Source organism: Carica papaya, chromosome 4 (assembly GCF_054855325.1).
Source record: "Carica papaya isolate Zhongbai chromosome 4, ASM5485532v1, whole genome shotgun sequence".
NCBI lineage: Eukaryota > Viridiplantae > Streptophyta > Magnoliopsida > Brassicales > Caricaceae > Carica > Carica papaya.
Window position 1 is genome coordinate 8,936,144 of NC_142312.1, and position 288,358 is coordinate 9,224,501.

Below are 288,358 nucleotides of genomic sequence, written 5' to 3' on the forward strand. Positions count from 1 at the left end.
TCTTAATAAAACTCGAATGCTAGTGCATTCATTATTCATTTCATTAAAAATATTAGTATTTTCTCAACTAATCTATAATTTATCAAATGTCATATATTAAGATAAAAATTAAAATAACAATATAACAATATACATATCAAAAAGCGTATAAAATTTGACTCTTCACTATTTTTTAAAAGCCGGATCCTTACTATGTCTATCAATACTCTATCATTTTACCGTCCCTACTGGTGTCACTAGGGGTCCATAGGGATCATCGCTACACATGAATGCAAATACTTTTTTTGTAATCAAATGGTCGTTTCCATACCTCGTCCAGTAATGAGTGCCACAATTAGAAACTGCCTCAATACCCCGTCCGGTATGAGTGACACTTATAAACTCCCAACCTTGCCCAGTATGGAATTTTTCGGCCTCCATACGGCGGATGGTAACGTTCACGGTAGGGTTCACCCTATGTACCAGATCCTATACCATTTCTCATGACACCAGTAAATCATTTAATTCAACAATGTTGGTTTACGCATGCATAGTTTCCATTATTATCTAGCCACCAAAAATGTGTAAGACTCATATTTCGCAAATATAAGAAAACAAAATCCGTGCTTCAATACTTATTAATAGATAAAACTGTAAGCAAAGATTGACTATAATATCATAATAGAATAGGGACATCATATGTTACAATAACACGAATAATAAAACAAAACGATCAATTAAGGTGGAGCAGAATGTGATAATGAAGTAAAATGAACTAAAATCCAACGATTCAAGAAGCATGGTTAAAAAGTTAGTGTTAAATTAATCTAACGAAAGAAAGATAGAAACAGGTTAGGTCAACTGAATAGACTAAAAATAACAGAAAGTATAACAAAATGAAATGAAGTAAAAATAAACAAATAAGATAAAATAGGAATAAAAATAATGAATATACAACACGAATAAGTTAGTAAAAAATACAAACTGATCAATTACTGACTCCATTAGCAACCTGTATTTAATTAATCCAGGGGTCGCCAACTATTTATAATTTTGTTGCTAATTTTTAATTTAGCTTCAATTTAACCGTAATAGAGGAAATGGTGAGGGATTCTTACTCTAGGTCGGTGTCCAGAATATCGTCTTTTTCACTACGTTTCTCAACAGTTTCTCGATTCTTAGATTTCTTAGATTTTCCTGATAAGATTGAAACGTATGTCAAAATAACGTGAACATAAGCGAGGAACGGCGAAAAAGGATAAAAAATCTCACCCAGGGTCGAGTTAGGGTTCCGACGCTCCTTCTCCGGTAGCTCGTCCTCTCGATCATGCTGCTTTTGGCCAGTTCTAGGTGAAAATCTATTTAAATCATGGTTAGGAGGTGTTTTTGGACGAAAGAAAGGGAAAACATATACTAACTACGGTTTAAGTCCTCTGGTGTGGTGGCTCAGCCGAGCTCCACCGTTTTTCTCTCGTGGTTTGTGACTTTTTTTGGTCCCCCTACATAAAAAACGTGTTAGGCAACTAGAGGGCGAAGAAACGAAAAGAACGGGAAGAAAATACATGTTCATCGGTGCATTTTGGGTCTCAAGTGTGGCGGCACCGACGTCATCCGGTGGTTGGGCTTCTCCTCCGACCGCCCTTCTTCTTCTTCTCCGGCGAATGACGTCGGTTAGGGTCTTGGGGGTCCTCCGAAGAGATGTTTAAACACCTCATTCCCTTCAATCTGTGCCGTCCATTTGGGCCCCCATGGATCATCCTCAAGTGTCCGATCTCGTTCATTACGGAAATAAATTCGAGTCGTCTGATTGAAGACACGCGGACTATTCGATCGCGCTTATCCTAGAAATCAATCTGTACCATTTGTGCGTGCGAGAGTGGATTCAATTGCCATAGCACGTGGATCGCCCGCATGACTCTTGCGTAGAGCCCATGTCAGCGTGTCCTCCACGCAACGTATCCTGACTCGTTGTGTTGCTAACGTGACCATCCTACATGGTTCGTAGTCCCTTTTTGCGATTTGACCTATGTTTTCAAATTTATTTTTCAAATATTGTAATACTCGGGCCCGAAATTTGGTACGAGATCAATTTTAATATTTTAAAATATATAAAAATTTATTTTTAAAATTAATTTATTTTAATTTGACATGGAATTCTAGAAAAATAAATTAGGGAAAAGATTGAAAATAATTTTCCTAAAAATGAGTAGAAATTTGGGTTATGTGAATGTTTTTGAAAAAAAAATTAGAACAGGAGAGTCATATTGCAAATAAGAAAAATTTACCCACGTAGAATCGGTCAGTCAGTAGCCTTGACGAATCGGAGTGACTACACATTGACTTGGTGCCATGCGGGAGGCCACGCTGGCGATCTGCGTGCCCCGCGATCGGACAACCCAGGAGCGATCTCGCACGCGTGGATGGTTCGGATCTATTTCTCCTTTAGGCACGATCAAACGGTCGAGATAAAATGCGATGAACGATCCAGATTCGTTTTTTCTTTAGGCGTGATCGGATGTACGAGATCAATCGTGATGGATGGGCGTAATTAATGTGAGATAAGTATAAATATTTCGCATCACACTGAATTCGAACCTTAACTGCCAGCCGCCTGCTGGAAAAAAAGAACCAGATGCCGAAATAGGGAGCCGACCACCGACCATTGCCGTACTAGAGCCACCTCCGACTACAAAAAAAAGGTAAAAAATCCTCATACCCACTCGAAATTTGATTCCGAGTACTCTTGTGGCCATATTGGAGAAAAACAAATGGTAGATGAGCCGAAAACTGTGGGCAAAACCTGGCAGAGCCGCTGCAGATAAAACCTGCAACCTCCTCTGATGAGTCCCTTTCCATTTTCTGTTTTGTGCAATTTTTTTACCGTTGTGTTCACCGTTCTATTTTTTACAGGTTGACCGAAGAAGGAATCTCAGCCGTGAAGGTGAGCTAGTGAAGCCGCCGCACCCGGAAACCCCACAACCAGTAGGTTTTTGTTTTCTAATTTTTTCGGCTAACCGATGCCTCTTAACGTATTTTTTCACAGGGATACATATAAAGTTGACTGAAATTGGCCAAAACTGGCTGAAAACGACCAGGTCGAGGCAAACCACCACCGTGAACGATGGTGCCATCGCTGAAGCACGACAGTGCCACAGTGTTGGAATCTCAAAATTGGTCGGAAAGGATTTTTAACACCGATTTTGGATTTTTGGAGTATTTTTAGGTAAGTGGAGCGTGTTTAATCTCCGCAGAAGAATTTAAGAAATCCGAAAACCACCAGTAGGTGCAGTAAAAAGTTTAGTGTTTCGGATAACGATTTAGGTAAGAATCTATCACCCTATTTCTTGTTATAGAATTGAAACTTAATAATTAATAATATAATATTTTATGAAATTTAGAAAAATTTGAGAATAATTACAAGTCATTAATGGAGGTGGAACCGTTTAGTTATTTATTTGTCATGTTTAACTGATTATTTAATTTTATAGCTTTAAATACATGATAATATATTAGAATAATTAAATGATTCAATTATGTTTCTCTAATGCATATATCGTTTGTTTTGCGTGATTTACAGTTTATTTGTGAAATATAAAATTAATATGCAAATGAGAAATTGTTTGATTATGTGAATTAATAAATGGTTGTCTTACTAGATATCTTAGGAGATGGTGGACGTACTAAATAATAAGGAACCCTACCGTGAATGTTACCTCATATCGGATGAGGTATCGTGAAACGGCCCCGGAATTTTAAAATGAAATATGTGTATTAAAAAGGTCAAATGCGGAAGCGTAATAAAAATTTTGATTAACACTCCTTACACTAAAATAAAAAATGTGCTCAAAGTATAAAAGAACAAACTAACTAAAAGAGAAACTCGAAAATAAAAGCTATAAATATAACTACGGAGTCTTCAGGTGTCAACTTCGCCGTCTTCTTGCGGAACGAGCTCGGGAACAATGTCTTCCTGATCTGAAATGATTAAATAAGGAATGAGCTACACCAGCCCAGTAAAGACATCACACTATCTCACCGTCACGGAGGTAAATGTGGGTAGAAAACACAAAAAGACCAATGGAGCATAATTTACAACAAATTCTTTTATCAATAATGAAATCCTTTACTATCCACTTATCTCGGTGAAATTCATAAAATAATATACGAAAACAATAACATTATCATCATCATGAAATCATATGAGTTGTATAATACTTATCACGCCTTTTGCAATTCAATCATTACACAACATATTTTCCTCATTTACCAGCCTACTAGTATCCATGGGGATCCATAGGGGTCCCGCTACTCGTGAACCCTTAACACTTGTAATCAGATTCCAATGCCGTCCCCATACCCCGTCCGGTATGAGCGCTAAAACTATAAACCTCAATACCCCGTCTGGTATGAGGGTGAAACGGGCCGTCCCCATACCCCGTCCGGTATGGGCGCCAAAACATGTAAGGTCTCCATACCCCGTCCGGTATGAGAGACCATAATCCCGGTAGGGTTTCCTACGGACCCGGTCCGTCCACCATCTCCCAGGATATCTAGTCAGGCTGACCACATTATGCAATTATCAATTTACATAACATTTCATTCCCCTTTTCCCCAGTCAGCATCATCAATTCACACACAAACAAGCAAACCAGTAATTTATGTCAAACAAGACAACATACAACATCAGGTTCTCAGTCATTCAACCCATAATCAATAAAACAGTAAAATATGCACACGAAACTATGAAATGAAAACATCAGACCTCATATTGTATTTAAAACCGTAAAATAGGCCAAACAACAGCTAACCGACAAACACACCAGACTCGGGCTCCATTAGCGACCTTAAACAATTTCACACATCTGTTGATTCATGAAATACCGTTTTATCATTTATTGAACTTTAATACCGTGATAGGAAATAGGGTGAGGGGTCCTTACTTGTTTCGGGGTCCAAATACGGCTCTACAGTGCGCCTACGGGCTGTCCCTAATTTTCCCTGAATTTTTTCCGGGGAACTGAAACGCACTATTGGTACCTGCACGTCTCCCAAAAAATCTCAAATTAGACCCAGGGCCCCTTTCGGCCAATATCGCAATTCCGACACGGTGGCGATTCGCCTCAGGTTAGCCGTTTTCGGCCGTTTCTGGCCGAATTCGGCCACACTTGCATCGGTCCCTGCGATAAAATAACCCTAGGGCCATCGGGGGGCCAAAAAATACGAAAAACCGAAGCTTACCGGCGGCGGTGCACTCGGGTGCGACGGCTCTCCGGCGAGGTTCGTGTTTTGGTGATTTGGCTCCGATCAACCTGTAGAAAAAAGAATGGTGATCACGGTGATATAAAAATTGTATCAAACGGAGGCCGGAAAGGGCCTCATCGGAGGCAAAAATCGAGGAGGGGCGCGGCGGCGCCGCTGGGTTTCGGTCGTGTTTTCCAGCCGTTTGGCCAGGATTTTGGCTCCAATTTGGCCACAGGGGAACTCAGCATTGAAAAATGAGCCAGGGGTATGAAATTTACCTCGATCGGCGGTCGAAAAACTCCCCGATGCGGCGGCGGGTGGCGGCGACCGGCTCCTCCGGCGTCTGGTTCGTCTTCTCCGGCGAGGGCAGGCGGCTAGGGTTTTTGTGGTCAGGTGTGGGGGTTTTATTTATACCCTTTTGCCTTTTAATCACAACCGTCCATTTTGATTAAATCTGGGCCGTTCGTACTTGATTGAATCTGGACCGTCCTTGCGCTTCATCTGGGCCGTCCGTGCGCACGCTTGATTTGGGCCGTCCGTGCGCGCGGGAACGCATCTGGGCCTTCTGATCGCGCGCGCGCGGATCGCCCACGTGGCCCGTTCCCAGGTCAACGTGGTCTTGCCACGCGGCAGGTCCTGGTTGGCCAAGGCTGCTGACTGGGTCGCTGACGTGGTGCTGACGGGGCACAATTTTTTTAAATTGTGTTTTGACCCCCGGTTTCCGATTTTCTTTTCAAAAATACCCACAGAATCCTAATTTTCACCCCTTTTTCCCAAAATCAATTTCAATTAAATCCAAATAATATTTTTACCCAATTTTATCATTATTATTATTTTTATTTTTATTAAAAAAAATTAAATTAAATTAAATAAATCAATTAAAATAATAAAATTATAAAATAAACTAAATAAAATTAATAATAATAATAATAATAATTAAAAAAATTAGTGGGCGTTACATATCGAGAGAGATTATTTTTGACGTTCATACCAGACGGGGTATGTGGATGACCTGATTCACCCTCATACCGAACGAGGTATCAAGGGATGATATTTTTAGCGTTCATACCGGACAAGGTATGAAGACAGTCGGTTAGTTGAGAAGTTTAGATATTGGGTTCACGTGTAGTGAGACGTCCCTATGAACCCACAAAGATATTAGTAAGCAGATAAAAAGTAAAGTTGTTTTTACTCACTTGAATATGAGATCATAATGTTATTTGAGTTATTGTCTCTATAAGTCGATTTTGAAAATCTCATAACGGTAAGTATGCAATAAATAGTTTTTCTTATGGTAAATGAACTTACTTAAATTAATAGCTCAATTAGTCATTTTATGATTTTTACTAACTTTCAGTTTCTGTATCGGTGAATTGTGTTATATTTTTATTGGGTTAGTGTAGCTCACCCCCTCCCCTATTAACTATTTTAGATAAAAAAGATCAAGATATATATCCTAATCAGCATGAGAGTTGTGAGTAAGTATCCCCCCAAATTCTATTAAAAGATAGTGAAGGTTAACCTCCCTACAACATTTATTTATTATTTTCATATGTTATTACTTTTTTTTAATGAATTACTGCGAAAAGAACATTTCTGTAACCCTATGGGCATGCTAAATTATGTGTAAGGAATGTAAACTCAAACTCTATTATTTTGATTCTGCATTTAATTTATAACTTTATTTCTATTTAAATTTCGGGCCTTTACAAATATATCCTCTCTTTATTTACAGTTTCGTCATACTTTCTAAAATTGTTTTGTATTTCATGCAAAATACATATATTTGAAAACAAAAATAAAATAAAATTAAACCCTACACTTATTATTATTTTTTAAAAAAAATAAATTACATAATTCTGAGCGTAATTTTTTAGCTCGGGATGTTACACTCATAATTCAAATTTAAGTATGTACAGTAATTATATATGATTTTTCAGTTAAAATAATATATATAATAGATAAAATAAAATTAAAATGATAATATTTATATATTCAAATTTTTAAACATAAAAATAGAATTTAATTTTAATTGGCTATACATACATATACAATAATTATCTATTTAATTCTTTTACTAGTCAAGAATTGTAAAGTTAAGTATTATATAAAATTTTGATTATTTATTTACTTTTTACACTTTATTTATCATATGGCTATTATATATATATATATATATAAAATACAGATATGATAATTTTATATATTTTTATGAGAAATTCTTTTATTTTTATAAAATAATATTTATTTTATTTTATATAATTGTAAAAGAATTTAAATTTTATATTATGTGTGTAACATATATTGAAATTACCATAAACAAAGTATTTTTTTTTTAAAGAATATCCATCATAATAGAGGAAAGTATTATACTATTTCCCCATTTTTTACTATCTGTTAAATTTTAAATTACCATGGGACATAATCATGAGAATACTCAAACCCAAATATATGTTTTTTTTTTCTTTTCTTTTTCTTATTTATCCTTTTTCCCTTTTTTGTGTTTTTTATTCTATTAAACATTATTTCCAAACATCATTCATTTGTATTTTTTAAATTAATATTATTTTCTGTTGTTAATCTCACTTTACTTGACTATTTAATTTTATAAAACAAATAAAATTATGAATTTGATTAATTTATATAAAATATAACATATAAATAATTTAGCTAGTTATTGATGGTTGATACCACACTTTTGAAATTGAAACATAAGCATAAGACAAAACCGATTAAAAGATGGAAGCTACATTTGTATATGATTCCCACAATAAGAAATGTTATAAGAAAGTGGAGAAGTACACTCAATTAATTAATGAATGATGATTATATATTGCATAATTGCTCTATATAGCCAAACTAGTAACATTAAAATATGAATTGATAGTTATAATCTCTTATATTCAACCATCAAATTGGGTATTCAATAAACTTATGAAGAATAGAAAAATAAAGCCGAAAAATTACAAATGCATTAATAGTAGTAACTTATTTTTTTAATGATAATTGATTTGGTTAAACTAACGTGGTTGATGTTTTGATTTTAACATGAACAAGTTAAATATGAAATACTTTTAACATCCGAACCTAGAAATTTAGTTAGGGATAATTTAATATTAATAAAAAAAATATATTTAAAATAATTTAATTTTGACTTTTATGAAATTTTGTTGAAAATTAAATTTTAGATGCATTTGAAAATATTTTCAAAAATCAATACCAAAGTAAAAATAAGGGATGACTTATTTGAAAATAAATATAAAAAACTGGGGTAAAAACATAATTTTTAAAAATACATCCACGTCAGCAGCACGACGAGTCGGAAAGACCATGTGGCGAACACGCTGACACCGGTTCTACACGGGTGATCTGTGTGGGCGATCCAACGACCCAGATTGCATCCCACACGCACGAACGATCCAGATCCATTTCCTCTTCAGACACAATCGGACGACCGGATTTGATCGCGATGGATGATCCAAATTTGCGCACGCATCGACCTAAACATGCATCGAATCAGACGACCCTTCTCGCTCCATATCGACGCGAGTGAACCTTTCTTTAGTCAGCTCCCAAAACCCTAACCGATATCCACGACGAGAGAAGAAGGAGGGCAGTCGGAGGGAAGTTCAGCCGCTAGAGGGACACTGTTGTCACTGCACCGGAGCCACCGTCGACGTGAAAAGGTAAAATGTTTCTTTTTGCTCCGAATTGAATCCCAAACCTCCTTTTGCCCATATCAGAGTCGAAAGGCTGACGGATGAGCCAGAAAATACGAGCGAAGCTCCGCTGAGCCGCCGCGGTCGAAACCTGGAACCTCCTATGATGACCCCATTCTCGTTTTCCATTTTTCGTTTCTCTCGATTTTCTGATCATCGTGTTTCTCGTTTCTTTTTTGTGCATGTTAACCGAAAAAACACCCTAACTGCAGAGGAGGAACGACTGAGTCACCGTACTAGGAGACCCCTCCACCGGTAGGGTCTCGATTTTCTCATTTTCTGGCTGATAGAGGTTCCTTAACCTTATTTTTTGCAGGTTTCCATGCCAAACAAGTCAAAAAACGGCTTATACCAGCAAAAAACGGCTATGCTGAGAGGAACCACCGCCGTACCGGAACCTTAAATTGGCTGATAAAGTTCAAAAACACTTATTTTGACCTTTTTTGGAGTATTTTGGATATATCACACATATTTTTGATTCCGTAGGAAAAATTCAGAAAATTCGAGAACTGCCAGAAGGCGCAGTGAAAAGTATAGTGTTTCGAACACCGATATAGGGTAAGAATCCCTCACCATTTTCTCCTTTATGATACATTGAAGTTTAATAATTAATAACGTTGTATTTTTTGAAAATTAAAAAACTCTAAAATTAATTACAAGTCACCAGTTGAGCCGGTAACTAGTCAGTACAAAATTATATATTTTGTCGATACTATTTATCTATTGGCAGGATATATTTGTTGGTTTATCGTATGCACTTTTATTTATAGATTTATTGCCCTCTCGTTATTGATTGCCTAACTATTTCTCTTATTTTTCGATTAATTAAAATAAATGTCATAGCCATATTTTTTTGATTTACGTGTTGTCTATTTACATGACTTACTGTTAATTGGTAAAAATGAGATGTTGATACGTGATTGGTTGATGATGTGGATCTATATATGAAATAATTATTGGATACCCTGGGGAAGGGTGTACGGACCCGGTACATAAAAAAAATCCTACTGTGAATATTATCTCAATCAAACGGGGCTAAGAAATCTCATACCGGAATGGACTGAGAGGTATAATTCACCATCATACGGACGAGGTATTGAGATGGTGGTATGTTTGGCACCCATTACCGAATGAGGTATGAGAATGGTCAATTAATCGATAATTTAGATATTGGGTCCAAGCGTAAGGGAGATCCCTATGGACGCCTAAAAGTACTGGTAGCAAATAATAAGGTAAGTTTTTGTTATTACTCATTTAAATATGAAATTATAATGTTATTCAACTTATTATCTTCATAGGTTGGTTTTGAAAACTCATGAGGGTAAATATAAAACAACGGTTTTTAAGTTAAACAAATTTATTTAAAAATAAATAATGACTCCATTGGTTGTTTGACAATTTTTACCAATCTTTAATTTTTCGTATCGGTGTTAAGTATAATATTCTTACTAGATTAATATAGTTTATCCCCTTTATTTAACCATTTCAGATCAGGAAGACACAAATTCAAATTCTGAACAGTAAGAAAGTTGTGAATAAAAGTTGTCTTTCAAATCCCATCAGAGTTGCCCAGTAGAGGTTAACCTTATAGGACTTTTAGTTATGTTTTGTTTTATTTACACTTATTACGTTATTTAAACATCCTTAAAAGGGATGTTCCAGTAGCCCTATTGAGTATCCTAATTTACTTTGTAAGGAATGTAAACCCTAAACTCTAAAATTGCTTCCGCTCAAGTATATTGAATTTTATCAAAATGTTATTTTAGAAGTTGAAATTATAAAGAATTTAAAAGGCTTGAAAACATGTGCTAAAAGTACAAATAAAAATATGTTAAAGCTATTTATGATACATATGCACTTTTCAAGGTCTGGAATACTTGTTTTAAGTTGTTGGATGGCTATGAAAGTGAATATAAATGAACATCCATGTTTGAAGTACAGTTAGAAGCCTTCGTCGAAAGAGCTAGACACAATGCAAATATTACATATATATGTTTGCTATTATGGGTGAAAATGTATTCTTCGCACTATAAATTTGTTTTTACTGTCTATATTAAGAATTAGTCTATCAAATCTTTATACCTTTAATTCTTATAGTTATAAATTTTCGATAATCATCTTTTCGGGGCAATGGCTAGGTTATTTATGCCTGGTGGTCAAGGGATGTCCTTTTTTTCTACTTTGATTTAATGTATAGTTAAAATTATACATATTTTAGTTGTGTTTACTTATATTAATTTTTGTTACATGCATTTTATTTGAGTCTTTCATCATTGATATTTTGATATTATGTGTTGGTGACCCATATATTTTAATTTATTAATAAAATTTCAATATTATTTAACACAAAATATTTTATATCTAAATTCAAGTTTCATGTTTTTGTTACTTCTTAGTAAACAAGTGTATAGTCAAATGTATTAGTATAACAATTAAATATGTAAATTGAATTAGTTTAACTATGTAATGCATATATAAATTATAATTAAATTATACATATCAAATAAAAGAAAATCAAATTGAAAATCAACTCATAATAAGTCCTTCATATTTGTAGAGCTTTTTAGTAGCTATATAAACTTATTATTTTTTATTAAATTAAAAAAAAATAAATTAAACTGAAATCATTTCATCTTTAGTAGTCAAGCAAATTTATTATTTATTATTTCTTAAATAAATAGACGAGAGTAATTATTTTAATAAAATAATCTCTAATAACAAAAATAAGTCAAACTAAGTATTGTTGTTATTATTATTATTAGTTGCTAATTACAAATTATATGTGCATAAAGATAACTAGAAAAGTGATTGTAATTCAACAATTTACTCATTAAATTTTTATGGTAATATATAAACTAAATTTTAATTATGTATTCTAAAAGAAAATCTAATTATTATGAAACTAATTTGAAGTTTAATCATATTAAAAATTTAACTAGTCAAAATACATATAACTTTGACGCAATACAATTAGGAGAAAAATAATTAAAAAAAAAGTCCATTTTGAAAAATAATTTAGAAGAATCTTCTAATTGAATGGCTAGGTAAATTAAATGAAAAAAATAAATAAAAAATAATTTATAATTAGATAAGATCATCATTTGACATTTCATCACGGCGGCTATCTGGAATGACATAAATGCCCCTGTATCGTTATAAGCCACAGAAAATACGAGAAACTCAAACCTTCTTCTTCAAGAAACCAGAGAGGGAGATTCACCACGTCAATCTAGTCTCTCTCTCTCTCTCTCTCTCTCTCTCTCAATCTCAATCGATTCTTCTCATCGCCGGTAGTTTCCGTATCAGGTTCTTCCTTATCTTCCTCTTCCTTGTATATATACTTCCTATAAATTCTACTAATAATTAAGTCATATTTTTTTTGGCTCATGTCTACTTGGATCGATTGTGCAAAACAATATTCCTAATTTTGCGCTACGTCTCTGCGGAATTTTCTGGGTGTTTTCTGTACATAATATTTTTAGATTTTTTTTTGCTTTTTGGGCTTTGGATATTCATAGATTTTACATTTGTTATCTGGGTAATTTGGGGTTTACAGATTCCTAGGGATATTAGGTTATGCTTAGCTTCGCTTGGAGGGGATACTAACGATGGTTTTATTATTCGGAGGTATTGAATAAGTGCTTGGCTAATTTTGTGTTCAATTCGAGGAGAAGTCAAAGGGTTTAGTGGCTACAAGGAAAACTTGTCAATCTAGAGTTGAGGGTTTGAGATTTCCTCAGTGGTTAGACATGGTGGAATCAATTGCTGCAACATCTCTGTTAGGGCATGGACCGTTAGGCAGAAGTATTTCTGTCAAGGATATGTCCGGGAGACAGAAATCTTCAAAGCATTATCAGTTCCTGTTAACTCAGTTTGGCCATAGAAGGATTGTTTCCTCTCCTTTGCGAAGATTGAAAGTCAATAGGTTACCAAATTCACCAACTAAGGCTCTTGCTATGGAGCTGACAAAGGAGGTGCGTGCATTCAAAGAGGAGGATAAAAGTCCTCGGAGTTGGGATTACAGATACGACACCGGTGTTGATAGAAAACCTGGGTTGTGGCCACCAGCAAATAAAGCTGATAACCCTAAGTTGCACAATCCTTTACTTCGACAAGAAAGGATGGGCTGTGGTTGGTTAGGTGCTATTTTTGAGTGGGAAGGAGTTCTAATTGAGGATAATCCTGATCTTGAGAGGCAAGCCTGGTTGGTTTTGGCTCAAGAAGAAGGAAAATCTCCTCCGCCAGGTTTTATCCTTAGAAGAATTGAAGGGATGAAAAATGAGCAAGCAATTTCTGAAGTATTATGCTGGTCGAGGGACCCAGCAGAGTTGAAGAGAATGGCTTCCAGGAAGGAAGATATTTATCAGGCTTTGCAGGGTGGCATGTATCGGCTACGAATTGGATCTCGAGAGTTTGTGAATGTTTTGATGCATTACAAGATACCTATGGCATTGGTTTCCACCCGGCCACGGAAACCCCTTGAGACTGCAATCAGATCAATTGAAATCGAGGGAAACTTTAGTGTGATTGTGGCAGCAGAGGATGTTCATAGGGGGAAACCTGACCCAGAGATGTTTGTGTATGCAGCACAGCTTCTAGAGGTTATACCTGAGCGTTGCATCGTGTTCGGGAATTCCAACCAGACAGTGGAGGCAGCCCATGATGCACGAATGAAGTGTGTGGCTGTTGCTAGTAAGCATCCCATGTACGAGCTTGGGGCTGCTGATTTGGTGGTGAGGTCCTTAGATGAGCTTTCAGTTGTGGATCTGAAGAATCTTGCTGACATTGAATCGGCTGAATTTGGGTCAGAAGAGCCAGAAATGGAGCTCCAGGAGGAAGATGATGTCGAGCCCACTGCACTGGCAGTTGATGATACTTTCTGGTAATCTCCGTCAGCTGTACAGTTTTATTTGCGCTTATCACGATTCTTAAAATGGCAATAGTCCCCATATTAGCCTTGCTGTGTATAAGAAAAAAAGGGGAGAAAAAGATAGTGAAAAAGGTAGTCTAGCATTGGACTCCCATGCTGTCATCATGTATAAGTATTTAACCTGTATAATATTCACTTCTGGAACTTCTAAGACTCAAGTTTAGATTGATAGACTCATTTTAAACAAAATTAATGGTAAGTGGCTTGACATGCAACTGATTTGTCTGAAATTTCTTCTATTTAATGGTGCACCTAGCTTCTTTTCCTTTCTCATGCAAATATTATGAAATGGAATTAAAAAAAAGTTGAGATGTTGAAGATGATTATATGCATCACATGCTTTACATGGAAGTTCAACCATTCCACACACATCTTTTTGTTTTAGCCAGAGTAAATTGGTTATAAAATAGATACCAATGATACCCGGAATGAAAAGCCAATGAAGAGATGCAAGAAGGTAAAGAAGATCATTTATGACTTAATGAGTTTTCTCGGCACATCATTCACTGTGTTCATGAGAGAGTTAATATTCTTTATGAGTGAGATATCTGGTTATTACTTCTTAGAGAGGGAAACATCAAACCTGCATGTATATCGAGGCTTCAACTATTCAATCATAATGAAATCCTGGTTATTAGGAATTACATGTATATGCTGTAGTAGTTTTTAGGTGTGAGAAACACGGTAGAATTTCTCAATCCTTTCTGGTAGTAGTGGTTGCAATTAGAGTAATACCAATCTTTGTTTTGAAATTAATGGGCTGCAACTGCAAACCCAAATCTTGTTTCCTGGGTTTTCCTTGTCATACGGATCTTGATTATTGCCACTTATCTTGTTGAGTTCAACTTGCTGATTTTGCTTTAAACTGCTTCTATGTTTTCAGCTATTCATATAAGGGATATTCTTGTTTCATTCCTTTTCCCCTTGTGGGTATATGAATTGTGTAAAGCTGGGATTATACCCTCGACTAATGAGAGGTAAATATAGAGTCTTTGCGTCTATGTTTTCAGCTGTGCATATATAATGGGTATTCTTGTTTGATTTGTTTTCTCCAAGTGGGTACATGAATTGTGTAAGCTGGGATTGTAAGCTCGTTCAATGAGAGGTAAAAATAGAGTCAAAGGCGCCAGACGCATAGAGAGTAGAGACTACTTAGCAATGGACCCAACTTGAATAATTCCTCTGTTGCTCTGGGGCTCATGTTTCTACCTACCTCTCCTATTTTATGTGGAGGGGGATTGGGAAGTAGTTATGCATTTATAACGCATATCAGATTGTGTTGTGTTGGCAACTTCTTTTATATTTTGACTGAACTTTTGAATTTCTTGACGGTTGGATCATTACTTGGTGTTCCCTACATTTAGGTTTTTAAGTTAGGTTTCTTCAGTTTCAGCTCTTTTTAGTTTACACCATTGTTTTTTTTTTCAGATTGTTATTATAATATAATTATATTTCTTGATGTTTAGCAACTGTTCTTGACTTAACGAATCTTTGTGGAGTCAGGTTTTAGGAATGTTAACCTATCCCCGAATACCAGGAACAGAAGCGAGTACTTACGTTCATCAAAAGTAATCTGCTTTTGACTTACGATACATACATACATACATATATATATATATATAAAACAATTTAAGTCCTAAATAATATCTAATTATTTTGTGAAAGTCGTTTTCTTCCGGTATACCCAAAACAGTTTTGTGATTATAAGCATTATATATATATATATGTATATAAAAATTAAGTGAATATGTTAAGAGGTAGTATGATAGGTAATCATACTTCATTATGAGAAGAAAAATTTCACAAACGTTTGAGATAAATAGTTAAAAAATATATACAATATGAAAAGTTACGATGATATGTAATTATACTTCATTATGATAATAATATAGTAAAATCACAAAACTATAGTAAAATAATATAGTAGAAAAAATATGTTATAATAAGTATGAAATTTTCTAAATTAATTTAATAATTTATTACATTAATCCTTTTTAATTTTACTTAATTTGAACTCAACGGATTCTTTGTTCCTACTCTACTAATTAAAATTTAATTTTCCTTCCCACTATTTTTTCGATTTTAGTTTTTAGTTTTTTTTTTCCCAACAAAAAATTATAATAAAATTAATTCTGAAGTAAAATATTTGAATCTGCCGTAGCCGGCTAGCAGTACGTTAAGCTCACAGGAATACTTTAACTGAACAAATGTGAAAATCAAACGCAATTTTGAGTGGCAATAAATTATTGCCTTCATTTATTCGTAATTTTATGATTTTTAGGTTTTTTTTTTGCACAAAAATATTATCATATTGATGTTTTATATGTTATTTTATAACAAAAAAAATCAAAATTTATAAACAAGTTGATATTATAAAATACACGAGCGCACATATATATGTGTATGTATGTATAACACAATTAAGTATATATTATTAGTTATTTTTGTTCGTGTATATTTAGTTAATTAATAAAATATTAAATAATTTGTGAATATCTTGAAACATGAATTAGTATATAATAAACTAATACAAGTAGAGATTAAGGTGTGTATATATATATATATATATATATATAATACGAGTTTCAAATGTTATAAGATAAGAGATCCTAATTTCATCACATATTTTTTATTTATTTATATATATATATATATATATATACATATTGTATGCTTGAAACAGTTTTTTCTCCCGGGTTAGTGGGGGGGAGTCAAAGCCACGTTTTAAATGTTTGAATTAGCAGGTAATACCTAACAGGAAAAGGGTTATTTAAAATTTAATTTTATATTTAAAAAAATTAACTCTTATTAATGATATAATTAAGTAAATCTAATATAATTAAGAATTAAATTATACTGATCTTATAATAATCATTGTAATAAATATTGAAACGCTTTTCTTTTAATTTGAATTACTATAAACTAAAAGTTAATGATAGTAATAATTAAAATACTCGCATGGAAGTGTTTGAAAATATATATTATTTTACTTATATGACAGATGGCATTAATTAAATTAAATTTAATTTTTTTCTGTAAAATTGTAAATACATTTCCATATTTACGGTACTAGAGGAAGGAGATAGGACTGTTTCGAGTGCTGACGTAACAGTCAGTGGAAGCAAGTGGACCATGGAGGAACAATATGGTGCGGGGTGCCGCTCCACTATTTTAGTACCCGCACCTGACACCTTTTTCTTCTCATTTCAGTTGCTCTTTTATTGAAACACCCAATACTTCATCCTCCCCGATTCTCTCACTCAATTCCCTTCCGCTTGGATTATCATCTTTCCTCTACATTTTGCCTGTATCCAAATCGGATTCTACGCCATCGTAGCTTCAAACCGTGGAATTTCAGGTGGTTGTTGAATCCTTTGTTCTTCCGAGGAATTCTGTTTTCTTTTTAGTCAATTTTACGTGTAGGGATTCGTGTTATTGTGTTTATTTCTGCGGAATATTCTTTGCTAACCAATTCGAAGGTGTTGACTATAATTTTACACGATATTTCTGATATTGAAGTAGAGTACTGCGATGTGTGAGTTTTCTTCCTTCTGTAATTTCAGGTTGGTGCTATGTGCCATTTGTGTTTTGTTTATCTCCAAAGCTTGATAGAATATTTTTGTCAATTTTTTAAGTTTCTGGTAGAATATAATAAGTTTGATCGTTCTGTCATCTTTGTGACAAGTGCTTCATTTTTTCCGTTTCGAACGGTAAATTTCGCTTCTTAGTGAAGTAAGGTTCTTCGTCAGTTACAGTCAACTGTGTGCTTGCTTTTTTGCCTGATTTCTTGCGATGCTGATAAAATTCCAGCCTAGTGGCTTTTTGTATACAGTTATGACTCGTGTTCTGTTACTGTATGATGTCAAGTAGCGGATTGGATCAATAAAACAGAATTATTGTCTGTTCTTCCATGGAACCCGAGCTTTTTCAGTTTATTGTATGTGAATCTGACGCCAAAATCTTTGATTTTAAATGAAAAACCATGGAATGTATTACCAAGCCACCAAGATGAGGGTGCCACAGAATCACAAGATGGGGAATCACAAATCTGTCAAAATATCTGAGGTTCCCTAAGTCCTCAGCAGAAGAATGAGGATGGCCATGGAACCATGAATCCTTACTCTACCAGAAAGGAAAGAAAAAATCCTAATAATTCCTCCTCTTCTTTTCCTTCCTAAAAAAGTAAAAAACCTTTGTTTTTGTTACTGTCATGTTGAAAATTGTAACATGAATTGTTAGTAAGGAAAAAAAGGGGATAAAATTTAAAATTCAGGCATTTCTAGAGAAAGGAGAATAGTATCACTCTCATGGCTTTGTTATTCTCCACTGGCCTATTTTATCTGGTGTATATATACTTCCAACTAGACTTACAATGGGTGGAGACATTTATTTACATTGGAATATCTGACAAAACTTGAACATTCCTAGCGTCTTGGCCCTGGATGAGAAGGAATATGCTACATTATCACTTTCTTTCAGATACAAGATGGTGCAGGTTGTGGGCTTTTTGATTGTAACTGAGTGGCTCAAAACTGTCTTTTTATAGGACCTATCAGATGGCGTTCATTTCCCAGGCAGGTGCTTCACACTGTGCCTCTACCGAGTCTGTACGCTTTAAGACTGGAGCAAATGTGGGTTCTAGTGTGGTTAACATGGGAGTATCTAAGTTGAAGGAAAAACGTGTGAGGTTTGTGTGCAATCCTGCCAAGATGCCCTTTTTGCATCTAGAAAGTGCAGGGATAGGACCTAAACGAGGACATCATGTCATTGTTGCTGCAAGCCCTCCAACAGAGGATGCCGTGATTGCTGCAGAGCCCTTGACAAAGGAGGATCTTGTTGGGTACCTTGCTTCTGGATGCAAGCCAAAAGAAAAATGGAGGTACGGTTTCACCTATTTTGTTGAACAGGGTTTGGTTGCAACTATGCTTTCCTGTTACTTGTGAGACATGGTGTCTTCAATTTTTTTGAATGTATTATTCTGATCTCTAAGTAATCAACACTGCTTTCACTATATTATTGACTATCTGTATTCATGATGTTCTTTCTCTCTGAACAAATTTGTTGCTGGTGTTATCATTATGTTCTGTGTTCATGAAATAAAATTCTTCTGCTATTCTACACATTTGTAACCACGTGGAAGCTTTCAGATGATCCTTTCCCTCAATTCTGTATTCTTTGACCAAAGTGATTATTGATTATGGTAATCCCAACAGGTTTCTAAACCATTCTTTTTTTTTGGGTGGGCCATACTAAAACAAATTTTTGTAGTCTATACTTGCAATTATTTTTGACTTGGCAACTCATATTGAACTATTATCCTGGTGGCTATTTTAGTTCATCGTCGAAGATATTCTGCAAAATAAATTTTACTTCATGACTCTGTTGGTTATACTTGATAAACATTTTGTTCATTTCTTTGGTAAAAGGAGAGTTTATTTGAAAACAGAAGATGTAAAGTGGGAAGGAAAGATATCCTTGTAGAGAATATGAAGAAAGAGATAATAAAAAGAGAAAGAACAAAATAGATAAATATTAGCATTTTACAACAAAGTAGTCTGGTCCCTTGGTAATATATACAATGAAACGACTCGAGAACACATGACTCTAGGATTGCAATGAAGCCAAAAACACCTATCTTATCCCAGGAAAGTGTGGAGAACAGAAACATGCTTGGAAGATTCTGGCATTACCTTTCAATCAATAGAGGAGTCTGACTTCTTGTAGAAATCTAGTTCCTATACAGGTTGGTATCTTTAGGGAAATCTCTCTATAAAGCAGAATCATAATCAATTTTCATAACTAAAGATTTTTTCCTTTTATGAGATTGATTTGTATTTAGTTTTCATCTAAAATTCTCTCAAATCTTATTCTATATATCCACTTGTCGTAAATTAAGTATTATGAATAAACATTTAATAAACAAAAAACTTAATTATAAATTTTCAATCACAATACCTAAAGAGCTGCCAAACTTTGCCTTTTCACAGGACTTGTTCTCTTTATTCCTTCTATTCCCTCAAAGATGAATAGGTATAATTAAGTTGGAAGGTAGGTGGACAAGCTCACAATTTTTGAAATAAAGCAAAGAGACTACTCTACAACGGCATGCCACATCATAGAGGAGATATATATGATTAAATTATTTTTGTTGGTCTTTACTAGAAATTCATTAATATGACACTGCACTGTCTTATATGGCTGTAGATCCTCGGTTTTCTTTTTATTTCCTTATGATTGTGGTTTGCTGACTAATCATGTGGTCTTTCTGCAGAATAGGCACAGAACATGAAAAATTTGGTTTCGAGTTTCGTAGCTTATGCGCAATGACTTATGAACAAATATCTGAGTTGCTAAATGGTATTGCGGAGAGATTTGATTGGGATAAAGTAATGGAAGGAAACAAAATAATCGGACTCAAACAGGTAACTAAACCTTGCATTTGTTATTTTCTTTTGCTTTGCTTTGTTTTTTATTTGGTTGTCTTTAAGAGAGAAAAGGAGTTTCCACTTGTACTTTGAAATCCTTATATTGTTGTCTTCCTATCAGTTGAATGGTAGTGCTTAAAATTCACTGATGTAATGTAACAATGTACAATCTTGTTTTCTCAATATTTCTTTCTTAAGAGTTTGTTTGCTTAATCATGCAAATTTCATTAACTTTTACCGACACATGTACGACTTTTCTGGGACAGGGGAAGCAGAGCATATCATTAGAGCCTGGTGGGCAGTTTGAGCTCAGTGGTGCACCTCTTGAAACCTTGCATCAGACCTGTGCTGAGGTCAATTCACATCTTTATCAGGTGAGTTGAAGTAGGAACTTTATTTGTGCGTCTTTTCTTTAGTTTAGAGCCTGGTGCAGTTGTGTGGTACGGCTTGAAGCTGTTTCAATGTGACTGGTCATAAACAATTATCTATCTTGAGGAGCAAATGTAAAGGGATAATATATATCTTATATTTAAATTTTTTCATAGTTTGTTTATATCTTTAATATTATATTTTTGGTGTTATTAGGAGTTTACAACATAGTAGATTAGAACTCTACATCCTTCTCTCCTGTAACATTATACATAACATGTACGTATGAAGAAGAAAATCATATCTGTTCTGTTCAAAATGGACAACGGGCTGTTGCAGTCAATTTTATCATCTTTTCTAAATTCTTCATTGACTGGATAAAAACTATTCTAGGAAGTTGCACCATTTTGCACACTGTTAAATGATCTATACATAGTAGGATATATATTGAATTATAAGTTATCTGAGAGCTTTTGTTCTCAGCTGTAATGAAATACAAGTATTTTTATATAAACCAACGCAACTGTTACACATCACAAGTGTGTGTTATTTGTTAACCTTGTATATCATTATTTCACTTGTCAGGCGCTCTTTATGCAGATTCACTATCTGATAAGATATTGAAATTTCTCTCTTCCCTTTGCTTCTATCTATTCTATATACGCTGTTTAAGAAGTATACTCTTTTTCCTGTAGTATTTTTAGCTGGCAAGAGCGAGTTTTTGATGAAAGCACCAAACTATATACAAATTTGTTATGTAATTCACATTTTCCTTTATTTATATTTCACTTGAATCAATATGAATTTAGGTTTTCATCCGTATTTTGATTTTATTGCTGATGCAACTGCTATTTGTCTTTCTTCTTGAGCTTCATGAAGTGAACCCATGCAAGTGGTTTTTTGACCAGGTGAAAGCAGTTGCAACCGAAATGGGGATTGGATTCTTAGGAATTGGATTCCAACCCAAATGGGGACTCAAGGATATACCTGTTATGCCTAAGGTACAATTCATGATTTTGTTTAGTCATTCAAATTGGATGGACTGTCTTGATCATCGTAGAAGAAAGTCTAGTTTAGATAGGATGAGTGTGCAAACAAGTCTTGCAAATGGACTATGCAGCTATTAAATGGAGAAGATGGTGATTTGTCAAACAGTTTAACACCAAAATGTTATATTGGAACTGTATTGCAGTAACCCTTCCCAAAACCATGTTTTGTGTGTACTCAATTCATTTTAGAGAAAGATCTAGCCTCAAAGCTTCACTTTGGTTGATCTCAACTTCCAAAGTTCTAGCAATTTGTTTTGTCCCGGGCTTGTTTTTAAAGTAAGTGTGCTCCTGCCATTTCTTAATATGCCATCACAAGCTACATATGCTTATCCTCAGGATTTTGCACATTAGTGAAAGGGTTCCACATTCTCCTGCCACAGCTTCTAATAGTTTTTAGTATTTATATTAAGATTGTGATTTTATCCCTATTAGTTGTGGTTTTGTTGCTTGAATTCCCTTTTCTCTGCCTTATGGGCATACCAACCATGTTATATGTATTAGTTCTCTCTAAACTTGACTTGTTAACTTTAATTTCAAATTTCAATATTCTCTCCATTTTGGCCATTTTTTGGAAAATGCAAAACTACAAGATGATAGTTGAATATAAAATGACGAACTTTGAGTGTATGTGGAAGACAGGGGAATAATACATTATAAATACCATTAGTTTTGGTGGAATGTAGAATATATTGTTTTAATTTCACTTAGAATTCCATACATATACAATTTTTGTCATCCTAATACAATTTACACATTCTTGTGATTAAACAAAGTATAGACTTACAAATGAATTTCAAATTATTTCTGAATTTATTCCAAACATAGCCTTAGATTTTGGATATATTGATTATTTGGATGCTGACATAGTATATTTTGCTCAGGGGAGATATGAGATAATGAAAAACTACATGCCTAAAGTTGGAACTCTTGGACTTGATATGATGTTTAGGACATGTACTGTTCAGGTATTGTGAACCTTGCAATTTCCACCTCTCTTGGTTATCAGGTTATTCATGGAAGAACCTAAAGGCTAGATGCCTGTAAAGAAAATATTCTGTTTGAAGTGAAACTTACATCTTATTTCTGTAAAAACAACACTGGTAATAGGTAAATCTGGACTTCAGTTCAGAAGTTGACATGATCAGGAAATTTCGAGCTGGTCTTGCTCTGCAGCCTGTGAGAAATTTCTTATTATAGATTTTTTAACTGTAATATTCTTTTTCATTGCTATCTAACTTGGTGGTCAAATGGAACAGATAGCAACAGCTCTATTTGCAAATTCACCTTTTACTGAAGGAAAGCCAAATGGTTATCTCAGCATGAGGAGGTTTTTAAATTTCCTTGCTGATTTGTTGGATTTCATTTTTCTGAATCTGTTATCCATAGGTGTGGTATTTGATTCTTTGTATTTCAACAGCCAAATATGGACTGATACTGACAATAATCGCGCTGGGATGCTTCCTTTTGTTTTCGATGATTCCTTTGGGTGAGTGTCGTTGTTACCAAAATATCAGCATATAATCTCACTATATTCTATGGTGTGTATTTTTCTTCAAGCCCATTGTTTTGGACCTTTTATGTTTTATTGGACAAGCCATTTTCATTAAGAGCATTGGTGATCCATGTTTTGCACCTAAAATTGGAGACTTTGTAGGTACCTTTTGATTAGCTGTTCTCTTTACTGGCTTGTTTATGATCGAGGAGTCAGTTAGAATTGTTTTTTGGTGAGTTTCAGAATAATAAATGGTGGCTAGAATGTTCTTGAAAGTATTATCTTGATTTTGTATATATGTTACTAGGAAAATTGCAGCCAATTATGGAAAAGGTTGGACAGTTGAACCTAATTGTTTCTCATTGAGTGTAGACTATTGGATGAATCTAATACTTGCTTAAGTTTTAATTGACAGCTTTTTGGCAGCATGTAAGATACAAAAACAATGTTGGTGTACAGCTTCATTTAGCTGTGGAAAACCTTGTAGGAATTTCTCTTTTTCCAGTCATCTGCATATTTCGCTTTCTATTGTATCTTGGGCCATAATATTTCTCTTAGGACTATTTTTCTTGACTGTTATATCAATATGTCATATAAAAAACTGTCCAAGCCACAGAGTTAGTTCTGACGCAAAGTCTCATCATTTGTCTGGAAATGATGAATTTTCGGTAGATAAAACATTATTGTGGTTTTTGATACCTTCTTAGCTTCTGTATCTGTAATTTTCCTGGGTTAGAATTTTCTATATTTAGATTTTGGATTTTTTGAATTTGTAATTAATTAGAGTCTCATCTCTTAAAGGACTAAATAAATTATTTGATCTTAATATTTCCTCATTTTTGTCTCATCCTGCTGCAGATTTGAGCAGTATGTTGACTACGCTCTCGATGTTCCCATGTATTTTGTTTATCGCAACAAGAAGTATATCAACTGCGCTGGGATGTCATTCCGGGTTTATATCTAATCCTCTATGGACTTGTAATCTTAGGCTTCATAGCTAGTCTGATTCTTCTTATCCACTCTCTTGTTTAACCTTGAAATCTCCTTTCCTTCCCCACTCTCCTGGGGAGAAAATGGAAAAGAACCTTCACAATTCTATTTCAACCAATTCCTTATTTGAGAACCTCCTCAATTTTTTTTGTGTAGGACTTTATGGCCGGAAAACTTCCATGTATTCCGGGTGAATTGCCATCCCTTAATGATTGGGAAAACCATCTGACGACGTTATTTCCTGAGGTTGATTGCAGAAAACTGATGACTTTCTTTTCCTTTTGTGCTTCTTATGCATTTGCCTCTAAGCAGATGTTACTTTTTTTTATCCAGGTCAGGCTCAAGAGATACTTGGAGATGAGAGGTGCTGATGGAGGGCCTTGGAGGAGGCTATGCGCATTGCCAGCATTTTGGGTAACTTCTTGATCTGTTTTTATATATATTTGTACTGGCTTCTTGCAAAGTTGAGTTGAGAACACTAGAATGTGAAAGACCCCAGTTTGATATCCTACAGAGCTGGCTGCATTTTTATATGGTTGCCATGTGAATCCTGTAATAATGCAGCTTTTTAGTGTCAGCTGTTATGTATTTTGTTGATCTATTGTAGACGACTGTCATGGTCCCTCTTATTTATACTTAGAGTGCAGCCATTTAATTCTCTTGCATTCTCTATCCTGGCTTCATATTTCTAGCTTCTGGTTGTAGCATGTTTATAATAGTCTATCTTCACACGAAAAAGGAAGGAAAAAAATCCCACTCCTTGTAAAGTCATGTTAAATCAGTGAAATCTTATCTAAGTGGGAACATTCTCTGTCTAGGTTGTGCAAATTATGTTATTTGGTCAACATCAATTCATTTTATTTTATTTTTCATTGTCAGGTAGGTTTATTATATGACGAAGTATCACTCCAAAATGTTCTTGATATGACAGCTGATTGGACCTCAGAGGAAAGGCAAATGTTAAGAAATAAGGTAATGAATGCAATTGTTAAACCAGATAAAAAATGTGTTTCCTCTCTTGAAGTGGAATTACATTCCAATTTTGAAGTTGTTATAATTGTCACTGAAGTAAATTAGCTACAGAAATAAGGCAGATGCTAAGAAATAAGGTAATAGAAACATCTGAACCAGATAAAAGTGTGTTTCCTATTTTGAAGTGGAAGTATATACTTGGATTTTGATGTTATTATAGATTGTCATTGAAGTAATTGGTTTCTTCGTCAGCACTTTCTTAAAGGATACAAGAAAAGGCACTGTGTTATACAGTTCTTCTACCAAGGTTTAACTTATTTGTTTCTCCAAAATCTTTATCATACAAGCTTATGATTCAGCTGATTTGTGCTGGCTCAATTATTGATGAGCTTTGGGCTGTTATGTTATCCAGGATGACTAAAGTAGAAGGAGTATCTCTTTTATCTTCTTGACTACTCTGGATTATTTGAAAATAATTGAATCAGAGGTCTCCTGGGGGATTTTTGCTTTTCTTTCAATAGAGTTGGAGATTTTTAATTCCAGATCCTTTGTTTTCTGTTCAAGCGACATCCTGTTTCCGTTTTACAGGGCTTGAGAAACCTCATTGATATCTTAGCTGATTTGCAATTATCCATTCTTTTCTATGTTCCCTTGATGCCTTTATAAACTTTATATTTCCCGGGAAAACGTTATTCGACTTTTTTGTGATTGGCTGGAGTTTTCTATGGACTGGTTGTCAGTTTCAGCAGATCCTGTGATGTTGTACAATTTATGGGATTGATTATTTTTTTGATAAAATATTTGGTGGTATTGTTGGATGCTGGTAAGCAGAAGATGCTATTAGAAATCAAGTGAGAATTGGAGGAACTAAGCCTGTGAGATATTAATTGTTCTTTTCATGTACCAAAAGGAGTGATTTTTATGAGGTTTGCACATGATTTTGGTGACAGTTGAGCAATGTGATCAGAGAACTAGTTAGCTACTTTTGTTTAATTATCTGCCATTTTTCTGTCATTGCCCACTTCTTTCTTATGCTGCAACAGTTATATTTTTTGAGGCAGAGCAGCTGACTTTTCATTGACCAACCACAGCTATTATTCGACCTTAATTTTAATAAAGTTACTATCTGTAGTTGAAACTAGAATATTGCTTGCATTCTACTTGCTTGTGTTCTATATGCTTTTATGATACAGCTGGTTTGCATCTATCCCTGCAAGTAAAGATTGCAAGTCTAATATGAAAACTTCATTAAATAGGTTCCAAAAACTGGTTTGAAAACACCATTTAGAGATGGTTTGCTGAAGCACGTTGCTGAAGATGTTTTGAAGCTGGCAAAGGTAATATGGAAATCATTATCTTTGTTGTGCTTTGCAGTCAGGTTTAGATGTTTTCCTAACTATATATTTGTCCGGATGCATCTACTACTGGATTCCAGGATGGCTTAGAACGAAGAGGTTTCAAGGAATCAGGATTCTTAAATGAGGTTGCCGATGTGGTTAGAACAGGTAACTGATGCAGAGCTAGAGTAATTTCGTTTTAATCTTCTTTCATGCCAGTCTACATGTTCATGTTTGGATGATGTTCTAATGACAGGTGTGACGCCAGCCGAGAAACTGCTGGAGCTGTACTATGGCAAGTGGGAGCAAAGTGTAGATCCTGTCTTTGAGGAGCTATTGTACTAAGGTTAATTAGATTCTTGTGGCACTCTGGTTGCCCTTAAATGTAATCTTCTTTGAGGTTTGGCCTTAATCTTTAGTTTCTTTTCTGAGCTTCTTGTGAGGGGCTGTGACTGAGGAACATATTTTTACACAAGAATAAAAGGCTATTTGGTCATTGACAATAAGATTCCTGTGTAACTAGCATTAAAAAGAAAATCAAATAAAAATTACTCTAAATGAACGAAGATTATTGAGCTTATAGGTGAAGTAACTTGGCTTGCATATCCCGAGCAATGTTTCAATGGTTTGGGCTGATCTAATTTTACCTGCTTCTTTTTCTTGTTTCATAGTATTTTCTGTTTATGAGCCTAAAGAAAAATCTGGCTCTGCCTTTTTTTTATAGAGATCTTTAAGTCATGGGCTGTTGATTTCCCTAACAAATGACAAAAGTATGGCCCACGGCATTTGTTGCATCAGGTTGCCATCTGTATTTGGTTGTCTAGGGAAGAAATTAGGTAGCATGTGGCATCCACTAGCACTGAATGTCTGGCTCAGCTGGGCATGGTATAGTTTCCCTTTTTTCCTGTTCTATTATAATCAATAGACGGTCTTGAGCTTTTTCACCTCTTAACCTAAGGTATACAATGAGAGGGGATTTTAGGTGGTTGAAGTTGTATTAATCATCTCTACGTATTATTTCAGTTGCATTCTTATTCTTTTACTTTGTTTACCTGGGATATATGATTTTTTATATTTAATTCAATTGGTCAACCTCTGCTTTTACCTTAAATTTCCCAGGATGAATTTCTGATTCTCACTTTTAGTTACTTCTCACTTTTAATGTCCATTTTCAGTGTTGATATATAAAATTACAATATGAATTTTATGTTTGAGCTACACTTACTCCCATCTTGTGGTGCAGATACAAAATTCGTGCGGTGATTTTATAAGTTTAAGATTAATATGAATACTTCAGAACCGCAATAGGAATTGGACCAGTTGTTCATGTGAATATTTAATAACCGGCCGGATGGTTCCCTAGAATCCCCATGTCTAACTGGCTGGCTAAAGTATTAGATACGCCCATATTGCTGTACTCACACAGCGCTTGAAGCACTTTAAGAGGAAAGGAACAGGGGAGGGAATACGTCAAATCATATGTGACTTGACGTATTGATGCACTGTTGTTGCGGAGCGAACGTGTAAGCAAATTTGAGATGGGGAAATTCTACTATCTTGATTCATTTCACCGTGATATATTTACTAACATAGACAATAATGATTCGTGAAATCTCATCTTACACCCTCGTGTGTACTTCTTCTTCATATGCATTTCATACGTATATATGTATGCAAGTACGTGTTTGTGCCCTAATAATAACATCCGTATGGATGAAGAGTGTCAGCTACTGCTGTTAGCTTTTCCTTTTTGTTCTTAAAACTCTAATCTTGTAATTATTCAGAAGATTCTTTTTTTTATCTGAAACTGTTAATTTTAGAGATTGGTATGCAAAAATTAGGTCATGAAATTTTTACCAGTGAATAATATGCGTAGGGAAGAATCCCAACATAGGATTCCAGCATGTAGCAGCCAGCTCAAGTAGACCGTGTTGGGGTGGGGGGGGTGGGGGGAGTGAGAAGATGAATAATATTGTAGGAGAAAGAGACAGGGTGTTCTCCATCCAATAATTGAAGCCCTCCCTGCCTCCTCACTGTTTATTTTTGAAGATTAATCCACCTAATTCTGATTCATACAAATCCTACTTGCAATCTCCCACTGATTATACCTTGTAACCACCTTTTCTGCATCAAATTTGTCGAAATTGCCCTCCTCTGTAAATATAATTTTGTTATCTGAAACCTCCATTGTCGTATTCCTTGTATAAATGGGTAATTGTGAGAGAGATGAAATAGGAGGGCGAGTAGGTCATTTCCAGGGAGAGAAGAAGCAGCTATGTATTTTCCCATCCAGCTCACAACACTCGATTGGAGTTTGACATGTCCTCCTCTTAAACAATGACACTTGACATTATCTTCAATCTTGAAAATAAATTTGTGAAATCAAATTATCCTACAAAAGCCCATCATCATCATCAGAAATCTCCATAGATCATTTCCTCCTCCAAATCATCATCGAGAAAAATGAGAGAAATCCTCCACATTCAAGCTGGACAATGCGGTAACCAAATCGGTGGAAAATTCTGGGAAGTTGTATGCGATGAACACGGAATTGATGCCGGCGGAGTGTATGTTGGCGACTCTAGGGTTCAACTGGAGAGAGTTAACGTCTACTTCAATGAAGCCAGCGGTGGTCGGTACGTGCCTAGAGCTGTACTGGTGGACCTTGAACCTGGTACCATGGATAGCTTGCGAAGTGGACCTTATGGTCAAATCTTTAGACCTGATAATTTCATTTTCGGTCAAAATGGAGCTGGGAATAATTGGGCGAAGGGACACTACACTGAAGGAGCTGAACTCGTTGACTCTGTTCTTGACGTTGTTCGTAAGGAGGCTGAGAGTTGTGATTGCTTACAAGGTATTAATTTAATTTATTTAATTTCATTTTGAATGAATTGATTTTGAATGAAACTAATTGAATTAAATTAATTGTTGTGAAAAGGGTTTCAAGTATGCCATTCGCTGGGTGGAGGAACGGGATCAGGAATGGGAACACTGTTGATATCCAAGATCAGAGAAGAATATCCAGATCGAATGATGTTAACTTTCTCTGTTTTCCCTTCGCCTAAGGTGTCTGATACTGTTGTTGAACCCTATAATGCTACTCTCTCTGTTCATCAGCTTGTTGAAAATGCCGACGAGTGCATGGTCCTCGACAATGAAGCTCTCTACGACATCTGCTTTCGAACTCTCAAACTCACCAACCCCAGCTGTATTTTCTTCAATCTTCCTCTTCTCTTCCTCCTCCTCCTCTTTCTTCTTCTTCTTTTTCTTCATGTTAATTTCTTTTTGATTAGCTGCAACTGTATATTAAGATTTAATTAATATACATACAGTTGGTGACTTGAACCATTTGATCTCAACAACAATGAGCGGAGTGACATGCTGCCTCCGTTTCCCCGGTCAACTGAACTCCGATCTCCGGAAACTCGCCGTCAACTTAATCCCCTTCCCGCGGCTCCACTTCTTCATGGTAGGTTTTGCTCCATTAACCGCTCGCGGCTCCCAACAGTACCGGGCCTTGACAATCCCGGAGCTCACCCAGCAAATGTGGGATGCAAAAAACATGATGTGCGCCGCCGATCCACGCCATGGCCGATACCTGACCGCCTCAGCTATGTTCCGCGGCAAGATGAGTACCAAGGAGGTGGACGAGCAGATGATAAACGTGCAGAACAAGAACTCGTCCTACTTCGTGGAATGGATACCCAACAACGTGAAATCGAGCGTGTGCGATGTGCCGCCTACTGGGTTGCAGATGTCGACGACGTTCATGGGGAACTCGACGTCGATACAGGAGATGTTCAGGCGGGTGTCGGAGCAGTTCACGGTGATGTTTAGGAGGAAAGCGTTTTTGCATTGGTATACAGGGGAAGGGATGGATGAGATGGAGTTCACGGAGGCGGAGAGTAATATGAATGATTTGGTTTCGGAGTATCAGCAGTATCAGGATGCTGCGGCGGTGGGAGATGAAGAGGAAGAAGAAGAAGGGGATATGGTGAACTGAAAAGGAGTATGGTAATTTGTCAGTTGCAGCCATGGAAGAATGTACATTTTGTTGGCGATGATATTTAATATGGTTTGAGTAATTTCTGTTTGAAGCTTTTGGTTTTGTTAATTTGTGTGATTTTTCACCGGTTTCTATTATTGTATTTAATTCTATACGATGTAAAATTGTGACTGCAACATTCTGGGCGTGCGTGGTTTTTTAATTGTGATGGTAAAATAAGAACAGCTCCCACATTCAAGCCCCCCCCCCCCCCCCCCCCTTTTTACCATTAGCAAGAACTTGTTTCGGTTGCATATCATAAGAAATTCTAACAACTGCTTCAAATACAATATCAGCGTGTGGAACCTCAATATCCACGGGCTTATTAGCTAAATGGCAATTGGCACATACAATACGCACTGTTGCTTCTGATGTTAAAGTTAGAATAAAAAATCTCAAACGGTTTATAGTTCAGTGGTAGAGTATATAACAGCTGATCAACCGGTTTGAACCCGGTTGGGCCCTTAGATTGGTGATTTGTTTTTTTTTTCCACAGTGATTTCTATTTATTAATAAAATGGTAAACAAGAAAATAAAGGGTCCATAGCTCAGTGGTAGAGCATTTGACTGCAGATCAAGAGGTCACCGGTTCGAACCCGGTTGGGCCCTTACATTTTTTGTTTTTTTGTTTGCTTTTTGCGCCCCCCCACCCACTTGCGCGCGCTAACAATGAATCGGTACACATGGCCTCCGACATTTACAGGTCTAATCTCATCCATGTTTATTCTTTTGCTATTGTTTTACCTTACTTTTGTACTACAATAATTTAAAGAAATTTAAAGATACAAATATTTATTATTTGCTTGGTAATCATAATTAGTCATTCTGTGTTAATGAAAATTTAGTTTAATTGCAAAATAAGCAAGTGATTTTACAAGGAACAAGTATGAATTACTTGATGGTAGTGTTAGAAGAGGTTCTTTATGAATTCAAATTTTCTTCATTCAATATTATGTACATGTTCTAATTCAACATGAATGCAAAATATTTCCTATTTTAGGACAATGCTACTATTTTAGACAATTTATATATGTATGTTGCAAATAAACTCTTTACTTCTTTGAAATGCTTGAATTTTTTTTTCTAACCAATAGAGTAAGAATGATAAAAGAAGTAAAGAGACCTGTAAATGACATTGGAGTTTGTATTAGTAAATGAATTTCTCTTTAATAATGAATTTTTACCTTTAATCTATTGATTTGATACTCAATTTCAATCTTAACTCTGATGTTTCCTTTAAATCATCATTCTAATTACAAAGAGTTGAAATGAATTTCTTTTCGAGCAATATCTTTAAATTTAGTTTTCTGAAATCATGATGAAATTTCTCAAATACTTATAGTAACTCATAAAACAGGTATTGCAAAATAGGACAGTCCTCCAACTTCATTAACATAAGATAAATGCATTTTTTCCACATTAGAACAAATAGAAATTTACTACAAAATAGGTAAAAGCATACAAAAGGTGGGAAGTCATCAAAAAGTAGTACTGCACATAAATTACAACATCATATCTCATACGCATACTCTAAATGCAACTTTAAACAACAGTTGAGCCCTTTACAAGCATACCATCTGTTCCTTATTTATTCCCTAAGAGTTTAATTCAAAAATATCAGCGCCAGAAACAGAAGGCAGATTCTTTTTTCAATAAATAAATGGAATTGACCTAATATACCATCATATATGATAAAAACCAAGCCATCTAATTTTGTTTCCAAAAAACAAAAAAAAAAAAACAAAAAAGCTTCAAGAGAACTGACCAGGTAACACAAACACAAAAGATTGGGACCATATGTGCCTCCAACTCCACCTTGATTTGAGCTTGAAAAGCTTTGAGGTCAAGAGATTGAGAGGCTTGAGTTTACTATTTGTTATCTTCTTCAATAAAAAGTATTCTCAAGGAGCAAGAGAAAGTTTTATCTTGATTTTTGATTTCTTTGTTCTCAAACAGTTGCATTCTTCTTTTCAAGCATGGAACCCTCTTTCAGAGCCAGTTGTGCCTGATTCTCCTTTCCTAGAGCAAAAAGAGCAGCAGCCTGTAAATAGGATGCAATATGCCACTCGGCAGATATTACTTGGGCTTGCAATGCATCAGTATGTGCTTCTTCTGGCATGTCATTCATGAGGTAAGATAGACTACGGCGTGCAAAAACTGTTGGGGAAACCATTGTTCCTACATCAATGAACTGCAAGGATAACAAAGCATCAGTCAGTATTTGGTTCACCCATGTAAGTGCAGAAACATTTACACTTTTGAGTGAACCAGGAAGCATGACGATAATGTCAACTCTCCAGTTGTTTCCAGACCAGACAGATAGTGAAGAAGAATAAGAATAATCAAATGGAAAAGCAAACAAAACTCACAACATCTTCAACCACCATATTATTAAAATGCTCCAGGGGATTAAAAAGCAAAAAGAAATCGCAGACCTGAGTATAGCATTCAATGGCAGCTCTAAAGTCTTTATGCCGGAAAGCAACATCACCCTTTTTCTTCGAATTCAATGTTTCCTGCATCTGGTTGGTCCACATCTGGAATGAAAGCTGCAAAAAAGGAAAACAAACAATGAACATAGTCTACGGTATATTACATGTGGAGGCAGGCATGGAGACAGAAGATGAACAAAAGAAAACAACAAACAGATAATTATATACAAGATGAGAAAATGAGAATTTTTTCGATAGTCAAACATTGTAAAGGAAAAAACTGATACTAAAGATCCACACCAACTTTTCAGTTTCATCAGTTTTAACAGTTACACAAAATATTAACCGCAAATATGAGTCCTAATTTATGACAAACTAGGACACCAATTTCTGTTGAATCTTATGTAGGATAAATTAGAGATAATTTGCCTATTTGGGAAGTTTAGGAAACCTAAATATTATAAATAGGATTCTTAGATATTATGCCTAAAATTTGATAGAATCATAAAGTCAAGTAATCATTCTCAGAGGATATCAGAAAGGTATTGACTGAATAATGCTCTTAAGGATATCAGAAAGGTATTATAGAGTATTAAGTAATCATTTCCCAAATAGGATTAGCCAAGAACACTAACTAGGAAATACAGGTGCTATCAAAAGTAACAAACAACACATAAATAAATTGGAAAACATTAGATATTTCCTAAATAATTTTCTTTTGAAATAATTGATACTTCCTAAATAATTAATTGAAGGTTATAAGATCTTTGCTGACTTAAAAAGAAGACTTGCTGATTTTGGTGATGGTAATATGGTTATGGTATGCATAAAACCTAGAAAGTCTTGGAATCGAGTTTACAAGAAACTTCACATTCGTTTACTAGTTACTACAAACCACAAGGATGAGATAGAAAATATTGTTGACTATCAAGAGGTAACTACAAGGAGTGGCACTTCTCACAAGTTTCCCAAATGGAAGGACTTCCTCAAACTGATGGTACGAGGATTACAGAATTTGAACTTAAGACACTCAACCCTATCTTGCATGACACATTCTATGATCCAACTCAACAGGATTTGAGTTTTTACCACTCAGGGGAGAAGTAACAGTGCATGGCATGGTAGTAATTAAATATTTAGGAATTATCTTATGCTTCCCAATCTATTTACGTTTTGTTTCCTTACTTTTGATGGTATTATTATTTGTTATTTAGATTAACCCTTTATGGAAAAAGGATTACTTGATACCTTATAAATACCTTCACATTCTTATTTAAGTGACGTATTCAGTCAATACAAATTTCTTTGAGATCAGTAATTGATTGTGATTCAAACAACTCTTGAGCCTGATACCTAAGAACATTAGGTGTGACACCCAGTCTTTCTCTAAATTCTCAAGTAGGCAAATTAAATCTAAATTTATTTTACATCAGAATCAAGATTGGAACTGCAAATTGAAAATCCAATCACTGAAGTGAGAATTGTAAATTAAATTGAATCATAAGATTCTGCTTCCAATCAAATTTTATTCTTATACATATATTTTTCAAAAATAAAAAATATGTATTGCAAAATTTATACTCATATTACATACAATTAAAAAATATTTATTCTAAAAACAAATTGCACAAATATTGTAGCTTATGAGTGAATAAAGAAGTTATGTTAATATTTTTATCAGATTTGATTTTAAGTAGAATCAAATAAATTGTAAAAACTGAATCTAGATGTATGATTTACTATTGAATTCAAATATGATTCAGAACAAATTTTGATTCACAAATGCAATTCAAATTGTTTTGTCACTAAATCGAATTGTAAATTCTAATTGTGAATCGTAAAATTCTAACAAAAGTTAAATCAATGAGAAAGACAGATTCCAAATTAACTACAGTACAAAATTAACGCTACAAACTAAATTTCAATATGCTACTGTAATATCCACCTCCACACCACCAAAATGCACAGGACATTTAAGGTCAATATGATGGATATGCTTTATTCTAGAATGAAGTAAGAGATGCTTCTCACTGTACTAGAAGCAGCAAAAGTTATTAAAATATAACCCCATTTGAAACCAGATTAATGTAATCATAACCTCTACAAAGGTCCAGATTATATGTTATAAACTACTCAGTAATACAGTTGATCTGGTACAAACCTCGGTAGCTGCACCCTCATCATCTTTATACCCAAGGTTCTCTAAAATCTCATGTATCGCAGTCAAGTCCATTCTTAAGCAGGCTTCCCCAAGTGGGGACAGAGGCATAGCTGCAGCACCATGTGGCATACCCATTAATACATGAGAAGGAACCTGCACAGCAGAAAAGTCAAATTCCCGTCAATAAAAGCATATCAATCTACAGTATTTAACACAAGACTGAAATTTCATGACCAAGCTTGTCATGGTATCTTTATTCAATTTTTACAATAGAATAGCATATCAACGTGCCAAATTTTACAGAATCTATTAATTTAATCAAGACAGCACTCTGGGGCCCAGAAGAGTCAACATCATCAACCTACAATGTTTATATTCTTTTGAACGTAGGAACAAGATATACAAAGATGTAAACAGAGAATGAATCATGGCCTTTATCTTCTGATAAAAATAGCACCCTCCCATAATAGGAAAAGTTCCCCCGAGCAAACATTAAGGTAATTCTTCAAATCTACCTCATAAGCAGATACTAGTTAATGTTGCCAACTCAATCTCATTACAAAATTAGTGTCTTTCCTTCATATAAAAGGTCAGATGGTCATAAGAGTTCAAGATACTTCAACATAACACTTACTAAAGGATAAATTATACAACCATGAAGTTCAAGAAAGATAAAAATATGGTAAAGTTTCTTGAGAACTGAAATGCAGATAACCTCAGTATCTTTCTGAAGAGGAATTAATGCAGTAACTAACGACTTTGGGTTTGGCCGCTCTCGGGGCTCATATTGCAAACATCTTGAGGCTAACCGCACTAACTCAGTCCCATCATCATCGGAAAACTGGCCTTCCAAGCAAGAATCTGTCAGCATCTGGATATTCCTGTCCCGTATGAGGTCCAGTGCCTAACAGATACATGTGAAGATTAGCAGTGAAGTCTACACCAGAATCCTTGAATGCTTTTTTTTTAATACACACTCGTGAAAGCTTCTACAAAACAAAGCAGCACTAAATAACAATAAAATTCTGACACGTATGTGAAAGTTCTTGATTAGACAGGCAAATCAACTAGCCACGCCACACCATGAGTGCCAGTTCCAGTCTGCTTGAAGTCATGGCAACCAAACATAACATTTTTGCATCAAATGTACCTGATGGAACTTACATGGCTTGGAGGTATATGTTTTCCACTGAGAAGGTCAAGCAAAAGAGTTCCAAAGCTGTATATTACACTTTCTGGCGTTACTCTTCCTACATAGTTTAAAGAGACAGAGCAAGCAATCAGAATAATATGAGAATAGACAAATAGAGCATATTCATAAATAGAATATAGCGCCATAACTATGTAGGATGAAAAACACGCCATACAACATGATATAATATTGACAAACCAAAAGACTGGAAGTCAATAAAGCATCTTCACCTCTTGGTCAGTGTTGTTACGGAAGGATCATGAAAATGAATTTCTATGCCAAAAATAAAGTTGTACCAGAAATATATGAACATTTCCATCCTATGTGATTTTGTTCCATTATTAGTTGACAGATAATAGATAATGATCTCATATGAAAATTTACTTCCGAGCCTCATTAAGGAAAGGGATAATTGTTTACATGATACATTATTACCATGCACCTACCGCTATCAAAAAAGATACATGCAATAACAGTAAAAGTCAAGGTTGTTTTACAAGCAGCGAGTAAAGAGAGAAAAGAAATGTATTTCCCCAGCTTATACCATCAATCTTAGTCACTGTTCTAAGTATACAAGTAATCAGAATTGAAAATTACTAAATAATCGGGTAAGCAAGGCGACAAAAAGCTTCTTTTGCTAAACCGTTCTTGAAAATAGTTGAGAATCAAATTCAATGCTTTAAACGATTTTTTTTTTTTTAAAAAAATTAGTTACTTCTGCTCTCATTATACAAACATCAAACATTAACTAACCTTTCGATTCTTTGAATTACTCAATAAAACTAGCTAAAAGGATTCAAGTTTTAATAAAAGAATACATGCACAATATAACCATTCAAATTGAAAATTAAAAATTGGCCTGTCAAATCACACATACTACCAACAAAAAGTCCAAAAAGTCACTACAAATGAAAGCCTGTAGGTCCATTCCCGAATGCACAAACATATTTCAGGGAGTATATAACTACCTGTTCTAAGATACTCAGGAGGAGTAAATGCCAAATTTGTGCTATAACTTTTTCCATCTCTACTGTTCTTCATCAGACCAAAGCATGATAGTCTTGGGTTGCCCTCCTAAGTGATAATAATAATATAGTAATTGAGGATTTTATCCTAAATTGTAAGACAAATAAGATAACAAACAAAAAGAAACTAACATACTTACATCATCAAAAACAATTCTATAAGCATTCAAATCATGATAAAGGGCACGTCCCTTGCTCGTACAATATTCTAGAGCTTGAGCAAGATATAAAGCCACCCTAAGTCGCATTGCCCATCTCATTGGCTGTGTTTCCCCTGGAAACATATAAGCAAATTTCAAGTTACAATTTCCATCAAAACGTTTACCACGATGATTATTCCAGTGAATTCTACCAGAAGCCTTAGTAAACAGATATCGCTATACCCAATGAATTCTATCAGAAGCCTTAATAAACAGAAGAGAAGATACTTCCTATACTCAAATAAATTCTGGGACTAATCCATAAGTGGGTTTTTTAATTTACATTTAACCTTAGTAGCTAATACAACATAGACTGTGGAGGAAAAAACATGGCATTTATGACCCAAAAAGTAGCAAGACCAAGACAGATGCCACAATAAAAACTAATAAATTAAGTCTAAATATGAATGTTATCTTATCTTTTCTCAACTGGTCTAACAGACCGAGGCTGCATCCAATAATAGAAGAATATATCTTATCATCCAACTTTTCTACCACTGTCATTCAATTTATTTTAAGTGTAGAAATTACAATGCTTTGGTGCCCTCTACGATATCATCTTGATCTTATAGGCTTCAAATGGGTGATTAGCAGCACTATGGCTAGTGAACTCTGGGCTTGGTGCAGCATCAGGCTCGGTAAGAGTGAAAAAAAAAAAAAAAACTCTTCCCCTGTATATTCTTTGGGTTATCTGGAGAGAAGCAAATAGAATGCATATCGAATGGGATTTGTTCCCTCTTATGTAGGATTAGAGATCAGTAGCTCCAAACTCTTGTTTTTTTTAATAAAAAGAGCAACCTATTTATTTTAATAAGGATCTGGAGACATTATGGATATTTTGATGAGTTTTAACTTATAGCCCCTACTTAAAATTCTCTTATGGAATTTTCACTAGTGGTATAGGCTTGTTAAGAGAACCGAAAGATCCCCTTAAGTCAAAGCACTTAAGAAACTTAAAGAGCTTCTCTTCATATCACTTCTTTAGTTTGCTATCCTGTTTTTGTACAATAAAAGACAACTGCTCCTAAGAATAACAACTTCCTTGGTTGGAACTACCTACTTCACAAACTAGAAACTGTACTCAGAATTATCCTAATAACTAATTATACCATTAAATAAATTAGGTAACTAAATAAAATAATAACTCCGATCCAGCAGCCAGGCATCATCTCATCAGCCATGCATCATTCACTCCAGCAGCTGTGTGACCCAATTTCTAGCAGCCATGTGGCTCATAACAATACTCCCTCCACAAAAGAGGTGTGTGTTATAGCTTGATACCAAATGTGATGGTCCTCACTCAGGATATTATTACAGAATTTTGATTAATAGTATGACATCATTAAAGAGAGCTCAAAAATCTCCTTTTAAGTACAGTACCTAAGACACAGAGACAAATTCTCTGCATATCCTTTATTCAAATTGGCATTAAGTTTTTATTGGTAAAACAATATAGCTGCTCCCAAGAATAATAACTTCCCTGGTTACCAGTGATTAACCCACATGCTAAAAACAAGCTTCACACTTGTCCTGATAACTAATAATATCATTAAATAAAAACTAGATAGCTAAATAAAACAATAACAACGTTGTTCCAGCAGCCATGTATCTCTTGCAGCAGCCATGTGGCTCATAATCCTTGTAACTGGGTGGCACCAGCTGGTGTCCTCTTAATATATGACTTTTTCTTCATTAAAAAATCGATTGGAGAAATTACAACTCATGTGCTCAAGGGAAGCAAAAATTGAGTAGGTGAAAATAACAGAGACAGATATAGCAGAAGATATTAACTAATTATTTGAAACAATTATATTCCGTATGGTACAGACAGAGAAACGTCAACCACTCAACCAAATGATGTACAAATTCCAAATGCAAAAATGAATATTTTAGATGATAAATCTAAAGGAAGCACTTAACACAAACTCACAGTGAAACAGATGCTTTGCCAATGTTTCATTGGGCATAAATTCTGCAACAAGTAACCTCTCCTCACTCTCACAGCAACAACCCAGTAAATTTGCCAATCTATGGTTTCGGAGCTGACCAACTGCCCTTGCTTCATCCTATAGTTACACCAAATCAAAATTAACGAGCTACAAGATTCCATATTGCAAGGACAAGAAATCACGTGTCAATGTCCAGTAAATTCATTTGCCCAGAGTGAGATCCAGCTTTAATTATGATGATATCTATGACGGCGAATTAAAAGGTCCCTAAAGACCATACACATACAATATATCATACTTAAAAAAGCTAGTTAAATTTGACATGAATGAATCAAATTACCACAAGGATACAGTGGCCATCCAAGAAGCAAAATAGTTGCGTTATAGCAAAGAAATCAGATTTATACTTGAGAAAATCATGTTAGTGTCGAAAAAGATCAAAGCATATTTGCACATGCTAATAAATTAAACAATTTCCAATCCCGCAAGCACTGGATACACAGTGTTTATTAATCCGCAAGACCCCGTACCTTTTTAGCAGTAAACCAATGCCAAAATAGAACATGAACCAATTTGCAAATATAGACGAGGAATTTGGTAATTAAAACTTGAAATAAATACACAGTATGTTCACAACGAGCAAATACAAGTTTAGTGAGTAAAAATATACCAAAAACTGCCGTGCGTCAGGCCAAGCCGACCTATTAAATTTTTTAACAGCGATCCGCCTTTGATTGTCCAGCTTGCCCTTGTAAACCACATTTGGAGCCTTTTCTCCATGTTCTGAAACTATATTCTCCACAGCAAATCCTGATGTAGCCATCTTAAGGGTCTCAATGGAGAATTCTCGGAATGGTGGGAGGTCGTCAACTTCACCCTTATCCTCATCCTCTGAATATTAAACCAAGATAAAAAAAAAAGAAAAAGAAAACTCAAACATTACAACCACTCTCCATAAGTAAAAAAATGCAAAAAAGAAGACATCACTCTACTTACCAACATCTTGGACCTCAGGAACTGATCCGTTTTGTTCTGCACTCCAACAACAGGCAGATAACTTGGAACACTCACAGCCCATCCCACCAGAGTTCACCAGAGATGCTATCTAGTCCTCTTGCCTCCAGTAACCTCGTGTAACACCGGCATCACGAACAATCTCCATCAAGTGATTCTTCATCGCATCTCTTTAGCACCCAAATGAAATTCTCAGTCATTGTTACGGCAACAACTATTTCGAATTCAAAACTTGGGCGTGAGACGCTATTAAAAGCAAGTTCCAAGAAAGCCTGTAATAACTAATAACAGCAATTCATTAAAAACATTCGTTGTACTTCGAGCTACCTAAAGCTACACAAGAAGTTAACAAGCAGAATCTGGAATGCCACATCATTTGTTCTCCAATAAAACTAAAAAATAAGAATCAACCAACCTCTATCCAACTACATCTTCAGCTCAATTTGGTATTTCCTTACAAAAAAATAACACTGACAGAAACAAAAAGCAAGAATCCGAAAAGAAATTTATTTTCATTCCGTGGAGTTATTGACAACCAAACAAAATAAGAAAAAGGAAGGCAGCTTTTCAACGACTCCCTGCAGTCAACTCGCTAACTGGGCCAATGAAAATAGAGCTCAGGTCAAGTACAAATTCCAATTGATTAGTTAAGGAAGCTATCAGTTTTAGTAAAGTAACAAACAGAGCAGCAAAAACAGAGAAAGTACATACATGCAGGAGAAAATGCAAAAAAAAAAAAAAAAAAGGAAAAAAGAACGAAGAAGAAGAAGAAGAAATACAAGGTAAGAACCTGAAGCTGGTAAAGCAATAGGTGGTTGGTGGATGACTGGTTGAAAGAGGAAATGGAGACTGAATGAATTTCTGATTCGGGTTCTGAGATTAATTACTGGTTATTCTGGAAATCAAAAGGCAAGTGAAGCGCTGTTAGGAACAGAGTATAGTTTAGCTTGCTGAATCTGATACGTTTTGCTATTGACACGCCCAGACATTGAGATCCGGATTAATTTAAACCCATTTATACACACATATTTAAGTTTATTAATTTAAACTCAAAGGAAATTAATAATTTATAAATATGTAAGTAAATATTTCCCTTATTTTCCACCGACATGACCACTTTGTGTGTGTGTGTGTGTGTATATATATAAATATAATTTTCCACGCCTAAGGCCTAACCCCAACTTTTATGAATTACAATTAGTGAAGTGTGTCAAATCCCAAGATCATGAATCATTTTGTGTTTTAAATTATTGAAAAATGTCAAAATACGAAAAAGCAATTAGGCAAAAAGAAACAAAATTAAAAGTGGGATTAAGAGTATATTAATTGGTGTTTAGAATCTAATCACTGTTTGGATTGGTGTTAATTATATTCAGAGACAAAAATAAGAAAATAAAAAATAAAAAGCAATGATGAGAAGTTTTTTGAAATAAACTTTTTTTTTTTTTTTTTTTTTAGGAGAATCAAATCAAAGATTTTGTTTAACAAAAATCATTGGATGTGGATTGCTCTCCTTGTAGGGTATATTACACAACAATCACCAATTGAAGTAGCCAGGAATCATGCTTCAATCACAAATTTTTATTTTTATTTTTATTTTTTGGACTTGTGTGTCTTATAAATAAATAAATGTATGTATTTACCTATACTTTTCGAAACTTTATTTTTATATTTTTATATTTATATTAAACTTTTATCATATAAAAATAATTATGTATTTTTTAAAAACAAAAAAATTAACAATTTAATTTTATACATGAATTAAACTAAATATTTCTTCTTAACTATTTAAAACAAAAAAGCCTTGGAGATAAAATGTGAATTACACACCTATATATATATATATGTATAAATATGGTATATTTCAAGTTGCAACTATGCAGTGGATTAAGGGGACACTAGTTAGTGAGGAGGCTTCAATCACAAAAAATGTTAGGTATATTTAATTGAGGCTCAAACCTTACTCTTATATAAGGCATCAAGTTAACACAAGAGTAAATTTGGCTTTAGCATGAAATGGCTTTTTTTTTCCCCTTTTTTTTTATATTTTTTTTAAGAAAAGAAGTTAATTATCTCAAATAATGGTCACCTTGTGTGAGTAAAATATATATATATAAAAAAATTGTATATTTTTTCAATTTGTCGAGATGAATTGAGCTTTGGGAGGAGATCTACAATTCTATCTATTTCTCTTAAAATGAAACAAATTTTGTATACTTTCCTATTTATCCTATAGATTTTAACAATTAATCATTACTACATCATCATTGGGTGTTTGGATTCTCTTCATATCTTTTTTTTAGAAGCATAGTTTAGTGTTTTTAACTTCTTTTAAAGGTATGTGAGATAGAACAAATTTGATTTTTCCTAACATTCCTTGATATCTCCCCCTTAGTTATTGCGTAGGTCACCTTTGTTAGAGGACGAGAAAGCCTTGTTATCGTTATTTTCTTCTCTAAGGATTTTTTTCTCCTCTTTAAAATCTTACAAGTGAAATATTTTAGTTAACTACTAAGATTTCGTTATTACACTTAAAATATTCTTCTGTGATGTGTCAATGGTCATTATGAAATCAGTAATATTTATCTTGCATTAAAATGTGGGATTGAGAGATATTAAGAAGCCCATATTTCTTGTACCCTACTTTTTACATCTTACCATTAGAAGATTTCTTGTTAGATTCTTTTTCTTATAGTGTTGCTTCTCTTATTCATTCTTTTTTCTTCTTAGGTCATTTTTGCTTTATTGGTATTGATATATAAGAGTAACTTCGTGAATAATTTAAAAATTTTAATTCTTCTAACAATTTTGGATGTGGACTTAATGTCATCAAAAAGATCTCTCTTGTTAGATAATTTTGTTATCCTAGTTTTGTTTAAGTTTTCTTTTTTAGTTGGTTGGCAATTAATTTAGTGATGTTTGAATTTGTGTATAGTTATTTTTTAAAATAGTTAGTGGGTTAGATATAAGTCGTTTAAAGTCTTTTTTAATTGGATTTAGGTGTCTTAAAGCTGTGATGTTAGTTAAGTAGTCAATGCAAATGTTGGGATATTAAAAATTAATTTAGATGATTAGTATAAAATGCTTGCAACAATTTTGTTTAATAAGAGAATAATCTGGTCCCTTGATGGGTACTACAAAATATTGATAATGACTTTAATTAGGATTACTTGTCTTTTTATAAAAATTACATATTTAGAAAGTATTATAACCACAAATTAGTGGTTTTATTGGTCCAGTCGCTTATGTTCGGGTTACTCAGAAATAAATAATAGAAGTGAAAGATTAAAAATAAAAGAACATCCTGACTTGGAATTAGGGTTACACCTCTCAGTAGGATTCAAATAATATGAAGTTTTGAACATTTGTTGAAAGAAGAAGAACAAATTCATATAGAATTTCTAAGAACATTTTCAATTTATTTTGAAAGCATGTGATTGTTTATCTACTTATCATGTTTTATGAATAGCCATCGCACTAAGGAATATCTAAAAAAGCTAAGTGGATCATTGCCTAAGAGAGATAGCTTGAATGATTTAACTAATTTAATTACAAGTTTGTAATTAATGAGCGTCGTAATGACATTTAGAGTCTCCATTATAAGTCAGCTAGCTCGCCTTTATAGACCTCTCTCAATCTTTGATTGTTTTCTAAGGTAACATTGTCGTTAATGATTGATGTTATTTGGTAAGACAACTCGCTCTAAAAGATGAATCAACTATGAGGGGGTGATGTTGCTTTGAGAGGCAAGTTTGTTCTTAAAAAACAATTATGTCTTGATGAGTAAAATTTATGGCTGATGGGAGAGTGGATGACACAAGCATCATAAGAGGAGAATAGAAATTAACGCCTACTAACCAGCACTTACTCTCATATTTGCAACTCTCTTATTGTTGTCCATTTTTATACTCTGAGTATATTCTAATTTGTTGAAGAATTTATTTTTATTCAGTAAATGTAATTTTTACATTCACTATAAAAAAATTACAGATATTAACTATGAAACTCTTTATACTAATAACCATAAACAAGTGATCTTCTTGCAATTAGTCTTTGACATAATATTCTTGTTGACCTTCCTGTATTTATTGGTGTATTGTTATTTATTTTGCAAAAAATTTAATATAGCTAAATTCGTTAACTGTATCTATACTAAAAATTTGTCTTTGTACTTTAGTTTACTTTCATGTTGATTTGTTTTTCTACAAGTTCAACAAAAAAAACGTTTGACTCTTTTTAGTCATTTTTTTTATAATATATCAATCCAAATACTTCTTGATTTTATTTATTTATTAGTATTAAGTGATAGACTTTATTTAATCTTCTAGCAAAGAAAATACAAAATCAAGAGTTCATTTTGCTAGACAAGATTTCCTTTTATTTTTATTTCTTAAATTTACATGTGCTTATAGATATTTTTATTATTCGAAGTATATCATAACTGCATATTTATAGAATACTTACAGCAGAAGTAAAATGATTTTTTTTAAAAAAAATATATATTAAAACTTTAACATTTTAAAATTTTATATGATTTATTTGCACTCTATTTTCTTCAATGCTAACTAATATATATATATATATATATATATAATTTTGTACTAAATAATACATAATCTAAAAAAAATAAATATTAAAAAGTGTTTTCATATTTAAAATAAATGTTTCCTCATTTCTCTCAATGCAAATATATACTTCTCAGTCCGTTTCTTTCAAGTTTTAAACAAATAAAATAACAATAATTTGGATTGATTAGGAAAAAGGGCCAAAGAATTTTCAAATCAAGATTTAAGAGGCACCACATATGCTCACAGATGTTAGAATTATACCAAGTTTTCTTGGTAAACAATCAATAAAAGCAATCACCAAAAAGAAAATCAATTTAATCTGAGAAATATATTGTAAACATGTAAATCAATCTACTGCCTCCTGCTTCACCTCTTTAAACATAAAGAGAGAGAGAGGGAGAGGGTGAAGAAAACACAAATTAGGGCTCCAGAAAATATCTATTGGTAGTATGGAAGACTTGGCAATTTCACAATCGTTTTCTATGCACTCTTGAACCAGAGCTAAAAAGGCTAGTTGATTGGCTCAACAGATTTAACAGTTAATTGGCTAATGTAACAGCACCGCCTACAAATGGCGGAAACTCATCTCAACTGCATCCCATATTTTATATTATAAATCAAACACTTGTAACCTAAACGTCAAAATTGCAACTAAAATGCTCAATGGACAGAGAATACAAGATGACTGTTTGAATCTATGAAATTATGTTAACTACAAAACTGGATTGCATATTATAATAAAAGCAAAAAAAAAAAAAAAGGAGAAAAAACTCATTCCTCAGGACACTTAAAATTGTGAATTACTGAGGAAGGAGACCATGCATCTCGCACTTTGGAACAATCTATCTACTCTCTGCCATACTGCACACTGAATTTCTAGAAGTTTCCTTGCCTTATCCTGTAGTTTTAAGTGGCAACGTAAAGTCTCGCCGTGTATCTGATCAGGAAAGACATGCAAGACATTAGAAAAAGCAACTATAAAGCCCACACCTAAAAGGTTTTTTTAATAAAGAAATTCCCCTGCAGTAAGTGAATACCTTCAGAAATAACCTAACAACAGCTTGAATAAATTCAAAATCATTTCTACAAGATAGTTCATGGATAAAGTAATCCAGCAGCAGTTCAATTGAAATGAACTCAGGTCTCTTGTCAAGTTCTTGCTGTTCAATATCGTCTACAATCTGAAGCATTCTAAGTTCCATGTCCAAAGCTGAAGGGGACAATTCCTTAATGTAATCAGTGAACACTGCAACTGGAAGACAATAAATACGAAAATGTAAGCTATTACCAGCATAGATATATGACAATCAATAAAGAAAGGTTTGAGCTGAACTCATCAAGATATATTGCAAAAGCTGGCCAACTTACAATTTTTCATCTCCCCAGAAGACCAAAGAATTTGTGAGAATTGTGATCGTGGCACATCAAATTTTTCTTTGCTCTCTTCCACTTCGTTGCTTTTTGTGTCATTCTCTTCATTAGCTGATTCACTGGGCTTAAATAATATTTCCCCAGAAAGCAACGGCAGCGAAGGCAAAAAGAAAGGAGCCTTTTCAGGTTTCTTTGGAGGCTCAATAGGTTTATTGCGGACCTGAAAATTGAGAAAGTTTTAAGGCAGGCAGGATAAAAATCTAACTATGAGAAGAACTAATGCATAATATATGTAAAGAAGCTAAACTGGGAGAACAAGAAATATCCAGCGAGAGGGGAAACCAAAGACCTTTATAATATCCAAATTAATCAAGCTCTGCCATTGACTACTTGGCAATAATGAAAGGGTAACCAGATCTGGTATCCTGAAATTGAAAGATTGACTACTCAAAGCATTTTCTGATTCCATGTGATTGACAACAGGCTTCTCGATATCATCAGCTTGAGAAGATACCAAAGAAGAAACAGATGGTAACTTAACGTTCACAACTTTCTTCCCACTTCCATAAGAATCAATAGAGGAATCCCCAGAGAACATTGACTGATTAACCCTGAAAAATTTGAACATTTTCAAACTTTAAACAAAGAAACAACTTGATGAAAGCAGTAGGATATCTAAACAAACATATTCAACTTGTACTGGAATTCAGGTGAACTCAGAAACATGGCAGTAATAATGACAAACTTCACTCTTTTATCCTGCTCTATAATCTACTTATTTTGTCAATTAAATGATTGATCAGAACTTACCACAGGTAGACTCCATTCTGATCAACATGAGTAGTTGCCAAAATATCCATATTTGATGATAGAGATAATGCTGTGACAGGCACATCAACACCTATTGCATCTATTTGTCTTGCTAAGATAACATCCCAAATTCTTAGACTCCCATCCATGCTAGAAGACAAAAGCCATTTTCCATCGTCACTAAAACACAAATCTGTAATTCTGTCTGTATGACCTTCAAATATACGAACCATTCTTAATGCCACAACATCAAACAATCGGATTACCAAATCATCTGCCACAGTAGCCAAAAGACCTGCAAGATGCAGCCACATTCTAGTGAGTGCAATGGTGCAGAGAGAAAAAAAGATTAAGAACTGAGTTCAAATAGCAAAAGATTACCATTATGGCGATGATAAACAATTTTAACCACAGTACAACCAATCTCCCATCTAGATTTTACTTCTTGTCCCTTGAAATCCCAGACCTGCACAACAAATCTCATTTATGAAACTTTGCAGCAAAACTTGGTAGATAGAACATTATTTAATGCAATGTATCTAAGCACCCAGTACTTTATTAGGACAAGTCATAATTTCCCTGGTTGTGATTTGAACATTTTCAAAATAAAAACTCTTATACTTTATTTTGTGACCCTGACTACTTTGTTATTTACTCCATTATACAAAGGGGCTAGCATCTATCGTTTTAGAAAAGTGTTAAGCAGTGTAAGTGTTTTGTCAGGGAGCTGGAGCATGAGGATGGTACTTACAAGCTTTTTCTTTATTTTTTATGTTGTGGGGAAATTTTCCACACATTTAAGAGAGTTGGAAAGCTGCACTCTCTTTAAGATGTAGTGCCTTGTTGCAGTCATGTTTGCCAAGAATTCCCTAGTACCGCTATACAGAATCATGTGCCAAACACAGACCAAGAAGCAAACTGGTGTCCCATTTTGGTTTATACCAGTGGCACGCATGAGAAGCATAAGTCTACCAAGAGCAGTACAGAAACAGCTGTGAGGTTTGAGCTAGGTCACCTATTAGGAAAAGTGGTAAATTAGATCTACACTAGGACTTTTTCCTAGTTTAGTCTTTTAATTTTAACAATTTAGTTTAACTTCAGTTTCCAGTTAGTTTTATGACATCACAAAGTGCAAAAGTTCTCCTTACATATATCTATTTCAGTGAATGAAAAAAGCATCCAATTATTATCAAAAGGTTAAATGTTCTCTAGAGATCGAAGGATTCTCTCCAATAAGAACAAGCTCTCTAATTGTACATTGTAAAGACCAAAAATCAACCAGGTGTGAACCAGGGATCATAACGTATTTGTATCAAAGCCAATGATATGAAGAATTCCAGTAGCAATTTGAAGCATGCCTTAAACTTTATCAAGAGTATCCCATTTGGATGAAAGAAAGAGAGTGGGAACTCACTTTCCAGATTGAAAGGCTGTCCCACAAGCTATCAGCAACAAAATCTAAAGCAACCAGTACGGCAGACATCAGCAGTAACTCAGCTGCCACACGAATCTGGTAGCGCGCTCGGTTCTGCTTCTGTACTAACAAGCATAGAGGCTTTTTTTTTTGGATCGTGGTCTTTAAAAGGACTAACACCAATAACCTGCTCTAGTCTAGTAGACCTCAAAAAGCTCTAGACATGTGCTTCCTATGCTCCAGAGTTCAGAGAACAATATGTTTCAGCTCACAAGGTTGGACCAGATTACAATCCTCTTTAGGTTTTTAGCGGGTGTACACCTCAAAATTGGAAAATTTTGTTTACGCGTGTGCAGTTCCAAAGTAGGTAAGGAGCATTTGGTGTTTTTTTCCCAGGTTCATGTGTCATTTGGTTTGAGGGAACATTAGAATCTTTTGAGTAATGTCTTATTCAGTCAAATAATTTTCGAGAGAAGGATGATAGATTTTATCTCTCTTAATGCAAAAGCAAAAGCACATGGTTTCTTTAGGAGAATTTCTTTTGTCTGCACTATAAATGGATTGGGAAGTGATTTCTACAGATGCAACTTCTTTTCCTTATTTTTTTTTGTTCTTAGACCTTTTGTGTTCTTTCTTCTTTCTGGAGGAGAACTCATCTTCTTTTAGATTGTAGTTCCTTTTTTGGTTCTTCTAATAATATTCTTCTTTTATCACAAAGGAATCATGTGATTGGCTGAACCTTTGCACTTTTTCCTTTTTTTTTTTCTCCTCTCTCAGCCCCCTTTAAAACACTTTCTTTACTTACTCTTCTCTCCAAAAAACAAAATTTAAAAATGAAAAACACTTCTTCTCTAATAAAGAATTATTATCATTTAAAAGCTTGCTGCAGATGTGATTTTATGCCAATTATAACTACAATTTGATAACTAATGAATTGCTCTCTTGTAAATATGAACAAAGAACTACCATAAATACTTGTTCCTACATGCTCCTCTTAAGACATTTTATGGGCATTATAAGTTTCTCTCTGTTGATCAGAAAACATAGCAGAAAACTAGGAAACATATGCATTCAGTAAGTTGATTATTATTAATATTCAAGGCAAAGTAAAGACCCAACATATTGAAAACAGAATGTAAACGAATCCAAGCAAAGAAATAAAAGGTGATACAATAGCAGTTTCCTTGTTTCAAGTCCAGGCTGCAAACGAATTGATTAAGAAAGAACCCAAGATGTTATCTCCTAGCCAGAGAGAAATCTCAGTTTGAGTACTTTGAAAGGAATAACTGTTAATTTAAATGCTCCTAAAATCATATACTTTAAGGTTAATGAAATTTTTTTTTCGTGCAACAAATCAAAGCTTAAGGAAGTCAAGTTTACCAAAATAAACAAGAAGAATTTATTTCATAAAAGGACTAACCCGACTTTAACTTGCCCTAATTATTAAATATTAATGCACTAGTCTACTTGAGCTATACTGATTCTCAATAGTGGCAAACACAATGGGGAAGTACATGAACCCAGAAAAGCAAAAAGATGAAATAAAAAACCAATTTGCTCCCTCTAAGCTCCAGGTTCCTTTGTGCACAATTTTCCTTTTCCTAACTAATCCTTTGAGTATCATGCCTCATCTGCCCTTCATCAAGTCGTTCAAATTACAGATATAAAATGTCTGAAGTCCAGAAACAAAAATGAGTACACAGGGAGATAGGATAAAAAGATTAAACTATAAATCCATAAGTAATCACTCTAGTGTCATCATATGCTCCACAAAATCTTTTAACCAAAGCATTCATGATAAAATATATGTATGGAGATATAAGGACCTACAGAGCCCAGTATCAAGGGAATAAGGACATTAATACCTTTATATCTCCATGATACCCTACACTTATAAGTAGTGTATTTGTAGAATCACAAGCAACTCCAACTACTTCTCCAACATGAGCGCAGCTCCGTTTTTCGGATATATCAACATAACTTCCTCGGCTGATTCCAGATTGAAGATTGAACCGCTCGATCCAACCACCTGCTGTCCCAAGAACAGCAAAATTGCCACAAGCACTGATCGTGCAGGCCTATTAGCAGAGAAATGTTTGTCAAATCAATTTTTTTATTTGAGTACATGTCACCTCGATTACACTATTTGTATATAAACAAGATTTTAGATTTCAGATATGATATCATCAGATTCGTCTGCATTAGAGTAACAGATCCCGTTGTCTCATTAAAATTGTAATAGAGCAAATTATAAATTTTAATAGAAGACTGCATAATCTATGGGCTAAATCCCGAGAAAAACACATGTTATAAACCAATCAAAACATCATAGAAATTCTTGATGAGAATATGATTTCTAACCTTGACAGCAGTTGGAATGTCAGGGCATGGTCTTAGAATATGCTCTCCAAGAACATAGTGCTGAAGTCTCCATACATATGCCTCTGTAGTATCTGCATGGCATGTAACAACATTGCACCAATCCCGCTCCCTGATTTCAGCTTTTTAAGTACAATGAAAAGAAAGTAGAAATGACATCAGTTTCAAGACAGAATAAGCTATAAATGTAAAGGGTTCTCAGTGCAACAATTTTTACACTTCCTAAATAGAGTTCAGCCCTGCATTTTTAGGGTAAGTTTGTTGTACCTGTTAGGCTATGTTATGCATTGTGTTCTCAAACCCAAATTCCATTTCATACATCTAATTGTATTCTTCAAAGCGACGGTGCAAATTCTTATAACTTTTACAACTTTCATGACTCGTTATAGGATAATCCACTGATTCTCTTGTCTAAGCTCTCCACAATATAATGGTATCACAAAGAGAAAAATTCAGCACCTATTTAAGATCATTTGTAACTAATTGATTCATATGAGCATTCCTAACAATTCTGCGGGATTGCTATGTTACTGCATGTTATCTTCTTTTTGCTGCATGTTTGTTTTTGCCCATTTCTTAGGATTTCTCCTAGGATGTTGGTGAAGTGGCATGGAATATCAACTTTGTGAGAAATATGAAAACTGGAATTAGGACAGTGGACCTACTCCAACATCTCTCCTTATGCCAAATGAATTGGTTAGAGCATGATGATCCAACGTGGAAGTGGATACAATGCCAGTGCAGAGTCCTCCTATGTGCACCTCTCCTACCCTTGAAATTGACAATCTAAATTGCAATATTTTGACTGTGAAAGCCAGATCTCACAATTCACAATCTAAGAAATTGACAGACGATTTTGGTGAACAGTTGTTATCTGTGTAAAGGGTAAGCTGAAACTCCATTCCATTTACTCTTGAAGGCCCCTTCTCTTACCACTTTACTGGTGCATGGCCATATCCTTTCTTGATTTGAATTTTGCTGTTGTTGGAACTATTTAGGATGAGTTATGGGCTTGGCAGGTAATCCAGGATGATAAAGAGGAGAAGAGTGATCCGACTGATGGTGTTTCCCTTGAGCATCATTTTCTTGCAATTTGCTTTTTAGCTCATAATAAAGAGGCCATGGTGGTGGAGCCTTTTTCTTGTGCCCTCAATAATGGCATTTGGGTGGTGGGTCTTGTCAGCAACCTAGTGGCTGAAAAGTGGATAAGTATGTTAATTTAATAAATTTACTTTCCTAGTGTATGAGGCCACAAGAGGCCTTGGATGAGCCAATCTGGAAGCTAATTCGAAAGAGACCTTTTTGGTAAAAATCTGATTATTATTACTAAGTGTCGTTAATGCAAAGTTGCCCTGCAAATAAGTATGGAGGATCAATGCCTTCCTTAGAGCGACAAGGACTGTATTCTAACCCTAGCAATTTGATTAAAAGGGGGAAATTATCATGAACGAATGCTAGTTTTGCAAGGGAATGACGGAGTCTGGCAATCATCTTATCTTTTAGTGTCCACCCTCTTAACAGCTACAAAAGATAATGGCTTTTCAGGGTGAGTTGGATAATTGTTGGTTCTATGAAAGAGCAACTATGGGCATGGAGAGGCATCTGCCAGAATAACTGTCACAACAAGAATATAGGTCTTGTCCTTTGGCTACTTATGGATGATTAGGAAGAAAAAAAAAATAGAATGGGTTTGGGGATATGAATCTTTTTTTTTAAAATATTTGAGGATATGAAAATTACTCTCGATAGATGCGATTCTAGAGAATGAGCTGTAAATTTCCTTTTTTTTTAAACCCATTTACAATAGATTTACAATCATGTTAGTGAATCAATGACATTCCCAAAATCTACATCACTGATAATACCATAATCCAATAAAATAAACCCAAAGTAATGAAACCACTTATCTTTTAAATTAAGGATACTACTCTCTACGCTATCAAAATCCCTACTATTTCTCTCTTTCCAAATGACCCAGAAGACGGTCAAAGGAATCAAGTTAGCAATCTTATTTTTTACAGATAACTCATCTCAAGCCCAAATTTCTCCCTCCACAGACCCAGTCATAACCCAATCAATCCCCAAAAGACTATAGATCATGCACTATAACGCATATGCCATCGGGCACCATAATAAAAGGTGATTACAAGTTTCCTCAACTTGTAGACAACAATAACAACCATTAACCAGCACCCTTCCTCTAATTTTCAACTTGTCAATGGTTAAAATCCTTTCCCAGCATGCTTCCCAGGCAAAAAAGCAATACGAGGCAGACCTTTGGTTTTCCAGATTTGTTTTGCTGGAAAAATATGTCTATGCACGTTCTGTTTTCTGCACAAAAAATGGTAATATGATTTTACAGAAAAATAGCCATTTTTTTTCATACTTCCAAACAGCTTGATCATCACAAATGGACACACTTTGTTCTGCCAGCAGCTTTCATCAATTCCTCAAATTCGTGAACTTCCCAATCGTTTAGGTTCCTGCTGATAAAGATAGACCAAACAATGTTGTCATTAGATTTTCAGTAAACATCCACGACAGCCATCTGTTTTGATTGGGCAATGCTGAAAATTCTGGGAAATTTCCTGCTAAGACAGCCATCCCCAATCCAGTCGTCCTCCCAAAAATTAATCTTGTTTCCTCTCCCATGTTTCCAAGCGACACAAAGCTAAAAATTGCACCATCGAATCAAAATTTTCCTCCAATCTCCTCTTCCATGAGTAACAGGAATCTTGCTGAACCTCTTCCTAACCATGTACTTACCCCCAGCAAGAATGAACAATCCTTCTCCATAAACTATGTTCTTCCGTCATGTATCTCCAAAGTCATTTCCCCTGTAGAGCGATAATCATATTGACCATGGACCTGATTCCAAGGCCCCCCATAATTGATAGGTTCTTTGACATCTTCCCACTTCACAAGATGATACTTCCTCTCCTCTTCACTATCACCCCAAAGGAATCTACATTGTATTATCTCCAATCTTTTAGCCACCTTCACGGGGATAGTAATTGTTGATAGGAAATATATTGGGAGGCTAGCCAAAGTGCTCTTTAATAAGGTGTATCTCCCCCCTCTTGAAATGAAATTTCTTTTCCAACCCGCAAGTCTTCTTCAAACAAATCAATCACCGGTTCCCAAGATACTTGATCTTTATACTTAGCACCAAGAGAAAGGCCAAGGTATTTAAGAGGAAATTTTACTTCTTTGCAGCCTATGATCATAGCAAAAGAACCAACAGCCCCATTTCCACCAATTCTTGTCACTTCCGACTTATTTAAGTTTATCTTGAGCCCTGAAACAGCTTGGAAGCACAAAAGCACACATCTCAAATGTAGCAAGCTTCTCAATTCCAGTTGATAAAAAATTAAAGTATCATCGGCGAAGAAAATGTGGGAAATTTCAGTACTAACCCCACTCCTTCCCACTGAAACACCTTTGATCAGTTGCTGATCTTGAGCCCTATTCAGTAGCTTGCTAAAAGCCTCCATCACCATTATAAACAAAATGGGGGAGAGTGGATCAGCTTGTCACAATCCTCTTGAAGCATTGAAGAAATTTGAAGGGCCCCCATTTACTAAAACAGCAAAGTAAGTGATAGTGACACAAGCTTTCATCCAATTTCTCATTTCTGTCCAAACCCCATTCTCAAGAGCATGTAATCCACAAAATTCCAATTAACATGATCAATATGTTTTTTCTATATCAAGCTTACACACCAATCCATCTTTTTTGTTAACAAATAAATCATCAACTGTTTCATTAGCAGCCATAACAGCATCAAAAATCTGTCTGCCGCCCGCAAAAGCATGTTGACAAACCCCAATAATTTCACCCATCACTTTAACTACTCTTCTAGCCAACACCTTTGCAGTAAGTTTGTATATACACCCAATCAAGCTGATGGGCCTAAAGTCTTTGAATTCAATAGCACCACTTTTCTTGGGGATGAGGGTAATGAAGGTAGTATTAAGAGATTTAACAAACTTACCCTTAGAGTGCAAATCTTTGAAAACAGCCAAAATGTCCTCTTTCAACAAAGACCAAAAACATTGTAGAAAATTCATACTAAAACCGTCAGGACCCGGGGCTTTGTTACCATCACAGAAATTTAACCCCTCAAGGATTTCATCTGCAGTGAATTCTTCTTCCAAATGTTGTCTGCACTCAACAGAAATGCATTGAAACGGCAGACCATGCAATTTAGGACGAAAAATACGAGTCTCCAAATATAGGTTATCAAAAAATCCCTTAGCAGCCTCACGCAGATCAGCATCCCCCCAGCTTTCTTTCCGTCAATAACAATCTCCTCAATATAGTTGATTCTCCATCGATGAGAGGCCAAAGCGTGGAAATATTTCGTGTTTCAATCCCCTTCCTCCAATCACTTCTCTCTAGACTTCTGTCTCCACATCAATTCCTCCTCCTTCAAATAAGAAGCCAAGTTAATCTTTAAATTATTCCGTTTATTTTGCTCCTTCTCATCCAAACCATTTTCTGCCTCTTAGAATCCAAAGAGCTAATCTCATCCAAGGTACTTTCAAAGCTGCTCTTCTCATTCATCAACTCCTCTTTGGCCCAAACTTCAATGGTACTTCTCAGGAACCTGAGTTTGTAAGCAAGTTTGAAACTGGCACAGCCATGAACCTGGCAATTTTTCCAAGTATTTTCCACCAAACTGAGGAAAGAAATCTTCTTCAACCACTTGTTGTCTAGCCGAAATGGTATCAGTCCCCATTGGATCCCCTCAGCCTCCAGGCATAATGGATAGTGATCAGAGGTCGGACAGGGGAGAGTTTTCTGGCATAATTAGTCAGTTTGAGCAAGAAATCAAAGGAAACAAAAAATCTATCAATTCTCAACCTGCTTTTTTATTGGACCAGGTCCATTGCCGCTTGGACAGCGGCAAATCCACCACCCCTGACCTATCCGTGACCTCTTTGAACTCAGCAGCTTCTTTCGCCGAGAAAATATTGCAACTCCTTTCCTCCCTACTTAAAATCATGTTAAAATCACCACCTACAGTCCACCTGCCACCCCATATACTTCTGTATTTCTTCAGTTCATCCCATAGAACTACTTTCTCTGCTTTGTTGCCCCTAAAATAGACCCCCAGTGAACATCCACTCTATAGCCCCCCTACAATTTCTGAAGATACATGACATTCACCTTTGATGACATCCAAACATTTTGCCCAATCCTCTTTCCAGAATATGATCGTCCTCCCAGCAAAACCTTTCGCAGGAATTGCATTTCAATCCCAGTTGTTCTCACGCCACAAACTTTCTGTCTTTACTGAGGAATAATCATCAATTTTTGTTTCTTGCAGACACACAATGGTGGGCTTCCATTTCTTCAAACACCCTTTGATAACAAGCCTTTTGCCTCTATTATTCACCCCTCGGACATTCCAAGACACGATTTTCCCAATCATTCACAAATCATCCTAAACCCTCCAATTGCCTTGCCCTCTTTTTTCCTTCCATCATAGTTGATAGAAGATTCCAGTCTTTTAAGCTCCCTTGGGGTACCACAGCTCACTTTCTTCTTTTCTTTTGAAGCAGATCCTATTTTACTCACAAGCAATTCTTTTTTTCAAATTCAGAGAAGAAAAAATACGACAAATCTTCCATATCTTCTAAAGAGACGTCCATCTTTTTGCTAAATTTTTTCACATTGTTTATGACCCACTGAGAGCAATACTTCACCTCATGGACTAAGTTGGAGAATTTCTTCAATCTCCGGATCATGAGATGCTTCCAAAGCCATAGCATCAGATTCTACCACCATTAGATCACAATTCTCCGCCAAGTCTTCCTTCTCCATGCTCGGAAGATCCAAGTCAGTTTTCCCGTCACCTTCGAAGTCCTCCATTGTGGAGAAAATAGAGTATATGTCGTCTTCTTCTCTTTTTTTCATCGTCAAACCCTCATCGGCTAACACCTTTCCATCTTCCCTTCAGCTACTTTCTCTTCGACAAACCCTAGCTCTTCATTTCCTTTTTCTCTAATTTTGTTCAAAACCCAAGAAAAAGAGAAACCACCTCTTTTGAGCCAGATGATTCACCCCTAGTCGGGTTAATAAAGCAAATCAGATCCGGCCAAAAAAAGAGGCCCCGATTTGCGTCATTCTTCATTTTCCACTTTTCCTTTTCTTTCCATGTATACCTTTTCTTTTCGTCCAGCCCATCTTTTTTGCCAATCTGATGTCGGCCCAAAAAGACGCATGCTTTTTCCCCCTTTTTAACAAAACGACGCTTGAGATTGTCCTTTTGGCCTCTGTCTGTACACCCCTTACTCGTCCTGTAATGCCCATTCGTGTCAATCCGATTAGAAGTATGATCGGATTGCCTTTGTCCTACCCGAATCGCATTAACCTCGACAGCCTGAACCAATGCTGCGTAAGACTTTGAGCCCTCTAACTCCATCGCAACATTTGCGTTGATCGGGGTGTTACAATGCGGGCATTGGAAGGAAGCTTTCCAAGGAAATTTCATCTAATTTTTTTAGTTTTTGGGGTCTCCGTTTTATTCCTTCCACCTTCATCAGTCAGCTTAGTAGGTATTATCAGTCTGTCAGCTAATTCATAGGCTACCACCATTAGCTTCCACCACCCACTCCCCTGCATTCCACCCGAAAAGAAGGTTCTCTTCATTCTGTTTCCTCCTTGTATTGTCAGAGTAATATATTCCCCTCGTCAATTCGCTTCATATGATATCCATAATTAGTAGTTCCTCCTCACCAGGTGCTTCGCCCATAGGCCCGGTCTGCACTTCCACCAAAAATCATTGAGCGCATTGAGAAACCAACCATATTCCTACTTATCTAAGAAAATCAACCTTCTAAACCCACACTCGTTTTCCGTAATTCTCAAGCCATCCGTCTTCTTTCCTTTGCAGCATAAGTCGAAGGATTTATCTTCGATATATAGAAACCTTCGTCCATATCAGCACATGAATATATTTGGGTAGTGGTCAGCCTAGACGGTCGACCGTTTTCCGAATACAGGTTAGGGTTAGGAGGAGAGAGGAGAGAGAGGAGAGATATTCCTATCAAAAAAATCCTTTACAATCAAACAACAAATGTAAATTTCCTCTTTTACATGAGTGATACATCCTTGTTGCATTGTTTATATGATTTATTTTTCCTTTAGAAGTATTTTTCCATAACTATACAAATTCTCAAAAAAGACGATGTCATAGTCATATGAGTCATAGATTCAAGATGCGTGCCAACCTCACAATTGTTTTCAGTTTACCCCCTTCTTCGGTGAATCACACCATTATTGACCATAACCATCGTCTTCCTTTAGTGGAGATGAATTTGGCTTTACATGGTAAGTGGCTATAGAGATTCATGAAAAAAAAACCGATATCTTATGGAGGAGGGTGATTACAGGAAAATTTGGTACCATGGATAGAGAGTGCTTCCCCATAGTATCGTCTAGACCGCATGGGACAGGGATATGGTAAAAAATATGCATGGACAGGAATAAATTCCAAGAAAGTATAAGGTAGAGAGTTGACTATAACAAACAAACAAGAATAATCGGGTTTTAGATAAATATGGTGATTAATAAACCTGAGAAAAAATTAAAAATAAATTTTTAAACACTAAAAAAATCGTAAATTGGGGGTTTAGGGATCCAATTGAAGAAAAATTAAAATTTTGGGAGCCCTCTGCAGTTAAAAAAAACTTAAATGAATTAAATATACAAAAACGAGGCCTGAGAAGAATTTTAGAAAGTTTTGACATCTCAGCAAGTAAGGTGTTAAAACTGGCTAATCGAGTGAGGTCTCTTCAGCCATGTGCATCAACTAGGTGGACATGTGGATGAACGGTTAAGATCTATCTGATCTGATGGTCAAAAAACGCGGAGAAATAAACAGCCAAAACTACACCACATATTTGGATGTCAATCGAATGACCCAGATAAAGAGGTGTGATGAACGATCTAGATCTTTTGGAAAAAAGATCGAATGGCTGATAGGCGGAGTATTTAGGGAAACCTGATTAGGGTTTCCTGGGAAAGGAGGGCCAACAAAAAAGAGTGAGGAGAGGGAGCAGTGGCCACAAGAGAGAGAGAGAGAGAGAAGATGTCGTAGCGGCCGAAGGAGAGAGGGAGAGGAGAGATTTGATACGTCACACGAGGTAGATGAGTTGGCTTTGAGGGGGAGCGGCCGAAGGAGAAACCATAGTAAAGAAGGAAACGCATCGGGAAAGAAGAAGAAGAAGAAGAAAAAGAAGAAAAAAAAGGAGGAGGAGGAAAAGAAGAAGAAAAGAAGAGAGGTGCGGCAAGCAAGATGGAAAAGAGGATCAGCGCTGCGGCAAAAGAGGGAGATCTTGCTCTTAGTGCGCGACGCAATGTCGGGAAAGAAACCAGATCCGGGCACGACATTGGACATGGTCTGTCCGGGAGAAAGGGAGCATGCACATGACCGTTTCGGCAAGATCCGTTTCGGATATATGCGCCATAATTCTATGACGATTTTCAGTCATTCGCGATGGTGCATGGCAATCCAAGCCATCGCGTGTGCGATGGCGCATGGCGATCCCGGGGATTGGGCGTGTGGCAGGGCGTGGTGATTATGGTGACACGTGTGGCAACGCGTATGGTGGTGCATGGTGATTCAGGCGACTGAGACCACATGTCCAAGGTAAAAATCGATTCGCCTTCATGTTATATTTATTTTCGAAAGTGTTTGTTGTTTAACGTATGTGTCTTCTATTTGTAAATGAGGAAAATATTCAAGCGGTAGCCATGACTTAAAGAGGACCGTAGACCGAACCAGTAAAGATTTTGACACCTTTTTTTATTGGATTTTAGGTAAAATTGGGTTAATGTTCTGTATAGAAACATTAGTATGTGTATAATTTATAAATAGTGTGTGTAAATATATATATGTGTGTAAATTGTCTGCGTGCTTTTGTACAAGTAAATGTATCTTGTGTGCGTGTGTATTAAGTATATATCTTATGGGTAGTATATATGCGTGTAGAATATCTATTATGTGAGTGTATATTAATATATGTATACGTATATATATAAAAAAATTGTTATGTGAGAGTGTATAGACACATAACTCATTTAGTCACGAATCTAGGAGGGAAGCGTGTGTGTGTGTGTGACTGCAATTCAACAGGAAGTGTGGTCAACCCACTCATGGACAGAAAAATAAAACTTAATCCAGACGTGGATAGGTATGTGTGTGATATGTTCCGGGTAACCTAGCGAATGCACTGTTGTGGTCAATATGTGATGTGTGAATGTTATCCATCTAGTGAAGGGATCCTAATCCTCTCTACTTGATAATGATATAAACGGCATCGCGTGATGGAAATCCAAAATAAGCTTTAAAAAGCTAAGTATGTGAAAATGTGAAATTCGAATTATATGAATATGTGTGTGTGTATGAATATGATAAGAATACGTTTATGTGAGATATGTAAATTAATATGAATATGTGAAATTTTGGAAAATAAGATTTGGATAAGAAAGGATACAAGTAAGAAAAGAAATTGGTGACAAATAGAAAAAAGAAAGCGAAGAGATTAGTAACATATTCGAATAAAAAGAAAATCGAGAATTTTGGAATAAGAAAGAATAGTGTCCTTGAACATAATTAGATGACCCTAATAAAATAAAATTGAATAATTTGAAAGATCTAGAAAGCAAACACCAAAAAGATAGAAAAGTTATAAGTTCGTCAAAAAGTTAAGATAAATAAGACTCAAAGAATCTACGTACACAAAATAGTTTGAAATGAAGAATTCAAATAAATTTGGACATAATTTGTGTGATAAGTAGGAAGAAGAGCGAGAGAAACTTTTGAAAATAGAAAAAAAATTGCGAATAATAAATAAAATACCTAATTTGTTTAGTCGCAAATTGAGGAGAGGAGTGTGTGTATGTGGTTGTAATTCAACAGGAAGTGTGGTGAACCCACTCATGGATAGAGATATGAAACGTATATCCTAACATGGATAGGTATGTGTGTAATGTGTTTGGGGTAACCTAGCGAATGCACTACTTTGACTAATGCTATCATATAGTGAGGGGACCCTGATCATCTATCCTTGATAACAATATAAATGGCATAGTGTGATGAAAACCCTAAATAAGTATGTAAAAATGTGAAATTCAAGTTATATGAATATGTTTTTGTGTGTGTGTATATATGAATCCGATAAGAATTCGTTTGTGCAATATATGTAAATCAGTGTGAATATGTAAAATTTTGGAAAAATAAGACTTGGATAAGAAAGTATTCAAGTAACAAAAGATATTGGCAATAACGGTGAATAGACACAAGAAATCAAAGAGATTAATAACATATTCAAATAAAAAGAAAAGCGTGATCTGGAATTAGGAATAAGATTCAGAATAGGAGAAATAAGAATAAAATAAGTTTTGTTTTGATATCTTGTTTGATATTTTCTTTAACTTAAAATTGCATTCTTTTTATGTATTTTTGTGCGAATGTGTGTTGTAAGTCTTTATTATAAAATACTCCTTACTGAGTTCGTAAAACTCATCTCAATTTCATGCTACATTTTAGATCCGGGAAGATCAAGACAAGCTCTGGATTAATAAGAGACATTGAAGAAAACCTTTTAGCTTTTCAGTTTTAAACTTGTACGATAAATAGAAATTAATTTATGATTAACATTCTGTAGTTAATTTTGGATGCCTCATGTATTTTCAAATTATATTAATGATTCCATCACAAATGATGTGTAATAATGTGTAGTGTCATTGCATGTAATTACATTTTTATTGGTTCCACTAGTTGGAAATAGCGTGCAAACGTCTGTACCCATCAACATTGAGTCAGGACATTACATTCGTAATGGATGATGTTATAGTCGTGAATCATATAGATTCAAGACGCGTGCCAATCTCACAACTTTTTTCAATTTACCCTCTTCTTCAATTTAATCACACCATTAATGACCATAACTAATGTCTTCCTTTAGCGAACTTTAGTGGAGATGAATTTGCCCCTACATGGTAAGTGACTAAGAAGATTCATGAAAGAAAACAATATCTTATGGAGGAGGGGGATTGCGGCAAACTTCGGTACCGCGGATAGGGAGTGGTTCCCCTAAGTATTGACTAGACTGCATGGGACAGGGATATGGAAATAAAATATGCAAGGAACAAGAATAAATTCCAAAAAAATATCAGGTAGAGGATTGATAATGGGGACAAAATCGGTTTTTGGCATGACATTTGGATTGAAGAGGGCTCACTCAGAAATCAGTTTCCCCATATCTATGTTATAGCACGGCACAAAGAAGTCACAAGTTTTGAGTCTTTCCGAGACAACCGAGGGGAATAGGAGTATAGCATATGGAAGTTATAAGGAATCCAAATAATTATGAGACTCTTCTTAATACACTCTCCTCTACAAGAATTAATGGTAGTAATGACCAACCAATCTAGAGACTTGATACCAGAGGGACTTTCTCGATTAAGTATTTCGATAAATTTTTAATTAAGAACAATACTATGATGACCAGTTTTCTTTCTCGACAACTTTGGAAAGTTAATGTTCTAGTAAGAGTTGCTTTCTTTGCGTGAGAAGTAGGTCATGAGTGTATCCTTACTATTGACAAGCTGATGAGGAGGAAAAAGATTTAGGTGAACGGTCGTTTTCCCTACAAGAGGGAAGTGAAGTCTTGTAATCACATCCTTCTTTGGTACTCACATGCATATAAGTTATGGACACCTATAGGCTACTAGGGATCAATTGGGGGATGGCAAGATCAGTAAGAAAAGAGGTTTGGGCCTCAATGGGTATTACTAGAGTGAAGAATAGTGTCAGTCTCATTCCTCTTGCTATCTTTTGGATGATGTAAAAAGAGAGGAACATGAAAGCTTTTGAGGCCATGAAAGATGATCTTGATAGGGTTAGAGGTAAATAACTCCAAACTCTTAATTTTTTGGTAATAGGTCATCCTCTATACATAGCGGAGAATTTTGGGTACCTCATTGACTTTCTTATTGACATATTGTTGAATATGATATTTTATTCTTTAATTACTTCGTATTATGTAATTAGAATTCTACTAAAATAGTAATATTATGTAATTAGAATTCTAATAGAATAGTTATTTTCTAATTAGTAGGTTAAAAATTCAATAAATATCTTAAATGTAACAACCTAAAAGTTGAGAAATAAAATTATGATTTTTTCTCCAGAATCTTCACATATAAATATTTTTTATACATGGGTCGGCACTCTATTGAGGTCATATAGCATATATCATAACATATTTTCATCTCAAAAGACCATCGTCTTCCTCTACCATCTATTATTGTTGGTGAACATGTCTCTAATGCCAATCAAGTTTCTAACCCTGAACCTGCTAGTTTTTGGCTCATGCCAATTTGAAGTTTATACTCTCGAACAATAGTAGATAGTCACAAAAAACATATACTTCCTCAATCATTTCCTCGTCCAATCCTTCAAGAACTAATGTTAACTTGTCCATTGCTCTTTGAGAAGTTAAAAAATCTTGTACCTTTCAATATATCTATGACTTTGTTTCTTGCAATCACCTACCAAGCACTTTTTATAAAATATTTATTTTTTATTGATCAGCTCCTAATCCTTTATTTATAATCTTAAGTGCATTATGAAAACTCTTCCTCATCCATGTCAATAACAAGCAACAAACGAAGATGAAAAGGAATAATACCTAAGATTTGATTGATCTTCTGCACAAGAGCTCTATTGACAAGCATCACTAAGTACTCATTGTAAAAGCTTATCCATATAGGCCTATTGATTGTCTCAAGGAACGATACATAGCCGAAGATTACCAAGTTTACAGTCAAGAGTTCAAGCTTTTCCTTCAAACTAAAACTTGGGTCCTCTAAGGTATCTCAAGGATATCAATGTCTCCAAAACCAGATAGATATCAAGAATTTCTTTCCCACTAAGAGAATATGTTCTTGAGGTTTTGAATGAGCCATGGATGATAAGATTAAGCTAGTTTATACTGATACGAATCTTAATGTTAAACTAGCTACATATGAAGGTGAGTTATTGGACAACCCCAATGCAGATAAGAAGTTGGTTGACAAATTGAATTATGTTACTGTTTTGCCCAAAAAAACACCATTATCTACAAGAGTTGAGTCACTTTGTATATTCTCCTCATAAATCATCAGGAAATATCGTTGTGCACATCACTAGCTCGTGGATTACTCTATTATAATCATGTCCATACTTTCACCCAAGGGTACAAAGATGTTGATTGAACTGGTTCCAGGTAGATCCACTAAAAGTTATTATACCTTTTGGGGCTGTAACCCAGTGCCTTGCAAGAGCAAGATACAGGACAATAGTTACTAGATCTAGTTTCGAGTCAGAATATCAAGCCATGGTTCATGCTACTTGTGAACTGATTAGACTAAAACATTTACTTCACAACCTTGGCTTTCCACAACTGAAATCCACAGCGCTACTATATTATAGCCAAGCAACAGTCTGCACTGTTTCAGAGCCAGTTTTTATAAGAGAATTAAATACATTGAAACTGATTGTCATTTTGTTTGAGCAAAGGTCCCCCAGAACTTGAATCATGAAATCTTACCTCCAATGCCAATGCTAGATATTCCAGAAAATCAAGGTTAAGAACCTAAAATTCCCTCTAATATCCAGACGCTTGGCCCCGTAATCATGCAAAATCCTTCCAACAAATAATAATACAAATTCAATGCTCTCTTCCATTATTCAAAAATGCCTTGTGCATCTTTTTTTTTCTTTGCCACTACAGCAAATTCTGTGAGACCTTTAAACTCAGAATTATCTAACTGTAAAATGGGTTTAAAATGTGAAGACACTATACTATAATCCCAAATAATGAAGAATTCTTAGGTGAAGATCATACCACAGTCAAATGCAATAACAGGCTTCAATTTCAGGTCTTCTTCCTGAAAATAGAGGGACAAACAAAATAGTTAAAAAAAATTTCCTCTTCTCCTCCGAAAAAAACAATATCTTCCTCCAGTATCTCATTGAAATTGCTCTTGGTGATAAAATAGCACTACTTGAAGACTCCAATAAAAATTATGATTTACGTGCAAGAAGAATCTGTTAATTAAAAAAAAAAAACTATGCTACATTGTCTTTGATATAACTACCTAAAGGAACCATTTTAAGAGACAACATAAGGTAAGGAGGGAAACAAACAAATCTTGAAGAACTACACAAGAAACGGGTCCCTCTTTTGCAATAAACACACATTAACGAGGTCTAATACCATTGATGGCACTGCTTATAGTAGCATTCAGCACAAAGTTCACAACAGAATCGAACAACTGAACACCAATATAAGCTATAGAGTTCCTTTCATAAAAATGAAGCAATTTTTTTTTTCTGAAATAAAAAGAATGAAGGAATTTTAATAATTTCACTTGTTTTCTCATCAATGAAGGAAAACTAATAGAAAGAAAGCAACAACCAAGTGACACCTTATTACAAACGAAAGGAGATCTTCTTTTTTGAAATCAAAAGTATAAATTATTTTTTAAAAAATAAAAGTGAAGTATTATTATGCACAAGGTACCAAGGGAGTACCACCCGTATACAAAATAGTTACAATTCTATCAAGTGATCGATGACCGCACCCATATCATCAATATCTTTAATATCATAATCCAACGAAATAGATCCAAAAGTATGTATTCATCCATCTCTAATGTTACCGAAGTTAGTCTCTACCCTCTCAAAAGCTTTAGCATTTCTTTCTTTCCAAATTACCCAAAATTATAAATTATCATTAACTATAAGCACCGAGGGGGGTGCAAACCCATGTACACAAATATTTACCAATCAATCATGATTATAAATTACCATCATTATTATTATTATGATTATTATTATTATTGTTATCATTATTATGGAAAAGAAATAGGTATGACATGGCTCACGCCACACTTTGTTAAGTGTTTTTATCTCAAAAAAAACACTTTTTAAAGTGTTTGATGAATTCTCACATACACAGCGAAGGGGTCAGAATAAAGTTGCTAAACCTCTTTAACAGGGTGTTCTATTTGCAGGTTTATGGCCCTTATCGCTATCACATGGTTTTCAAAGACCAGGACTCCCAATTCAATTTTTATGGAAGAAGATGACATTTTTTGCTCATTAGATCAAATGCTAATGGGAAATTTTTTCAGACATTTCTATCTCCTTTCTTTACAGGAATTGGAGAGGCAGGGTGCTCTATTTATGAGTTATGGACCTCATGACTAGAAAAGAATCACATGTTTTCCAAAGAGCGATCACTCCCAATCAATTTTCGTGGAAGAAGGTGACATTTGGTCTCAATACGAGCTAAGGCTAATGGAAAATTTTTGGAAATTTATATCTCCTTTCATAACAGGAATTGGGGGGCAACAATATTTTGATCTTCGGGGATTCAGTTGCCACTCAATTCTGTATTTTCTTTTTGCTTTGGGGTTCTTCTGTTTCAATTCTCCAGGCCAAAAATCTCATTCTCTTCCAGTATAATTTATTCCTTCTTATTCCTAATACTTCTTTTCCAATCCAAAAATTAAAAAAAAATGGAAAGAGGAATTGTAAATCAAGGAAAGGATAGAAGAAAGGACGCAAAACCTAGCTAATATGTCCAAATAGATTAAAGAGCTAACTGGCCTATATACATCCTAAATAGCCTATCTAATGTGAGAACATAGAGAAATACAAAAATTACATATTTATTATACTAAAAAAACTATTTTCCTAGTTCCAGCTTAGCTTGTTCATGTTCTGCGTCAATGACCAGACAAAATATCAGTCGTTTTAAATATTAGAAAATCTGCAACTTCCTTACAAGCGCCAGCATAGTAGTTCAACCTTATCTATCAAATGTTTTCTTGCTATTACTGCACCTGTTGATCTTTTTTCTAATGATACAAAAACTCGTTGTTAATTTCCCATATTTTCAAATCCCAACTGTAATTTTTTTACCTTGAAGATGTGCCTTAGTCATCCTTTACAGTTTCCAACCGATGAGACACATGGAATTCCAAATTAATCTTATTAAAAAATTTCAAACAAAGATTGAATACCTTATTTGTCCCTCAATTTTCAGTTTATCCAACAAATAATTAAAATACACAATGTACAGAACACAGAAATGAACAACAAATTTGTACAGATGAAATAAAAGTCATCCACAAAACACTAGCTATATCTTTAGTAAACTCATTCTCAAGATAAATAATCTTTTAAACAATAACCAAGCCTCTCTTTCTTTACCTTCAACCTGAGTTTTTTTGCCCGTTTTGATATATGTCGCTGAGAAAGCTCTCTGCTTTGCTGATCCTGAAAAGCGAATATACAATAACAAGTGAAACAGTTCCAGCAATGCTAACTAGAAAGTGAATTTAGAAAAAACGAAAAGTAGAAGCCTAAACTTGTGTGCTACAATAGACACAAAAATGTATATAGGGAGCACACAAGTGTCAGATTGCAAGTAGATGTGTTAGTCAATGAAAAGAAACAGAGGCAAGACAGGGACAGAAGAGGGGAAGCATCTATCCTCCTCCATCACCACCAAAAAAGATGTAACTTTGCGAAAGCTTATGCCCACAAACAAAGAAAGAAAGATATTTTCTAAAAAGCAGCATATAACAAATGTAGTTAGAAGAGTCAAAAGCATATTCAAGCATTACTTTAAGCAAAGCCTCCTATCAAGAATTGATACCAACCTGGATGACTGAGAAAAGACGGAAGGCACGATCCTGACCAGCAGACAGTACGTGTCGCCCATTGGCATAGAACCTATAATAAGTCGAATCTGGAGTCAAATAAAAATCACAAAGTGAACTAAATAGACCACACAAAATGAACCTCACAGCACTATCTGGACTAGGTCAAGATGGCTAAATAGAATAAAACTTGACTTTAGAAAACAAATCCTAGAATTAAGAGAGCCCGTGTTACCTGATGCAAAGTGGAGGAGCACTATGCCCACTGCGGAATCGTAAAAGACGAGGATCACCATCACTTGTGTCAAAAATCCACATCTATAACAGAGAGTAAATTGAGAACACATGTCATGTGAGATAGTTCATATACATATGCCAGAGAATCCATAATGAAAGCAATATATTAACTAAGACCTGCCAATCTATATCTATTATTTTCACAGAAAAAGAGGTGTGCTATAGACAAGGCACCAAAGGGGCGCCACCCATGTACGAAATATAAATTCTCACTACTAACAAATCAGAATATCTATAACATCTAGAAGATCCTCATGTTTGGACCAAAAATGTCCATTAACCCATACATTAGGTTCCATAACCAGAGGATCAACATAACTTCAACATCGGCACAGTTGGATGGTCAACAATTTCCACGCTATGGCCACGCATAATTATCTTGTGGAACGTGGGGGGCCTTAATGACATGAGAAAGAGAGTTATGGTTAAAAGTTTATTTAAGGATTGGAGCAGTGAGCTTAATTGTTTTCAGGAACCAAAATATAAGGTGGTTGAAGTAGGGTTTGTAAGTATTTATCATTGAAAACCAAAAGAGACAATTATTTCAAAGAAAAAACAAAAGAGATAATGACTTCTCCCCCTTCTCTACCACCTGAAAGAAGCCATTTGTCTTTCCTATCATACTTGACAATCCATTTAAGCCTCCTCAACTCTCTGTTGCTTCCGTTTCATCTCTTTCCTACCGAACTATCAGAGTTCTCTACATCCAACAACGATCTTCAGTGGCAGGAAATAATCAAATAGCTTGAGCTTCAAAACTCTCAAAGCTTACTCCAATAACATTATGAAGTTTCTAAATATAGTTACTAACCCAGTCCAGATATCGCCACTACTTGAAGAATCCAAAGAAAGAGACTGGAAACAGATAGCCTTTGGAACCACCACCAATTCATATCCTACCTCAACTCCTCTACTAACATCTTATTTAGAAACTATTGAATTTTAGGAGAAAAAATAATTTTATTTCTCACCCTTTAAATTGTTACACTTAAGGTATTTATAAAATTCTTAACCTACTAATAGGAAAATTCCTATTCTAGTAAACTTATAATTACATTAAATTACCTAATTAAATAAGAAAGCAATTTAAATAATAAAATAGGAAAATATCATATTCAACACCCCCCTCCTCAAGTTGGTGCAGGGATATTTTCATGCCCAACTTGCAAACCAAGTTGCAAACTAGAATCAGATATGTTAGCCAGCAACACAGCTAGACTCAACCCAAAAACAACTCGAGTTCGACTCAAAACGGCTTGAAATTGGCTCAAAAATGGCTCAAAATCGGCTCGAACTCGGTTCAGCTCAAGTCTCATCTCAACTCAGGCAGATCTGCGCAGAGTAGAGATCGCAGCAAGAAAAGCTTCCTGTCAAGCGGCAAACAAGAAGCTGGTTGCTTGGCACTTGGCGCAACTCTGCGCACGGAGGAAGGAGAACCAAATCGCACAACTCCTCGTGCAACTCTACGCAAGGATGAAGAAGAAGCCGGGTTGATCGGTTTTTTTCACGCGTCTCTGCGCGCAGCGGAAGAAGAATAGACTCAGGGTTAACACGTTCCTGCGCGTGACTGAAGAAGAACTTACTTGAGGCAAACGCGACTCTGCATGCGGCTGAAGAAGACGGATTCCGAGGCTCTCTCTTCGTGCGGCTCTGCACGCGGTGGAGGCCAACTGCTCTCTTTCTTCCTTTGCTCTGGCCTCTCTTCTAATCTCCCTCTTTTCTGATCTGAGTCTTTCTACTCAGCCTATTTTACTATTTTTAGGGTTTTAAAAAAAATTCTAAAATAATCTTACTTTGACTCTGATACCATATTGAATTTTAAGAGAAAGAATAATTTTATTTCTCACCCTTTAAATTATTACATTTAGGGTATTTATAAAATTCCTAACCAACTAATAGAGAAATTCCTATTTTAGTAAATTTCTAATTACATTAAATTACTTAATTAAATAATAAAGTACTTTAAATAATAAAATAGGAATATATCCTATTCAACAGAAACCCCACCAGAAATATGGAACTCTAAAAAGTCTAGAGATGGTCCAAGAAGAAGTGGAAGATGATTGGGCTGAGGGAGAGAGAGACTCACTTGCAAGGCTACAAGCTATTAGACTAACCTCCTCTGAATCCAAATTGGATGCTTCCTCCCAAGTACTACTCTTACAAAGACAGAACCAGATGCCATGAGAGATAACTTTATGGGTTCCACTTGTAGAAGAAGAAGATGCAACTATGAAGTCTCTGCTCGCTCTGGCTCATTCTCTTATGCTAACACCTCTCCATGGATGGGGTTGAAGACTATCACCACATTACGGAACCCATCCCCTTCTCCAAACTAGATGGCTTAACATGGCCTACCTTTTGGGCTTTTACCAAGAACCACAATGCCCTTAACCCAGAAACCCACTGCAAGGAAAAGTTGGGGCAACTTTTCTCCACTTGGAAATTATAATGGCTTTCTACGCCCTGACCTGAATCATAGAATTTCTAGAAAACTACACTTTCTTATTTGCCTCCTGGAGTACTCACACAGCAGGTCAATCCGTGGTTGCACCTAAGCCCATAGGTTGCCCCACCCAAACCTAGCACAATTGGTAGACAATGGCACAATTTGCTAGGAAGGGTTGCTCTTCATCCTTCAATTAACAAAGATCAATCAAAACCTCCTTCCATATCGCCACACTAAAATGACAAACCTATTCAATTACAAAGAGACGTCTCCACCAACCGTCAACTTCAATACCCTTTGAGAAAAGTTGCCTTCTTCTTCTACCCTCATTCCTCTCCACCAATTCTAGGAATCGCCCACCTCTTTTCTTGCCTAACTAAATCCACAACGAGCAGTCTACTCCCATAAGTACTTGTTTCCAAGTTTTGTCCTCTCCAAGCCAAAGAATTCACAAAGAGATCTAAAGAACCAACAAATATCCTAACCAAAGAACTAGAAGGAGAACTTAGCTCTAACCCATTCTCAGTAATTCTGATATTATCTTAGATTTCGGATTTTCTTTCTATCACCAAATGTCCTTGGTGATAAAGAATAGCTTGAGGAACCAACTAGCAGGAAAATCATAAAATAAGAGGATTTTCTTTCACTAGAAAAAGGAAGAGAGAGACAATGGATGACGCAAAACTGTATTAAAGTTAGATTACCAAAACATAATAAAACTTATAATTTTATTAAATATTAAATCATTGTGCTATTTAGACTACAATAGTCTTAGTAGCTTCAAAATTTTACTTTTTTAATTAGTTCTTATTTTTATTAGTAGTATTATTTCCTAGTCCACTTATATTAGTATTCTTAGTCTATTTCAATTTGGGAGAAGTTACTAATAAAACATTATAAAAATCTTTGTAATTTCACTTTTTCTCAATATCTTTGTAATTTCATTTTTTGAGGTAGAATTAGTTATTTAATAAAATACTCTAAAAGTTTCCCAATTTTCTAATTCTTTCTTTTAAAAAAAAATAATCAATTTTCCATTTCTTTGATGCAACCAAACCATTAAATGTGATGCTTAAGACCTCTTATTGAGTGATGCCTAAGAAATCTTAGATGTGACACCTAGGTTTTCGTCTCCAAATTTCTAACTGGGAACATTGATCCTAGCTTGCCAAATATCAACGTCCGCATAACCTGATATCTCAATAGTGTTGGGAGGACTAAGAAGCAAAAGATATTTTAGGAGTTGTCTACGTTAGTTAATAGATTATTTGGCTAGAATAAAATCTAGAAGTTTTAAACAATGATATTCTTTGCTTCTCTTTTCCTTTCTGGGATGCCATTATCTACTTCACTATAAATTCTATTTCTATTTATGTATTCTTTGTTTCTTGTATCTCTCCACCTTAGCTGAAAATAACTTATCCTCTGAATCTCCTCCGTAAGGTCTCTCTTTAATAATATTTTTTCGTTCATATAAAAATACCTTGAGCATATACTTCCTTACCTAATTATAACAATTCTCATTATCCAGATTCCTAATAGAATAAGTGTACATTTTCACCCTCAATTCATTTTATATTTCTATCTTTCCAAAGAATAGGGAGTTTTTATCTATAGAAAGCTATAATCTAAAAGCAACCAAGAGGATGCATTACCCTAATGCAAAAGATTGCATACAAGATATTTTGTTTTTCAGAAGGGGGCAAAGATTGCTAGTGTCTCTACCCCAAGTGTGTTACCATTGGAGTACCCATTCATCGTGAGATATTCCTTTTAACCTATAACTCTTACTCATTGAGTAAGCTCATCACCAGAGCCCCAACAAAATGTGAATGGTCCAATCAAACCTCTAAACAGGATTGCAAATCAAGAAGGAATAGAGCTACTCAGAAATCTCAGGCAAAACCTCTAGTTAGCCTCCCTTGTTTGTTGAACACTGGACCCCTGCTTGAAGTGGTGGTTGCATACCATTCAACCATCATTTTCATTGGCATATATAGAGTAGTTGAAAAATCTTATATGGCTCAAATTTCATGTTGATTCAATCAATAGAAGAAAACAACAAATAATAATGCAGTTCTTCAAAACATTCCCGTTACTGTATTTTCTTCTCAGATTTTTCAACTTTAAACAATTTCCATCAAATTCATATTGAAGTTATCACCATAAAATTTACTGTTATGTGAACTAGAATTGTTGTATGACTTTTGGAAATTAATTGATGTATAATTTGGCAAAAACTAGAATTTTAGAAAATACACAAGGTTCAGCATACCTTAATTGAGTTGTCTATTGACGAGCTCAGGAGCACAGGCTCATTAGCTAAAAAGTGCAATGAAAGTATAGAATTATCATGAGCATCCTTTATGACTGACTGAAGCCTTTTCTTCTTAAGATTCCATATGCTTATGACACCAAATGAACCTCCAGATGCTAGAAGTGGCTGCCCACCTATAGAAGCAAGGCAAAAGGCATTTAGGTATAGAGACCTAGTCTAAAGAGAGACTAGATCAGCAGAATGCTTTGCTGATCTATATAACAATTAATTCAATAGCAAAAGGTACAAGAGAATAACAAAAGCCCAAAATCTATAAAATCAGTTGTGAACTATGCAATAAAAAGTTAAATATTGCTTATGCAGATATAGAATAATCTTGACCCCACTATTAGATAAAACTTTTTTTTAGAAGAGGCAACAGACAAACTCCTACTCCATATAATAACCACCATAAATTTAAAATGGACTTCAAACTTGTCCTTCCACATAATTATGGACCAAGTAATTGGTATCAGTCCTTAATCTGTAATGAGGGGGATCTAGGTGACCTCAGAAATTTTGAATTGTACCTAGTGCACAGTTTCTTTTTATATATGGCTCTATAAATAATTTACTATACTTTTTTCTTTTGGAAATTTAAAATAAACTTCAAGTCCTCGAGACCGCATTGCCCTAGAACTACAGGATAAAGACTTCATTATTGTACTATAACCATTTGGAAGCATGGAAAAGCTTTTTAAATTTAATTTCCATCAAAATCAAATATTAAATTCATGGAATTTGGCGTTTCACGTACGAAGGAGTTCAAAAGTCTTTAAGATTGAGTTACGTTTTCTAGTTTGTGGGTATTTTCCTAGGACGGAATGCCAGAATCTCTAAGGACTTAAAGACACTCCTTTTTCTAATTCTTTGGGATAAACTTTGTTTTGTTGGCTTCTGTTTGGGCCAAGGTAAATGGGTATTTTACGGATGTTGCCCTGGTAGTTCTGTGTAGTGATCAACCAGCTATTCTTTTGAGTAGCTAGCCTCTCTTCTCTATTTTTTGCTGGTTTTGTTTTCTTTTAGAGGATATATAAACCTCCTCTTTGTATATTCTCCTTTTAACATATCTTCTTTTGAAATCCAAAAAAAACTCATAGAAAGACATTCTCTATCAAACAACCATATGTCATCCCCTAGTTAATATCATGTACCATATTATTGACCTCTAACAACCTAAAATACCATAGTTATTTTTTAAAAAATAACTAAAATACTGTAGTCATTGTGTTGGACCTAGGATACCACAATCATTTTCTAGGGCCAAAGAAGACTGGGCAGTTAGCAATTGTCTACTTTCCCATGAATAAGCCACAAAGTGCCATTCCAAGATTTACAAATAGAAAAAAAAATAAAGTTACGCATAAAAATGCAGCAAAAGAAGTGTGAAAAAAAAAAATTTGAAAAATGCATTTGAATGAAGACAGAAGTGATATATAGCGAATCAACATAATTGAACACAGAGCTTGCCTGTGCTGAAAGATAAGGCTGTAACAGCGCCTCTAGTAGAATGTGCAAATGTTACAACCTGTTCATCACTTAATATGTTGTGCACATGAATTTTTCCATTAGCACAACCAACTGCTACAACATCTAGTGCAGGTGATGAAACACAACTGCAGACAGATGAATTCCACCCCTTGAACTCATAAAGCTTTTTCTTTGTGCTTATGTTCCAGAGCTGCAAAGAACCCTCTTGGCTCCCAAGAAGAACCTGCTCACATGCTTCTCAATGAGAGAGTTTATATGGAAATATATATATATATATATGTGTGCGGAAGATTAAACAAAAAGAACTTTAATTAAACATTTGAAAGCCTGCACATTAAGATTTTATACCAAAATTTACTCGATCTTTTTGTGACATGTTAATAGCAGTTACCTTGTTTATATATGTATCTGGGTGAATTATACAACTGGGAGTAAAGTTGTCATCAAGTTTAATGTGTCCAAGTGGAGATAGATTCTCTTCAATTCCTTTAAATGCCCATACAAACATATTGCCATCAACATCAATGCTTAAAATATGTTCTCCGAACAACAGCAACAAGTTCACTTTTGCTATATGTCTGCTCCAAGTTGCTACCTGACAAGGCGTCAACTTTCAGTATCAAACAAGCATCTCAACAGAGAAAAAAAAAGTACATGTTCCAGATGACAGCATGTATTTACTTCCCAAGGAAAAAAACATTGAGAAGGCAAAAAAAGCAAATCTTTCTTTTAACATGTCATATTGCAATCATTTCACTTGAAGCAAAGAAATTCATTTGCCTCAGATTTCCCAAAAGTACATTCATACCACAAAAGTAACAAAAAGGAAAAACTCTTTTTCAAATTTCAAGACATTGTGACTTACTACATATGATTTTAAAAAACAATAACAATTGGAGAAAAGGAACAAACGATAAACCATATTAGATCATTTCAAACTAACTAAAAAGGAAAAAAGATAAAAAGAACAAATAACATTTTTTGAAAAAAAAAAGAACAAACAACATTTGACCGTCATAGTTCATAGCAACCAATATAGAAGTATATTAATGAGACTGTTGTGACAAACCTTGTGAGCACGCTTAAAAACTGCAATGTTGTTCCCATATGCAGCAAATGTATAATCACGATAAGAAGCAAGAGCTCGAACCTTCTTTGGCAATTGAGGCCCTTCATGAAGAAGATTTCAATTAGTTTGAATTAGCTCAAAGGCATGAAGGTACAACAAGACATCATTTATTAACTCTTGAAGAATTTAGTGCTTTTGTTTGTCCAAATTTGAAAACTTAACAAATTGTTTGTAATCAAACAGACTAGAGAAAAGGGAAAAAGCTAACCAATAAGCACCAAATTGAGCTTGGCGCACTGCAAAAGAAAGAAAACAAACAAATGAACATCATATGGATAGAATGGATATAAATGGAGTTGGAAGCTGCTGAAAGAAAAGAAGAACTTAAGATCATATTACATTGTAAATCTGGAAAGCTTTGCCAACGCTGACGGTGACAAAGGTTTCCGTCCCCAGTCGCTGAACAGAGAACGGAACTGCGCTCGTTATATATCCAATTGCTCTATACGGCTCAAAGATCCCCATTACTGAGGGGAAGAGAATGAAGACAGCAAACAGAAGAGAAGATAAATGGTACTGAAACATTTACAGTTAAAGTCATTCGGATGAGCGACAACAAGGTCAAACTAATAATGCAGCCAAATATGATGCAAAGAAATCATTATCAGGCATTCAATTTGTAAAATAAAATGCTCAACAAATGATATGTATGATTCACATGCAAAATGGCAGTACACAGATATGATGGAAAGCAAATTTTCAATAAAGATCAAACATTATTCATATAAATGAATACCACACAAAAAATTACCATTCATAGTCAACTTTAACACACAATTCCTAGATAAAAAATAATAGAAAACATGAAGAGGATCATTTTAGTCTAAATGTTACAAGTTTGGAGGTTGTGAGTTACTAAAGCAAGCAAACACAAGAGGCTCCCTGCATTTTATTTTGACTCCGACTCATAAGAAATTGGTTATATCTATTTGAAGTTTTATGCCACATATCCACTTAATATACATGGAAAATGCAAGTAACTTAGAATAACTCGAAAAACAAATTAAAGAAATTGTTTATTAAAACTAAACCAATCCTTGAACAGTTGAAATAAACAAAACCGGAAACCAAAGAACATCATGCAGCCAGTGAACAACCAAACAGCAAGCAAGCTAACATCATTGGTCTTGAAAGATGGGTCCAAAATGATATAGGATAGGAATTGCGAGGAACTAACTAATTGCATGTATTTTGATTGTGCATAAAGTGCAAGTCTATCCAAGTGACATTCATAACTAAGCAAAATTCAATATCCTAAATTTATTTACAAAACACATCAGAGACAGGGGGAGTCAAATACAGAGAAAATAAATTATCAAAAGGGGATGTCTCATGTGGGGCTGCAATCAAGTCATATTATGCCAACTAAAAGCATATGATTATTTACAGGGAGTAGATCTTTTGAACTGAAAATTTGTGGTGATAGGAAGTGCTGGTATCTATCATTCAGGTTACTTTCAGCACAAGACAGTGGTTGATTTTGAATTAAAAAAGGACTTGCCTCTAACCTCTACAACCATGTTTTTTTTTTTTCCATAGCACCTTCAAAGACAATCATTTAGTACAATCATGCTCCTTGAACCTCGTTTGAAACATGCAAACAGCGTAGAGAACAGCTCAAAACAAACCTAAATTCAGTAAGAAACCAACCTGCATGGACTAAGAAACAAAAGTAGCATACTAATACATAATTCATCCAAGTCCACTTAGAAATTCAATTAATTTCTTAAAAAAAAAGGCTAGGGAATGAAATCTTCAAGCATCCTTCAGATAGAATTCTAAACATTCTCATGAAAAATCCAAACATGCTTCATCATTGTCTCATTCAAAATAACCATGTCAGTAAGGGTCGAGCAAGTGAACACAGAGAAGAAAATAAAGTAAGAGACTGTTACTACGGGTACAGAAACCGCTTAACCAACACCAACATTTGTTATTCAAAACGAACATTCAACATAAATCCATAAAAGAAATTAAAATATACCTCTTACAAGGCTCCAGTCTCTTCCTTCGAATTTCTCAGAACCTAAAGCTCCCTCGTTTCTTCTCTTCTTTTCACTTGAAACCAGAGAACAGAATACCTCTCCAATCTCCAAAACCCCTACTAATCTCTGTTATTTCTCTCACCCGAGATCCTCAACCGCACTCTTTTATCTCCCTCACTCCAAAAACCCAGAAAACGACGGCCTCTGTTCTCACTACTCCGATAAAAGTTCACCAAAACGACTCTCTCTTTTATAGCACTCTCCTTTCTCTTCGCGCGCAAAGGTCTCTGGTCGTCCTTCCTCTGCAAGTGGCGGCTCCACTACCTCGAGTTGCAGGCCGAATTGCAGACGTTCGACAGCTTACTTCTTTCACGCGCTATCCTCACTTCTGCGATTGCCTATCCTTCGTCTCGCGAACCTTTCCAGCTCGTCTCTGCCTTTCCTCTTTGCTCTTTGTCTGCTTGTTCTGTCTCTCCAAACTGTCAGCTTGCCAAAACCCTATGAGACCTCTGTCCGTAGATCAGAAGACTACGGGGCTTCACAAACAAACTGCACCATTAATGTTGTGAGCTGGGCTTTCCTTCATCTGGGCTGTGATTTTTGGTTGTACAATGAAAGTGTGATGGATCTTTCGGGTTTTAAGAGTTTCATTTGATGTATATGGATTTTTTTTTTAGTTTAATGGAGTAAAATGATAATGGATTTTTGTGTAAAAAGTAAATGAATAAAATGGACTGGATTTTACTGTGAAGATGAAAATGTGTCGTAAAATTAATTCAATTGTAATTGATCAAATCATATAAGACAATACATTAATATATTATTTTATTTTTTTAATATTTAAATCTTTCCAATGTAGAAGAAAACTCTTAATTAAATTAAAATTATGGTATAATTAGGGACTGCAATTAGTTAGATTCCCAACAGATTTCGTGAAACTTAAACCATACTAGCAAACGCAACATAACAACTCGTACCAACTTTCAATTTGTAAAGGATATATATATAAAAAAAAAAAAAAGAGTTTTATTTACATTGATACGGATTTTGAGCTAAATTCACCCATAATTATAATACTTGCTATTTCACCCGCATGCCCTTTCTTTTTTTATGTGCTTAATTTGTGTTTTATATATATTGATATATCAAAATATTAAATTAGTTCTTATATTATTTAAAATATTCAAATTAGTTTCTTTTTTTTTTGTAATTTTATTTTTTATACTTTAAAAAAAAAATCAATTTAATCCATAATGATTAATGCTTACTAATATGTTAGCAGAAGTGTCGTGTGGACTCATATGAGCATGTGTCGTATTTTTTGTTGACGTATCATACACATGATGTTACATGAAATTTAATGCATTTTATTTTAAAATATACAATCTCGTAAACTAATTTAATAATATAAAAATAATTGATTTATACTGACTTTTTTAATCTTAAAATTTCTATAGTCACGAACAGTCATATTCTTCAAACATCTATCAACTCTCTTGTTCACATCATGACTAGTTCAATGACCAAAATTAGTTTTTTTTTTTTTTTTGGTTGAGTCAAACTCCTTATATTGGCTCATTTTCTAGCAAATAATAACATATATGGTGTATTCTTCTAAAGCAAATGACAACTTCTAACAATTTATTTTCCAACAAATAGTAGTCAAAACAAAAGTAAAAAGCTTAATTTGCACATTGGGAATAACGACATATCTAGTGCCTTCTTCTCTGAGCACGTGCATTGTCAATTAGTTGCGTACGTTTTACTTTTCTTCATTTAATTTATTGTTGTATGGTTTATTTAAATACAATGTTATACCTCTATTCAACTTAGTCAATTGCCACCACAAATTTACAAATGGTACAAAGTACTTAAGCATATTGGGTTATATGATTAAAAAATTGCATTTATACATGTGAATTACGAGTTATGCGTTTTAGGATTATGCATATGATTATTTGTTTTTTAACATTAAAACAAATGTGAAATTAATTTTGAGCATAAGAGTAGTAGTCCTTTTATGATTGACTTTGAAGATTATGTAGAGAAATATAAATTATAGTTTACATCAACTTTTCTTATAATTGTCATGTAAAATTTATTTCTTTAGTTTTTTAATCAAACTAATTCAATCATAAGATTTATAACTTTCACATTCAAATCCCAATTATTGAAAATTGAAAATAAGGCAACATTAATGATCACTTTACAAATAAGATTTTACTAGATATGTATATACACATTTCAAAAGATAAAACAAACAATGGTTCAATGAAATCATGAAGAAACAATTTTACATAGAAGTTGTTCCTATCTTACACAGCATTCACTCCATTTATGAGTTATGAGGTTTTAGTTGGGGGGACCATAAAGACTTGTAAAAATTTGAGTTACTTTTGTATACTAAAACAAATATTTAAAAAATAATAAGTACACTAAAATATTTACACAGTTTTTTTTTTATTGTCATACTGTTTTGCATTGGGAATATGTTTGTAACTACTTAAATAATAATAATGAATTAGATCAATTGATTTATTTTGTCATACCCAATATTAGTAATATTAGCAATGATTTAGTGTCAATGAGTCAAGTTTCACACTCTCAAATCAAATTACTTATTAATTTATTCTTCTGAGTGATAAATTGATTTAAATTGAATTAAATGTTAATCGTCTAAGTTAAGAATAGAAAACCCGTAAAAGAAAATTAAATGTTAAAAAAGTTACTATAATTAATATAATTAAAACCAATTAGGATTTAATTCTTCCACTTTAATTTGAGAATTGTTTAAATGCAAGATTAATATAAATTTGTGGTTAATGTCAATAAATGAACAATATTTCTTCATCCTAATATTAGTAACGTTAGTAACAATTTAGTATCAACAAGTCAATTTTCACAGTAAATTACTTCTTAATTTTTTTTAGTGATAAATTGATTTGAATTGAATTAAATGTTGATCATCTATATTAAGAATTAAAAACTTATAAAATAAAATTAAGTGTTAAAAAACCTCATTATGATTAAAACCGATTAGAATTCAATTGTTTCACTTTAATTTAAGAACTGTTTATATACAACATTAATATAAATTTGTAGTTAATGTCAATAAGTGAACGATATTTCTTATAATATAAATTTTTGAATGGGATGCTTCTCTCTTTTTTAACTTGAGCTCAACCAATTAATCAATAATTACATTTGAATTAGACGACTATAATTGTAATTATTTGATATTAATTAGGTTTTATCCCTCCTTGAGAAAAAGAGAAAGCAATAATAGAGAATGGAGATTTTTTTTAAAAGGGCACTAGGTAAAATGTGGTGTATAGAGGGCAAAAGTTGATGACTGAAATTTAGGGAAATCAGAATAATTTTTTTTTTCTATTTCTAATTATTTTTTGATATATTACAATGGATTTATCAAAATTATTTTTATTTACATAGTATTTTTCTTTATATATTTGCTTTATTTGATACTTATTCTTATCAACAAATGAAATATTTATGGTTTTATATATAATAAATTGTTTATTATTTCTTATAAATAAACAAATTAGTTGAATTTGTCTCATTATTTTGAATGAATAAATGTGAGAAAAATATCGATTGATAAAGAAAAATAAGTGTCTTTCCAATTATAACTAAATATTTAATTATAATTTTGTTTTGTATATAATAAAATGACAATCAAATGATAACTTTAGTTGACCAGAAGAATCGATATATTATTTTAACTCGATGAAAATAAAACACGTCTTTTATAGATTCTATTAAACATAAATAAATAATCATATCTATCATATGCATAAACAATTGATCTACCAACATAAATATTAAGTTGAGATTATTCAGAACCAATGACTCACACAAACAATTCTTACAACTAGTTCTTTGAAGTTTTAGAATTTTTTTCTCTCAAGTTTTTATATTTCTTATTCAAATATTTATTGTCACTATTAGGTAAATTACAAAAATCATAATTTAATTTAATATTGTTATTATGGTAAAATATGAAACTTCAATCATTTTATAAAAAGTAAAATTCGACGCTATATAAAATAATGTTCATTATTTATATTTTTATAATTTTTAAATTCACGACACAAATAACATAGACATGTAGTAAACACCATACTTGCAAGGTTCCTAATAATTTGTGGTTTGCACACATTGTTTCATTTTTTATATTTATTTATTTTTCATCTTCTAAATGATATGTGTATTATATTTCATATATACATTATTGATTTTATTACTTTATTTATAAATTAAAAGAACATGGATGGTTTAAAATACGTCAAACTAAGGAACAAGCTTAAAAATCTAAAAAAGAAAAATTACAAAACAATTATCTTCAAGGAGGTCTTCATCACTTCAAATTCGTCATATGGTATTCGCATAAAAGTCAAAGAGCACTTGTCAAATAATGCTTCCTTTCATGAGGTCTCATTTGCATTTTATTTATTTTACCATTATTATTATTTATATGATTTATTTATTATTATTATTTTGAATTTCATTTATTTATTTATAGATTTTTTATTTTATATTTTAATTAAAATACTACATTCAATTATTTTTTATATTAGTAATAGACTATATTTATCTCCATTTTAACATCCAAAAAACCCATAAATATAATGCCTATATGAAGGTCATAACTTATTATTAGAGTACTTTCATTCAAATACCAATAATAATAACTAAATTTCAAAAACATGACAACAACCTAAAAAAAAAAAAAAAAAAACCAACCTTAATCATAAACTAAAAATAAGCACTAATGCACATAAATAAAAGTTATAGTTACATTAAAATTTAAAACTATATCAAAATTTCTCACAAAGTTCATTTAGAAAAATAAAATAACAACTATACACTTTTTTTTAATACTCACTCTATATTAAGTTTGACACGCAAAAGTGTTATATAATTTTGTTATCATAATTAATAAGTTAAAATATCATAGAATTACATGTCAACTTAGTTCCATTCGATGTAGAAATAACATTATATTTGGTAGACAATTTGTTAATGCCAAATTCGTAACAAAAGTCATATAAAATAATATATTTTAAATAGCATAAATTTAATTAAAATTAGATACGCTATTATAATTCTAATTGTTCTATTGCACCAAAGTAGTATGTTTTATAGGGATGACAATTAATTAACTATCTTAGTAATATTTTACTAGAAATTTTACGTTGTAAGAAATCAACTTTTAGATATAAAATATTTTTCTACTACGAGAAAAAAAAAAGAGAACTTTGTTCCCTACCAGTGTAGAACTTTTCCTTCTGCCTCTTATTTAAACTGACTATAATAAATATTACTAATTAATTTAAGTAAATATTATTAAACAAATTAAATACTTAATACGTTTTTTTGTTGCAGCACTTTCCAACAAAATCCAAAGTAGAATTCAGGATTGATTCCGCGTGATTTGGGTCCGCGGCAAAACGCAACAGCGATGAAATCGCAGCCCACCTAAAAGATCTGAAGGAGGATTACCATTTCCGTAAAATCTTCGAGGTTCAGACCCCATTTTGGTAATATCCTAACCCTAAGAGGAAATAACAAATTAACAACCTCCCAGTACTTTATAACCAAATCTCCCACGAAAAGAATACCCTTCACTCTACTATTCACTCGCTGGTCCAGTGTCTTTCTCTTATGCAGAGGTACGCTTAAAACCCTAAAATCCTCTTATCTTTGTTCCTTTTACTATTACACCAATATTTATCTTCATTTGGTATTGGTTTGTATGTAGTTTCTGCGTTCATGCGTTGTGGTAGTATTGGTGGTGATAACTGAAAATGGGTAAAGGGAGACCTCGAGCTGTGGAGAAGGGGGTTGTAGGGCAAAACCTTGGTGTGTTATCAAGCGGGCCATTGAATATACCGCAGGCACCTGTATACTATCCTAGTGAAGAGGAATTCAGGGATCCTTTAGACTATATATATAAGATCAGGCCGGAGGCTGAGCCCTATGGAATTTGTAAAATTATTCCACCAAAGAGTTGGAAACCACCATTTGCATTGGATATGGGTTCTTTCACATTTCCGACAAAAACACAAGCCATTCACCAATTGCAGGCAAGGCCTTCTTCTTGTGATTCAAAGACTTTCGAGTTGGAGTACAGTAGTTTTTTGGAGGATCATTGTGGTAGAAAGCTGAAGAAGAAGATAATTTTTGAAGGTGAGGAGTTGGATTTATGCAAATTATTTAATGCAGTGAAGAGGTTTGGTGGATATGATAAGGTTGTAAATGGGAAGAAGTGGGGGGAGGTTTCTTGGTTTGTGAGGTCAGGAAGGAAAGTTTCCGAGTGTGCTAAGCATGTCTTATGTCAGTTGTATAGAGAGCATTTGTTCGAGTATGAAAAATATTATAATCGGTTGAGTAGTAAGGATGTGAAATGTTTCAAGAGGGGAATATATGATCTTCGGGAGAGTGAACATGGAATTAATTTTTTGGGCTCAAAGAGGAGGCGAAGAAATAATAGCAGTGAGAAAGTTCAAGTTTGTAATTTGGAAGAAGAGCTTGATCAGGAATGTGAACAATGCAAAAGCGGGTTGCATGGGGAAGTGATGCTTTTGTGTGATAGGTGTAACAAAGGGTGGCATATCTACTGCTTGTCACCGCCCTTAGAGAAGATTCCTCCAGGGAATTGGTACTGCTTAGAGTGTTTGAATTCAGATAAGGACAGTTTTGGTTTTGTGCCCGGTAAACAATTTTCACTGGAAGCTTTCAGGCGATTGGCTGATAGGACGAAAAGGAAGTGGTTTGGGTCTGGATCTGCTTCACGGATGCTAATGGAGAAAAAATTTTGGGAAATCGTGGAGGGATCTATCGGTGAGGTTGAAGTTATATACGGTAGTGACTTGGATACTTCAATTTACGGGAGTGGTTTCCCATTGGTAAATGATCGGAGACCTGAATCGATTGAGGCCAAGGTATGGGATGAATACTGCTGCAGCCCATGGAATCTCAACAACTTGCCAAAGTTGAAAGGATCAATGTTGCGAGCTGTTCATCATAACATCACCGGGGTTATGGTGCCGTGGCTCTATGTTGGGATGCTATTCTCATCTTTTTGCTGGCATTTCGAAGATCATTGTTTTTACTCTATTAATTATTTACACTGGTATGTATTATTTTCTTCCTTGTCACTGTACTGACTTGTTTAAATCTGCACACATTTTTTGTTCTTTCCCGCATATATATGTCTCTGCCCATCTCCCTTCCTGACAATAAATGTATCCATTTGTAAATAAATGAATAAACTTTTATCTACAAGGAGAAGACTGAAATTTTCTTTATTAGCTTCTTTTCATGTTTTATGGTTATTGTGACTTGGAATTTTTTTAGTAGGAAAAGAAATAACATTAGGGGCAAGAAAATATGAAGTACAATATCCTAGAACCTTTTGATAGAAGAATTCCAAAATATAGTTACAACTGAACAGAACAAAAATCACCACATTATTGCCCCCCAATTTTGGTGTAGTGCAAAAATAAAGATACCAGTAAATTGCCCATGGGCTGTAGCCAATAAGAAGGCCAAAGATGTCATTTAGTTCCACAAAACTTGAGTCGAGAAGGTACTATTTTAATAATGCTGTTTTCTATTTCAATTGTAATGTTCACAGGCTTGCGATCAAAGCGTCCTTCCAAAGAGTTTTAGCTTCTTGTCTCACCTACGTTCCATACAAGTTTGAACACATGAAACAATCTAGAGAAGGAGGGATAAAGCACATCAAGCAAAAAATTATTGAATATCGTCATATACAACTTCCAAGGTTCTTTGCATTAAAGAAATAAATGATTATGAATAACCCCTTTCTTGTGACACATAACACAAGCATTCGGGGAAGAACGTAGTTAGGCTTGTGAGTTGCAACAGTTCATTAGTGTTGAGTCCATTGAGAACAATTGTCCAAAAAAGTACCTTAACCTTAACATCAAACAACCATGTATACAACTTTCAAGCCACTTTGCTTGAAGAAATAAATGATTATGAATTTCCCTTTCTTGCAACACATGACGCAGATTTTTAAAGAAAGAGCATGATTAGGCTTGTAAGTTTGCAACAATTCATTAATGTTGAGTCTGTTAAGAACAGCGGTCCGAATAAGTACCTTAACTTGAAAAGGATTTTTTTAGCTTTCTAAGCATGTTTGTGAAAGGAGTATGATAGAAGTTAAGAGTTATGATGGCCATTAAAAGTACGGTGGCCAATATCCCCATTTATTACATATCCATTTTGACAATCCCTTCGAGTGTAGGTAAGAGACTGAAATCAATTCAGTGTCGATTTTTATGGAGTGACTCAGCGGATAGGAAAAGTATCTCTTGGTGGTGTGAGAAGAGATTAAACAGTCTATATCTTAGGGAGGTTTCGAGTTGAGATCTTTAGTGGAGATGAATTTGGCCTTACAAAGTAAGTGACTATGGAGATTCATGAATGAAAAAGGTATCCTATCGTGGAGGGTGATAATGATGAAGTTCGGAATCGTGGGTAGAATGTGGTAGAGTTCGACTAAATTGCACAGGAAGCGGATGTGGAAAAAAATATGTATAGGTAGGAATAAATTCCAGAATTTTATCAGGTGGAGGGTTGGTACTAGGAATATAATTAATTTTTAGCAAGACACTTGGTTAAGAGGGGGGATTAATTAGAGAATAGTTTCTCTAGATCTATACTATTGCATGGAACAAGAATATCTTGGTTTATGAGTCATTTAGAGATAATTGGGGGGGGGGGAGAGGAGTAGTATGTGGAAGTTTTGAGAAATCTCAATAATTTAAAAATTAACGATTATGAGACTCCCGTCCATATACTGTCGTTTGCCTCAATTAACTGAAGTAATGACCAACCAATTTGGACACTCAATACTAGAAGATCTTTTTCACTCAAGTTTTTCTATATTTATTTGAGCAATAATGACGCTATGGGAACCGATTTTTCTTTTTTGGCAACTCTGGAAGTTTAATGCTCCACTTATAGTTGCATTCTTTGCATGGGAAATAGGTCGTGATTATATTCTTGCTATTGATAAGCTGATGAGGGGGAAAATATTGGTAAATGGATGTTTTCTATACAAAAGGAAGGTGGAGTCTTGTAATAACATCCTTTTTTGGTGTCCGCTTGTGTGTAAGTTATGAACCATGACTTATGGGTTCTTGAGAATCAGTTGGGTGATGGCTGGATCAGTCAGGGAAGAGATTTGGGCCTGGAAAAGGGAAAAAACATGCAAGTCTCATTCCCCTTACTATTTTTTGGACGGTGTGGAAACAGAGGAACATGAGAGCTTTTAGGGGATGAAAGATAACTTTAACAAGCTTTGGGATAGATGATTTCAGACCTTGGGTTTTTTTGATAAAGAGTTATCATTTTTATACAATTGGAGGATTTTGAGAATTTTATTGATGTTTTGATTGACATGTAAATATTTTTTATACATGGGTTGACATGCCCGTGGATGTTTGTGAATTAATGAATCTTACTATACTTCTTATTTTTTTTTTCAAAAAGAAATTAGAGTTATGAGTTATGTGGTCAAATAAAAATACACATGCGTACAATCCTAATAAGTCTAAGACCCAGATCCTGCTATCAAGCTACTTAGAATGTTGAGAAGTCTCTAACAGCAGGGTTAAACTGTCATTAGCCTCTCAAGCATTAAGGCTCTTGAAAAAATGGAAGTTTCAAGATACAGTCTTTTTTGTGTGACAAAAAAAGTAACTAACTAGCGGCAATGTGACTTGAAGAAATATTATAAAGACGAAGAAAACAATTTATTGATGGGCTATCGCCAAACCAAAGATCCTCCAATAATAGTACTCCTGAACCATCTTGCAGTTTGGGGCTAAGGGGAATATATAGGTCATGCAAATGGGAGATGGCCTTCCATGTGTCCTTATGGTAATAAAATTACCTGCTACAACATTACCTCCACTCCTCTGACTACCATGAATACTTTTTGATCATCATGTATCGTAGAGAAATAGGTTCCTGCAAAAAATGCCAAAATAATTTAGCCAATAGAGATAAGTTATTGGATACTAGATCCTCAATGGACAAACCGCCATGAATAACACATAGTATTGGATCTTTAGTCTCATGACTCATGAATTTCTATTATTGGCTTTGGATTGGGAGAGAAATAGGTTTTAGAGCTGTCATTTGTCTATTTAGTTGTATTTTTTTTTTGAGATAACTATTTAGGTGTATTTTTAATAGTAAAAGAAGTATTATTAGAAAAAGGAGAAAAGAAGTGGAAAGGCAAAGGATGAGGAATCCCATGATCTAAACCCACTAAAAGTTCATGGGGGAAAAAGGATTACAAATGCCCCTAAGAGATCATGGAAAAAAAAACAAACGTTGCTTCCCAATCTCGCTGCAGAGATGCCAAAGATATAACCTTCAGAAAATCATGAGCCTTGATTTTTAAGGAGAGAAGATCATTAAGTCCCAAGAGATCATGGAAAAAAGGATTGGAAGTGCTCCTAAGAGATCATGGAAAAAAAAATAAACATTGCTTCCACCAATCTTGTTGCAGAGTTGCCAAAGACATATCCTTCAAAAAACCGCGAGCCTCAACCTCTAAGAAGGAAAGAATCATTAAGTCCCAAAGGAAAGATGGAGGTTAATAACGATGCCTAAAAACCTAGAGTAAAGTGAACACATTGTTAACCAACTGATCATTATCCGAAAGGGCATGATTGTGTTATCTGCAAATTACAAGTGAGAAATCTTGATACTCAAAATTACTCAACAAATATGATATAGGAAAATCTAGAGATAATATGTGCAGTTTGAAACAAGGTTTTTTTGATATTACACCAAAGAATTTGGGAGTTTGGTTTTGATGGGTTCTTGGATTAAAAAAGAAATAACAAGACATTATATTCTCTCAATCATTTTATTCTTTGATGGGTCTTGAATCTCTTAAGATTTCACTCTTAAGGAGAGACTCAGTTGCATCACATAATCACACTTATGGCAAAATCATAAAATATAGCTGCTGTAAATTCCTTTTATTCTCATGAAAGAATATCAAGAGTATTTATAGACTTTGATTTAATCCTAAACTAATTAGTACTAGAAACCCTAAAAAAGAATTTAAACCATAAATAAATACTTACACTATTAGAAAATAAGCTACTATAAAGAAATACAAATAATAAATTAAGGTAGCACTTTTCAAACTGAAGCAACAATACAGGGATAGAACTAGACATGACAATGTAGAACAAGACGATAAATTGGTGGCTTTGATATATAGGTACTGGGCTGAACAAAATTGTTACCAATAAGTAATACAAAATATGTTGTGCAATTACTAGAATGTCCTTTGTATTGTTTAATGTTTAATTTTTAATTTTTTTATAAATAAAACTTTATTTTAAATTTTATCTACATATGTTAAATTCAATGTTAGTTGTTTTAAAGATCATCATTATTTTATTTGGTAATGAGTTTTTTAATATATTAAGCTATTTATATTCATAAATTACTCATATAATAAATCAGTATTATCTTATTTTTGATAATTAATTTTATCAAAAGTATTAAATAGAAAATTACTTGCACAAAAGAAGTAGTTTATGAAATCTAACTATTGTATGTAATAATCGCATTTATGCAACAACAAAAATGTCAAACGTTATTATTTTAAATTTTTAATAAAAATGTTATCAATATTATGTATGGCTATATGAGCTGATAAATGGAGGCGAATGGTAGTTTATGAAATAAGCAAAATAATGTATGAGTATTTGGTAATTCAGTATTTATGTTTTGTTACAACTAATATTACAAATATGTTCCACCAAAATGGGAACAAAATGAGGCAACGAAATGGTTCTCTCATTTCTGTTTGTAGATGGCCTTTTACTTATTTTTTTTGGCACCACACATAGGACTGAACAGGTTTGCAGTGTCTATTCCTGCAAAATTGATGATGCCAAACACTATAAAAGTTTGCAATGTAGATGAGACTTCAATTCTCATCGGGTAGGAAAAAACTTGACTGTGTTGATTTGAAGGTTTAGTGCTCCTTCCTGGTGAAATCGATATAGTCGTGTCTTCCCGACATAGGACAAGGAGAGCTTGAACATTCTTTTTTTGAAATAAAAGAGGAGAGAATATAGTAATAGGCACCAAGGGGATGTTGCTCATATAAAGAAAATTTATACGAACCAAAATTGAAGGATCTTAATAATCAAATCAATATCTCAAGTCTATCTAGGAATTTTACTGATAGGAAAATATATTATTTAATTGAAATAACCTATAATAGAGACTAAGTAAATAAGATCCTAATTTAATAGGATATAATAAACTTACACCATCAATAAGCATATTGATACTAGTTCTTAAATAAGTTAAATACCTCAATCGTGCATAAACATACAGTTAGATAACTATTTCTATTATCAAAGTATACCCACTTTAGGATCTTCCTGTTTTCCATTTATTCCCTTCATTTCTTATTATCAGGCTTGAAGTTCTTCTTGGACCACCGGTGGCAGCTCAAGAGACAAAGCCTTTTTTTTTTTAATAATATTGTGTGCTGACAAGTCACTGAATGGAGAATATAAATCTTCAACTACATTTGCTCTCCACATGCTTGGTCTTGAGTGATAGTTACATTTCCATAGTTTATAAGATATTAGCTCTCGCAGAAGTTTCATTCTTACTACTTATACTCTGTTCTCAGGGGAGAGCCTAAATGTTGGTACAGTGTCCCTGGAAGTGAAGCTGATGCATTTGAAAAGGTAGTTCTTTAGATTTTTAATAACTTTCTGCTACTAGTGCCAAGTAATTTCCTATGTTATGCAATACTTAATTATTCTTTTTCCATTTTGGCTTCGTGAATGGCTGAGGTACTTTTCCTGGTTGGGCTTATTAAAAAATTGTTTCTCTTTTAAGGGTGACAAACACATTCTTTTCATCTCTGTTGTCAATTTTCTTGTAGGTCATGAGGAATAATCTTCCTGATCTTTTTGATGCACAGCCTGATTTACTCTTTCAGCTTGTCACTATGTTGAATCCATCTGTTCTGCGAGAAAGTGGAGTTCCAGTCTATACTACACTACAGGTTTGATATGCAAGGAAATAGTTTAATACCTGAATATATCTTCCAATGTAGTAACATGCAGAATTTTATTCAGGTTTTTGTTTTCAATTGGTCTACTGTGTTGGCTATTGATGGTATCATTTTTCAAAATTTTTTTCTGCGCAGGAGCCTGGAAATTTTGTCATCACATTCCCCAGATCTTACCATGGAGGATTCAATTTTGGTATGCCATACTTTTTCATGGGTTTCTAGTTTAAAGGACCGAGATACACTAAAGCGATAAAAACTCATAGGACATACTGTCCTCAAAATATTAAATGAATCATCATGATAAATAGAAAAAAAGTAGCAATAGATAACATGTTCCTGTGCGGCCTTTCAGGTTTAAATTGTGCAGAGGCTGTCAATTTTGCTCCTGCTGACTGGTTACCTCATGGTGGTTTTGGGTCAGAATTATATAAACGGTATCATAAATCTGCCATCATATCTCATGAGGAGCTTCTTTGTGTGGTTGCCAAGGTTCAAATTCTATTATCTTTCACATATTCTTTTTGAGTGGCTACTTTTTTCTTTCCTTTTTGTTTATTGGGTGAATGTTAGTGACAATAGTTAAAGAGAAGAGTCGAGGCGTTAGATAATGCTGTTAATCAAAGTGTTGGGAAGCCAGATCGTTTGCCGCAAGGTCCTATCTTATTGCAATGTGTGGTGGGGGGACAATATTAATCAGAGCGCCTTATTGCAATGTGAGGGGGGGGGGGAGTGCTTGATGTTTATCATCTTGCTAATGAAGTGGTTGAGGAAGAAGCAAAAAGATTTCATTCTTAAATTGGGTTTAATTGAAGTATATGATATGCTTAATTGGAGTTTCTTGGATGTTCTCAATAATTATTAGTGGAGAGTCTAGATGTCACAGTTTGAGTAGGAACTTACACATAGGAACTAATAGTCATTAAAAAAAACAAAACTTTTGTTATTAGTTAAAGGATGAAAAATTCTTACATCTTTTGCAAATTCACACGCATTATAGACCAAGTAATTTTTAACTCAAGGTATCATCTCAAAATTGAGATTATACAAGCTATTTAATTTTCAAACACAAAAACTTACAAATCTTTTTTGGCCCACCTGATTCACCACACTAGTTATCTTGCAACTCAAAAGTGAGCTCGTCTTTCCTTAACTATTGGAAATGGTGTTGGATGTAGTTCTTGCTTCATGTTTGCAAGATTGGAGAATGAATAACCTAAATAAATTGTTTTTTTTTGAGATAAAAGTATGGATAATATAAATAATTTGTTTAAGGCCCTTTGTGATTCTAGGTTTTATTTTGAGGGCATGCTTGGTTGAGATGGAAATTGAGATGCTCGTCTTTCTTTAACTATGTCCATTTTTCTTGATTTTATGAGAGGGGAAAATGATTGATTATACATTTTCTTTCCAAAAAAAAAAAGAGAAGGGTAAATGATTGAGCGTGAGATATTGTGCTTTCTTTATGTATGCCCTTGTGCCATTTATTGTCTCTCCATAACCAATATTAGAATTGGCCAAACCCGCTTCGGGTTCTTTGAGTGTGTACTTTTGTGAATCCCTCTTTACCCATCTTGCCCATAAATCTTTTTGTGAAAGCAAGATTTTCACTAGTGTTTATGATTCTATAAAGTTGGTATTTTTGTTTGGATTGTTGACTTGAAAAGGCTCAACACAAGTGACCTATGGCAAGTCTGCAGATCCAACCATGCTTTTTCCCAGATGTGTATGTTATGTGTTTCATGGGAGCCGAGTCCCATTGCCATGTTTTTTTGCATTATGAGATGGCTAAGAGATTCTGGTCCCTTCCCTAAAGTGTTTTCTACCTATGTTTTTTTGGGTAGTTTGGGTGAAGAAAGAGGCTAAGGTGTCCTGGAGAAGAGCTTTCTTTGCTGGTTTGTGAATATTGTTGGAGTGTCGTGAATTCTCAAGGATGGTTATGTCCTTTGTTTTTCCTAGGGGATAGATTGGTTCTTTTTTTACTTTTTTGGAGGCCAAGGCTTATGATTACTCTAGGGATGTTAATTTGGCTAATTTGCAATGGGACTGAGATTGAGATGCATTGTTCATTTATTTTTATGTGGTTCTTTCATCTTTTTTTCTTCCAAGTATTAGTGTACGAGGATTTATTCTCCACTTCTGTACTTTATTTCAAAGAAAAATCTCCACTTTCTTACTTTTATTATATATATAATAATATTTTTTTGAAATAAAAAGTAATGTGTATATTAGCAAGGTACCAAAAAAAGGGGTACCAACCCGTAAACAGAAAGATTTACAAAGTAATTAATATGTTAATGATACCCTCAAAATTTTCATTTCTAACAATATTGTGACCTAACAAGGTAGTTCCAAAATAATTAATTCACTTATTTCTTAAATTTATACAAAGCTAATTCTTTCTTCTAAAAAATTCTAACATTTTTTTCTTTTCAAAGAACCCAAAAAATAGTCAAAGGAATCAAATTGGCAACATACATTTGAAATTAAGCTCATCCTATGCCCAAATTTCCCCTCTCACGGTCCCAACAATCACCTAATTAAATCCTGAAGAACCCATAAATAAGCTATAGGCAACTGGACACCATAAAAGAAGATGATTACATGATTCTTCAGCACACTTGCAAAGGTAACACCTGTTTGCAATAATCTGCCCCCTCAATCTTAAATTCTCAATAGTGAAAATCCTTTCTCCACATGCTTCCCATGCAAAGAATTCCATTCTAGGGGGTACTTTTGTTTTCCAGATTTGCTTAATTGGGAAGTTCAGAATTCCTTCCTCTTCCCCACCAACCAGGAACCTGTAATATGACCGAACAGAAAAATTTCTCTTTTTTTCAAGATTCGAAATAATCTTGTCTGAGCCCTCTTTGATATTTTGGTCCTCCAGTGTCAGCAAGAGCTCTCCATACTCCTTGATTTTCTAGTCATTTAAATGTCTATTCACCCTAACATAACATTCAACACAGCCATTACAAAACCAATATGCTTCAGCCACCACCAAACCTTTTGAATATGCTAACTCAAAAATTCTGGGATACCTATTCTATAAGCTATCCTCACCGGCCCACTTGTCTTGCCAGAACCTGATTTTGTCCTCTTCCCCCAATTGCCATTTGGTGCAGTTAAGGAATCTCGACCATTGTTTCATGATGTTCTTCCACAAGCCACGCCCGTGCGGCCTGTAACCTGCCCCAGCACCAGCCGAAGCCTGATCACCCCAATGGACAAACACAATTTCTCCACATTTTATTCTCCTCCTTTAAAAAACTTCCAAAGCCATTTTCCTTGAAGAACTATATTCATGTATACTAAGGATCTTATGCCCAATCCACCCCTTTTAACTGGTTTTTTGATATCTTCCCAATTAACCAAGTGATGCATCCTATTCCCATCTTCATCCCCTCAAAATAAATCTACATTATATAGTTTCTAGCTTCTTCGCTATTCTTTAGGGATGGTGAGTGTCGAAAGATAGTAAATGGGAAGATTGACCATCGTGCTCTTTATTAAAGTGAGACGCATTCCCTTGGATAGAAAATTCCTCGTCCACCCCGCAAGCCTATTTTCAAACATTTCAATAACTGACTCTCAAGTATCTTTATCTTTAAATTTTGCACCCAAAGGCACCCCCAAATATTTCATGGGGAACTTCACCGGTTTACAACCCAGAACCGTAGCATAGTTGTTGCTATCCCCATCACCCCTTATTCTAGCAAGTTCTGATTTTAACAGATTAATTTTCAGCTTAGAACAGTCTGAAAACAGTGGAGAATGCAGCACAGGTGTAATAGGTTCCTGATATCCGGATGGCAAAATATGAGGGTGTCATCAGTGAAGAGAAGGCATGTAACCTCAAAAACATTTGACCTTTTCCCAACTTTAACACCTTTCAATAAATTCAGACCTTTAGCCTTGCAAAGTAAACCATTTAGAGCCTCTATTGCAATAATAAACAGTAGTGGTGAGAGAGGATCACCCTGCCTTAGCCAACAGGAAGCAGAAAAAAATTCAGATGACCCTCCATTAACAATCACCACAAAAGAAGTAGTGGAGATGCAAGTCTTCATCCAATGCCTCATTTAGAACCAAACACCCCATTTTACACCATGTAATCAATAAAACTCCAGCTGAGATGATCGTATGTTTTTTCCATGTCCAGTTTGCATACCGGCCCATCCTTCTTGTTTGTGAACAAATCATCTACCATCTCATTGGCAGCCATAATAGCCTCCAAAATCTGCCTCCCCTCAACAAAAGCATGTTGACACTCCCCAATAACCTCCCTGAATACACGAGAGAGTCTTTTTGCCAACACCTTAACAATTAATTTGTACATACAGGCCACTAAACTGATCAGCCTGAAGTCCCTAAATTCATTTGTCCCTCTCCTTTGAAGGATAAGAATCAGGAAAGTGGAATTAAGAGATTTTAAAAACCTCCCAGAATGATGAAGTTCATTAAACATGGACATTACGTCCTCTTTAATTAAATACCAGAATCCTTGGACAAACTTCAAGTTGAAACCATCCGGCTCGGGGGCTTTACTACCATTAGATGCTCTCAAGCTCTCCAAAACTTCCTCCTCGGTAAATGGTGCCTCCAAAAACTGTATGCTAGCCCAGATAATCTCTGAAATTCCAGTCCATCTAGAGTAGGCCTCTAGTTAAATTGTTCTTCATACAAATTTGCAAAGAAGTTTTTGACAGCCTCTTTAATCTCTTTATTCCCATTAATGACACTGTTTCCCATATGAATCTCATTAATGTAATTGGTTCTTATTCTTTACTAAGCAATGGTATGAAAATATTTGGTATTACAGTCTCTTTTTTGGATCTATTTCTCCCTAGATTTTTGCTCCATGAAGATTCCTCTGCTTTTAAAATAGTGACCAGTTTCACTTTCAGCGAATCCCTTTTTTCTTTGTCTTCTAAAGATAGGCCAACATCACTCTCTTTATTGTCAAGGACATTAATCTCCTCCATGATTTTACTGAATTCTACATTCTGTTTTTCTTTCTTCTCTTTAGCCCACACTTTTATCACATTCTTGATTGCTTTGAGTTTTTGAGCAATCCGAAAGCTAGCACATCCCTTCACCAAGGTAGCATTCCAAAAATTTTCCACCAAAGAATGAAATTTATCCTCCTTCAACCACCGGTATCCGATCTGAAAGGAACAGGACCCCATTGGATGTCATCCATCACCAGCCCTATTGGAAAATGGTTGGAAATGGGCTTCTGGAGGCTCTTTTGGCAAACCTCCCCTAATTGAGGTAACAGGTCGGTGGAAATCAGAAAACCGGCCATTCCCCCCCCCCCCCGAGTGGAAATTGCTCCCACTTCGTTCCTCCCTTCTCATAATCATGTTAAAATCTCCCCCCACAATCCAATTTCCACCCCAATTGTTCCTGCACTCTACTAATTCCCTCCACAATGTCAACCTCTCCTCACGGTTTCCCCAACAATAGACCCAGTATAATTCCATTCTAACCCTCCTTATTGCATTTGAATCTGCAAGAAATAGTGCATTCTTTAATCACAGCCTCCTGACACCTAACACTATCCTTCCTTCACAAGATCACCATTCCCCCCACAGAGCTATTCGCGGGCAAAACACACCACTTCAAACTGTTAACAGCCCACAGGCTTTTAATAACCTCGTCGGCAATACACAGCATCTTGGTTTCCTGTAAACATACTACCTTCGGCTTCCATTTATTCAAACAACTCCTTATTATCAGCCTTTTACTATAGGTGTTAATGCCTCTTACATTTCAGGAAATAACTTTGTTTATCATTTATCATTGTCATCATATCCCCACTCAGATGTGGCTTTCTTTTTCCTACCTTCATAATTTATGGAAGATTCCAATCTTCTGAGCTCTCTGGGTGTGCCCCCAATAGCTTTTTTTCTTGCCTTTTACATTACCCCTAACTCTTTCTTTTATGCCAATTTCTTCTTTTCCAATTCCGAAAAGTAGAAGTAAGTTAGGGCTTCCATACCTTCTAAGGAGACACCAAATAAGTTGCTGAACTTCTGAACATTCTGAGCGATCCACAGAGAGTAGCCATCTTCGGTCCCTTCCACCACGTTGACGTCTGCTAGGCTAATCTGTAAGATTTCTTCTATTTCTTGGTTGCAATAATGGTTGTGAACTGGAACATCTTCCTCAATTGTCACCAACTCAAGTTGCCCCAAGTCCTCACCCTGTCTACTGTTTGAAAGAAATTTTCCTTCATTCTTTAAGTCTTCTTTTGTCGAGAAAACTGAGCATAAATCATCATCTTCTTTCTCTTCTCGCTCTAGCATCTCAGACTCAACTCCTTTTTCTCTCTCGTCTTCTAAACCTACATGCTTTATGAGTACTACCTCTTCTGCTTCATTTTTTTCCTCACTGGGGTCGAAAGGCTTAGGATACAGCCCTACCTTTTTTAATCCAGAATTTTCTCCTCAGACTGGGCTGCCTTTCCTCACATTTTCCTTACTAGGGTAATCTATTGGCTCGCTTGGGCCTGGGTTTGCTCTCCTTGGACTTGGGCCCAGGTCATATATGTAATAATCTATATATTTTAATATAAAAAGGGCCTTCTAGAGGTTTAAGAACTTTAAAACTCAGTCATGTTGAAAGAAATCTTGTTCTTGTGATGTGTGATGGTTTCATAAATTGGGAAAAAGGGTTTTTGTCTCCTTTGTGGAGAGTTGGTTAGCCCACCACTTTTGAGGTGTTTTCTTGCCTATTTGAGGTTGTGTAAAGAATAAAGAGCTTAGTTGTGAAGAGGCTTACTTTTCTGTTTGTTGGAACAAGATTTCAAAGTTTTAATTAACTTGTGAATTGTACATATGCTATTTGATATAAAATAGTTTGTATGCCTTCTTTTGATCCTTCTATTAGAATATTGGCTTTTGTCAATTTTTTTAATTTACTTTTAATTAAAGAAAGTTATATTAATATGATTTTTTTTAAAGTAAAAACTTGTATATTACGTATATGACACCAAAGGGGTGCCATCTCTATATAAAAATATTTACAAGTCTGTTAGTACATTCAATACTCTTCCAAAATCATCCCACTCATATACATCATGACCCAAAATTAAAGTCCCAAAAGTATGTAACCACTTATCTCTAATTTTACTAGTATTCCTCACACACCCATTTAATGTTCTATTATTCCTCTCTTTCCACACCACCCAAAAAAAGGAATCAAAGCGGCAAGTTTTGGTTTGATCCTCACCTCGCCCCAAGCCCAAAGTTCATTTTTGACCAAGCCCCTAATCACCCAATTTATACCCAGTAAGCTGTACACCATATGCATTGACCAAAGGAGTAGATGATTGTAAGATTCAGCAGCTTCCATGCAAAGATAGCAACCATTGACCGTAGTATGAATCCTTCTCATTGACTTATTTATAGTAAGAATGCATTCTCGTCCCGCTTCCCAAGCAAAAAAGACAATTCTCGGTGGCGCTTGCGCTTTTCAAATATGACAAATCGGGAAATTCGAGCCAACATTCTCCTTATTAGCCAAATGGCCATAGAAGGACTTCGTAGTAAATATACCATCTTTCTTGAACTTCCAAACGACCTTATCTCTGTGGTTTTGTAAATGAACATCAACAAGAACTTGTAGTATCTTTGTGAACTCATCAATCTCCCAATCATTTAAATTTCTAACCAAATCAATGTTCTAACTGCTCTTCCCATCCACTCCCCTAAATACCTTCTCAACTACCATATTCTTTCTCCTCACTAAATTATACAATCTAGTGAATTGATTCAGAAGACTGCTCCTACCAATCCATTCATCTTCTATTACCTTTCCCAAGCTTCCCTTGTATACCCTCCATGAACTGCGCCATACCCATGCAAATACCCTTCCAAAGATCCACCCCATGAGGCCTAAGAGACACCCTACTATTCCCCTTCCCAACAGTATCCCCCCACCTCGCCCCAAAAACCCTACACCACAACCTCCTCTCCTTTAAATGACATCTCCACAATCACTTCCCCAACAATGCGTTGTTCGAATCCACCAAAAACCGAATACCCAGACCACCCTTCCACTTTGGTAGTTTCACCTTGTCCCACTTCATCAAATGATATTTATGGCTTCTGTTATCGCCCCTCCCCCCCACCTCCCCCGCCCCTAAAAAAAAAAAAAAACAATATTGTATATTCTTTAACTTTTTTGCAATTTTAGAGGGAAAGGTAAAGCAGATAAATAAGAGATAGGGGGATTAGTAAGAGTACTTTTACTGAAAGTTAATCTTCCCTCTTTTGAAAGGTAGTTTATTTTCCAAGCTGCTAGTTTTTTTTCAAATAAATCAATCACTGGATTCCTGATTTCGCATGTTTATACTTAGCTCCCAATGGTAGTCCCAAATACTTAATAGACAAATTGACAAGCTTGCAACTAAGACCCCTGGCCGAGCTGTCACCATTACTCTTACTCCCCAACATCACCAATTCAGACTTATACAAATTGATATTCAATCTAGAGACAGTTTGAAAACATAAAAGAATACATTTGAAATTCATGATCATCTCTTCTTTTGGTTGACAAAAAATAAGGGTATCATCAGTAAAAAATAAATGAGACACTTTCATTTGACTATTGCATCTTCTTCCAACCATAATACCTTTCATCAAGTTCTTCTCCTTAGCTTTTTCAAGAATCCTGTTCAAGGCTTTCATAATAATAATAAATAAAAGTGAGAGATAAAGGATTACTTTTTCTCAATCCTCTAGAAGCCCTGAAAAAGAAGGGCCACCATTAATCATCACTGCAAATGAAGCCGTTGTAATGCACGCTCTCATCCACTTTCTCCACTTACCACCACAACCCAACCTACCCAACATTTAATCAACAAACTCCCAACATACATGGTTGTAAGCCTTTTCCATATCTAGTTTACAAAAAACCCCATTCTCTCCCCTCCCCACTACCTCATCCACAACCTCGCTAGCAACCAACACTGCATCCAAGATCTGTTTACCCTCTATAAACACATGTTGACTCTTCCCAATCACTTCCCCTATCACCCTTGATAATCCTCTCGCAAGGACTTTGTATATGAGATTGTAGATACAACCCATCAAGCTAATATGTTTAAACTGTCTGATATTATTAACCCCCTCCACCTTAGCAACTAAAACAATAAATGTGGAATTAAGAGATTTCAAAAAATTTAACGGAATGTTGTAATTCTTTGAAGACATTCACCAACTCATTGTTAATTGGCCAAAACTCCTGCAAAAATTTCATGTTAAAACCATCTTGTCCTGGGGCTCTATCATCGTTGCAGCTTCTAAGACCAACAAGAATTTCCTCCTCGGAGAACTTCTCCTCAAGGTTGTGCATACTCATCTCACTAATCTGTTTGAATTGGTGGCCATCTAACTTCAGTCTTCGGGCAAACTCCTCAGTATACAACTGTTGAAAGAGCTTTATAGCACCATCCCTCAAATTTTCATTACTAGAAACCCAATCATCTCCAATTTGCATTTCATCAATATAATTGCACCTTCTTCTATGACTGGCAAGGTTATGAAAGTGTTTTGTGTTGCGATCGCCCTCCATCAATCACTTCTCCTTAGCTTTCTATCTCCACAATATTTCCTCCATACATAACCTATTAGTCTATTCAACTCTAACCGCATCCCTCCTCTCCCCATTCTCCCTTGAAAAAACCCCCCTACTCTTCTTCCAAATCTAGACCCTCTTACTCTCCCAACAACCTATTGGTATTCTCTTCCACCTTTACTTTCTCCTCCCTCACCCAATCTTTAATTGCCGCTTTCAGAGTTATTAACTTCTTAGCAACCCGAAAACTAGCCTTACCCCTCACATTCTCCTCTCTCCACACTTTTTCCACAAACCTCCTAAAACCCTCCTCCTTGAGCCACCTATTGTCCAACCTAAATAGAATCGGCCCCGATTGGATCTCGTCGGACATAATGCAAATAGGGAAGTGATCCAACACCGTCCTTTGTAAGACTTTTTGGCATATACCTATAAATTCATCAAAAAATTCGTTAGATATTAAAAAGAGATCGATCCTCAAGAACGCCGAAGGATCTCTTCCATTCGTCCAAGTCCACCCACCCCCCCATCAACGGAAGGTCCACCAACCCTAAAGATTCAATAATATCTCTAAATTCCTCCGCACTTCTTCTAGAAAATTGTTCCGCCAATCTTTCACTCCTCCTTAACACCAAATTAAAGCCCCCACCCCCTATTTCTCACCCCATGTATTCTTACAAGCCTCCAACTTTCTCCATACACCCCCCCCTCTCCCCCCGCCCCGCTCCGCCAACACTCAAATAAGCAAGATATGGAATATTCACCCATAATCACATCCCTACACCTCAACTGGTCCTCTCTCCACATTACTAAAATGACCCCCGTCGCCCTATTCACCGGAATAAATTTCCACCCGACCTCCTTTATCTTCCACAAGTTATGAATAACAAAATTGTTGATTTCTTCCATTTTTGTTTCTTGAAGGCAACAAACATCCGGTTTCCATCGACCCAAACAACCCTTAATAACCATTCTCTTCGTTTTATCATTAATCCCCCTAACAGTCCATTAGATAATTTTTCCACTCATTATTTTTTCCTACCATTGTCCCCCTAATCCCTGCTGCCTTTCTTTTTGCTGTCATTATTCGCAGAAAACTGCAGCCTTCTCAACTCCCTAGCTCTCCCCTCCTCAAATTACTTTTTGACCTTCTCCGCACCCGTTCCCTCATTGAGAATTTCCGATCTCTTTTTTTCAGTTTCCGTAAATAGTTCCAGCAACTTATCTTCCAAATCCACAAGTGAAACCCCAACCATTTTACTAATTTTTTGTATATTTTGATTTACCCACAAATAGTCATTTAGAGCTATACCAATATGGTAATGATTAAAAGTACTGAGGGGATACCACCCGTATACAAAATAATGGTATTATAAAGAAGTCAAATTGTTAACAAGGAAAGCCCTCAATAAAAACAAAAAGATTACCCTTCAATAAAATGCTTCAAGTCAGAACTATCATCTCTACTCCTACCAAAAGAAGATGAGACATCATTAAAAGTCTATTGTTCATTTCCTTTCAAACCATCCATAAGGTAGCAATCGGAGTAGAGAAATAATCTTCATTCTTCTCTTTTCCCTATGAGACCATGCCAAGCCCACAATTCATTGCTCACCATGCTTGAATAGGAGTGCATTATCAGGTCCAAATCGAACCGGACCAATTAACATTTGATTCGGTCATCGGTCAACACCCTAACATAGAGAAACATTGATCTATTTTGGTCCTGTGCTAGTCCATTCCAAAATAAACTGGTTTGAATTAAAAATACAAAAAAGGTTTAAAAATTCAATTTTTAATTTTAGTTTTATCTTTTATTAATTTTTAGCTAGCGAATTAGAAAAGAAAATTTTGGTCCATTTTGGTTTGAGTTTTCGGTTTGCTCTCCCACCCTTTTTTTGAAATAAAATGTATGAATAAATATATATTAATAAGGTACCAAAAAACCGGGGGTACCGCCCATTTACAAAGCTTTGCAATATAGTGAGAGAATCAATGATATTACCAAAATTCACATCACTAATAATATCATGTTCTAACAATATAAACCTAAAGTAATGCATCAATCTATCTCTCGATCTATACAAATCTGTCTCCTTACCCTCATAAGCTCTGTATTTTCTCTCTTTTCAAAGAACTCAAAAAATGTTCAACGGAATAAGTTTAATCAAACTACTATCTAAATGCACACCTTTCCAAGCCCACAATTCCCTCCCTAATAGACCCAGACGTCACCCAATTAATTCCAATAAGGCTGTAAATTAAATCCAAAGACCAAAAGCCACAGGGCACCACAACAGTACATGATTACAGGATTCTTCATTTCTAATACACGTATAGCACCAGTTGGGGATGATCAGTCCTCTTGATTATAGTTTGTCAATGGTTAATATGCATTCTCTGCATGTTTTTGATGCAAAACAAGCGACTATTGGAGGTACTTTTGCTTTCCGTACCTCGGAAAATTGGGTCAAAACATGGTCCCTTCTTGTTAAATGCTTATAATAAGATCTGACATAATATTCTCCGTTTTTTTCCAGTTTCCACTACACCTTATCCTCCCCAGAAGGCACCTGCTGTGCTGCCAAAAGGTGTAGCAAACTCTCAAATTCTGTGACTTCCCAATCCTGAAGATTTTTTGTGACATTAATCAACCATTCAACACTACCATTGTTGTTTCTGTATGCATCTTGCACTAACATATTTTGTGCTTGTGCAATTGCAAAAGTTCTAGGTAATCTCTTTATTAAACATTCATTTTCAGTCCAAACATCCTTCCAAAATCTAATTTTATTACCTTTACCAAACTTCCACCGCAGGTTATCCAGAAATTGAGGCCACTGCATCAAGGATTTCCTCTATAAGCTTATGCCATGCAGTCTCCCAATCCTTGCCCCGCCTCTGTTATCCTAATTCAGATCGCCCCATCGAGACCACATGATCTTCCTCCACAGTCTGTTGTCCTCTTTTAAATATCATCCCATTGTTACAATAATACGCTATGATGACAATACCGCAGTTGTCATTGATCAAGAAGGAAATCCAAAAGGAACTTGAATTTTTGGTACGATCCCCCGGGAATTGAGACAGTTAAATTTCACTAAAATAGTTTCATTAGCTCCTGAGATATTATAAGATGAGACCTGAATATAGTTATAGTCAGTCTTTAAATCAAATGGAATAATCTTAATTAGGGTATATGCGTGAGACATAATCTATTAATTAATCTATTTGATTTAAAGACTGACTATAACTATATTCAGGTCTCATCTTATAATACCTCTTACCTTGCAATGCCATATTTATGTCAACAATAATCTTGATTCCCAACCCACCATGTTTGAGAGGTTTTTTGGTTTCCTCCCATTTTATCAAATGGAATTTTCTATTCTCCTCATCATCACCCCAAAGAAATTTATATTGAATAGTTTCCAATTTCTTTGCAATATTCACTGGAACCGTTAGGACAAATAATAGATAGGTAGGTTGGTCATTGAGCTCTTAATTAGAGTAAGTCTACCATCTTTAGACAAAAATTTTCTCTTCGAACTAGCTAATATGCTTTCATACATTTCCACCACCGCTTCCGAAGAAACACTCTTTTAATATTTGGCGCCCAGTGGTAAACCGAGATATTTGACCATTAACAAGACCTCTTTACGTTCCATCACAGCCACATACTGTCTTCCATCCCCATCACCTCCCACTTTAACCAATTCCAATTTTTGTAGATTAATCTTCAAAATGGAAACCCCTTGAAAACAAAATAAAATACACCTCAAGTGAAGAAGATTCCTCACGTCTGGATGACAGAAAATTAAGGTATCATCCGCAAACAAAAGATGAGAGACTTCAATCGTCAAGTTGCTCCTTAGCACACCCACTCCCTTAAAGAGTTGCAACTCCTTAGCCTTATTCATAAGCCCATTCAAGGTTTTCATAATTAAAATAAACAACATTGGGGAGAGTGGGTCACCTTGTCCTAATCCCCTGGACGCTCTAAAGAATTCTGACGGTCCTCCATTGCTAAGAACCGCAAAAGAAGTTGTACTAGATGTATTCATCAAAAGTCTCCATTTTGGCCAAGACCAAATCTACAAAGCATGTAATCTACAAAACTCCAGCTAACATTATCATACGCCTTCTCCATATCCAGCTTACAAATCGCCCAAATCAGCCCCTCCTTTTTACCACCCACCAAATCCGCAACCAGCTCGTTTGCCACATTAACAACATTTAGGATTTGTCGTCCTTCCACAAAAGCATGTTGGGTTTCCCTAATTTCCAAAGACCCTAGAAAGCCTTCATGCCAAGACTTTTGCAATAAGTTTGTATACACAACCCATCAAACGTAATGGTCTAAAGTCACCTAAATCTTTGGCATCTTTCTTTTTGGAAATGAGAGCAATAAAAGTTGAATTAAGGGATTTTACAAATTTTCTAGTTTAATGCAGTTCCCTAAACAATTCCACTACATCATCCTTGATCACGTTCCAAAATTTCTGTAAGAATTTAATATTGAAACCATCCAGTCCCGGAGCTTTAGCTCCATTACACATATTCAAACTCTCTTTAATTTTTTCTTCAGAAAAATCATCCTCCAGCATAATTTTGTTGCTTTCGAACAATCTTCTGAAGTTAATGCCCTCCATTGTGGGTCTTCTCTCATACTCTTCCTCATATAACTTTGCAAAAAATTTATTGGCAGCCTCTCTTAGTTCTCAGTTACCATTAATCTTCCTGCCTTCAAACCAGATTTTTGATATGTAATTGCGTCTCCTCCTATTACTAGCCATTGGATGGAAGTACTTAGTATTTTTGTCTTTTTCCTGCAACTATTTATCTCTGGACTTTTGTTTCCAAGACATCTCCTCTACCATACACAGATTAGCAAGATTCAGCTTCAAACTATTTCTTTTACTCAGGCAGCCTTATCCAACTCACCCTACCCCTCCAACTGATCAGTTTCACTGATTTCATTCATAATGGTGACAAAATATTCCTCTTCCCTCTTTCTTATATCTTTTCTCCACTCCTTAATCACATCTAAAATTGGCCAATCTGAAACTAGCATTGCCATGTCTATTCAACTAAAGTACCAAATTTTTGATCTTTCAACCACTTATTGTCAAGCCAAAAAGGTAGTGGACTCCAATGAATACCATCTGCTTGTAAACATATAGGATAGTGATCTGAAATGGGCTGCTGGAGAATCTTTTGGTAAACACCAGGGAGCTGTAACAGAAAAACAGGAGAAATTAGGAATCTATCTATCATTGAGCAAGCCGGTTGATTGGTTATATTTGCCTATATCCATTTACACAATAGCATCCGACAATATAACATTCCTGCCATTCCTCTCCTCACTTCTCAAAGTTATGTTAAAATCCCCTTCCTCCCCCTCTAATTTCCAATTCTCGCTCCATTTTTTTCTATATTCCTCTAACTCCCTCCCCAGCATCTCCCTTTCATTATTGTTGCCCCTACAGTACACGCCAGTGAAAGCCCATTTAAGGTCCCCCTGCAACTCTTGAATAAACAGGATAAAGTAGTTTCACCTTTCACCACCTCTATACATTTCACACTATCCTCTCTCCACATTAGAATAATCCCTCTGGCAGTGCCAACTGCCGGAATGCTCTACCACCCAACCTCCTTAATCCACCATAGACTACTAATGATGTCATTCGAACACAACTCCATTTTAGATTCTTGAAGCACACAATCTCTGGTTTCCATTTAGATAGATGGCCCATAATGATGAGTTGCTTGCTTTGATTGTTAAGTCCTCTCACATTCCAAGATATCAACTTGCTAATCATCTACAACAGCAAGTTCCCCCTCTCCCCGCCCCCATGTTCTTTCCTCTTTTCCTTCTCCCCTCATAGTTAATTGACGACTTCAATCTTTTCAGTTCTTTTAAAGTACCGTCTATAGATATTTTCCTTCCTTTTGACATAATGATCCCTTTCTTCTTTTTAGCAACTCTTTTCTTTTCAATTTTAGAAAAAATAGAGAAGCTTGAGTTTCCATACCTTCCATGGAGATCCCTTTCATTTTACTGAATTTCTGAATATTTTGAGTAACCCACTATGACTATCTCATTGGGTAGCTATTGATCACATTGATTCCTTCCAGGCTTAAGGATAGGATTTCTTCTAGTTCCGGGTCCACCGAAGAGACAAAACTCTTTCATCTGTGCGTCGTCTTCAATCATAATCATAGCTAAGCTAGTCTCTTCGTCTCTGTCTTCCTTCTCTGTCTCCGCCATAAAGAATAACTCCTCTGCAGATGTTTCATCTTTGTCCTCACTCGATTTCAAACTACATTTTTATGACATTTGCTCTTTTCCATTCTCCTTGCTTACCAACGAAAGAAACTTTGGCTTCGATTCCTTTCTCTTCTTTTTGAGTCATTGTGTCCTCAGAGCAAGCAACCCCGACTTTTTTTAAACCAGATGACTTGCCTCGGGTCGGGTTATAATCACCCGAGTTCAATTTAAAATCTTGGCCTGAACCCGGCTTGTTAAATTGCATTGGACTTGACCCAACAACCCACTTCTCTTCTTCTACCCAAATGCATCGTTTTTTCTCATTCGGCCCAGCCCTTCTATTTCTCACTCGGCCCACCAGACCTTTACCTTTAGCCTCCTCCTTCTCAGAGTCAAAACGACGAGTATGAACTGCTTTTTGAGCCTTATGCCTGTCGGGTTTACTAAAGCCCAACCAGGTCACCTCCCCCATATCTCGCTTATGCCCTACCCGATTCCCCTTGTGATCCTTAGTTTGCAGTGCTACCGCATAGGACTGAGAATCACCAACTTCTACCATAAAATGGATGGGCAAGACACAATGGACAGATGAAAGATGCCTTCCATGGAGTCTTCTGCAATCTAGGTCAGAGGGAGTCTTCTGCAATCTAGGTCTCTCTGAGCCCAAAGTCTTCTCCCCCACCTCCTTCACTTGGGATTTGGGTTCATGCACAGGCTTGTTTGCGATTTCAAATTTCGAAATCATCAACTTCCACTACCCTTTCCGCTATGGTGTGTTTGGATGATTTTCAGAATGATTCATTAATGTATGGTATTGTATGGTAATGATATAGTATGATAATGATAAAGTTATACTATGTTTGGAAAGATTGTGTATTAGTGTATAGTAATAACAATTGTTTTTGTTTAAATTGATAGGATACTATGATTATATATTTGATTAAATTTCCTATTTTGCACATATTTTATTGTATGTAATAATAAATGTAAAAAGAGAAAAGATAAAAATATATATATAATTAAATATATAGATACATGTATATATATGTATATATAATAAAATAAATAAATTTTATAAAAAAGAAAATCAAGTGGCAATACGGTAAGGGTATAAATGTAAATAACAAAAAAGAGTAAGGTATAAATGAAAAAAAATAAATCCAAACCACATAAAACTACCAATTCGGTGGTTTGAAAAAAACAAAAATTGGTGGTTTTGAGAACCATGTAACAACTACCAAAAAACCATATTATGTGTCTGGAAATGCAAATAAATAAGGTAAAATCATGAAATTACCATATCATACATTAATAAACCATAATTCAAACATACCTCTAGTCTCCACTTAGAAAGAAAATCTGAAGAAAATTGAGAGAAAATATTCTTCCTCCTTTTGATGAATGATTTCCACACATATATATACAAGTCTATTATCCTTACAATCTAACAAATTCTAGAGAGAAATCTAACAAAATTCTATTTCTAAGGACAAATTAACAAATTTGTTGGTGACTCCCTCCATTTACAGCACATAACAGCTGTAAATAACCATTTTTAATTCTAATTTATTCTTCTAATTATTATATTTTCTACACTCCCCTTCAATGTAGTTTACGTATATGTTGAGTAAATCTAGATTGGATATTATGTCATCAAAGGTTCTCTTAGGAAGAGGTTTAGTTAGAATATCTGCGATTTATTGATTGGTTGAAATATGCATCAGAGTTATAATCCCATCTTTCAATTTTTCTCTAATGAAATGACGATCAATCTCCACATGTTTAGTTTTATCGTGATGTACTGGATTTTTGGCCATATTAATTGTTGATTGGTTGTCGCACCATACTTTCATAGGCATATTGTTGAGGACTTTTAATTCTTCAAGTATTCTCTTCAACCATACACCTTCACAAATACCATGAGCGGGCACTCTAAATTCAGATTCTGCACTGTTGCGAGACACAACAGACTGTTTCTTGCTTCTCCAGGTAACCAAGTTACCCCAAACATAGGTACAATATCCTGATGTAGATCTCCTGTCGTTTGTAGAACCTGCCCAATCCGCATCCGTATAAATTTCAATACCCCTTCTATCTGTTTTTTGAAAGAATAAATCTTATCCTGGAGTTTTCTTGAGATACCTCAGAATCCGATACACAGCACTCATGTGATCTTTTGTTGGCTGATGCATGAACTGACTTACTGTACTTACTGCAAAACTGATGTCTGGTTTTGTGTGAGCCAAGTAAATAAGTTTTCCAACAAGTCTTTGGTATCTCCCTTTGTCAACCATTTTATTACTGATTATGGATCCAAGTTTGATGACTGAGTCCATAGGGGTGTCAGCAGGCTTGCTTTCTAGCATCCCAGTCTCCTTTAGGAGATCCATAATGTACTTTCTTTGAGAAACTGAAATTCTCTTTTTTGATCTAGCTACTTCCATACTGAGGAAGTACTTTAGTGCTCCAAGATATTTTATTTCAAATTCTTTGGATATGAATTCTTTAAGTTTCTGAATCTCCTCAAGGTGATCTCCTGTAAGAATGATATCATCAACATATATAATCAAAATAGTTTTTTTACCTGATATGCAATGTTTGACGATCAATGTATGGTCGGATTGACATTGTTCATATCCTTTATGTTTTACAGCTCTTGTGAATCTGTCAAACCATGCTTTTGGATATTGTTTTAGGCCATAAAGTGATTTCTTCAATTTATACACTTTATGAGAGTTGTCAGTTAATTCGAACCTTGGTGGTATATTCATATACACTTCTTCCAAATCGCCATTAAGAAATGCATTCTTTACATCTAATTGATACAGTGGCCAGTCAAGGTTAGATGTAAGTGAGAGGAGTACCCGAATAGTATTGTGCTTGGCAACTGGTGCAAACGTCTCCTGATAATCTATACCATATGATTGTGTATAGCCTTTGGCTACCAGGCGGGCCTTAAGCCTGTTCACACTCCCATCTGGATTATATTTGGTTGTAAAAATCCATTTGCATCCCACTTGACGCTTTCTTTGAGGAAGATCAGTTAGTTTCCATGTCTCATTCTTTTCAAGTGCCTTGATCTCATCTAGGACAGCTAACTTCTGGAATTTCCAAGGCCTCATGTATTGTTCTGGGTTCAGGTGAACTGCTGTCTATCATGCTCACAAAAGCATGATGTTCCGAGGATAATTTTTCCAATGAAACATAGTCCTGTATAGGATGTTTGGTGCATGTTCGAGTGCCCTTCCTCAAAGCAATAGGAATATCAGAATCAACGGAATCAAGAGTTGGTACAGAGATTACGTTACCTAGATCAGTGGGGAATTCATGGCAGTGCTTGGATGATTCGGGTACTTTTCCTTTGTTTCTTCTTGTATAGACACGTAACTCACTCGTTGCAGGTAATGTGCTTTCTATAACAGGTTTTGGTTCTGATTTTTTTTGTGAGGTTTCGGGTTCAATCTCCAAGGAAGGTTTGTCTGGTGATGGATTTTGTGGGTAGAGAGGTGGTACACACACATCCCACTACTGATATTCCTGAGTGAATGTCTCCCATTGAATATCAGTGGTGGGATAAAATGGTTGATTCTTAAAAAGAGTGACGTCCATGGTATTATAAAATCGGCGGGTTTTCGGAACTAGACATTTGTATCCTTTTTGATTTGCTGAGTATCCAACAAAAATACACTTTATTGCTCTTGGGTTTAATTTTCTACGAAGATGTTTATGAATGTGGACATATGCTAAACGCCCAAATACTTTAAGTGGCAAAGTGCTTAAGATGTGAGAATCAGGAAAGATTTTTGAGAGGATAGTATATGATGATTGAAACTGTAGAATACGGGAGGACATCCGATTAATCAAATAAGTAGCTGTAAGGACAGCCTCTCCCCAAAGATATTTTGGTACATGTGTGGTGAACATGAGAGATCTAGCAATCTCAAGAATATGTCTGTTTTTTCTTTCGGCTATGCTGTTTTGTTGTGGAGTATGAACGCAGGAGGTTTGATGAATAATACCATGTTCAGTAAAGTATTTTTCAAGAGTATTTTCAAAATATTCACAAGCATTATCGGATTTCAATACTTGGATGGTAACATGAAATTGGATTCGAATCATTGTATGAAATTTTTTAAATAGGGATCCTACTTCAGATTTTTCCTTCATGAGAAATACCCAAGTAATTCTTATATGGTCATCAATAAAAGATACAAACCACCTAGTTCCGAAAACGTTAGAAATCCTGGAAGGGTCCCAAACATCATTGTGAATTAATGCAAATGGTTTAGATGGTTTATATGGTAGACTATGGAATGAACTTCGAGTATGTTTAGAAAATTGGCAAACTTCACACTGTAATGAAACTGGATCTTTTCCTTTAAATAGTAGTGGAAACATCTTTTTTAAGTACATGAAGTTTGGATGTCCTAGTTTATAGTGCCACAACATAATATCATGATCATTATTTTTGGAAATAGGAACAGAGTTTTCACATACTGCATTGTGAGCTTGTCTTTTAGAGGTGTTGACTTGAAGTAAATATAATCCCGAGCTCATCTTAGCCCTGCCAATCGTCCTTTCCGAGTCCAAATCCTCGAAATTATACATATTAGAAACAAATTTCGCAGCACATTCCAAATCTTCACATAGCTTGCTGACAGACAACAAATTACAATCCAAATTCGGAACATGGAGAACTGAATAGATAGTCAAATTTGGAGACAAATTTACAGAGCCCATTCCTGCCACTTTTGAGAGAGAACCATCTGCAATTCTGATTGAAATATTTTCTTCACATCTTCTGTAATTTTGGAACATTGAGAAATCGCCACTCATATGATCAGATGCTTCAGAATCTACCACCAACACCTGTCCTTTTTCTGAAAGAGCAAATAAACCATGAATATTACCTTTGTGTGCCACAGATGCATTGACCGGGTGAGATTTCTTGGATAAGATTTGTTGGAGGGCTTCCAACTGTTCAGGGGTAAATGAGTCTTTTCCCATCTCATCAAAAATTACTTCCTCAGCCATCACGTGATTTCCTCGAAGCTTGCTGGAGGTCTCTGCTTTCGACATTTTCCACTCACTCGAAGGTGGTTTCCAGTCACTTGGCTTGCCGTGAAGCTTCCAGCAATGTTCCCGAGTGTGCCCTAGCTTCCGACAGTGGTCGCACCAGGGCCTTGTTTTCTTCGTTCGACTGTTAATCGCTTGGGTTGTGAGAGCTGAAGAATTTTCAGTCTGGTGAGGTTGGTCATTCTCTCCCATCATGATCTTCCGACGACTCTCCTCGTGTCGAACCTCAGAAAAAACTTTTCGAAGACTCGGCAAGGGTTTGGTGCTTAGAACACGTCCCCGAATTGCGTCGAGATTTTTGTTTAGCCCTAGCAGGAAATTGAAGACTCGCTTTTCTTCCACAAAGACTTTGAAGTTTTTCGCATCCTCGGGGCAGTTCCAGTGACGCTCTTTGAAGGCGTCCATCTGCTGCCAATTTTGACTAAGGATACTGTAATACTGGGTGACACTGAGTTCTCCTTGTCGAAGGTCATGAAGAGTTGACTCGATTTCGAATATTGCAGAGGATTTTGCTTGCTGGAGTAGAGTTCCTGTGCTGCCTTCCAGATTTCATGAGCAGTTTCGTAGAGAAGGAAATTCTCTCTGATTTCAGGAGTCATTGAGGTAATGAGACAGGACATGACCATACTGTTTTCGATCTCTCAGGTTTGTGCATTTGCATCGGACGCTGGAGGAGGCATGAGCTCGCCAGTGAGGTGCCCATAACGCCCCCTTCTGCGGATGAAGAGACGGACAGACGACGACCATTGAAGAAAGTTGCTGCCATCGAGTTTATGTCCTGTGATACAGGATGATGGTAGTTCACTCACAACTCTGGTTGTTGCTGTGTGATGATAAGAACCAGAGAAAACTTCTGGTGGAGAGGATGGAAGCTCACCCGAGGCTATTTTTTATTACGGCTCAGCAGGGTTTGATATCAATTTCTTTTTGGATTAGGTATTGCTCTGATACCATGAAGAAAATTGAGAGAAAATATTCTTCATTTCTTTGATGAATGATTTCCACACATATATATAAGTCTACTACCCTAACAACCTAACAAATTTTAGAGAGAAACCTAACAAAATTCTGTTTTTAAGAACATATTTGTTGGTGATTCCCTCCATTTACAGCACATAACAGCTGTAAATGGAGGACCATTTACAGCATATAACAGTTGTAAATAACCATTTTTAATCCTAATTTATTCTTTTAATTATTATATTTTCTACAAAATCCTTTTCGCATATCTATCCTATTGAATAGATAACACAAGATACTTACCTTGACTGTTTCTACCAAAAGAAATCCAAAGCTCATAGTTTCTACTCACTAAATGCTTTGCCCATTTTCCTCGTTTCTTCTTCATCAAAAATCTTCCGGATCATCCAACAGCTAGTCGAATTCCTTATTTAGGAAAATCGATCTTCTAAAACCCCACCCATTCTCACAGATTCTCAGACCGTCCAATCTCTTTCTCTCACATACTAGATCACACGACTTGTTTTCAATCACCAGAAATCTTTGCCCATTTGACATCTTTTCACCCTCCAAATGTGCCTTTCTCACTCTATCACTCTCACTTTCTCACTCTCTCACTTTCTCTACATACTGAATAATGCTGTTTGCTCCCCCACCCTTAATTGGTCATCAGTCTGGTCCAATTCGATTTGGTGCTAAGTTGTTGTTCTCTCTAAGGTTAAGGCTTTAGTTTAGATTGTGGTTCTCAGTAGGCTCAATACTAATGATTTGCTTTGAGCTTGCAAGCCATGGTCTGTCCCTAGGGGTGTGTGAGATGTGTTTTTTGTGATGCTGCATCCCATATATATATATGTATATACTTTGCATTATGGATGGCTTGGAGACTTTGCTCTTGTTTATTCATTTTTTTGGTCTTTGTTTGGTTTCTTTGCCAACATTGAGGATTTAATTACTTAATCTCTTGGTGGTGTTGGGAAGAAGAAAATACACTGTTGTGGATTGAGGGTGTTTAATCTGGTTGTGGGTGTTATAACTTAGAGGGATGCAAGGGCTTTTACAGATCATTTTATCGTGATTTGTTTTTTGAAAATAGATTAGTCTTTTGGCATTTGTTTGAAAATGGCTTCTATGAGGGTATTTCTACATTGAGATATGTTGATTGTTCTATGTTGAGTTTTTTTCTTGCCCGAGCGTTTCTCTATTTTGTTTTCCTGTGAGGACATTAACCCTTATGAGTTTTTATTTCACTCTAATAAAGCATTTTTTTTCTTATCCAATAAATATGTTTTATATGGCCCCCTTTTTGGTCTAAGGTGCATAGCTCTTTTTTTGGGTTTCGCCTTCTTATATTATGCAAACGAAGAGGGGGCACTCTTTAATTAAAATTTGCCCTCCTCTCTCTCTCTCTCTCTGTTTAAATCTTTCTATCTTGTCTTTCTTTTTTCTATATGTCTGAGGATTGCTTGTCTTTTTTTGTTTGTTTTTCTTTCTTCTTGAATACTACCTTCTTTTTCTATATATAAGAAAAGTAGCGACAGGTCTGCTTAAAGCTTTGTTATGGGAATTCTGGGTAACTCAGGAGAATATTTTTTATCTTATAGTTTTATCTTGGAATTTATTTCGTCTTGTTCTTCGGTCGAGAGCCACTTTGCACTCTTTATTAAATCCTCTTTTGTGATTGTTAAAGAGTGTACTTTATGTATGAATAGAACTAAACTAGGTTAAAGGGTATTAAAGTAAAATACACTATTTGTAAGTAATTTTAGATTTCATTTTCTTGTCTCTAGAACTTATATATACAGGGACTTATTATTCAATGAAAATACAACATAATTATTCTTGACACTGATAATAAAATAATCATTTTTAAATTGCTTTTAAGCATTACTAATAGATTGTTTAGCAAACAATACATAAATTGTTGAACTAACAGATGAACACCTTTTTGCTATCCCGCGGTAGTCTCTGTCGTTGTCTTTCTATATGTAGAATGCTTTTACTTAATAATGTCAGAGTTACTGTTGCTCCAAGCCTTTCTATGTGTTTTGTTTTTTTAATTTCTTAGAAATACTCATCAGAAAATATATTGATGAGATTTTTTCCATATTAGATTGTTGTTTTCCTAGTAACATTTATAAGTGCATGCAAAAGTGTTTCTGCATATTATTTGAAATCTTTTAGCTTGACTTTTTTTCTTTTTTTGCTTCTTTTCTTAAATAAACTTTGTAGTGGGGTGATTGTGACAGTAGAGCATCACCTCATCTGAAGAAAGAATTGCTCAGGATACATTCTAAGGAAAAAACTTGGAGAGAGCGGCTTTGGAGAAGTGGCATTGTAAGATCATCTCCCATGTCCCCTCGTAAATGTCCTGAATATGTGGGCACTGAAGAGGTAACAAACTCCATTTACGTTTGTTATGGTGTTATTAATATATTTTCTCATTAGTATGACTTTTAAGATGGGAAACTAAGTTTTCCTTATGTGTTTTGTAGGATCCAACATGCATTATTTGCCAACAGTATCTTTATCTTTCTTCAATTGTTTGCCGTTGTAGGCCATCTGCTTTTGTATGTTTAGAGGTAAGCAAAATAACCAATTGATGCTTTGGAATTGTTCATAATTACATTTTCAATAATAAACTGTTCATCAAATCTGTTAGCATAATCGTTGGGCTGAGCTTGATGCTCAAGAAAAATTTTATGAGAAAAAGGAGGGCTCGCTTTGCTTATAATTACTTCTCTATTACTTTGGTTTCAGTTAGCAGCTCTCGTGAATTAATCTCAACATTGAGGTATAGAATGAGAAGTGGATCTTTTTCATGACACATACAATTATTGTCATTAGGGTTTTCAATTATTGAGCATTAGTTTATGGGCGGGTTTTTTGGTTGGAGAAAAATGAAAACTTCGTACTTCAGATTTTAGTTAAAGTTAGATTATAAGCCGATTAATATGGCCCAGGGGGTTGTTGGGTTAGAATTTCAAGTTGAGAAGAAAGTATTCACGGTTAATGGAATCAGTGGAGGCGGTGGAGAGCCGTCTCATGTGTGGATTTAAGAACTGTAGCGGAATTACTATTTTGGAAGCAATCTAAAAAATCTCGAAGTGATGTGGTTGGGTAATTGTTTGAGGACGTTAGAGAAAGAGGGTCTCCAATATGTGGTGGGGGGGCGGACAGATACATGTTGGCGGAGGTGCAGAAAATATTGGAAGTAGATTCTGATATTGATGAGGTTTGTAGGCACATGAATTCGATACTGAATTTATATTCCAGAACGAAAAAGAGGAACAGGGTGGAAGGAGATGATGAAATTTCTGCAAATGGTCTGGCAACATCAGAGCAGCTTCTGCAAACAAGAGACATCTTGCCAGAGACAGTTCCCTGCAGTGAAGGATCCTGATATTTTGATTCTGTCCTTGTCCATTCCTCCTGTCCGTGGCATTGCACTCCCAGAAAGGTGATTCAATGTGGCTGGAGGTACATTAAAATTCAATTTTTGAAAAGGCTGGGATTTTGCTGCATAATCTGCTGTAGCATCATGATAGGAGAATTTTTTGTGGGGAGGATTATGTGGAGACAGTCTAGGATCTCAAAATATTCCCATTTCTTACTTCAGTCAATAAGGAAGGAAACAAAAGAGTTTGGTGGGCCCATGGGACAGGTCAACAGCTTGGGTCAAATAGAAGTTACAAGGATGTAACTAGAATAGGGTTGGACTCCAGAAAAAGGCCTTCAGTATTTACATGTCTACTGGCCTAACCTGATCATAATATTTCAGAAATAAGGTTAAATTCAGTCCAAGCCTAGGAACCCAAGAAACCTAAAATGGTGTGGAAGCCCATTTCAACATAGAGCCTAGAAGGAAAACTCAAAATGCAGGCAGCCTTTAGGTATCCAGAATTCTGGTTTGTTCGACAAAACTGCTGGGGAAAGAATGGAAAAAAGATAGGCCTTCAAGAACTTGATATAGGAGACTCACAATTATAGCTGATCACTACCCTGCCCAGAACACTGATTCAGCACAATGTAAAAGTTGGACCTTCTTCTCTGGTGGCAGATTCGGGTGGACGGGAGAGAACGGGTTTTAAGGGCTGTGTGCAGGAGCCTTCTCTCTCTCTAAACGCTCTCTAAACTTTCTGCTTCCCTCGGCTTCTAACCGGTCAACCTGGTCGACCAAGTGGGGCTTTCTCATGAGTACGTTCAGGCGAAGATTTCTTGCTGTTGAAAGCAAATCCTTCGATTTCGTCTGTGAGGGTCGTACAGCAGAGTGTTTGAGAATAAGTGAAAATCGACAGAAGATCGATCTTCCTTGATAAAGATAAGTTTAGGTGGTTCTTGGGTGCGCTCGATGAGTTCTTGTGGAAAAGGAAGCCGGGGGGGTTGGGCTAAACACCTGGTGAAGAGAAACTATAAACTGTGACTTGCTTTCGGGAAGAACAGAAGGAGCGAGCACCTAACGATAATGGTACAGAGTGACCGACAGCTGAAGCAGATCTTTTTTCCTGGCGGAGATCAGGGGAAAGGCTGGTGGAAATTGGTGGAGGCAGCCTTTGAACTTGCCAAGAGACCAGTGAATAATCTTAGAAGTTGAACCAACAGTGTAAGGACATTTTCATCTGCCCTCGTTTCAGAATCGAGTTTTCCGAAGATGCCATGGAAAGTCTCTATCAGGTGTCCTCATTGTGAAGTGCCGATTCAGTTCACGGTTGATGTGGGTGACACCTAGACATACGTGGCGGCTCTGCAACCTAAGGAGGAAGGGAAGAAACGGGTAGGCAACACAAACCCGCTGGCAATTCGGAAAGGGTCGACCCAGTGGGTCAGATCCGGAAAGAAGAAGGGTACATAGGTAATTTTAAATTCCCAAAGGTGAACAATAGATTTGAGCTGAAAGGAAATGGAAGTTCTCTTGCTTTGGGCCGTGACAAGCTCAGAAAAGTGGGCTGGTTGTTAAGAAAAGAGAATACACTTGGAACGAAAAAGAAAAATGGGTTGCGGACCTGGGCATGGTGGAAAATTAGTACAAGGGCCCGAGCCCAGGAAAAAAGAGGGAACCGGGTTTCTTTAACCCGACCCATGGTGAATTTTCAGGATTAAAACAGAATGAAGATATTTTCCCCGAGGGTTTTGAGACGGAAGATGAAAAGGAGGAGAGGCGAGAATTGAGCAGATGGGGAAGGATTTTGATGTGGATGATGTAGAGAGCGATGCAACGGAAGCTCTCCATTTTTAGTCATTTGCTGTCAACTTTGAAAGAGATAGGGTCCCATTGTATTCCATTCGATTCAATGCTTACCGGGAATTGATGAGATATAGGTCTTTGCAATATTTTCTGGCACACACTTGCAAGCTGCAAAAGACAAACAGATGAAATAAAAAAACGATCAATTCTTGAGCATGATGGACTATTCTTTTGATTTGTCCATGTCCATTTGCCTCCTTGGAGAGGTAGATCCACCTGGTCTAACTTGTCGAATGCATCTTTATATTCTTTGGAACAAGCTCTAGAAAAGTGGTTTCTAGATCTTTCTTTACACTATAATACCATGTTGAATTCACCCCCCACAACTCATTTACCATTCCATTTTTTCTTTTACTCCTTCAGCTCCTTCCACAACATATTCTTCTCACTACTTGTCCCCCTACAATACAAGTCCGTGAACACCAATGTCTTCCCACCTTGACAATTCTAGAACAAATATGACAAAGTTGTCTCCCCTTCACCACCTCCTTACACCAGACCCTCTTCCCTCCAAGCCACCATAATACCTCCTGTTGCGCCTTTCACCGGTAGAACATGTCATTCAACTTCCTTCTATAAATGTGATGTCCCATTCCCAGCTTCTTGAGAATAGTCGCCAACCAGTCGATCCAAAACATGCAGCCATAAAACTTATTCAAATGCGGCGGAACCACATGAAAATAAACATCCTTTAATTGAAAATTTTAAATACAATTTGTATTATATAAGACAGTTGAGCAGCATAAATTTACATATATAAATTTACGATAGCTCGTACCGAATAATTTAAATCCAAAGCTAAGAGACTATTCTCACACCTTCACTGGTTGCTGACTCTATTAGAGTTCCTTAACTTGAAAAGACAGTCTGGATTAGGGTGAGTTTTAGACAACTTAGTAAGAAATGTAGTACAAGCAGACCACCAAGAATGTTTGAAAACCCTTTACAAATGCTTTAAGTAAAAATCCTTTACGAAATGTAATGTGTTATTTTAGAAAACTTTTTAATCAATAAAATAAAAACAGTTAATCAATCAATGCCATATAATCAATCTATCAATCCTAATCCCACAACCCCTATTCTACAATTCCTTACTATACAATCGATATATGCAATCCCCAATACTATACCTGTTCCCGTCTTCCAAACCCCGAGACCCTATGCAATTCCATACCAATCAAGCACATGCAAACCTCTACATACATACCTGGGATTGACTTTGACAACTGGCTCTGACACTAGATTGACTCACTGACTCTTCTTCTTTATAAAATTTTTTACATTCATTTATATATTTAATTAAGTTTACATTGCCAATCTTGCGGGTGCAGCCACATAACATCTATTTTTAGAGAGGACGTACCAGATACCACTACTTGTGGGTGGGTGCCCCAATCAGTCATGCGATAACAATTTAGATGTACCACCCGTAAAAGCATGCAATCACTCTTTCTTTCCAGGTGCCATCAATCTCTCAGTCACTCCGGTCGCCATAATCTACACTCTTGAGCCCTAGAGCATGAATACCAGCAGTTCAGTTCTCCATGCTGAAAACACTGAACGCGTCTAACCATAGGGGACTAAACAATAGCCAGTACCCATAGCCTAGTGGATCCTCGATGCCAATCAATATCTATACAATCAATTGGGTCCCTCTCGAAAATCAGACAAACCAGATTTAACCAGACTACTTGGTTAATTACCTTTTATTAGATTCTTGACTTGGCTGTCTTTTTAAATACAACCCCTAGTTACTCTAGACCTAACCGGCCTAACTCTACTTTGTCTTCCCCTATTTCGCTTCTCATGTTCTTTCCACCCTTACCTATCTTTTACTGGATCACAACTTAACCCTTCTACCATTTTTCAATTACCATTCATGCATTCCAATACAATCTATTTTTAATTCCTTTAGCAATAAGAACTTTTACCATTCAGTAAGGAAACAGTATGCATACAACGTAGATAAAGAAACATAAATACAAGCATTCCCTTTTAAATTAAACTCTAATTTTATCTAGGTGATTTAATCTATTTATTTAATTTACATCTTATTATATTTTTAACCTATTTATATTCTATTCCAATTTTTCTATGTAATAGTATTAATATTATTTTTTTTAATTTCCTAGTTTATTCCTTTTATTTTCTGTTGCCTTATTTTCTTTTAACTTCCATTATTCTAAATTAGAGTATTTAAATTCAATTTATTCTTAATTTACTAAATATCTATTTTAGGCTATTTTGCTAAATTCTCTTTTAGTTAATTATTTTTCTATATTTAATTATTTATAATTAATACATTATGAATAATTTATTAATTATAATCTTTCTTTTTATTTTGCTACCAAATTCCCTATTTTGGTTTCCTAATTTCTATTAAATTATATGTCCCAATTCTATTATTAATTTTGTCTTTTTATAATTTCCCAATTTATTGGTTTCTTTTTAATTTATATTTAGGCTAAATTTACCAAATTGTTTATTTAATTAGTTAACTATAATTAATTATTTGCAAAGAATAAATTATACAAAATTTATTATTTATAATTCTCCCTTATTATTCAATCAATTTCCCATTTTATTATTTAATTATTTTCTCAATTTTATTTTTCCCAAAATGCACTTTTCTTCTTTTAAAATCTCCAAAGTCAGAATCCAGCCCGCGGATGGGGGAAGAATCCTGCAAGTCTGTACCTGCAGTTCCAGCCTGCGTGCCCGCACAGCCCTCTCAGTACCCATGCGCCTGTCAAAGCTGTGCGCACCACTTCATGCGCAATGCACGATGCAGCATACCAGGGGCCTACGCCTCGGCACATTTAGGTGCCCAAATGCGTGTCATGTGCACAGGTGTGTGAACGCATCGCGTGCGGCACAGCGTGCCACCCGCAGACCCGTTTGGCGCACAGGGCGCCGGGCAGGGCCTTCTGCGCGCTGCCTGCACGCAGCCTGCTAAGAGACCTGTCCCAGTGGTTTTGTGCACCCAGAAAGCGTCCCATGCACGCCCGCACCCACGGCAGACCGTGTCTGCATGCTGTCCCGGCACTTTGGTACCCGGGACGCGATGCGGCAGAGGCAATGTGCCTCCAACTTCTGCACCTATTTCTTCCTTGTTTTCTCTACTGTAATCGCTAATTATTAATCCTAAGACCGTGAACAACATGAACGGGTACCCAATAATAGAAAACGAGCAATAAAACATTATCACATGAACATACACACCTCTAAGTTCATTCAAAACAGAACTACTTGCTGTTTTTTCACCAAAATTCTCTTCCTACATGCGTCTAGAAAACCATTAAAAGCGTGCAAGAGAGTACTGCTATTCTTACCTCATTGGAGACGGAATTTGGGTTCAAAAGCCTGAGCCAAATGCCCCCAATCATCCATGAACTCTCTGCAACACGTTCTGCAACGCGTGCAGAGCTAGGTGGGTTTGCAGCGGCTTCTGCAGCAGTCTGGGAAGATTCTGATGCAGTAAATGGATGGGAAATGATCCTAAGACATAAAGGAATGTCTAAGGAACCTCTAACCAAAAAGAAACAGAAGCAGCTGATCAGAAAAGGCAAGAGAAACTCACCTACATGCTGCAGGTGCGTGGTTGACAGCAGCAGCTGAAAAGCTTCTGTCTTAAGCTTGCTGCACCTTCTGGGCAGCCTAAGGTGGCTAAGGAAGATCATGAACAGCAAGAGGAAGGATGGACAAAGCTCCAGAAGTCCGGAACCTCATCACACATGTGACGGGAACCCAGTTTCCTCACGGCATAACGTACGCATGCATACGCTCTGTTTTGCATTTCTGCTCTCTCTCTCTCTCTCTTCTGTTTCTCTCTTTTCTTTCTCTCTCTCTCTCTCTACACTCTCTAATTCTCTCTTTCTCTCTCCCCGGCATCTCTCGCTCTCTTCCAGACAAGAATGATGAGAAGAAGACGAAGTGGAAGGCAGATAAATGACAATGCTTATCCCCTTCTTCTCCTAGCCTCACACACATGGGATCCCAATCCATGCTTCCAATCGGGAGTACCCAGCTGGGGAAGAGGAAATGATGGACAAGGCTGCTGGCTGGGCAAGCTAGCAGCACCTGAAGCTGACCCAACAGCCCCCAAGCGGTGGAGTGGCAAGCTGCCACCTCACGCTCAAGCTGGAGCAGCTTGCTGTGCAGTCTGCAGGTTGAGGGAAAATCCCTCTTTCCGTGACCCAACCCTCCCAAGGCACATTTCCCAAGGTTAGGGAGATTCCTCTTCCACGTGGGTTGAGGACTTCTTGTCGTCCCGGAAACCACCCATTACGGTGTTTCCTGAGTATCACTAGGAGACCGGAGGACGGGGTGTTACAATAAACTTTTTATTTCTCTAGTCAGTAATTGTGTCCAATTTTGATTAATGGAGACACAAGACATCCTACTTCCATCTATTCATACAACCTGGGATAAAGTTGCATTTTTTTCCTATCATTTATGCTCCAAACATTTTAAGAGATAAATTGTCCAATCATTTACATATCATAACCAAACCCCCTTCCCTCTTATTATCTTTCCTCTTGCAATCGTAATTTATTGATGATTGTAGCCTCCTCGACTCCCTTGAACTTTCCTCTCCCTGTGTCCTCCTTCGCCTCATCACTGAATCTCCTCCCTTTTGTTTTTCATTCTCCTTATCTCAATTTCAGCAGATAACTCTATCATATACTCTTAAATACCTTCAAATGTTACCTCCAGCGTTGTACTGATTTTTTGGATATTTTGCAACATCGCACAGACCTACTCTCCTCTCCTTTTACTCCCTCGTCCTCCACCCCCCCGAAATGACTCGTCTTTGATTTCTTGTTTCTGGTTCACTCACAATGATAGCTTTGTTCACTTCTTCTTCAACTAACACAATCGCAAGTTCCCTCTCTTTCTCTACGGCATTCCCTCTTCTAAATTTTCTGTCTCCAACAATTCCGCTTCCTACTTCATTTTTCTTTCTGTCCCTCAACAATTCTCCCTTTGTCGTACTGGACTTTCCTTCTTCTTTGTTGTCAGTCTGCTTCTGGTCATCAAAACCAGCTATGATCTCCCATTTGATTTATCCTTCGACTTTAGTCTCCTCTCGCGCTTGAGATTCGTCTTCCTCACTCTCCTTTATCTGACCCAAACATTCCCCTCGGGTAGGATCTTTTTTAACTGGCTTCCAAACCCATTTCAGCTTTGAGTTTCATTTTCTTCTTGATTCAATACTTGGCCCAACCCTCTCCGTGCTCTTTCCTTTCTCCTCCCAAGTGAACCTTCTTCCTCTATTTTGCCCATTGGCATTTATTCTTCTTGGCCCACTCAGTGTTGGCCCATACCTCCCTCGTAGCCTAAATGATGGCCAACTCGTGTGTTTTGGTAAAGTCTCAAACTGTAGTCTTCTCCCCCTTTTTTAAATTCAAATTTGACCTGATCCACATCCTTCATGGGCCTTGTCTGCCCAACCTGGTTCGTTTCTCCTCCCTCAGATTGTAATCTCGCCGTGTACGACTTCTGCCTTCCTTTCTCCACTGTGATCCGGATAGCTGCCAAGCTATGTGGGCATTGAATATAATTCTTTGAATGATTTCTTTTCTCTCTACCCTTGTATTTCCTCCTCTGGTGACCAGTTCCTTCTCCCTTTTATCGGGATTTACAAGAGAGCAATCCACTAACTCAAACATTGATTCCATCACCTACCACTATCCGATCACTTCTGCAGGAATATTCTCTTTGTAGCTCTCCCTCTTTCCACTGTTGGCACCAAGTATCTCCTATTCAGGTTTTGTCCAAGGGATCTCCAAAGATTGTGATTTCATCCGGCTGTGTGCTTCCCCCATGTCTTACCTCCATTTTTCCAGTAAAAATCTTCAAATGCGTCTATTAGCCAAGCCGTTTCCTTCTCCAAAGAAATCGACACTCGGAAGGCTCTACCATTTTTGCTTATCCTTATACCCTCCATTCTCCTCCCTTCACAAGCCACATCAAAAGACTTATTCTCAATGACGAAAAGCTTCTTTCGCTGCTTCTCCATATTCTTCTGCCCCTCTGGTCGGCCAGTGCAGCTGACCTAATCACCCTCTTTGCTAACCGTCTCTCCTTCTCCACTTACTGCTTCCCTCTCTGCCTCCCTCCTCCCTAAACCCTTTCCCAACCTGAAGAGATTTGCTCACCCATTTCTCTTTGTAGGATTTTCTCCATTTAACATTTACTAACTGAAGTTATTATTTATCTTTCCCTTAGAAAAAGTCCTGATTTTATTATGAAATTATAAAGGGCCTACTTTCCCTTAGATACATTAAAACAGTGAGAAAGCTGTTGCCACTTGGTTATGTTACTGGTAAGAAACAAGAGTAAAAAAGATATGCATATCTCTCTTGGTCAATAGTTTTCTTGGAGAATCTATTTGTGGAGATGATTAGAAAAGTTATTTTAACTTGGTTAAACATGTTCTGCACTTTGAAACTGCTTTTGTTCATTTTGAAACTTTTCCTTGAAATTTTTTCCATATTTAGTCTTTTTTAATTTGTTTTATGGCAGCACTGGGAACATCTTTGCGAGTGCAAGCCCTCGAAACTTCGTCTTCTTTATCGTCATACACTAGCAGAATTGCTTGACTTGGTTTCGATGGTGGACAAATATTGTTATGAGACACCACAAGATAATAGTTTGCAGAAACAAATTTCGTGTCCCAAGGAACTATACACTTACAGAAAAAAGGTAAGTTACTAAGTTATTATGCTTTGATGAAGTGATAGACAATTATGATATTTTTTTTATTATTTAAAAAATATACACTGGGTTTTTTATTGGATCATCTTAGTTATCAATGTTTTCCAATAACTGCATCTATCATTTGTTTATACTGAAATGTGTGTTGGCTTTGATGAAATCATGCTCTTTTACTTCCCATTTATAGAATATATCTTGCCTTTCATGTTGGAAGGTCTTATTTTTTTGATTACATGGAAGTACAGGAGTGATCTCGTTTTGGCTGAAGTGATGTACCATATTGCTGAATATTTAACTAAGGATATTGGTAGATCTAAGTTGAATCTAGTTATTTGTTTTTCCCAAAAGTGGGCGTTAATATTCGGAATATGAAAAGATGCAACCAGAATGGGAAAAGATTGTTGTCTCTAGTTCCATTACATTATAGTTCTGTGTTAGCTGCATGAGATGCATAATCACAATGCAATTGCTGAGATCATCCTTGTGCACATAGGTGAAAGGTGGGCATGCTACTTTGGCTCAACTTGCAGAAAAATGGCTTTCACGGTCACGCAAGATTATTGAGCATGCATTTTCTAGTGATGATTATACCATTCAACTGGAGGAAGCTGAACAATTTCTTTGGGCTGGCTCTGAGATGGATCCTGTGAGCATTGGCTTTTATCTGTTTACCATTTGTTTCTCTGCCTCTGAAGTAGGTAGTTTTTAGGCTAACTTATCTTTTTTTCATTGACTACAGGTCCGGCATGTAGTTAAGAATCTGACTGAAGCAAAAAAATGGGCGGCAGGCATAAGAAATTGTATTTCAAAAGTTGAAAACTGGTCTTGCAATTCCTGTGATTCAGAAAAAGTATCACTGGAATATGTTAATGAGTTGCTGATGTGGGATCCTGTTCCCTGTAATGAGCCTTTGCATCTCAAATTGAAGGTTTTAATGGTTTGCTGGTCGTTTTCAGTTTTCAGTGTTTTGTTGTTGGCCTGCCAATCACATGATTACAGCTGTCTAATTTATTTCATGCAGAATCATGCAGAAGAGGCTAGGAAGTTGGTTCAGGCAATTGATGGTGCTCTATTAACCTGTCCCAGCGTATGTCAAATTAAACTTTTCAAAAATTATTTGAAGTAGGCTTCTACTTAGTATCCTGCCGCAGTTCCCAGAGAAAATATCTTTATGCTTGTTACTTAGCATTTCAAATATGATGTTGCAATACTAAATTTTTCTTTGCGTTATTTTTTTTCCACTATAGAGTAGTCTCGACTAATTTGTTTATTTTTCATTGCTGTCACTTCAGGTTTCTGAGTTGGAATTACTGTATACCAAAGCTTGTGGTTTACCAATATATGCGAGTGAAATAGGAAAACTATTACAGAAAATTTCTTCTGCAAAGGTAAGTTTTGCTGACAACACATTCACAACTAATCTTCTTTTGATAGTTTATGCGCCAGAATAAAGAGAGAGTTGGTAGGATGCTTGAAGAGACTTCTTTTGTATATGATAATCGAAGGGAGTGGAAAAGCTGCAGTAATTCCTTAGAAAAGGGCAATTATTTATCTTTGAGCCTTCATTTTGTAATGTACTCCTTCCTTCCTTCATATACCTGCCCACCAATAGAGAGAGTTAAACTGGAATAACCAAACCACTGTGAGGTGAGGATAGTGGGAAAAGAAAAAGTTCTATTTCAAAAAAGAAAAAAAAAATGAAAAAGAAAGTCACACTGAAAGAAACGAACGTGATTAAATCCAAGACTGACTTCAATCAAAGATAAACCATCAAGTTACTTGGTATGAGCTCTGAAATTGATTCCTCTTTCCCTGTCAGTCTGATGGGAAATATTCAATTGCTTCAGTTTAGTGTTTGTTTCTCTTGTTGACTTATCTTCACTTGCCAAAACCCGACTGGACCGTGAGAGTGATTTAGTTGACATATAGGTGGAGTTGGAGTACTGTGTAGTGTCCCTATTGGGATGGTGTTGCGTGAACACTGTAGTATATTTTGCCAGCTTTCCTGGTCAAATGCTGAAATCCTATTTTTGAGAAGCAAATGCTGAAACCCTTCTTATTCACTTGTCATTTCGAGCCTATCTATCTACTTCAAGCCCTCTTATAGGTAATTTGTTATGACCCTACTGATAGATCGATTTACAGGAGAATGAACATGAAAATCAGTAAATAATTGCAAGTATTTTTGTTTCTTTCTTTCTTTGCTTAATTTGGTCCTAAGTGCAGACTTTTTAAGAGAGAACCCACCATCTCTTTGAGTAAGACAAGTACTCAAAAACTTTGACGAAATTCCTTCGTACATAATCTGTCAAAAGATATAGCAATCTGTTTTATTACAATGGAGGATAGTTAATCTGGGAGTTATTTCCACAGTTTATGAATTACCTTGTCTAATTCCCTTATTCTTGAACAAATAACTATGAAGTTTTTAAAGAAAATAAACTTCTAATTTTTTTATTCCTTGTTTTGTTTACATTTAGAAAATATATATACACTTATTATCCTTATTTTATTTAAACTCTAATTATAGCATATAATTATATTATTAGAATTCTAAATAATATAGTATTATACTTAATATAAAATCCTTATCAACACTCCCCCTCAAGTTGGCGCAAAAATATTACACATGCCCAACTTGCAAATCAGATTCTGAAGAGATTTGTTGTATAGTTGTTTAGTAAAAATGTCAGCTACTTGGTCGCCAGAAGATATATGATATAAGTATAGAGAGCCACCAACCACCTTCTCTTTTATGAAGTGTCGATCAATCTCAATGTGTTTTGTCCTGTCATGTTGAATTGAATTATGAGCAATGTTAATTGTTGCTTTATTGTCACAAAACAACGATAGTTTCTCATTTTTAAGCAGTTTTAACTTCCTCATTAGCTTTTGCAAGCATAGTATTTCACATATTTCTTGGGCCATTGCTCTATATTCTGCTTCAGCACTGGAGCGAGCAACCACACTTTGTTTCTTACTTTTCTATGTGACTAAGTTGCCTCCTACAAGTGTACAGTAACTTGTAGTTGATCTTCTATCATCTAGGGAACCAGCTTAAAAGACATCTGTAAATGTTTCTATTTTAAGGTGATCATGCTTAGAAAAGAGCAGACCTTTTCCTGGTGAAGACTTTAAGTATTGTAATATGCAGAAGACAACATGTAAATGAGTCTCACGAGGATCATGCATGTACTGGCTCACAAAACTAACTACATATGTTATATCGGGTCTGGTATGTGAGAGATAAATGAGTCTTGTAACTAGTTTCTGGTATCTTCCCAAGTCAATTGATGTAACACTACCTGTTTGTAATTTGTGGTTGCTTTCAATAAGTGATTTTGCCGACTTGCAACTCACCATATCAGTCTCTTCTAATAAGTTTAAGATATATTTTTTTTGAGAAATGAATATCTTTTTATTGGATCTGTCAACTTCAATCCCCAAGAAATATTGCAATGTTTCTAGATATTTTATTTCAAACTCTTGAGCAAGAAGTTCCTTTAACCGAGCCATCTCCTTCGTATCATTTCCAATCACCACAATATCATCCACATAAATAATGAGAAGAGTGACTTTATCCTCACGATGTTTAATAAATAAGGTATGATCCACATTGCTTTGTTGATATCCAAAAGAGATCATAAGTATTGTAAACCGTTCAAACCATGCTCTTGTAAACTGTTTCAATTCATATAAAGTCTTTTTTAATTGACAAACTTTTCTTTGCATCCTCTGATCTTAAATCCAAGTGAAATTTTCATGTACACCTCTTCCTCTAAGTCTCCAAGGAGGAATGCTTTTTTTACATCAAATTGTTATAAATCCCATTCAAGATTAGTTGCGCAAGACAAAAGTACCCTAATTCTGTTCATCTTTGCAACAGGTGCAAATGTTTCATGATAGTCAATCTCATAGATCTGAGTAAATCCTTTAGTCACCAATCTAGTTTTGTACCTTTCGATCGATCCGTCTGCTTTGTGTTTTACAGTGAACACCCATTTGCTACCAACTATCTTCTTTCCTTATGGAGGTGAAACAAATTCCCATGTTTCATTCTTTGTCAATGCTCTCATTTCTTCAATTATGGCTTTCTTCCAGTTGGGATCTCGTAGAGCTTCTCTCCAATCCTGTGGAATAGACACAGAAAAAAAAAATAAGACAAAGGCTCTATAAGAGGAAGATAGAGAGTCATAAAAAAAAAATAGATATAGGGTGCTTAGTGTAAATTCTTGTTCTCTTTCTAATAGCAATAGGTTTATCTGATAAATCATAAGAGAAATATAACTCACCAGTATCTCTGGAACCAAAGAAGATTCTTGATCTGGGACAGACTGTATAATGACTTTTTCAGATTTCTCTCTCATTGAATACCTTTTCAAGTCTGATTTATGCAGACATCTAACATTATTTTCTTGATTAAGACTTTCTGTAATAGAATTCTCCCCCTGAATATGATTCTCAATCGTTACCCAATTAAGTATCACTTCTTCCTTCTCACTCTCCCCTTGAAGAGGTGTTGGGTTTGAGTTGAAGTAAGACTCATTCTCCCTAAAGGTAACATCTATAGTTACAAAGTATTTTTTAGATGATGGATGATAATACTTGTAGCATTTTTGGGTAGAAGAATATCCAACAAATATGCACTTAAAAGCTTTAGGTTCTTAGTTTACCTACATTTCTAGTATGAATAAAGCACACACATCCAAACACTTTTGGGGGAACAATGTAGGAAATTTTTTCTTGCAAAACCTCCATAGGACTTTTAAAATTCAGGATCCGCAAAAATATTCTATTGATAAGATAAACAGCTGAGAGAATTGCATCTTCCCAGTAACTCTTTAACAGATTCATGGTGAACATTAGTGACCGAGTTACCTCTAGTATATATGTCTGTTTTTTCTTTCAGCAACCCCATTTTTCTTTCAGCAAACTTATTTTTTTTACTGGTGTAGGCACAACTTGTTTGATAAATTATTCCATTTGACTCCAAGTAGGCACAGAACCTAATATTCATATATTCTGTACCATTGTTAGTTTGTAAAATCTTAACTTTAGCACCAAACTGTGTACATATCATTTTGTGAAAAGATTGAAAACATAAAAATACATCACTTTTTACTTTTAACAGATAAATTTATGTTAATCTAGTACAACAGTCAATAAAAGTAACAAACCATTTATGACCAAAAAGAGAAATATTCTGAGTAGGTCCCCACAAATAAGAGTGAATAGTTTTAAAAAGATCAATACATTTATTATTACTTAAATGAGAAGAGCTCCTCTTATGTTTAGCAAGCTTGCATGCATTATAAAATAAAAACTCCATAAAAGTATTTTTAAATAACCTAAAATATAATGTTTTTAAAATAAAAAAAGAAGGATGTTCCAATCATCGATGCTATTATAGTATCTTCATGTTGACTTCTTTATTCCCAATGGTTGCTTGATTTCCAATTAAATTTAGATATCTATTCAAGACATATAAGCCGTCTTGCAGTCTACCAGTGCCAATCCTCTTCCCGGTTTGAAGATCTTGAAAGATGCAATAATCAGGAAAAAAGTCAATTTTATAGTTGAAATATCTAGTTATGGCACTAATAGATAAAAGATTATCAGAAAAACTAACCACATATAAAACTGAAGACAGTGTATCTACACCAAGGAGCAAAAAAAAAACAGAACCAGACCTGGTTCGGCTCTAAACGACTCATGTTTAGTTCTAAAACGGCTCAGACTCGGCTCTAAAACGGCTCAAAGTCCGCTTGATTCGTTTTCTCCGGGCAAATCTCTAAACGTGCATAGAAAAAGGTAATGGTGTGGCCTTTTTTACCTGCATCTATTGATGTGCGGCTGTAATTTTTTACTAGTATTTCTGGATGTGCGCTTTAAATTTTTATCAGTGTTTCCGATGCGCGGCTGCACCTTTTTATTGGCGCCTGCGAATGTGCAGTTTCAGTTTTTATCAGCATCTGCGAATGTGCGGCTGCAGTTTTTTACCGGCGCTCTGATATCATAAAGTTCTTAGAGAAAATAAATTTTTAATTTTTTTATTTCTTGTTTTGTTTACATTTAGAAGATATATATAGATTAGTTATCCTTATTCTATTTGAACTCTAATTATAGGATATAATTATACTATTAGAACTCTAAATGATATAATATTCTACTTAATATAAAATCCTTATTAACAAACTACCAATAGTTAACTACATAAGACTAGATAATATTCTTACAATAAAATAATTTTAATACATACATTGATTTATAATTAATTATTCAGTTCATAATTCTTCTTCCTTCTCTAATACACCAGAAGTAACACGAGGCTTCTTCCATCTGCCTACATTAAATGAGCTGTTACCACCCCAAGAATATCGCTTAAGCTTGTCGCTTTCATTTTGATTCTAAAATAGTATTCAATTAAGATTATCAATTTCCTCAAAACAAAAATGTTTTATTTTTCCATGTTCTTTTCATTTTAGTTTTTGGATAACCAAACACTTCCTACCTATTGGCGAAAGGTATTATTTTGCCACTAACGTCATTGTTGTCCACTAACATCAATCTAGCTAGTAAATGTGGTTTAGGATGCTCTTTGGCTGCCTCTTTGTTATTGATAAGTTCGATAGGCTTGGTTAAGTACTTCCATTTGCTGGCCTCATTGAATTAATTCGCAACCAGAGATTTTTATGCTAATAGGATTGCATTTTATTTGTCTAATCCTTCCTAATTGATATGCCTTTTGAGCTGTCTTTTGCTCTCCTTTTACTATTCATAATAAATTTTGATATTAAAGCACTTTTTTTGAGGCACGAAGCTTTTCTGTGGTGGTTCAGTCAACCTTTCAAACTACCATGTCACTGGTTTAATTTGTAGTTAAATGCTTATATATGTGTGTGTATATACATATGTATATTTGTGGTTGTTATCCTTATTAGGTATGGATAGAAAGTGCAAAAGAGTGCATCTTGGACAAACGTCCTGGGGGAGTTGAGTTGGATGCTCTTTACAAGTTGAATTTGGAGGTGATTCAGATTTTTTTGTTCTTTATGTTGGTCCTGATTTTCTTATCTTTCTGTTTAATGTTTTTGTTTTTGGCCTCGTTATTAGATAATGGAGCTTCAGGTTCAACTCCCAGAAACAGAGATGATTCTGGATTTATTAAGGCAAGCTGAATCATGTCGTGCTAGATGTAATGAAATGTTGAGTGTTTCTATTAATTTAAAGGTTCGTCTCACAGCAGTTCAATTTCAGCCTTTTCTTCTTTAGCCTTCCAATTCTGCTGAGTTTTATTACCTCAAGTTTTTGTACTTTTGATTTGTGCAGGATGTTGAGCTACTGCTACTGGAACTGGATGGTTTCACTGTCAACATACCAGAGTTGAAGCTTCTGAAGCAATACCACAATGACACTCTTTCCTGGATTTCTCGCTTTAATAACATTTTGGTGAATGTCCATGAACGGGAAGATCAAGAAAATGTGGTTGATGAGTTAAGTTGCCTTATAAAGGATGGGACATCTTTGAGGATTGCAGGTTTAGTGTTTCTCCCCTTTGCTGGATGAGTAATCAGTTGATTATGAAGTCTTCTATTTTTGTTAATCTTGTTAATATTTTGCATAACTTTCTCTTCTTTCTATGTTTCTGGAACAGTTGATGAATTGCCTCTTGTTGAGATTGAGTTGAAGAAGGCTTCTTGCAGGGAAAAGGCTCAGAAGGTAATTTGATCCCTGTTTTTAGAATCTTATGATTAAAGATTCAAATTTTACAGTTTGATTCAATTTACTAGCAAAATATCTGAATTTTATGGGTGAATCATAATCTCTAATGAATCTTAGTGAATTTTAATAATTGATAGTAAAATGAAGCAATTATTTAATTAACTATTTTTTTTTTCCGAAAAAAAATGATACCCAATATTTATACAATATACTTTTAAAACAATTATTTCACTAGTTGTCTGTAAGTTTAGTATAACTTTCTCAATTTTTTTTTCAGTATTTTTTATTTTAAAAACATGTGAATGACAGTAAATTTTTATTAAGGAACTGTTTTTCATATCTTTCAATACGATTTATTTGCCATTCTCTATTCAAAAGATTAGATTTTTGGATCGAGATTTGAATATCGGTTCAACAATTATGATTTGATCCATTTACTTTGTGTCTTCCTGAAGATTATAGGCATCCAATTAATTTGCCCAAAAAGGCTGTAGTCAACCTACACCGATGATATAGCATTTATAATGCTTTACAAGTACTTGCATAAATAATTTTATATAAGTTGCTTTATGCCAGTGAACTCCAGTTAAAGCCTAAGATTATATAAATAATTCCTATGATTGAGCACATAATTTGTCAATTATTAACTCCTAAGATTTGGTTACTTTACAGCTATTCTCTCAAGATGGTGTGTTTTATCTCTCATGCCCATCTTGCTTGCAAAAAGAAAATATTTGTTATGCAACCCGTTGGCAAACACATCAGCTAATTCTGATCTTCTGAGTCTACATAGTTAGTGTTTAATTATTTATTTTTTTCTTGATAAAGAAACAATCAATTTCAATACGCTTGTGCGATCATGCTGGACCAGATCCCAAGCAATACTATGGCAGCTTTGTTGTCATCATGCAGGATCAATGGCTTTATTTCACATAGGTGAAGGCCTTGCGTTAATTCTTTAAAATATAGGATTTTCAGCTTCTTGAGCCATTGCTCAGTTCTGAGCCTGATCACTTGACCATGTAACCACTTTTTCATTCTTTAGTTCTCTAAGTAACAAGCTTTTCACTAACAAATGAGGTTTTTGTCGGGGTTGAAGTTTTCTGGTTCTTTTCCTATGAGGTGTGCTTGGCTTTGTGGTTGTTCTTTAAACACCCCATATTGGCTGAGAATTGGAGCTTTCATCTGTTCTTTTAACATAGTATTAGAGTAATAGGTTATATTGCTAGATCTAGTTCCCACCATTCTTCTTAGTCATTCCCAGCAATCTGTAATGAGAAAGACAGAAATAAAAGCTACAATGAAGAGAAAAAATACTATTCTCAGCTTTTTTATAGAATCTTTCCTGTTCTCTGTTAAAAAAAGAGTAAAATATATGAGAGTTCTTGCTTTTTGGCTGAAACGACATTCATTAGCTTGAAAAAATCACAACTTACTCCTTGTGTTTTGCACAAACATTATGACTCAATTCAATAAATTATTAAATGTTAAATTATCATTAAAGCATAAATAGATTTTTTCCCCCTTAAGAGACAAATGAAAGACTATTCTAACATAAAACCATGAAATCTTGAAGGAAATGAAAGATTCATATTGAAAAATTGGAGATGGAGCTTGAGGAACTCCTATTCGAGGAATTGGCCTAAAGTTTGGAGCTTTTTACCAGCATTTGGTATATAGAATCTGATATAAGAAACTTGAAAAACAATTATGAGTTTGAAAAACTTTGATTATTTCGATGGTTTCCAAAATTTTGATGTTTGTTATTAAATAAGAACTGTACGATGTTGTCCCTTGTATTTTCTTTTCAAACTATCTAAAAAAAATCAAAAGTTACAAATCCACATTGACATTTTTCAAATGTCTAAATTAGATTTGTTTGTATGAGATTTCAGTCAAGTTTCTCCGAACTCCTATCAAGATATTTCAATTTACAAATTCAAGCTCTCTGCTTATACTTCCATTTTATTTAAAACTCCTATCAAGATTTCAATTTACAAATTCAAGCTTTCTGCTTATACTTCCATTTTATTTAAAATTTTGTTTTTCTTTTCTAGAAGAGTTTATTGTGTGTGATATGGAGAAAAAAATTATTTTGTCTTTTAATAGTGCTTTAATGTGTATTTTTGGGAATTGAGCTGTAATATTTGTTAAAATCACAAAGGGCTCGATCGTAAGTTTTTTAAACTAATAGACTTAGTTGTACTTAGACCAAAACCTAAAGATTTTCTGTACCCAAAAAGCTACTCTTTTCTTTTTAGTTGCTTGCCTAAACCACTTTGATTACTTGAATTTTTCCTTTTTATTTCTTGAAATTGTCGACTTTTCCCGAGTTAAAATAAAAATATGTTAGTTTCTGCATTTCTCATCCTTGTTTTTCCTTTTTTTTTTGGATTGTTCATTCTCTTAAAGAATAGCAAGTGAATTGTTCGAAGCCCTAGGAGAGAAAAAAATGAGGTATGCATCAAATAAGGCCTCTCGTCCAGCATATCTGCTGTAGTTCTAGGACCATCAACATTAGGCGACTTCTTTGCAATAAGTCCGATCACAATGTGTCAGCCAGTTACTGACATGTGAGTAGTGTGCGTCAACTACAGTTGTCATCAACAATGAAATTCAACGTTGTCTTGATCAGCCATAGGTTTTATTTTGCCTTTTGCAGTTGAATTGTGGTTTTGGTCATCCAAAATTTGGGAGTTTTGGAAATGCTTTTTGAAGTCTATGCTGCTGCTAATGTTCCTTCCTCTTTACTCTCTCTCCAAGAGCCAAGGGCCAAGTGCGCTAAGGTCCTACTTGTCAGCCTACGGCTGGCCGTAGTGGCCGACCTAGGCTGAAAACTGAGTCATGTTTGATGGCCGAAGGTTTCTGTCCATCCAAAATAGGTCATATGATTTGGTTTGTATTGGGAGAAATCTGGATGGTTTGGGAATTAGTGAAAATGGTGCTGGGTTTAGGAGGTCGATTTTCCTGAATAAGGAGGAGTTCGAATGGGTATTGGAATCATTAGAGGACTTTTGCCGGAACTGGCAAGGTGGAAAGTGGGCTAGGCATTTGGTGTGCAGCAGTTACGACTTATGGATATCCTACAGAAGTAACAAAAGAGGGGAGTACGTTGTTTTGTCTGTCCAATAGAAGGAAGAGGCAAAAAGAATATTTTTTCCTGGGGGAGATCAGGGAAAAGAGTGGTGGAAACTGATGGTTGCGGCCTTTGAACTCGCAAACAGAAGGGTGCGTGCATCAATGGCTCAGTTGAATAATGGAGTGGAGGTGGTGGACACTTAATCTCATCACACCACTTCATGGAACGCGATTGTTAATATCCTTACTGTGCGGGACGTATTTGTTTCATCGGGATGTTTGGTGTTGCACAGACTTACGCGGCGGTGATGCAAAGGAAGATTGCAAAAGGGAATCGGTTAGGGCAGAAGAGTGTGGCAGGTATGGGGACCTGGTTTAGTAAAAAACAACCTGAGAAGACAAAGGCCCAATTTGCAAATTTCAGTCAGCACAATGACCCAAGAAAAAAGATGGAGTTTCCTTTGGGCTAAGCGTCGAATACGAAAGTTGGGCCATATGAGAAAAAAAGGTTCACATGGATGGAAAAAGAAAAATGGCCAGCTGGGCCAGGGTCAATGGGTTTAAACGGGTTGGATGGCGGCTCAAAAGGCAAAAATAATTTTAACCCGACCTGGGACGAGTCTTTGAGATTAAAAGATGAGTGATCCGGTTTGTCAAAAACGGAAGCAAAGGAAAAAGTATTTTCGGAGACTGGAACCCTAGATCCTTGGCTGGTGGTAGGTACGAAAGATGAGAAGGTGCTAATGTCAGGGCAGTGCGGATGCAAAATCGAGTGAAGATGAAGAAGAGAAGTTTGACGACGTGCTTTCCCATGTAGAGGAGCCTGAAAGAGAAGAGGAGGTCGAAGGTCAATGTCAGGCGATGGTTATGTATGAAGACGAAGAGCAAATCATGGAGATTGTTCCATTGGTGGATCCTGAAGTTGAAGAAATTCTTGCTTTGAGCTTAGATGGAATTGAAATCGAGAAGGGGATCACGACGGGGTGTTCACAGTGGGTGTCTCAAAATATTCAGAAGTTCAGTAAAGTTATGGGGACCTCTATGGAAGGTATGGAAGCTCAAGCCTTTCTATTTTTTCCTGAGATAGAAAAGAGGAGAAATGAAAAAAAGAAAATGAGTATTATACTGTTGAAAGAAAAGAAAAAATATGTTGAGGGTACTCCAAGAGCATTAAAAAGATTTGAATCAACAGTAAACTATGAAGGGAAGAGGAAGGGGGTGAAGAGTCTGGGAGGGAAAAAAAACCTATTAATTTTATGATTGGTAAAATAATTTTTTGGAATGTGAAGGGTGTTGATAATCGAGGCAAGAGACTGATTATTAGAGGTTGTTTGGCAAAATGGAAGTCGGATATTGTTTGTTTGTAGGAGTCAAAAGTGGAACAATGTTTGGATGAGACTATTCACAGCATGTGGAGGGTAAAAGAGGTTGGTTGGCATTGTATCCTGGCGGTTGGTACGGCTGGTGGTATTATCCTCATGTGGAATGAGAAAATGTGAATGTTTAGAGGTGATTAAAGGGGAAACTACTATATTATGTTTATTTAAGAGTAATAATTCTAATTGTGAATGGGCTTTCACTGGTGTGTACTGCCAAGGCAATAATGAGGAGAGGGAGAAGTTAAGGAAGGAACTTGAAGCAAATAGGAGGAAATGTGGTGATTTCTGGATTGTTGGGTGGAATTTCAACATGACACTAAGTGGAGAGGACAGAAACAACAGTAACATGAGGATGTCTGATGCTGTCCAGTTTAGGGAGTTGGTGGATAAACTGGAATTAGTTGATCTCCTTCTTTCTTGTGGAAAATGGACATGGACAAATTTGAGGGTCCAACCTGTATGTTCCAGAATTGATAGATTCCTGGTTACCCCTGCTTTTTTGGCACAATTACCAGGAGTTATTCAGAAGACACTTCAAAGGCCCACGTCTGATCATTGTCCTATCTGCCTTCATACGGATGGGATCCAATGGGGGCCTATTCCTTTCCGTTTTGACAATAAATGGTTATCGAACATGAAATTTGTTACGTTGATTGAAGAAGTTTGGAAGAATACTGTTATTCATGGCAATGCAAGTTTTAGATTGGTTAGAAAATTGAAGGAGGTTAAGAATGTGATCAAGGTGTGGACCAAGGAAGAAAAATTAAAGGAGGGGGAGGCATTCAATAGTATTGTGCAAGAAATTAATGAGATTGATCTGATGGAGGGGGAAGGTGTGTTGGATGAGATTATGTCTGGGAAGAGAAATAATTTGAAATTAGACCTAGCAAACCTATGCAAAGCCGAGGAGACTTCTTGGAAACAAAAGTCTAGAGAGAGGTGGGTTAAGAAAGGAGACCGTAACACGGAGTACTTTCATATAATGGCCAGCAATGGGAGAAGAAGCAATTATATACCTGAAATCTTGGTTGGTGGCAGCAAAGTCACTGGAAATACAGAGATTAGAAAGGCTGCCAAAGATTATTTTGCCAAGTTGTATTAAGACGAACATTTGAGAAGGCCTACCATGGATGGTATTAATTTTAAGAGATTATCCGAGACTAATAAAAGAAATGGAATTTTCTGAGGAGGAGATTAAGGAGAGCGTGAACTTGTGTAATGGGGATAAAGCTCCTGGTCTGGATGGTTTCAATATGAAATTTATGCAGAAATTCTGGTATGTGATCAAGGATGATGTTATTGAGATGTTTAGGGAGCTGCACAAAACAGGAGAATTTTTAAGAGCTCTTAATTCTACCTTTATTGCTCTTATTCCCAAAAGAAGGAGGTTAAGGAATCTAGTGATTTCAGGCCCATAAGTTTGGTTGGTTGTGTATACAAAATTATTGCCAAAATTTTGGCTAGAAGACTTTCTAAGGTGCTTGGGGAAATTATTAGTGATAACCAAAATGCATTTGTGGAGGGAAGACATATCCTTGATGCTGTAATGGCTGCTAATGAGATTGTTGATGATATTGTGACTAATAGAAAAGAAGGAATCATTTGTAAGCTTGATATGAAGAAGACATATAACCATGTTAGTTGGAGTTTTGTTGATTACATGCTTGAAAGGTTTGGTTTTGGACCAAAATGGAGACTTGGGATACGACTTGCATGACAACAACATCCTTCGCTGTTCTTATTAATGGGGGTCCATCGGAATTCTTGACGGCTTCTAGAGATTTAAGGCAAGGGGATCTATTCTCTCCTTTGCTTTTTATCTTGGTTATGGAAGTGTTGGATGGGCTGTTGAATAAGGCTCGGGAACAACAATTGTTTATAGGTGTTTGTGTTGGGCGTGGCAGCAGCACTCTTGCTGTGTCCCGTCTCTTATTTGCAGATGACACTTTAATCTTTTGTCATCCTGATTTGAGAAACCTCCTCCATTTGAGGTGTATTTTACTATGCTTTCAAGGGGTGTCGGGTTTGAAGATCAATCTCTAGAAGTCAAAATTGATTAAATTGGGTAATGAAGGAGATGAGAGAGTATATGCGGCTGTTTTGGAGTGTAGAGAATTTGCATTACCGATTAAATATTTTGGCTTGCTGTTGGTAGCTAACTATAAAAGCAGTGCTTCGTGGGACCCTGTTTTGGAAATGAGTGAGAATAGGTTGTCTGGTTGGAAGAGGAAATTTCTTTCCAAAGGGGAGAAGACTTACGTTAATAAAAAGCACCATGGCTAACTTACCAATCTATTATTTGTCTACAATTTCCGGGTGCATATTGCTAAAAAGCTGGAAAATATACAATGCAGATTTCTTTCGGATGATGACGATGAGAATCATAAATTTCATATATTTCAATGGGAGGAAATAAAAAAACCGATTAAGTGTGGAGGTTTGGGAATTAGGTCTATTGTTGATTTAAATGTGGCATTGCAAGGGAAATGGTTGTGGCATTAATTATTTCAGGACAGATTATGGAGACATTGTTTGGATCCGTTGGGGTGACCTTGTGTGGGACAACAGTGGGGTCACAAGGCTTAGAAGAGCCCACGGAACGAAACGAGTTTATGGAGGAAAATCTTGATGCAATGGCCTATTTTTTTTTGGAAAATCTGCTGTGGAAGACTGGCAGGGGCAATAAAATCAGATTTTGGAAGGATATTTAGATAGATAATATGTGTTTAATAAGGAGGTTTCGCAAATTTTTTTTCACTTCTCAGACAAAAAATATGCTGATTAAGGATGCTTACAAGATTAATAATGGTTGTGTTCAATGGCTGATCAATGTCTCGAGAAATTTGCAGAATTGGGAACTCAGCGAGTTTGAAAATTTGCTACTTTTATTGGCTGCTCAACAAATATCTGCTGGGGAGGAGAAGGTATTGTGGAAGTTGGATAAAAGTGGTGTTTTCTCTTTCAAATCTTATTACAAGCACTTAACAGACAAAAACAATGTGATGAGTTTTGATTTTCCCTCTAGGCAGATCTGGAAGGCGAAAGTTTCCCCTAGAGTTGCTTTTTTTGCATGGGAAGCAAGTAGAGAATACATCTTGACAATTGATAAACTTATAACTAGGGGGTTGGCCATTCCCAACCGGTGCTATTTGTGTATGGCTAATGAGGAAAGCTGTGTGCATGTTCTGCTGTGGTGTCCTGTGGCTTCTGGGTTGTGAAATGCTATTTTTAGTATGATTGGTGTTACCTGGTGGCTGGATCTATTAGGGAGGAATTGTGGGCTTGGAAAGGGATGCATGTAGAGAGGAAGTTGAAAAATCTAATTCCTTTATCCTTGTTTTGGATTCTATGGAAGGAGAGAAATTCTAAAGCTTTTGAGATAAAACTAATGATTTGTATAGTTTGAGAGATCGGTGGTTGCATTATTTTGGATTTTTATTATTAGGGTATGGCATAATTAGTGATGTGGATTTTGAGCATGTCATTAATTCGCTAATTACATTGTAAAGTTTTTGTATAGGGGCGGTACCCCCAATTGTTTGGTACTATGTTAATAGAATTTCAAAATTTTTATTTATAAAAAAAAAGAAATTTTCTTCCCCTTTCTGCTGAAGTGATTCTGGTCTTAATTTGTTTTTAGATGGATTCCATTTTTTAAGAGTTTTGTAAAAGAAAAGAGAAAAGAAAAGAAAATTGATAGAGGGGATAGAGAGAGCAGTGTTGGAAAAACCCTTAATCTTATGTATTAGTATTAGGAAACTAGTTGTCCTAAAAATATGGGATATTGGTCAAAGAATCTAATTAATATGGAGATTTTATTTGATTTGCATTAATCAGTTTCATACTTCTTTTTTTGGGTAACAGCTATATACTCATGTATATACTCTTTTCCAATATACAAGAATTCAATTTCTTTCTGAATTTCACATTACATTAGAGCTATTAGCTCTTTTCTACATTTCTCTTGTTCTTCACTATGCTTTAGTTCTTTCTATTAAGAAAAAGAGAAAAAAAAAATGACAGTTTACTGCCTTGTTTTCCTGAAGCCACTCTAGCACGCTTCTTGCCCTAGTGCACACTTGCTCTCTGAGGGTCTTCGTGTGCCAAAGCTGACCTCAGCACATCCTCCTGTGCACCCATTGTTTTCTCTTTTCCTGTAGCCTTTGTTGCTGTGCAGCTGACACCATCTTTCATTGTTGACTCAAAGATATTTGGTCTACTGTTCCTCAAAAAAAAAAAAAAGAAAAGCCTACCATCTTCCATCTTTAACATGTACACAATTTTGATACAGGCACGTGGTGTGAAAACGTCTTTGGACTTTATTCAGCAACTGATTGCTGAGGCTGTAATGTATGCTTTCTGTCCTTGATATCTCTTGGAGTTGTGAAAAATATTTTCTGCTTCATTCTCATTTTCTTTTGAGTTCATGTTGGATCTTTAATCCCAGCTTACAGATTGACGGGGAGAAATTATTTGTTGATATTACTGGAATGCTGAAGACTGCTATTGACTGGGAGGAAAGAGCAAGCAATGCTCTTGCTTGTGAAGCTCAGATGTTTGACTTTGAGGATCTCATGAGGTTTCTAAGATTTCAAGTTTGGTTTACTTGGTCTTGCTAAGCTTATTAAGTTCTATGGTTCTATTTCACTTTGGTTGTTATATTCATCAAGGTTGATTCTTTTAGGATGTCGGAAACCATTGGTGTTTTTCTACCTTCTCTAGATGCTGTCAAAGATGCAGTTTCAGTGGCAAAATCCTGGCTTAAGAATTCAAAGCCATTTATAATTTCTGCTTCTTCCATTATGCCTGCTTCTTCCGTCCAGCTGGAATTTGAGGCATTGAAGGTTTGTACTTGCAGCGTGTTTTGTTTAAATGTGAATGTAGTTATGTTTCGAAACATGAAGTAGACAGATTGTGACCTTTACCCAAACTATGCTCCTTAACCAAAAATCTTGGACTTTTTGAAAAGCATAGTCTACTCATTCAAAGGTCCCCAGATTTCTTTCTCTTCAAACATTTTCACAAAATCAATGGGGAAATATGTGCAACTTGTTTATTTGTCAATCATTAGTAGATCACAAGCTGATGCACATTTCACATGTCACAGGAATTAGTTTCTCAGTCTAAGCTTCTGAGGATATCATTTGAAGAGCGACAAATACTAGAAAAGGTTTTAAAGAATTGTGAGGAGTGGGAGCAAAATGCATGTTCTCTTCTGCAAGAGGCCAAGTACTTATTGGACACAGGAAATGTCAATGATGCTACGAACATTTGTCTTATTTCAGAAATTGAAAGTATGCTTACCCGACTGCAATCTACTATGAGATCTGGTTTATCCCTTGGTTTCAATTTTCGTGTAATTCTAGAACTTCAAAATGCATATGCAAAACTGCAATGGTGCAATAAGGTCCTTTCTTTTTGTTCCACTGCTCCTACTCTGGAGGTGAGATTTTTTATTTCTAAAGTTTTTTTATGTTTCTTTACTGTTTGGACTATTCTTTCGTTTGAATAGCTGGTAAATTATGAAGTTTGCTACACAAGTCTAGTGGGTAACCATATTTGTCTAAATTAGCATGGAGCATAATATGTATCGGAAATAATTTCTCAACCCTTTTAACTTAGTTAGAATTATGTAAATACCCCTTTTAGTTAATTGCAAGAGTATCCTAAGTTAATTTTTCCACTCATCTGCTAAAGAAAAAGATGAAAAATATATTTAAACAAACTTAAAATTTTTTTGTACTTTTTAATCCTTCTTTTACTCTTGAGACTCTTTTGTCTCTGTCTATGTCTCTCCAACTCCAACTCATCTCTGTTAAGCTGTCTGTCTCCCTCCTTTTTCTCAGCTTAACTTTCATTCTTAAAAGTCCCTCTCCTTCCCTGTCTCCTTCCTCTGCAAGCCTTACTCCTTGTGACACTCTTATTTCCCCTCCATGGCTTCATTGTTCTCTCATTTCTCCTGCAAGCCTCCCTTCTTGTAACTCTCTCATTTTCTCACCTATTTTGGCAGACACCATTTCTGGAAGTACGTACTTTTTGTATCTTTTGCTAAAAGTAGCAGTCAAGAGGACAGCTGAAATGAACAGAACAATAGGAAAAAAAAGGTCAAAAAGCAATAGATGCATGGGTGGGGCTCCAGGAAGGGGAGAGAGACTTTTCAGTTGATAAACGGAACAATCAATGGCTGGTTGAAAGTTTGGCGTACGTACACCCACCCGCACAAGCTTCTTCAACTATTTGTGAAGCTATACCTTTAATCAACTATTTATGAAGCTATACCTTTAATCATCAAGAAGAATGCATATTGTTCTCGGGAGCTAAAAATCTCTACTGAAGAGAAACCTGTACTATTAGTCTATCTCTTTTAGTAGTTGCTAGAAATATATTAAAAGATACATTTTTTTTTGTAGAGAGAGAGTCACAAGAAGAGAGAGGGCATGTTAAGAGTGGGATTATGAGTTGAGAAAGAAGAGAGAAGGTTGGTTGGAGAGAGGAAGTATTTTAAGTAATAGGAAAATAAGAAGAAATGAGCATAAGTGCTTGTTAGACTCAGCTTCTGTTTCTGTTTTTATTTCTATTATAAAAAAAATGTCTGGCTAAACATTAAAAAACAAGAATGCTTTTAGGTGAAAGTAGAAGTTGTTTTTGGCTTTTAATAGAGATGAAATTAAAAGTTGAAAGTAGATGTTTTTGGGAAACGACTTGTGCTGTAAGAGTACATGTTTCAGTGAATGTATTTATTAACTTTGTAATTCATTAATTAATAAAAAAGTTTAAGTTCAATATTAATAATTTTATATTTATGATAAATTATTAAAATAATATTTATTTTAAAATAACATAATAATGATTTAAATTATTTGAATTATTAGAACAATTTTTAGAAAAAAATAATATTATTTAAATAACTAAATTAGTTTCATAACATAACTAATTAAATATAATACCATATTTTATATTGAAAGCAATTTTACAACAAGTTTTACCGAGCACTATATTGTTTTCATCTTAAAGTTGGATTTCCTAAAAGACATTTTTAAATTACTTTTGTCAGCTCATAGAATGAGCACCTCAGCACATATATCTTTAAGTTTTTTATTTTTTATTTTTTTAATATTTTACTATAATTTTTAACATATATGGATGTATATGTTAACTTTGAGGGTATTTTCATATTTTAATACAATAAGAGGGTACAAAAATGTCCGTAAGTTATGAGGTTAATTTTATAAATAAATTACTCATATTTGTATATATTTATACATATGTATAGATATAAATATGGCTATCAAAATTTATTTCTATATATATTTGTATATCATTTATGTAGGTACCTATATGAATATCTATCTCTTCATGTGTATACTTATGGATTGCCTTAATGTGTATAACGTTATTGTTTAAGAATATTCCTTTAAGTTAGGTTTTCTATGGGATATTTATTTCTTCAAGTTTTGAAGTGATAGTTTATTTTAAATTATATTAGTCAAAGTCTATTTTGGTTTTTTGTTATAGATTGGATAGAGGTCTCGGTCAAATCTATTTTAATTTTTAATAGTATTAGGACTTTAACTTTCTGATGTGGTACAGAATCTTATACGAAACATGTTTTAAAATCAAGAGATATTAAAACTGACTTTGGATGTGAGACATCACCGAGGAGTGTTAATGTTTTCATCCAACGAAATACAAGATATGATACCTGTAAGATTTAGGAAAAGAAATTATGAATATTTACATACTTTCATTACATAGAGTTAGGGGTATATATATATGGAAGAGAGATTTATGTATGGAAACATAAATCACCCTATTAATGTTAGGAAATCAACTAATAATTAGATAAGAATATTCCGTAATATATTTTGTGATATTCTAACACTCTCCCTCAAGTTGAGGCATAAATATTGATCATGCTCAGCTTGTTACGATTATATTCAATTCGGGTTCCATTCAAAGTCTTTGTGAATATATTACCTAATTCGTCCTCTATTTTTACATAACCGATAGAAATCAAGTTCTCCTGAATTTTCTCACGAATGCAGTGACAATTAATCTCAATGTGTTTAATTCTTTCATGGTACACCAGATTTGAGGCAATATGAAGAGCAGCTTAATTATCACACTAGAGTTTTGCAGGTAATATGAGATTCAAACCCATTTCTAGTAAGAAGTGTTGTATCCATAAAATTTCACATGTGGACTGGGCTATATTTCTGTATTCGGACTCTGCACTGGATCAGGACACAACGGTCTGGTTCTTAATCCTCCATGATAATAGGTTCCCACTAACGAGAACATAATAATCTGTAATGGATCTTCTATCAATTTTAGATCCAACCCTATCAGTTTCTGCAAAGCATTCAGTTGAGTGTACTCATGATTACTAAACAGTATACTAAGTTTTAGAGCACCTTTTAGGTAACAAAAAATCTGTTCCAAAACCTCCCAATGTTTGACTGTAGGTGCAGACATAAAATGACTGACAATACTGACAGGATATGCAATATTTAGACGAGTCGCTGTGAGATAATTCAGTTTTTCAACTAATCATCTATATCTTTTCGGATCATTAAGGGGGTCACCATCATCTTTAGTAAGGTGTATATTTAGTACAATTGGAGTGTTACACGGTTTAGCTCCCAACTTTTCATTTTCTGCAAGTAGATCAAGCACATATTTCCTCTGAGATAAGAAAATCTCTTTCTTGTTTCTTATTACTTCTACTCCCAATAAATATCTCAATTGACCTAAGTCTTTGGTGTAAAACTTGAAATGTAAGAATGATTGAGAGAGAATATTTCTGTATAGTCATCACTTGTAATAACAATATCATTAATATAGACAATAAGGTATATAAGACTAGCTGTTGACTGTCTATAGAAAACCGAGCGATCACACTTGCTCTTCTTCAGCTCGAATTCCAGAACTACTTACTAAATTTGCCAAACCATGCACGGAGACTCTGCTTCAGTCCATACAAAGATTTTTTCAAATGACATACTTTTCCATACTCTCTCTGAGCAACAAATTCAGGTGGTTGCTTCATATACACTTCTTATAAAAGGTTGCTATGAAGGAATGCATTCTTGATATCTAACTATTGTAAGGGCCAATTGTGAGATGCTGCGATGGAGATAACTAAACAGACAAATGTAAGTTTTGCCACTGGAGAGAAGGTATCAGAATAATCAACCCAATAAATCTGAGTATAGCCTTTAGCTACAAGTCGGGGTTTAATTCTTGCTACTGAACCATCTGAATTTACTTTGACTGAAAAGACTCATTTGCACCCCACAATCCTTTTTTCTTTGGGTAAATCTATTAAATCCAAAGTATGATTTTCATCGAGAGCATTTATCTCCTCAAACATTGCATTATGTCAACCATAGTGATTCCAGTTTTTTTAATTGTTTTGGGTATGGAAATTGAGTCTATAAAAGCAATAAAAGAAGTACGCGAGGGAGACGGATGGTCATACGAAACATATTTAGCAATGAGATAAATTGGCTGAGAAATGGTGTACTGACGTTTACCTTTACGAAAATTAATGGGAGATTAAGGTATTGTGAGATAGAATTAGATGACGATTGGTGCAGGGCATGTATCATGAGTTTGTTGTCTTCTAAAATAAATATGAACAATCAGTGGTGGAACTTGGCTCAAGGGCACACTAACACTATCATTAATTTGTTCAAGTGAGGTTGGAGGCACATCATCTAGAGGCACATCATCTAGAGAAATATCATTATCTGTTTGCTCAATAGAGGTATCTGATGTGAAATTATAAATGAGCTACTCATCGTCTGCCCCCCTGACTTGTAGATTTGAGTAATGTGGAGAAGAACGACATATTTTCTAAAAAAACTATATAAATTAATACCAAATATTTATTGAGATTAGGAGAGTAACACCGGTATTCTTTCTGAATGCGAGAATATCCAAAAAATACACATTTGAGGTCATTTGGATCCAATTTTGTCACACTAGGTCACACATCTCGGACATAACTGGTGTTACCAAATATTTTAGATTGCACCGGAAACAAAGACTTGTTTGAAAAAAGAAGATTGTAATGAGCTTATCCATCAAGTACTGTAGCTGACATACGATTAATCAAGAAACATGCTGCGGAAACAACATTTACCCATAATTGTTTAGGGACTTGTATTTGAAACAAGAAGGTTCGAGCTCTCTCAAGTAAATGTCTATTCTTTCTTTCAGCGACTCTATTTTAAGATGATGTATCAACACAAAGGGATTGGTGAAAGATCTCGTGTTGAGTCATATAGTTATGAAATGAGTTTGACATATATTTCTTGATACTATCACTTCTCAATATATGCACAGAAATATTGAATTGTCTTGAATTCAACATAAAAACACAAAAGTAAAAAAATACTTCATAGCGATTTTTCATAAAATATATCTAAGTTATTCAAGAAAAATCATTCATAAAGATAATAAAATACTTCAAACCTGTTTCAAACGCAACAGGACAGGGGCCCTAAACATCAAAATGAACCAACTTAAAAGCAGAATCAGCTCGTCTATTGACTCTTGAACCTGATGGATTACAATGATGTTTTGCAAACTGACATAACTCGCAATCCAGCGAAAGAAAATCATGGAATTGAGAACATAACTTCTTCAATACAAGTAGAGAAGGATGTCATAATTGACAATGTGTTTCAAATGTAGATGTAACACTGGAGCAGACAACCGATAACGCACCCAGATATCAAGAATATAGAAACTATTTGATATATTCCCTTTAACAATAATCTATTTCGTCATAAGATATTGAAAAACACAGTGATCAAGAAAGAATGTAATACAATAATTCAAATGTTCAGTCAATTTACTCATAAATTAGATTAAAAGTAAGTTTAGTTCGACTTAATACAGATTACAGGATAATAGATGAAGTTGGTATTGTAGTCCCGGACCCCACAAGGTTATAAGTCGACCCATCAGCAATAGTCACAAAAAAATGTGGTTTGTGTTGTCGAAAACTACAAAATATATTTAGATTACCTGTCATGTGATCTATAGTGCCAGAATCAATCACCCATGTGTTCGAAGAGATAAAACATTTTTTTTCTAATTTAGTGAAGGCAGAAAATTTATTTAAAAATTCCTGATATTGAGTAAATTTAGCATTCTAGTAAGTTGAAATCATAACAGTTCTTTCAGAATATGAACTAGCAATAGCAGCAACAATACTAGCGGTCTGTATCCTGCGATTCTATAATTTCTTACAATACCGTTTAATATGCCATTGTTCAAGATAGTAGTAGTAGATAATATCCATTTCAATTCAGGAATTATAAGAAATATGCCACTCAGAATACTCAAAACATAACAGTCAGAGATACCTCAAAAACGTTGCAAATAAGCCAAAAATTTTGAGAAAACAGAACACCTTCTCACATACAAAAATCAAAGAGAACTACATTGCCACCATAGGAGCTCGCGCTGCTGCACGCGCCGCCACTGGAGTTCACGTGTCGCAGCCGGAAAACACCAAAATTACTTCTTTCGACCAGAAATCACCACAAAATCCTAATGCGCACCCCGATTCGGAATGACGCTCACCAAAATGCCCTAAATTGTGCTGGAAAGCGGAGAATCGCTTGTTGTCGCGCGATCTCCTCCGCCACCGCTTTTCCTTCTTTGGCCTTCTGGTTTCATGTACAGAGCCGGCTGACCGAGCTCCTTTGTGCCTTCTTTCCTCGAATGGGAACCCAAGATGCTTGGGGATGCTCTCCTCTTGCAATCCCGCTGCACGCAGCCTCAAACTGCTGTGTGAACTGCTTCCTCGGCTTCTCCCGGGTACACCATCGTGCTGGCCGCATTTTGAATTGACTGGAGATAAATAGTTGTCTTCCTCCGGCATCGGGAATGGGTTGTTCAACCCTTCTTTTAATATGATGTAATTTAACTCCTAAAATCCTAACCCTAACCCTTACTCTGATACTATGTAAGATTTAAGGAAATGAATTTTGAATATTTACATACTTTCATTACATAGAGTTAGGGGTATATATACATAAAAGAGAGATTTACATATGGAAACATAAATAATTATATTAATACTAGAAAATCAATTAATAATTATATAAAAATATTTCATAATATATTTTGTGATATTTTAACAATACCCAATAATTGCTTATATTCGCCTCTCTCCCAATCATTGAGATACCTCGACACAAAAACTTGCAATGCCTTTTCACCACTATAGAATTGCAGATCTTGATGTCTTTTTGTTGTGCTATTGCATAAATTTGAGAAAAATGCACTCTTAGGGTGCTCCCTTTATCCACTAATCCTTCCACAATCGAACTCTATACCCCTACTAGTCTTCCACCTTATGTAACTCCTGAAAATTTTCTTTCCCTTGGCTGATCTTTTTCCACAAGTATTTCTCATGTGGTCTTGAACTCTCTCTGATAAGCCATCTTTTATTACCCATACCAAATTTTTGCTACGATTGTTGTTCTCCATATCATGTCTTCCTCTGTCATAAATTACAGGAGTTGAAACAACAACTATGGCTGAATAGAATGTTTTGTTTGTTACTGAGGGAAAGGGTTTTATATATAAAAACTTCTTAGTATAGAAAAGGAAACCTAAAATTAATTATTTATAGATATTTTACTTTTATATCCTTACATATTAAATTACATATATACAGATTTTTGACACTCCCTCAAGCTGATAAATATGCATTTTCCATTCCCAACATGGCATTAATTGTTTGAAAAGCTGGGTTGCCTAGACTTTTGTTTAGCACATCTGCAAGTAACAACTTGGTAGGCATGTAGGGTGTGCAAATCAAGTCACTACCTAGCTTTTCCTTGATGAAGTGCCTGTCAAGAATCTTAATATGCTACGTCTGGTCATCTTGTACTAGATTGCAAGTAATGTTAATTGTTGACTTGTTGTTGCAATATAGTTTCATTGGGCCATCCTACTTAATCCTTAGATCTTCCAAAATCCTTTTCAATCATAATAGCTCGCAGACTCCTTAAGTTATCGGTAGTAATTTTGATTTTATACTAGATCAGGTCACCATATTCTGTTTCTTGCTTCTCTTCTACCCACTGTTGATCTAGTGTAGTCTGTATCAGTATAGAATTCCAGTAGTTATCTGGTATTTCTTTAATGAAAATGATACTTTTTGGTGGTGTTCCCTTCAAATAGTTTAACACTCAATAAGTTGTCTGTAAGTGTACTTTTTTAGGATTGTGCATAAACTGATTGTTCACATCTACTGAATACGCAATGTTCATTCTAGTGTGATATAGATAGATAAGCCTCCCTCCTAGCCTTCTAGTACATCTCATTGTTGATGGTTGTCTTTCTTTACTAGCCTCAGCTTCTGGTTCGGATCATTTGTTGTGGTAACAGGTTTGCATTGCAGCTTACCTATATCTTTCAGAGGTCATTGGTCTATTTCTGTTGAGAAATGAAGATTCTTGGTTTTTAAGTGGGATACTTCAATAGTACGGAAATATTTTAGTTTTCTCAATTTTTTAGTTTCAATCTTTTTGAGTTGACACTGTGACCATTTTCTTTCTCTGCTTTTTACAATTCAAAACAGGCTGTATTGATGTTAATTGGGATTTCTAACTCTATCATTTACTAACTATATTTACCCAAAATTTGGCACATTCGAAGGATTGTATTTGACTCCAGTATAACCTTTTAAAATTATTCTGGAGTCTGTTATTCTGGTTAGAAATGAGAAGACTTTTCCAAATAGCTGGTTGAAGAATTTCTTGTTGCTCTCATGTGAACAAGGTATTTTGGATGATTCCTAAACCCTAAAGATTCACTACAACTTTCACACTATCTACACATAATACAAGGAAGCCTCAAGATTTCGGATGATCTGCGACATGCAGGCTTTTTCTTTTGGTCAACTTCAGTTACCATATTTTTTATTTAGAAAAAGCACCTTATTGAGAGAGGGAGTGATGTTTGGTCCAACTCCCCGGTCCATGTCAGGAAAGGTTGCTGATTTTTTCTTCAGTCTTTTTCCATCAAGTTTTTTTTGGTTTATCCATATTCTATTTCTGGTTCTAGTCTTAGCATTTTTAGCAGGTTATTACTGTGTAGTGGTTAGTTTATTGCAGTCTCGTTGGTGGTTACTGGAGTAGTGGGGTTGTTATATTTGGCTGTAATAGAACTTTTTATTGCTGTACTAGAATGGAAAGTTAAAGCATGGAACTATCCTGAAAGTGTAGCTTTCCCACAGTTAAGAGATTGAAGAGTTCTCCCTAAGTAGTTCTTCAGGACAAGTTATAGAGATGAAAATCCTTCAAAAATTCTGGCCCCAATCTGATTTTTCTCCTTTCCACATCAATAACCCAATCAAAGTCCAGGTACCAAAACTCTGTATTGGTTGAACCTATCAAAAAAAGCTAGTGTTTGGTTGGTTTCTGTTGGCAGCTTTTATTTAGTAATTTTTTTTTCCAAGAAGGGTTGTAGTTTCTGAGTTAATCTACCAAGAAGAGACAAATGACAATGTCTGATTAAGAAATGTTACTGTGATATTGAGGTTTCACTTGCCTGCTACTTTTTATTTTCCAATTATGTGATGTTATATAACACATATGTACTGATATATTATGTATCCTCTTTTCTATTTTCTATAGTAGTTTTTTTATTTTCTTTCCCCATTTTGAATGGATAATGTTCTATTTGTTGTACCCTATAGGATGTTGAGACTTTGATGGAAACTGCTGAGCATCTATCTTCTACCACATTTGGGTGTCCTCTGCTGTGGAGTTCATTAGTCAAGGGGGTCAAATGGCTTAAACGAGCATTAGGGTTAGTTTGTCCTCCATGTAGTTTTAGAATATCCACGTTGAGTGAGGCTGAAGAAGTTCTTGCTGAATCTAAGGTATACATTATATGTGTGCACTCCGAACTGCAGTTACATATTTTTTAAAGGTCTGTGGCTTTTATTTACAGGTTGAAGGGAATCTTAGTTTGTCATCATACTTGTACTTTTAAAACTTATTTTTGGTGTTTACTTTTCAGAATATTGAGATCTCTTTCCAAGTGGTTATTTGTCAACTTCAGAATGCTATCCAGGAACATAAGTGAGTCTTCTGATTGTGGAAACACAGCTACCTCCTTTTCTTTTTAAGAATATTGAGTAAAAAGATTTTTTTCTATGGTAAAAGTTATATGATATCATTATCTAACAATTTTGATTTTGAAAAATGTTCTAACTATTTTTATATGAAATATTCTTTATATTTTGATGTAAATTTTTATCAAATCAAGTCCATTAACATACACAATGATACAATAAATCTTGATATCACTAAATCAATTTTACACAGCTGCAAGTATGCAAATCCAAATTATAGTTATGTTAATGTCATAATGATGGCCCATTGCAGCTGAGTTTTTCTTTCCCCTTAATTCAACTATAAATGTTTTTATTAAAACAAAACTACAAATGTAGGTTATGGCAAAATCAAGTGGATCAGTTTTTCAGTATGAAGTTTGAAGAGAGGTCTTGGTCTCAGATATTGCACATCAAGGTATGCACCTCATAAATTGACCAATTGCATTACCTTCTATTACCTTTCCCTTCTTTCTTAAACAATCTTTGCATGTTTTCAGTCTGCATTGATGTGTAAGAATTAGGAAAAGGAATACTGAATATTTTCTTATGTTTTAGTGAAACAAAGTAGGGATATATATTTATATAAATGGATTCATATACGGTAATCAATATAAATTACCCTAATAATTTTCTTTTCAATTAAGTTTATAGTTGTGAAGATAATCATAATATTATGTACAAAAAATATTTTATAATATTTTAACACTCCTCTTCAAGCTGAAGTATAAATATTAATTATGCCCTGTTTGTTCCGAAAATACTCAATCTGTGTTTCATAAAAAGACTTTATGAATATATCACCAAATTGTTCTCCTGTTTTCACATAACCAGTAGATATAAAGTTTTCTTGAGTTTTTTCTCGAATGAAGTGACAATCAATCTTGATATGTTTGGTTCTTTCATGATACACAGGATTTGAGTCAATATGAAGGGCAATCTAATTTTCGCACCAAAATTTTGCAGGAGATGTGGGATTCAAACCTACTTATTCTAAAAGATGATATATCCATTAAATTTCACATGTGTACTGAGTCATATCTCTATATTCAGACTCTACCCTTGAGTAAGATACAACTGTTTATTTTTTACTTTTCCGTGATACGAGATTCGCACAAATAAAAATACAATAACTCGTAGTAGACCTCTTATCAATCTTCGATCCAGTCCAATCATCATCTGTAAAACATTCAATGTGAGTGTATCCGTGATTTTTAAACATTATGCCGAGTTCCGGGGCACCTTTTAAGTAGTATAGAATATATTCCAAAACCTCCTAATGTTTAACTGTAGGTGCAGATATAAATTGACTTGCAATACTGATAGAATATGCAATATTTGGATGAGTGACAGTGAAGTAATTTAATTTTTCAACAAGTCGCCTGTATTTTTCTAAATTATCAAGGGGATCACCATCATCTTTTATAAGATGTACATTTGGTATTATAGACTTATTGCATGGCATAGCTCTCAGCTTTCCTATTTCTGTAAGTAGATTAAGTACATATTTCTCTAAGATAACAAAATTCCTTCCTTATTTCTTGTTACTTCAACCCTTAAGAAATAGTTTAGTTGTCCAAAGTCTTTGGTATTGAACTTGATATACAAGAATGACTTGAGAGAGAATATTCCTGTATGGTCATCTCTTGTAATCATAATTTTATTAACATAAACAACAAAAAATAAAATATTAGTTGTTGATTGTGTATAGAAGATTGAATAATCATACTTGCTCTTCCTTAATTCGAATTCACAGACTACCTCAGTAAACTTGTCAAATCATGCATGGGGATCCTGTTTCAGACCATATAAAGATTTCTTTAAATAACAAACTTTCCCGTACTTCTCATAAGCAACAAACTCAGGTAGTTGCTCCATATATACTTCTTCTAAGAGATTACTATGAAGAAATGCATTTTTAATATTTAGCTGGTGCAATGCCAATCTTTAGAGGCTGTAATAGATATGAATAAACAGACAGAGGTAAGTTTTATTACTGGAGAGAATGTATTAGAATAGTCCACCGCATAAGTCTGAGCATAACCTTTTGATACCTATGGAGTTTTAAGTCTCGCCATAGAGCCATCTGGATTCATTTTGACTGCAAATACCCATTTGCACCGCACAACCTTTTTTTCTTTGGGTAAATCTAGCAGATCCCATGCATGATTATCATTAAGAGCATTTATTTTCTCAAGTATGACATTACGCCAACCAGAGTGATTCAGAGCCTTCGTAATTATTTTGGGCATGGAAATGGAATCTATAAAAGCAATTAAAGAGTTAGACGAATGAGACAAATGATCATATGAAATGAAGTTAGTTATAGGATAAGTAGAATGAGGAAGGGTGCATTAACGTGTACCTTTACGAAAACTGATGGGAAGATCAAGATCATGGGTGGAATGATCAGATGACGAAGAAGTTAGTGCATGACATGTATCATTAGTCTGTTATCTTCTGGAATAAATATAAATAATGGACGGTTGTTCTTGAGTTGGAGGCATACTATCATCAGTTTGTTTAGAAGGCACAAAAGAAGAAATACTATTATCCGGTTGCTCTGTAGAGATACTGTTATAGAATCTATAAATGAGTCACTCATCTTCTTTCACCTGATTTGTAAAATTTGACTGTGAGGAGAAAAACGATATACTTTCTGAAAAGACTACATCGGCTGACACTAGATATTTATTGACATCTGAAAAGTGATACTGATATCCTTTTTGCAGGAGAGAATATCTCAAAAAGATACACTTCAAGGCTTTGGGATCCAATTTAGTAATATTTGGTTGAACATCTCGAATATAACAAGTACTACCAAAGATCCGTGGTTGTACCGGAAATAATAATTTGTTTGAAAAAAGAATACTGTAAGGAATATTACTTTCGATTACTGCAAATGGTAGACGATTAATCAGGAAACAGACAGTGGATACAACATCAGGTCAAAATTACTTAAAAACTTTTGTCTGAAACAAGAGGGTTTGAGCTGTCTCAAATAAATGTCTATTTTTTCTCTCAGCAACCCCATTTTAAGATGGTGTATCAACACAAAAAAACTGATGAAGAATCTCATGTTGAGTCATATAATTCTGAAATGAGTTTAACATATATTTTTTAGTATTATCGCTTCTTAACACATGCACAGAAACATTAAATTGAGTTTTGATTTCCGCATGAACAATACAAAAATGAGCAAACACTTCAGAACGATTTTTCATAAAGTATATTCAATTTATTTAAAAAAAATCAATAAAAGTTGCAAAATACTTAATCCCTGTTTTAGACATAACATGACATGGACCCCAAATATCAGAATGAACTAATTCAAAAGCAAATTCAACTCGTTTATTTATTCTTGGACTTGACGAGTTATAATGATGTTTTATAAACTGATATGACTTACAATCTAATGAAGATATATCATGAAACTGAGAACATAATTTTTTCAATACAGTGAGAGATGTATGCCTCAACTGATAATGGGCTTTAAATGGAGAGACAATACTAGAGCAAAACTGATCGAGGCACCCAATTATAAAAAATGTAGAGACTTTCTGATACATGTCATTTACCAATAATCTGATTCGTTATAATATTCTAAAAAAGATAATGATCAGGAAAGAATAAGATACAATAATTAAGATATTTGATAAGTCTATTTATAGAAATCAAATTGAAAGTAAGTTTGAGTAAACTTAAAACAGATGTCAGGGTAATGGCAGGAGTTGGTTTTATAGTCCTAGAACCCTCAATACTATTGGTTGACCCATCAACAGTAGTTACAGGAGATGGTGTTTTGTGTGATTGAAAACTAGAGAAAATATTAGAGTTACCTATCATGTAATCTGTAGTATTAGAATCAATTACTCATTTGTTTGATGATGAAATAAGACATTTTTTACCTGATTCAGTAGACATAGTGGCTGGGGTCTTTCAAATATTTTTGAAACTGAGAGAATTTTACATACTTGTCGACTGAAACCATAATAGTTTTCTCAGAAGATAAACTAGTAGTAGTAGCAGTAGCAATATTCACAGTTTGTGTTCTCTGATTTCGATTCTGTAATTTTTTTCATTGCCGCTTTGCATGTCCTGGCTCATGACGGTAATAACAAACAATATTACTTGAATCATTATACCAACTATCTGTTGCTCTGTTTCCTTCCTGTTATTATTTCTTCCTCATCTTCTAGTAATAAAAACATTAGTATGTTGATTAGATGTGGTAGTCTCTGTGCGTAACACTCTAGTGAAAACTTACTGAAGAGATGTGATCTCGGAAGTAGATAAGATTTGAGATTTAGCAGTCTCAAATTTAGATGGAAGACCAGCCAAGAAACTCATTATGACCATCTGCTCTCTGTGTGTTTGCTGTACCTTGATGTCAGCACTAAATGACAAAAGTACATTAACCTCTTCATATGTTTTTTTAAATTCCATAAAGTTGGCCGTGTGAGATTTGACCTCATTCTTAGCATGATAGAAAGCTTTACAAACATCATACATGTGGGACACATTTCTTGAATATAGAAACTCTAAACAATTCATCAATTTTTTAACAGAGTTACAGTGATTAATTAAGCTAATTACCTCACTGTCAATCGAATTTCTGATCTGCAGAAATAACCGTGTATCATTTCTTAGCCAGATTTGTCTAGTTCCATCAGTGGGAGGGTCTTGAGTCAAGTGATCATCCTTATCAATACTGCGTAGATAAACTTTAATAGTTTTGTTCAACTGCAGATAATTTGTGCCATTTAATTTCTGCTCAATGGTCTTTAACATGATCGAAACTATCTCATTCACCGAAAACTTGTTATGACTCATTCTTAACTTGAGAATATTCACAAATTATCACTCAAAAATACTCAAATACAGCAGGTAGAGACGCACTAAAAATACTGCAAATATATCAGGAAATTTGAGAAAAACAGAGTACTTCTTTATGTACGGGTATCAACAACCCTACCAGAACCTCATTGTCAACCACCGGAGGATCTGCGCCGTCGCACGCCCTGCCGCCGGAGAACCACATGCCGCCATCGAAGTTACACGTGCTGCCGTCTGAAACCACTAACAGCCTCTTTCGGCTGAGAATCACCACAAAACTCCAATGCTGGCCCTAATTTGGAATGGCGCTCGCAGAAATAGCCAAAATCGCGTCGAAGAGCGGAGAATCGCTTGTTGTTGCACAATTTGCTCCGCTGCGCCTTTTCCTTCTTTGGCCTTCTGGTTTCGTGCATAGAGACGGTCGACCGAGCCCCATTATTGCTTCTATCCTTGAACGGGAACCGAACACACACGGGAATGCTCTCCTTCGGCACTCCCGCCGTATGCAATATCAAACCGCTACATGAACCTCTTCCTCGACTTCTCCCGTTTACACCACTGTGCTGGCCGCACTCTGAATTGGGTGGAGATTGGTGGTTGTCTTTCTCCGGCGCCGGGAATGGATTGTTGAACTCTTTTTTTGGTTCGATGAAATTTTACTACTAAAACCCTAATCCTAACTCTATCTCTGATATTATGTAAGAATTAGAAAAATGAATACTGAATATTTTCTTATGTTTTATTAAAACAAAAGTAGGGATATATATACATGTAGATGGATTCATATATGATAATCAACATAAATTATTCAAATAATTTTCTTCCTAATTAAGCTTACATATTTGGAAAGATAATCATAGTATTATGTACAGAAAATATTTTATAATATTCTAATAATATGTATGATGTCCGAGCATGGTTTTGACATTTTAGCTAATTCAATATATTACTGCTTTTATTATTTGAGGCTTTGTCAGACTTCTTATTAAAGCTATGTTTGGAGCAAATCAATAATTTTTGTGCAATTCATTTGGAATTTCATACTTCGTTCAATTAAGAAGATGAAAATTATATTAGAAGGCGATAAAAATTAAGCTCGAAGGGATGAAAGTGGGATTGGAACAATGCATCTGAAATTCCATAAGAATTAATAGAGTTTGGGATGTATTGTTTCAATTCCATTTGGAGTTCCCTATAAGCTTAACTTTTATTATTTTAGATGAAATTATTGATTTCCATAAAAGTTTTTATTATGTTCCAAACATGACCTAAAGTGTAGCACTGAGCTATTATTGGTAAGAACCTGTGGTCTTATAACTTGCAATATTAATGGGTCAAATAAGATAAATTATTATTTATAACATAATATACTTTCTTAATCTTTCACATTATGGTGCATGAGATTGTGGGGTTGCAGATCATTTGCACTCGATTTTTCTTACAAACTGTTGAGGCTTATCATGTCCATCATTTTCTTTCGTTTATGGACGTCTTGTAGAATGCAATTTATCATTCAAGACCTGAGATCTCCTTTTTCATGCTGTGGATGTTATTTTGTTTCTACTGTTCTGTTCTTGTCCAAGGGGTTCCTTTGAATATTTAATTTTTAGACTGGCTTCTGTTTTATGAAGTAGATTATTTATATATTTATTTTTCTTTTCGGGGGTGGAATGGGCGTTTCCCATAGCCTACAGATTTTCATCTCTTCTACCATATGGGATATAATATGATTTTTGATAATTTCTGTTGCATCTACTGTCCTTTATATTGTAAGATTGCTTTTCATTGACATCATTGACATTCAGGAACTTGGAAAAAGCTCAGCCTTCGGTTGTTCTGAGCTAGATATGGTTTTATATGAAGTTGAGAAAGTTGAGAAGTGGGAAGCACGCTGTATAGATGTTGTCGGGGCAGTTGGCGAAGATGCAAATTTGTTGCTTGTTTCTTTGCAGAAGGTCTCATCCTGATAATCCCCCTTCTATAAATTCTCTGTCATTATTTTGTACTTTCTGAGATTCTTATAACATTATTTTTGGAGAACTTATATGGTGTATATATTTTTTAAATTTTTATACAGATCAAATTGTCTCTGGATAAATCTTTATACATTTATGAAAGATCATGGGACTCAGAAGGGATAGCTTTATTCAAGTGCTGTATAGTTTGTTCGGGGGATCAAGCAACTTTAACTTGTTCTAGATGCAAGGACTGGTAAGGTATTTTCTGCTTTTTAAAAAGTTTCTGTACTTATTTATTTTCTTTCTCAGGTTAGAAGGTTCACTTATTTTGCTTTGATTCTTCAGTTTTGGGTGAGGATGGGATATGGTATAAAAGAAAATGCTAGAAATAAGATATCCTCCAATCAAATTGAAAAGAAATTTGAAAAATATATTGAAAAGCCTTATGACAAAATGGACGCCTAGGATTGGGAGTTGAATGATATGAGCTGGGGCAAAGGGTCCTTAAGCGTATTCACAGATTGTACAGTAATAGTTGCAATTTCAAAACTAGGAATACCAAGACTAGTAGAAATACTTGAAAAATCATCTCTTAGCGCTGGGACCTTTTCATTATTCCTCTTATCTGTCCAAGGATAGGTAATGGCTCCCGCATTCTGTCATGACAGTAGACCCAGTGCTGATATTAGTAGAGTGGTGGTCTTCCATTAGTTACTTGTTTCCCACACCTTCATAATCTTTTTTCACTCATATTCGTAACTTCGTTAATCATCTTGATGGGCGTGCCTCATGGTATTTGCCTTCTTTGAGAAACCTTAATGTTGATTATTATAATTCTCTCAATAGGAATTGCTTTCCTTTTAGTCTTGTAAATATCTTTTCCATTTAACTGTAAAACCCTTGATTGTTTCTTTTTTTTTATTTTGTACCCATCTATAACTAAGTTTCTGATGTCAATAAGAGAGAAGTAGAAGGGAACAATAATTTAGTGTTATTTGTTCTATAACAATACAGTCTATTTGTTACAACTTTTACACCAAGAAAATAGTAGTAAATGCTGTAAAGGAGACCTAAAAACTAAGTATAAATAAGCTAGATGATACATGACCTTTTTATAAAAAAGTATATAATCAATAGAAAGAGGAGAAAAAAGAACAAAGATATATGTTGGAAAAGGAAAGTATATATATTTTTTTCTTTTTTACTTAAAATTGTGTCTATTTAATTAGGATCCTATGACGGTAGAATATCCCATAAATCATGGAATTCCAAAATAATTAAGTTTTTTTTTTATATAGACATATCAACGATATAATCGTGTCATAACTTACAATATTCAGTAAGAAGTACAATTTTCTCCACATGGTATCAGAACCATAGATGAAAAGATATTTCTCTCATTTTCAAATCCTAATCTGGCCTTCATTGCCTAAAAAAATGCAAAATTTACAACCTTTACAAGGGGACTTCCCCAAGACAACCTTTGTTTTTGGCTGCAAAGAGCCGCCTCTGTTTTCTACCAAGTTTCCAGCTGCCGTTGCTCTGTTTTCTTTACGAACTCTGTTTCAGCCGCTGCTGCTTCGTTTTTGCTCTGTTTTCCATGCCCCTTCTGCTCTGTTTTTGCATGCAGTTCTGATTTGTATCAGGCACTATTTTCCTCTGTTTTGCGTGCAAGTCTGCTCTGTTCTTGAGGGCAGATTTGCTCTGTTTTTGCACACATACTTACTCTATTTTGTGCGCACAGATCTACTCTGTTTTCGTGCAGATCTGATGTTTTCGACACTCTGTTGTGGTTTGTTTTTGGCACCATGTTCTGGTTTGTTACAGCTGTAGTTAATCTTTTTCCAGCCTCTCCTGCACATCCTGGTCACTTTTAGCCACTTTTTTGGACTCTTATTGACCAATTCCCGTATCTTTAAATCAGAAAATTCCCTTAGATCCATTCCAAGCAAACTAGATACTAAGTTCCTTCTCCACAGTCAGCTCTCGTCCTCAAGTTTGACTGGTGACAAGCTGAGAAGTAGAGGGCTCATTTCCCCTAAATAGTCTATAAGGAACAATTTCAACTGATCTTCAGCTTAGGTTTTTGGTTTTAAATCATCATTTCATGATGTTCTTTTAGGGTAAACTATGATACTTGCAGTTTGGCCTGATTCCAATTCAAACTGTGTTTTTATTTCTTTTTTTATTGCAACACTTTACTGCTCTGCGACTTAATAATACAGTTGTACACTTTTTATTTTAAAAAAAAGTTTATTGCACTGTGATGTGATCTCCTTTAACAGTGTGATCTGGGGACGTATGCATTGTCTAAGCTTCTATGTGAACCCAAGAAAGTTTAAGGTTAAAACTAGAGAAAAAAGCAAAAGAGTTATAATATAATAACTTAAAAAACTATTGGCTTTATAAAATTTACAAAAAATAAAGATATAGCACACTAAGATATTAGAAAAGAAATCATAGGATTTTGAGTTGCAATCAGCCAAACTAGAAAAGAGGTGAAACTGTAATTTGTCTATTTTTCTATGCAGTTGAGTTATTTCTTTTTTTCCTTTTTTGCTAATTGTGAAGCAGCTACCATTTGGAGTGCCTAGGACAAATACAAACTGATAGATATCATGAAGAGCAGTATTTATGCCCTTATTGCCACTTTTTTGAAGATGGATCTCTATCTCTTGATGGAGTCAGTCCTCTGGTATGGTTTTAACTTTTCAGATATTTTTTTTCCCCTAATTGAAGTTTTGTTCCTTTCTTGACCTTTGTATTCCTTGTGACTTGTTCAGAAATTTGTAGGGAAGCGTCCTGACATCAAGTTGTTGGTTGAGCTTTTAGCAGATGCTAAAAGTTCCTGTACTAGGTAATATACCTTATTGTTGATGCACCTTTTATAGGATTTATCATTTACTAAAATAGAAAAGAGATCTTGAAAGAAGAAGGATTCATTTGACATATGGAGTATGCAGATTATTAAGTGATACTTTAGTATTTTCTAGAAAACTATTTTTGTTTATGCTTGAGTTATTCCAAAAGCACGTATCTATGATATACCTTTATGAATAAGCACGTGAATTTAGGAAATTAAAACTAGAAAAAGTTTGCATATATCAAACAGAGCATGTTTAAGAATATAAGATTAGAGGTTATGTTGTAATAGTGAAAAGCTCCAATAACTACAGTAGTTTTATTAATTCTAAATATTTAGATAATTTTTCTTGGGTAGCCATCCATTTTTTACTTAGAATCCTAAAATCTATATAAACCACTAGTCAAATATATTTTATATTGTTAAAATATTAGAAAATATATTACAGAATATTTTTATATAATTATTAGTTGATTTCCTAATATTAATAGGATGATTTATGTTTTCATATATAGATTTCTCTTCTATGTGTATATATACCCCTAACTCTATGTAATGAAAAGTGTGTAAATATTCAGTATTCATTCCTCTAATTCTTACACGGTGTCAGAGATAGAGTTAGGGTTAAGCTTAGGGTTTAGGGAGTCAAATTACATCAGACCAGAAGAAGGGTTGAACAACCTATTTTTGGCACTGGAGAAAGACAACTACCGATATTTGGCCAGTTCAAAGTTCGGCCAGCACGGTGGTGTACGTGGGAGAAGCCGAGGAAGCCGTTTGCACGGCGGTTTGAGGTTGTGTGCGGTGGGATTGCCGGAGGAGAGCATCCTTGTGCGTGTTGGGTTCCAGTTTGAGGAAAGAAGGCACAAAGGAGCTCAATCGGCTGGAGGAGATCGCGCGATAGCAAGTGATTTTTCGCTTTCCGGCGCGATTTAGGATGTAAGATAGTCCCCAAATAATAAATTAATGAAAGTTGAATAATACTTCTTTTATTGTTACTAAGAAATGTTACATGCTTATCTTTGACCAATTCGCATATATCGTAATGCAAATTTTCATTTAAAAAATCTCTAAATAAAAAAGAAAATGTAACTTTCAAAATTAAAAGAAAAAAGTGTCAAAGTTGTTGGCGATGGAGCCAAAGTTTGTTGGTGGAGTCTGTAGTGGTGGTGGAGAGCGATAATTCAAATCATTTAAGTAGTATCATCCATTTCTGGCCTTAGCATCTCTAATCATCTTCTCTGAGTTTTAATCCTGAGAATCACAATGAGAACGGAAAAACATTATTTTACAATTTATATTCTTTGATAATTTGATTATAAAAACAAGACTAGTACACAGTTTAGGGACATGTAACTCATTTTCAAAAATCATATTGGCAATGATTTTGATGTTACTTTTCTTGCAGTGGTATTTAAGGAAACATTAATAATGATAATTTTCCTACTATTTAGAGACGATATATACGTGAAAAAATATTGTGATGAGTTGGTTATATGGTTATTAACCCATGAGTTTATAGTTCATAATTAGTCAAATGGTTTATCTAAGGCATTTAAACCGTCTGAGATAGCAAACATATTTAGGTGTACTAACAAATCTGTACTTTTGAGTTTCTAAAGATCCTTAAGTTTGTTCTTTAAGTGTTCGATTTCAGCTTTAGAATTCAATGAGATCAGTGGTTTTCTCCTTCTCTCATTGATTAACCACATGAGCTTGTCTATGAGGCTCTTGTGGGGTAGTGGGCATCTCATGGAGTATCCAACATTTCTCCTTCATGTGTCTTGGCTTCTTGCAGAAGGTATGCTGCATATCGTCCTTATTCTCTCCTCTTATTGCTAGTGTGATCGGTCCTAATCAGTCTCTTGCCAGTTGACGAGGTTTTGAATCTTCTAATATTATGGCCGAGCTTTCACTGGAGTGAGGTTCCAGCATAACTATCTCCTGCTTTTTTCTATAACTATGTTAGGACCCGGCATTGACATGTACTTCACCGGAGCCAGAAATTAGTAAAAGAAATTAATTTTTAAACAAATAAAGAAGAATTTTGAGAGAGAAGATTAATTTTGAGAGAGAGAAAAAAAAAAAAAAATGAGAGAAGAATCTGGAGAGAAATAAAGTTGAGACTGAGAGAGAGAAAGGCTTTTAGAGAGAGAAGAAACAGAGATAGAGTGCGTTAGAGAGAGAGAAAGAAGATAGCCAAGAAGAGAGAGAAGTCGAGAACAGAGGGAGAGTGAGAGTTTGGAGAGAGATGCGGCCAAGAGAGAAGATAGCCCAGAAAAGAGAGAGAGTGTATGTGTTTGAAGAACACAGAGAGATAAAGATAAGATAGATTATTTGATATTCATTTCTAAAAGTTTCATACTTGAGTTGTGTTGTATCATTTATACTATATGAAACAGTTCATGATTATGCATTTCGAACCGTCAACATCACCGTAAACCACCGTTCAGATAAGTTTTCTCCCGTTGGGTCACGTCAAATGGAGGAAGAATATGAAGAGTTGGTTGCGTAAAAAAGAAACGGTTCAGAGAAGAGTCAACCGGTTCACCAAATGAAGAAGCAGTTCAACGAAACCCAGTTTTTGGGGTTTTAAATACCCCCTCCAGATCTCCTTGGATTCTGTCACACGTCAATCTCTTTTAGGTGGGAGTTATTGGGTGGCCGACACTTAAAAACCCTTTGGGTTTTGCTTGCTGGTGGACAGTTCTATCTTCCTTTTTTTACTTCCTGTTTTTTTTTTACTCTATGGCCGATTTTGCTGTTTTCTTCATGCATCCATTGCAATTTCCTACGATCCTGCTCTTTTTCTGGTGTTTGAAATCGGGTTCTAACAAACTACGATAGAGCTAACTTCATTTAGTGAAGGTATGTCTTCTTTCCCTAATTTTTGAATCCTCACCTGGTCAAGTTCTGTATCGAGGCCTGCTATGAACTCATAGGCTCTATCTTTTTCTGCGAACTTCTTCAAGGCTGCTACATTTTTGCTACAATCCATAGTAAAGCAGCAACATTGATCTTGCCACCAATTTTTCAATAAGATAATACATTTTGTTACTTATCTGCTTTCCTGCTTAGTTGGCCAAGTTCTTATTGTCAAATTGTGTATCTGAGCTGCATCTTTCAGTCGGGAATATGTTTCTCTGATTGCTTCCAAAAATTTTCCTACGTTGGTTCACATGTATTGCTTATGTCAGGTAAACATCGGATTCTAGATTCAAGCCATTATCATTGAATCTTCTTCATCCCAGACATCACATAAGAGGTCTCCCAGTTATCCGATACCCAGAATATGGCTGATTTTCCTTTTTCCTTTTAGGATGATACGAATTAGTTGTGAGCAATTCAGCTAATTCTTTCCATTCATTTTAGGGTTAGGACTAGTGACCTATGATGTGGCTTCTAACATGGTGCAGAGGATTCATGCAGTGAAGGTTGGTTTGATAGTCGCTGCTGGACAGGTGGGAATAGCACAGGCAGCGGCTATAGAAACTGCTGGTGGTGACTAGAGCAGGTGACAGGTGCGCAGGCTGCTGAAGCAGAGGTTAGCACACGATGTCGGGTGTGGGGCTGGGTGGTTGCACATGGCTGGTCTCGCTGCTGGTGCTTGTGTGTGTCTGGTTTCGCGGCTAGCTTGGTGCACTTGGCTAGTCGCACTGCTGGAAGGCTGGCTGCATGGCTGGCTTGTGGCTGCAGGGAGCAATTGGTGGTTTGGGTGAGTTGATCAATGGTGCTGCAGCTGCAATGGTGGTTGGCTAGTGGTGTGTGGCAGTGGGCCTTGCACCTCTCTGTTTTACAACTATGAAGGCTGCCATGATGATGGCTGTTGTGGTGGCCGGTTATGAAGGCAAATCCCTTGAAGGTTTTTCTTGTTTCGCCAATGAAGGCGGATTAGGGTTTGTAAAGGAATTAGAGTTTTTTAATCTAAAATTATGTTACCATGTTAAAATTAATATATTGTGTATTTTATTGAATACATGACTCTATGTATATAAGTTCTTGAGAATAAGAAAGGAAACCAACATCTAATTATATAGAGGTACATTTTACCACTATATCATTTAACATAATTTAACCCTAATTAATTACAAATATACCTTCTCTAACAGATGGCTTGTTCTGATAACTGCATCTTCTTATAAATGTCTTAATTTTTACTTGACCCGTGCTGGGGTTCACAGGATTGAAGAAACGTGTCTGTTAGAACAAATTGTGGAACAAGCTGTCAGATGTAGTGCACACTCGGCAGAAATAGTGGGTTTTGCCTCTTCTTATTTGGATACAGATCTTTGCACTGTTGCACAAAAACTAACAACTGCACTGAAGGTATATGTCTTCTGTTACATTATTTGCTTCTTTGTTATGTTGTTAAAGACTTTTGTTGTCTTACGCTATGGGGATACAGGTATCTGTGTCTATCATCTATATCTAATCTCTCTTGCATTTTATTTATTTTCATTCTTCACGAAAGCTTGCTTGGCCTCAAGTTTGTAGAGCATGCTGTACTTTTTAGCAATGTATTATTTTCTAACTGTATTGGCCTTGCTTAGGCATTTGACATAGCAGGTGTCTATGATCACAAAGCTGACTCTGATCTTGCTCTGGCATTGGCAAGAAACTCATGGAGAATTAGAGTTAGCAGACTAATAGATGGTTCACACAAGCCCACAATACAACAAATTCAGAAGTGCTTGAAAGAGGTAACAGCTGGTATCTTGATTTTTTTTTTTAGAGTATCTGACACCTCATTATGAAACTGATTACAGTTTTTCGTCTACTCTCTGTTAAAAAGATGTCTTGCACTTGAGGACCAGCTACCATAGGTTTAATGATTAGAATTTTTTCAGAATTCATGGAACTTTTGTCATTAGTTCATTTTCCCTCTACAAAAAATGTAAATACTAATTTTTTTAATGAAACAGTTCAATAAAAAGACAAAATATTTCCATTTTCCCAATCATTTGTCTTTTTATTGTTTATCCAGTTGGTTTTTCTTATTGCTGTCACCCATGTGGCTTGGACACTTCAATTTTAGTGCCACACTTGTGTCAGACGTGGCATACCAAGGCCTTTGGCATGGGATTCATGTCAGACACTTGATATATGTCTGGCTCTAAATCAAAATATAGAAGTTATGATATTGTGATTATATGAAGATGATGAAGACTCCTAGGCTGTGTGGAAAAACAATACAGAAATGAGACTTTTTTTTGTATAAAAGAAGATAATATAAGAAAGAGAATACAAATAGAAGACAATATGTCATTCTCATACATAAATGAGAAAAATAAAAGAGAACAGAGCAATTTAATGTAAGATAGCCTTCCAACTTATTTGTAAAATAGACAAACGCAAACCCCAAGAAACACTATGTGCCTTCGCCCACAGTGCACATCACAGTAATGTGAGAAATTGTTCTCTTTGGGTGCTGTGTCTGAAGCAAGTCAGTACTGTTGGTAGAAGGTATTGTGGTAGATGTAATTAAAGACTCTGATCTTGGATGGAACTTTCACCTTCCAGGAAGAAGGTGTGTGATTCTTGACTGTAAATATTTAGGACTTCTCTATAAGTAATACACAATCAGTTATGATCTTGGAAGGGAACGGGCTATTTTTGTTAGTTTTCAAACAACAAATAGGAAACTAGTATCTTTTTGTGTGCATTTCTGTATAAAGCACAATATAAATTCCCCTATGCAATTTTTTTTGAATTCTTATCAACTGATTCTTGTAATTTTTAATTTGAAAAACTCACTTTAGATGCTTAGGTCAGTAATTTTTACTTTTAACAACTGTCAAATTAGATACTTGGATCCGAACCAAAAACTGGATGCTCGCACCCGGATCCAAGCATCGCAGCCTACTGCCTTGCTTTTGAGATCTTTATGCCTTGTTCAATTGTCTGATTGGAATTCCAGTGTTGTCAGTTTACAACGTGTGTCTATCATGATGGTCTACCTCGTCAAGATATTAACAAATACATTATATGATTTAAAATATTTTTTATAGAACAGCAGTATATCTTGCATAAATTTATAATAGATGGTTCATATAGTTAACTGCATTTGGCAGGGACTGTCAAGGAACATACCACCCGAAGATCACTTTATGCAGAGACTCTTAGAGTTGAAGCACATTGGGTTACAGTGGGCAGAACATGCCAAGAAGGTTTGTTATGGTTGTGGATAATATTATTACTTTTATTATGTTAGAAAGAAAATATTTATAAGGGTTTACAGGAATCCTTATACCAAGAAAAGCAAAATTATGAACAGAAAAAACTAACTATATAATAAAGATTTTTACTAGGAAACAACCATATATAAAATATATATTGTATTTGTTATTCTCACCCTCAAGCTGAAACATTTATATGATACGAACCGACCTTGTTACGAATGAACTTCACACAAGTTCCTTTTAAGGATTTTGAGAACATACAACTAGTTGGTTTGCCGATCTTATATAAGTAGTCTGAATCACATTTTATGAAAGGTTTTTCTTAAACAAAATGATGATGAACCTCAAAGGTTTTAGTTCTATCATGAAAAACTAGTCCAAGAGCAATGCAGTTGCTGCTTGGCTATCATGTAGTAACTCCATGTGTTGTGCTTTATGGTAAACCAAACTCGTGATGTGGATGGTTTAAATAAATCACCTCACATAGTACGAGCAATTACTTAATATCCTGGCATAACAACTATAATCTACTCATTGCTAGCCATAAAGACACAGTAAATTGTGGTTTATCTATTATCAGTACCTAAACCAGCTGAATCAACGTCTTTGGACCCCTATATTAGAGTGTCTCAATGAGTAATCCACGACCAATTTATCTTAAGATATCTCAATAAACATACAACCTTCCAATAACTAGTTTAAGGAGAGTCCATAAATTGACTTACAAGCTCGTAGCAAATAAAATGTCTAGACAAGTCACAATTTGATTTTCCAACTAACTTCTTTACACATAAAGATCCTCTAATAGTTCATTCTCATCTAAGGCCAAAGTGAGATTAAAATTAATAGGAATATCAACTGTTATGTCTCAATCAGAAGATAAAAAATGTAGCTTCTTTTTGACATATGAGTATCCAATTTCGATTTGTTATCTCTATGCCAAGAAAAGTATTGTGACAACTCCAAATATTTTGTCTGGAATTGATTTTGAAGGAAAAACTTTAATTCTTCAATTCCCTTACTGTCATCAACTACGATAACAATATAATCAATATACATATTAGTAACAAGTCACCTCCGTGAAGTTGGAAATTGCTAGTAATTGTCAGTTATCCATATACTGGTGAATTCATTTCTGAGCCTTATACACACTGCCATCACACTATGAGAACTGTTCATGTTTGACGTTGTTGCCTTAATTGTATGGAGGGGGATGCCGAAGGCAGAGCTTCTTATTGAATTCTTCCGACATAAAGTGATGATAAAGATAGAATGGTTAGCACCACTTTAATGTAAATCAAACTCCACCATTATTTCACTGGACTTTGATTTAAGGTACAAGAGACCATTTTAGCGCATTTCAACAAAATAGTTGGACTTTCCCTTAGTGACAAATCCTAAGGGTTACTCTACGTAAACACTTTTCCCCTCAATTACCATGTAAGAAGGTATGTACAATTGGTGCAAGCGCCAATAGTTGGTAGCTGCTAAAGGAAAAAACAAGCAAACTAAAGTGATTTGGCTATAGGATAATGTTGACACGAATATTTTGTTTCCTAAATGATCATATTATTTTTCCTGTATAGTTCTGCCATTAATTTCTCTCATAATATTGTAATTATTTAAAATTCCTATTATAAATGAAATTTCTTTTTTTGTACTTAAGAATTCTTATATATATATGAGTCATTTATAACAACAAAAATATCGTGAAAATAAAGTAAATATTTTTTTCAAATTTCTACATGGTATCAGAGCAGAGTAAGAGTGTTTTAGGGTTTTATTTTTAGGGTTTCTTTTCAAACTCTAGAATCTTCTCACCAGCCACCCAAAGTAGAGAGATAGACTCACCAGGCGGCTAGCCGCCCTACTCTGGCTCTGTCTTCGCCCTACCCGACTTGCTTGCTCCGCTCGATTGCCGCGGCTCAAGCGGCATTTCGCGCGCAGCTCTCTAGTTTGCATTCTCAACTCATCCGGTTCACGTACTAAACTCGTCTGCTCCTTCGTGCACAACCCTCTGCTTGCTCTGTCTGATTGCAGCGATTCACGCAGCCTCTCGCGCACAAACCTCTGGTTCGAGTGCCGATCTGTCCGCTTGCAGCGGTGCATGCTGCTTCCTTGTCTAGTTCGCGCACATTTGACCCAGCCCGATGCTGCTTCCTTCCGATTTCTTTACACACGACGACGCACACACTTGGCGCAATTTTTGGTTCACGCACAGTCGTTGCTCCTTCGCCGGGTTTCCTTGGCCGCTCCTCTGGGTTGCTTCGGTCCTATTTTTCAGCTCCTGTTTTTGGGTTGTTTTTCAGCTTCTGTTCCGTTTCAACAATCTTGGAAATAACAGTAAGGGCTAACTCTATTTTTGTGATCTACTATTGCGTTCTAGCGTACACTCTAGCTTTTGTCTCCATTTGCAGCATTTTTGACATCTCCTTGGTACTGGTTAGAGAGATTTTTCTATCTTGTTGAGATTAGCATCTGGGTTTTTTTTTGTCAATGTCAGGAGTGAAAAAATTAGTTGTTCCAAGTACGGGTAACCATTCATCAACTATTGTTACATTAAAAATAGTCAACTCTGGTATTGCTCCTCTCCCTACTATTTCCAATTCTAATACTTGGATTATAAACCCTGAAGTTAACAGACACATAACTGGTTCTTCTAAAGACTTCATAACTTATTTTTCGTATAGTAAACGGGAAAATATCTATGTCGTAGATAGATCATATACTCCTATCTCTGGAACATATTTCACTAATTGTACTCCGATCATTACACTATCTTCAGTCCTCCATGTATTTAGTTTTTTTGACATTCTCTTATCCATTAGTGTCCTTACTAGAGATTTTGACTGTAAAATTGAGTTTTTTTCTTACTATTATGTCCTTTAGGATCTTTAAATAAGAAAGATGATTGGTACTGGTAAACTGTTAGATGGTTTATATGCTTTGAATTGAAGTCGAAGCGAAATTGAGAATCTAAGTTGCTTTTGGAAATCCAAGTATCATTTGTCTTCAAGTGAAACATCTCTTTTTCCATTTCTCGTCTCAAACTAGAATCAGAAAGGGCTTCTCTTAGAGACTTAGGGATGGAAAGAGAGGATAACAATGTCTTAAATGTACAATAGAAGGTTTACGATCATTGGAATTAAAATTATAGATAGTCTGAGAAGTGCAAGAGCTTTTATCTTTTTTTTTTTTGCAATAGAAGTATAAGTATCATTAAAAAGTTTTGGAAGGATTAAGAGACAATGATTTGATTGATGTAGCATGTGATTCTTCCATTGGTTGGAGGCATAAAGTAGAAACCTACAAATTGGGATGATGATTCAAACAATAACAGGGTCAAGGTTAGAACCTTGAATGATAGTGGAGACACCCTTGTTAAGAACAAAAGAAAAAGGAAGACAGTGATTAAGAGCAATCATGGTATGTGATTCATTGAAGCGGGGAAAGACTCAAAAAAGTTGCAATAGTACGTGTAAGGAATTGACATGAATTAGGGCTATAACATCAATAGCATTTTCGAGGATGAGAATATCGAAGAAAAGTACATTTAATAGTTTTTAGATTAACTTATCACCATCTTGTTGTAACTGATGATGAACAAAGCATACACCAATCAAGAACACGTGGAGGCAAAGTAATCCACTTTGTTTTAAGAAAAAGAATAGCATGGGGAGCCTAACCTTAAAGGACGGAGACAGGCATACAACTAATAAGCTAGTATGCAATAAGGACGCCATCATTCCTTTGTACATGGGATGATGGTGTCCTCATTGCATGAGTGATTTGCTCCAAGTCTATCGTCTCTCCAAGTGAGAAATATGATTAAGATGAAGGGATTTTCAAAAGCAACATCTACTCATGGCACTATGCTTTTAATGGGGTAATGCATGATGATCTTGCCTAATATGGTCTTAATGGACGTGTTAAGGTTAGTAACTAGTCATCAGCTACTCTTTTATTGTCGATTGTTGGTACAAAAGTGTTGGAATGGCAAGTGGAAGCATTTGGCTCTCTTGTTAAAGGTCTTCGTAGTGGATTAGATTTGTTGGTGCTTTTACAGAAGCAAGGGCATGTTATCTCTTTATTACATAAAGTTTTTAAACTTCCGATGCTAAATGGTAATGATGGTTTGATAAATATCTTACCCAATTTAAAGAAGCTATAAATAGTGACTTCCCAGATTACCAGAACCATGATGCAATAAACAAGGATGTTGAGATATTGTTAGCACTAATTGAATTATTTACTAGGAGAACTAATCAATGGTCAGAAGTCATTCCCTACATCTGTTGCATTGATGTGCTAAGATCTTTTGCGGTCACTACAATTACATCATCTGTTGCCATGGCTAGACCTGTTGTTTTGCCTGAATCAGAACTTTTTACTTTGGACCAAGAAACAAGAGGACCAATACTCGAAATTAGAGGGCTATGGCTTCCATTTGCTCTTAGGGAGAATGGAGTACTACCTGTCTCAAATGACATTTCTGGGTGAGGACATAGATGGTTGTCATCCCTGTTGTTTGATATTGACTGGACCTAATATGGATGAGAAATCAACTCTTTTACGTGCAAGATGTCTAGTTGTTGTACTTGCACAGTTAGATTGTTTTATGCCTTATGAGATGTGCTTCCTCTCACTGTAAATATTATTTTCACAAGGCTTAATGCTAGTGATTGTATCATGATAGGGGAAAGTACCTTCGTGGTTGAATGTATTGAAACTACTTAAGTTCTTCGAAATGCTACTCGAAATTCTCTTGATGAACGGGGTCGAGGAACAAGCACTTTAATTAGAAATGCAATTGCATATATTGTATTTCGTTTTCTTATTGAAAAGGTTACTTGTCGATTACTATTGGCAACATACTATCGTGCTCTCGCAAAAATTTGATTCACATCCTTGTGTTATACTGTATCCAAATTCAACCTTGAGGACAAGGTTGATGGTCAAGGGGAGGAAACCATCTATGACGTACTATAAAAGAAGGTTAAGGTTAGAACGGAGAAATAGAAAAACCGTTTGAGTGACTGTTTCTTGCTGGCTTTTCGCCCATTGCAACCTCCAGGCACACTTGGAGGTTCCGCTACCCTTTTTCGCTTATTTTATCTGCCATTTGCAACCTATAAATAGGCATGGTTTCTATAAATGAAGGTATCAAAGAATCAATTACCTCAAAGCAACAAATCTCTCTCTTTCTCTATTATCTTCTTCCTTTTGCTCTAATTAGAGTTATGAACTTTCTATCAAAAAATAACGAAATACCATAAATCTAGCTTAGATACAACATGACTTGAACTCCAAACATCAAAATGAACCACCATGAAAGGACAATAACTCTTTTATTAAAATGAGAAACAAAAGGAACACAAGAATGTTTCATCATTTGACAAGACATAATATTATGGAAATGTGCTTAAGTAAGAACTAGCTTCCTTAAATTTTCTAGAGAAAGATAAGCCAAACAACTAATTTAAAGAGTGACTACTACAAAGCTGGCTATTAGAGAGTAAGAGGAAAGTAGTACAAGCCCTCATATTCGCATACTTCACTGCATGTCTTCAGATACTAAATAATAATAGAATCGGGTTAGGAACAAGCACAACAATTTAGGTATTCTGCTTATTGACTAAAGGCATAAGATTACACTGAGAGTTGGGAGTGTGAAAAGCAGAAGATGGGATAAGAGATGATCTAGGCAAGTAGTCCTAGACTACTAATGGGAACTTTGCTCTCATTTTCCGAAGTAATTATAGGAGACTAACTAGATTTGACCTGATATGTGGTTTGTGAGAGCAGAATTTATCACCCACATCATTGGAATAGAAGAAAGACAAACAGTATCATATAGTTCCATAATTGAGGGAAAAAAGACAACAAAAACAGAAGATTCTTTGATGCTTGATACTAAAGGAACTCTAGAAGTAGCCTTGTGGTTCAATCACATTCTTTAACAAAGTTACCTATTCAATATGGTTTACCAACTAACTTCCTGCATTAACCATGTCTATGATAATCTTTTTAACTTACACAATAGATCCTGTCTGAAACAGCCACCTAAATTTTATTTAAAACAACCATCACGACTATCTTGAACACGACCACCATGACCAAAATTTCCTCCCCCTCAACCACCACTGTTCGCTCGAATAACCAAGATATGATTGGTTTGGCTTGTATCTTGGGAGATGTGACCTTAGAGGAAGACCACAAAACTCATTCATAAACTTCGGTAAACGAATGAAGCTAACAAGCTCAAATGCATAGTTACTACTTGCTCCTGGTGCTAAGCATTGCCTTCAGTTAACTGTTATAGGTTATTTTCAATCCTCCATTAAGTCATTGCAGTCTAGAAAAGTAGAATAATGATTTATTCACTTTGCAGAGCCATAAATAATTCTACAAATAAAATGTACGTACTAGTCATGTTGCTCGCATACAATAGCATGACATAATCCTTATTTCCTTGCATGAGTCAAGCTGAGTGTAGGTCAGCAACATGAGTCAAGCTAACTCTGGTACTATATTGTGAAAATTATTATAAATTTTTTTATGTATTAGAAAAAAAAAGGTAAATAGGAATTCTTTTGCCAAGGAAAAGAAAATTGTGAATAGGAAGAGTAACTATATAAGAAAAAACTATACTAAAAAATAATTGTATAGGAAATATGTATGACATTATAACAATGATATTACACTTCAATCTCTCTCTCGTAGATGTTTCTCTTTTTACACATGTACTTGTGTGTTGCGCTCTTGTTTGTTCACATGTTACATGATCATCACTATATGAATTAACACCATTATTTTCCTCCACATAGGTTTCACAAGATTCTGGAGATCTTTGCTTGGAGAAAGTTTTTGAACTTATAACTGAGGGTGAAAATCTGGCAGTTTACTTGGAGAAAGAACTTAAGGTATAAAAAGATGGAGACTATTACAAAATTAAATAATATTTCTTTGTATAATAGTGTAACTATTAGTAGTTGACTTTCCATATATATTAGTAATTATAGACAGCAAATTAATAGCCTAATTTATGTTAGTTACCTTATATAGATCTCTCTATATTTGTATATATCTCTAATCTATTGAAATGAAATCATCAGAAGATATTCCTATATTTTTCTATTCGACTACATGTTATCAAAGTTGGGTTAGAAGGAGAGACATCACTGTTCACTTTTAAAGCAGCAGCGGCGTCTGAATCACGGTAGAGTGTCTAGAGAATAAGCTCGGTCAGATCGTGGTTAAAGGGGCTCAAAATCTGATAGATTGTTTGAAACTAGAAACGCGTCAGGCAAAAGCAGAGGTCACATCGGCTGTACAGCATCACGATCAGATCTGATCCAACCGGATCTGTGCGCTAGGATCCAAATTGACCGGCAGTGGGGAAGCAGAGTGGAGTGGCAGCTCTGTTCGAAGAAGTTGAACTGATTGCACGTCAGAGCCGAATGAAGAAGCTGGAAGAAGCTCGGATCTATGTGCAACTTGGAGCTAATGGACTACGCGATGGGGAGAAGATGAAGCGGCAACGACGATCTGTCCCCGGTGCAGCCATATCTGCCCGAAGAAGAGAGGCGCGGTGCTTGCCAATTGTGTGAAGCCAGATCTGTGGCGCTTACGGCGCGATTTCACGAGATCCGTGATGGATTTAAGCACACCATAGATTTGTGGTGGTTTTCGATCAAATCATGGCTGCTCCTGGTGGTTCTGGCAGCAATATGTGGTGGTTTCGGCAATGCGTGTGGTGGTCCGTGGGATTCTTCCGGTGGTTACGCGCGGCGGTTTCTATTATAGTGTATGATATTGACTTTTTCTGATGTAGTGGTGTTTCTCTATGAGTTGTTTATTCTTGACAGTGGTAATTCTCACTATTTGTTTTTCATCTGCATCAAGTGTTTTTTGGTTGTTGGGTTTCTAGGTGTTTCTGGTGGTCTTCGTCTGATAATTTAATTCTTAAATTAAAATTGGTGGTACTATTATCTACTACTACTGTCATGAGTAAGAGATATGTAAAGCAGTACTGTAAGAAATTGTAAAGTCGCAATCAGAGAACACCGACTGTTAATATTGTTACTGCTGCGGCCACCTCTTTTTCTTAGAAAACTATTATGATTTCAGCTGATGAGTATACTAAATTCTCTCAATATCAAGAATTCTTGAAGAAATTCTTACTATTATTAAATCAAGTGAAAACTGTCTTATTGATTAATTCTGGTATTACAGATCACATGACAGATAATTCTAATTTTTTTCTAGCTTTCAATTACACAAATCACCTTCTCTTGTAAATATTGCTGATCGGTCAACCTATAATATTGAGGGTTTTGATACCATAAAATCAGCTTCATCTGTTACATGTCATCTGTATTAAGTTTACCTAAATTTATTTTCGATTTGATTTTTGTGAGTAAGTTTACTAAAGATCTTAATTGTTGTATCATATTTTTCTCCGATCATTGTCTTCTTAAGGATCTTACGACGAAATAGATTATTAGTAAATGACATGTATCAAATAGTTTCTACATTCTTGATACTTGGGTGCCTCAAACACTTACCTACGCTAGGTTCGTCTCTCCATTTGAAGCAATTATCGATTGGGACATCATTCTCTCCCTATATTGAAGAAGTTATGTTCTCAGTTTCATGATGTACCTTCATTATATTGCGAATCGTATCGATTTGCAAAACATCACTGGAGTTCATCAGGTTCAAGAATTAATAAACGAGTTAAGTCTGCTTTTGAGTTAATTTATTTTGATGCTTGGGGTCCTTGTTCTGTTGTATCTCAAATAAAGTCTAAATATTTTGTCATTTTTATGGATAATTTTTTTTAGATGACTTGAATATATTTTATAAAAAACCGTTTTAAAGTGTTTTCTCACTTTTGTGTTTTTTTTGTTGAAGTCAACCCAATTCAATATTTATGTTTATGTATTGAGAAGTGATAGTGCTGAACAATATATATTCAGAGCTAGATACTCAATAAGAGGTTTTTTTTCAATACTCTTGTGTTGATACACCCTCTCAGAATGGAGTTGCAGAGAGGAAGAACAGACATTTATTTGAGACTGCTCGAACTCTTTTGTTCCAAACACAGGTTCCTAAGTAATTATGAGCTGATGTTTCACGGCCTGTTTTTTGATTAATTGTCTGTCATCTATAGTACTTTATGGAAATGTTCTTTTTTTTCTAAATAAGTCATTGTTTTCAGTGCAACCTACGGTATTTGGTAGCACATGTTATGTTCGAGATGTGTAGCCTAATATTATCAAGTTAGACCAAAAGGCCTTGAAGTGTGTCTTTTTGGAATATTTCACCTTCATAAATGATATTTGTGCTACTCTTTAGATCTCAACAAATATTTGATATCAACTGATTTGGTTTTTTCGGAGAATACACCATTCTACTTCTCATTGTCTAATTCTACAAGTTAGGGGGAGGATGATGAGTGGTTCATCTATAGGTTCACACCAAATGCCTTTACTGAGCAATCAAATAATGGTGTTTCTACTGATAATATGCCTCCAACTCTAGTTGACCAAGCTGATGATAGTGTTGATGTGCCTCCAATATGTCCTGCACCAGTTTTCTCATCATCTAATCTAACCCCACATGATCTTGATCTACCCATTAGTTTTCGCAAAGGTAAACACCAGTGTACCCTTCCTAAATCTGCTTATTATATTACTAATTTTATTTCATATAATCAATTATCTCTTATCTAGCTCTTTAATTACTTTTATAGATTCAATTTTTATACCCAATACAGTTAAGGAGACTTTGAATCACTCTGATTGGTATAACACAATATTTGAGAAGATAAATGTTCTTAATGAAAATCATACTTGGGATTTGGTGGATTTATCCAAAGGTAAAAAAGTTGGGGGATTCAAATGGGTAATTTAAGTTAAAGTGAATTCAGATGGTCCTATGGCAAGACTTAAAGGTAGACTTATAGCAAAAGATTATTCTCAGGCTTATGGGGTGAATTACTCTGATACTTTTTCTCTGATAGTCAAACTTACATATGTTTGGTCATTCATCTCTATTGCGGCATTTCAAAACTGGCCCTTACGCCAATTGGATATTAAGAATGCATTCTTCCATGATTATCTTCTAGAAAAAGTATATATCGAGCAATTACTTGAGTTTGTTGCTCAAGAGAAGTACGAAAAAGTCTATCATTTGAAGAAATCTTTGTACAGTTTAAAGCAAACTCCTCGTGCGTGGTTTGGAAAGTTTGGTGAAGTAATGTTGGAATTTGGGTTGAAGAAGAGCAAACATAGTCATTCGGTCTTTCATAGACAATCAATAGTTGGTACCATATCTCTTGTTGTTTATGTTGATGATATTGTCATTATAAGATGTGATTATGCAAGAATATCTTCTCTCAAATCGTTCTTGCATACCAAGTTTCACACTAAAGACTTGAGTCAGCTGAAATACTTATTAAGAATAAAAGTAACAAGAAGTAAGAAAGAGATTATGATGTTTCAGATGAAATATGTACTTAATATACTTGTAAAAACCGGAAAACCATGCAACACTCTGGTGGTGCCAAATATACACTTGCATAAGATGATCTTATTGATGATCCGGAAAAGTACAAATGATTAGTTGAGAGATTGAACTACCTCACAGTAACTCATTCAGATATTGCGTATACCGTCGGTGTTGCTACCCAATTTATGTCTACATCTATAGCTAAGTATTGCGAGGTCCTAGAACAGATTATGTGCTATTTAAAAGGAGCTTCGGGACTTGGTATATTGTTTAGTAATTATGGTCACTCACATTGAATGCTTTACAAATATTGATTGAGTTAAATATAAAATTGATAGAAAATCCACTATGAGCTATTGTATTTTTATTGGTGGGAACCTAATATTATGAAAAAGTAAAAAGCAAGCAGTTGTGTCTTTGTTCAGTGTAGAGTTCGAGTACAGAGTTACAGTCTAGTCCGCATGTGAAATCTTATGGATACATCACTTTTTAGCTGAAGTGGTTTGAATCTTGTAGTGTGATAATCAGGCTACCCTTAATATTGTCTCGAATCTAATGTACTATCAAAAAACTAAATATATTGAAATTAATTGTCACTTTATCCGTGAGAAGATTAAGGAGTATTTGATTTCTACTGGTTATATGAAGACAGAAGGACAACTAAATGACATATTTACAAATGTTTTAGATGGAACTCAGATCAAATATTTTCATAACAAACTCAGCATGATTAATATTTATGTTCCAATTTGAGGAAGAATGTTATAAGATTTTATAATATTTCCTTGTATAATAGAGTAATTATTGATAGTTGACTTTCCATATATATTAGCATAATTATAGGCAGCAAATTAATAGGTTAATTTATGTTAGTTACTTTATAAAGATCTTTCTATATGTGTCTATATCTCTAACCTATTTTAATGAAATTATTAGAAAATATTCCTATATTTTTCTGTTCGATTACAAAGACAAAATATCATCTACTTAAATACCTCCTAATTAAGGGAATAGTATGATTTTGCCATATTTAGTGAATGAATTGATCATAAGCTTTATAGTGATCCTTGTGACACGTACATAGAGAGCTAGAGAGGAAATTAGTAACACTTTCCATTAACACTCTGTTTGTATCGTACTAAATGATAGGATTTTAATGTATGGTATTCATGGGTGTGAGAAAATCATGTTTGTTTTAATTTCCAATAGTAACAAACAGTATTTGACTGATAAATTTGGAATGAATTTTAAAACCATCGAATCGGTGATATGTAAATGGCAGGTTACTTTTTTTTCCTTTTATATTCCAATATAATATACTTAATTTTATTTTTATCATCACAATTTATTATTTATTTTATTAAATATAAAAATTTAATTTGTAATAATTATTTATTTAAATACAAATGTAATTATATTAGTAAATAATTTTTTTTATTATATATTTCTTATATACCACTTATTATTACATAAATAGGTAAGAATAAATTAATAATTTGACTGAAAATACAATCATACTATTTTATTATCCAAATAAAAATGTCATTAATATACATTAATATACAATCATCTAAATAAATAAAAAAATTCATCGTCATCCTATGTTATTGTCATCCAATTTCTGTTATTATCATGCATTAATTAGTTATCACTAAAATTTATCCAAACAGGGTGTAAGGTGGAGCATACATATCATGTGTATCAAATTTGTCACAAATAATTTAATAAGAGTTTTGCATTGAATACTTCAGCTAGCTATTCTGCTGACTTATTCTGTAGTTCCGATCACATTGTATAAAAGCTCTGAAAAGGAGAAATTTGTCTACGTTTTGATAGGTTGAAGACAGTCAATATATGTATATTTTACTATTAAGTACTTTCCTTTTGAAGGAAAGTTAGACAATAAATTTACAGTAAAATAGAAAACATAAATAAAGTGTAATAATGTCAGATTTAGCTATTATAACAAAAGGAACAGCTATGATAACTAGGTCGGTGACCAAATCAATAATTAATGATTTTATGTTTTCATCTTCAATTGATGATAATACAAGAGTTGAGACTGTTGTGAAAGCATTGAAGGTTGACGAACTTGATGAAAGTGAGAAGTTATATGGGCATTTGAGTTTGTTAAAAATGGAGTCTGCTTGAATGAACATATTTTGCTCTCTGAAAAATAGTTTTGGAATCATATAGAAGCTATAATTCTAGTAGCGAAGGATGATATTTCTCTTTGAAATCGGTGGGAATATGTTCATGAAGGTAGTAGACCTCTTCTATTTGATTGGATATATACCAAATTTTACCCTTATCAAACTAATCTAGCTACACTTGTTTAAGATCTTGTTATACAAGACCACGTGAACTTCAAATTTCTTTCGTAGGAGATGTCACCTTTTTACACCCATACTTTCAGGTTTCTCCTTTGAGAAGGTAGATTTTCAAGGGGAAGGGGTTGTCAGGACTAGCAACCCAGCAAGATCAATCCTCAATTGCTTACTTAATTGTGGTTATATTAGTTCAAATCCTAGGATCATTTACAATGTGGTCTGAAGTACTTCCTCTGGCAGATCTTTTTTTTTTTTTGGCTTTTCTGTTATTGCTTTTCTGTGATGAAATCTGTAGAAAAAGAAAGGAAAGATATGAATAATGTAGGAAAAATCATGTGAAAAAAACCTAATTGAATCATAAAACCTTTCATATTTTCTCTGTCTCTGTCTCTCTCTGTCTCTGTCTCTCTCTGTCTCTGTCTCTCTCTCTGTCTCTCTCTGTCTCTGTCTCTCTCTCTCTCTCTCTCTCTCTCTATTCTCTTTTCTCCTCATTTCTCTTTCTCTTCTTTCTTCTTCTTTTCTTCCATCAAAAACCCCAAACAACTCTCTACCAGACTTCTTGACAGAATACATGTCTAAGGAGCCTGGCAGAATCCTCGTGAATGACAAGCTTCCTACCTTTATTTCTTCAAGATAGTATGATTTGAAAAATGGAGAATGCTTTCTAATCTTTCTTTAACTCTCACAACCCGAGCGGTTGACAGTCGAACGAAGAAGACAAGGCTCTGGTGCGATCACTGTCGGAAGCTAGGGCACACTCAAAAACGTTGCTAGAAGCTTCACGGCAAGCCAAGTGACTGGAAACCACCTTCGGGTGAGTGGAAAATGTCGAAAGCAGAGACCTCCAGCAAGCATCAAGAAAATCACGTGATGGCTGAAGAAGTAATTTCTGATGAGATGGGAAAAGACCCATTTACTCTTGAGCAGTTAGAAGCCCTCCAACGTATTTTGTCCAAGAAATCTCACCCGGTCAGTGCCTCTGTGCACACAAAGGTAATATTCTTGAGTTATCTGTTTTTTCATAAAAAGGACAGGTGTGGGTGGTAGACTTTGGAACATCTGATCATACGAGTGGAGATTTCTCAATGTTCCAAAATTACAGAAGATGTGAAGAAAATTTTTAAATCAGAATTGCAGATGGTTCTCTCTCAAAAGTGGTAAGAATGGGTTTTGTAAATTTGTCTCCAAATTTGACTCTCTGTTTAGTTTTCCATGTTTCAAATTTGGATTGTAATTTGTTGTCTGTCAGCAAGGTATGTGAAGATTTGAAATGTGCTGCGAAATTTGTTTGTAATATGTGTAATTTTCAGGATTTGGATTCGGGGAGAACGATTGGCAGTGTTAGGATGAGCTCAGGATTATATTTGCTTCAAGTCAACAATTCTAAAAGATAAGCTCACAATGCAGTGTGTGAAAACTTTGTTTCTATTTCCGAAAATAATGACCATTATATTATATTGTAGCACTATAGACTAGAATATTCAAACTTCATGTACTTGAAAAAGATGTTCCCACTACTATTTAAAGGAGAAGATCCAGTTTCATTACAGTGTGAAGTTTGCCAATTTTCTAAACATATTCGAAGTTCATTCCCTAACCTACCATATAAACCGTTTAAACCATTTGCATTAATTCACAGTGATGTTTGGGGTCCTTCCAGGGTTTCCAACATTTCTGAAAGTATGTGGTTTGTATCTTTTATTGATGACTATACAAGAATCACTTGGGTATTTCTCATGAAGAAAAAATCTGAAGTGGGATCCCTGTTTAAAAAATTGCATATAATGATTCGAACCCAATTTCATGTTACCATCTAAGTATTGAAATCCGACAATGCTTGTGAATATTTTGAAAATACTCTTGAAAAATACTTTATTGAACATGTCATTATTCATTAAAGCTCATGTGTTCATACTCCACAGTAAAACGGCATAGCCGAAAGGAAAAACAGACATATCCTTGAAGTTGTCAAACCACTCATATTCACCATTCATGTACCAAAATATCTTTGGGGAGAGGTTGTTCTTTCAGCTACCTATTTGATTAATCGGATGCCCTTCCATATCCTAGAGTTTCAATCATCGTACATTGTCTTTTTAAAAATCTTTCCCGATTCACACATCTTAAACACTTTGCCACTTAAAGTTTTTGGTTATTCAGCATATGTCCATGTTCATAAACATTTTCGTGGGAAATTAGACATAAGAGCAATAAAGTGTATTTTTGTTGGTACTCAGCAAATCAAAAATGATACAAATGTTTAGTTCCGAAAATCCGTCGTTTTTATAATACAATGAACATCACATTTTTTGAGAACCAACCATTTTATCCCACTACTGATATTTAGGGGGAGACATTCATTAAGAAATATCAGTTGTAGGATGTGAGTATATCTCCTCTCTACCCACAAAATCCACCACCAGACAAACATTTCCTGGAGACTGAACTCGAAACCTCACAAAAGAAATCAGAACCAAAATCAGTTGCAGAAAGCATATTACCTGCAATAAGTGAGCTACGTGTTTATACGAGACGAAACAAAGGAAAAACACCTGAATCATCCAAGCACTGCCATGAATCCACCACTGATCCAGGTAACATAATCTCTGTACCAACTCTTGATTCCATTGATTCTGATATTCCTATTGCTTTGAGTAAGGGTACTCGGACATGCACCAAACATCCTATACAGGACTATGCTTCATTGGACAAATTATCCTCGGAACATCATGCTTTTGTGTGCAGGATAGACAGCAGCTCACCTGAACCCAGAACAATACATGAGGCCTTGGAAATTCTAGAATGGAAGTTAGCTGTCCTAAATGATATCAAGGCACTAGAAAAGAATGAGACGTGGGAACTAACTAATCGTCCTCCAGGAAAGCGTCAAGTGGGATGCAAATAGGTTTTTACGTCCAAATGTAATTCAGACGGAAGTGTGAATCGACTTGAGGCTCGCCTGGTAGCCAAAAGCTATACACAATCATATGATGTAGATTATCAGGAGACGTTTGCACCAGTTGCCAAGCACAATACTATTCGGATACTTCTCTCAATTGCATCTAATCTTGACTGGCCACTATATCAACTAGATGTAAAGAATGCACTCCTTAATGGCGATTTGGAAGAAAATGTGTATATGAATATAGTACAAGTGTTCGAATTAACAGACAATTCTCAGAAAGTGTATAAATTGAAGAAATCACTCTATGACCTAAAACAATCTCCAAGGGCATGGTTTAACAGATTCACAAGAGTCGTAAAATATAAAGGATATGAACAATATCAATCCAATCATATATTGTTTGTCAAACACTGCATCTCAGGTAAGAAAACTATTTTGATTGTATATGTTGTTGATATCATTCTTACAGGAGATCACTTCGAGAAAATTCAGAAACTTAAAGAATTCCTTACCAAAGAATTTGAAATAAAAGATTTTTGGGTACTGAAGTACTTCCTCGATATGGAAGTGACTAGATCAAAAAAGGGAATTTTAGTTTCTCAACGAAAGTACATTCTATATCTCCTAAAAGAGACTGGGATGCTAGGAAGCAAGCCCGCTGACACCCCAATGGATTCAATCATCAAACTTGGATTCAGAATCAGTGATAAAATGGTTGACAAAGGGAGATACCAAAGACTTGTTGGAAAACTTATTTATTTAGCTCACACAAAACCAGACATCAGTTTTGCAGTGAGTACAGTAAATCAGTTCATGCATCAGCCAACTGAAGATCACATGAGTGCTGTGTATCGGATTCTGAAGTATCTCAAGAAAACTCCAGGATAAGGTTTATTCTTTCAGAAAACATACAGAAGAGGTGTTGAAATCTACACGGATGCAGATTGAGCAGGTTCTACAGATGACAGGAGATCTACACCAGAATATTGTACCTATGTTTGAGGTAACCTGATTACCTGGAGAAGTAAGAAACAGTCAGTTATGTCTCGCAGCAGTGCAAAATCTGAATTTAGAGTACTTGCTCATTGTATTTGTGAAGGTGTATGGTTGAAGAAAATACTTGAAGAATTAAAAGTTCTCAACAATATGCCTATGAAAGTATGGTGCGACAACCAATCAACAATTAGTATGACCAAAAATTCAGTACATTATGATAGAACCAAACATGTGGAGATCAATCGTCATTTCATTAAAGAGAAATTGGAAAATGGAACTATAACTCTGATGCACGTTCCAACGAATCAACAGATCGCAGATATTTTAACAAAAGCTCTTCCCAAGAGAATCTGTAATGACATAATATCCAATTTAGATATACTCAACATATACGTAAACTAAATTGAGGGAGAGTGTAGAAAATAAATAATTAGAAGAATAAATTAGAATTAAATACTTTTATTTACAACTGTTATTTTTGTTTATAAGCTGCACATTCTATGTAAATGGAGGGTGTCACCACAAATTTCTTCTTCAACCAGAATTTTGTTACGATTTCTCCATAATGTGTTAGGTTGTTAGAAGCAATAGGTAATAAGAGTTTGTTATATATATGTGTAAATCATTCATCAAGAAAATGATAAGCATAATATTTTCCTCTCAAGTTTCTTCACATCTACAGCCATTTGTCAATAGGTAATAAGAGTTTCAACCGCGTTCCTGGGCTTATTGTTCTGTCTTTTTTTGGGTTGACATTCTTGTGTCATTCAAAAGATCGAAATGCTTTTTATAACAAACAAATTTCCAACGTTGATGTGGCTGCTTGAATCCCCAAGAAGTGTTAAAAAAAGCCCAAATCTTTCGTCCAAAATCAAGTTTGTAGAAAAAACTTTTAAATTTCCCTACTATTGGTTGCCTCTTATAACAATATCATCTATATACAAAACTAGTCTGGAAATCAATATCATTTTCCATGCTTTAGGATGATTATGAAAAACAGAATGGTCAACTCTAGTTGATGCAAAACAAAACATCTCTACCTCACTGAATCGGAAAATCAAACACTGGGAGACTACTTAGAGAAGACACTTCCAATGGACAAACTAACCCAAATTTCCCCTTGGAAAAATTCCGAAGAAGTCGTTCCGTGTGAATGGTTCTCTAAAACATTTATGCACAACATCCATTTTCTTTTAATCTGATTGCTGCAACGGCCAAAATTGAAAAGATACTGAAGAAATAAATACTTGAATATTTATATGATCTTAGCTACTGAAGGAAATGTTTGGAATAATCAATACCGTATATTTGAATTCAGCCCTTTGCTACCAATCTTGTTTGGAAACAATCAACAGATCCTTAATGTGTTATTTATAATATTATTTTCTCTCTCTAAAAGAATCAGCAGACCCATTTGGATTAACTTTGACCACAACTACCTAACAGCAGCCGACAAATAAGTTTCTTAGAGGAAGATGAACCAGGTCTGGAGCATCACCTTCAAAGTAGATATCTCCTCCATGATCTGTCTCTGATCAAGATATGAAGGGTTTTTGACAGACTTATAAATGGAAAGAAGATAACAAGGCTATGATGCAAAATAGTTAAGAACCAAACTTCGAAATAGGATGAAAGGTACGGAATTGCTTACCAAGGTAGTGGATAAATCAAGATCAGGTATGAAACGATCAAGAGGCAAGAATATGATTGATTAAGGACATGAATTTGTGTCCATCTACCTCTAGTCAAGGCTGTAAAATATAATCCTGCAATTGGGACATGACATGACTAGTAGGATCTGGGATCGTGGTTGTACGCTTTGACCCTTATCAAAATAAGAAGACAACGACAAAAGAACAGAAAGATGTTCTCCATTGGGTCAAGTACCACAAATAAGCTCTTTTTTCTCTCTCTAAAGAACATAATAGAGGTTATTACTGGTGGAAGAATGTAGTAGAGTTAAAAAGGTTGGCATCAACTCTTGTAAATAACACGAAGCAAGTAATGGGATCACAAACATAAAGTAGATTGATAATGCAGGCTTACATGGTTTAGAAGTCGAGTCAGAAAGGAGAATAAGAATAATATGAGGGAGTGGCTGGCAAAGTTTGTATCCAAGGCTTCTGACTCTCATATACCATATTGAAGAAAATATTACAATTTTATCATGCTTTTTGGAGAAATTTTAAAGTAGATGTGTTTAGGGATCTCTATGACTCTTGTATAGGGAACTTAGATGGGAAAATAGCGTATGGAAGTATCTTAGAGGAAACTACTTTGACTCTCAACAACTTGGAATTTTACTCAAATCATTGATTACTTTTTGGTTGCAGGCATTAAGTGCTCGGAGTATGCTTTACTGCATTTGTCTGAAGCCCCTTGATCAGAGAACAATGATTGCTTGTGATCAATGTGGCGAGTGGTATCACAGACATTGCATCAAACTACCTTCCCCGGTGAAGATATACATCTGTGCTGCATGTTGTCCTCAGACAGAACAGTTGGTGAATGATGACAGGTACATTCAGATGACAAATTGTTTGCACATGCAATATGCAATGACATTCTTGTTTCCTGCAATACCTGTAACTGGAAGCTAGCATGATAAGGTTGTAATGTCCATGAAAAATGACTTTCTCCATAGCAACTGTCTCTTCTCATGTAAGACATGCACAAGGGCCCTAAAACCTTAATGCAAGCTTTTCGTGACCATCTTTCTGTTAAAAATCGAATAGGTCACTGTCGTGGCATGGAAAAGTGATTGTGTGAAGACTGTTTCCCTTAATGTTTTTTGGTGTTAATCATCTTAATTTTGAAATGGTTTCTTTGTTCTGTTATTCTTATTTTTTTTTGTTTTTTGTTCTTCAATGAGTTGACAGATCAACAAGTACCAAGTTCGTAGAACCTGAAACACCCTTACCACAAGAAACGAAATCAAAGAAAGTGTTGAGGGGCGAGTCCAGTCCAGCATGGAAGATGCTTACAATAACAAGCCCCAGTAGCATATTTAGAAATGGAATTGATAGTTTGTGGTGGCGAAATCGAAAGCCTTTTAGAAGGGCCACCAAAAAACACGCTGATTTTGATCATCTTTCTCCATTTTGCTATTTACAACAACAATCAGGACAGTAGATTCTATTGTTATCAACCATCTGATTAATTTATTCTTTTGATTTCTATGGTCTCAATGCCTTCAGCTTACTGGTTCCTTCTCCAGTTATCAATTATTCCTTCGCCCTCCTTTTGTTGCTAATGCTGGGTGGACGACTATGCACTCATGGTATTTTATTTTTGAGATTTTGCTTTTCGATTTTAGCATAAAATATCTTTTTGCTCCAAAAACATATTTTCCCTCCACTATTTCCTTCCACTAAATCTCTTTGTCTCTAGTAACTTGGTGTTTTCGTATTTTTCACAAATAGAATAACCACATTTCTGGAATTTATTGATTTATGTGTACTTCCAGCACTTATAATTACTTTTACATTGTACTCTTTAAAAGAAAAAAAAATTACAAGAGAATAGCATCCATTTGTAAATTTTTAGAAGACCCACTTTTGTCACTTGGTATGTGGCCTCATCATAATTTTGATGTAGTTATTATATCACTTTTAATCAATTCAAAAGGTCAACATCCCCCAAGATGTGATTAATACCTGTCTTAATGCTGGAGATTGTCCAAAAGTATTACTATGAGCATATTAACCAGTACTAGTACATGCTTGGATTTTCTAATCATCATATAAATATCTTGAGCTATACCTGCATTACACATGTGACTTTGATTTATAAATCATTCCTTTTACGAAAAATTCTTGTGAAACTTCATGGGATTATTTAGGGTTTTTAAAAGAAGTACTGTATACATCTCGGGGCATTCTCAAATTGTAAAGTGCACAAAACTAGTTTATGGTGTGAAATTCTCAAATTGGGTTAATTGAGAAGAGGATATAAGCAAGGTTGGTTAAATTTCTTTTTCCTTAATCTTTTTACGTTATTGTTATTATTATTATTGTCATTATCATTATCATGTTTATTTCGAAATGATTTTAAGGATCAATGAATTATGATGTCTATTGTGCATACTCATTCTTGTTTACTTGTGAAAATAAGTTTTTGGCAACCAAGAAACTCTTCACGTAGATTGTTAAGACTGGTACTGTGGGTGATTTTTGAATTGTTATTTAGTTACTATAAACTAATAATTGGCACCAAACTTAGGTTTATGTTGTTGAGAACTTGATTATCATAAAGATCTCATGGGACAACTAACAAGAAATAGACCCCTAACTAAATGCACCACCAATTACAATTACTAAATGATGGAAGGAGATTTCTGATTGAAATTATTAAGCATTACATTTAGAAGGTTATTTTAAAAGACCTTGTTTTCCTTTTAGAAAGATTAGTGATGAGGTGGACATTAAAGCTTCACAAGCTTAGCAGATGTATTACCCTAAATGTGTTTAATTAAAATTGAAGGGAATGATGTTTTCATTGTCTTATATCCAATTTCATTCAACTGAATATTTATAAATAAATTAGTTGAAGATATTTGGAATGAACCAAGTCAAAATAAGCATAGTTGTCTACATCTATGAACTATTTAAAATGTAAACATAATGAATTTAATTTTGTTAGTCATGTCAAAGTCCTTCGTCCTTAAAAGCTGTTAAAACTTCAAAAAATTATTTGAACAAAAAACACTATGGTGACCACCATACGCTATAATAATAAAAGAACTAATAGAGACAGAAAACAGATATACATTTGTCTCTTGGCCTTGGAAGACAAGAAAGAAGGGGCTTTTGAAGAAATTAAGAATTTAGAGATGTGTTATGTACATCAAAACTCAACATATTACTCCATGTTCGAATAAGTTTATACGATTGAAAAAAAGTTCATGGATGACACTAACAGTAAACAAAAAATTTTCAATAAACTTCTTCGCAGGTACCGATCAATCTATCTATCTCTTTTGCTACCAAAAAGATTGGTTATAGAAGAGATAATCATATTGCATCCTACTAAAAAGTTAAGGTAGATTATGATGCTTAAAAGAATGAGTTGCAAAATTGTTCATTATCCCTTTCTTAATCTCTATGGACTAGATAGAAAACTAAAGATTGAATATTCCCTTATAAGTGAGTCTAGACAAAACCCATGACGACAATATATATACACATGTGTCTATATATGTGTATATACATAGATACCTAACAGTTTATATATATTAATATTATTGTATAAATAATTATTTGAATTAAATTTTTATTTTTTATATATGTTATGTTATTTCAATATTTACAAGTATTTTAATTAAACACAACTCCTACTTTATCTTATTTTCTTTCTATTTGCTTTTTGATAATTTTATTATCAATAATTATTTTAATTAAATATTTAATTTTTATTTTTTTTAAGTAACAGCAGTTTCTATAATTATTTTTATCAAATATATAATTGTTTTTGACTAAAAATAATTTTATTTAACAATTATTTTAACAGTATTTTTAAACTCACCGTAAAAAGGTACATCTACTACCAGATGCATGTTAAATCTTCAACCATAAAACATGGTTTGTTTGTTAAAACTATCAAGCATAGTCCTTTTAGGATAAGTTAATAGTGATCAAATTTGTTGAAGTCATTTCTTAATCTTTATATTGTTTGCTTATTGATATATTAGATAATAAAATCAAGTTTTTTCACTTGATAACATTTATGAGATTAATTTTAATAGTATTTTGTCCCATATTGAAGCATATATTGATTTTATTTTGTAATGACAGTTTATTATAGCATAGGATACCTACACATATTAGTATTAACATGATTAAAATACTTGTCAATAAGAATTTTATAATTGGCCTATTAAAGATTAAGTTAGAAAAGATAGATTCAGTAAAACTTGTTACATAGTGAATTTCTTTTAGATCCAAAAATGTTGTTTTCAATAATTACAACTTCTTTTTATGAACTTGTTATATAAGACATACAAGGTTAAAGGAAAAAAAAAAAACTAAACTAAACTAAACTAAACAATTACAAAAGAAAAAAGGAACAATAAAGAAGGAGATGAAGAGAAAAAGGAAAAAGATAGGTTGATATGTGAAAAGACAACTTACCTTATAGAAAGGACAAAACTTGTTAATAATTATAGGAGGCAACTAATTCCAAAAAGAACTACTGAAAATCTAGCAAGTTTTCATGATGATTTAAGATATTTTGTACTAAGTAATTTGGTATTTTTATGCATGAAAATAACTAACTTGGGTAGAAAAATGATACTAATTCATCATAAATTTATTGAATAAACTCTAATGCATTAATAAATTTTGAAGCATTTCTTTTGATAAATGTTTTAAAGAACTAAACTCCCATTAAAAAAAAAAGTAATTGAACATAAGAGTTAAATAAACTAAAAGATTCAAGACATATGATAACAAAATCTCAATATAACAATAATAAAGATCGAAACATTTCAAATAATAATGATTTTAAAAAATATATTGAATTTATTAAGAAGGATTCACTAGAAAAAAATTAGCACTTATTATTAGAATGAAAATAGATTGAATATAATGATATGGCTTTTACAAATATATTTACCATCATTTTATCAAATGTTGTCCACTCATTAAAAGACAATATATGTTATCTTAAATCTCTTTTTTTTTTTAAATTAAAATTTTTCTCCTGTCCTGAAAAAGAAAAACTTGAGTTTTCAAAATCTATTTTTATTTCTTAAAAAATAAAACGATATTTAAGAAAATTAAATTCCATCTTTAATTCCCGAAAAAAAAAAAAATCTATAGAAGAATTAGTGTAACGATCCAGAACTTAAAAAAAAATAAATTATAAATTGAATGCGGATGCGAAATAATAAAGTTAGGGTTTACTTCCTTACACAAAAATTCAAAATACACAATAGGGTTACGGGAATTACCATTCTAAAATAACAAACGAAAAATCAAAGAAATAAATGGAAAGTAAATAATTGAGCATCCTACTCGCAACCCTCTTGTGAATCGGGATCTAGATCTTGGTTCTCTTGCTCTGAAATGATTAATAAAAGAGTCAGCTGCACTAACCCAATAAAAATGTCACACTACTTACCGATACAGAAATGAAGGTTGATAAAAATCATAAAAACAATTAATGGAGCTCTTAATTTACGTAAATTCATTTATCATAAATAAAATCATTTATTACATACTTACCGTAGCAAGATTTTCAAAACCGACCTATAGAGATAATAACACAAACAACATCATAATTTCATTTTCAATTAATCATAACAACAACTTTCTATTTTTATATATCTACTAGTATCCATGGGGGTCCATAGGGATGTCTCCACTACGCGTGAACCCTTATTCAACATTGTCAATTAACCGACCGTCCCCATACCCCGTCCGATATGAGCGTTAAAAATATCATCCCTCAATACCCCATCCGGTATGAGAATGAAACGGGTCGTCTTCATACCCCGTCCGATATGAGCGCCAAAAATATCATCCTTCAATACTCTGTCCGGTATGAGGGTAAAACGGGTCGTCCCCATACCACGTCCGGTATGAGTGCCAAAATACTAATTCTTGATACCCCGTCCGGTATGAGATAACGTTCACGGTAGGGTTTCCAACGTACTCGGTCGGTTCACCACCTCTCAGGATATCCAGTAAGGCTATCATTCATCCATTCACTAAATCAAGCAATTTTTCGTTTACATTTAATTTTCAGTTTCACAATTCAGCTGTAAATCACACAAAACAAGCAATACATGCATTAAGAAAACACAACTGAATCATCTTACCAACTCTAGTGTATTATTATGCATTTAAAACTGTAAAATCAATAAATCAGTTAAAATAAGACAAACAGTAATAAATAACCGGTTCCAGCTCCATTAGTAACTTGTAACACCCAAATTATTATTTTTATTTTTGTATTTGGATTTTTGTTTAATTTTTTTATATAATTAATTTATAAGATTTTATTTCAATTTAATTTAATTTAATTTAATGAAAATAAAAATAATAATAATGATAAAATAGGATAAAATTATTTGTTTTGATTTAATTGAAATTGATTTTAGGAAAAAGGGATAAAAATTTGGATTCTGTGGGTGTTTTTGAAAAGAAAATTGGAAATCGGGGGTCAAAACATAATTTGAAAAAGTTGTGCCACGTCAGCAACCACGCCAGTAGCCTAGTCAGCAGCCCCGACCAATCAAGACACGCCACGTGGCAAGGAACGCTGACACGGGACGGGCCACATGGGCGATCCACGTGCGCGCGATCGGACGGCCCAGATCCGTTCCCGCGCGCACGGACGACCCAGATCAAATGTGCGCACGGACGGCCCATATCGCATCGCGATGGACGGCCCAGATTTAATCCCAAATAAATCGTGATCGGACGGTCCAGATTAAATCTTGATGGACGGTTGAGATTAAGAGAGGAAGGGTATAAATAACCCCACCCACACCCGACCACAAACCCTAGCTGCCAGTGCCTCGTCGGAGGAGCCAGCCGCAGCCACCCGCCGCCGCACCGGAGAATTTTTTGATCGCCAATCCAGGTAAATTTTCTTCCCTTGGCTCATTTTTCGATGCCGAATCCGCCTATGGCCAAACCAGAGCCAAACCACCGGCTAATTAGCCGAAAAACCCCACTGAAGTCCAGCGGCGCCGCTGCGGCTTCCCTCTGTTTTTGCCTCCGATGAGGCTCTTTCCGATCTCCGTTCGATGCAATTTTTATACCACTGTGATCACCGTTTTTTTTTCTACAGGTTGACAGGAGCAAAACATCAAAACGCGACTCGCGCCAGAGAAGCTGCCGCACCGAGAGCACTGTCGCCGGTAAGTCTCTATTTTTCGTAATTTTTTGGCCCACCGAGGGCCCTAGGGTTGTTTTATCGCAGGGACCAATGCAAGTTTGGTCGAATTCGGCCGAAAAGGGCCAACCTGTGGCGGATCGCCGCTGCTGTCACCGGAGCACGACGGAGCCACCGTGCTAGAATTCTGATATTGGCCGAAAGGGGCCCTAGGTCTGATTTAGGGAGACACGTGCAGGTACCGGTAGTGCGTTTCAGTTTCTCGGAAAAAATTCATGGAATTTAGGGACAGCCCGTAGACGCAGGTGCGTAAAGCCGATTTCAGACCCCGAAACAAGTAAGGATCTCTCACCCTACCTCCTATCACGGCATTAAAGCTTAATAAATAATTAAACGGTATTTTGTGACTTTATAGATATGTATAATTGATTGAGGTTGCCAATGAGCCCGAATCTGATACATTGTTGGTCAGTTATTGTTTGATCTATTTTTCAGTATTAAATGCAGTATGATATTTGATGTAATTATTTTATGGTCTCGTATGCATGAATCATAGTTTCTTTTATTATGGTTTGTATTATGGTGAACCCGATACTGTGTTATCTTGTTTGGTGTCAATTACTGGTTTACATGTTTGTGTATGATTGGATGATTGAGACCAAGGAAAAGGGCAAAAAGGTTATGTGAATTGATAAGTGGATAATGTGGACAGCCTGACTAGATATCATAGGAGATGGTGGACGGACCGGGTCCGTAGGGAACCCTACCGGGAACGTAGTCTCTCATACCTGACGGGGTATGGAGACCTTATGTGTTTTGGCACCCATACCGGACGGGGTATGGGGACTGCCCGTTTCACCCTCATACCGGATGAGGTATTGAGGTTTATGGCTTTGACGCCCATACTGGACGGGGTATGGGGATGGCCCTGGAATCAGGTTATTAATGTTAATGGTTCACGTATAGCGGGGACCCCCTATGGATCCTCATGGATACTAGTAGGCTGGTAAAAGAGGAATTTTGTTGTTTGATTATCGAAGTGCAAAAGTATGACATGTGTTCTGTTACAAAGTCGATATGATTTTATGATGGTTATAATGTTATTGTTTTCATACGTTATTTTCATGAATCTCACCGAGGTAAGTGGACAGTAAATGTTTTTATGTTAATAAATCAGTTTGTTATAAATTATGTTCCATTGGTCGTTTTTATTTTCTACCGACCTTTACTTCTGTGACAGTGAGATAGTGTGATGTCTTTACTGAGCTAGTGTAGCTCATTCCTTACTTAACCATTTTAGATCAGGAAGACGGGGTTCCCGAGCCCATTCCGCAGGAAGACGGCGAGTTAGAAGCCTAAAAACTTTATAGCTCTAATTATAATTTTTATTTTGAGTATCTCTTTTAATTAGCTTATTCTTTCATGTTTTGAGTACGTTTTTGGTTATTGTGTAAGGGATGTTAATCAAAATTTTTATTACGCTTCCGCATTTAAGGTTTTTTAATACATATATCTTCATTTAATTTCCGGGGTCGTTACATAACCTGTAATTAATTATCGAAAATTTTTAAATTACACAAAATATTGTATTATTTATAAATAAACTTTTTCTATAACAGTGAATAAGGTGATGGATTCTTACTCAAATCGGTGTCCGAAACACTAAACTTTCAGCTGCGCCTACAAATAGTTCTCGAGTTCTCAGAATTTTTCTTTAGAGATTAAAATACGTTTTAAGTATATAAAAATACTCCAAAAATTCAAAATCAGTGTTAAAAACCTTTTCCGACCAATTTTAAAATTTTGGCACAGCGGTGGCAGTGTTTTGCCTCAGACTGTCCGTTTTTGGCCAGTTTTGGCCAATTTCAGCTGGTTTTATACCCATCCCTACAAGAAAATACATTAAAGGATCTCGGTTGGCCCAAAAAAGTCAAAAAATAAAAACTTAACGAAGGTGGAATTTTCCAGTGCGACGGCGCCATCAGCTCACCTTCGCGTTGAGCATTTTTCTTCGGTCAAGTTGTAGAAAATAGAATGGTGAATATAATAATAAAAAAATCGCACGAAACGGGAATTGGTAAGGGGCTCATCGGATGTGATTTTTAATTTTTTTCGCATTGAGCATTTTTCTTCGGTCAAGTTGTAGAAAATAGAATGGTGAATATAATAATAAAAAAATTGCACGAAACGGGAATTGGTAAGGGGCTCATCGGATGTGATTTTTTATTTTTCTCGCGACAGCGCTGCCGGGCTTTACCTGCGATTTTCGACTCATCTGCCTGTCCTTTTGCTCCGATTTGGCCATGAGGGTGTTCAAAATCAAATTTCGAGCGAATAAATTTTTTTTTACCTTTTTTGGCAGTCGTAGGTGGCTCCAACGCGACGGCGGTCAGCTCACTTCTCCGGCGACTAGTTCTTCTTCTCCGGCGGGGGGCTAGTGGCTAGGGTTAGGGTTCGGTGTAAAGTGAGATATTTATATTTGTCTCCCTTTAATCTGAGTCGTTCATCGCGTCTAATCTCAACCGTCCGATCGTGTTTAAAGAGAAAATGAATTTGGACCATTCATCGCGATTTGATCTGCATTGTACAATCGCGTTTAAAGAGAAAACGAATTTGAACCGTTCATCGCGTTTAATTGCGATCATCTGATCACGCTTGAGGAGGGAACGGATGCAGACCATCCACGTGCGCAGAAACAAATCCGGATCGTCCGATCGCGGGCACGCGAATTGCCAGTGTGGCCTCCTGTGTGGCACCAAGTCAGTGTGCCTTACCATGTGGTGCGCTCCGATTCGTCGGAGTTGCTAACTAGGCGGTCCTACATTCCACAGTTTTGCTAAATTGCGTTTTGATATCTAGTTTCTTATTTTTCTTTCAAAAATACATCTGAACCCAAATTTTCACCCATTTCTCCCAAAATTATTTTTAATTTCATCCCCCACCTATTTTTTTCTAATTTTACATTTAATAAAAATTTATAAAATAAAAAATTATAATTTTTTTATTTTTATTTTTATTTTTTAAAAAATTAATCTCAGGCAAAATCTTGGGCCCGGGCATTACAACTCTCCCTCCTTTAAAAAAATTTGGTCCTTCAAATTTTTCTCTCTCTCACTTAATCAAACAGTTAGGGATATTGCATTATGAAGTCTGATTCTAGCTCCCATGTGGCTTCTCCCTGTGTGTGATTCTGTCATAGGACCTTAACAAAGGAAATTTTTCTATTGCAGAGTACTCTGCTCTTCGGTCCATAATACCCACCGATACTTTCTCGTAGGACAGATCCTTTGGAGTGAAAGGGGCTTGTGGGCCAAGGTGTGAGAAGGGTCTTAGTTGTACTTGCGTAGCATGGACACATGAAATACATTATAGACCTTGAATAGTTCTGGAGGTATTGTCAGTCTATAGGTGGCGGTGTCAATTCTGTAAGATTTCAAGTGGTCCAATGAATCAAAAATTTAGTTTTCCCCTCTTGCCAGACCTACTGATTCTCTTGAAAGGAATGACCTTAAGGAACACCCGATCTTCTTCCTCAAATTCCAAATCCCTCATCCGGGTATCCGCATAACTCTTCTGCCTGCTTTGAGTCGTCTGGATGTTCTTCCTTATCTTAACTATTTTGACTATAGTCTCCTTCATAAGATTTGGACCGAACAATTTTCTATCACCCACCTCTTCCCAACAGATCGGAGATCTGCATGGGCAGCCATATAACGCCTCGTACGGAGCTATGTTAATACTGGCTTGGTAGCTGTTATTGTAGGCGAACTCTATTAGGGGTAAATGATCATCCCAATGGCCCCCCGAAGTCAAGAACACAAGCTCGGAGCATATCCTCCAGTGTACGGATCGTCCTTTCTGATTGTCCATCGGTCTGAGGGTGGAATGCAGTACTAAGGGACAGTTTCATTCTCATAGCTTATTGAAAACTAGACCAGAACCAAGAAATGAACCCAGGGTCCCTGTCGAACACTACTGTCACTACCACTTCATGTAACCTGACTATCTCCCGGATATACATTCTTGCTAACTTGTCCAAATGATCAGTAATCTTAATGGCCAAAAAGTGGGAAGACTTGGTGAGCCAGTCAACAATTACCCAAATGGTATCATGTCTCGAGTGTGCCATAGGCAATCTTGTCACGAAATCCATTACGACATGTTCCCACTTACACTCTAGAATTGGTAATGACTGAAGTAGTCCGCCTAAGCATTGATAATATGTCTTGACTTGCTTACATACCAAACACTTGGAAACAAAGTCAGTCACATCTCTTTTTATTTTGTTCCATAAAAATCGGGGTCGTATACTTTGATACATCTTAGTGCTTCTAGGATGCATGGCAAACTTTGAACAATAGGCATCAGTCATGATGTCCTTTTTCAGCTTACTGTCACATGAAACACACACCCTGTCCTGAAATCTAAGCAACTCATCGGCAGCGACTCAAAATTTTGAATTGACTCTCTATTCTGCATCTTTCTTGAGGGTTAGTAGGGTGGAATTGGCAGATTAGGCTTCCTTTATTCTCTAGATCAACTCATGTTGAATAGTCAGGTGGGCCAAGTATGTAACTCTTTTCAAGTCCTAGAGTCGTACCTATTTTGCGGCCCCTATTGCCCTGCATTCTGAAACTATTAAGTGAGCTAATATACCTGCAGTTTTTTCTATTGAGTGGGTCGGTTACCACGTTGTCTTGCCCGAGCGATACAAGATGTTGCAATCATAATCCTTAAGGAGTTCTATCCATCTTCTATGATGCATGTTGAGATCCTTTTGAATGGATATATGTTTCAAGCTCTTATGGTTAGTATAGATCTGAAAGGTCTCCTTATACAAGTAATGATGTCAAGTTTTCAAGGCATGGATAATCGTAGCAAGTTCTAAGTCATGGGTGATGTAGTTTTTCTCATAACTCTTCAACTATCTCAACCCATAGGTTATGACCTTCCCATGCTGCATTAGAACATAATCCAACCCCAGGTAGGAGACATCACTATAAACTGTATATTCCTCTGTCCTGCTTGGCAATGTCAACACAGGTGCAGTAGCCAACCACTTTTTTAGTTTTGAAAAACTCCTTTCACAGTCCTCGTTCCACTCAAACTTGACGTTCTTCTTTGTGGGCTCAGTCAAATGAACGGTTAGGCTAGAAAATCATTCCACGAACCTGTGATAATAATCTGTCATTCCCAGAAAGCTACGAATCTCCTTAACCGAAGTTAATTTTTTCCAGCAGAGCACTGCCTCAATTTTTTCGAGATTCACTGACACTACATCCCTTGATATGATGTGCTATAGGAAAGTAGTATGCTCAAGCGAGAACCCACACTTACTCAGTTTTGCATATAACTTTTTTTCTCTGAGGACCTACAAAACCTTAGCAAGATGGTGAGCGTGTTCCTATTTGCTTTTGAATAGACTAGGATATCATCGATAAATACAATGATGAACTGATCCAGAAATTATCTTAAAATCCTGTTCATCAAATCCATGAAGATAATTGGTGCGTTGGTTGGTCCAAATGGCATGACCAGGAACTCATAGTATCCGTACCTGATTCGAAAGTTGTTTTGGAAATATCTCCTGCCTTGATCTTTACTTGATGGTAACCTAAACACAAGTTTATTTTGAAAAAGACCTGGACACCCTTTAACTGATCAAAAAGGTCATCGATCCTGGGGAGATACTTGTTCTTGATCGTGACCATGTTCAGTCTTCTATAGTCAATACATAACTTTAACGTCTCATCCTCATTCCTTGCAAATATAACTCTAGCACCCCAAGGGGATACACTATGTCGAATGAATCCACTATCCTGCAATTTATTGATCTGTTTTCTCAGCTCCTCCATCTCAACACGACTCATGCAATAAGTGGCAACTGAAATAGGTTGGGTCTTCGGCTGAAGATTTATGGTGAATTCAACTTCTCTGTCCACTAACAGTCCTGGTAGTTCATCCGAGAACACATCCGGGAAGTCTCGGACTACCGGAATCTCTCGAATACAAATTTCTTTCTTAGGTTTCTTTAGTTAGAGAAAACAACCGAGTTAAAGCACTTACAGATAGAAAAATTGTCATAAGGGAATAATATTTAAGGAATTTTATTAATTTGTAAATGACTCTTCATTAAGATGGTTGAATATAAATTTCTTATGAAAATAATCTACTGTTGTGTGATATGCCACTAGCCAGTTCATTCCTAGGATTATATCAAAGTCCCCCATGTCAATCTCTACTAGGTCCACACTCAATTTTCTATTTGCTATATCTATGATACAGGCTCTGTATATAACTTCTCCCAGTAGTGTTTTACTCCTATGAGTAGATACAAACAACATAGAATCAAGTCTTTCAGGTAATACATTCAGGTTTAGTACAAAAGCATGTGAAACAAATGAATGTGAGGTACTAGTATCAATCAAAATATGTGCAAGATGATTACAGATAGTGTACATACCATGTATCACATCTGGGTTGGCTTCTGCATTTTGCTAAGTAAGGTTGTAAGCATTGCCCTGGTTCTGATTCCTTGGGCACTCCCACATATGCGGCAAGTTTTGTTGAGACAATAGTAGAGTCGGTCCCCATGATCCTTACCACAATGCTAGCAAGTCCTACCGCGCCCTATTGTCAGAATTTGAGGAGGAGCCTGAGTCATTGACCTAGGTCTCTTGTTATACTAAACAGGTGCAGTAGGTGTTGGTCTGCAGTGTGAAACCGAGTGTCTAAGGTTCCCTATTGCTTGAGAAAAAATACGAATTTCCTCTCCACTAACTGTGCCTTGGATAGAACGGATGAGTAAATATTGAGTTCAAATACATACAATTGCTGTCTGCTCTGAGGACGAAGGCCCCACTCGAACTTTCTTAACTTTCTGCCTTCATCCATCATGCTCTCAGGGAAATACCGGTCAAACTCTAAAAACTTTCGGGTATATTCTGATACAGTCATATCACCCTGGACCAGATATGCAAACTTCATTTCCTTCAGATGTTGGAGATACTCTGGGAGATACTCTGCATTAAAGGTCATCAAGAACTATTTCCAAATGATTGGGAAGGGCAAGGTGGCCTGCTTGAGTTACCACCAGCGGCCTGCCTCTCCCACCAGCATGTAGGTGGCAAGTATGACTCTCTACTCAGAAATTACCGCAAGAGTCGTGAAGGCCTTCTCAGTCTCAGCTAACCAGTATTTGGCCTCTTCAAAAGAGGATGCCCCTGCAAAAATAAATGAGTTTAGTCTTTTATACCTCTCAATGTAGTCTAGGTCCATCATGGGAGGAACTAGGTCCCGTGGAAGATGACTGGATTGTGCTAAGGATGGACCGGATGACCCTGTGGTGGTACTGGATGATATGGTGGAGGCACCAGATTGTACTATAATGGTGGAGGGTGATGCGGTTGGGTCACCGAGCTATACTGTGGTGGTGTCAAGTTATGCGGTTGGGGCATCGGACCATACTGTGGTGGTGCTGGATGGTACTGTAGAGGAGCAGGGTCATACCGGGGTGGCTCAGGATCCTCCTGCTGCAAGAGTGGCTTAACTTGTGGTAGCGGGGGAGGGTCAGGTAGCTCCCTCCTTTCCTCCCGTGTCTGCTAGGCAGCGATGAGTCTCTCCAGTATTTCAAATAGTCGGTCAACATCCTCTCGAAGCAAACCCTCTTGGACTACTCGATTTAGTGGGGGTCTTCCTCTTCTCATCTATTTGTACATGTATTTCACAAGTAATGGTTGAGTGACAATTCATTTTTTTGGTGTTTCCTACGGTTTTTGTGTAAGGAATGGTTCCGAGAAACCTGGCTCTGATACCAACTGTAACGACCCAAAACTTAAAAGGAAATAAATTATAAATTGAATGCGGAAGCGAAATAATAAAATTAGGGTTTACATTCCTTAGACAATAGATCATAATACCCAATAGGGTTACATGAATAATCATTTTAAAAGAACAAACAAAAATCAAAGAAATAAATAGAAAGTAAACAACTGGGTATCCTACTCGCGACCCTCTTATGGATCGATATCTGGATCTTAGTTCTCTTGATCTGAAATAGTTAATGAAAGAGTGAACTACACTATCCCAATAAGAATGTCACACTACTTACCGATACATAAATAAAAGTTTATAAAAATCATAAAAACAACTAATGGAGCTCTTAATTTAAGTAAATTCATTTATCATAAATAAAATCATTTATTACATACTTACCGTAGCGAGATTTTCAAAACTGACCTATAGAGGTAATAACACAAACAACATCATAATCTCATTTTCAATTAGCTAGAACAACAACTTTCTTTTTTTATCGGTCTATTGGTATTCATGGGAGTCCATAGGGATGTCTCTACTACGTGTGAACCCTTATTCAACATTGTTAACTAACCAGCCGTCCCTATACCTCATCCGGTATGAGCGCCAAAAATACCATCCCTCAATACCCCGTCCGATATGAGAGTGAAACGGGCCGTCCCCATACCCCGTCCGGTATGAGTGCAAAAAATACCATATCTCAATATCTCATCCAATATGATGGTGAAACGGGCCGTCCCCATACCCCGTCCTGTATGAGTGCCAAAATACAAATTTTCGATATCCTGTCTAGTATGAGGCAACGTTCACAGTAGGGTTTCCTATGTACCCAGTCAGTTTACCATCTCTCAGGATATCCAATAAAGCTACCATTCATTCATTCCCTAAATGAAGCAATTTTTCGTTTACATTTAATTTCTACTTTCACAATTCAACTGTAAATCACGCAAAACAAGCAATACATGCATCAAGGAAATACAACTGAATCATCTTACCAACTCGAGTGTATTATTATGCATTTAAAACTGTAAAATTAATCAATTAGTTAAAATAGGACAAATAGTAATAAATAACCGGTTCTGACTCCATCAGTAACATGTAATTAATTATTAAAGTTTTCTAAATTATGAAAAATACCGTAATATTTATAATTAAACTTCAATTCTATAATAGGAAATAAGGTGAGGGATTCTTACTCGAATCGGTGTCTGAAATACTAAACTTTCAGCTGCACCTATTAGCGGTCCCTAGGTTCCCTGAATTTTCTTTCGGAGATTAAAACACGCTTCAAGTACGTAGAAATACCCCAAAAAATTCAAAATTGGTGTTAAAAATATTTTATGGTAAAATTTAAAATTCTGGCATGGCAGCACCGCCGTGCTCTGACGATGGCATTGTCGCCCGCAGGGCCGGTTTTGGCTAGTTTTGGCCCGGTTTTATACTCATCTCTACGAGAAAATACATTAAGGGGACTCGGTTAGCCTAAAAAACTTGATAAACAAAAACTCACCGACGGCAAAATTTTTCAGTGTGGCGGCTCCACCGACTCACCATCGCGGTTGAGCATTTTTCTTGGGTCAACCTGTAGAAAATAGAATGGTGATTAAAATGGTAGAAAAATCGCATAAAACGAAAATCGGGAAGGGGCTCATCGGAGGTGGTTTTTGGTTTTTTTATGGTAGCACCACCGGGTTTTACCCGTAATTTTCGGCTCATCCACCAATCTTTTTGCTCTAATTTAGCCATGAGAGTGTTCAAACTCAAATTTAGAGCAACTAAGAAATTTTTTACCTATTTTGGCAGTCAGAGGTGGCTTCAGCGTAGCGGCGGGCGGCGGTCGGCTCTCTTCTCAAGTGATTGGTTCTTCTTCTCTGGCGGGGGGCTGGCGGCTAAAGTTAGGGTTTGGTGTGAAGTGAGGTATTTATATATATTTTTCTTTAATATGAGTCGTTCATTGCGTTTGATCTTGATCGTCTGATTGCGTTTAAAGAGAAAATGAATCTGAACCGTTATCGCGATTGATCTAGACCGTACGATCACATTTAAAGTGGAAACGAATCTGAACCGTTCATCGCGTATAATGGCGACCGTCCGATCACGCCTAAGGAGGGAACAGATCCGTACTGTTCACACGTGCGGGAACAAATCCGAACCGTCCGATTGATTGCAGCGTGGCCTCCCGTGTGGCACCGAGTCAACGTGTCTTGCCACGCAGTGTGTTCTAGTTCGTCAGAGTTATTGACTGGGCAGTCCTACGTGACATATTTTTCTTAAATTACGTTTTGACCCCTAATTTTTAATTTTTCTTTCAAAAATACCATCCGAACTCAAATTTTCAACATTTTCTCCCAAAATTGTTTTCAATTTCATTCGCCACCTATTTTTTCCTAATTTTATATTAAATACAAATTTATAAAATTAAAAATTATATTTGTAACACCCAACCCTTTCTTTTTTTTTCTTTTTATTAATTATTATTATTTTTATATAAATATAATTATTATTTATATGATTTTAATTTGATTTATTTAATTTTAATTTGATTTAATGAAAATAATAATAATAATAATTAAAAGGGGTAAAAATTAGTTAGGAATTTAATTAAAAATAATTTTGGAGAAAATGGGTGAAAATTTGGATTTTATGGGTATTTTTGAAAGAAAAATCAGAAATCGGGGGTCAAAATATAATTTAGAAAAATTACACCATGTCAGCTGCTCGGTCAGTAGCCCTGACCAACCAGGACGTGCCAGGTGGCAAAGATGCTGACGCGGGAGGCCATGCGGAGTGAGCCAAGTGGGCGATCCACGCGCGCATGATCGAACGGCTGAGATTCGTTCCTGCACGCACAAACGGCCCAGATTGTATCGCGCACGAACGACCCATATTAAATCGCGCATGGACGGTCCAGATTGAATCGCGATGAACTGTCCATATTCACTCCCTATTTAATCGCGATCAGACGACCCATATTAAAAGCGATGAACGGCCCAAATAAAAAGTGGATGGGTATAAATAACCCCACCCGCACCCAAACCCTAACCCTAGCCGCCAGAGCCCCTCACCGGAGAAGACAGCTCAGCCGCTGGGGAGCCGACCGCTGCAACCCGCCGTCGTACAGGAGCAATTTCCGACCGCTAAACGAGGTAAAAAATTTCTCTCTTGTGCGAAATTCAATTTTAAACGCATACATGGCCAAATTGAAGTGAAAAAACAGGCTGATTGGTCGAAAAACGCCGCCGAAGCTCGGCAGCACTGCCGCAGGTTTCAAAAAATGCCTCCGATGAGGCCCTTCTCGATTCTCGTTTGATGTGATTTTTCCACTGTTATGACCACCATTTCCTTCTCTACATGTTGACCGAAGCAAAACACCCAACTGCAACGTGAGCCATAGGAGTTGGCGCACCGGAGAGCCCCACCGCCAGTGAGTTTCAGTTTTTTATATTTTTTCGGTTCACCGAGGGCCCTAAGTGTGTTTTCTCGCAGGAACCGGTGCAAGTTCGGTTGAATTCGACCGAAAACGGTTGAAAATAACCAACTCGAGGCAGATCGCTGCCGCAGGCAACCGCGTCGTCACCGAAGCACGGCGGAGCCGCCGTGCCGGAATTTTAAAATTGGCCGAATGGGCCCTGGGTCTGATTTTTGGGTTTATTTGGGATACTAATAGGTACTGTAAGCGCATTTCAGTTCCCAAAGAAAAATTCAGGGAACCGAGGGACTACCCGTAGGCGTAGTAACCATCTAGTTTTCGGTGTCGAATCAACTAAGAACCCCTCACCTATTTTCCATCATAGATGTGAAGTTTGAATAAATAATAATACGATATTTTCTACAGGTTAGATAAATATGCATAATTAATTACGGATTGCTAATGGAACCCGAAATCGAACATTATTCTCTATTGATTCCTGTTAATTTATTTTACAGTTTAAAGGCATGATGGTATCTGGTCGTAGAGTTTTAAATGCACGTATTATTGTATTACTTGACCATTGTGTGATTTTGAGATTTAAGATATGATTGTATTATTGGGTACATGTTCATTATTTATGTGATTGTATTTAATTTGGTAACAGAGATTAAGGATAAATAGGAAAGGGATGTGATCTGATAAATGGATAAGGTAACAGCCTTACTAGATATCCTGAGAGATGGTGGATGGACCGGGTTCATAGAGAACCCTACTATGAACATTGTCTCTTACCGGACGGGGTATGGAGACTTAGTCATTTGGCACTCATACCGAACGGGGTATGTGGACGGCCCGCTTCACCCTCATACCAGACGGGGTATTGAGGTTTAATGTCTTGGCTCTCATATCGGACGGGGTATGATGATGACCTTAGAATTAAGGTTGTTAATTAAAAGGGTTTACGTGTAGCGAGGACACCCCTGTGGATCCCCATGGATGTTAGTAGGCTGATAAAAAGGGCAATTGTTGTTTGATGATTTGAATATAAAAGTATAATATGTGCTATATTTCAGATTATATATGAAATCATGATATTTATAATGTTATTGTTTCCATAGGTTGTTTTTATAAATCTCACTGTGGTAAGTGGACAGTAAATGGTTTTATTATTGATAAATGTATTGGTTTAAAATTTGTGCTCCATTGGTTATTTTTTATTTTTCTACCAACATTTACTTATGTGACGGCAATATATTGTGATGTCCTTACTGGGCTAGTGTAGCTCACTCCTTATTTAACAATTTCAGATCAAGATGACCCGTTTCCCGAGCCCAATCCGCAAGAAGGCTACGAATAGATGCTAGATATTTTATAGTCTCCTTTATTTTTTTCATTTTTCGTATTTTTTTCAGAAAATTTGTTCCGTGATGTTTGTTAGTACTTTTGAGTGATCGTGTAAGGGATGTTAACCTTAATCTTTATTTCGCTTATGCACTCAAATTATTATATGCATTTCTTTTCTTAAATTTTTGGGGTCGTTACAGTTGGTATCAAAGCTGCGTTCCTCGGACCCGTCCCTTACACAATAATACTTAGAGAAATAGCAAATAATGAATTATCACTCCACCCTTTCTTGTGAAATGCAGGTACAGAGAAATGAGAAGAGGAAGACACCCACTAAACCGGACAGCCCGGGAGGGTTCGCTCAGAGAAGATGTGAACAGGATATTTGAGATGTTAGAAAGACTCATTGCGGCCCACCAGGGCCGAGAGGAGAGGAGGGAGCTACCTGACCCTCCCCCGCTGCCACAAGTTGAGCCACCACTACAGCGAGAGGATCCTGAGTCACCCCGGTACGACCTGCTCCTCCACAATACCACTCGGTACCACCGCCACAGTATAATCCGATGCCCCCGTTGTATCAATAAATACCACCACAGGCCCCCCCAGTCTACCATCAGCCTGGTCTAGTCCCTTTTTTGTGAGACCCAGTTCTTTCCATGATTGACCCGGGCTACAAAGAGAGGTACAAGATACTAAACTCATCCACTTTTACAGGGAGATCCTCTTTTGAAGATGCTGAGTACTGGTTTGGAGACAGAGAAGGCCTTCAAGACCTTAGGGATGACTTTTGAGCAGAAGGTCACCCTTGCTACCTACATGCTAGTGGGAGAAGCAGACTGCTGGTGGAAACTTAGCAGACCACCTTGCTCGTTCTAGTTATTTGGGAGCAGTTCCTATCAGCCTTTCATGCAGAGTACCTCCTAGAGCATCTCCGACATCTGAAGGAGATGGAGTTCGTCCACTTGGTCCAGGGGAATATGACTGTGACAGAATATGCTCATAAGTTCCTGGAGTTGGGCTGATACTCCCCTGATATGCTGTTGGATGAGGGCAGGAAGGCTAGGAGATTCCAGTGGGGCCTCCACCCAGAGATCAAACAGCATTTGTTTGTATTGGAGCTCAAGACCTATTCGGTTGTTCTGGCCAAGGCACAGCTAGTGGAGAGGAGCTTCCACACCCTCCCTCAAGCAGCAGGGAACCTCAGACCTTCAACTCCACCCCGCAAACCAGCACCTACTGTGTCTATCCAACAGAACAAGAGGCTCAGGCCAGTGATCCAGGCTCTCCCTCAGGCTCCAATAGTAGAACGTGGTAAGATCTGTCAGCATTGCGGTAGGGATCATGGGGATCGACCCTGCTACCGCTTCAACAACACATGTCGCATATGTGGTAGTGCCCAACATTATGCGAGAGAGTGCCCAAAGAACCAGAATCAGGGTAGACCCCCTATTCAGGGCAGAGCTTACAACCTCACCCAACAGGATGTCGAAGCCGACCCGGACGTGGTACAGGGCAAACCCAAGAAAGAGAATTGTATTTAAAAAATTCTGGTAGACCGAGATTTTTCAGATGTGTTTCTAAATGAACTACCCGGACTGCCAGTGGACAGGGAAGTCGAGTTCACCATAGACCTATAGCCAGGCACCCAGCCTATTTCGGTTTCTCCTTACCGCATAAGTTGTGTTGAAATGGAGGAGCTAAGGAAACAGATCACTGAATTGTAAGACAGTAGTTTTATCAGACATAGTGTGTCCTCTTGGGGTGCCGGAGTCACTTTTGCCAGAAAGGGAGATAGAATGTTGAGACTATGTATTGATTACAGAGGATTGAATAGGGTCACAAACAAGAATAAGTATCCCCTTCCCAGGATTGATGACCTCTTCAATCAGTTGCAGGGTGTGCAGGTCTTCTCCAAAATAGACATGCGATCAGGTTACCATTATGTGAAAATAAGGATAGAAGACATCCTCAAGACGACTTTTTGAACAATGCACGGGCACTATGAGTTTCTGGTCATGCCATTTGGGCTAACCAACGCCCCAGCCATCTTCATGGATCTGATGAACATGGTCTTCAGATATTCTTAGATCAATTCGTTATCGTGTTCATCGATGACATCCTGGTCTATTCAAAAAGCAGAGAGGAACATGCTCACCATCTAGCTTAGGTTTTGCAGGTTCTCAGAAGAAAGAAGTTGTATACAAAGTTGAGTGAGTGTAGATTTTGTCTTGAGCAGACCATCTTCTTAGGACACATCATATCAAAGGATGGAGTATCAGTGAATTCTGAAAAGGTTGAAGCAGTGCTCGACTGAGAGAAATTGACATCAATTAAAGAAATTCGTAGCTTTATGGGAATGACGGGATATTACCGCAGATTCGTTGAAGAATTTTCTAGTCTAGCTGCTCCCCTAACCCGACTCACAAAGAAGAATGCCAAGTTTGAGTGGAATGAAGACTATGAAAGAAGTTTTTTAGAATTAAAAAAACGGCTGACTACTGCATCTGTGCTGGCCTTATCGAGTGGATCGGGGGGATATACAGTTTACAGTGATGTCTCCTATCTAGGCCTGAGTTGTGTTCTAATGCAGCATGGGAAAGTCATAGCCTATGAGTCTAGATAATTAAAGAGTCATGAGAAAAATTATCTCACCCATGACTTAGAGCTTGCCGCAATCATACACACCTTGAAGACTTTGCGTCATTATTTATATAGAGAGACCTTTCAGATCTATACCGATCACAAGAGTTTGAAACACATATGCACTCAAAAGGATCTCAACATCCGTTAGAGAAGGTGGATAGAACTTCTTAAGGACTATAATTGTGACATCTTATACTATCCGGGTAAGGGCAACGTGGTAACCGATGCACTCAACAGAAAAAGTGCAGGTATCTTAGCCCATTTTTTGGTTTCAGAATGCAGGCAAATTAGGCCCACACAACAGGTTCGACTTCAAGACTTGAGGAGAGTCATATGTTTGGGTCATCCGACTGTCCAGCCCGAGTTAATCTAGAGAATAAGAAAAACTCAGTCAGCTGATCCCGCCCTAGTAGCCCTAAAAAACGATGTAGAATAGGGAGTTAGCTCAAAATTTTGAGTATCCGCCGATGGGTTATTCCAATTCTAGGACAGGGTGTGTGTTCCAAGTGACAGTGAGTTAAAGAGAGACATCATGACAGAGGCCGATAGCTCAAAGTTTGTCATGCATCCCGAAAGCACTAAAATGCACCAAAGCATGCGACCCCAGTTTTGGTGGAATGGGATGAAAAGAGACATAACTGACTTTGTTTCTAAATGCTTGGTATGTCAGCAAGTCAAAGCAGAGCATCAGCGCTCAGGCGGGTTACTTCAGCTTTTACCGATCCCAAGGTAGAAGTGGGAACATATCACCATAGACTTCGTGATAAGGTTATCTAAGGCACGCTCAGGACATGATGTCATCTGGGTAGTTGTTGACCGGCTTACCAAGTATTCCCACTTCTTGACCATCAGGATGACCGATCCCTTGGACAAGTTGGTAAGAATGTATATCCGAAAAATAATCATATTGCATGGGATCCAGTGACAGTGGTGTCCGATAGGGACCTTAGGTTCACTTTTCGGTTTTGGAGTAGTTTTCAGCAAGCCATGGGAACAAAACTGTCCCTCAGTACTGCCTCCCACCCTTAAACTAATGGACAGTCAGAAAGGACAATTCGTACACTCGAGAATATGCTCTGAGCTTATGTCCTTGACTCCGGGGGCCATTGGGATGACTATCTACCCCTGATAGAGTTCACCTACAACAACAGTTACCAAGCGAGTATTGACATGGCTCCGTATGAGGCATTATATGGGTGCCCATGCATATCACCGATTTGTTGGAAAAAAGTGGGTGATAGAAAATTGTTCGGCTCGGAGCTGGTAGAGGAGACTACATCCAAAATAACTAAGATCAAGAAGAACATTCAGACGACTCAAAGTAGGCAGAAGAGTTATGCGGACACCTGGATGAGAGATTTAGCGTTTGAGGAAGGTGACCGGGTGTTCCTTAAGGTCACTCATTTTAAGGGGATCAGTAGGTTCGGCAAGAGTGGGAAACTGCCGCCTACAAACTAGCACTGCCTCCATAACTTTCTAAGGTCCACAATGTGTTTCATGTGTCCATGCTACGCAAGTACAACCCGGACCCCTCTCATGTCTTGGCCCACGAACCTCTTTCACTCCGGGAGGATTTATCCTATGAGGAAGTACCAGTCGGCATTGCGGATCAAAAGAGCAGATTACTCCACAATCGGGAGATATCTTTTGTGAAGGTCATATGACAGAACCACACACCAAGGGAAGCCACATGGGAGCTAAAATCAGACTTTAGAGCCGAGTATCCCTACCTGTTCGATCAAGAGTAAGAGACAAATTTAAGGGACCAAATTTCTTTTAAGGGGGGAAGAGTTGTAACACCCAACCCTTTCTGTTTTTTAATTAATTATTATTATTTTTATATGAATATAATTATTATTTATATGATTTTAATTTAATTTATTTAATTTTAATTTGATTTAATAAAAATAATAATAATAATAAAAAGGGATAGAAATTGATTAGGGATTTAATTGAAAATAATTTTGGAGAAAATGGGTGAAAATTTAGGTTCTGGGAGTATTTTTAAAAGAACAATCGAAAATCGGAGGTCAAAACATAATTTAGAAAAGTTACGCCACGTCAGCTGCCCGGTCAGCAACTCCGACCAACCAAGACGCGCCAGGTGGCAGAGACAATGACGCGGGAGGTCACGCGAGGGGGAGCTACGTGGGCGATTCGCGTGCGCGCGATCGAACGGCTGAGATCCGTTCCCGTGCGCACTGACAGCCCAGATAAAAAATGCGCACGACGACCCAAATTGCATCACGCACGGACGATCCAGATTGAATCGCACACTGACAGCCCAGATTGAATCGCGATGAACGGTCCAGATTCACTCCCTATTTAATCGCGATTGGACAGTCCAGATTAAAAGCGATGGATGACCCAAATCAAAAGCGGATGGGTATAAATAACCTCATCCACACTCAAAACCTAACCCTAGCCGCCAGAGCCCCTAGCTGGAGAAGACAGCCCAGCCGCCGGGGAGCCGACCGTCACCACCCGCCGCCGTACCGGAGCAATTTCCGACTGCCAAACGAGGTAAAATTTTCCCCTCTTGCATTAAATTCAATTTTAAACGCACCCATGGTCAAATTAGAGTGAAAAACTAGCTGATTGGCCGAAAAATACCGTCGAAGCGGGGTGTTTCGAAAAATGCCTCTGATGAGGTCCTTCCCGATTCCCGTTCGATGTGATTTTTCCACTGTTGTGACAACCGATTCCTTCTCTACAGGTTGACCGAAGTAAAACATCCAACCGCAATGTGAGTCGGAGGAGCCGCTGCACTGGAGAGCCCCACCACCGGTGAGTTTTGATTTTCTATATTTTTTCGACCCATCGAGGGCCCTAAGTGTGTTTTATCGCAGTAATCAATGCAAGTTCAGCTGAATTCTGCCGAAAACAGTCGAAAACAACCAACTCAATGCGGATCGTTGCCGCGGGCGGCGGCACCATCGCCGAAGTACGGCGGAGCCGCCGTGCCAAAATTCTGAAATTGGTCGAGTGGGCCCTGGGTCTGATTTTGGGTTTATTTGGGACACTTGTAGGTACTGTAAGTACGTTTCAGTTCCCAACAAAAAATTTAAGGAACCTAGAGACTGCCAATTGGCGCTGTAACTATCTAGTTTTCGACATCGAATCAAGTAAGGACCCCTCACACTATTTCCCATCATAGATGTGAAGTTTAAATAAATAATAATGCCGTCTTTTGTACAAGTTAGATAAATATGCATAATTAATTACGGATTGCTAATGGAACCCAAAATCGGACATTGTTCTCCATTGATTCCTATTAATATATTTTACAGTTTAAAGGCATGATGGTATCTGGTCTTGGAGTTTTAAATGCATGTACTACTGTATTACTTGACCATTGTGTGATTTTGAGATTTAAGATATGATTGTATTACCAGGTACATGTTCATTATTTATGTGATTGTATTTAATTTGGTAACGGAGGTTAAAGATAAACAGGAAAGGGATGTGATATGATAAATGGATAAGGTGACAGTCTTACTAGATATCCTGTGAGATGGTGGACGGACCAAGTTCATAGGGAACCCTACTGTGAACGTTGTCTCATACCGGACGGGGTATGAAGACTTGGTCATTTGGTGCTCATACTAGACGGGGTATGGGGACGACCCTGGAATTAAGGTTATTAATAGAAATGGTTTACGTGTAGCGAAGACACCTCTATGGATCCCCATGGATACTAATAGTCTGATAAAAAGGGCAATTGTTATTTGATGATTTGAATATAAAAGTATAATATGTGTTATGTTGCATATTATATATGAAATTATGATATTTATAATGTTATTGTTTTCATAGGTTGTTTTTATAAATCTCATAGCAGTAAGTGGACGGTAAATGGTTTTATTATTGATAAATGTATTGGTTTAAAATTTGTGCTCCATTGGTTGTTTTTAGTTTTTCTATCAACATTTGCTTCTGTGACAGCGATTTATTGTGATGTCCTTACTGGGTTAATGTAGCTCACTCCTTATTTAACCATTTCAGATCAGAAGGACCCAGTTCCATTGTCTGATCCGTAAGAAGGCTACGAGTAGATGTTAGATACTTTATAGTCTCCTTTATTTTTTTTTATTTTTTGTATTTCTTTCAAAAAATATATTCTGTGATGTTTGTTAATACTTTTGAATGATCGTACAAGGAATGTTAATCTTAATCTTTATTTCGCTTCCGCGCTCAAATTATTATATACATTTCTTTTTTTAAATTTTCGGGGTCATTAAAATATTTATTTTTTTAAAAATTAATTTCTGACCAAATCTCGAGCCCGAACATCACAATTAGAGTTCACCTTCAAACTTTAAAAAGAAGGGAGGCATTATTTTAAAATCTCTTTTAGTCATTCACAAATTTAAAGTTTATTTTTAAGTTCAACCTTAAAATTATTTCAAAAAGTTGAAGTACCTTAAATTTTTAAATGCTAGTTTAAAGCCTTTGAAATCGGTTAAGAAAATTTAAGTTGTTCAAGATTTTATATTTTGAGATTGTGGTACACAATATACTAAATTTATTAGCCTTCAATTTCTAAGCAAAAAATTGTAGCACTTGCTTTTATGTTCACTATTCTTCACAAAAAAAAAAAAGACTCAATCATTACACTTGCTTTAATTTATCATACTTAATTAGTACAACAACGTCTGATATAATACACAATCTACAATGCATAAAATACAAAGACAACTTTATAAGAGAAATTTATGTAAACAAAAATGTACTTCACCCTATATTCTTGATACAGAATAACATACAAAAGAAAAATAGAAAAGAAGAATTTAAGATTATGCCATGAGATTTATTTTTATTACTAATTTTGGTAGATACTTAATTTTTTAGTAAAAAGTAAATAAAAATGAGTAATTATCGTACCAAAATTTTGTTTCAAAAGACTATAGAAAATAAAATTTAGTAAAGAAATGATATAAAAAATTCAAATAGAAAGTATGATAACAATGTGATTGATTGATACGATAAAATTATTTAAAAAATATTATCAGATAGTCATCTCATTTATAATATAACAAATAAATAAACAACCATTATGGGATATGTAATGTGATTGCCTTTTATAAAAAAAAAAAAAAGATTTAAAAAAATACATATTCCATTTAAAACCAAGAAAGAAAAAAGTAATATTAGATGATGGAGGAGGCAGTTAAGAGAAAGAAAGAAAGAAAGAAAGAATGGGTATTGAGATGGGCCTAAAGGAAGGAAGCCCATGGTGGGATGTCACAATCTACTGTCACTTTCATTGTAGTCCTGAAAGATGCTGCTTTGGTAGCATCAAAATATGAAAATTAAAAAGAAATTATGGTTTTGCTTCTTCACTTTCCCTGTGTACTCCTCCATCTCTGTCCGCTGTAAGAACATCGTTTGTTTGTTTGTGTCTTTGGGTCGACCCCACCACCGCCTTGACCACACACCCATCTCTCTCTTTCTAGTTTTTTCAAAGTGACTACTTACTTCTGAAAACACAAACCAAACAAGAGAAAAGAAAAGAAAAAAAAAAAAAAAAAGGAAAAAAAGAAATCAGGGCTCCCTGCCCTAAGAAATGGCAATCTGATTGTGGAGTTGTAAGGTTTTGGTACTTTTTAGTGGGACCCATTACCTCTTTTCTCTCTCTCTCTCTCTCTCTCTCTCTCTCTTTCTTCTCTCACGTCATCACTCTCTGTGACTCTCTCTTCACTCTTCACTCTTCTTCACTTACACCTCCTCCCCTACTCACCAATTTTTCAAACACCTACTTTAATTTCATTTTCCTCCTCCTTCGTTGTCTTTTTCTCTTTCCCTCTCTCCTCCCTTTCTCTCTTTCTTCCCCTCTTTCATTTTCTCCTCCAAAACCCTAGATTTGAAATCTAGGGTTTTTCTTACCCACCCAAAATAAGGCACGTTTGATCTCTCTGCTCTACTCTTCTTCTTCTTCTTCTTCTTCTTCTTCACATCAATTTCTCTCATGGGTTTGTTACAAGGCTAAAAATTTTGTACCTTTAAGAACTTGTTTCTACTCCCTCCCCAGTTTTCTTCATTTTCTCTTAATATTTTTTTTTTCTCTCCTTGGCTGCCTTGTTTGATTCCCTTCACGTGTAACAAAGCCCCTGTAAAACCCTTCTTCTCAAACATCACTCTTCTTCTATCTTCAACATTTAGGGTTAAACTGAGTTTTGTTTTTTGGTTTTTTTTCCTTTGCCTTATTTATGTTTATTGTCTGGTTAAAGACTTCAACTTTACTCTCACCTTCTTTCATCTTGTTGTAAAACTTCCCATTTAACGACTAAAGTGCGATTTTTTTTCTCAATTTCTTTTCTTAACTTTCATCACCTACATAGAGAAATAAACAAGTGTTTGGTGACCCTTCCCATTTTTTAAATGCATGGATGGGAGAGAAGCTATGGCATTAGCAGCTGGATCAGCTCAATATTACATACACAGAGCTGGGGCTGTTGGCTCTGCCTCTGCACCACAAACTGGTGCATTACATGTTCCAGCTGGGTTTAGGCCCTTGTCAAACCAAACCGTACAAGGTCAACCAAATGCCGGATCAACTTTCGGAATAGAGCCTAGACATGCCAATTTTGCTCACGCCATTAACATGGGGATTTCCTCTGGAGTGCCGCCCGGTGAACCCGTCAAGAAGAAACGAGGGAGGCCGAGGAAGTACGCCCCTGATGGACAGGTTTCCTTGGGGCTCTCCCCGTTGCCCGCTAGGCCTAAGCCTTCTTCGGGTTCGGATTCCCAGACCCCAAAACGGGCCAGAGGGCGTCCGCCTGGAACTGGCAGGAAGCAGCAATTAGCAACTCTAGGTTGGCTTTCTTTTTCCTCTTTTTTCTGTTTTTAACCAATTGCAGTGCTTTCTAATCAGGTTTGCTTGAGATGTTTTAACTCTTTTTTATAACCCTTATCTGGTTATTCGACTTTGTTTTTTTTTGCCGGGTGAGGGTTGTTGAAGGGAATTGTATGATGTTCTGCTATGATCTTCAGTTAAATAATGCTGATTTCATTAGTTGATAAGTTGTTGTCATATGTTTTCAAGGTTACCAAGTCAATTTCAAGCTTTCTTTGGTGTAGCATCATATGTAAAATTAACTTCTGTAAAAACTTATTTATAAATAACCATGGAAGGATCACAACTGTCTGAAATCTTGCTTAGATGTGCACTGCAAACAGAGGCGACTGTCCTGATTTTTAAAGTGTGACTCCTGTAGTATTTTGTTTTAGATTTGTGAGACTAATTTATTTGCTGTTCTGTGCTCTTTAAGTTTCTACATTAGGTTGTTAATTAGTTGGGTCATGGATGCTTTCATAACTATACTTATCAATGTATATGCTTCAGGATTCGTGGATGTTTCGTTTAGATGTTTATTTGTTTCTGATAGGTGAGTGGATGAACCGTTCAGCTGGATTGGCATTTGCACCTCATGTGATTAGCATCGCAGTTGGAGAAGTATGATTAATCCTTTTCATCCTTTTATGCATTTAAACAGTAGTTCCAGTGGTTAAGTTTACTGAGTCACATTGTATATTGTCAATATGCGTATTGAAATTGCATGGTCACAGAGATGCACCCAATGAGCTCAAGGTGCTGAAGTTAGGCTACATCCATCTTACAATTGGTTTCTATACAATAATTAATTGGCATTCATCATGTGTATAGTTTCAAAATTGCTAGTTTCGGGTTCATGACATTTTCTATGCATGATTGATTAGCTGAAACACTGCAAAATTTGTGTTCCATTCATTCCTAAAAAAAAGGTTGTGTGTGTATGTGGAATGTCGGGTGAATTATTTTGTTAAGATGTATGGGATTACTGTTGATATTTATAAATACACTTACAAATATTTCACATTGGAAATGCTGAGGCTAATGTCTCATGCAATGTGGATACTTAAGACTGATTAAGTGTTTGCTTTGCCTGTGTGATTCAAGTGTAAAAGAGTTTTACCTATTTCATTTCCCCTTTCAAATTCTTGAGTCCAACTCAAACTGCATGAATCCATGGTCTGAGAAAAGCATTAGTACTTTGTACATTGAGATAAATGGGAAATGCGGGTCCTGCATTTTTGTGCTTAAAAATGCATCAACATCAGTTATCTTTTTCTTTTGTGACAGGATATTGTAGCAAAAATACTATCTTTTTCGCAGCAAAGGCCAAGGGCTGTATGTATTTTATCTGGCACTGGTACTGTTTCATTAGTGACGCTTCGCCAACCTGCATCAAATGTACCTACAGTCACTTATGAGGTTGAAACATTCAATTGCTTATCCTTCTTTCTCTTCCCTTTTTCATTTACCAGTTAAAGATTTTTTTTTCTTTTGCCAACTTGTCTCTGCTAGATTTCTATCTGGTTTTCTGGTTATGAAAACAGTATCTGATGGTTGAATACACCCTTCTTTGTGTTTAGCAATGATTCATGCAGACAATTGAAGGCAGAGTTTTGGTTACCTTTTGCATCTACTCATTGTAGCTCGTATCTATTATTTAGTATTTTGGTCTCTGTTCGGCAATCAAAATCAAGGAACCAATAGTTTAATCATAGGGTATCCCAAGGTGGGCCATACTACCTCGTGCTCCATTTGAAGTCACTAGATGGTATCATTCTGATAGCACTGCTGCTAGATCTGGTTCAAGCTGCTGTGATTAAAAACCAGGCAATGTTGCTATGTTAGTGTAAATTGTAGAGAACATGAAATTAATGTAAGAGTTACAGGTTTAGAAGGGACAGTAGACCTATCTCAGGATCATTATATTGAAGATATTCCTGAATACTACACGTTCATATAGATATGGATTTTTTTATAATGATGAAAATTTATTCACGGGGAACCAAAGAATTCCTGTCCAAGTACATTTCCTACATGATCTGTCATGGCAGTATTATTTCTTCAAAGCTTATGTGTTGAAGCATGCATATTGCTTCTACAGACATATCTTTACCCTAGATTAAATCCATGCTTTCTACTGGTAGCGAGATCAAAATGTTGGGGATGGATCTGGTGATGATTGGCTTCAACACTCTCTTTTGTTGCTGTAACTTCACAATCTCTTTGCCTTCTTGGCATTTGGTCATGTTAACTTGTTTACTTAAATTCCAGGACACGGATCTTGCTCTCAAGTTTAATGTTTGGCTGTGGTAGTTATTTAGATGGAAGGAACGACAGTTCTTGAGAACTTCTGCTATGCGTTTTATAATATAAAGAGGTTATATCTGCTGCTGTTTGGATGTGAAAATTAGCAAAACTATTAGATACATTCTTTACTTGATGCTATTTGGCCTATCTCTGAAGATCATTTTACTTGGGCCTTTGGTGAGGGTAGTTCTTGTGCACATCAAAATTTGAAACCATGAGCTAAGTTGAGGTATCAATATAGGATAGAACATTGTTTTGCTTCCGATAGATTATTCAAAGGAAAATCTGTGTTCGAGATGGGTTAGGCTTTATAGACCTTTTGGATATGTTGTCCTGAATTATAATTGTCTATATGTCGGAGGTAGTTGAACCCCTTAGTTACTTTTCAATGAACAAATTCCTCTCTCAGAAAAAATCTTGTTTGATTTGGCATATTCATTTTCTGATCCATGTTTTTGCTGACACTTATCTAAAAGAGCTTGGAGGAACTTATTTTGTTTATTCGTGCAGGGACGTTTTGAGATATTATGCTTGTCAGGTTCTTACTTGCTTGATGAAGCTGGTGGTCCTCGTAGTCGAACTGGAGGTGTTAGTGCTTCTCTTTCTAGTCCTGATGGTCACGTAATTGGTGGTGGGGTTGGGACACTTATTGCAGCTAGCCTTGTCCAGGTATTTTTTCTCATTACCTGGTGATTTTACTTTACTCTTGAATTGTCAACATCTTTTAAAGTTACAGCCGCCGTCTGGATTCTGTTCTATGTAGCAAGCTATATTTTTATCCTTAACCGTATAAATGTTTTTCAATTTCACTTGTGCCATTATGTGTTCTTACCACTTTGGGTTCACTATAATATCGTAGTAACTTGGGATGCATTCATACAATCTTGTTTGGCATTTGTGGATGCTGCTGTCAGTTGTTAAGAACAATTCCAATACCATGTGTGGTGGAAAGTAAAGTTGTATCTGCTTGGAACTGCCTTGTCGGTGGATAGTTTAGCTTAATACGATAAGTATTTGTTTGCTGCAGGTGGTGGTATGCAGTTTTGTATACGGGAGTTCTAAGATTAAGAACAAGCAAGTGGCTAGTTCAAAAGATGACAGGGAAGCTGCTGTGTCTCAGCTCGTTAATAAATCTACCACACCAGCTAGTGCCCCTGCAACCCAAAGTTTCAACGCTGTCACGATGGGTGGATGGCCTGGTTCTCGGCCGGTTGATTTGAGAAATCCTCATACTGATATCGACTTGACGCGCGGATGATGATTTGTTGCAACATACACATGGCAATTTTGTACATATGTGTTGTTGTAAATGTACTGAATTTATGAGAATTATGAAAAATGTGGAAGTCTTCTTCCTCTGCTAACATAGTCTGTAAAACGCAAGTTATTTTCAGGCCTCAATGGAAACTTCTTCCGAATTATTTATGCAGCAGTTGAATGACGCATGTCTCCATTTTAGTTTTGTAATATATTTGAAATAAATTAAGAAATCACGTAAATTTACAAAAATTAATAAATTTACATTTAGTTTAATTGGAAATATCTGTAATCCATGTTAAGATAACAATGGATAGAATCGAAATAACGCAATTTAATTTCCATTGATTTTTATAGGATTTGAAATGAAAATTTTAATTTCATAATAAGTTTAATGTAAATTTAATTTTTATATTTCTAATTAAAATCCTTAGAAATTATGAGCATAGGCTATTATTAATTGTTGAATGTGAAGTTTGACCTGGTCTAAACTTGAAGTTGAGAGTTCATAAATTTTTAAATTGCTCTTGGTAAAGATCTAGTTAAGCATATCCATGCATTTTATTTATTTAACAGCAATTTTAAATGTTGAAAATTTAAAATTTATCTTAAAAAATAATTAATTTTTAGTAAGTTATCGTCTTTTCAGGCACTGATTACACAGTCTATGCATCAAACCAAACACAGCCTCCTTCATTATGTTACACAAAGTCAACCAAATTTCATGAACTGCCTTGCACCATTTTCTGAGACTTCTCAGTCATTTTCCTTAGAAAAATGAGATCATCAATGAATCAAATGGGTTCAACATTAACTGCTCTTGCTTTTCACATTTTTGAGGAGAAGGGGGAAGTGGGAAACAAAGAATTTCATTTCTATCTAATAACAGCCCAAAGACCAATGTTCAACTGCCATTATTAAAGAGGAGTACCTATGACTCTTACAATACACTTCAGATCTCCAGCTGTCTGCAAGTGTTAAACAGCTTCTTTCATGGCATATTGGTAGTAGCCTATAAATACAACATTTTGTCTTAAATCCAGATCAAGACCTTCATTATGAATAAACCTTTGATCTCAGAACTCATGAAATGCCTAAGAGCTTCTTTATGTCATGCTGCAAACAAGTAAGAGATTTTCCAAGGTAAATCACTAACACTTTAATCATATCTTGCTACAGAAAGACACAAGGCAAAACTAGATAATGAGAACAGACAGAGTGAATTCACCTCAAGGCTAAGAGGACTAGTCGTTGGGTAATAGCGATCAACAACTTTGCCATCTCTGTTCACGAGGAACTTCGCAAAATTCCACTGAATATCATCCCCAAAAATTCCCCATTTGCCTGATTTTAGAAATTTGTAGAGTGGGGAAGCATTGTTGCCATTTACTTCAATCTACTGAAAACAACAGCAATATTACAAGATCAAAACTAAAAAGTACATCCTGACACATTTACACTCAACATAATCAACATCCAAACTTGTAAGTTATCAAGTGTATTACAAACGACGACTGGAATGGGTGGTAGAGTAGTAGAAAAGTAACAGTATTCCCCTCCCCTCCCCCACTAGACCACTTCTGTGAACTCGTGACAAACTTCTTCATCAGCCTAGATAGGATGAGTAATGTAAATGATTACGTGTTTCCACATCTTTTTGTCCTACCCCTTTTTAATTGTCATCTTATTATTGCCCCCGACTCTTCTCTTCCATGAATAGCAGTGGAGATTCTTTCTTTACTTATTCTAAACATCATCTTGGGCTGATAAAATCATCAGGACCATTTTCAGGGTCAGCCAATTATCCACTACATAAATTAACACCAGCCACTTGCTAACCAATTCAAACTATGGTACAGCTGGCTTAATGTAGAAACTCCACCAAAACTTTTTGACAAAGACTACAAATGTGTTAAAGTGTGACTAGGTATCAACAACAAAAGGGTGTAATTATGTCAATGTTTCTGCAAACCTACCTTCTCAAAGATAGGAAATTCCGACTTAAAGCGAGTGCAGACAAACTCAACAATCTGGTTATTGGTTCCAGGCTCCTCCTCACCAAATTGATTACATGGGAATGCCAGTATCTCCAGTCCTGCACTGGACAAAGATGAAATTGAAACTCTGCATAGAACTCGGATGATGAAGGAAAGGGAGAATACAAACATTATTAAACTGTCAATATCGCGTCTTAAAGTGGGATCATTATCTGGTACTTCAAAAATACCAGCCAGAGTTACCAATATAAAACCGCAAGTTCATATAAGATTCAGAGAGCACGTAACGTAGGCCTATTTTCTACACTACCCAGTAAGCTTTTAGTTGTGAGTAATAAAAGAAAAGTTAAAGATTCAGTGAGCGAACCTTGATCTTTGTACTTCTCATATAGCTGATTCAATTCTGAATAGTTTGAGTTGGTCATTCCACTGAAAATAATTTTGAAAACAACCAGAATTTTCATATACACAATCTTCAAATGAGAAACCTCCAAGTCCAAGCCTAGTCATGAAACAGAAACAGAAACAGAAACTTGGAAAATGAAGTAGGAAATACCATTTGGAAGCAACATTAACAACTAAAAGGACTTTCCCCCTGTAAGTGCTTAGCTGAACGTAATTTCCCTTCGCATCCTGCAAGTAGTGGTTCAGACATATAATGACCGTCTTGGGTTTTTGATGAACAAGCATAATAATATTTTTTTTCGCAAGAAGAAAAAAAGCATGTTACGATCTGGTTTTACTTCCTTCCAATTTAGCATAACGCCTATGACTTCCTTGTTACATCGTTCTATTTCCTGGAAATCGCAATCTTATTCCATGCACAGTGCAGAAATCCCCTTTTAGACTAAGCATAACAAATCCTACACATAAGCTTTGCAATTACCTCAAACACACTTCGACATTAAAGGAGAAGATATGAAAACAAGAAGCAATCTAATCAAAGATTTGTCCTTAAAAATTCAAAGAAGAAGATTTAGGTCTTTTCTGATTTTAGAAAGAGTCAACTAAAAAAGGCGGTATAGTGAGAAAAGGAAAGGAAGCAACACTGACCTTGATCGTGAAATCATATATTGAATCCGGGAACTGAGGAGCTTCGGTGGTCATCTGAGTAAAGGTAGAGAGGAGAGTTGCAGGAGAAGAAGAAAATAGATGCTCCAGAACTACGAATAAAATTATAAAATTCTCATTATACTAGATAAAAATGTTTTATTTTATTTATTTTTTAAATTTTCTATGTACATGTAAAAAAAGAGAAATAAAAGTTTCTGTGTATGTTCATTTTAAATTTACTAAGGCGAGCATCATGTTAATACATACATACGTAAATCTTAGTTTAATTACTATCTTCTTCTTCCTTACAACTCTCTTTTAAAATTTCTCTCTGACATTTTTTCAAAGACAGTGTGCGTGTATATCTCAAAAAACCAACAAGAAAATTCAAAACCCAGCTGCATGTTACATAATCACGTTTCTCGGAATCCAAAGAGGTGCATACAGAATCATCAGCAGTCCTTCCAATAGCGCCTTTCCCACTGATAAAATTTTGCAGAGAAAATGTTCAAAGAAACATTCTTTTTTTTTATTTATCACAATTAATATGGAGTTTTATAAATCGTTCATTAAGATTTATGTCAAGACAAGAAGAATTTGAGTCGACTCAAAAGTCAAAGCAATGTCTATCAAAGAGGTATGTTCTCTTCCATTTCCTCCTCATTTCTTAATTCCAAAATCTCTCCTCCTGCACATTAAGATAATCTTTTCTTTTTTCTTTCTTTCAAAAGCTCGTGTATATATAATATTAGTAGGCATTGCTGCAACATTTTGTTTTCTTTCCCTAAGAAACTTAAAAATCGTTCTTCATCATAATTATACTTAAATTTGAGAAACTAATAGTTTAGATATTCCGTATTACGACGGTTGTAAAACTCAAAAAGGATTAAACTGAATCTGGGGAATAAACATATACCTTAATGAAAAACATGATTTTTTTATCCCAATTAATTTAAAACTTTCTTCGTTTCTGGGTAGCGCACAGTGGACCCCAAAAGGTTGGATTTTTAGGTTTCCTAAAGAAAGTTTGGTTTTTTTTTATGTTTTTATGTTTTCCAATGAACTTTAAACTCACACCATAGCTTAAAGATCTATCATTTCTTTGAAGCATAAAACGGTTTGAGAAATTTACCACCAACAAAATTCACTCTTCAAGCCATAGTTTAAGCAAACAAATGCTGCAAGTTACAACTAACATCAAACATTTGTATTATAATTACTTTGCCAAAACACAAATTTCTCCATACATAGTTCTGTTTGCTTTGTAGTACAGCCGAGCAACATGTTCTGTAGCATAGGAAAGAAAACCAACTAACAGGAATCTCCTACTGGAGCTTATTCATTCATACCAATATCTCTGCATTTACTTGACGAGGATGGCGATTTAAGCAATCCCCAAAAGTTTCTTTACATCTTTCTCGATACTAAGAGGTGAAGTTGTGGGAGCATATCGGTCAACAACGTTTCCATCTTTATCCACCAGGAACTTGGAGAAGTTCCACTTAATACTGTCCCCAAAAAGACCACCTTTGTTAGACTTCAAGAACTTATAAATAGGAGCAGTATTTGCACCATTCACATCAACCTGTACCAGAAACCAATAAGAGGATTTCATAACGATTGAATTTCACTTTTAACAGGAAAACATGGGTCATAATGAATATAAAGGTGACTGGTAAAAAATTATGGGGGGATGTAGATCAAAATTTCAGAACCATGTAATGACGTATCAAACAAGTAGATCCAACACTTGATTTTCAGAATTTTCATAGACTCCAACCTCACAAATAAACAAAGAAAAAAATAGGCACCGCCTCTTAAGAGTTTGATTAAGTTAAATTCGAAAAGATAAAGATGATGATCTCATAAACCCTACTTCCCAGGGACCCCAAGATGGAAAAGCGCCAATAGGTTAGCTTTCAAAGTTAAAAGATGATCAATATCTTTATATTTTCCACAGAGAGGTTAGCTGCTAAACACAGGAAAAATAGTATAATTTAAGGATGAAATTTTATGGGTTAGTAAAACTCAAAACGCATATGTAGGGTGCAGATAATCCGGAGCAAGTGCAAGAACCTAGAGTAACAATACCTTATCAAATATTGGATACTCAGCCTTAAAGCGAGTGCAAGCAAACTGTACAATCTCTTCGTTTGTGCCCGGTTCCTGACCTCCAAACTGGTTACATGGAAATGCCAAAATCTCGAAGCCTGGAACAAATTTGAAACAACAATTAATGAGGAAACAACTCTTGCAATGAAAATCGTTGGAAAAATGATAAACGGAAGTCCATGAAGCTAGCAAGCAAACCCTGATCTTTGTACTTCTGGTACAGCTGACTCAGCTCAGTATAGTTGGAATTGGTTAAGCCACTGCAATTATTTGAAAAGAAAGCAATATGATGAGCAATGAAGAACACAATAGAAGTGGACAGTCCATAAGCCATGGATGGTGCTTCACTATCCCTTGTTGAGAAACTGTTCGTGAACTTTTTAGGTCCTAGATATATTAACCAATAGGTCTGATCTATGCAGTATAGCAACTGAGTTTTATCACATGAAAATACAGTACACTAGAAGTTATGATACAAGTCTTGGGAGTTTTCTTTTTTTTTCCCCCTACAGGTAGTAAGCCTAATACTAACCCTCCTCTCCTCCTCATAAATGAAAATAGAAAGAGATGTAATAAGATGTATTGAATACCATTGTGATGCAACATTGACAATCAACAGGACCCTTCCCTTGTAGATACTGAGATCAACATCATTTCCCCTAGCATCCTGCAAATAAGAAAAGAAATACCTCTAAGATTTCCAACAATCGTGACAAAACAATTTACAAATCTTTCTGGTAATGATAAAATTTCGTCAATATCACCAACAAATACTAATAGAAAGATCAAAATACAATATCACATGATGCAAAATCTTAAAGCTAGTTTACATCATTCACCACGAGTGGTTCTTAAATGAAAAATCAATGAGTTAAGTAAGAAGGATACTATTTTTCTCGTGGAAAATCACAAACAACGGAGAACCATCTCGTCTCAAACAAAAGCTCACGACAAATATTATACATATATATCTAAAAGAGAACAACTGAACAACAACGGATGAATACAGTGGCGAAATCTGATGAACATCATCTTAAAGCATATGAACGAACCTTAACAGCGAAATCATGGACAGATTTAGGCTGGGATTGAGTAGCCATCGTACGATCAAATCTTAAAGCAGAGAAGAAAGGCGTCGAAGCCCCTGTTTCGATCGACGGAGAAAGCAAAGAAAAGGCAGAAAGCGGTGAAGAAGCTAAAAGGATTTGATTAGAATCGTGGGAGAAACGATGAGAGCGTATGAGATAAGCAGAAAATGTCGCAAGTCTCAGATTTCTTCGAAGGGCTATACAGGTCGTGGAGGAGGGCATTTGGGGATTTTATACCGTCGGCTTCCTTGCTTGTGTCGAAACAGTCATCCTTTTCATCTTTTGAACGCGGATATGCGGCCCTTTGATTTACACGTGGAAGATTAACGTGGAAGGAATGAGGACACGTGTCAAATGTAAGGGAATTTGCATAAGAGATGACGTCATTGATAAAATTGTATGCAGATTGAATGGTGGTGATGAAAGAATATATTCCCGTTCACACATGGGTTCATTATTGTTATTAATATTGTAAAATATGAAATAATAATAAATCAATAAAACATATTTATTTACTTATGATAAATAAATAAAATATGAAAAGTCGATTATTTAAACTAATTTAGGTCTTATATTCAATAGTATAAATAAATGGAGTTAAATTATTTACTGTCATTTTGTATTTTTGTTATTTATATTAATTTTATTTTAGGTGAGGATGAGATTGCTAGTTATATGTTTATTTTTGGGACAAATTGTTAAATTAGTTTCTGAATTTAGTATTTGTTATAATTTTGTTTTTAATTTTTTTATTATAATTTAATTTATAACGTTTTCTATTTGTTTTAAATATTTATAAAAATAATAAAAATGATTAAATCATATTTAGATATTTTAAAAAATAATTTATAGAAATGATTTTAACCAATTAATTAATTAATATATTAATAAATTAATAATAATATGAGGTCTAGTTTTTGTTATTATTAATTTAATTAAATAAATAAATTTATTTTTAAATTTTTTTAAATATAATCTTATTATTTTAATTTCAGGTAAAAAAATAATAAAAAATTACATTTGAAATAAATAGAGAATGTTAAAAATTAAATTATAATAAATATCAAAATTAATTTGATAGTTTACCGTTATTTTTATTTACTATGCATGGTATTTGGTAAAGAAATTAATAATAATAATTAAATGATTCAACCCTTAATTGAATCTTATTGAAAATATTAATAATTTGGTTAAATAAATAAAAAATTAAAATAGTGAAAAAAATTTACCCTTCAAAGTTAAAAAAAGAAACCCATATACCAAACACAAATATTAAAGATTAATGACTATATTACTTTAATAATAACTTATAACGTAGTTTAAATAGGAATTAAAAATAACGTTCATACTGTAATATCCAGGTTCGAAATTTGGCATGAGATCAAATTTTAGTGTCAAAAAAATAAATAAATTTTTTTCAAAATTAATTTAAACTTAATTTTATTAATTAATTAAAAAAATAGATTAAGGATGTAATTGAAAGCAATTTTGGAAGAAATAGGTGAAATTTTGAATTCAGTTGGTGTTTTTAAAAGAAAAATTAGAAACAGAGAGTCAAAATGCAAATAAAAATTTTTTTGACAACGTAGAACTATCCAGTTAGCAGTCCTGACGAACCGGAGCACGCCGCATGGCAAGACACGCTGATGTCGGTGCTATGCGGGCAATCTGCGTACCCCGCGATAGAATGGCCCAGGATCGATCACGCACACGTGGATGGCCCGTATTTGTTTCTCCCTTATGCGCGATCGAACATTCGAGATCAATTACGATGGACGGTCCAAATTCGTTTCCTCTTTAAGTGCAATCGAACAGATGAGATAAATCGTGATTGACGGTCCAGATCAACACGAGATGGGTATAAATATTTCGCGTCGTATGGAAACCCAAACCCAAACCCTAGTCGCTAGCCTCCGCCAGAGAAAAAGAACCTGGCACCAAAGAAGGAGGCCGACTGCTGACCGCCGCCGCACCAGAACCACTGTCGGCCACCAGAGAAGGTAAAAATTCTCTTACCCGCTCGGAATTCAATTCTGAGCACCCCTGTGGCCAAATCAGAGCAAAAGGGATGGAAAGTGAGCCGAAAACTGCGGGTAAAGTCCGGCGGAGCCGTCGTGGCCAAAACTCCAAAATTCCTCCGATGAGCCCCTTCTTAATTTTTGTTTCACGCGATTTTTCGAGTATTGTATTCAACGTCCTTTTCTGTGCAGGTTAGTCGAAAAAGGAACCCCAGCCGCGAAGGAGGACCGGCGTAGCCGTCGTATCCAGTGACCCCCCCGTAGTAGGTTCGATGTTTTTGGTGATTTTTCGGCCAACTAAGGCCCTCTAATATGTTTTTATGCAGGGATACGCGTAAAGTCAGCCAAAATCGGTCAAAATTAGCATGATCGAGGTGGATCACCGATATGGCTAGCAGAGTCGACGCCGAAGCACAGTGGCGCTGCCATATCGAAACACCAAATTTAGTTGGAAAGAGTTTTGGACACTGATTTTATATTTTTGAGGTATTTTTACATACGTGACAAGTGATTTGAATTTCACATAAAAAATTCAGGGAACCCAGTACCTATTAAGGAGGTGTGGTAGATAGCGTGATGTTTCGAAACACCGATCTGGGTAAGAATCTCTCACCCTATTCTCCATTACAGTAAATGGGGGCTTAACGATATATAATTTTGTGTTTTTATGAAAAATTAGAAAATCTTAAAAATAATTACAGATTACTAGTGGAGTCGAAATTGGTTAATTCACAATTGTCTTGATTTCTTGTTTATTTTTCTACACTATCCTACTTGCTTGATTTTCGTATAGTACATGTTCTTAATTTATAGTTCAATTGTCTTATCAACTTATCTGGTTATTTTGGTTATATACCGTCAGCATTAATGTAGTTTAATTGATCTGTGAATGTGATATGAAATATTGGTATCGTTTGTTAGTTGTTTCTTGATAAAAATCTGTATGTGAAAGACTTGCTGGTTACCCAGGAAAAGGGCGGACGAGTCTGGTACATAAGGAATCCTACCGTGAACTAACACCTAAGTCGGACGGGGCTGAAAAGTGTAATAACCCCTGAATGTCCAAAAAAAAATAAATTATTAATTAAGCACGGAAGTAAAATAAATGGTTAAGGTTTATATTCCTTATACAATAACTTAAAATACCGAATAGTGCTACGAGAATTACCATTTTGAAAGAAATACAAAAAAATAAATAAATAAGCGAAAAATAAATAAAACTAGCATTCTACTCGCAACCCTTTTGTGGATCGGGCTCTAGATCTTGGTTAAATAAGAAATGAGCTATACTAGCTCAGTAAGAATATCACGCTACTCACCGACATAGAAACGAATGTTGGTAGAAATCAAAACAACTAATGGAGCACTTAATTAAACAAATGCATTTACTAATAATAAAACCATTTACCGTCCATTTAACGCAGCGAAATTTATAAAAACAACTTATAGAGACAATAACATAGCACTTATCATGATTTCATATACAATCAGTAACATGCACACATTATAAATCCATATTCAATAAATCAAACAACAACTATCTTTTTCCATCAGTCTGTTGGTATCCATGGGGGTGCACAGGGATGTCTCCGCTACGCGTGAACCCTTTCCTTTAACATTCTCAATTAACGGGCCGTCCCCATATTCCATCTGGTATGAGCGCCAAATTACTAAACCTTAATACCCCGTCCGGTATGAGGGTGAAACGGGTCATCCCCATACTCCGTCTGGTATGAGCGCCAAATTACTAAGTCTCAATACCCCGTCCGGTATGAGACAACGTTCACAGTAGGGTTCCTTATTGTACCTAGTCCGTCCACCATCTCCTAAGATATCCAGTAAGGCTACCATTTCATCCATTCACTTAATCACATAATTTTTTATTTTTCTTCAGTCTCCATTTTTCAATTCAATGGTAATCACATAAATCAAATAATACATGCATTCAAAACTATAAAATCGATCAATGAAATACTATCATGCAATTAACTGTAAAATAATTCAACAGAATCAATAATAGATAATTTCCAGTTCTGGCTCCTTTAGTACCCTGTAATTAATTATGAATATTTTTTAAATTACATCAAATACTGTATTACTATTTATTTAGACTTCAATTCCATAACAGAAAATAGAGTGATGGATTTTTACTCAATTTGATGCCCGAAAAGCTAAGCTGTTGAGTGCGCCTACTGGCAGTCTCCGGGTTTCCTAAATTTTTCTTCAAGGATTAAAATGCTCTATAAGTAACCTACAAATATCCTTAAAAACTCAAAATCAGTCTTAGGACCCATTTTTGGCTAATTTCAGAATTCTGACACAGCAGCTCCATCGTGCTCCAGCAACGTCACCGCCGCCTACAACGGCAGTCCACCTCAGATCGGCTGTTTTTGGCCGTTTTCGGCCGAATTTGGCTGATTTTGCATCAATCTCTACGAGAAAATACATTAAGGGGCCTCGGTTGATCGAAAAAATATAAAAAATTGAAACTCATCAGTGGTGGGGCTCTTCGATGCGGCGACTCCTCTGACTCACGTTGCGGTTGGGTGTTTTGCTCTAGTCAACATATAGAGAAGGAAATGGTGAACACAATGGTGGAAAAATTACGCAGAACGGGAATCGAGAAAGGCCTCATCGGATGCGATTTTTGAAATTCCCTGCAGCGCCGCCGCTAGGCTTTGCCCCCAGTTTACGGTCAATCAGCTGGTCTTTTTACTTTGATTTGACCATGAGGGTGTTTGAAATTGAATTCTGAGCAAAAATTATTATTTTTTGCCCCTTTTGGCAGTCGGAAGTAGCTCCGGCGGCGCGACGGGTGGCGGCAACTCTCCTTCCCAGCGGCTAGGTCTTCTTCTCCGGCGAGGGTGTCTGGCGGCTAGGGTTAGGGTTTGGTGTAAAAAGGGTTATTTATATATATCCTCATTTAATCTGGACCGTCTATCGTGTTTGATCTGGATCGTCCGATCGCGTTTAAATAGGAAATAGATGTGGACTGTAGATCGCGTTTAAATCTGGTCGTCTGATCGCGTTTGGGGAGGGAACACATCCAGACCGTCAGTGCGCACGGGAACGGATCTGGACCATTCGATCGCGGGCATGCGGATTGCTCGCATGGCCTCCCGCGTGGCACCACGTCAGCGTCAGTTGCCACGCGGTGTGTTCTGGTTCGTTGAGGCCGCTGACCGGGCATCCTACGTGGCACAAATTTTTTAAATTATATTTTGGCCCCTGTTTTTTTTTATTTTTCTTTCAAAAATACCATCATAACCCAAATTTTGACCCATTTTCTCCAAAATCGTTTTCAATTTCATCCACCATCAAATTTTCTTCATTTTTATACTAAATTAAAATTTAAAAAATTAAAAAATTACAATTATAATTTAATTTAATTTATATTAAATTAAATTTGGGCATTACAGAAAGTTCCTTATCGGAAAGGTTTGTGAGATATGGTTCACCCTGTAACACCCCAAATTATTATTATTTTTATTAATATTATTTTATTTTATTTTAATTTTTTGTAATTTTTGAATATAATGATTTATTATGAAATAATATATGGTTTTAATTTAGTTTAATTTAATTAAATAGAAATAATAATAATAATAATAATAAAAATGGATAAAATGATTTTTAGAATTTAATTGAAAATAATTTTGGAAAAAAGTGGTCAAAATTTGGGTTCTGGAGGTGTTTTTGAAAAGAAAATCGAAAACTGGGGGTCAAAACGTAATTTAAAAAAATTGCACCACGTCAGCAACCCGGTCAGCAGCCCCGACCAACAAGGGCATGCCGCGTGGCAGAGACGCTGACGCGGGAGGCCACGTGAAAGGGAGCCACGTGGGCAATCCATGTGCGCGCGATCGAACGGCTAAGATTCGTTTTCACACACACGGACGACCCATATCAAAAGCGCGTACGGAAGGCCTAGATTGCACGCGTACGGACGGCCCATATTGAATCGCGCACGAACGACCCAGATTGCATCGCGATGAACAGCCCAGATTCATTTTCTATTTAATCACGATCGGACGGTCCAGATTAAATCACGATAGACGGCTCAGATTAAAAGTGGAAGGTTATAAATAATCTCATCCACACCCAAACCCTAACCCTAGCCACCAGAGCCCTCGCTGGAGAAGACAACCCAGCCACCGCCAAACGAGGTAAAAAATTCTCCCATTGGCTCAGAATTCGATTCTAAACTCACCTGTGGCCAAATCGGAGCCAAAACACCGGCCAATTGGTCGAAAAATGCTACCGAAGCCCAGCAGCGCCGCCACAGATTTTCTCGATTTTTGCCTCCGATGAGGCCCTTCTCGATTCCTATTCGATGTAATTTTTCCACCATTGTGACCACATTTCCTTCCTCTACAGGTTGACTAGAGCAAAACACCAAATCGTGACTCGAGCCGGAGGAGCCGCCGCACCGGAGAGCCCCGCAGCCGGTAAGTCTCGATTTTCTGTGTTTTTTCAGCCCACCGAGGGCCTTACATGTGTTTTCTCGCAGGAACTGGTACGAGTTTGGCTGAATTCGGCTGGAAACGGCCGAAAACAGCCAACTCGAGGCGGATCACCGCCGCTCGCGGAGGCGCAGTCGCTGGAGCACAGCGAAGCCGCCGTGCCGGAATTTCGAAATTGGTCGAGTAGGCCCTAGGTCTGATTTTGAGTTATTTAGGGACATATGCAGGTACCGCGAGTGCGTTTCAATTTCTGAAAAAAAATTCAGGGAATCTAGGGACTGCTCATAGAGGCAGTAAAAAAAATCAGTTTTAGATTTCGAATCAAGTAAGGATCCCTCACCCTATCTCCTATCGTGGGATTAAAGTTCTAATAAATGAAAATATCGTGTTTTTGCAATTTATAGAGATGTATAATTAATTAAGGTTGCTAATAGAACCCGAATCGGAGATATTTCTCTGTTAGTTCCTGTTTTATTTATTTTACAGTTTTAAATGCATTACGGTATCTGGCTTATTTATTCTATGGTTTCGAATGCATGAATCACTATTTACTTCACTGCTACTTGATTTCGTGAATTTAATGTATGCTTGCCTTGTTGAATGCACGTTGCTTGCTTAAATATTCATGTTTAATTGGGTAAGAGAGACTAAGAACAAATAGGAATGGGATTGAATTGATAATTGGATAGAATGACAATCTCACTAGATATCCTGGGAGATGATGGACGGACCAAGTCAGGGAACCCTACCGGAAATGTTCTCTCATACCAGACGGGGTATGGAGACTTTCAATGTTTTGACACTCATACCGGACGGAGTATGGGGACGGCCCACTTCACCCTCATACTGGATGAGGTATTGAGCTATTATTTTGGCGCCCATACCAGATGGGGTATGGGACGGCCCTGGAATTAAGTTGTTAAAGTGAATGGTTCATTTGTAGCGGAAACCCCTATGGATCCCCATGAATACAGGTAGGTTGATAAAATAGGGTAATTATTGTTTGATGATTGAAATATAAAAGTATGACATGTGCTATGTTACAGAGTGTGTACGAATTCATGATATCTTTGATGTTATTGTTTCTATGGATCGTTTTCATAAATCTCAACGAGGTAAGTGGACAGTAAATGGTTTTATTATTGATAAATGAATTTATTAAAAATTGTACTCCATTGGTTGTTTTTGTTTTTCTACCAACCTTTACTTCTGTGACAGTGATATAGTGTGACGTCTTTACTGGGCTAGTGTAGCTCATTCCTTACTTAATCATTTCATATCAGGAGGACTTGGTTTCCGAGCTCATTCCGCAGGAAGACGGCGAGTAGATGCCTAGAAATCTTATAGTTTTCTTTATAGTATCTCATTTCTAGTATTTCCTTTAGTTAACTTATTCTTTGATATTGTTAGTACGTTTGGTTATTGTGTAAGGAATATTAATCAAACTTTTTATTTTGCTTCCGCACCCAGAATTTTTATATACATTTCCTTTCTAATTTCCGGGGTCGTTACACACCCTCATACTGGACGGGGTATCGAGGCGATATAATATTTGGTGCCCATAACCAAACGAGATATGTGGTCGGTCAATTGTAAAATTGAATATTGGGTTCACAAATAGGGGAGACATCCTTATAGACCCCCAAGGGTACTAGTAAGCAGGTAAGAAAAGAAAGTTATTGTCTCTTATTCTCCTATACGTGAAAGTGAAAAGTATGGATATAGGTATTCATAGGTTGTTTTTAAAAAACTCGTTATAGTTAATATTAAACAAACGTCTTCAAATTTAAAGGTATTTAAATAAAGTAAGGGGCTACATTTGTTATTTTTCTAATTTTTATCAATCTTCAGTTTCCGTATTTGTGATTAGTGTGATAATTCTTACTAGAGTAGTGTAACTTACCCTTTCATTAACCATTTCAGATCAAGAGGATTAGAATCTAGATCTCGATCTGTAAGAAAGTTGTGATTAGTTCATTACCCGGACTCCCTTCAAATACTAATGAAGGTTGTCTTAGGGTACTTTAGTATTCGTTCTTCTTTTCATTTCTTTAATTACAGTTTGTCTTTCTGAAGAGATATTCTCATAAACCTATTGGGCATTCTAAATTATGTATAATGAATGTAAACCATAACTCTATTAATCGCTTCCACATTTAATTTTATGAATTCATTTCCCTTTAAGGTTTCGGAATTTTACACATACTATCCACTCAATTTTTTTTCTTTTAATAGTATATGCAAATTTCTTTTATAATGTATTTTTTCTTTCAATAACATAAAAACTTATCTTTTATTATATTTTTAAGATATTATTTACTTTTTGTATGAGAGTTATTTTTAACTATTTCTATTTTTACCAACAAGTTTAAAATATTATATAAATTGATAATTTACTTTTTATGCTAAAATAAGAAAACAAATTCACATTATTGACCAAACATTATAACAATAATTTAATTTTAAAAAAATAATAGTAATCGCTTGTATTAATTAAGAAACCAAACAGTAATGTCCGGAATTAACATATCTCATACATAAAAATGTTGATATAGACGAATAACTTTTGCTATCTCATGAGCTACTACATTACATTGTCGTTTGACCTACTTAATCGAAACATTTGCTCTCTGTTGTAATAACGCACGATAATCAACAATAATGAAGTCGAATTCAGAGTGATCATCCTTCCCAGTTGTCAACACTCTGAACATCAACCTCCATAATTCTTGGTCTCTGAAAATTCTCCTCTATATACTGCAAAGTCCGGCAACACCTCAACAATTTAGTCAAATATGGTGATCCATATCTTATAATCCGATCATAAAATATAGACAATACATTACCTAAAGAATCACGTATAACTGTTCTAAAACTACCCTCAAAATCCAAACCCAAAATAGTTCCATCAATGGTGTAACAATGATCTAATTTGTCCCACTTGGTATGTCCAAATTTTTTTATAGTTATATGATTATAAATCATATTAAAAGATTAATAGTGTAATAAATTTCTAATATACAAAATTCATAAAATTAATAGTGTAATAAATTTCTAATGCACAAAATTCATATTAAATTTTTTGTCCATATTTAAATCAATAACATTTAACATATAAATAAATTCTAATAATGTTGTTTAATTATACAAAGCGGACCTACATCAAAAGAAAAATAACCAAAAAAAAAAAAATCATTTATAAGCTAACCTAAATAATGTGATAGAAATAGAATTGTATTTCACTCACTCCAATCTGCTAACCCTTCCAAGTAAATTATTCATTGTAATGGAAAATGCATCTTGAAATCTCTGGAATTGAGAATCTGAATCCCCATAAACCAGACCAGGCAAGAGCTCATACACAATATATCTCCTCATATCTTCTCTTTCCTTCAATGGCACATTCATCAGCCTCTTCACCACATTAACCTTCATCTTCCTCACATCATCTTGGTCTATTAACACTGAATATTTTTCATAATCCTCTGGTAGATGCCATGGATACTGATAATAAGCTGTGAATGGGTTAAACAGAACCGGAATACAACCCGAAATAAGCGAATCAAATACTGATTTTCTCGTTGCACTATCACCAGGAGGCTGTAAACAGAATTCTGATTCCATGAACAGAGTCATGACTGATCCAGGATGGTTGCACCCACCTGCTTTGCAGCTGAAAAGCCTACACCTTCCGTTAGTTTCTGCAGAACTGTTAGAACCATTGCACTGGTTAATCAGAATTGACCTTATGTTTTCTGGGTCATTAGGTCTTGCGCCTCCTGCAAAGCTAACAAGGGTTTTACGGTTCGATCTCATGATCTTTAGCTGCCATGAAATAACTTCATCATCTGAATGTGGGTGGAAGAAAGTTGGATGTGGGATTCCAATGTCATTGATCTCCCATGGATGCCGCTCGATCAAAAGCTTTATTGGGTTCTTCATTTCTTCAAGCTCTAGTAATCTTGTTCCCCATGAAGATAAATTGTTCCTCCTGAAATCCCATGTGATTTTACCCAGTACAAAAACATGATCTTTCCCCGAATTTTTCATCCATGGTTTTCTGGATTCAAGCCACTTCATCAACTCTAACGTTAGACTGTCTTTAACCTCGTTAGAAACGTTCTTGAAATGCCATCTTAAGATATCGAATCCGCCGTAATAAGGTACATAAAATAGCTTGGCTTGATTCTCGTCATAAACCCGGCATGGATGCTTCAAAACTCTCGCATGGAAAATTGGCTCCAGAGCATACTGGTGAGTGTGATACCACCCTTTTCCAAGCTCCTCAATTGGCTCCCCCAATGCATTGTTCTTGAAAAATCTGCAGAAATCTGTCCATATAATCATGTCGCTGCATTGACCCACCAAGTCCTTGTTGAACTTTGAAGGCAAATCGTATACATACACCCCCTTCCCATTACAGGAATTAGCTTCATTATAATTATTGTTCGACACAAATGATCGATGAACTTTCAGCTGTTCTTCAACCGATCTAATAGCAGTAGCTACATCATCATCATCATCATCTCCATCAACAATGCTGGTAGAAACTGTACTTGTTGAGTTATTATTGCTGCTTAGAGGAACATCAACCGGGATGTTAAATCCAGGCTGGGAGCCAGCAGAAAGGCAGTAAAGATTGTTGAGCTTTCTCGAGGAAAGACAGACATGAACGATTTTCCCAGAGATGATTGTGGTGGAGGAAGACCAGAGGAAGATGATGGCTAACAGGAAGATTGCAAAAGGAATTCTGTAAAGAATTTTGCACAAGATTGTATATAAACAACTATGGTGTTGATGATGAACTTCATAAGCTTCGTCCTTACTTTTGGATGGTAATCTAGGTTTTCTTTTGGACACAGAGATGGCCATTTTTTATGAGTATGTAGTTTGTCTTCCATGAAACTTTCTTAGCTCTGGTTTTATGGTAGAGGAAGGAGACTGTGCGATGCTGTTCTGATGAAACATGGCTGCACGTATCATAAAACACGCCTCTCTTTTGTCTGCACGTAGATATATATTATTGATTTATAAATCTACAAATGTCAACATATATCTCTGTATATGTAAATATATCTGTATATAAGGGAAGGAACGTAAATTGCTTTAAAATAATAAAACCATACAAATTAGACTCAAAACAATACTTTTTGAAAGGAAAAGCTATGGCATCATACTATGTTTATCTTAATTAATGTAAACGTTTTTAATTTAATTAATTTTTTATTTTAATGGTTCTTAAAAATTGAAGCTTAGTAAGTCAATAAAAATTGTTAAAATTTTTAACTTCAAACGTTCAAACGTTCATTAATAGTACAACTTAATTGGAGGATAATACATATTTGCTTTGTTTAAAAAAATTATTAGTATAAGACGTATATATCAGTAAATTTGCATCCTTATGTTATACAAAATAAATGCCTACTTCCAAAAGAATTGTTATGTATTGGTGATTGAAATCTTAAAAAGACATAAGTAAATTTTTCTTTTCTGTAGTATCCCAGGCAAATTATTTGATTGGAAGAATTGATCCGAATTTTTTTTTTTTTAATAATAATAATAATAATAAATTTTTATAATAAAAATTCATATATTTTGTATATTAATAATAATACAATTAATAATATAAAAACCTACTAAAAAAATTACAGGAAGTCACAAATCCTTTAACTTTAAATCCACCTTCTTATTAACTACGAACGTCAGAATTAAAATAAATACAATTTGATATCATCTAATTGCTGCATTAAGATTAACAATTATTATGGAATGAATAACAAAAAGCACGCCTCTCTGTCTGCACGTTGGGGCTTGGGTTGTGTACTGTGGGTAGATATATTGATTTATAAATCTGACAAATCTCCACTAACCTATATATGTATATGTACGTATTGATAAAGTTAGATAGATATATATATATATATATATATAGATAATAACTCAACTAATAAGAAAGAAAGACGTTCATCCCATGAATGTCAACAGGAAATCAGTGAAGAAAATGAAAGATGATTGACATGAGCGCATGATGACAAAGTCAACTCAAGAATATGGATACATGTCTAATGCGATTTCCGTCTAATTTCTACCATTCTTAAACCTAAAATATCTGGAAGAAAATTAATTAAAAGATGGAAAAGAAAATGTTGTTGTCAATTTTTCACCTTGTTAAAACTCAATTAGATAAACACATACAGATTTTGTAAAAATCAAAGGCTTACTTGCCTGAGCAAGTTTTCCTAATAATAAAACCTAACAGAGGAAACTACTCACTTTTCATTTGCCAAAGTTTTTAGTTTTAGTCACCAATGAAGGAGTACTAGTGTCCAGTAACGATAAGATTTTATTCTACATTTTAGCAGTATGCTAAGTTACAGATCATCCATGGCCTAATCCCGGCTCACGTTTATTTAGAATTCAAGTCCACATAACTCACAGTTTACAACATGCTATCTGTCCTGGCAGGCAGGCGTCGGAAGAAGTTGATGGGCACCGATGGCAACCTGTGACGAAATCTTGGGTGTCTCATTGAATAGAAGCCAGCCAAAGCTGCTATCACCTGGAATGGTGTAACAAACAAAACTATGGCAGCTATCAAGCAGAATATGACAAAGATGGCTGTAGCACGAGGGTCTCGCCAGCTTAATAGTGCCTGAAACCGCTCTCCCTGCGTTGCTATATCACCAACTACAGTCTGAATTCGACCTGCCACACTTCTCAATCTATCATATCTCATCCTCACTAGCTCCGGGCTCCGGCTAGTTGGGAATGTGTCAAACTCCTCATCAAGCTCATCAGGATGAACTGCTTCAGCTTGGGAAATCTTTGTATTCATGTGTGGAGGGTACCTAGGTCGATACCGGTAGTTCCATATCCCTATCAGAAACATGTAAAGGAAGATGGTGGGCAAAATCAATTCAGGAAGAAACACAAGCATGAGATACAGGACATGAACAAGCACTGTGGTAACAGGATTTTTCCACATGCAAATATCAGCAAACCATTTCCCAACAGCAAACAACCCTGAGAAAACTGTCATCAGTCGAAAGAAATTTGCCTTGCTTCGGCGCATACTCCAAAGGTGTGAATCAACATCGGACATATATTCAACCACCTCTTTGCGAAGTGGAGGCTCTGCTCGACCTAATCTTGCCGCTACAATGTTGACAGCTTGGTGGCGTAGCATGTCAAGCTGCATCACACTGAAAGGCCGGACATAGTGCATTTTCGGCAAAAGTGGCCGGGAGTATTGATAAAGCATGTTTACAAAAGATGTGCATGTAAATCTGATGGCCAAGTGTAACTCCCCCATTTTCTTAACTCCAGTAGGATGAAGAACCAGGAGAGGATAAGAATGCGTGTAGACACGGCCTGTTTCAAGTGTTGATATTCGAATTCGAACCTTGCCAATTTTTAGGTCCTTGTTTCCACTGGAACCTTTGTCCCCTAGCTGGCTGTTGTCAAATACCCCAGCGGTGAGAACTGTAGCTGGATCAAACACCTCCCAAGTGTATTGCTCATTGTATTTTGGACACAGGTTGTCCACAATTGTGCGGGTCCGGACCCATTTGTGGCCATACTTTGCCACGCAGTACGTGTCTGATGTACCCTTGCCATCTCTTGTCTTCATTGGATGCAGCCCTACCGCATTCAAGATGCCAAGTTCCAAGACTCCAATAGGTGGCCTCCATAGTTGTTTTGCTGTGGGGCGGAGGTCACTACTGTAATGAGTGGATTCATCAAGAACATGATATCCTCCATCAAGACAAACTCGAAGATGGATACGACTAGAAAATTTATCTTTCTTCAATTGATCAACATCCACAGCAACCGGCTTCTCCAGGCCATACCAACGAGAATGAATTATTCGATCATCAGCACGTTTTTCTACAGTGTTCAACGGAATGATGACTCTCCCTAGTATTTCATCTTTACCAGGACCTATTCGATCCTCGACTGAGAGAACAAGATGATCTTCGAAGGGCTCAGAAGCAACAAACAAGAGATCTTCATTCCATAGTGCATTCAGAGTTCGAGCCTGGCATATCTTTGTTTTCAAAACTTGGTTCCCTATCTGTGCTTTAACATACACGTCAGGAAACCGGTTTTTCTCGGTTGGAACCAAGTCTTGTGCCTCAACCACATTAACACGGACATACCACAATCTTGGAGCATGATAAACCTTTGAACGTATCACAGTGGATGTGGCTGGCCCACTATCAACAGGTGTAGCTGCATCAGAATGCCATGCATCAGGAAAAGCCTCATCTGCTTGGGTGCCAATCCAGACGGCTAGCATTAGCTCACCCTTTACTTTCTCTCCCTTCTTATCCTCGAGTCGATACCATTCTGGAGCAAGAGGACTATCTGGAGGAACACGTAGTGGAACCTCATTGATGTCAAACCTTACTATCCCTACAAAATCATCTTTGACCAAATCCTTATCCTTAATCACAACTTCAAGAACAGAAGCTTGCATCCGCTCTCTTGAAAAGGCAAACACCTGATTCCACTCTGGATTTTGCTTTTTCTCAAAGTGTTTTGTAATTCCTCTATAGTTTCCAATTCTTACCTCAACAAATGGATCAATACTCCCTGTAACATCCATGGCAGGAAGATCACGAGCTTTAACAACTCTCACATAAAGAAAGTGCATTCGCTCAACAAGATCATAGGTGCTTGCCATCTTGTCCCCACGAATGACACGACCACCAACAACTCTTCCCCCTCCAAGAAAAGGACTCGTCTCCTTGAGTGCAAAATCAGCAGGTTGTGAGGACATTGCAGAGTACATCCGAACAATCTTAGGAGGTGGCGGTTCAGATTTCATCTCATCAGCCTGAAACTTTGTTACATAATGATGACCTGCTTGAGGAGATGTTGCATGCTGATTTGGATGATGGTTTGAATTGGGGAGATGATGAAAGACATGCCTTGTATCATGTCTTTCACTTTTTCCTGGAGCTGAAACTGTCTGGGCGTGTAAGCTGGCATCTTTACTTGCAACAGATTCACCAGCAGGAAGTGGAGTTGAAGACTTTATAGACTGGTCATCAGTAACATACACTTTCAAGCCAAGCTCTCCTCTTACATGTGAGAAAATCCCACGCTTCTCCAAAGGGTAGTGTAAGATGACAGCATCTGAATAAGGAACGAAAGAAGACCCAGAAAGGCAAACCTTGCCGAGGAAGGACCTGGTGTTGGTTGCTTTAATGTTATTATAAACATAGGCATCAAGGGACAGATAACGGAGGCTGGATGGATCGGAGATGTTGAAATAAAAGCTTTCGTTCCAGACGGGGTTTAGATCCTTTTCTTTGATGGTGGTTCGGAACTTCTGACCATCAAAATATAGCTCCACAAAGGCACTGGATGAGCCATGCCCATCTTTAGGCAAAAGATTGTGGGCACTGACCACATCTACCCCTAGCTTAAGATTGTTCATGATGATCTATAGACAAGAGGATCTCAGGAAAGAAACTTAAGAACACAACTGCAAAGGAAGAAAACTACAGATTAAGCAGCGGATTATTAGTGAAAATCTCGAACAGAATATCATGTCAAGTATTTAAGCATTGTGTAAAAATGGAACAAAATTAAGCCACTTCCCAACTAAATAACAGAAGAAAAGAAAACAATAAGAAACAAAAAAATTGGTTCCGATTTAGTAGCATTTCTTAATTAATAAACATGTTAGATGCAAAATAGATACTCCAATTTTTCATATAAAATAAATTGAAGGTTTCACATACAAGATTGTATTCCACTTGTGAGAGAAAAGGAAAATTAGTTGAAAAATATCGACGAATGAAACAGCAGACGTTGTTTAAAACTCATCAGAACCAATTCCATCATCCAACAAAGACAAAATTGAAGTCTTAGAAGTAGAAAAATACATGAAAAAGATGGTGCTCATAGTTATGAAGAGCAGAACAAGGAGAAAATAAACTAAACCAAATAACAGAGTGCAGAAGATCTGAATCAATCACCACTCATTATTTTATTTTGGTAACTGATTAAATATTGCTAAAAACCTTCTTTTATAGCGAAAAGAAAGCAAATCCACGAAATTAGAGAACTAATAATGCTGAGTTTTAAATTAGAAATGAAAAGGCAACGAGGTCAACCCATTTTACCTTAAGCATGTGCAGAACTTCTCTAGTAAAACAAAATATAAAAATATATATGAGCATATGACACTCAACCGTTTAGCTAAGATCCTTGATGTACGGTTCCACCACATGAGCTACAGTACTGGATATTCACAACAAACGCAAAGATCTATGCAGTTGCTTGTGCGAATCTGATAGATAAATGTAGCAAACCAGAAGTAGTTTAAGAAGGATTTGCCAAGAGCAGATGAAAACGGATACACAAGTTACAAAACTCAGTGCTCCAGGAGGCAGAAGGACGTGGAAAGAGTTTAAACGTTTAGTTTTATTAACTCAGTTTTCTCATGAACCAAGTATTTGAACAGAAACGGACAAAATCTTACACGTAACGTATGAGTGACCAAAAGGAAAGCAAAAAAGTTCGTCAAGCCTCTAGTGAAAAAGATGTTACGATGAACATGTTCTTAGCAGATATCAATGAAGTTTCTAGCTGAAAATCCACAGGTGATTATAAAATTTGGAGACAACAATCTCAATTCAACATCAAGCATTCTGGAGCTAGCTTGCAAATATTGTTTCCTTGAAAAAAGTCAAAAGTAAAAACTTACCTCTAATGTGGAGATTTCAGCCATTTTCAGAAGATGAACATCTCATCTTCAAGGAGACAGAAGGTGGAGGGCACTGGGCATTAAAACCAGAGAGAGGGAGAGGAATGGGAGGGCACGAGGATTGAGGGGGGAGAGATAAAAGAGAGAAAAGAACAAAGGAGGGAAGGGAAGAGATTTGTTTTTTATAAACGACGAAGCAACTGCCTACTGCAGACAGTATTAATAGCCGGTAGTGTTCCCTGTTTTGTTATACCAAAACAAACCACGTCTTTTTCATTTCTGATTTACTCTCTCTCTCTCTCTCTAATAATTAACTATAGAGTGATTTAAACAATTTTATAAACTATAATTATAAGTTTATTTTAAAAATATACCCAAAAAAATAAAACTTAAAATACACTAGTTACATTAGCTGATCCAACACTCCTCTTGTGTTTAGAAATTTCATAATTTTATATGTAATTTATTGAGATAAATTTGGAAAATCTCATTATTTATATATGTATTTTTAGAGTGCTTAACAAATATTTTATGACGTGAGAATTAATAAATAAATATATATTAAATTTTTTTAAGTTTTTACTGATTTTATTAATCTCCAAAATGGAGTCTTGCATTAATTTTCTTGTATAAATCTCCAAAAACAAACTCGGAGTGGAGACGAAACATTAACATTTTTTAAATGTTGTTGAATCTTGTATTTTTAGTCCAAAGTTCCTTTACAGTTTTGGAATGAATGAATAATTTGTGCATCATTCATCATTAATGAAATGTTTTCTCGTTTACTTAACAATAAGTCTCTATATGAATTATTTTACAAATATTTTTTGGAGCATTATGTCTCTGAATATTTGAATGTCTTATCTTTGTTTCCATTTCATGAAGATTAATTTCCTTTCCATCATTTAAATTTAAAAGTTGAAGTCTTGGATTTATTTCAATATTTTGTATTACCACTATCTTTAATTATTGTAAAAGTTACATTAAAAACTCACTCTCAGTCATAATTGATTTCTTTTGATTATTAAAAAATAAAGGATGAATAATCTGCTGATTTTCTCATTGATGAATAATGTAATGAAAAATATAAATAGCTGTACAAAAGAGCAAAAAGATAAAAACAGTCATAACAAAATGTACAACTAAAGATATCACTAATTCTAATTATAATCTTAATATTTCCCCTCAAGATGGAGAGTACATATTGATTGTACCCATCTTGCTCAGAAGATTATGAAACTGTGTAGAAGGAAGAGTCTTTGTCATTAAATCCGCCAACTGATTATGTGAGGAAATGTGCATGGTCCTCAGTGTTCCATCTTGAATTTTCTCCCTGATAAAGTGAGAGTCCAGTTCAATTTGTTTTGTTCGCTCATGATATACTGGATTGGTAGCTATATGCAGTGCAGCTTGATTATCACAATATAACAGTGTTGATCCTTGGTGTCTCACTTTCAGATCCCGTAACAGATTTAAGATCCATACTATTTCACATGAAGTATGGGCCATTGACCGATATTCTGCCTCTGCGGATGATCTAGACACAATCTGTTATTTCTTTGATTTCCACGAAATGAGGGATGATTCAAGAAAAATGCAGTAACCAGTCAAGGATCTCCTTGTGTCAAGACAAGTACCCCAATCAGCATCCGAGAAGGCTTTAGCTTGAATGACTGATGATGAAGGAAAGTGAAGACCTTGTCCAGGTGTTTTCTTGACATATTGTAAGATGTGTAGCGCAGCTTGAAGATGATTTGTCCGAGGAGCAGCCAAAAACTGACTTAACTTATTGACAGAGTAGCAAATATCAGGACGAGTGATAGTCAAATACAGTAATTTACCAATTAATCTCCTGTAACTTGTGACATCTTCAAGAATTTCTCCATCATCTTTTGACATTTTAAGATTGGGTTCCATAGGAATCGAAGAAGGTCTGCATCCCAAATATCATATCTCAGTTAACAAATCGATAGCATATTTTCTTTGACAGAGTGTGATACCATCATTGTTTCTTGCAACTTCCAATCCAAGAAAATATCTGAGAGGCCCTAGATCTTTCATTTTGAATTTCTGTCTCAAGGTGGATTTCAAATTATTGACGACTCCTTCATTATTGCTAGCTATCGCAATGTTGTCAACATATACCAGAAGAACCAAGAAAGTACCTTCTTGATTTTTAATGAATAGTGAATGATCGCATTATGACTGATGAAATCCTTCTTGACTCATAACGGTGGAGAACTTGTGGAACCATTATCGTGAAGCTTGTCTTAAACCGTAGATGGATTTATGCAATCGATAAATAATATGTTGTGGAAAAATCTCCCCCTCTCGAGGAGAATATCCTAGAAGAATGGAAATGTAAACTTCTTCGTCGAGATCTCCATGAAGAAAGACATTAGTAACATCAAGCTGAGTAAGACTCCAATTAAATATAGCAGCAAGAGACAACAAAATTTTCACAATAACCAATTTTGCAACAGGAGAAAAAGTTTCAATAAAGTCTATTCCAAACTGTTGTGTAAAACCTTTGGCAACAAAGCGTGCCTTGTGCCGTTCAATGGATCCATCAACCTTATATTTGATCTTGTACACCCATTTACAGTCAATTGATTTCTTGCCTGGCGGAAGAGAAACGATAGTCCAGGTATGATTGTTCTCTAAAGCACGTAATGCCATATTCATGGCATCTCGCCATACTGGTGTTCGGAGTGCCTCGGCAAAGGTTTCTGGCTCAGTGTGGGAAGAAAGAGCAAATATGTAATTAAGGTAATGAGGCTTGATTTTACTATAGGTGAGGAAGGAAGATAAGGGATGATGGATTTTGATGGTCGCAGTGTGGTAGCAGTGATAGTCAGACAAGTGGGACGGTGGTCTAGTGACACACTGAGGACGAGAAGTAGTAATGGAAAGAGTGGGGGGTAGTGGTGTATCAATGGGCGGTGAAATCCCACTGTTAAAAGGAGTAGGAAGAACTCTATCATGAAAGATGTCATTGTGGGTGTCAGTGTGTGGTAGGGAAGAAAAAGGGAATGTCCTCATGAAATGTGACGTGCCGTGAGATGTGGATTTGATTGCTTTCAAGATCAAGGAGCTTGTATCCTTTATAGCCAAAGGGGTAGCCAAGAAAGACACAAGCACGAGAGCGGAATGAAAATTTATGTTTGTGACTCTCGAGTGTGGAACTGTAGCATAAACAACCGAAAGTGCGTAAGTGGTCATATGAAGGTTTTTTGTTATTTAGTAACTCAAAAGGTATTTTATTGGATAGTAAAGGTGATGGAGTGCAATTGATGATGTATACGGTAGTCAGGACATAATCCCCCCAATAAATTAGTGGGACATTAGATTGAAAGAGTAAAACACGTACAACATTTAGAATATGCTGGTGTTTACGCTCAACAATAGAGTTCTGCTATGGAGTTTCAACACAAGAATCGAAAGAAAGGATTCCCTTGGATTTGAAGAAAGACTGGAAACTTAGTTCATGTATATTGTTAGACCTCACTAATTTAATTGGAATTTTATATTGTGTGAGGATAAAAGTGTAAAAATTAGGAAATGTGGAGTGAACATCGGATTTATTTCGAATAATGTATACCCATGTAGCCCGAGTGCAGTCATCAACAATAGTGAGAAAATACTTATGTCCTTCTGTAGTGGGAACGGAAAAAGGACCCCATATATCAATGTGAATTAAATCGAAAGGATTATTAGACAATTTATTTGTAGAAATAAAAGGTAAACGTTTTTGTTTTGCAAGATGACAAACTTTATAATGATAAAGAACATTCCTTGAAACATCATAAACTTGTAATTTTTTATTTAAATATTGATGTTTAACAAGAGATAGATGACTCATTCTAAAGTGCCAAAGACGAATTTTAGTATTAACATGATCAAAGTTAACTGAATTACAAGCAAAATTCTCAGTAATTAAGTAGTAGAGATTGCCAACACGGTTACCCTTCCCAATCGACAATCCCCGAGTGAAGTCCTAAATGACACATGAATTAAGGAAAAAATTAACAGCACAGGAATGAGTTGTGATCAAACTACTAATACTTATGAGATTGAAAGTAAATTCAGGAATATACAAAACATCATATAAGGTTATGGATTCTGTCAAGACCACACTACCGACTTGATTGACTATCACGAAGCTACCATTAGGTAAATTAATATGGAGGGGTTCAACATGCTTAAGGGTTGTAAAGAGGGATTCAAGGCAGCAAGTGTGATGTGTGGCTCCTGTGTCAAGAAGCCACACTGTCGAGGTGGGTGTGCGTGTAAAAAGAGATAAGCAATACGGAGGTATACCTGAGCTTGGCAGATTGAAGGTGTCAATGGAGGCAGAGGTGGAGGCAACTTCCGGAGCCGGTGTGACAGAGGCAGAGAACGGAGCATAGAGGCGTGTGCTTAGATAGGCTATTATGTTCTGTATCTACGATGGGCTGAGTGCGGCAACGGAAGCGGTGGAGCTGAAGTCAAAGGCTGGAGACGCAGCGAAAACAGGGGCGGTCACGGACATGATCGAGGAAGAAGACCTCGAGCTGTGCCCTTTCACATGGGCCTGAGAAGATTTGGGAATAGATTGTGGTTTCTGCTGCTGCTTATGGGTTTCAGTAGTGGGCTGAGGGAAATAATGGACTGTAGGCCCTCTAGGCCCATTTCCATGTTGAGTTGAACGATTATGAAAGGATATGGCATGGGCCTCAGATTGACCTCAGACTTCAGTAAGTGGGCTCCTGGATTTGGGCTTGTAACCGATGGGGTAGCCGTGGAGCTTATAACAGCAGTCCACAAGATGGCCATGAGCCCACAATGAGAGCACAAAGGCCTTCATCTTCCATCTTGTGCTAGGGCAATAGTGCATATGCCTGCAACTGCTTCTGAACCAAAAGGCGCCCCTTCGATTCCTATAGAACGATGCAGCTCCTCCTGCACTACTAAACTGAAGGCCTTTGCAATCGAAGGAGAAGATTCCATCATCAGAATCTGGCTACGTATTTCGGCGTATGATTCATTGAGTCCCATTAAAAAGAGCATCACCAGCTCTTGTTCCTAGTAATCGTTCCAAGCCCTCATTCCACCACAATGGCATACGGGTGCAGGTTGATAGGTTTTTAGTTCATTCGCATAGTCTTCATTCTGGTATAGTATGCATTCACAGTGAGGGAGCCTTACGTGAAAACGTTCATGGATTTCTTCAACTGGAATATTCTTGGTGCATTGCTTTGTTGAAATTTATGTTGTAAATTGGACCAAATAGCTTGAGCTTTTTCAAGGTAAAGCAGATTATCCGTGATGTCCTTCGCGACTGTATTGAGAAGCCATGAAATCACCATGGAGTTACAGCGAGACCATGCTCCTGCCATGGAGTCTGTACTGTCGGGTTGCAGCACCGAACCGTCTATGAAGCGTAGCTTATTCTTCGCATTCAACGCAATCTGCATCGCACGCTCCCAAGTGTTGTAGTTTTTTCCATTCAAGACGTGGGTGACCAGGATTAATCTCGGATGGTCACCTCTGTGGAGGAAAAAGGGGTTATGAATATCGTCGCTCATTGCAGCTTGACCAGCTTGCGGATTGTGAGCAGTGGAAGAATCTGATTGGGGGTTGCTGGAATCACCACCTCTGGCCATTTAGCGAGATAAATTGCGGCGCGATTTGGCAGCAGATCAAGAGCAATATTGCTCTAATACCATATTAGAAAACAAAGAATGAATAATCTGCTGATTTTCTCATTGATGAATAATATAATGAAAAATATAAATAGCTGTACAAAAGAGCAAAAAGACAAAAACGGTCATAACAGAATGTACAACCAAAGATATCACTAATTCTAATTCTGATCTTAATATTAATAAACCTAATTTCAGCAATTAAGTAATATTATCGTTCCTTGAATATCATAAAAAACAATTAAACCTCCACCTTATTTCAAGGATTTTCATTGCAATAATTCCTTACTACTTTAATAGTGGTACATCTATTGGTCCGATCTTTATTTTATGAGAAGTTGTCTTATTCTTACAAAAATTTTGTGATGACTATCTCTTCTCAAACTAAACTAAGTTTTTATCATGAAGTAGTCAAGCATCAACATTTACAATAAGCTATGGTAATTGAATTAAAGTTATGGAACATAATCATACTTGATATGTAGTTCAGTTACCATTTGAAAAACATGTCTTGGATGCAAAAAGATGTACAAAATAAAGCACAAATTTAATTGTTTTATAATGTGTTATAAGGCCTGTCTAGTTATAAAAGGACACAAACAACATGATGAATTGACTTTAATGAGGTATTCTCTCTAGTTGTTAAGCTAGTAACAATCAAATTATCACTTGCATTGATAACAAGTCAAAATTGGCATCTTGATCAACTTGATGTTAATAATGCTTTCTTAAATGGATATCTACATAAAGAAGTATACATGGAACTTCTTTCCAACCATCATAGAAAAGAGGAGTCTATAAATATTGAGTCCAATATTTACAAAATTCACAAGTTCATCCTATGTCTTAAACAAACATCAAAACAATGATATTCAAAATTCATTGATATTTTACTTCAATTTGGATTTCATCAATCCAAGTCGGATTACTCACTATTTACATAAGTTATTGACTTCTCATTCATTATTTTATTGATTTACATTAATGATATTGTAATTGTTAGTCCCCCCATAGATGTCATCAATTTCATCAAATAAATTCTACATACTTAAATCAAATTAAATGATTTAGGTGACTTAAAAAACTTTTTGAGATTGGAAAGTTCAAAATATTTTACTAATATGATTTTATCTTAAAAATATTATACTTTATAGTTGTTGGAAGACACTAGTTTCTTGTCATCTAAACTAGCACTCAGTCCTATAGGTCTTAAAACTTAGTCAAGTCTTGACGAGGAAGAATTATTATCTGATGTGCATTCTTTATTGGATGTTCATTTACATATTATTATACATAGTCATTTCAAGGCTTGATATCTCCTTTATTGCCCACAAACTTAGTCAGTTCGTACTCAACCTCGATTCCTTATTTGCAAACAGCACATAGCTATTTTTTTATTCTATTTTTTTATAAGCTCCTTACAATTAAAAACTTTTTTCTGATGTTGATCGGACATCTTATCTATATTCCAAAAAGTATGTATCTAATATATTTCTTGGTAATGTCATGATATCTTAGAAAGTTAAAAAGTATCCTACAGTTTTTAAGTCTTCTGCAGAAATTGAATACTATATACTAGCCATAACAGCTAGTGAATTAGTCTGGATTAACTAATTCTTTCATAATTTCTAAATTGTTGTTTCACAACCTATATTGGTCTTTTGTGACAATCAAACTATTAATCACATTGTTTTTAATATAATATTTCATTAATAGACTAAACGCATTAAGATTAATTATTACTTTGTTATTAATCAGCTGCTTTTAGAACACATTAAACTTCTTTCTATTTGGAATCATCATTAATTAGTTGACATCGTCGCCAAACCTCTATTTTTTCAAAATATGCTTCATCTTCCTTCAAAGATGGGAATAAAAAACAATTTTCTTCCATTTTGAGGGGGAGTATTAATTAGATTAATTAGTTACAAATTAATTAGTGGTAATATATATAAAGCTACAATCATGTACAGATTATCTCAATTAATGAATATTAAGACATTTTTACCCTAGCAATACAGGCAACTCATATGTTTAATCATTGTTCCTATTTATATTATGTTTAGATAAATTTTTAGTAATAATTAATTAATGTATGACAGTGATTTAATGACAATGATATGGAATGAGAATGATAAAATTTTTTACGTTTGGATGATTGTCTATTAATATTTATTAATGATATATTTTTGTTTAAATGATAAAATGATATGTTTGTATTTTTAGTCAAATTATTAATTTAATCCTATCTATTTATGTAATAATAAATAATATAATAAAAGTACATAATGAAAAAAAATATAAATTATTTATCAATATAATTACATTTATATTTATATAAATAATTATTACACATAATTAAATTAAATTTTATATTTAATAAAATAATTAATTTATTTATTTATATTATCACATTAATTTAATTTTAATAAAAATAAAATTATTTATATATTAAAAATAAATAATTATAATTAAAATTATTTCAATAAATAAAAAATTAAAATATATTTAAAATAATTACATGAATTAATTTATTAATTAATATTATTTTAAAAAATTAATTATTAATAAAATTTTATTTGTGATGATAAAAATAAAATTAAATATATTATATATAAGTATAAAAAAAACAAAAAGTAACATCACGTACTAACGTTTACTATCATTATAAATAAACAAATATAATTTTTTTACGTATTTGAAGTAACATGTATTAATTATCTATCATTCACCGTTTGTCCAAACAAAATTGTTACTTCTACGTTCGACGAACATACTTATCCACAGTTTCAGATGAGCTGCTAGAGGAACAGGAAGTCGATACGGAGAAAGGGCGACGAAGATGAAGCTAAAAGTGTATGCAGACCGAATGTCTCAACCATCTCGGGCAGTTATCATTTTCTGCAAGTACTTCTTCTTCTTCTTCTTCTTTCTAGGTTTTCCATGCTTCTATCAATTTACTTTAATTTCTTCATCATTTCCCAATCAGGGTCAACGGTATTGACTTTGAGGAGATTAAAGTAGATATATCCAAGGGCCAGCAGTATTCTCCTGAATTTAGAGGTCTCTCTCTCTTTTTCTCCTCCCCCCGACAAATTTCAGTATTACCATAGACATATATGTGGGTGTTTATGTGTGTGCGGGTGTTTGTGTATGCAAAGAGTCTATTTATATGTATTGATCCTGTCAAACAGACAATCAGGATATGATGCATATAATTCATTCTTTGGCTAGTAAAACAGAGTAAAAAATATAATATCTCAAATTCAAAGCGCAGAAGCACTTAGTCGTCATATGATTTTTTCTGGGATATTGGAGTTAATTGAGCTATGCTTTGAGCTCATTAGATTTTGCCATGATGATTATATCCTTTGAATATGAGTGCTGGACTTGGATATGAAATGTTCCCACCCCATTTCTGGATTTGGGTACAGTACCATATTTTATATTATATAATACAAGCACCAATTGATATGCATAGAGTTCTTGTCTGGCACGTAAGATATGTTAGTGGTAGTGTTTTTTAGTGCAACATAGCATATACACAAATGTTTATGAAGAAAGTTCTGACCACTTTCTTTTATTTATTTTAATGGACATTACAGACATAAACCCTATGCGAAATGTTCCAGCTATAGTTGATGGAAAATTTAAGCTGTTTGAGAGGTACTAAAACTTGAATTATTTTTATAGTCATCCATTCATTAGCTGGCACTTAATATGGGCCAGTTGGGACTGCTTCTCAAATGTTAATGTTTTTACTGCAAATATTTTACTTTGATGTATGTTGTGTGTGATATTCTTTTATATTTATGATTATGGATTCTAACGGCTAAATTGTTTATTTGACTTAGTCCAAGATATATCATGTATTAGTTTTTGTGCTCTATTGGTAATGATATAACTCAGTCATTCTATGTTCATGTGAGACATACCAGCTTATAGCTAAGTGGTTGATTTATTACTAAATGTTTGTAATTGTTCCATATTTTAGTCAGTTAAGACTCTTAGTTTTTTTCTGCTTTTCTTTTTTCAAAATAATCTCCTGGGACATTGGAGTTTGCCGCTTTTTCCTATGATCTAGCTTAATGTACACTGAATTTCAAAGGACCATGTCAAGGTTTTTTAAATATTTGTTTTACTGCTTTCAAATCCTATTTAGTTACCCTCTCTATTTTACTTTTGCAGTCATGCAATTCTTATCTACCTTGCTTGTGCATTTCCTGGAGTGGCAGACCATTGGTAAGTTTAGTGTTACCTGTTATGCACCCATGGTTAGTTCTTCAATATGTCCTACACACATATACATATGAACAAAAAAAAAAAAAAAGAAAAATGATTTTGGCTCAAAGTGCATGTAAAAACTATCCAATGAAGGAACTGATTCCTTCGTTGTAGATTTACTAGGCTGCCTTCTGAAAATATTTCTCAATAACACAGCATATGTTCTATGCACATTGGTATTATGTTTTCCAGCTTAGTTGACCAGAACTTCTCTTCATACTTTAAGGTATCCTTCTGATCTTTTCAAGAGAGCCACGATTAACTCCGTATTGGATTGGCATCACTCGAATCTGCGCCATGGTACAGGTATGAGTCTCAAAAAGAAAAAGTTTTCAATCAACTTCGAAATATCTTTCTTGCTTTATATTTGGTGAAGTTGAGTGGGAAATCATATTTCTTTGTGGCATGGACCTAATTATAAACTTGTGGAGGTATTGCAGTTCATATAGAATATGAACTTATATTAATGTTTGCTAGGTGGTGAAATACTAGTATATCTGTGAAGAAAAATCTCCTACCAATCTAGCTTTACTGGATCCTTAGTGATGTGATGGTTTCTATTGTCATAGCCTTTACTCCCGTGTAGTTATCTTGTTGAATGTGGTTTAGAGTTTACACTATCTATCACGGACTATAGTAAATTAGTGACTAATGCATGTTTTACAACAGCTGATAAAAACATATTCATGTGGCAATAAATGGAAACAGTATTCTTTCATATTAGATAAAGAAAAGAAATGGTTCCCATTGATTTGTGACAGCTTACAGGAGTTTACTACATGTGACTACTAGAATTTGGAATGCATGAACAATCTGGATATTCAATAAGATTGAACCATTACTGAAATGCATCTTGAGCAATAATTTTGGTGAAACAGATTGTGACTTTTTGCATGATATAGGGACAGGGATTTTTACTTGCACAAAGCAGCTACAATTTCAAGTATGTACCGCAAACAACTTCGAGCCATTTGTTCTACATGATTTTCAGATCCATGATTATTCTAAGATTTTTAATAGAAATAGGAGCCTCTAACTTGCCTCTCCTAAGATGATATCATGGCATGGTCCTTTTTTTCCCCTATTGCACAATTACATATCTAATTTTACCTACCTATGATTTATTCGTTATATTTTCCAGTTTCATTTTGCCTTCTTCCATACCATACTTCTAGGAATAGCTCTCAGAATATATGGTTAATATTTGTCTGAGGTTTATGTGTCTGTTCATCTGTGGTTAATGGGGATACTAATGTGCTTTGGTTTATTTCAAAAAAAAATAATGTGCTTTGGTTATTCTTTAGCTACAACATCGCTCTTTCTTCCACGCAAAGTGCATTTGTTGGTCACTTTACTTTCCTCAATTCTGAGGGGCTATGGCTTACTTTAAAATTCCTCTTTCAGTGAAGTATCTTCTAAATACTGTGCTAGCACCTGTCTTTGGCCTTCCATTGAATCCAGAAGCAGCTGCTGAAGGGGAGGAACTGTTGTCCTCGTCTCTGTACAAGATAGAGTCCATTTGGCTCAAGGGCAATGGGCGTTTCTTGTTGGGTGGCAATCAACCTTCCATTGCAGATCTCAGCTTAGCGTGTGAAATAATGCAACTGGAGGTATTTGGATGTATTTCAGTGCTTCCATGCTTTACATTGTTATTCCCTGGTTGAATTGGAGAAAAAATAAAAGTAGTGCAGCATACTCCCTTCATCTCCCACCTCTACCAAATGGAAAGAGGCATGTCCAGAATAACTGAGAAAAATAGGAAAATGAATTGAGAATACTGCTAAGCTGGCAAGGTAGTTTTTACTAAATGCCTTCATTGTTTATACTAAATGCCTTCATTGTTTATACTAAATGCCTAGGAATCAAATTTCTATTTTGAAAGCATATCAGTCCAGTTTTTTTTTTTTTTGAATGGGGGAAAGGGAAAGTGATTGAAGCACCTAGAGGCATCAACTGCATGCCTACTGTGAGTTTTGGTCATTATGCCCACATTACCATTCATTTCCTAATTTGGCAGGCTATTAGACTGTTAGAAGCATACCTTACATTTGTGTTTAATTACACAGAAAAAATGTTTTCGACTTCAAAAAAATGGATGGAACTTGTAGTACATCATGCCAAGTTCTATGTTGATTCCAGCCTTAGTCATGCCGTTACAATGTGCTTTGAGGGCTATTAAATGTTTCTATGAGAAAGAAAATTACTTGGAGGAAGAAACACTAATTTGATATCTGACAAAATGATTTATTCTGTACAAAGGTTTTGGATGAGAAAGATCGGGCTCGGTTGCTCGGCCCTCACAAGAAAGTTCAGCAATGGGTAGAGAATACAAGGAATGCAACTAGACCTCACTTTGATGAGGTACACAACATCCTTTTCAGAGCCAAAGAAAGAATACAGAAGCAGCGGTCAGCGGAAGCAGATAGTGTTTCTGGCAGAAAAACACTGCTGTCAAAAATATGAGAACTTGCAAGAGTGTCTATATTCATGTGATGATAGAACAGTGTTAGAATAATTTCGCTTGCAAGTGAATTAAAATATTTCAAGAATCTGTGATAAAATGTAGGTATTCAGGCCTAATAAAGGAAGAATTTTTGGCATTTAGAAAAAGGGTTGAATGGTAGATATTGGGGTTTGGTTGTTTTAGTTTTTGATGATGAAGCTGTAACTCGTTCAAGTAGCCATGTCGTGGCCCCAGCTGTATCTGTGGCTACATATATTTTTGGCGGACTGGAGATGTTGCGAGAAAGTAGCACAATTTAGGGGAATTTTCTATTCTTCCATTTCCTGAGAACCAAACAGCAGGAGCAGGATCATTCTTTTAGGAGCACTCTTTTTATTATGTTATGTTGCGACACAAGCAGCTTCTTCCATGTATGTATCATGTCCAAGCAGAAGAATGAAATCATCAGAGAACGTTGTACTCATAACAAAAAAATTCTAATATCCCATTCTTCTCATACAATTGATATGTCCCAGCAATCAAGGTTCCAATAGATATGGCAAATGAAGCAATCAACACTATCACTATCAGTTGGAGTTGAATTTGATTATACTTTATATAAATAATTAAATATATACTTTAAATATTTATAAATTATTAATTAAAATAAGTTTTTGAGATGGAGTAAAATAAAATTTTCAATAAATTAAAGTATGTAAGTTTTTGTTTTCAATTTAAATTAAAATGTCTGAGACTCCTGTTTTCCAAGTATTTTTACTTAATTTTTTAATAATATCAATTCAATAACGTGTAACCATGCTTTTCCAAATTTCCCCATATCTTCCTAAGGAGCATAAAGAGAAGTAAACAAGACATCAAGGTGAATCTAGTAATGGTTTTCAGGAGAATTGATACATTTGCATGGCCTAACAATTTGGCTTCAAATGAAACAAGAGCAGCTTATTACAGTAGCACCAAATTATTCAGCCTATACACAAGAATTAAAAATACAATTATTCGACCTGAATTCCCCATATCCCAAGATTGTTTAGCTTCTTAGGCCTTTTGTAATACTTTAACAATAGAGAACAGCATACTACACTTACTGAAGAGGCTGCCATTGCAGCACCTGCAATCCATGGTGGTAACCGGAATCTGGTAGATGGGAATAGAGCTCCAGCTGCTATTGGAATGCCAAGAAGATTATAACCCAATGCCCAAACATAGTTCAGACGGATACGGGAAAACGTTTTCCTGGAAAGGTCTATGGCTGTTATAACATCCTCCAAGTTACTTCTCATCAGAACAATGTCAGCTGCTTCTATAGCAATGTCTGTACCAGCACCTATTGCCATACCAACATCTGCTGCTACAAGTGCTGGAGAGTCATTGATTCCATCTCCCACCATTGCCACAACATGACCTGATTCCTGTCAATGTTACCAACCGAAATGTCAAATGTGAATTTTCAATGCATATGTAATTTTCAGAATTCTTTTAAAGTGAACCCGGCATTCATTCTTCTTATAGAAGTGGCTGAAACTACGTGCATTCTTGTGTCATTTCTTTTTCTTTCTTGCTCATTGTACTATTCAATTAATTTAACTAACTAATATATGTACCTGTAGATCTTTAACTTTCTCTGCTTTCTGCTCAGGTTTTGCTTCTGCAATAACAGTTTCAATTCCCACTTCCTGTGCAATGGAATTAGCAGTCCCCCAATTATCACCTGTCACCATGATGCTCCTAACTTTCATAGATTTGAGAATGGAAATGACTTCACGAGCAGTTGGCTTCAGTGGATCAGATATGGCCAAGACTCCAGTAATTTCACGGTCTATGGCTACTAGAATCCCAGTTTGTGCCATTCCTTCAGTTTCTGTTAACATATCTTCAGCATCAACTGGAACAACAATATCATTTTCTAGCATCAGGCTTTTGTTTCCAACTATTATCTCCTTGTTGCCCACAATAGCCTTCACTCCATGGCCAGTAATAGATATAAAATCCCGTGCTTCTGGCCAGACAGGGTTCTCCTCATCTTCTCTAAATTTTTTGGCATACTCAACAATAGCCTTGGCTAATGGGTGCTCACTGTTTACCTGTTATGGATGCGGAAGGCTAAAAAGTCATTATATAAAAATATATATATATTGGAATTCACTTTCAACTGTATAAAAGCTATAAAATGCTTCTTCGCAGAAAATAGAAGTTTTGAAACATAGATCGTTTCAAATGGCAATGATATAACATGCATGATACTGAAGCATACCTCAGTTGCAGCTACTAGTTCATAAAATTCTCCAAGTACCATATTTTTCAGAAGTTTGGTGTTAACAACCACTGGCTTCCCAACTGTGAGAGTCCCCGTTTTGTCAAATACAATGCAATTTACCTACAAAAACATCAGAAACTTTTAATGAAAAGCACAGTTACTTCTGCAGTTGAATGCTTTGATTTATGGCTTCAAGGCTGGCAGGCCCCACAGCAAGAATAGGAAGAGAATTTAAGAAACAAGTCTAATAAGATTTGACTATCAGGTCTCAAATCCTATAAATGCATCTGAAATTATACCAAAATAATACAGAGAGAGAAGAAAGACATTGAACATCCTTACATCTAAGGAGAGACAGATTATATATAATTGAATATGAGGATGTTGATGCAGGCATTCAGTTTGCAAAAGAGAGTAACTAATCTTTATAGTCATAGAAAAGGTTAGTCAAGAGCAAGATAATGTCAAATGCTAACCTTATGTGCACTTTCTAATGCTTGACCTCCTTTAATGAGTACTCCTTGAGATGCACCAACTCCTGTACCAACCATTACAGCGGTTGGAGTTGCCAGTCCAAGAGCACATGGGCAGGCTATAACCATCACAGAGATACCAAACTGGAGGGCTAACTCAAAACTATCCATTGAAGATGGTATCCATGATTCTGGGTAGCCATGTAATTTTCCAGCTAAGAACCATGCAAGCCAAGTTGAAAATGACATAATAATTACCTATGCAAGATAGTCATAATTAGAGAAGGTCAATACCCTATGTTTCTACTTAGATAAGCATTAAATTGTGTCCAGGAAGCAAAGAAAGTTTTTAAACAACGTACCAAAGGCACAAAATATTTAGAAGTTCGATCTGCAAATTTCTGTACTGGAGCTTTGGCCATCTGTGCTGATTCAACAAGACGAACAATTTGTGCAAGAGCACTCTCAGAACCAACCTTTGTTGCTTTAATATGTAATACTCCATTCTCATTTACAGTTCCTCCAATTACTGGATCACCTTGTCTTTTTGGCACTGGCCGTGCCTCTCCTGTTATCATGCTTTCATTCACATGGCTCTGCCCCCACAAAACATAACCATCTGAAGCCACTTTTGCACCAGGAAGGATTTTAACTACATCGTTCTTTTGTATCAATCGACTATCAATTTCTTCTTCAGAAACCACATTTCCTTCATTGTCCAGAGTTAGAAGTATTGCTGTCTCTGGTGTCAAGTTCATAAGCTTAGCAATGGCCTCAGAAGTCTTTCCTTTTGCCAAAACTTCTAGATATTTTCCAAGTAAAATAAATGATATGAGCATTGCACTAGTCTCGAAGAAATCAGTGCCCATGAAATCTGGAGAAGTAGCAGCTCTCAACACCGAGTATGCTGAATAGAAGTAAGCTGCATTTGTTCCCAGTGCAATCAGAACATCCATATTGGCGGAACCATGGCGTAGCGCTTTGTAAGAGCCTGTGTAGAATCGCCAACCAATAATGAACTGCACTGGTGTTGAGAGTATCCACCTTATAATCTCTCCAACAGACAGCATATTAACTACCTTAGTTTCCAGTCCATCCTTGATTCCCGGAATGTACATAAAAATCATAGCAATTAGAAAGACTGGAATGGTAAAAACCAGACTCCACAGGAAGGACCTCTTGTATTGCTTAATCTCCTCCTGTCTATGAGTTTCTCTTCCTCCACCTCCTTCAGGAAAGATAGTTGCCTTATAACGCCCTGAACCAGTTGACTCTATTACTCTAATGAAGTTTCTTGGTCCTGTCATGTCAGGTTTGTAAGACAGAGAAATTTTCTTAACCTCAGGGTTCATTTCAATGCTTTGAATCCCTGGCAGTGCTTCAAGAGACTCTTCAATCATTCTCATAGAATGATTTGTACGGACACCATCCACTTGAAGATCAATCTTGTTCACATCTTCGCCGGTACTGATAAGTATGGCTTCAAATCCAGTATCTTCAATAGCTTCCAGCAACTGATTGTGGCTTATAATTTTCGGATCATAATAAACTTCTGCTTCTTCAGTTGCTAAGGCCACTTGAGCCTTCTGTACACCATTAACAGTTTGCAAAGCTCTCTCAACAGTTGAGGAGCAAGAGGTGCAAGTCATTCCATTTATGCGTATTCTACATACTTGAGCGGATTTCTCATTTGCATTATCACTGATCAATGTTGCTTCAAATCCAGCATCTTCAATAGTTTCACGGATCGTCTCCTCCTACAGAATGTTTAGTAGAAATTAGTGAAATAATCACCATGAAAAGATAAGATCACAATCCATTCTTGTTTGTGTGGGCTCAGCCAACTCTGACCATTCTTGAACCTTTCCATCTAACATATCCTACTTCTACCAATGTTAAAAATATGAAAAAATAAGAAACAAACCAAGATCATGATCAATGTGGTTTGTGAAGCCCTTAGCTTAATTGTTCAACGAACAATCTAATGTTATATTTATGCCTTTCCTTTTCCTTTGAAAACATTCTATGCACACACAGCCCAGAGGACTCTAAGGATGTATAAAGTCTGTACCTCACGATACAAACCTTACGGCTCAAACAACCTATAGCCTTGGTTAAGAAAAAATAGACATAGCAACGGACCATATCATCATTGATATTTCTATCTAAATCTTTTAAATAATAAACATATCGAACTACTAATTTGAAAAAATTTGATGTTATTATATAGCTTGTATTAGCTAAGCTCACGAATTTTATCATTGTATAATAAAACGTATGTCAAAACAAAAAACTATGGTAACTCTAATGACATAGCTATTGACAAGTATTAACAATAACTTATTATTAAGTGGTCATATAACATTTTAGTATGTCATAAAAGCTACCTAATTTGATTGGGAGAATTCTTCTTCCTATGCAAGTATTCCACTTAAATTTTTGTTTTCGCTTCTCCAAACGAATTTTTATTTCTCTTGTTTTTCAATATAAATTGAATTTAATCGTAGTTACATTAAATTTTCTGATACAAAGATTATAAAAAAATTATAAATCTAACATCTTCAATACAAAAGGAATAAATATCTAAAATGAATATATTATTAAACATGACAATCATTTTGATAACTTTATTTAACAAATAATATGAATATTTTTGTATTATTTATATTAATTGAGTAATTAGAGGCAGAATAACAACTATTTTTTCTATTCTCATCTCTGATTTAGATATGGCAGAAAAAAATGTTCTGTTTCCGTCTAATGGAAAGTCAAACAGGCCCAACAAAAACCAGATTCCTTCCAAAATCGGATAAAGTTGTAACCCCCAAATTTTCAATTAAAACTCAGTTTAAAAATTTAGTATAAGGACACTTCTCATTTAAAATTTATTAATGATAAATATGTATCATTGAATTAATAGTTATACATATTTTTTACTCAAAAGAAAATAAAATTTAATATGGGCATACACAAATTAACCCTAAAACCCAATCATCAATCAGATACTAATGGCTGCTATAAAATTTAGTTTAATCTAAAAGAGTGGCTTTTATGAAACCCCTTTAAAAAGCCTAACAAGATTAGTTTAAAATAATTAAACTCTCTTGAGAAGTTCTTTAAAAAACACTTAAATAACTTCAATTTTTTTTTTAATCACATAATTCTTTGAAGAAATTTTTCTAAGCTCTTTAAAAAAATAAATTTAAAATACTTAGAAACATTAATAAGAGTTTATTTATTTAATTTATTAAAATAAAAAAAAATAAAAGTGCAGCAACAAAATCATATATATATATATAAATATATATAATTTAAATTAAATTGTTAAATAACCTAATAAGAATCTCATATGGCCAAAATTATAACTTTATTAATTTTTATTACACAATAGTAATATAATATGATGATAATAACACACGATAAAATTTGAACTTATACTCTTATAAAGAGTAATAGAAGTATCAAATTTAGTTGTGCACTATGTATTATCGTTAAAATATTATATTATTTAATTAATAAAATAAATGTTTCTACTTCAAAAAGAAAATTATCAACTCCATAAAATGAATCTCATAAACAGCCTCACGATGGATGGGGGAGCATGACTTATCTGTCAACCATCCATCCACGTGAGTATTAGATCTTTGAAGTGGAAAAGAAAGAAGAACATGATGGACGGATGCAAAAGAAAACTAATCCTCCTCCACTAATTACTTTAACGCATAAGGGAAAAAAAAAAGGAAAAAGAAAAAGAAAAAAGAAAACAGAAACACCCACTACAAATTTAGAAGTCAAACTAAATGGAGCAATCTCAGAGCTAATTCAAGCTGGCCATTGTTGCAGCACCAAACATTAACTGTTCTCGCTAACAAAGTTTTCAAACACACTTAGAAAACCAAAAGAAATATATTTGTTATTTTAAAACTTAATACTTTTTTTTTGTGCTGTTTGTTAAAATAATGATTAATATGATGATATTAAATTATAATTTCTTTAATTTTATTCTTGAAAAAAGAATTTTCAATAAAAACTAAGTTTATTGTCATATCAGGTTAATTATTTATATTCATGTTGGTATCGTTAATATGTAGAATTCTCTTATATAAATTAAAACAGTACTAATTATAATATACAGTAAACGAAAATGTCATATAAAAATATATATATATATATTCATAATAATAAAAGAAAGTACACGTTTTTTTTTTTTATAAATATAAATAAAAACATTATAAGAATTTTATTATGGTTTATTAAAAATCTTATAATTAAATATTTTACATAAAATATATATTAATAACTATAAATTTAAATACATGGTTTCTAAGTAAAATTAAAATATTATTAATTACAAACATTAATTCAATTATTACTAAACGTCTTAAAACTCAATATACAATATAATGATAACCATAATTCCGGTACGCATTATGTAATAAAATATACATATATAATGTATATATTAGATATGTTCATATTTATTAGATTGTATTATATGAAAAATAATTAAATTAAATTTATATACATATTATACATGTATTATATTAATTATAAAAATTGTATGATGAGACTTAATGTGTTAGGATTACATCTAACTTTATATATATACGTATAAGGTTACAATTTGTTTTTAATTAAAAATTAAATTTTTAAATGATGCAAAGAATTTAGATCGCCACCAAAAAGCGTCATAATCATTCTCATGATGGGAAACATGACTTATCTCTCAATCATCCAAAAGTAAAGCATAAATCTTGTGTTGGGATCAAGTGGAAAAGAAAGAAGAACAGAAACCACCATATTACTTTTTTTTTCTGTTTGTTTACCAAGAAAATGGATGCTTATCATGTATAAATATATATATATATATATAGACCACAGATTAAAATTAGAAACCTCGTTCGAGAGATCCAGTATAAATATTTATAGGGAGGGAGAGAGAAAGAAAGAAAACAGAAACTCCCACTTACAGATCAAAAGTCAAATTAAACCCAGTAAACCAAGCAATATCCCAGCTAATTCAAACACGCCGTTGTTCAAATAACATAAAAAAATCAGTTTACGCTAACTGTGAACAAAATTTAAGGAAAACATCATTGCAATAAGATCGCCAGCTTGATCAATGATAACGATAACCACTAACCAATCAAATTTTTCAACAAGAAAAATATTTAAAAATCATTTCCTTCAAAAACCAAAAGAGATACTACAGATGAGATCAGAAACTTTGGGATTATTGAGTTAGGGTTTACGTACGTTAACGAAAGTCGGGTAGAACAGAACTTGTGCTCGATTGTTGAGGACATCGACGGCGGCCTCTTGTATTCCGGGAAGCCGCTTTACAGCCTTCTCGACGGAACCGGCGCAGGCAGAACACGTCATCCCCATCACGCAGAACACGGCCTTGGACACGTTGTTCTCGTCTTCAACAGAGGAGATTCCCTTGGGGTATTTGGGCATGGAAGGGTAGTGAGGCCTGGGAGACAGACCGCCATGGCTATCGTTGCGTATACAGGCCAATGCCAGCATCTTGGCCGCCATGATCGAGAGGTTGCTGTGTAAAAGGCGCGGTTACGTATCGGATGAGTGATTAAATATGTGATTTGAAAATTTGAAATTGCAAGCAGAGAAGGGTTTTTATAGCGGCAAATGGATTTTCTTTTTCTTTTTCTTTTTTTTTTAATAATAATAAATATAGCGGCAAATAGAATATACTAGAGATATTGCGTGTTAAAGTTTTACGCATCATGATTTCTTGGTTCCATACACACACATATAGTGGGATTCCTTATTTAATATTTTTAAAATAGTTTTATACGTTATTTTACGTAAAAATATAAGAAAATAAAAATTCGCACTAAGAGAAATGAAATTAGCTTTAAATTATTTAAAATTAATTTATTAAAGTCGCGGTTAGTTTATATTTTAATTCTATTCACATGACTTGAGAATTATAGTGTAAATTTCAGTTTAAAAAACATTATATTTTAAATAGAATTGTGTATTTTTGTACTTTTTTTTTTTTTTATTGAGACATAAATAAACAAATTAAAAACTATGAATTATTGACTGTAAATTATTAAAAAAATTCATGTTACGACAATTATATATTTTATTTTATTATAATTCACACGACAATCCTGTATTACACGAAGAATTTTTACATATATAAATAATAATAATTTTATATATATATATATATATTTATTAACCGTTGAAAATTATTTAACCAATCACAAAAGATGCTTGCATATATAAATAGTGATTATTATATATAATAAAATGTTGATTATATAAAGCTGAAAATTACATGTACATTATTTTTTAACATAGGAATGACTAGAGAGATTATTTATTAAATTTGAACTCCCAAAGTACATTAATAAAATTATTAAGGGACATTACAAATTGTTTTTTTTTTTTTTATAGAATAAAATATATAATGTAGAATCATTCAATTTTAATTGTTTTATTTGAATATATATATATATGTTATAAATCAACGATAGTTAAATATAATAAAATTTAATTACTAAATTTATTAATATATTAATAGAATTATAATAATAAAATAAAATTAAATTTTAATTAATTTATTATATTTAACGACTAAATAAATATTATGTATGATAGTTACATTGAAACAATTATATAATATATATATATGTTTTATTTTTGTAAGATTGAAAGAGAGAGAGAGTGCGTGTGTGTGTTTTTCATGTGGTGGGTCATTAAGTGGGCAGTCACCCCTCCCCCCATAAGGGCCCCCTATACTTACGGCTTCATTTTAGAGTTGGGTTCCCAATTTTAAAGAGCTGACATTGTTGACCAAAAGGAGCTCAGAATCCAATCATTTATAAACTACATCCCAATTGATTTATTTATTATTATTGACCCTTAATCCGCAAGAAACTGGGCCCATGATTTACGCCTTATTCCGTTGACTTTTTGAACTGGGAAAATAATGTACGTATCCAAATGGGTCAAAAGAAGAAAGCCCAACTGGCCTAGCTCTGACTCACTCGCTATATTTTAATATAAAAAAGGGCCTGTATTATTATTTTATTTAAAAAAAATTCTTAATGAACATATCCAAATGGGCTGGACTTAGAGAACTTGCTATATTTTAATATAAAAATGGGCTTGTTTTACTTTTTTTAAAAATGATTGATGTACAAATCCAAATGGGTCAAAAGAAGAAAGCCCAACCGGCTTAGCTCTGATTAGCACGCAAAGGCATTTTTTATGGACTTAGAAATGGGGAGGAACCAGACTTGCTATATTTTAATGCGAAATGGGCTTGCTTTATTTACAAAGATTCTTGCGCCTAAAGATATGGGTTTAGACATTTCGAAATTTATAGCAAAATTTATCATTTTTAAGTAAAATAATTAGAATTTACCTTTTAAAAAAATTAGGATCAAACCAAAATTTAGTCCCCAAAAGGTCATGGTCAAAAGTAAATTCATGATAAATTTTAGTTGATCGGCAAGGTTAAATTGTTAGATTTTTTTCTCACATGTGAGTTTATTATGGGCCCTGATATACTTGTCAGGCTATTAATTTTGTGAGCTCGTTTAAAAAGTGACCAAATATAGTTAAACAGTATCAGACTTTAATGCATTGGATTTAAGTATTAGTTTGTAATGTGTACGTACTATTTTTGTAGTATTCTCATTTTATAATGAGTAAAATGAGAATTATAAAAGTTTGTCGATATAAAAGCGGATATGGTCCCTGAATCACAATTTTTGAAATCTAGTTTTCAGAAAAAATTAATTTTTAGGCATTGTGTTGATTCAGAAGATTCTACCGTTTAAATATGTCATGTTCTGATACTCGATATGAGGCGCAATTTCTGTTCATGTCATTTTCATACAGTGAGTTCATAAAATATATACATACATAGATAAAAAAAATACAATACAACCTAACATCTCATGTAGTGACATCCAATGTAGTATGTACAGTAACTATATATACAAATTACGAGATTAGAATTTAGAGTATAATAGAACAAAATAAAACTTCTCGAATATGCACAAAATATACAAAAACAATAACTCTTTTACAGGTTCTACTCATCTAGCAGCAGTACTGGCTCTTCATTCTCATCTGAAAAATATTATGGTAAAATTTAATAACTTTTACCAACTCAATAAGTATTCTCGTTTTCTCAACCTAAATAAAATTTCAAGCAAAACACACGGTAAGAAACAAAAGCAATAAAAATATTTCAGTGCCAAATTCATGTTCTTATTTTTACTATTTCACATGTTTCTAATCGATCTTATGAATTCTTTCGAATATCATATACAAGCCTCAAATGTATATTCTCATACTCTTGAAAGTCATAAATACACTAGAATATCAATCATCATTTCAAAACATAATCACACATATATAAAATATCACAGATAAACTCGAAAGGTCATTTATATGATTTCATCGCGTGATGTCGTTTATATTCTCTATGAGAAAATGCGAAATGAATCATCTTATCGCATGGATAGCACACACACAATAATCTTACAATGACCACAGTAGGTACGTTTGCTAGATGACTCACACTCACAAGTACCTATCCACGTCTGGATTATGTTTCAGACTCTATCCATGTCTAGATTCACTATGCCCGCTGAACTTTAGTCATACACACACACTCCCTTTCTCGATTCAGACTAAACGAGAAGGTATTCAAGGTCCCTAACCTCTCATTCCAAAATTCTTAATTTATTCAAATAAACATTTCACAACCTTAATTATTTTTTTTTTCCTTTTTATTTTTATTTTTATTTTATTTCTTTTTATTTTTCCATTTTTCACTTAATTAGGAATTTTCTAAATTTTTAATTTTGTATTTCATCAGTTCAAATAACTCACAGTCTACTGGGTTTGCTTTCTGGTTTCGTCTCCTCATAAGGTTCCAATTGCTTAGGTTTATTGATCATAATTTGGGTTATGTTTTCCATCGAAAATTGGGTCAATGTCCCTTCAAATTTCAAAATTAAGTATTTTTATGAAATGAATGCACTGTTTAAAATTCAAACTCTGTCAAGATTTAGAAATACTTGCATTCCTATGTGTCTTTCCGGATCTGCCTGAATGTCTTAATTCTTTGTACACACGACATAAATTAATTAAAATACTTCGAAATACTAAAATTTAATTTAATCAAATTACGGGTTCTAACGACCACCCAACGGAATAACCGAAATTATTGGGATCTGTACTCGAAAAATCTTTCAGCTTCCTGTTCGATGAATCAAATTCTCATTTTTGAGGAAGACTTTTCAGCTTCCCATACGGCAAATTGAAATCCCAAAAGGCAATTCTGGCCTTCATTCCTGTGGAAGACCTTTCGGCCTCTATTCCCGCAGAAGACCCTTTGGCTTCCACGGTGGTTGGGTTTTCCCCCTTCCCAAGGAAGCTTCCTCGGTTCCCATATGGATGGGTGGCTTGGCCAAACCCGCGCAGCCAGCCAGACACCATCCCCGCTCCACCCCCGCTCAATAACCACCAAAAACACAAAAAAGTTTTATCTTTCTGGCATGGGGCGATTCGGCCTCAGTTTAGCTCCCGGTGGTCTCCTCTCAGCTACTCTGTGGTCCTTTAGCCCCAAACCTGCACATACACACACACAAGTGAACACTCGTTTGGTAAAAAATACAAACTGAAAGAAGAAAATGAACGCATCTAGCTCGGGTATGGTGCTCGAAAAACCCAAACAACCTCAATTTTGGATTCCACCATCACACGGTGCTCCTCGGTCACGATTCCCCTTCTTCTTCTTCCTCTTTCGCGATTCTCTCTCGTATCCTCTCCTCTTGCACGGTCGTTCTCGACTTTTCTTCTTCCCACTCAGCCACCTCATTCTTTTCTATTTTCTCTCCTTTTTTTCCCTTCCCTTCTTCTTTTCCGGCCTCTCTCTTCTTTCCTCTCTCTTTTCTCTCTCTCAGCTTCCCCGCGCGACATCCTCTCTTCCTTCTCTCCCTAATTGCCTCTTTCTTTCTTTCTCTTTTTCGGCTTCTCTCCCAAATGAAAGAAACCCGAATCTCTTTCTCTTTTATACCCGTTCCCTCAGCTGTTGGATCTTCATGACTTCATCTGGACCGTCTATTTCCTTTTAAATATCCTTCATCTAATCTCCTCCAGTGGTCCGATCTGCACCATCCATTTTTCCTGATTTCTTTTGCCCCCTTCTACTTCCACTTATTTATGTTTTTACATCCTTTTTCTTAAATGCTTTCATTTAAATCATAATTCTAATTTTTATTTTTATTTACAGTTCTTTTTTTTTTCTTTTTAGGTGAATATTACAATTGTCCCCTCCTTATAAAAATCCGGTCCTCCAAATTGCTATATCTATATAGTAGGTGAGGAAATCGAGCTCGTATCGAATCTTTAATTTCTCAAGTAGCTTTCGTTGGCAAATGATGTCGTCAGAGTACCTTAACCATCAAAATAGTCTTATTCCTCGATATCCGCTCCTATTTGTACAATATATCTATGGGCATTTCCTGATAGGATATATCTTCATCAATAGGAATCTCCTCATACTGAATTACATGCGAGGGATCAGGATGGTATTTGCGTACCATGGATACACGAAATACATCATGGATGTTAGCCAACTCTTATGGCAATGCCAATCGGTATGTAATCGATCCAATTCTCTCCAGTATTTTTAATGGTACAATGAAGCAAGGGTTCAATTTATCTTTCTTTCCAAATCTCATAAGGCCCTTTATTAGTGACACTTTCAAGAACACATGATCCCCTGTTTCAAACTCCAAACCCCTTCTATAGTTATCTACATAATTCTTATGTCTGCTTTGGGTGGTTTGAAGGTTTTTCTTAATTAGGACAATCTTAGAGGTAGTTTCTTCAATTAATTTGGGTCTAATTAATTTCTTGTCCCTAATTTATTCCCCACACACAGGAGATTTGCAGGGTCTGCCATAAAGTGTTTCATATGGAGCTGTACTAATACTGGACTGATAGTTGTTGTTATAGGCAAATTCAATCAATAATAGATGGTCGTCCCAATTTTCTCTAGTGCACAAGCCCTAAGCATATCTTCTAATGTCTAGATGGTTCATTCCGTTTACCATCCGCTTGTGGGTGGAATGCTATGCTGAATGATAAAGTGGTGCCTATGGCCTGTTGAAGACTTGTCTAAAACCTGAAGGTGAAACGAGCATCTTGATCTGAAACTACTGATACCGAAATTCCATGAAGTCTAATAACTTCTTTAATATATAATCTCGCAAGTTTATCATTGGCAGAAAATAAGTTGACTTCATTAATCGGTCTACTATCACCAGATAGTAGTTTGGTTCATTTTAGTCCTAGGCAAACCCATCACAAAGTCCATAGTGATATGTTCTCACTTCTACTCTAGAATTGGTAGAGGTCAGAGTAATCCCTCTAGCTTATGGTGTTCAGCTTTAATCATCTGACATGTGGGACATTTACTAACAAATTCGAAGATATATTTCTTCACTTAATCCACCAATACCGAGGTCATAAACCCCAATATATTTTGGTGATGCCTGGGTGTATGGTAAATCTAGAATTATATGCTTCCTCTAATATGAGTCTCTTCAAGTTATGATCGTCAGGAACGCACAATCTTCCTCTGAATCAAAGCAACCCATCATTGTGAACTCTGAAACCAGGTCTTAAATTCTGTTCAGCTTCTCTCTTCAAGGTCCCTATAACAGTGTCAGTTTCTTGAGCATTTTTAATTTTCTAGATCAATACTAGCTCAATTCTCAAACTGGTTATATACATTCACTATTTGTGAACACCTTATTGTAATTCTTGTAAGGTCTCTAGAGTCTTACATTTAGAAGCTACTAGTTTTGCAATCATGTCGAAAGCGCTGCGACTCAATGTATCAACCACCACATTTCTTTTCCTTTGATGGTAGGATATTTTGCAATCATAGTCCTTAAGAAGATCCATCCATCTATGCTTGCGCATGCTCAATTCCCTCTGCGAGAAGAGATACTTTAGACTCATGTGATCAGTATAGATCTCAATGTCTCTCCATACAGATAATGACGCCAGATCCTAAGGGCATGCACAATTGCAGCTAATTCTAAATCATGGGTCAGATAATTTCGTCCATGATTCTTCAATTGTCTTGGCCCATAAGCGATGACTATGTGATTTTACATTAACACACATCCTAAATCCTGGACTGACGCATCAGTATACACTGCATAACCCCTTGATCCACTAGGTAGTATTAACATTGGAGCCGTCACAAGTCGATTTTTGAGTTCTCTAAAGCTATTTTCATAGTCTGGGGTCCATTCAAACTTAACATCCTTCTTAATAAGCTGGGTAAGAGGGGTTGTAATCTTAGAGAATCCTTTCCCAAATCGGCGGTAGCACCCATCCATACCAAAAATTTTCGGAACACCCTTTACCATAGTAGGACATTCCAATCCTATGATAGGCTCAACTTTTATTGGATCCACAGATACTCCGTCTTTAGAAATCACATGACCCAAGAAAGTAATCTGTTCGAGCTAGAATGCACGTTTACTCCATTTTGCATACAACTTTTCTTTTCTAAGAGTTTTCAGAACTTGCCTTAAGTGTTCAACTTGTTCTTCTCGACTCTTAGAGCAAATTAATATATCATCAATGAACACAATAACAAATTGATATAACAAATGGTCAAACATCCGATTCATCATGTCCATAAATACCGTCGGAGCATTCGTCAATCCAAAAGGTAAGACCAAGAATTTATAATGGTCATACCTGTTTCTAAAGGCGGTCTTTAAAATATCCTCGGGTTTGATCTTCACTTGATGGTAACTAGATCGCCAATTAATTTTGGAAAATATTTGTGCCCTTTGTAATTGGTCAAATAGGTAATCAATTTTAGGCAAAGGGTATTTATTCTTGATGATGACCCGGTTTAGTTGTCTACAATCAATACACATTCAATCAGTTCCATCTTTCTTATTGGAAAATATTACAGGAGTACCCAAGGAGAAACACTAGGGCGATTGAATCATTTCTCTCGAAGTTCTGTTACTTGCTTCTTTAATTCTTCCATTTCAGCTCTCACCAGTTTGTAAGGAGTAATAGAGATTGGTTGGGTGCCTGGTTGTATATCAATGGAAAATTCTATTTCACGGCCTGGAGGTAATCCTGGAAGTTCGTCAGGGAATACATCAAGATACTCACAGACCACCAACACATCATAAAAATCAATTTTCTTATCTTTATCACCTACCATGTCAACATTTACATGTTATGCTCAATAAATTATATAACTTAAATAACCTACTATATGGTAAATACCACCATTCAATTACGAACTAAAAGTTTCTTCATTAGGGATATTAAATATAACCTTCTTGTTATGACAATCTAAAGTCGTGTAATGAGTTGCTAGCCAATTCATTCCTATAATTACATCAAAATCTCCCACATCTAAAAGTACCAGGTCTATCTTTAATTCCCTACCAGCTATCTCTAATATAAATTTTTTATAGATAACATCAGAAAGTAATACACTCATGCCTGATGTGGATATCATCAAAATACGCTTCAAATAAATAGGTGTAACACCCAATCGTGGTGCAAAAGTATGTGACACAAATGAGTGTGTGGAACCAGGATCTACTAATACTTTTGCTAGATTCTTTGAGACAAGATGCATACCTTGAACCATATATAAGTTTACTTCAACATCTATTGCAGTTAGGGTGTACACTCGTCCCCATCTTTAAGCTTCTAGCTGTTCCTTCATAAATGGTCAATTACGGATCAGATGTTGTTTGCTACCACACTTGAAACAGGATCGAGTGACACAATGATACAATTGATTACCATGATTCTTTTCACAAGTAAGACATGTTAGTGCCTTATCAAGAGTTGATGGTGGTTTAGGAGATATCTCTGTTATCATTCTGGGCCTCTTATCTTGTGAACTAAACCCTAGAATCTACCTTCTCAGAGGTACCGAGTGTCTAGAACAGCCTGCTCCGAAGGATGAATCTGTCTATCTGTTTTCTACTATTTCTGCTTTCGCCAAAACCTCATCATAGGTCTTCAATTCTAGAATTGCAAGAGCATCGTTGATCTCTGGGCGTAGCCCCCACTGAAATTTTCTCGCCCTCTGCCCTTCATTAGTCAAATTGGCTGGAGTAAAACAGGTAACCTTAGTGAATCTTCTAGCATATTCAACCACTAACAGGTTCCTCTGAGTGAGCTGCATGAACTCTAACTCTTTCTGGTGTTGGAGTCATGCTGGAAAGTACTCGCATTGAACACCCCCAGAAATATCTCCCAGGTGATGGGAACAAGTAAAATAGTCTATCTGAATTCCCACCAACAGTCAACTTCACCCACAAGCAAGTATGAAGCTAGGATCACTTTCTGTTCATAAGTCACCCCCAAAACTCGAAATGCCTTTTCAATTTCTTTCAATCATCCTTCATCTTCAATAAAATTCTTGGTACCAGTAAATATAGGAAGATGGAGTCTTAAGAACTTTCTATGACAGTCTGGATCCATAACGACTAGTTCTAGATTGTATGGAGTCAGTATTAGAGGAGGGCTAGGTATCCATTCTCTATGCTAGTTAACAAGCTCCTCTACCATGTGGTACAACTGGTCAATATGCTCTGTAAGAACATGTAAGAGGGAGGTTGCTCCAGTGGAGTCTATCCACGTCTCATCTTACAACCCTTCATTTAGAAAAAAATGAATAGAACATTTCAAAATAACATTTCCTACTTCTTAACACCCTAATAGTTGCAAAAATACAATATTTAAACTCTAAAACCTCATGCACAAGAGATAATTCTAGGACTGTGGGATCTGATACCACCTGTCACGCCCCGATGCTCGATATGAGGCGTAATTCCTGCTCATATCATTTTCATGCAGTGGATCCATAAAATATATACATGTATAGATCAAAAAATATAATACTACCTAACATCCCATATGATATGTACAGTAACTATATATATAACACATGAGGTTAGAATTTAAAGTCTAACATAACAAAATAAAACTTCTCGAATATACACAAAATATACAAAAAAGAATCCTTTTACAGGTTATACTCTTCTGACAGCGGTGCTGGCTCTTCATTCTCCTCTGAAAAATATGAGGGTGAAATTTAATGAGCTTCACCAACTCAATAAGTATTCATGTTCTTTCAACCCAAATAAAATTTCATACAAAACACACAGTAAGAAATAAAAGTAATAAAAATGTTTTAGTGCCAAATTCATGTTCTTATTTTTACCATTTCACATGTTTCTGATCGATCTTATGAATTCTCTCGAATATCATATACAAACTTCAAATTTATATTCTCATACTCTCGAAAGTCATAAATACATTGAATATCAATCATCATTTTGAAACATAATCACACACACACAAAAGATCATAGATACACTCGAAAGATCATTTATATGGTTTCTTCGCGCGATACTGTTTATGTCGTTATTAAGGAAAGACAAAATGGATCCTTCCATCGCATGGATAGCACATACACATAAATCTAACAGTAGCCACAGCAGGTATGTTTATTAGGTGACTCACACTCACAAGTACCTATCCACGTCTGGATTAGGTTTCAGACTCTATCCATATGCAGTTTCAACATGTCACACACACACACTCCCCTCATCGATTCAGACTAAACGAGAAGGTATCCAGAGTCCTTACCCTATTCACCCCTATCATCTCATTCCAAAATTGTTAATTTATTTAAATGATCATTTCACAACCTCAATTATTTATTTTTATTTATTTTTTATTTTTTTTTTCTATTTTTCGCTTAATTAGGAATTTTTAAAGTTTTTAATTTTGTATTTCATCAGTTCAAATAACTCACAGTCCATTGGGTCTGTTTTCTGGTTTCGTCTCCTCATAAGGTTCCAATTGCTTAAATTTACTGATCATAATTTGAATTTTATTTTTCATCTAAAATTGGATTAATGTCCATTGAAATTTTAAAATTAAGCATTTTTATAAAATGAATGCACTTTTCAAAATTCAAATCCTATTGAGATTTAGAAATACTTACACTCCTACGCGTTTTTACAGATCCACCTGAATGTTCTAATTTCCTATACACACGACATAAATTAATTAAAATACTTCAAAATACTAAAATTTAATTTAATCGAATTATGGATTATAATGACCACCCAACAAAATACCCAAAATTATCGGGATCCGTACTCGAAAAATTTTTCGGCTTCCCGTTCGGCGAATCGGATTCCCTTTTTCCAAGGAAGACTTTCCAGCTTCTCAGATGGCGAATCAGAATCCCAAAAAGCGATTCCAACCTCTATTCCCACAGAAGACCCTCTAGCTTCCATGGTGGGTGGGTTTTCCCCATTCCCGAGGAAACCTCCTCAGTTCCTGCCAGGATGGGTGGCCCAGTCTAGCCCGCACGGCCAGCCAAACATCGTCCCCACTCCACCGCCACTCAACAACCACCAAAAATACGAAAAAGCTTTACCTTTCTAGTGTGGGGCGATTCGGCCTCGGTTTGGCTCCCGGTGGTCTCTTCTCAGCCACCTCGCGGTCCTTTAGCTCCCAAACCTGCACACACACACACACAGGTGAACGCTCATTTGGCCAAAAACACAAACCAAAAGAAGAAAAGGAATGCACCTAGCTCGGGTGCGTTGCGGTGCTCGAAAAACCTGAACAACCTTGATTTTAGATTCCGCCGACATATGGTACTCCTCGGCCACAATTCCCCTTCTTCTTCTTCCTCCTCCACGATTATCTCTCTTCTCCTCTCTCTATGTGCGGCCGTTCTCGGCTTCCCTTCTTCCCGCTCGGCCACCCTCCTTCTCTTCTTTTTTCTCTCCTTTCTTTTCCCTTCCCTTCTTCGCTTCCAGCCTTTCTCTTCTTTCTTCTCTTCTCTCTTTTCTCTCTCTTGGCTTTCTCGCGTGACACCCTTTCTTCCTTCTCTCCCCAATCATCTCTCTCTCTCTCTCTCTCTCTCATTCTCTCATTCTCTTTTTTCAGCTTCTCTCCCAAATGAAGAAAACCCTAATCTCTTTCCCTTTTATACATGTTCCCTCAGCCGTTGGATCTTCATGACTCAATTTGGACCGTCCATTTTCTTTTAAATCTCCTTCATCGGATCTCCTCTAACGGTCTGATCTGGGCCGTCCATTTTTCCTGATTTCCTTTTCCTCTTTCTACTCCCACTTATTTATGTTTTTACTCCCTTTTTCTTAAATGTTTTCATTTAAATTCTAATTCTAATTTTATTTTTTATTTACAATTCTTTTTTTTAGGTGGATATTACAAAATAGGTTTCACTTTTTTTATTGAACTTATGCTTTTTAATAATTAGTAGTAAAAATATTTCTTCAATGGCAAAAATGCTACATACTTTGTTTGTTCCTATTTATTCATTATGGATGTCATGTAAGTTAACGAGCTAATTATTATCCAAAAACTTTTATTTTGATTAAACGTTTTCAATGTATTTCATAATTTAACATATTCCATTTTATTCAATTACATGATTATTTAAAAAAAAAAAATTGGAGAATTTTATAATCAATATCTAAAATTACACCTTTTACTCTCGTCTCCTTTATCACTTGGCATTTCTTCCTCATTTATCAATTGTGCTCTTTCTTCTTCTATGGGTTCCTCTCAAATAATATTTTAATTTGTTTAATTTTAAGTGCCAAAATAAAAAAAAATGATTTTCCAAGTTATTTTTAAAGATTCTTAGATTTCAATATTATTAATTTACAAATAAAACTCAATTACTTGTAATAATATGCATTAAGCTTAAACTTTTAGTTTATCTATCATAAATTTCATTTATATTTGATAAAAATATTTTGTTTGATATTTGCTTAAGTCAATACCCAAATAAAGGCAAAATATAAGCAACTAAGAAAAAAAATCTGATCTAAAAATAAATTTAAAATAAGAATATGTAAGAGCACAATACAACTCAGACCTATAATTTTTTATAAAAAAATATAATTAATTATTCAATTAAATAATAATTGATAAGTAGTACCAAAATTAACTGTAACACCCAACCTCTCCTTTTTTTTTTCTTTTCATTAATTATTATTTTATGAATATAATTATTATTTATGTAATTTTAAATTGAATTTAATTTAATTTAGTTTATTTTAATAGAAATAATAATAATAATAAGGGGTAAAAATTGTTTAGGGGTTTAATTGAAAATAATTTTGAAGAAAATAGGTGAAATTTTGGGTTCTAAGGGTTTTTTTAAAAGAAAAATCGGAAACAAGGGGGTCAAAACGTAATTTAAAAAAGTTGTGCCACATTAGCTGCCCGGTCAGCAGTCCCGACCAACCAGGACGTGCCAGGTGGCAGAGATGCTGACGCGGGAGGCCACGCGTGAGGGAGCCATATGGGCGATCCGCGTACGCGCGATCAAATGGCTGAGATCCATTTACGCGCGCATGGACAACCCAGATCAAAAATTCGCACGGACGGCCCAGATTGCATCGGGCACGAACGACCCAGATTGAATCGTGATGAACGGCCCAGATTCACTCCCTATTTAATCGCGATCAGACGGTCCAGATTAAAAGCGATGGATGACTCAGATCAAAAGCAGATTTGTATAAATAACCCCATCCGCACCCAAACCTTAAACCTAGCTGCTAGAGCCCCTCGCCGGAGAAGACAGCCTAGCCGTCAGGGAGCCAACTGCCGCCACCCGCCGCCGCATCGAAGTAATTTCCAGCTGCCAAACGAGGTAAAAATTCTACCATTTGCTCAGAATTCCATTCTAAACCCACCTATGGCCAAATCGGAGCGAAAGCACCGACCAATTGGCCGAAAAATGCCTCCGAAGCTCAGCGGCGTCGCCGCAGGGTGTTTCAGTTTTTGCCTCCGATGAGGCCCTTCCTGATTTCCGTTCGATGTGATTTTTTCACCGTTGTGATCATCGTTTTCTTCTCTACAAGTTTACCGGAGCAGAACACCCAGTCACAACGTGAGCTAGAGGAGCCGCCGCACCGGAGCGCTCCATCGTCGGTGAGTTTCGGTTTTCTACACTTTTTCGGCCCACCAAGGGCCCTAAGTGTGTTTTCTCATGGGAACCGAAGCAAGTTTGGCTGAATTCGACCGAAAACAGCCAACCCAAGGCAGATCGCCGCCACGAGCGGCAGCGCCGTCGCCGAAGGATGGCGGAGCCGCTGTGCCGGAATTCCAAAATTGGCGAGTGGGCTCTGGGTCTAATTTTTGGGTTATTTTGGATATGTGTAGGTACCGTAAGTGCATTTCAGTTTCCGAAAAAAAATTCAGGAAACCTAGGGATCGCCTATAGGCGCAGTGACGATCTAATTTTCTACGTCGAATCAAGTAAGGACCCATCACTCTATTTTCTATCATGGAATTGAGGTTTGAATAAATGATAATACTGTATTATAAATGATAATACTGTATTTTGTACAAATTAAATAGATACGCATAATTAATTAATGTTGCTAATGGAGCCCGAATTGGACATTATTCTCTGTCAATTCCTACTTGATTTATTTTACAGTTTAAATGAATTATGGTATCTGGTCTATCTATTCTATGGTTTTAAATGCATGTATTACTGTCTTACTTGACCACTATGTGATTTTGGAATTTATGATATGATTGTATTACAGGGTGCATGTTTATTATTTATGTGATTATGTTTAACTTGGTAACGGAGAATAAGGGAAAACAGATAAGGTGACAGCCTCACTAGATATCTTGGGAGATTGTGGACAGACCGAGTTCATAGGGAACCCTACCGTGAACGTTGTCTCATACCGTACGGGGTATGGAGACTTGGTCATTTGGCGCTCATACCGGACGGGGTATGGGGACAGCCCGCTTCCCCCTCATACTGGGCGGGGTATTGAGGTTTAATGTCTTAGTGCTCATACCGAACGGGGTATGGGGACGACCCTGGAATTAAGATTGTTAAGGAGAGTGGTTCACATGTAGTGGGGACACCCCTATGGATCCCCATGGATATTAGTAGGCTGGTAAAAACGAGAAACAGTGATAATCAATTATTGTTAATGAATACGGATTTATGATGTGTTTTATGTTACTGATTATGCATGAAATTGTGATATGTATGAAGTTATTGTCTTTATACATTGTTTTCACAAGTTCTCCAAGGGTAAGAAAAAGGGTAAGTAGTTTTATTTTAAATAAATGTATTACTTTAAAATTTGTGCACCATTGGTTGTTTTTGGTTTTCTACCAACATTTGCTTATGTGACGGTGATATAGTGTGATGTCCTTACTGGGCTAGTGTAGCTCATTCTTTATTTAACTATTTCAGATCAGGAGGACCTGGTTCCCGAGCCCGATCCACAAGAAGATGGTGAGTAGATGCTAGATGTTTTATAGTTTCCTTTATTTTTCTCATTTCTCGTATTTTCTTTCAGAGAACTTATTCCGTGATATTGTTTATTACTTTTAAGTTATTGTGTAAGGGATGTTAACCTTAATCTGTTATTTCACTTCCGCACTCAGATTATTATATGTATTTCTTTTTGAATTTCTGGAGCCGTTACATTAACTGTGTTAACTTTACATCTAACAAAATTACTGAGTTGAATAAAATTAGAAACAGCAACTTGTATTCTATTTTTTAATTATTCTCTAAATATTTAAAAATTAAAAGAAAACTAAGAATCTTAATTAACATATAAAACTGTAGATATAACTATTATTATTTATTTAAAATATATCTTTATTGTCATATTTTATTCAAGTGCTAAGCGCAAAGGGTGTGGCACCTGACATTTGAAGAGTGTCATGTGCACATTTGAATAAGATATTATTTATGCAATAAAGATAATAAAATAAAAGGAAAGAAACTAACAAGAAAATATAGTAACGTTTGCGCTTACTTTAGTTTCTTGATATTATTTTAAGAAGTATCATTTTTAATAATTTATTATTTTATGATTTCATTTACTAGTTTTCATAAATTCACTTCTAAAATATTTTAAAATATTTATCTTTTAAAATCTTATATGTGACCTCTATTCTTTAAAATGAGATAGCCATTTTTATTTTTAAAGTGAGTGAGTATCATGTCATTCTTTTGAAATAATTAGGGGACTTCATCCTCGATAATTTTTTCGTAACTCAAATTGTCTATTTATACACATATAATAGACAATTAGAGCTCTAATAGCATATTCAAGTATTAATTTATACAACGATCGGAAGACACACAAACAATATTGGTGGTAGGCATAATGTATAGGGTGAACATGCCATATGCTCAAATAGCTAAGTACCAACTATCCCATTCATGAGCACAGTTGAGTAATGGCATGTGCCCTATGGTGGATGGAGTGCGCCAACGAAAAGAGACGCAACTCTTTTGTTATGTTGTAATACTCAGGTCCAGAATTTGGCTCGGGATTAATTTTAACATTCTTAAAATGTATAAGAATCTATTTTTGAAATTAATAAATTTTAATTTAACGTAAAATTATGAAAAAAAATAGATTGAGGATGAAATTGAAAATAATTTTGAAAAAAATGGGTGAAAATTTAGGTTCGGCTGGTGTTTTTAAAAGAAAAATCAGAAACTGAGGGTCAGAATGCAATTTAAAAAAATTTTATCACATAGGACCGCCCAGTCAACAGTCTCAACGAACTGGAGCGCGCCGCGTGGCAAGGCACGTTGACTCGGTGCCATGCGGGAGGCCACACTGGCAATCTGCGTGCCCCGCGATCGGATGACCTAGAAGCGTTCCCGCGCACGTGGATGGTCCAGATCCATTCCCTCCTAATGCGTGATCGGACAGTTACGATCAAACGCGATGAATGGTTCATATTCATTTCCTCTTTAAACACAATCGGACGGTTGAGATCAAATCACGATGAACGGTCTATATTCATTTCTTTTTTAAACGCGATCGGACGGTCGAGATCAAATCACGATGAATGGTCCAGATTCATTTCCTCTTTAAACGTGATTAAATGGTCAAGATCAAATGCGATGAATGACCAAGATTAACGTGATATAGGTATAAATATTTCGCATCACACAGAACTCAAACCCACGACCGCCAAAAAAGGTAAAAATTCTCATATCCGCTTGAAATTTGATTCCGAGAACCTCCATGGCTAAATCAGAGCAAAAGAAATGGCAGGTGAGCCGAAAAATGCATGCAAAGTCCGGCGACACTGCTGCGGACAAAACCCAACCTCTTTCGATGAGCCCATTCCCATTTTTCATTTCGTGTGATTTTTCTACAGTTATGTTCACAGTTATGTTTTCTACAGGTTGACCGAAGAAAAACTCTCAGTCGCAAAGATGAACCGACGGAGTCGCTACACCCAAAAACCTTCACACCCAGTAGGTTTCTGTTTTCTAGTTTTTTCAGCCAACCGATGCCCCCTAACATATTTTTTGGCATAGACATATATAAAATCGACCGAGATCGGCCAGAACCGGCAAAAAACGCCAGATCGAGGTAAACTACTGTCGCGGACGGTGGTGCCGTCGCTGGAGCACGGCGGTGCCGCGGACAGTGGTGTCGTCGCCGGAGCACGGCGGTGCCGCAGGCATTGGTTCTGTCACTGGAGCACGGCGGTGCCGCCATGCCGAAACCCTAAAATTGGCCAAAAAGGGTTTTTTTCACTGATTTTGGATTCTTATGGTATTTTTAGGGACGTGAAGTGTGTTTTAATCTCTACAGAAAAATTTAGGAAACCTAGGGACTGCCAGTAGGCCCAGTAGAAAGTTTAGTATTTCGGACACCGATTCGGGTAAGAATCCATCACCTTATTCTCTGTTATAGAATTGAAGTTTAATAATCGATAAAATGGTATTTTGTGTAATTTAAAATTTTTTTAGAATAATTACAGGTTACTAATGGAGCCGAAACCGGTTAGTTATTTATTTATTTGTCATGTGTAACTGATTGTTTGCTTTTATACCTTTAAATACATGAGAATATACTGGAATGGTTAAATGATTTAGTTGTGCTTCCTTGATGTATATTTATTAATTGTCTTGCATGATTTACGGTTAATTTATGAAATTGAAAATTAATATGCAAAGGAAAAATTGCTTCATTATGTGAATTAATGAATGGTTGTTTTACTGGATATCCTTAGAGATGGTGGACAGACTGGATACATAGAGAACCCTACCACGAACGTTGTCTCATACCGGACGTAGTATCAAGAAATAATATTTTTGGCGCTCATACCGGATGGGGTATGAGGACGACCAGTTAGTTGACAATATTGGATATTGGTTCACGCGTAGTGGGACATTCCTATGGACTCACAGGGATACCAGTAGGTAAATAAAAAGAAAAAACTGTTGTTCTTACCCACTTGAATATGATATTAGAATGTTATTTGTGTTATTGTCTCTATAGATCGATTTTGAAAATCTCGCAACGGTGAATATATGCAATAAATGGTTTTTCTTATGATAAATGAATTTACTTAAATCAAGAGCTTCATTGGTTATTTCTATGATTTTTACCAACCTTCAGTTTCTATATTAGTAAGTAGTATGATATTCTTACTGGGTTAGTGTACCTCACCCTTTCATTAATTATTTTAGATCAAGATGACTAAGATCCAGATCCCGATATATAAGATGGTTGTGAATAGTTCACCACCCGGACTCCCTTCAAAAGCTAGTGAAGGTCGTCCTAGAATACTTAATTATTTATCTTTTTTTTTATTTATGTATTTTTTATTTGTTTTTTTAGAAGGGATATTCTCGTAGCCCTATTGGGCATTCTAAATTATTGCGTAAGGAATGTAAACCCTAAACTCTATTATTTCACTTCCATATTTAATTAATAATTTTATTTTTTTTAAGTTCTGGGCCTTTACAGTTGGTATCAGAGCCACATTCCTTGGAACCATTCCTTACACAAATACCTAAGGAAACACCAAAAAAATGAATTATCACTCAACCGTTCCTTGTGAAATGCAGGTACATGTAGATGAGGAAAGGAAGACCCCCACTAAATCGAGTAGTCTGGGAGGGTTTGCTTTGAGAGGATGTTGACCGACTATTTAAAATGCTAGAAAGACACACCGTTGTCCAGTAGGCACGGAAGGAACGGATAAAGCTATCTGACCCTCCCCCGCTGTCATAGTTTGAGCCACCCTTACAACAGGAGGATACTGAGCCATCCCGATACAATCCAGCTCCTCCACAGTACCATTCAGCACCACCAATATATAGTCTGGTGCCCCAACCATATCACTCGGCACCACTACAGTACAATATGGTGCCTCTATCGTATCATCCAGTATCACCACATGGCCATCTGGTCCATCTCCAGCACAATCCAGTCCCTCTTCCACGGGACCTAGTTCCACCCATGATAGACCCAGACTACATTGAGAGATACAAAAGACTAAACACATCTACTTTTATAGGGGCATCCTCCTTTGAAGAGGCTGAGTACTAGTTAGCTCAGATAGAGAAGGCTTTCACGACTCTTAGGGTGGTTCCCAAATATAGAGTTATACTCATCACCTACATACTAGTGTGAGAGTTATACAAGCCACCCTGCCCGTTTCAGTCACTTAAGAACAGTTCCTGATGGCCTTCAACACAGAGTACCTCCTAGAGTATCTTCGAAACCTGAAGAAAATGAAGTTTGCACACCTGATCTAGGGTGATATGACTGTGTCAAAATATGCCCGAAAATTCCTAGAGTTGGGCCGGTATTCTCCTGAGAGCATGATGGATGAAGGCAGAAAGGCAAGGAAGTTCGAGTGGCGCCTCCATCCTGAGATTAGATAGCAATTGTATGTGTTCAAGCTTAATACTTAGCCGTTCTAGCTAAGGCACAGTTAATGGAGAGGAACCTTCAATTTTTTCCTCCAACAGTAGGGAACCTCAGGCCTCCGGTTTCACACCACAGACCAGCAACCACTGCATATATTCAACAGAGCAAGAGACCTAAACTAGTGACTTAGGCTCCTCCTTAGATTTCGATAATAGGACGCGGTAGGACTTGCCAGCACTGTGGCAAGGATCATGGGGACCCATTCTGTTAATGTCTCAATAATATTTATCGTATATGTGAGAGTCCCAACATTACGCAAGAGAATACCTGAGGAATCAAAACCATATCAGATCTTCTATCTATGGCAGAGGTTACAACCTCACTCAGCAAGATGCAGAACCTAACCCAGATGTGATACAGAGCAAACCTAAGAAAGAAACTTGCATTCAAGAGATTCTAGTAGTCGGAGACTTTTCGGATGTGTTTCTTGATGAACTACCCGGACTGTCAATGGACAGAGAAGTTGAATTCACCATAAATCTTCAAGTAGATACCCAACCTATCTCGATTGTCCCTTACCGCATGAGTCGTGTTGAGATGGAAGAGCTGAGAAAACAAATTAATGAATTGCAAGATAATGGATTCATCTGATATAATGTGTCCCCTTGGGGTGCTGGAATCACATTTGTAAGGAAGGGGGATGGGACGTTAAAGTTATGTATTGACTACAGGGGACTGAATCACCAACAAGAACAAGAACCCCCTCCCCATGATCGACGACCTTTTTGATCAATTGCAGGGTTCTCAGGTCTTCTCCAAAATAGACATGCGTTCAGGTTACCATCACGTAAAGATCAAGGCAGAAGACATTCCCAAAACAGCTTTCTGAACCAAGTACAGACACTATGAGTTTCTGGTCATACCAATACACCAACTATCTTTATAGATTTGATGAACAGGATTTTCAAACAATTCCTGGATTAGTTCGTCATTTTATTTATCGATGATATCCTGGTCTTTTAAAAAAGTAGAGAAAAACACGCTCACCATCTTACTCAAATTTTATATATTCTTAGAAAAAAGAAGTTGTATGCAAAGGTGAATAAGTGCGAGTTCTGGCTCGAGGAGACTACCTTTCTATGACACATCATATCAATGGATGGAGTGTCAATGAACCCCTAAAAAATTGAGGTAGTGGTTGGTTGGGAGAAATTGACATCGGTCAAGGAGATTCGTAACTTTTTGGGATGGCAGGTTATTACCACATGTTTGTGGAAAGATTTTCTAGTCTAGCTGCTCCTTTGACTCGGCTCACAAAGAAGAACGTCAAGTTTAAGTGGAATGAGAACTGTGAAATGAGTTTTTCAGAATTTAAGAAGCGGTTGACTACTGCAAATGTGTTGGCCTTGCCGAGTGGGACAAGTGGATATATAGTTTATAGTGATGCCTCATACTTAGGATTGAGTTGTGTTCTAATGCACCATGATAAAGTCATATTTTATGAGTTAAGACAGTTGAAGAGTCATGAGAAAAACTACCTCACCCATGACTTAGAACTTACCGCGATTATCCACGTCTTGAAGACTTGGCGCCATTACTTGTATGAGTAGACTTTTCAAATCTATACCGACTATAAGAGTTTGAAACACATATTCACTCGAAAAAATCTCAACATGAGTCAGAGATGATGGATATAACTCCTCAAGAACTACGATTACAATAGTTTGTATCACCCGAGCAATGACAACATGGTAGCAAATGCACTCAGCAAAAAAAGTGCAAGTATGTTAGGTCACCTAATAGTTTCATAATGAGGGTAATAGGGGTCGCACAATAGGTACGACTTTAGGACTTGAAAAGAGTTACATGTTTAGTCTACCTGACTGTTCAACATGAGTTGATCTAAAGAATAAATGAAGCTCAATCCACCGATTCCACCCTAGCAACTCTCAGGAAAGATGCAGAATAGGGAGTAAATTCAGAATTTTGAGTTTATGCCGATGGGTTGCTCAGATTTCAGGACATGGTGTGTGTTTCATGTGACAGTGAGCCAAAAATGAACATCATGACAGAGGCTCATAGCTCAAAGTTTGTCGTGCACCCCAGAAGAACTAAAATGTATCAAAGTATGCGACCCTAATTTTGGTAGAACATGATGAAAAAAGAGATGGCCGATTTTGTTTCTAAGTGTCTAGTGTGTCAGCAAGTCAAGGTAGAGCATCAACGCCCAGGCGGGCTACTTCAACCATTACCAATTCTGGAGTGAAAGTGAGAATATATCACAATGAATTTCGTGACATGATTGACTACGGTACGTTCGATACACTATGTCATTTAGGTAATTATTGACCGGCTTACCAAGTCTTCTCACTTCTTGGCCATCAAGATGACCGACCAATTAGATAAATTAGCAATAATGTATATCTGGGAGATAGTCATATTACATGGAATGCTAATGATAGTAGTATCCGACAAGGACCATAGGTTCACTTCTCAGTTCTGGTCTACTTTTTTAGCAAGCCATGGAAACGAAGATGTCTCTTAGTACCACATTTTACCCCTAGACCGATGGACAATCAGAAATGATGATCAGCACATTAGAGGATATGCTCTAAGGTTGTGTTCTTGACTTCAGGGGCTATCGGGATGATCATTTACCCTTAATAGAGTTCGTCTATAGTAACAGCTACCAAGAAAGTATTGGCATGGCTCCGTACGAGGCGTTTTATGGCTGCTCAAGTAGATCGTCGATCTGTTGGGAAGAGGTTGGTGATAGAAAATTACTCGGCCCAAATCTTGTGGAGGAGACTATAGTCAAAATAGTTAACATCATGAAAAACATCCAGACGGCTCAAAGCAGACAGAACAATTATCTGGACACCTGGATGAGGGATTTAGAATTTGAGAAAGATGATCGAGTATTCCTTAAGGTCACATATTTCAAAGGAATCAGTAGATTTGGCAAGAGGAAGAGACTAAATCCCCAGTTTTTGGGTCATTTGAAATCTTAGATAGAATTGGTATCGCCACCTACAGACTGACACTACTTCCAAAATTATACAGAGTCCATAATGTGTTTCATCTGTTTATGCTAGGCAAGTACAACTCAGATCTGTCTCACGTCTTGACCCACGAGTCCCTTTCACTCCAGGAAGACCTATCCTATGAAGAGGTACCGGTGGTCATTGTAGACCGAAAGAGCAGAGTACTCCACAACCGAGAAATTGTCTTAGTTAAGGTCCTATGGCAGAATCACACACACAGAGAGGTCACATGGGAGCTAGAATCAGACTTCAGAGCCTAATATCCTCAACTGTTTGATTAAGTGTGAGGAAGACAAATTTGAGGTGCTAAATTTCTTTTAAGAGAGAGAGAGTTATGATACCCGGGCCTAAAATTTGGCCCCAGATTAATTTTAACATTTTAAAAATGTATAAGAATCTATTTTTAAATTAATAAATTCTAATTTAATGTGGAATTATGAAAAAAAATAGGTTGAAAATGAAATTGTAAAAAATTTTAGGAAAAAATGGTGAAAATTTGGGTTCGAATGGTGTTTTGAAAGAAAAATTAGAAACTGGGGGTCAAAACGCAATTAAAAATTTTTTTCCACATATGACCACCTAGTGAGCAACATCGACAAACTGAAGCACGTCGCGTGGCAAGGCACGCTGACTCGGTGCCACGCAGGGGACCACGCTGGTGATCCGCGTGTCTCGCGATTGGACGACCCAAATGTGTTCTCGCGAGTGTGGACGGTCCAGATCAATTCCCTCCTTAAGCGCGATCAGACGATCATGATCAAAAGTGATGAACGGTCCAGATTCATTCCCTATTTAAATGTGATCGGATGGTCAAGATCAAACGCAATGAAAAGTCTAAATTAACGCGAGACAGGTATAAATATTTCGTATCACACTGAACCGAAACTCTAGTCGCCAGCCTCCCGCCGGAGAAGAAGAACCAATTGCCGAAGAAGGGAGCCGATTGCCGACCGTCGCCACACTAGAGCAACATCCGACTGCCAAAAAAGGTAAAAATTCTTCTATCTGCTCGGAATTTGATTTCGAGCACCCCCATGGCCAAATCAGAGCAAAAGGAACTGCAGATGAGCTGGAAACCATGGGCAAAGTTTGGTGCTGCTGCCGCGGGCAAAACCTACAACCTCCTCCGATGAGTCCCTTTCCGTTTTTTGTTTTGTGCAATTTTTTTACCATTGTGTTCATCTTTTTGTCTTCTACAGGTTGACCGAAGAAAAAATCTCAGCCGCAAAGGTGAGCTGGCAAAGTCACCATACCCGAAATCCCACCACTGGTAGATTTTCGTTTTATGATTATTTCGGCCAATTGAGACCCCCTAACGTATTTTTTTGGCATAGATATGTATAAAACTGACTGAAACTAGCGAGAACCAGCCAAAAATTGCCACTCTGAGGCAAACTATCGTCGTCGGTAGTGGTGCCGTCGCCGGAGCACGGCGATGACGCCATGCCAGAACCCAAAAATTGGCCGAAAAGGATTTTTTTACCAATTTTGGATTCCTATGGTATTTTTAGGGACGTGAAGCATGTTTTAATCTCTGTAGAAAAATTCTTGAAACTTGAGGACCGCTAGTAAGCGCAGTAGAAAGTTTAGTGTTTTAGATACTGATTCGGGTAAGAATATCTTACCTTATTCTTTGTTATGGAATTGAAGCTTAATAATCGATAATATGGTATTTTGTGTAATTTAAAATTTTTTGAGAATAATTACAGTTTACTAATGGAGGCGACACCGGTTAGTTATTTATTTGTTTGTCCTGTGTAACTGATTATTTACTTTTACAGCTTTAAATACATGAGAATATAATGGAATGTTTAAATGACTTAGTTGTACTTCTTTGATGTATATTTATTGATTGTCTTGCATGATTTATGATTAATTTATGAAATTAAAAATTAATATGCAAATAAAAAATTGCTTGGTTATGTGAATTAATGAATAGTTGTCTTACTGGATATCTTGGGAGATAATGAACAGACTGGGTACATAGAGAACCCTACCATGAACGTTGTCTCGTACCGGATAGGGTATCGAGAAATGTTATTTTTGGCGCTCATACCAGATGAGGCATGGGGACGGCCCGATTCACTCTCATGCTGGATAGAGTATTGAGGGATGGTATTTTTTGTGCTCATACATGACGGGGTATGGGAATGATTGGTTAGTTGACAATGTTGGATATTGGTTCACGCGTAGTGGGACATTCATGTGGACCATCAGGGATACCAATAGGCAAATAAAAAGGAAAAATTGTTGTTCTTGCTCACTTAAATATGATATTATAATGTTATTTGATTTATTGTCTCTATAGGTCGATTTTAAAAATCTCGCAACGGTGAATATATGCAATAAATGATTTTTTTTATTATTAATTGGGCATTAATTTTTTATTGATGTGAACTGAATATATTTTTATAATTACATAAAAAATAGTTTAATGTAAGCTAAATAATATAATTATTTTTCATATATACACGAAAATTATATAGAATAAAATGGAAAGAAAATTTTACATTTGAATAACTTTTGATGAAAGATATATTGGATGAATGAAGCAAAAGGAGAAAATAGGTGACTGTGATTTATACAACACATAATTTTAGAATTTTGAATTAGGTAGTAATGTTATCACTATTTTTATACTTCAAATATTAAATAAAGAGACTATTATATCTATATTATCACATTAATATTTTTTTTTATTTTTCAAAATTTATTAAAATTTTAAATAGATAAATATTATATATATTATCACATTAAATATAAAATAAATTTAAAAGTAAGAAATTGATAAGTGTTAGTTCTCAATATTATACATATATAGATTACATGTACGTAATGCAACATTGTCTCAGATCACCCATGTAACACCCTAATTTTTATTTTTATTATTATTATTGGAATTATTATAATTATATATTTTTTTAATTTTTTTAATTAATTGATTTATTTGAGTAATAATATATGATTTTAATTTAGTTTAATTTAATTTAATGAAAATAAAAATAATAATAATGATAAAAATGGGTAAAATTATTATTGGGATTTAATTGAAAATAATTTTGGGAAAAAGGGGTGAAAATTCGGATTCTGGGGATATTT

At 35.6% G+C, this 288,358-nt stretch overlaps 14 protein-coding genes, 1 long non-coding RNA gene and 1 other non-coding gene across 35 annotated transcripts; 7 read left to right on the top strand and 9 right to left on the bottom strand.

Moving 5' to 3' along the window:
- The first annotated feature begins 12,111 nt into the window (after positions 1–12,111).
- On the top strand, positions 12,112–14,084 carry LOC110812776 (Haloacid dehalogenase-like hydrolase (HAD) superfamily protein). Its single transcript, XM_022039620.2, has 2 exons — positions 12,112–12,245; positions 12,422–14,084. Exon 2 carries the CDS (start codon positions 12,689–12,691, stop codon positions 13,823–13,825), a length of 1,137 nt encoding a protein of 378 aa, XP_021895312.1. The 5' UTR covers positions 12,112–12,245; positions 12,422–12,688; the 3' UTR covers positions 13,826–14,084.
- Positions 14,085–16,976: 2,892 nt separating this feature from the next.
- Positions 16,977–27,069, top strand: GSH1 (glutamate-cysteine ligase). 2 transcript variants are annotated; one of them, XM_088217755.1, is made up of 16 exons: positions 16,978–17,227; positions 18,416–18,748; positions 20,141–20,291; positions 20,561–20,668; positions 21,572–21,664; positions 22,594–22,677; positions 22,820–22,888; positions 22,969–23,039; positions 23,130–23,198; positions 24,063–24,156; positions 24,351–24,440; positions 24,528–24,608; positions 25,074–25,166; positions 26,423–26,503; positions 26,602–26,671; positions 26,760–27,069. In XM_088217755.1, exons 2-16 carry the CDS (start codon positions 18,426–18,428, stop codon positions 26,846–26,848), a joined length of 1,566 nt encoding a protein of 521 aa, XP_088073881.1. In that variant the 5' UTR covers positions 16,978–17,227; positions 18,416–18,425; the 3' UTR covers positions 26,849–27,069. The 2 variants fall into 2 exon arrangements, with proteins under 2 accessions (XP_088073882.1, XP_088073881.1); XM_088217756.1 differs by lacking the exon at positions 22,820–22,888 and having other exon boundaries at positions 16,977–17,227.
- Positions 27,070–28,512: 1,443 nt separating this feature from the next.
- Positions 28,513–30,714, top strand: LOC110812744 (tubulin beta-1 chain). The gene is made up of 3 exons (XM_088217757.1): positions 28,513–29,360; positions 29,445–29,714; positions 29,839–30,714. Exons 1-3 carry the CDS (start codon positions 28,967–28,969, stop codon positions 30,507–30,509), a joined length of 1,335 nt encoding a protein of 444 aa, XP_088073883.1. The 5' UTR covers positions 28,513–28,966; the 3' UTR covers positions 30,510–30,714.
- A 374-nt stretch (positions 30,715–31,088) lies between these two features.
- TRNAC-GCA (transfer RNA cysteine (anticodon GCA)) lies at positions 31,089–31,160 on the top strand. The gene has a single exon. It is a non-coding gene; the product is annotated as a tRNA-Cys (tRNA).
- An 866-nt stretch (positions 31,161–32,026) lies between these two features.
- On the bottom strand, positions 32,027–41,551 carry BSK7 (kinase with tetratricopeptide repeat domain-containing protein). 6 transcript variants are annotated; one of them, XM_022039583.2, is made up of 11 exons: positions 41,315–41,551; positions 40,507–40,694; positions 40,181–40,401; positions 39,492–39,627; positions 37,502–37,635; positions 37,305–37,410; positions 36,309–36,394; positions 35,860–36,048; positions 35,145–35,297; positions 32,987–33,100; positions 32,027–32,742 (listed from the first exon to the last, which is right to left on the bottom strand). In XM_022039583.2, exons 2-11 carry the CDS (start codon positions 40,586–40,588, stop codon positions 32,500–32,502), a joined length of 1,464 nt encoding a protein of 487 aa, XP_021895275.1. In that variant the 5' UTR covers positions 40,589–40,694; positions 41,315–41,551; the 3' UTR covers positions 32,027–32,499. The 6 variants fall into 6 exon arrangements, with proteins under 6 accessions (XP_021895275.1, XP_021895274.1, XP_021895269.1 ...); XM_022039582.2 differs by having other exon boundaries at positions 40,507–40,738; positions 41,315–41,550; XM_022039577.2 differs by having other exon boundaries at positions 40,507–40,796; positions 41,315–41,550.
- A 4,084-nt stretch (positions 41,552–45,635) lies between these two features.
- Positions 45,636–77,997, bottom strand: LOC110812755 (transducin family protein / WD-40 repeat family protein). 3 transcript variants are annotated; one of them, XM_088217759.1, is made up of 19 exons: positions 77,465–77,997; positions 75,820–75,947; positions 75,689–75,716; positions 75,421–75,521; positions 74,743–74,946; positions 74,331–74,574; positions 72,819–72,994; positions 68,033–68,115; positions 67,798–67,870; positions 67,346–67,411; positions 64,971–65,013; positions 51,049–51,188; positions 50,553–50,765; positions 47,655–47,739; positions 47,274–47,568; positions 46,813–47,074; positions 46,461–46,683; positions 46,130–46,344; positions 45,636–46,029 (listed from the first exon to the last, which is right to left on the bottom strand). In XM_088217759.1, the coding sequence occupies exons 2-19, from the start codon at positions 75,943–75,945 to the stop codon at positions 45,880–45,882; spliced, it is 2,727 nt and encodes a 908-aa protein (XP_088073885.1). In that variant the 5' UTR covers positions 75,946–75,947; positions 77,465–77,997; the 3' UTR covers positions 45,636–45,879. The 3 variants fall into 3 exon arrangements, with proteins under 3 accessions (XP_088073885.1, XP_088073884.1, XP_088073886.1); XM_088217758.1 differs by having other exon boundaries at positions 75,820–75,996; XM_088217760.1 differs by lacking the exons at positions 75,689–75,716; positions 75,820–75,947 and having other exon boundaries at positions 77,465–77,594.
- Positions 77,998–82,950: 4,953 nt separating this feature from the next.
- LOC110812754 (transcription factor jumonji (jmjC) domain-containing protein) lies at positions 82,951–187,536 on the top strand. Of its 9 annotated transcripts, XR_015818392.1 has the most exons (35): positions 82,955–83,155; positions 83,245–84,618; positions 90,199–90,256; positions 90,457–90,579; positions 90,724–90,781; positions 90,941–91,077; positions 114,707–114,868; positions 114,970–115,056; positions 124,248–124,427; positions 124,933–125,085; positions 125,179–125,376; positions 125,461–125,526; positions 125,732–125,827; positions 131,381–131,467; positions 131,553–131,669; positions 131,769–131,976; positions 132,094–132,158; positions 140,910–140,968; positions 141,066–141,197; positions 141,303–141,462; positions 141,726–142,061; positions 151,347–151,532; positions 151,673–151,734; positions 152,106–152,184; positions 158,408–158,557; positions 158,680–158,813; positions 161,132–161,255; positions 161,344–161,417; positions 165,605–165,749; positions 165,974–166,123; positions 167,495–167,590; positions 174,430–174,525; positions 181,152–181,440; positions 181,550–181,604; positions 181,758–186,593. XR_015818392.1 is itself a non-coding variant. In XM_088217761.1 (34 exons), the coding sequence occupies exons 2-34, from the start codon at positions 83,291–83,293 to the stop codon at positions 187,478–187,480; spliced, it is 5,544 nt and encodes a 1,847-aa protein (XP_088073887.1). In that variant the 5' UTR covers positions 82,964–83,155; positions 83,245–83,290; the 3' UTR covers positions 187,481–187,536. The 9 variants fall into 9 exon arrangements, 5 of the variants coding, with proteins under 5 accessions (XP_088073890.1, XP_088073887.1, XP_088073889.1 ...); XR_015818391.1 differs by lacking the exon at positions 181,758–186,593 and adding an exon at positions 186,682–186,814 and having other exon boundaries at positions 181,152–181,604; XR_015818390.1 differs by having other exon boundaries at positions 181,152–181,604.
- A 27,115-nt stretch (positions 187,537–214,651) lies between these two features.
- Positions 214,652–218,966, top strand: LOC110812768 (AT hook motif DNA-binding family protein). Its single transcript, XM_022039612.2, has 5 exons — positions 214,652–215,218; positions 215,792–215,859; positions 216,526–216,657; positions 218,056–218,214; positions 218,573–218,966. Exons 1-5 carry the CDS (start codon positions 214,789–214,791, stop codon positions 218,801–218,803), a joined length of 1,020 nt encoding a protein of 339 aa, XP_021895304.2. The 5' UTR covers positions 214,652–214,788; the 3' UTR covers positions 218,804–218,966.
- A 626-nt stretch (positions 218,967–219,592) lies between these two features.
- Positions 219,593–221,962, bottom strand: LOC110812809 (putative glutathione peroxidase 8). 2 transcript variants are annotated; one of them, XM_022039666.2, is made up of 7 exons: positions 221,853–221,962; positions 221,543–221,662; positions 221,356–221,432; positions 221,167–221,228; positions 220,779–220,897; positions 220,031–220,198; positions 219,593–219,918 (listed from the first exon to the last, which is right to left on the bottom strand). In XM_022039666.2, exons 2-7 carry the CDS (start codon positions 221,558–221,560, stop codon positions 219,886–219,888), a joined length of 477 nt encoding a protein of 158 aa, XP_021895358.1. In that variant the 5' UTR covers positions 221,561–221,662; positions 221,853–221,962; the 3' UTR covers positions 219,593–219,885. The 2 variants fall into 2 exon arrangements, with proteins under 2 accessions (XP_021895358.1, XP_021895357.1); XM_022039665.2 differs by lacking the exon at positions 221,543–221,662.
- A 1,082-nt stretch (positions 221,963–223,044) lies between these two features.
- On the bottom strand, positions 223,045–225,306 carry LOC110812785 (putative phospholipid hydroperoxide glutathione peroxidase). The gene is made up of 5 exons (XM_022039630.2): positions 225,017–225,306; positions 224,555–224,631; positions 224,163–224,224; positions 223,944–224,062; positions 223,045–223,437 (listed from the first exon to the last, which is right to left on the bottom strand). The coding sequence occupies exons 1-5, from the start codon at positions 225,272–225,274 to the stop codon at positions 223,237–223,239; spliced, it is 717 nt and encodes a 238-aa protein (XP_021895322.1). The 5' UTR covers positions 225,275–225,306; the 3' UTR covers positions 223,045–223,236.
- Positions 225,307–234,776: 9,470 nt separating this feature from the next.
- On the bottom strand, positions 234,777–236,405 carry LOC110812752 (xyloglucan-specific galacturonosyltransferase 1-like). Its single transcript, XM_022039595.1, has one exon. The coding sequence runs from the start codon at positions 236,403–236,405 to the stop codon at positions 234,777–234,779; it is 1,629 nt and encodes a 542-aa protein (XP_021895287.1).
- Positions 236,406–237,856: 1,451 nt separating this feature from the next.
- On the bottom strand, positions 237,857–242,452 carry LOC110812787 (C2 calcium/lipid-binding plant phosphoribosyltransferase family protein). 2 transcript variants are annotated; one of them, XM_022039633.2, is made up of 2 exons: positions 242,254–242,452; positions 237,857–241,026 (listed from the first exon to the last, which is right to left on the bottom strand). In XM_022039633.2, the coding sequence occupies exon 2, from the start codon at positions 240,976–240,978 to the stop codon at positions 237,973–237,975; it is 3,006 nt and encodes a 1,001-aa protein (XP_021895325.2). In that variant the 5' UTR covers positions 240,979–241,026; positions 242,254–242,452; the 3' UTR covers positions 237,857–237,972. The 2 variants fall into 2 exon arrangements, with proteins under 2 accessions (XP_021895325.2, XP_088073892.1); XM_088217766.1 differs by lacking the exon at positions 242,254–242,452 and adding an exon at positions 241,670–242,199.
- A 4,643-nt stretch (positions 242,453–247,095) lies between these two features.
- Positions 247,096–247,898, bottom strand: LOC148266248 (uncharacterized). Its single transcript, XM_088218520.1, has 2 exons — positions 247,449–247,898; positions 247,096–247,317 (listed from the first exon to the last, which is right to left on the bottom strand). Exons 1-2 carry the CDS (start codon positions 247,896–247,898, stop codon positions 247,096–247,098), a joined length of 672 nt encoding a protein of 223 aa, XP_088074646.1.
- A 2,752-nt stretch (positions 247,899–250,650) lies between these two features.
- On the top strand, positions 250,651–255,004 carry LOC110812751 (glutathione S-transferase T1-like). Its single transcript, XM_088217768.1, has 7 exons — positions 250,651–250,844; positions 250,927–251,000; positions 251,543–251,603; positions 252,126–252,179; positions 252,448–252,527; positions 253,626–253,831; positions 254,481–255,004. The coding sequence occupies exons 1-7, from the start codon at positions 250,780–250,782 to the stop codon at positions 254,682–254,684; spliced, it is 744 nt and encodes a 247-aa protein (XP_088073894.1). The 5' UTR covers positions 250,651–250,779; the 3' UTR covers positions 254,685–255,004.
- Positions 255,005–255,539: 535 nt separating this feature from the next.
- HMA5 (heavy metal atpase 5) lies at positions 255,540–263,079 on the bottom strand. Its single transcript, XM_088217767.1, has 6 exons — positions 262,669–263,079; positions 257,775–259,169; positions 257,416–257,670; positions 256,937–257,059; positions 256,287–256,766; positions 255,540–256,094 (listed from the first exon to the last, which is right to left on the bottom strand). The coding sequence occupies exons 1-6, from the start codon at positions 262,951–262,953 to the stop codon at positions 255,678–255,680; spliced, it is 2,955 nt and encodes a 984-aa protein (XP_088073893.1). The 5' UTR covers positions 262,954–263,079; the 3' UTR covers positions 255,540–255,677.
- Positions 263,080–272,338: 9,259 nt separating this feature from the next.
- On the bottom strand, positions 272,339–274,884 carry LOC148266249 (uncharacterized). 2 transcript variants are annotated; one of them, XR_015818395.1, is made up of 3 exons: positions 274,128–274,476; positions 273,491–274,014; positions 272,339–272,550 (listed from the first exon to the last, which is right to left on the bottom strand). It is a non-coding gene; the product is annotated as an uncharacterized LOC148266249 (long non-coding RNA). The 2 variants fall into 2 exon arrangements; XR_015818394.1 differs by lacking the exon at positions 272,339–272,550 and having other exon boundaries at positions 273,405–274,014; positions 274,128–274,884.
- Between the last annotated feature and the right edge of the window lie 13,474 nt (positions 274,885–288,358).

Coding starts and splice junctions, on each gene's coding strand:
- LOC110812776 (XM_022039620.2), top strand. CDS start 12,689: ATGGTGGAATCAATTGCTGCAACATCTCTGTTAGGGCATGGACCGTTA.
- GSH1 (XM_088217755.1), top strand. CDS start 18,426: ATGGCGTTCATTTCCCAGGCAGGTGCTTCACACTGTGCCTCTACCGAG. Junction 24,441..24,527: donor TGACGACGTTATTTCCTGAG/GTTGATTGCAGA, acceptor TTTTTTATCCAG/GTCAGGCTCAAGAGATACTT. Junction 26,504..26,601: donor ATGTTTTGAAGCTGGCAAAG/GTAATATGGAAA, acceptor ACTGGATTCCAG/GATGGCTTAGAACGAAGAGG.
- LOC110812744 (XM_088217757.1), top strand. CDS start 28,967: ATGAGAGAAATCCTCCACATTCAAGCTGGACAATGCGGTAACCAAATC. Junction 29,361..29,444: donor GAGTTGTGATTGCTTACAAG/GTATTAATTTAA, acceptor TGTTGTGAAAAG/GGTTTCAAGTATGCCATTCG. Junction 29,715..29,838: donor CAAACTCACCAACCCCAGCT/GTATTTTCTTCA, acceptor ATATACATACAG/TTGGTGACTTGAACCATTTG.
- BSK7 (XM_022039583.2), bottom strand. CDS start 40,588: ATGGGCTGTGAGTGTTCCAAGTTATCTGCCTGTTGTTGGAGTGCAGAA. Junction 39,628..40,180: donor CTGACGCACGGCAGTTTTTG/GTATATTTTTAC, acceptor GTGTAACTATAG/GATGAAGCAAGGGCAGTTGG. Junction 36,395..37,304: donor TCCTGAGTATCTTAGAACAG/GTAGTTATATAC, acceptor TAAACTATGTAG/GAAGAGTAACGCCAGAAAGT.
- LOC110812755 (XM_088217759.1), bottom strand. CDS start 75,945: ATGGGGATCTTTGAGCCGTATAGAGCAATTGGATATATAACGAGCGCA. Junction 67,412..67,797: donor GTCTTTTCTCAGTCATCCAG/GTTGGTATCAAT, acceptor TTCGCTTTTCAG/GATCAGCAAAGCAGAGAGCT. Junction 46,684..46,812: donor TTAATTTGGATATTATAAAG/GTCTTTGGTTTC, acceptor CTCAATTTTCAG/GTCCGCAATAAACCTATTGA.
- LOC110812754 (XM_088217761.1), top strand. CDS start 83,291: ATGGGTAAAGGGAGACCTCGAGCTGTGGAGAAGGGGGTTGTAGGGCAA. Junction 131,468..131,552: donor TTTACAAGTTGAATTTGGAG/GTGATTCAGATT, acceptor CCTCGTTATTAG/ATAATGGAGCTTCAGGTTCA. Junction 142,062..151,346: donor CCACTGCTCCTACTCTGGAG/GTGAGATTTTTT, acceptor TGTACCCTATAG/GATGTTGAGACTTTGATGGA.
- LOC110812768 (XM_022039612.2), top strand. CDS start 214,789: ATGGATGGGAGAGAAGCTATGGCATTAGCAGCTGGATCAGCTCAATAT. Junction 215,219..215,791: donor GCAGCAATTAGCAACTCTAG/GTTGGCTTTCTT, acceptor TGTTTCTGATAG/GTGAGTGGATGAACCGTTCA. Junction 218,215..218,572: donor TTGCAGCTAGCCTTGTCCAG/GTATTTTTTCTC, acceptor TGTTTGCTGCAG/GTGGTGGTATGCAGTTTTGT.
- LOC110812809 (XM_022039665.2), bottom strand. CDS start 221,906: ATGACCACCGAAGCTCCTCAGTTCCCGGATTCAATATATGATTTCACG. Junction 221,433..221,852: donor TATATGATTTCACGATCAAG/GTCAGTGTTGCT, acceptor CACTACTTGCAG/GATGCGAAGGGAAATTACGT. Junction 220,199..220,778: donor AATTTCCTATCTTTGAGAAG/GTAGGTTTGCAG, acceptor TGTTTTCAGTAG/ATTGAAGTAAATGGCAACAA.
- LOC110812785 (XM_022039630.2), bottom strand. CDS start 225,274: ATGCCCTCCTCCACGACCTGTATAGCCCTTCGAAGAAATCTGAGACTT. Junction 224,632..225,016: donor TCCATGATTTCGCTGTTAAG/GTTCGTTCATAT, acceptor TCTTATTTGCAG/GATGCTAGGGGAAATGATGT. Junction 224,063..224,162: donor CCAGAAGTACAAAGATCAGG/GTTTGCTTGCTA, acceptor AATTTGTTCCAG/GCTTCGAGATTTTGGCATTT.
- LOC110812752 (XM_022039595.1), bottom strand. CDS start 236,405: ATGGCCATCTCTGTGTCCAAAAGAAAACCTAGATTACCATCCAAAAGT.
- LOC110812787 (XM_022039633.2), bottom strand. CDS start 240,978: ATGAACAATCTTAAGCTAGGGGTAGATGTGGTCAGTGCCCACAATCTT.
- LOC148266248 (XM_088218520.1), bottom strand. CDS start 247,898: ATGGCCAGAGGTGGTGATTCCAGCAACCCCCAATCAGATTCTTCCACT. Junction 247,318..247,448: donor AGTTGAAGAAATCCATGAAC/GTTTTCACGTAA, acceptor AACGATTACTAG/GAACAAGAGCTGGTGATGCT.
- LOC110812751 (XM_088217768.1), top strand. CDS start 250,780: ATGAAGCTAAAAGTGTATGCAGACCGAATGTCTCAACCATCTCGGGCA. Junction 252,528..253,625: donor GAATCTGCGCCATGGTACAG/GTATGAGTCTCA, acceptor TTCCTCTTTCAG/TGAAGTATCTTCTAAATACT. Junction 253,832..254,480: donor GTGAAATAATGCAACTGGAG/GTATTTGGATGT, acceptor TTCTGTACAAAG/GTTTTGGATGAGAAAGATCG.
- HMA5 (XM_088217767.1), bottom strand. CDS start 262,953: ATGGCGGCCAAGATGCTGGCATTGGCCTGTATACGCAACGATAGCCAT. Junction 257,060..257,415: donor CATTAGAAAGTGCACATAAG/GTTAGCATTTGA, acceptor ATGTTTTTGTAG/GTAAATTGCATTGTATTTGA. Junction 256,095..256,286: donor AGAAAGTTAAAGATCTACAG/GTACATATATTA, acceptor TAACATTGACAG/GAATCAGGTCATGTTGTGGC.